Source organism: Argiope bruennichi, chromosome 3 (genome assembly GCF_947563725.1).
Source record: "Argiope bruennichi chromosome 3, qqArgBrue1.1, whole genome shotgun sequence".
NCBI lineage: Eukaryota > Metazoa > Arthropoda > Arachnida > Araneae > Araneidae > Argiope > Argiope bruennichi.
In genome coordinates, this window is record NC_079153.1 from 123,809,813 (window position 1) to 124,053,605 (window position 243,793).

General features: G+C 28.9%; 7 protein-coding genes and 1 non-coding gene across 12 annotated transcripts in view; 3 read left to right on the top strand and 5 right to left on the bottom strand.

The window, feature by feature from the left end:
* Window positions 1-12,298, bottom strand: part of LOC129964112 (clotting factor B-like) — a 16,974-nt gene extending 4,676 nt beyond the window's left edge. Inside the window, exons 1-6 of one of the 2 annotated variants that reach the window (XM_056078798.1) lie at window positions 12,158-12,298; window positions 9,153-9,401; window positions 7,203-7,322; window positions 5,477-5,550; window positions 1,510-1,604; window positions 1-225 (exon numbers count right to left, since the gene is read on the bottom strand). The exon at window positions 1-225 is cut by the window's left edge and continues 35 nt beyond it. In XM_056078798.1, coding sequence (XP_055934773.1) covers window positions 1-225; window positions 1,510-1,604; window positions 5,477-5,550; window positions 7,203-7,322; window positions 9,153-9,401; window positions 12,158-12,230 — 836 coding nt within the window. In that variant the 5' untranslated portion in view covers window positions 12,231-12,298. The remainder of the gene's footprint in view (window positions 226-1,509; window positions 1,605-5,476; window positions 5,551-7,202; window positions 7,323-9,152; window positions 9,402-12,157) is intronic. The other variant, XM_056078799.1, reaches the window with a different exon arrangement.
* Window positions 12,299-54,080: 41,782 nt separating this feature from the next.
* Window positions 54,081-54,241, top strand: LOC129964419 (U1 spliceosomal RNA). Its single transcript, XR_008784196.1, has one exon. It is a non-coding gene; the product is annotated as a U1 spliceosomal RNA (small nuclear RNA).
* A 3,279-nt stretch (window positions 54,242-57,520) lies between these two features.
* LOC129962951 (uncharacterized) lies at window positions 57,521-62,839 on the bottom strand. The gene has a single exon (XM_056076955.1). The coding sequence runs from the start codon at window positions 62,837-62,839 to the stop codon at window positions 57,521-57,523; it is 5,319 nt and encodes a 1,772-aa protein (XP_055932930.1).
* A 5,511-nt stretch (window positions 62,840-68,350) lies between these two features.
* LOC129963606 (clotting factor G beta subunit-like) lies at window positions 68,351-81,069 on the bottom strand. The gene is made up of 8 exons (XM_056078074.1): window positions 80,966-81,069; window positions 79,888-80,142; window positions 76,461-76,580; window positions 75,235-75,305; window positions 74,382-74,473; window positions 73,147-73,409; window positions 70,834-71,000; window positions 68,351-68,563 (listed from the first exon to the last, which is right to left on the bottom strand). Exons 1-8 carry the CDS (start codon window positions 81,042-81,044, stop codon window positions 68,390-68,392), a joined length of 1,221 nt encoding a protein of 406 aa, XP_055934049.1. The 5' UTR covers window positions 81,045-81,069; the 3' UTR covers window positions 68,351-68,389.
* Window positions 81,070-91,316: 10,247 nt separating this feature from the next.
* LOC129962511 (nose resistant to fluoxetine protein 6-like) lies at window positions 91,317-136,935 on the bottom strand. Its single transcript, XM_056076257.1, has 16 exons — window positions 136,748-136,935; window positions 135,520-135,909; window positions 128,055-128,302; window positions 121,212-121,326; window positions 119,630-119,714; window positions 119,245-119,339; window positions 118,159-118,335; window positions 114,955-115,048; window positions 111,001-111,090; window positions 100,696-100,861; window positions 99,421-99,500; window positions 99,214-99,339; window positions 97,980-98,091; window positions 95,989-96,175; window positions 93,997-94,139; window positions 91,317-91,802 (listed from the first exon to the last, which is right to left on the bottom strand). Exons 2-16 carry the CDS (start codon window positions 135,821-135,823, stop codon window positions 91,536-91,538), a joined length of 2,289 nt encoding a protein of 762 aa, XP_055932232.1. The 5' UTR covers window positions 135,824-135,909; window positions 136,748-136,935; the 3' UTR covers window positions 91,317-91,535.
* Window positions 136,936-150,256: 13,321 nt separating this feature from the next.
* On the top strand, window positions 150,257-199,512 carry LOC129964000 (sterol O-acyltransferase 1-like). Of its 3 annotated transcripts, none has more exons than XM_056078649.1 (13): window positions 150,257-150,379; window positions 175,178-175,283; window positions 176,598-176,660; window positions 178,276-178,383; window positions 180,686-180,833; window positions 186,388-186,513; window positions 187,884-187,959; window positions 189,729-189,822; window positions 190,801-191,074; window positions 192,125-192,223; window positions 192,305-192,434; window positions 195,746-195,888; window positions 199,321-199,512. In XM_056078649.1, exons 2-13 carry the CDS (start codon window positions 175,201-175,203, stop codon window positions 199,387-199,389), a joined length of 1,413 nt encoding a protein of 470 aa, XP_055934624.1. In that variant the 5' UTR covers window positions 150,257-150,379; window positions 175,178-175,200; the 3' UTR covers window positions 199,390-199,512. The 3 variants fall into 3 exon arrangements, with proteins under 3 accessions (XP_055934624.1, XP_055934625.1, XP_055934623.1); XM_056078648.1 differs by lacking the exon at window positions 150,257-150,379 and adding an exon at window positions 165,508-165,955 and having other exon boundaries at window positions 199,321-199,511; XM_056078650.1 differs by lacking the exons at window positions 150,257-150,379; window positions 192,305-192,434; window positions 199,321-199,512 and adding an exon at window positions 165,474-165,955 and having other exon boundaries at window positions 195,746-195,883.
* Window positions 199,513-202,449: 2,937 nt separating this feature from the next.
* Window positions 202,450-219,221, bottom strand: LOC129963695 (mitochondrial 2-oxoglutarate/malate carrier protein-like). 2 transcript variants are annotated; one of them, XM_056078201.1, is made up of 11 exons: window positions 218,873-219,221; window positions 216,206-216,290; window positions 215,320-215,381; window positions 213,997-214,087; window positions 213,221-213,301; window positions 209,449-209,574; window positions 209,257-209,347; window positions 204,975-205,065; window positions 204,425-204,524; window positions 204,100-204,151; window positions 202,450-203,040 (listed from the first exon to the last, which is right to left on the bottom strand). In XM_056078201.1, the coding sequence occupies exons 2-11, from the start codon at window positions 216,274-216,276 to the stop codon at window positions 202,861-202,863; spliced, it is 945 nt and encodes a 314-aa protein (XP_055934176.1). In that variant the 5' UTR covers window positions 216,277-216,290; window positions 218,873-219,221; the 3' UTR covers window positions 202,450-202,860. The 2 variants fall into 2 exon arrangements, with proteins under 2 accessions (XP_055934176.1, XP_055934177.1); XM_056078202.1 differs by lacking the exon at window positions 218,873-219,221 and adding an exon at window positions 218,665-218,765.
* Window positions 219,222-219,603: 382 nt separating this feature from the next.
* LOC129964124 (glyceraldehyde-3-phosphate dehydrogenase 1-like) lies at window positions 219,604-229,754 on the top strand. Its single transcript, XM_056078813.1, has 11 exons — window positions 219,604-219,719; window positions 223,456-223,493; window positions 223,571-223,667; window positions 224,446-224,552; window positions 225,271-225,361; window positions 226,370-226,567; window positions 226,858-226,914; window positions 226,994-227,088; window positions 227,714-227,879; window positions 229,272-229,369; window positions 229,452-229,754. Exons 2-11 carry the CDS (start codon window positions 223,471-223,473, stop codon window positions 229,522-229,524), a joined length of 1,005 nt encoding a protein of 334 aa, XP_055934788.1. The 5' UTR covers window positions 219,604-219,719; window positions 223,456-223,470; the 3' UTR covers window positions 229,525-229,754.
* Window positions 229,755-243,793: the final 14,039 nt, after the last annotated feature.

Sequence of the window (243,793 nt, forward strand, 5' to 3'; positions counted from 1 at the left end):
TTGGCACCTGTAAGATTTCTAACAGATAATTCTGGAGATGGTAAGCATATAGGACGAAGAAATTGTTCAACCTCTTTTTCTAGGATCAGAATTGCGATATCGTTATAGTACTGGCCAGGAATGAACCTTTCGTGGAGAATGATTTTCGTCACATTGACTGAGTAACCATTATTTAGGTTGATGTCTCCTGCACGAATTGCGAAATTGGTAGGATTCAAAGTATTCCTGGAAATATTTTTTATGATTTTATTTAATTTTAATTAATTTTATTATAATAATAATTTTATATAATTTTTTAATGAATTAATTTTATTTTCATGCAAAATGACGCTGAGAAATGGATACAAAAGAGTACATACTTTCTATAAATAAAATTTAAAAAATATTGAAATTTCATAGCTATTCATTATGTAAAAGAAAGAACTTAAAGAAAAACAGAAGGCAAAGAAAAACACGCATCATCAATATATGTGTAAATATTTCAATTTATACCAATAATTATTTTCTAATCAATTGAATTCTAGCTTCCATTTTATTTTGATTACTAAATTGCGCGGACTCTTATTTTCCCACAGTGATTCTAACACATGCCGATTTAAAATACTGCATCAGCAAATCCCTAATGCAGCAAATTCCATTCTTCTTTCCTACTAGGTTCAGGGCCCTATCTGGTTCTTTCTCTTACAAAGAAATCTTAAAAGTGGATAAAAATTGAATTTAGATGTTAAAGCAAAATCATCAAACTTAATATTCTGATAGAAAAATTCTATGTAAATTGAAATTCAATCACATGCATAATATATTTTAATTTTTAATGGATGAACTCGAATTTCTCTTTTATGATATTTAAACAGTCTTAATTTCTTTTAAAATATTGTTTGATTTCCGATTTAAAAATATATATATATTATTTCATTCTTATAATCGTTCTAACAAAATGGCATTTAAAATTTTATTATTATATTTTACTTTCTATTCTTTAATATATTTTATAACTCATAAATTATAAATATGGTGTAAACTGAAAATTAATACTTCCCATGCTGCCAATTTGGCACCATCTTCCTGAAAAATATTTAGCTAAATTAATATAATGATTAATAATTAAAAGTTCGAAATTACAAAAATATTGTATTGTCATGGGAATTATGAAAAGTTATGTAACATTTCAGATCTCCAAAGTAGGAGTAAAAAATTGATTAAGAAATTCCATTTGCAGAAGAATGAAATATTTAAAATTAAATAAAAGCATTAAAAAAACCTACTTAATCCATACATTCAAACAAAATCATTTATTTAATTTTCGGGAAAAAAAACCTATCGTATTATCATTTACTAATATTTTTGCAATGCTTTTAGTTCTTTTTTAAAGCATATTGAAACTTTTCTTCTTTTTTTGAAATTGGTGTTTTCATAAAATTTTGAGAGATTTTAATTTTGTAAGGCATTTACATTCTGTTAAAGTAAATATGTTCGATTTTAAGTTAACCGTTTGGTTTCAATTCTTACCTTCTAAAGCCAAAACAATGAGCTGCAGTCAAAACGTGAGTTCTATCGATTAAGCTTCCACCACACAAATGCTTTCCGTTTTCCTGAATCGTCACCTATTACGGTTGTTTAGTAATTACAATTTTAAAGAAAAGAAAAGAAATATTTCATAAATAAACCTCATTAAACAGAACTATGTGCTTGTTATAAGCTACCCTTAATAAAATTGCAATTTTCAAAAATGTTTCGTTTTTACCTTTCAATGGGCGCACATATGAGAGAAGCATATCAAAGAAAAATTTCATTTCACATTTTTTTTTTCTCACAGGGCACGACGAAAGCATGACGTTGGCTATTCTTTTGGCTCCTTTCGACAAACAGTTAATCAACGCTTGAAATTATAAGTGTAAATAGAACTCTTCGAGTCTGCCATTTGTATTTCAGAAGTAAGCTGCTATATTTTTTTATATATTTTAATTTCTTTTTTTTTAATAATTGTTTTAGAAATAATGTATATGCAACTAATACTATATTATTTATTCTGAGAGCTAAAAAGGCTAAATTTACTGAGAGCTAAATTATTTCTGAGAGCTAAAAAGGTGATCCAAAATCTTAGCATGTGTTATTAATTTGGTTCCATGAATTCATTCCCATTTTTAAAAATATTTTTTATCTCAGATTTCTCATTCATGGCTCCACGAGTTCATTCTCAATTTTTTTAAATACTTTTTATCTCAAACTTCTCATTCATGAAAGTAACATGAGTATGTATTTCTTGTTCTAGAAGACTTTGAACTCAAAATTTTGATAGTCACTGTAATCGCAGCTAGTATTGTAGACACTTTATATTCTTTACTTTTTATTAAAAATGGATAGAAAGAGGGATTAGTTCTGATAATGGAACATTATCAATGTGCTGCAAGATATCTTATAAACTCCTTTAGTTTGAATAAATCTAGACTCTCCATTTATGTATTTTAGGTTTTAAGTAGCATTAGTGCGTACCAGACCATTAAAATACAAAACCTAAATTTTTTTTCTTTTCTATTGAACAATATTTTTTGATTCCAAGAACCTGTTTTCCTTCCTGTTTTTTTTCTCTCAGTTGCAAAATAATCTCTTCTAAAAACAGGATGATCAAGTTTTTCTTTGTTTCTTTATTGCAAAGTAATCAGAATAAAACAAAATATTTTTTAATCGCTCAAACACTTCTTAATTTTATTTAAAGAAATGTGCTAATATAGATAAATGAAATAAGCTAGAAAGACAGATGAAGAACTACACGAAAACATGCGAAATAATCTATAGAAAATTTTACATGGTAACTGAATGCCTTATAGTTTATATTATGCCGGGTTTACACTCTCGGCCAGTTATAATACCACAAGTAGGCAGCCCATGCGTAGAAAGGCTGAAAAATCCTGTTCAGTCATGCTGTTCAAAGCTGGACAACTACAAGCCGCTGCACCATATTTTTTCTTACTGCGCATGCGTTTGTAGAATTTGGCGGGTTTTTTGGTGTGAAAAAATTGATCACTTATCATAGACTAGCCGCCTTTGGCGACCAGCCGGTTCGCCAATCTTAATGTTCGTTTAAATTTTAATAATTAAATAGGTTGAACCGGAGTTTAACCCCCTTCTTCGCCAAGTTGCGATAACGCTCCAAAGCTGGCAATCTTTATTATGCACTATAAGTGAACATCTGCTCCTTTGCTTTTGAACATTTCGCAAGGTCGTTGTTGGCGATTTTTAAAAATTGCTCCAAGCAGGAGGTTAAACTCCGGTCGTACCATTAAATATTTTACGCAATTCCAACTTTAATAGATTCTTCGGCAAAATATTTTAAAACTTCAAATTTTTATAGTCATATAATTCACTCATAATATTATAAGGGCCTTCAGTCATAGCCTGATATGTATCTATCTAATTTTCTGTTACCCCTCGTAGAAATTATGCTTTAAATTAAAGTGTAAATGATTAATCTGCAATTAATATAATAATATTTTTTACTGAAACAAAGCATTTTTTTAATACTATGATTACTGATAATAGAGTCACTGAGCGTTTAGACTTTATGGGCACTAAAGAATATCTTTCTTAATTTATGTAATATCTCAAGAATTTGTCAACAAAAATTTCTCAGATTCATCATGAACAGATCGATTCATTAACAATGTTTAATTTTAAATGCATCAAACACTAAAAAAATAAAATGAATCGTTTAAAATAATCGGTCGAAAACAGGTTTAAAAAAATACTTAAAAAACGATGTACTTAAAACTATAAGCATATACAAAAAAGTATATAACTAACATAAATACAATTTAATTACAAAAGCATCCAATTAACCTAAAAATAATTTAAATCATTGAAAATAGGTTAAAAAAAACTACTTAAAACTATAAGCATATACAAAAAATATATAACATAAATACAATTTACTTAAAAAAGCATGCAACTAACCTAAAAATAATTTAAATCATCCGTTGGTTGCCAAGTCAACAGCCAGAAAACAATGCGCATGCGTGAATTTTCTTCGTCAGTTACGTTAACGCAAGTGCGTGAATTTTTCTACGCCAGTTGGGGTAACGCTATGCAGATTATACATTTTTAATTTCCTTTATTCTGTGTTATTTTAATTCAAAAGTACTTTAGAATGAATGTGAAACATGGATTAATTAACAATGTTTAATTTTAAATGCATAAAACATTAAGAAAATAAACAGAATCGTTTGAAATAATCCGCCGAAAAATGTTAACCCTAGCCTCAATTCTGTTGGGAGAAAAAAATAACTGAAAGTTGGCAGTGGGGAAAATGGGAGATTTTTTTGGCGGAAAAGTTGGCGGTGGAGAAAATGGAAGAGTTTTTTGGCGGGAAAGTTAGTTTTTAACTAATAATTAAAATTCTAATTAAAATTTCAAAAAAAGGGACCCCAGGTGCACATTCCCGACCTCTAAGGTATACATGTACCAAATTTGATAGCTGTATGTCAAATGACCTGACCTGTAGAGCGCCAACACACACACACACACACATTGAGCTTTATTATAAGTATAGATTAATTCCGACATTTTTTGCTCTTTGTTCATTCTGATGCGAGGTTGATTGTGTGTTATCATTTTATTTGCTATTTTTTTTTTACTATAGTTTTTCAAATATAGGTGTGTTGACTTTTTTTTTTATTTTAACATATTTCTTTGTGTAAATATCCATAATTTTAATACGATATGCAGCAAAAAATTCAGAGACGCCAAAATGGCAATTTATAGCCAAGCATGGAATGCCTGAATCTATCTTATGAAATTGTAGCAAACATAAAGAAGTTCCTTTTTACGCATGCGCTGCCTACTGGCCGTCTTATAACTGACCGAGTGTAAACCCGGCATTAATTTCATTTGCTGGTGTTATGGTTCTTTTTTTATTGTTTGACTGACTTCTGAAATCACCACTACAAGTTTAAAAACTGGTACATTGGTGTTGACATATTAGTAAAAGTTTCAGAATTCGTTGGAATTATTCTTTAAATTTTAGCAGTGTGCCAAGAACTATCTGTGACTAAACCAAATGTTACAGTATTTTGTGAAAGAAGTATCTTTGCAAACTATCGGGTATCATTGTTCCGGAATAACATGGAGCAGACTCTCTCATTTTGATGCCTAATATTCTGTCGCCATTACAATTTCAACAGCTCACTTGCTCTTGCACTATAAATAAATTCCTATGTCCGGTTCAATGCCAATTAATGCGCGTCTGCCTGTGTATTATCACATCGGGTTCATTATCATCCTGTTTATCAAATTTTGATGCTTGATTTAAGTTGATGCTGATGAGCAGCTTCGATTTTGTTTTCTTATGGTTAGGTAAACAAAATTTATTATTTTATAGAAATACATTAATTTTCCTGATTTTAAATATTATCACGGGAGTAATTTTTAGAGGAATTGATTTCAGGAGTTGCTTTCATGCTTCAAAACGAATATTGCTTACCATCCACGGAAATTGTCCCTGTATCGAAAGTGATCCACCAATACCACCTCCATAACCCCATCCAGTTGTTTCAGCTGAAATATAAATAAAAACAAAACAAAACAAAAACTCATTAAAATCGGGAATAATTATTATTTATTTTATAGGAAAGCAAAATCTAACACATATTTAAGGATATTAGGAAGAATTGATGTCATTAAAAAATTTCTTCTGAGAAAATGCTCCTAAAAATTCTTCTATGATATTTTTGAGGATTTTTTTTTAAAGAAAAGTCATCGCTAATGGCTGATCTTCTATATTTTCTCATACAATAGCAATTATATGAAACTTTTATTTAATTCCTGCTTAATATAGATAATTCTTACCAAAGCATCACTCTTTTTCCGTTTAAAAACTTAAATTTTCCATGAACTATGAAAATTTTTTCTTGGTATTTCAGATTTTTTTTTTCATGCCATTAATTCTGAAGTGAAAATAACTTCCTTTGAAAAAAAAAACCTGAATTCTGTCTCAAAATTACATATAAAATTCGTAACAAATAGCATCTTGATTTCGAAATAATTCTGAATTGTAATTTTATTCGAAAATTTACATTCTGGTTTCTGAAACGAAAGAAATTAATCTGTTTCATACAAGTATATGTTGCAAGTTACTATGAATATTATTGAAACGTTGGAACTGCAGTGAAAGAAATGCTTAACCAGTGCTACTCTATTTTTCAAAAACTTGTTTACGAATATGAAAATAATAATCCGTAATTGTAATTTTATTCGAATCATTTACATTATGGTATCTGAAATGAAGGAAATTAATCTATTTTATATAAGGGTTTGTTGCAAATTATTATGAATGTTATTAAAACGCTGGAAATGAAGTGAAGAAACTGTTAACTAGATTAACTGTTGATAATCTATTTTTCAAAAACTTGTTCACGAATATAAGAATGAAAATTCCCCGTATAACTAAAATTAATTATTGGATTCATTGGTGGTAGATTGGAAGCTGGTGAAATCTTACAGTCCCATACTAGGTTGGGATGTTTTTTAGTTTAATTAACTTCCCGTTTTAAAGCAACACTAGAGTCATTTTGCGACAGACCTCGTAATTCTGAGCCGCGATCAGATGACGAGGATGACACCTGAATTGGCACCACACCCTCCAAGCTTCCACACTACACCAGTGAGAGGAGGTTTGGCCCCAACGGATTATCGTGCATTAGACCAGCTTACATGACGGTTCTTCGGTGGAATTGAGTCTCAAACTCGTAACCATCCGGTTCAGAAGCCGAGACCATACCATCAAACCATCGTTGTCCCTAAACTAGCTTCGGATATTTAGCAAGTAGAAAAAGTTAACTCATCTCATTGGATGCCATAATGGGCATATTTCGTATTGCACAGAGTTTTCTGATAAACTTTGTATAGCTATCAGTATTCAAATTTATATGAATACTTCTTGGCGTAAAATATTTGTTATTATCAATCGTTAAATATTAAAATTGGGTCTTTATTAATTAAAACAATAATTGACACTTTTGTATGATTTTATTACACTCAAAATTTATTAGGTTTACTCAATTGCGAGAGTGTGCCTTATTTCTTTAAAAAATGTAATTGTAATAAAAAAAAATTACTTTCCTTCATTCTTACATCAAAGATGTGTATGAGCCAAAGAAGACTATAAAAAAAATGTATGGTTAAGAAAATAAAATGCTACGCTTACGTACCTAGTGGTGGATCAAATATACTTAGATCGCTTAGATTGACGCTCGGTAACCTGTCCAAAATTTTGAAGAAGTTGATTTCAGTCGTTGACATTTTTGGAACCCAAATAGCATATCCACAATCTTTGGTGGTCACATATAAGTAAAATGTAAAGGTAAATTTTACTAACAATGAATAAGTAATTATTTTAGAAATTCAACAAATATATTAAAAACAATTAATTTATATTTCATAAAACTGATCCGAAGTTAGCAGAATGAAAGAAAAAAGGCAGCCACAATATCTTTGCTTTTCTATCGTAAAATCCGTTGCAAACTTAATGACTTGACGTCGAGAGTAACAATATTTTGTGTTCTGTAAAATGGGCAAAAGAGTCCCATTACAAGCAGTTCACATGCCTGTTTCTCTTGAGGAAAGTCCAACTGCTGATTGGCGTATTTCATTCAAGACAGTCGATGGAGAGGACTAACCACGCGTTTTTATAGAATAAAGATATTCGTATTTTCGTAATTCACTCAGTCCTTTATATATTGAACTTTGTATGCTTTAAATAAAACTGAATTATTGAATAAATAATATAGATATTTTAAAAAGTCTTTATTGACTTTTTAAAATATCTATATTATTTATTAATATAGATATTTTAAAAAGTCACTAAAGACTTTTTCTTGTATTTTTTTTTTTTTAGAAAATATTATATTTCATACAAACACATAATGAACATTACATTTCCTTAAGTTTAGCTTGTAGCAACAGTTAGCTTAATCTTCCAGTTTCAGTTTTCATCAACGTGATAGCAACTAGCTGATAAAAACTAATTTTTACCACGTACTCATAACGTGTTCGTGCAGGTTAAATTTTATTTTGAGCGAAATAAATTATATATATATATATATATATATATATATATATATTAAATACAGAAAATAAGTTTTTAGGTTAAAACATTGTATCATTAAAAAGTTAATTTTTTTTAACTTTAAGATTATGTAAAACCATTCTTGTGCTGTAATATTTTTGGGAGTTATTGTGGAAGGATGCCAAAATTTCACATAATTTTTTATTACATGGTGTGGCAAAAAGAAATCCTGGCAAACAATTTTTAATACAACTTTATTAAATATAAATAAATTAAAAAAATATAACAAATAATAATAAGAGTAGACTTTTATTAATAAATAAATTTAATGTTTAAAAGTGGACGACTTTTGCAGCGATGCAGAGGCGCAAATGCTTATTGAAATTTTCAACAATGAGCCGCAAGTCATCTTTCCTTTAATCTACCCCATTCCCGCCGAAGCGATTGCTTTAGAGAGTCCAAACTTTTGTAAGGCTTAATGCAAGCCCTAGATTTCAATATGGACCATACACTGTAATCCAAAGGATTGAGATTCGGAGAGTATTGTGCAGTTGGTATCACATCCTGAAAATGTGCCTTGCACCACTCTTGCTGGTGCGGAGTCTTGTTGAAACGTCCAATTTATATTGTTGAATTTCTTTTTGACCCATGGAAGTACAACAGCTACTAGAATGTTCCCCTGGTACATGTTTTTATTTATTTTAACACCCTCATCCACAAAAACAAAAGGTTTAAAAAAGCCAAAAAATATAAACTAAGTTATATATCATAAGATATTTTATAATTGAAATGGTAGACAAAAAGAAATGAACACAAATTAAAAAGAAATTAGTTAAAATCTATTCTAGGATGCAATAACTTTGTCCGAGTTTTTTTGCCACACCCTGTAATGAAAATTATAATTAAAACTTCAAAAAAAAAAAATCGCCCCCAGGTGCACATTTCTATCCTCCTAAGTATATATATCACCTCCTAAATATATAACTCTAGATCAAATGGTCTGTTCTTTAGAGTGCCACCATACACATACATTCGGTTTTATTATAAATAAAGACATAGATAATAGCCAAAGTGAAGAAAAAAAAAACCACACGTGATTCGCTCTTCCTTTCTTCTTCCACCTTCCTCATTAGAGCTCCCCCAAGAACCAGGGGAAATGCGCAACAGACTTTCGGTACAACAACATTGTCCACCCAGCCGCACACTGGGGGCCATCCACCCATCGATATGGAAGCTGCAGCAGATTTGCAAATTCGAATATCCACGCAATAAGTATCCAGATATCTATACCCAGATATTGAACAGTTTGCATTGAAATGAGAGTAAGTCCATTTCACTGGCCCTGCAGTAAAACATAAAGTAAAATTTAAAAAAATTCGTCTATTGCTAATGTAATATGAGAAATATGAAACAATATAAGTTTGATATAAAAGTACAATAATAAAATAAATCCCGGTTTAGAAAAAAGAAAGATACATTCAGTGAATAACTTTTATTAAAGCTATTATTTGAGTTCATTATATCTAAGGAACACGAAAAATAGTATCTTCATATAGTGGAAACTCATTGATCAGAAAATTTTAATTTCCACTTTTTTCTCTGATTATTGTTAATAAAAAGTTAAAATACAATTTTTGATTTGAATTTACTTCGGTTAATTAAAAGACGAAATTTAAAATTGCTTTCATTTTTGGATTGTTTTTGTTATTTAAATATATCTGTATATTCTATCCTCAGAGATGGATAATGAATAACTTTTTAATGTAAATTCATCCTCGGATTTTACTACTGTACAATGTTAACAATTAAGAAACTCTTTTAAATTAAATTCAGACATCTTTAAAATTAATAAAAAATTAATTAAATCTGTTTTTAATTTAATTTAAACATTTTTTTTAAATTTTGGTTTCTTCTTTAAGAGTTTGGATTGCAATATTTATTTGGAATTTTTATTTAATAATTATGATATTCAGAGTGCTTTATACTTCGCTTACTGAAATTATCATTTCTTTCACAACATCTCTAAAAAATTATTGATATTTTTAATTATAATTATATTACTTTATTTTTAAAAACTTTATTTATAAATCTAAGCCACCACTTCTCAGTTTGATGCTATCTATCTCACTTGCCAGTTTGAGCCCTATTATTCAAAATTTTCCATAAATCATATTTTTATTAAGTATCTGTTAAATTCAAATAAAGACGATCCACTATAGTATTAAACACATGAAAATTAATCTTGTATTAGATTTTTTTTTAAAATTCATTTTCAGTTTTTTTACCAAGCATTTAATTATATGTATATGATCAAAAATTGATGCAACGTTGAAAATCGAGGGCCGAAAATGAGACATAATAAGATAAATTTCATGATATTTATTAGAATAGGAGTTATATTTTAAATATTTGCAATAAAAGTAATAAATAACTTTTAGCATATAACTTCGAGCATTTTATAGATTATAGTAAATTGTCATTTCTATTTAAGAGATGTGACAAAAACATATTTTTGTATATGATTTTGTTACAATAATATAATTAGATACAATGACTAAAATATATGGAAAATGAAAAATTGAGATTATTTTTTCTGCAACTTCTAAAAATGAATTATTATTATTATATTCAGAGAGGGAAGATAGTGCTAATTATTTGAAAAATTAAGATTTTAATTAACCCTTCATAGCAGTTTTTTTACTGTTAAAAATAGAAATAATTATAAATTAATTTATTTTTAAAGATAGAAAATTATTATAGCGTGTGACAACAAAAAGAAAGTCAAATATGTTTTCCTCAGTTCTGTAACATCATGAGTGAAATGAAAATTTCATTATAATATGATGCCAGAATTATTGAATTATTTTGATATTACTTTCTGTAACATAAAATCACACTCATACATTATGTAAGTATATATTATTCCCCTTTTTTTGTTGCTGTTAAAAAACTCTTTCATTGGAATGAAATTTTATTTTTCACCTATTTCTTATGCTCCCTTTTGTTCATAATTTGCTCCTCGTTCTTTTGAGCATTTTGCTTTAATATTCATTACAGAATCCCCCTCCATCTACTTACAACATCTCTACTAAAATTTTATTAAATCTATAAATATCTTCTTATATTTGGAATCATTCTGAATTTCACATAATCAATTACAACCAAAAGTAAAACTCAACGAGAAGAAACAGATACTTCAAATTGATTGGTCGATAATCGATTAAAGGGTCTCAGGACTCTTAAATTTCAAATTTTTCGATATTTTGAAAAAAATATATGTTAGAGTTCCAGCTTTTCTGAACATTTTGGTACTAAAATATTCAGAATTAACTTTCAGAGTTACTGAGAAAAAGCTAAAACAACACCGATTAAATGTAAACAGGAACTTCCTCTTCCAGAACGTCAAAAGACATATAATTGCAGCATTCTTTGATGTACATAAGGGGAAAAAATTTCACATTTCAAAAGAGAAATGGAACAAATTAAGCTAATTATGGCAGTGCTTACGTTTTTGGGATTTTTTTAATTTACATTACATTGTTGAAATTCTTTTTAACTGTTTTTACTTTAAAACTATTTTTTCACAAAAAAAAAAAAAAAACTTGAAGTTCGTGCGCAGGATTTCTCAAAAACTACATATCCTATTACTCTAAAATTCCATGCTTATGATCAAAATAAGTTCCTCTATGACTTGCACATGAATTTTTATATAAATTGTTTATAGGAAAAAACTTACATAAATTTTAATTAGATTTTTCTTGAAATTTCAATTTTTCTAAATAAATGTATTTAAATAAACATGAGATAAATAAACTTTTTTTCAAAAAGATTTATTAAACAAAAGTAAAAATTAAAGCTAACTAATTTATGCTTCTGGATTTTTTTTTAATTTACATGAATTTATTCAAACTCTTTTTTTTTTTTTTCTTCTTCTTTTTTTTAAACTATTTTTCGACTTCAATATTAATTTTCTCAAAACAAATAAATAAAGCTTAGTTTCAGAATATCTCAAAAACTACTTATCTTATTCATATGAAATATCATGCACACACTCAAAATAATTTACTATTGAACAGTTACTAAATTTCTCCACCTTACCATTGTTTTCATTTTGCGCAGATATAAATTGGACGTAAACGAGGAATCCCCAAAGCACAGAAGCAAGAGTCATTTCTTTGTTCTCTTCTAAGGGAAGTTATTGGAAATATTGCGCGACAGCTTTTGAGGGAGAGACGAGTTATAAAGGAACCGGAATTCTGATACTTTTATTTTTATTTCCTTTTCTTTCAACATATCCCGGAGAAGGAAATGAGTAATATGCCTTTTTCTTGGATTAAAAAAATAAAACAGTGTAATTTTGACAGTTTTGAAATAGCATGTAATGAACTGTAGAAGGCGTGATATTTAATTTTCTGCTGTTAAATCTTAGGTATGTAACATCTTTATGCTGCTTTTATAAGAGTATATAAGCTATAAAGTAAATGTAATCTCGATTTGCATGGTAATAAATTTATAGTTATTGAAAGTTACTATAAATGCGAAGACTTCTTCACATAATAAGTTATTTAGAGACACAGAATAAGTTTAAAATAAATTCTCAATCGATAGCATACAGGTATTGAATTGATACTAAAGTTAGAGTCAATATGTATTTTATAATAAATGGACATTTGAGACTTTCTTGCACAGTTGCAGTTTTTCCATGAAAGCGTGCCTTAAATTGTCATATTTCCAAGGAAACAATGTTGTCTTTAATAAAAATTAATCTATACTTATAATAAAGCTCAAAGTGTGTGTGTGTGTGTGTGTGTGTGTGTGTGTGTGTGTGTGTGTGTGTGTGTGTGTTGGTGCTCTACAGGCCAGGTCATTTGACATACAGCTACCAAATTTGGTACATGTATACCTTAGAGGTCGGGAATGTGCACCTGGGGTCCCTTTTTTTAAAATTTTAATTATTAATTAAAAACTAACTTTCCCGCCAAAAAAAAATCTTCCATTTTCCCCATCGCCAACTTTTCCGCCAAAATAATCTTCCATTTTCCCCACCGCCAAATGAATAAGGCTTCTCTTTTTTTTTTTTTTCTCCCAACATTAATGAGGCTAGGGTTTACATTTTTCGGCGGATTATTTCAAACGATTCTGTTTATTTTCTTAATGTTTTATGCATTTAAAATTAAGCATTGTTAATTAATCCATGTTTCAGATTCATTCTGAAGTACTTTTGAATTAAAATAACACAGAATAAAGGAAATTAAAAATGTATAATCTGCATAGCGTTACCCCAACTGGCGTAGAAAAATTCACGCATTTGCGTTACCTAACTGGCGAAGAAAATTCACGCATGCGCATTGTTCTGATTGTTGTCATGACAACCACTATCAACGGATGATTTACATTATTTTTAGGTTAGTTGCATGCTTTTGTAAGTAAATTGTATTTATGTTATATATTTTTTGTATATGCTTATAGTTTTAAGTAGTTTTTTTTAACCTATTTTCAATGATTTAAATTATTTTTAGGTTAATTGGATGCTTTTGTAATTAAATTGTATTTATGTTAGTTATATACTTTTTTGTATATGCTTATAGTTTTAAGTACATCGTTTTTTAAGTAGTTTTTTGAAACCTGTTTTAGACCGATTATTTTAAACGATTCATTTTATTTTCTTAGTGTTTGATGCATTTAAAATCAAACATTGTTAATGAATCGATTTGTTCATGATGAATCTGAGAAAATTTTGTTGACAAATTCTTGAGATATTACATAAATTAAGAAAGATATTCTTTAGTGCCCATAAAGTTTAAACGCTCAGTGACTCTATTATCAGTAATCATATTATTAAAAAAATGCTTTGTTTCAGTAAAAAATATTATTATATTAATCGCAGATGAATCATTTACACTTTAATTTAAAGCATAAATTCTACGAGGGGTAACAGAAAATTAGAGAGATACATATCACGTTACGACGGAAGGCCTTTATAATATTATGAGTGAATTATATGACTATAAAAATTTGAAGTTTTAAAATATTTTGCTGAAGAATCTATTAAAGTTGGAATGGCATAAAATATTTAATTATTAAAATTTTAACGAACATTAAGATTGGCTAACCGGCTGGTCGCCAAAGGCGGCTAGTGTTTAATAAAGTTTTTAATATAGTCAGTCATAGCTATATTGCACCAAACACTAAGTGATTTAAGGGTAGCTTTAAAGGTAACTTTTCTTTAAACTGGATTTTAACTATGAAACGAGAAGTTTTAATGACTTCTGCAAGAGATATAAGCGGAAAAAATCTGAATTTCGGTTTCTGTAAATCTGTCGGTCTGAAAATATATTGACTGAAACTTGATTAATATAAGCATATTCATGTCTCAGTTTCATAATAGCAAACTATCCCTACCTTTTCTAAAGTAGCATAACTACCTGCGGGATGATTTTTTTTTTTTTTTTTTTTGAAAAATGTTATAAAATATTTACATTTTTGAATCTTTTTTATACAATTGATTTTAAAAAAACCCCCTACTAAACAAGGATATATTTATTGAAAAGTGGTTAGAAAATTTGGAGAAATTAGCTTTATTCATGCTAAAAAGAGATATAAAGCAAGAACTTAGTTATACAAATAATTTATTCAAAATCTGGTTGATAAGAAACATATAAGCTAGTTCGTGAATTTAGAGATATATTTGTATCCAGTCTTTAAATGCTAGTTTTCAGCTGATAAGTAATATGAAATTTTCAATTTTTTTCACTATATAGATGAGCTGTAAAATTCTATTCCTTGCTTTTTAAGATAAAAAGAATGATCTAATAATATGAGTTTTGTTAACATATGATTATAAGTTCTAAGCCATAAGCTAATAACCATATTTTTCTAATTAGCCCTTACTTCCTTTTACGGAAGCCTATTGCCTTCGAAAACTTTCATTTTTCTCTAATTTTGCTGAAATTTGTAAAATTTTTAGAATAAGAACTTGTTAGAAAATTTTCTTTTAAATACAATGACTTGATTCCATAACTCTACACCCTCTGACAAATGCATCTAGTTAATGTGCCCGCCTGCCTTACTTTTGTTACACCACTGCATGTTACGTAAAATTTTCTGTCTTTTGGTTAATCAGTTTTTACAATGCTCTGAGAGTGATTATTTTTTGACTTTGAGACAAAGGATTTCGATACCGATCTTGTGGGTTTTACGCATGTTAGTCTGATATGGAGTGTTAAATAAACTTCCGCTGATATAGTGAGGAAGTTTCGAGAGTGAGGGAGCAGGTGCAGATATTATCCTCGTCATCTGACCACAATTCAAAATCACAAAGTGTTTCCCCAAATGTATGTTTTCCCCTTCATGCTACTTCAAAATGGGATAATAATGTAATTAAACTAAGCTGAATGATAGGTATTAACTGTATGATTGACTTAAAGTTATACGGACCTGAAATCATTCCGAGATTCATGTTGTGTGAGTGGCGAAGGTAATGAATGAAAACGAGAATAAATGAAGAACGAAATTAAAACAAAAAAAAACATAAAAAGATATGCGTGTTAGTTTAGTTTAGTTATATTAATATCCCGTTTTAAAACAACACTAGGGCTATTTTGGGACTGACCTCATAATTTTGAACCGCGTTCAAAATGTGCGTGTGGGGAACACGACAAAGGAATAGAATCACTGCATACGGATATCAATGACCGTGGCATGCCATGATCAAGGAGTTGGTACTTTATATTTTGTATACTTATTACGTTGAGCATAACTTTTTTGTATACCTGTACGAGACAGAGACTTTGCAATTAAAATGTTTTTTAAATGAATTTCCTCTAATCCGGCACTTTCGCTAATCCGCCAGTCTTTTGGTCTCTATTTCTGAGAGATTATTGTGTAATAAAAATTGCGGAAGAGAATTCTTCAAAAGCTTTCTGATTAGTGAATTAATAATAAATCTAGTTAATTTTCTTTTTAAACTTGTAAGTACTTAAAAAACAACGAAATTATTCGGGACATACAGTCCAAATTCGGGAGACAGAAAAAATTTGTGACTGTGTTATTCGGTCCAGGATGTTTGATCTTTTAAACACTGCAATATTTCTGGAACTATACGTGCGATTCGGACGCTCTCTGGTCAAAATCAATTCCTTTATATCCCATCTACTCTCCTACATACATCTAAGACCTTCAAACGAAGTTTACTCAAATCTTGATCTTAATGATATGTTTAACGGAGCGCCTAGCCCCTAAGGTTGGGGTTTAATCTCCGGTAGATGAAATGACTTGTCAGAAACCAAGCGTTCAGCATTTGCCGTGATCTTCGCAAAAAGAAGACTTGTACTTCTTGAGGAGAGCCCGCTTCAGCCAGAAGCTGTCTCCTGTAGCGGCGGTAGTCAGATGTAAAATGAACTTGGCATGATTGTATGACCGGGTTGTATGTGGGTCTTGATAGTTGGCAGATGTTCTGGCCCTGATTTGCGTAGCAGAACAGTTCCCTGTTAGAGAGGAAGAGGAAAGTGGAACGCCGTCCAATAGAAACTCAGCTGAAGTGGGGAGGGTGCGTTGGATTGCAGTGCGGATCGGAGAGTGTAGCTGGCTAGTAATTAGTAGTACTGTTTAGTATGAACTATTGTTCGTTCAGAGCATTTCTTCGAAAAAAGTCCAAGGACTGACTGAATTTAGATTCTTTGTTGAGTGCCAGTGCAAAGCACTTGTGGCGAATTGGAATGCGCGAGGATGGAACCTAGGACCTTGTGGTTCGCAGCCCAGTAACATGACCACAATACAAAAGCAATTGCTCGTGTAGCGTAGCTGTTAACTGGCTTATAAGCTTTCACCACACACTTCTACTCGGTATGAAAGAGACTGTGGAACTTAAATTGGGAACCGTGAGAAAAGTTAGCGGACTAGCGCTTTAGGTGTGGTTATGAGACCGGGTGACAAAAGAGAAACATGGAGGTGAATAAAAAGTGAGCAGTGATAAAATGAATGATGGGCCAGTATATATGTGTATTTGGAAGGAGAGCCTGGGCGTTCAGCCTATAATCTCCATTCCTTAGTAAATCTATTGGAAGATAACATAGTTTTACATAATAATGTAGTGCAGAGAGTGATAATGATTTCATTAGCTGTTAGTCAGAGAAAAAAAAGGAAGAAAGAAAAAACAAAAACTAAAATGAATGATGGAGTGCAAAGTCGAAGGAAGTCGCTTAAGTAGTATTAGTAGGAGATGAAGTGAGAGGTGCTTGATGAAGCTCAAGTTTCTATGGGCTGTCAGGATGCGATAGGAGGGGCAACAAGGATTGGGAAAATGCTGCCAGGGCATTTGGTTAAAGATATGAAAAAATTAAAGTTGAATAAATAAAACCGAAAAACAAAAAAGGAGGGTTAAAGCAGAATATTACGGGGTCTTTTACTACGTAAATTAGGAATATATTTAGGAATAGCAAGAACTGCTTCATTATCGTGAAAATCAAGATTCTTAAAAAAATGTGTGACAAGTTTTTTTAATAAATTTCTTAAGTGGTGGATAATCAAGAACTTTATACATGTTAGTGTTAGGCATGAGCCAGTGACAATTGCAAAATCTTCTAATAAGATTATTTTGTTGAATTTCAATAATTCTTAAGCTTGACTTGGCAGCTATCCCCAAACCGGACATACATACGTAAGAATTGGACGCAAATAAGCAGTGTAAATAAGTATTTTGTTGTCCCTATTCATTTTAGAATTTCGAGAAATTAGGGGATAAAATTTACGAGTTAGGTCTCGAAACTTGTTTTTAATATAAATAAATTGAGGTTTCCATGTAAGTTTATTGTCTAAAATAACGCCTAAATATTTACATTCCTTAGACCCTGGGATAATTTGATTTTTAATTTTAACGGGGCGAAAATCCTTATAAACCTGAGTAGTTTTGGTGAATATAATTGCTTCAATCTTACTCGGTTTAATTTCAATTTTCCATTTAATGAACCAGTCTTCAAGAGTAAGAGCTATTGAGATGAAATTTGGATTTTTATGTCTGGCTAGTATTGCAGTGTCGTCGGCATACATGCAAAGCATAGTATTAAATTGTTTTGGAATATCGTTAATGTAGATTGAAAAAAGAATAGGACCAATTTTGGAGCCTTAGGCAACGCCTGCTTTAATATATTTGATGTCTGAAAGATTATTGTTAACGCGAACACAAAAGAATCTGTTGTTTAAATAGGAGATAATAATTTTGATAATGTAATGAGAGACATTACGAATAATAAGCTTGCCAAACTGTGTCAAAGTCTTTCTGATTATCTAGGAAAACAGCGGCATACTTTTGGTTACTAGCAAAACCCTCTTCGATATATTTGACTACCCTGACAAGTTGATGAGTCGTCGAGAGGTTATTCCTAAACCCAAATTGTTCCGGACAAAGGATGTTGTTGTCATCCAGAAATTTGTTGAGCCTGTTTAAACTGCAATTTTACTAATGGAAGGAAGTAGCGAAATGGGCCTATAACTGGCCGGTTCTGTGGGATCTTAGCCCGGTTTGAGAATGGGAGCGACAACAGCTGTTTTCCATTTTGTAGGGAAGTGACCAATGGCCATGATTTTAAAAATTATAAGTTGAAGCATAGAAATTAAATTGGGCGGATATTATGAATAACTTTGTTATTAATTCCATCTAAGCTAGGGGCTTTGTTGATTTTAAGATTCTCAATGCAGTCATTAATTTCAGTGATAGATAGTGGAATAACATCATGAAAGTAATTAGGAAGAGTATTCTGAAAGTCTTTGACTGTGTTATTAACAAGCGTCTCTGTTTCGTCATGTTTAAGATTATTTAATTGAAACTGGATCTCAAGACTGTTATTCAAGCAGTTTGCTTTATCAATGTCAGTATTAACAACACTAACCGGGCCTTTAAGGACGGAAATTTTTTGCGTTTTCTTTTTAAATGGTGAGATAAAATTCCAGAAAGTGCCGTCATAGGTGTTAGCGTTAACAAGTTTATTAATAAATTCATTTTGCTCAATTTTTACGTTAAGTATTTGGATAGTTTTGTCGACTTTATTCATGATTCTCTTGAAGACTGGGTTTCTAGTGTTTTGAAAGACCTTTCTGGTATAATTTCTTTCTTTTCGGAGAAACCGAAATTTTGGCTCAATATAATTTTGATTAAATTTCAGTGGTTTCGAGGCAGCTACTTTGGCATCAATAATTATTTTTTCAAAATATTCAATAATTTCGTCAAGTTGCTCAGGAGTTTGTGGATCCAAATTATGATCGAAATCATCAGTAGACAGCATTTGTTTAAAATTGGTCCAATTAGTGGCAACTTTTCTATTGCTGTCTGGCAGTGAGTATTTAAGAAAAAAGCTAAGAAGAACTGGGTTCTGATTTTAGCTGATTCGGGGATAGAAACAATTGTTCGGGATCTATTGTACTGGCAGAATAGACACCATATCCAGTGGGGGAGCAAGGAGCTAAAATATCTAAACCTGCATGCTGTGCAAAAGAATATAATGAGTTACCACGTGCATTATTATTTTGAGAACCCCAACTGATATGATGGGTGTTAAAATCGACGCAAATAACTTTGTTAAAACTGATTTGTAACAAGTTTTCAATGTCAAAAGTAAAGAGAGCACTATCAGAATTAGGAGGATGTAAATAGGAGTAAGAGTAATTGAACCACTTTTAATATCCAGGGCAACCACCGTGGCTTCAACATAGTACAACGTAGAAGGAATGATCTCATGATGGGGAATACCATTTTTAATCAGAACTGCAGTACCACCACCAGTATTGTCAATCCTGTAACTATAATATGGGTGGTAATTTGCCAGAAAAATTTTTCTTTGCGGTCTAAGGTGAGTTTCTTGAATAAGAATCGCATCGGGGTTATATTCATTTACAAAGGAGCGAAAATCATTAATTTTGTTTGAAATGCTATTTGCATTCCAGAAAACAATACGCAGGCTATTACATTTGAATGTTATTTATCAAGGGATTGACCAGACTAGCAAAAATTTCAGAAACAATTAAGACTTTGTTGACTGATGTTTTGGCATTTTTAAGTTTTCTAATTTGAATTAAAAGGTTAGAAAACTCATTCAGAAGCTTTTTAATTTCCTTCATGCCCTCGATGAGTTCCTTAAAATCATTAGAATTCATAAAATTGAGGGTAGAAGTATCGTCCTTATCAATATTTGGTTTGTCGAGTGGCGCCATCTGCCGTGCTTCAGCTGGTTTATAAAGATCAGTGAAAGATATCTTTTCACGAATATTAGCCTGGTTATTACTGAAAGTAGCTCTGCGCTGGTTAGTTACATTGTTACGATTTTGTTAAGGGGTATTCGTCTTGGGGAACGCCTTGCCTCCTCTGTATGAGGCAACATGCCCACTCTTGCCACAATCAAAGCATTTAGGGATTTCAATGCGCTCCTTCATATTGCGAGCATTGGTCTCGTGAGAAGCTCCACATTTGTAGAGATGCATAATCCACGACTTTTTGAATAACAAATAATATTGCTATTGTTATTTTTAAATATGCGTTTCAAATATCTGTTATTTCAATCATATTATTAATCAAAAATTATTACCTAATATTAAATATAAAATTTATTAATTGTAATTGATACTTAATTTACTAATTTAAGTAACGTATGATTGAATTAATTTATCTGTTTCAGCTTACTTCTTAAATTTTATTTTTTTCCTCAAAACTATTTATTTCATTTATTTATTAGAGTGAACCATTTTCTGGAAAAGGTGAGTTAAAAATATATGTCATTTCTTTAAAATGTTTACTTTAGTCCTATATTCTACCAATAGATGGCGCCAGCAGTAAACAGAATACATGTAATCAAAGTCAATCACGTCACGAGCAATTAAAAATGATCTGTATGGAATAGTGCATCATCAAATACGAATATCGGTTACTCCCGTAAAGTGGAGCGGTGACTTCGCACTTTCCGTGAAGCTCGCACTTTCCGGTGAAATCACCGCTCTGATAAATTTCAGTGATATGCAATTCAATGATATGATACGATAATTCCAATAACCGGTCCGTTCACTTTTCAATCCAATCACAGATTTCTTTCGAGAGCTTCCATTGGACAGATCGTATCGATTGTTACTTTCCAGTAAAGTCACCGCTCCGGCAAATTTCAGTGATATCGTATCGATTGTTACTTTCTATCGTGATCCAAAACCTGTAATCGAAATATCACCAGTAAGATCGTATCAAGGATTTGAATCACACCCCTCTTTGAAAAGTATTGATCACTTGTATTTGTGACTTTTTGATATTGGTTACGTAATAACCGCTCTGAAAATATTCGTCATCCCTAATCGGGGCTTGATGTTGCAGCACTCTGCGCTGTGGTATAAATAATTGCATTTAAAACATTGCCTTGTAATATTGCGAGCACGATATGGCTCAATGGTAATGCGAAGATAATTAATGCTATTGATGTTATATATACTATTGATTTCATCGTTATGTTCCTTTTCGTCTAAAAAGGAAGGCAGCGCCCTCTTTGTTCTTGTTTGAGTTAGCTGAACTACTTTGGTGACTGGATACCCGAGTTCATTTCTAATATATGCAAAAATTTCTTCGGATTCGTGATCAATCGGGAGACCTTTGATGACAACCTTAACTGGGCGTTTGCTCTTTGGTTTAATAATATAGTAGTCATAGCCCTGAGTGGTTGCATATAATTGAATTTTTTGATGTTGTTCGATATTGTTAGTGGAAATTTTGATAAATCCGTTATTAAATATATTTTCTGTAGGGCCACAGACTCTTTCAATATCAGCTAACATAGCTTGATATTTGTTAGATATCTACGCATAATGGGTAAGACATTAGTAAAATCAAATCTTGATCTTCGATCTTGAAAACAATTTGTATTCTACGCCTATACCGTCGCGCCATCTGTTTGAGAAAAAAAGCTTGCAGTAAAACAGTGTATAGAGCGACGATTTGTCCTTCAAAAAAATGCATGAAATAAAATTCTTGATAAGTTCAGTATTTTGATTAAAACTAATTATTTGGGGCAGACTTTCATAATAGAAATTATCTAGAGTTTATATTTATTCTCATCTTACGTACAATAAATGCTTTATTTGAATAATGATTCATCCAAGTATAATTTTAGGATTTTAATCTATAAATCCATTATCTTCATCAGATCATCTTAATTCATTTTATAAGAGTGTATCAGTTCCAAAATTCTGAAGGGATTAACTGAAATCATCACTACTATTACATTTCATAAATACTATCTTATGATTTCTTGTTGCTAAAGGCTGCAGAGAACAGTTCGAAGATTATTTTGATGATGGCATGGGACTAGCAGAAGCAGTCAAAATTTTATATTTCATATCTGTGTTTAATTTTGAATGAAGACATTTGTGATTTATGTACATCCATTAACATTTGTGTTATAGTTTGAAATGCAAGGATAAACTAGACCAATAAAGTGCATAGTGCTTCAGAAATTGGCCATGATTTAAAAATTGAGAATGAATAAACATAAGGGTTGTGTTTAATTATTTTATGAGATATGTTGTGAAATTTTATTTAAATGGCTAAAAAAGTATAGAAAATTTGATATTTTTAGACAAAAGATGCTTAAATAATGTGGTTCAAAGAATATTTATATTGAATAAATGTTATTGTCAATAAATATAATATTATTATATATACTCTAACTTGCAAGTTACAAATGTCTTTGGAAGATCACTAACATTTTAAATTTTTTTTTATTTATTATTATTCTTGTTTATTATAAAAACTTTTCTCTAACTAAAATAAAAAACAAACAAAAAAAAACACATTAAATAACTTATTTGGTACTTGGAGAAGGGATCAATTGATTTTTACCAACCATTTCAATTAGATGGATGTGAAATTCTAACAATTAATAGGAACAGCGGATCTCTTGAAGGAATTCCTTTAACTTCTGAGTTAATTCATGCTAAAATAAGCCATTCTTCAGATTATAAGATTTATTCATACAATGATAAAAATTCACAGAAGGAAGAATTGTACAAAAAATTAATGAAATGGTTTACAAATATGATTCTTCTGAATAAGGTTAGAAACTCTTGTTACATGTTTTATTTCTAAACAGTTATTTGTTAAGTTACAATAACTTTGAAAGTTTTTCTGTAACCTAAAGTGTTAACAAATTAGAAGAATATTTAATTTTGTACTTTGCCTTTACAAGGTAATAAAACTTGACTAATTTGAGAATCTTACCAAATACATTAAAGAATGCATAATACAGAAATTAAAAAGTAAAATGTTTGAAATGTTTCTAAAAGCATGTTATTCGAGATAAAGGAATTTTCACATTTAGGAATTAATAATCTGATATATTTTTCAAAACAAAATCTTACTTTTTTTTCTTCTTAAATTATTATAGGATATTTATAAATAAAGGTTGTCCATGATTTGTAGATATCTATCTAGAATTTCTGTTAAAGAGAATTTTAAAACTGTGGTATTAAAATGAATAATATTAATAGAACAATAGTACTTTGAAGTAGCTACTGATTTTCTGCTACATTTCCCCCCCCCCCCAGTTTTGGAAAAGGCTGAAATGTATTTAGAAAAAATATCATCAGACGAATAGTGGGAAACAATGCTGGTAACTTTTAATATTAATGCTCCTCTAAACAAAAAGGTTGCAGTAGCCATAATACTGCAACCTACCTCCTATGCCTGAAGAGCTGGTAGAATTACAAGAGGCAACAAACGATTAGCATATGGTCATCCATCTAAAGGGCTCCAAGTTTCCCTCAAAAGAAAGCATAACCTCACACAAAATATAAACCTAATGCTAAAAAACTTGTTATATATGCATATTGCACAATTATAAAGCTTAAATTTATCACGGTATTTATTTGTGTATTTCCTCTACTTGGAAAGTAAAATTTCTTATAAGAAAATTTTTTTACTCCTTACTGTATACAGATAATATCAGTGATGAAGGGTGGCAAGTATATTGAGGCATTTTTGTTGCTGGAAATATTTCTAGAATTTATTAAAGGATAAGATAGCTCTTTCTATTTCTATTTTCACATTATATATTTTTCTGATAGACTTAATACTGTACATATGTTTGAAAGGGTTGCATCTTATCATTTGTTAAGAAATTGTATGTTTATATTCTCAATAAATAATTTCCTCATAGAAATTTTTTTTAATGTGATACTTTTGTTTATATTGATGCTTAAAAGTATAATAATTACTTTAGCTTTCAAAAATATTAAATTAACTGAAAGTTATATTATAAAATTGCTAGAAATAAATTGTCTTTTTAAATAGTTACACTATAGCTTCTTCTAAATTTTTTATAAAAAATAAACATTTTCTTTGGTATAATGTTATTATTCTAGTAAATCTACATGCTAGGTATGAATATTATGATTTTCTTCTTCATTACTGCTTTCTCTAATTGCAATAGTAAATATAAATGCTATATTTTTGCTTCATTCAACTTAAATTTAATTAAGTTAGCTATTGCAGTACATCATTTGCTTAGTTTTGTAACATATTATTGTAATATTGATTTTTATGTATGAAAATGTCAGTAAGATTTTTCTTGTACTAAACATGTATTTGTTTATTATGAATAAACTAAGTGTTTTTCAAAGAAAAAAGGTAAAAATGAAGTATTATTTCTATACAAATACAAACTAAGAGATTTTTTTAAATAGAAAATTAATGATTTTTACAGGCCTGATGCATTTTTGGATCAAATCTTCCTGAATATAATTTTTTCATTCTTGACATTAATGAATTTTCTTCTGTGTAATAATTCTATAGTAATTTTAGTATCTCAAGAGCTTCTTATAAAAATTTAATCATTTAATTTTTCAATTCATCATATTTATTTTACCCCTTGGTGAATTTATGAAGATCAACTTTTTTTGTTCCAAACCTAATGAATTTAATTGCCATTTAAAATGCATCATAATTATAGCAAAATAAACTCTGGGATCTTGATACCCATTATAGATAATAAAAATTCATCACATATTTTAAAATTCTGTTCATAGAATTTTGCAAATCTCCTTGATCTATTTTTGTTTTAACTTTTGGATATTGATTTATTGAGATTATTAAAATTGATACTTAATAGAAATATCAAATAAGAGCAAAGTGTCTGATAGTTTAATTAATTGAAATGCTTTTTGTCAGTTATTTAAAGAATATTTAAATATTGTCTATCAAAAGTAGCAGATTGGGAGAAGGATAAGTTTATTTTTAACATTACACTGTGCAGCAACTCATATTTGTATCATTAACATTTTTTGAATTTTTAAAAATTTAAACTGGTTAATAAAGTTACAGATTTTTTTTACTGGAAAAATGAAAGCTTTGTGATAAAGAAATTCTATTAGTGTTTCTAAATAAATATATAAAATGTAAATTCATATATTTATCAAAAAAATTAATGTGTGTTTAAAAATATGTCATTAAAATAAATGCATGAAATAAAATTCTTGGAAAGTTCAGTATTTAGACTAAAACTAATAATTTAGGCCAGACTTTCATTCTTACATACAATACAGATATTCTGACAGATAGACATTACAGACATTCTGATCTTATATACAATAAATGCTTTATTTGAATAATCATTTTTACAAGTATATAATTTCAGGATTTTAATCTATAAATCCATTATCTGCATCAGATCATCTTAATTCATTTGATAGGAGTGTATCAGTTCCAAAATTCTGAAGGGATTAACTGAAATAATCACTACTATTACATTTCATAAATACTGTCTTATGATTTCTTGTTGCTAAAGGCTGCAGATAACAGTTCGAAGATTATTTTGGTGATGGCATGGGACCTGCAGAAGCAGTCAAAATTTTATATTTCATATCTGTGTTTAATTTTGAATGAAGACATTTGTGATTTATGTATATCCATTAACATTTGTGTTATAGTTTGAAATGCAAGGATAAACTAGACCAATAAAGTGCATAGTGCTTCAGAAATTGGCCATGATTTAAAAATTGGGAATGAATAAACATAAGGGTTATGTTTAATTATTTTATGAGATATGCTGTGCAATTTTATTTAGATGGCTAAAAAAGTACAGAAAATTTGATATTTTTAGAAAAAAAGATTCTTAAATAATATGGTTCAAAGAATATTTATATTGAATAAATGTTATTGTCAATAAATATAATATTATTATATATACTCTAACTTGCAAGTTACAAATGTCGTTGGAAGATCACTAACATTTTAAATTTTTTTTCATTTATTATTATTCTTGTTTATTATAAAAACTTTTCTCTAACTAAAATGAAAAAAAAAAAAGAAACATTAAATAACTTATTTGGTACTTGGAGAAGGGATCAATTGATTTTTACCAACCATTTCAATTAGATTGATGTAAAATTCTAACAATTAATAGGAACAGCGGATCTCTTGAAGGAATTCCTTTAACTTCTGAGTTAATTCATGCAAAAATAAGCCATTCTTCAGATTATAAGATTTATTCATACAATCATAAAAATTCACAGAAGGAAGAATTGTACGAAAAATTAATGAAATGGTTTATAAATATGATTCTTCTGAATAAGGTTAGAAACTCTTGTTACATGGTTTATTTCTAAACAGTTATTTGTTAAGTTATAAGTTAAGTTATCTGATATATTTTTCAAAACAAAATCTTACTTTTTTTTCTTCTTAAATTATTATAGAATATTTATAAATAAAGGTTGTCCATGATTTGTAGATATCTATCTAGAATTTCTGTTAAAGAGAATTTCAAAACTGTGGTATTAAAATGAATAATATTAATAGAACAATAGTGCTTTGAAGTTGCTACTGATTTTCTGCTACATTCCCCCCCCCCCCCCCCTCAGTTTTGGAAAAGGCTGAAATGTATTTAGAAAAAATATCATCAGAAGAATAGTGGGAAACAATGCTGGTAACTTTTAATATTAATGTTCCTCTAAAGAAAAAGGCAGGAGTAGCCATAAAACTGCAACGTACATCCATAGCCTGAAGAGCTGGTAAAATTACAAGAAGCAACAAACGAGTAGCATATGGTCATCCATCTAAAATGCTTCAACTTCTGCCCTAAAAGAAAGTATAACCTCACACAAAATATAAAATATCAACCTAATGCTAAAAATCTTGCTTAGAATATTTTCTTGAAAAAGTTTGTATGATTTGTTTTATTTTTTATATGCATATTGCACAATTATAAAGCTTAAATTTATCACAATATTTATTTGTGTATTTCATCTACTTGGAATGTACAATTTCTTATAAGAAAAATGTTTTACTTGTTACTGTATATAGATAATATCAGCAATGGGTGGGTGGGTGGGGGAGTATATTGAGGTATCTAAGTTACTGGAATTATTTCTAGAAATTAGTAAGGGATAGAAAAGCTTTTTTTATTTCTTTTTTTACATTGTATATTCTTCTGATAAACTTAATACTGTACATATGTTTGAAAGTGTTGCTTCTTATCATTTGTTAAGAAATTGTATGTTTATATTCTCAATAAATAATTTCCTCATAGAAATTTTTTTTAATGTGATACTTTTGTTTATATTGATGCTTAAAAGTATAATAATTACTTTAGTTTTCAAAAATATTAAATTAACTGAAAGTTATATTATAAAATTGCTAGAAATAAATTGACTTTTTAAATAGTTACATTATAGCTTCTTCTAATTTTAAAATAGTAATAAAATAAACATTTTCTTTGGTATAATGTTATTATTCTAGTAAATCTACATGCTAGGTATGAATATTATCATTTTCTTCTTTATTACAGCTTTCTCTAATTGCAATAGTAAATATAAATGCTATATTTTGCTTTATTCAACTTAAATTTAATTAAGATAGTTATTGCAGTACATCATTTGCTTAGTTGTAACATATTTTGTAATATTGATTTTTATGTATGAAAATGTCAGTAAAATTTTACTAGTGCTAAATATGTATTTGTTTATTTTGAATAAACTAAGTGTTTTTCAAAGAAAAAAGGTCTGTCATAAATATCTCAGTAAAAATGAAATATTATTTCTATACAAATACAAACCAAAAGATTTTTTTAATTAGGAAATTCATGATTTTTACAGACCTGGTACATTTCTGGATCAAATCTTCCAGAATATAATTTTTTCATTCTTGACATTAATGAATTTTCTTTTGTGTAATAATTCTATAGTAATTTTACTATCTCAAGAGCTTCTTATAAAAATTTAATCATTTAATTTTTCAATTAATCATATTTATTTTACCCCTTGGTGAATGTATGATCAACTTTTTTTGTTCCAACGCTAATGAATTTAATTGCCATTTAAAATGCATCATAATTATAGCAAAATAAACTCTGGGATCTTGATACCTATTACTCTCCAAACTTTAGGGAACAGCAGGGGAAATTTAAGAGAAAATTAGGAAAAATACTAGGGAAAATGGGGTGAGATTTTCAGAAACATAGTGGAAATTTTAGAGAGAAATAGTGAAAATTTTAGTGTAAAACTGGAAAAAATTCTCCATACTTTAGGGAACATTAGGGGAAATTTTAGTGAAAAATAGTAGAAATGCTGGGGAAAATGGGGTGAGAATTTCAAAAACATAGAGGAAATTTTAGAGAGAAATAGTGAAAATTTTAGTGTAAAACTGGAAAAAATTCTCAAAACTTTAGGGAACAGTAGGGGAAATTTTAGTGAAAAATAGAAGAAATGCTGGGGAAAATGAGGAGAGATGTTCAGAAACACAGAGGAAATTTTAGAGAGAAATCGGGAACATTTTAGTGTAAAACTAGAAAAAATTCTCAAAGCTTTAGGGAACAGTAGGTGAAATTTTAGAGAAAATTAGGAAAAATGCTGGGGAAAATGGGGTGTGATGTTCAGAAACATAGAGGAAATTTCAAAGAAAAATTCTGAAAATTTTAGTGCAATACTGGAAAAAATTGTGAAAATTTTTCGGAAAAATAGGGGAAATTTCAGGTAAAAAATGAGAAATGCTGGAGAAAATGCTGAGAAATGTTAAGAAACATAGACAAAATTGTAGAGAAAAAAAAAGGGAACATTTTAGTTTAAAACGGGAAAATATTGGGGAAAAATAGAGGACATTTTTGGGAAAAATAAGAGAAATGCTGGGGAAACGGGACGAAATGTTAAGAATCCTGGAGGAAATTTGGGAGTAAAATAGGGAAAATTTTAGGGTTTGACGGTTTTCAAAACCGGTTTTAAAAAACCGGTTTTTTAAAGTAAATTTGTCATATTCGAAAACCGGTTTTTAAATTAAGAAAACCAGTTTTAAGAATTCATATTATTATGTAAAAATTAATTTTGAACTTATTTGATTTCCTATACATTCTATGCAACGGACAGCAAACACATTTTTTCAACGTTGCAAGTTGCGTTGGCCAGTGCTTTTGCGCTGCACAGTTGCCCCTGGAATTCGTCAATTTATGTTTTTCATGAACATCCCTTTTCACTTTTTTTTCTAGCTGAAACAAAAGTTTGATAAAATTCATCTCTTGCTTTTCGTCGAATGTTTTGTCTATCGGTATGAAGTCGGTGCTAATAGAAACGTCAGCAATTTGACTGGCTCGTTTCGAAGAACGTGTGAAAGGAATAAATAATTTCGCGTTTTCTGCTTTTTGATCACACTATTTAATGACATCATATAAAATTTTCATCTTACCACTCCTGAAAGCTTTTTTACACCACTTGAACTAGCCATATCAATACGAAATATTCAGTTAAAATAAAATGCGGTCAGAAATGACATAACACTCACATACACGTGAAAAAAATAGAACTAAAAAAGTATCTAATGCGGGAAATCCAAGATCAAATGTGCTTATCGTTCCGCTTCTCACCCCTTAATGAAATGGAATTGTCGAAATGTGGTCTCAGAATCCGATCCGTCTCGAGCCACGAGAGGTTTGCTTAATATTATGAAGGTGAAAACTGGAAACAAAAATATAATGTTGTTATATTTGGTAAAAATAACGTAAGTATTAAGCATGTTTAATTTTTGTGTTTATATTTTCTATTTTACATTTTAAAATTTAAGTTTTATTATATAAATTTCTTCTATCAAAAATTAGTGTAAAATAAGAAGTTCTGGCTTCTATTTAATGGAATTTTAAATAAAACACAGGGTGTTAAAATATTTTATATTTTCTTTTGCAACGTTTTAACATAAATTATGTCTTTAGCAAGCATCGGAATTCGATTAAGAAGTGTGTTTTTTTTTTTTTCAAAATTCCTAGAAAATGTGTAGATTAGATTATTTTAAATTGCATTAATATTAATAGTTAAAATAAATGTCAAAAATATTTATTCAATAACTTTAATTTCATTCTTAGATAAAAATGAGTAGGTCGGAAGTTTGGGATAGTTTCAAAAAGTTCGGGATAGACAAGACAATCTGAAATTATTGTAATAAAATGTTGAACTGCAAAGGATCATCTACGAACAATCTACATAATCATTTGAAAGCAGTTCATAAAATAATTGTCGGAAATAATAGAATTGTTTAGTTTTTTGAAGACCTTGAAGAAAAACTTACAAATCCAAAGACACAGAAAGCTGAATTTTCATTATTTGAATAAACGAATAAAAAAACAAAAAACTTAGATTTGTAATTTGATGCCAAACTCAGTAACTAGTGAACGACTGTTTTCAATTTCAGGCAATATTGTGTCCAAACTAAGAACAAGACTTAGCCACCGTTCAGTGGATATTTTATGTTTTTTAAAATCCTATTTTCTTAGGAGAAATTAAAATTAGTGAAAATAATATAAATATTATTTGAAATTTTTGTTTTGAGTTTTCGTTATTTTGTGTAAGTAATATGTATATGTAATCGCTAATTTTGTTTTTTATATTTTGACTTTGATACTGATTTCGTTTTTTGTTATCTTAATATATATAAATTACGTGTCACGTTGTTTGTCCGCGATGGACTCCTAAACTACTAACTACTTAACCGATTTTAATCAAATTTGCACACCGTGTGCAGTTTGATATAACTTAAAAGATAGGATAGCTTACATCTCACTTTATAGCCGCAATATTATTTTATTGCAAATTATTTGTTCATTATTTGACAGTCACAATTATCTGTTAGCTCCACGCGATTCTAACAGATGGCGGTATCTGTTGACTGGATTGAGTAAGTATTCTAACAGATGGCGCTTTGTTAAAAGTACCAGCGTTTCACATAAGCTACAATTTAATGGCATAACCATCTCGTGTTGCTGAGGCTAAAGTATAAGTTAAATTTATTTCGTAGTAAACGCAATACAATGAAATTCAATTGTTCTTACTTTTTCAATTTATTTTATTAGCATAGCCGACCGCGTGTTATTTAGACTGAAGTATAAATTGAATTCATATTATAGTAAAAGTAATACAGTGGAATTCTTTTTGCTTTTTAATTATTAGTGCTACATTGTTCAACAATTTTTAATTAAAACATATACATGTAAGTATTATCACATAGTTATATTATTATATATTTGCTATACATCAAATCACACTGTATGATATATGTATTTTGATGGTTATGAGTAGGGATTGCTATACCGGGATACCGAATACCGGTATTTTGAGCCATTTGCACAATTTTGTAATACCGGTATTCATAAGTTTAAATACCGGTTCTTTGGTATTTGCTAGAATTTTTTTAAATTGTCTCCATTATATATTCGGAATATTCGTATGATTTGGTTATAAAACGTTACAAAGTTTTTGGGACTTTTTTCTGATTTAGGTTTTTCTAGTGTGTTTATTTTAGTGATTAACTTAAATATTTTAAAATCTATCTTTTATCTGTACAATAACAGTATCATTTACAGAGTTAAAAAAATAACATCTAAATTCTACAACCGGGTTTTCTATAATTTCCTTTTCTTCTGTTTCGAAATATAATTTTTTATTTTTTCAAATTCGTTTCTCAGAATAAATGTCCCGAAAGATTCAAATTACATGCTATCGTTTTTGCCTATTCTAAAAATGAGTTAAATTTTGTTCTTAAATCTTGGATTTTAGTTTTAATTTTATTGGCTAAATTAAAAACCCATTCAGAACAATTGTATTTACTTGAAATAATTTATTGGTAGTGCTATTTTGGAAAATATTGCAAACCATACTATAAAACATAAAATAAATGTCACTTCTTTTATTGAATCCATTAGAATTTTAGCTTCGGATATTGCTGTATTATTGTCATTTGTATTAATAAATCCATTACAGATTTGTTCAAACTGTATGTACACTACTTTAACCGAATCTATTTTGACTTTCCAACTAGTGTCACATAATTGTTTAAGAGTAACATTTAAATCCTTTATAGAATTTCCCATCTTTTTATAGAAGCAGAAAATAAGCAATATAAACGTTGCAATATCCAAAATAATTACAATATTTACTGCTGGAAGCGGCATCACAAATTAATAAATTAAAGGATTGCCATAGGCAAGGCACCTAAGTTACATGAGGGTTTAGAGCAATTATTCTAGATTGTACACCTTTATATTTCCTTTTCATGTTGCTACCGTTGTCGTTAGCCTGTCCACTACAATCCATAATATCTAAATAAAGCTCACTTAATATTTCTAATAGAGCTTTTGCTAGTCCTTCTCCAGTCACATCAGTAACTTCAATAAACCCTATAAATGTCTCATTTATACTTAATCTTTTCGCTTTTAAATTTACATACCTAATAAAACCGGAAGTTTGTTTTTTAGGGGAAAAATCGACTGTAGAATCCATCTGGATACTGTAATACATGGCTACTTTTGTATTGTCTTTAATTTTGTTAAGATCTTTATTTCCTAACTTAGGAATAATTTGTTCTTGTAATGTATGTGCTAAATCATGCACAATTCTTTTTTTGGAATTTGTTGTTGTTTTTGTATATTATCCATAAGCACAGAGTCGTATTTACTTAATAATCTGAAAAAAAATTTCCATTATTAGACTATTATTTTATGGTTTCTTCCAAGAGGAAGATTATTACATGCTAAAAATAAAATCACATCTACAATTCTTTGAGATAACAATTTAAGTCGTTCCGCTTCCTTATTTATATTAACTTGATTTATTTTATTAATAGCCGAGCGTTAATTTAATCGTTTCATTAATTATTTTCAAGCAATAAATGAAATAAGTGACAAATAAAACCCTCATAATTTTGAATTACAGTTCATAACTTTCCCCAATTATTATAGACACTTATAAATAGTGGAATCTATAAATAGAGGAATTTCATTTCCTCTAGAAAATGATGTACAGAAAAAACAAAATACCGAGTTTTGCGTTTTTGAATAAATCAACCAGCTGCGAAGCTCATTTCTCTTTTTGACACTTAAAAAAAAAGTTAATTAAAAAAAGTTAAAAGTTACTCTATTATTCCAGTTAAATTTGTTCCTCTCTTCTTTCCATCCTGCTATTACCGCTCAGAACATTATTTTAGTTCTTGATCATGTTAGAAGCTCCTCAATCACGGGGCCCTGGTGCATAGCATCCGCCGCACCTCCCAGATGGCCGGCCTTGCAATTCAAGCCCAATTGATTTTTTTGCGGCGTTTCCTTACTGTGGATGAGACATGGATCCATCACTATAAACGGCCAAACGGCGATTAAACAGTGGACAGCGAAGGACGAATCAGCATGAAAATAATCAAAAAGTACGCCATCTGCTGGAACTGGAAAGGTTGTGGCAACAGTTTTTTGGGACGTTAAGAGAATTTTATTATTAGATTATTTAGAAAAAAGAAAGACCATCAAGGCTGAATATTATGCTAATCTTTTGTATAAATTGCATTCCAAAATAAAAGGGAAAAAAACCAGGTTTGGCCAAGAAGAAAGTCCTGTTTCACTAGGACAATGCTCCCGTCCACGAGGCTGTCATTGTGATGGCAAAACTTTATGAACTGAAGGTTGAAATTCTTCCTCATGCACCCTATTCTCCTGCTTCCTTGAGTGTCCTCTCGGGCTACAATCTCTTCTCAAACTTGAAAAAATTTCTGGCTGGATGGAAATTTTATTCGGATACCGAAGTCGTCTCAGCGACGAATGCTTACTTTAAGGCCTTAGATGAAAGCTCTTACAGCGAAGAGATCCAAACATTGCTTCACCACTGGAACAAGTGTATACCTTTGGAAGAAGACTATATTGAAAAATAAAGCAACCATGAAACATGTTTTTTTTTTATTTTCCTTGTTAGGTCAGAAGCTTTTCAACCCACTCTCGAATGAGATTGCTTGGACAACATTCGCAAAGGGGACATGCTTTTCAATATACAATTCACAAATAATTTGTTGATAATATTTTTTACTTTTTTTTCTAATTTTAAGAATGATTATACTTTTTCAGACAGATTTATTTTAAAATGGAATGAAACACATTTTCGTAGTTATAATAAATATTTCCAAGAATAGCTTAAAATCATCGATCCAATACATGTATTTTTCTTATATACAACGACTTCCCACTTCAGTTGACAAATTACTCAGTACAACAGCCTTTCATTAATTATAGTTGAATAGGCATTATTCATAATTGAATAGGTTGAAGAAAGGATGTTTTGCCTTACTAATTCACTGCTTTATGCATCAAAATAATTTAAACATATTTTAATCAATCGTCAATTTGATTTTTCTGTGTGTGTGTCTTTAAAGTAATCGTCATTCGTTTACTTTAAAGGCACAATGATTCATTTTAAAGCCATATTTTGATATTTATTCATTTCCATCTGTTTGGTTTCACTTTCTAAGTAAAGAGTTTATACAGCATATGAAAGTTTGAAGACATGATTCACAAAAAAATATAGAACATGAAATATGCATATCATGTAATGGATATTTCAAACAACAAACGGAAGTTTATGATATTTTGAAAATATTCCGGTCAATTTAGATACATCTTTGGGAAATTAAAAGTGCTAAGTCTTAAGCTAAAACTAATTAAACTAAAAACTATTAAAAAAGAACAGAACCTAGTCTTTTAATTAAGAAAATTCAATTTAAATTAATTATTAAGGTAAAAATAAAATAAATATTACGATATAAAAATAAAAATGAACAAATAAAATATTTTAAGATAAATAAGCATAACAAAGATAGAATGTGAAGAAACAGCCAAAAACTGTAAAATCTCAGAGCTAAGAACTTTTTATGAGCTGCCTGAAAATTTTTTGGAAACTTCAGAGAAACAGCGCTGATTTCAACGGACCCCCATTTAATTTGAAGTTCTTGCTAAAGAATACCTTCTGCCAGGTTAGGAAAATATCATTTACTATTAGCATTTGGTAGAAGTAAAAGCCGCCCTATATTCTCTTTAAGTCAAATTTATGGAAAAATTTTGTTAAGAACCTCGCTTTTCATAGAATTAGACAGTATATCTTGTTATAAATTCATAACATTTTAAATTATTCTTAATTTGAGCTTTGAATCAAAATATTTGACACAACACACCACCAATTTTTTATATTGCAAGCCTATCGACTCTATAAACCCCTCTTTATTCCGTGTTGTCTTTAACCAAATACGATTTAATCATGAATTTGTTTTTATTTTCAGTTAAATCTTTCTTTCTACATTCAGTAGTTCTGGCATCATGAAGGTTGATCTTGACCCTTGATATGATTAAAATGCCATCCAACTATTATTCAATCATATTAACAGCGTCTTAAGATTTTTAGCTAAAATGATTGAACATTTATATGAAATTTTATAGATTATATTTTCAAGTTGATTTCCATTATATTCAATCCAAATTAATAAAATTCCAAATAATTCAATTTCTATTATGTTCACATTTCAAAATGTTCAATCTACTTTTATAACTATCATTAATGCACCGAAATTGTTTTCTTATTTCTTTTCCAGATATCCCCAATTCAATATTTAATCTTTCTCTTCATTTACTTTTTTAAATTTCAAATTTATGATTTCATTTTTCATCGTAATCGATTTCACCCTGCGAATTTTATTTTTGTAAAACGAAGTAACAAACTATAGGGACATTCCATGCTTCTTTTACATTTTTAAAAATAGTTTTAAATTTGTCCCAATTCTATTTGATTTTCTTCCCTTCTAAATGACAGTCAAATCACCAATTACAGTAAAATTGTTAAGCTAAGGTATTGTTTATAAAAAGAAGATGTCTTTTTCTTACCACTTCAGAAACTATTCAGTTTAAATTATTACGTTAAATGTAATCTTATAATTGCAATAAAAATAACTAAAATAATTTTAAAGAAATGCACTAATAACGTTTGATTTCCCTCCATCCAATATGACAATTAGGCAATTGCGATTATTATAATACAACATTAATTTCTGTTGATTCCATTTTTCGTGTTGCGAAAAAACCCAGCTGTTTTTGTCTCCCCAAAACTTACTCTCACACTCTCTAATAAACCTGTTATGACAAAGAACGTCTTGCATGATATTGGCATACAATGGTTAAAATATTAATCTTTAGCGTAGGTTTAGCATTTTTTATGAATCTTTCGTGAAACCTTGAATATTTTTTGTCGCTTAAATCCCTGGCGTGTGTTAAAAATTATATTTCCTGCTTTATACGCGTTTTTCTCAATCGATTGAAACAGAAATTTCACACAGAAATACTGTTCGTTTCAGTATTCTGCGACGACCACTTTTGGGTGTTCTATCTCACTAAGGGGTGACACACGGAAAGATGTGCGCCATTTCCGGAATTTACTTTATTGTTAAATGTAAACATCTCTTCCTTTCCTCTTTCCTATCACCCCTATTTTACCAAATTAAACCCATCCTAACGCATTCACAAAAGCGCTGTGGGTTTTAGAATCCATTGGCAAACAATACACTTGTAGTCATAAAATCCCATACCAAATTTAATATATTTAAGTCATTGCTTTTTTTTAAAATTATCTCGTTTACATATTTCTCACGTTAAAGACCTACAGACAGTCAACCTGTAGTTGTATTGGGCTCAAAATTTGACAGGTGCCTAGATTCTAAATCTGTGTACCGAATTTTAACTATTTAGCTCTCTTCGTTTTGTAATTAACGAGTTAACATATTCAAAAAGCCAGACAGGCGGCTTCCTCTGAGCGGATTTTTCTTAGAATTGGATAAAAATATGCAAATTTGATCTAAAGACTGTATACCAAATTTCATTCGCCTAGCTCAAAGCATTTTTGAGTTATCTTTGTCAGATACAAATAGGCAGACATTTTCTTAAAATGCGTTTTCTGGGAAGTCTAAAACGTGAAAATTCACAAAATCTCGAGTTCAATTTTTTTTTTTTTTTTTTTTTGACGATTACTGTATTTTCTCTATACTCCGCATACGAGAAAGTAAAAACTAAGAAGAGATGCTCCATTCCAAAAATTGATTTAGAGTGATTGGGGAAAAAATTGGTTTAGGGCTTAGAAAACTATATTTAGGAGAGCCCAGTTACAGTTATTAGCTTTCGTAGTATAAGGGAGGGGATGAGGTAATTCCAATTAAATGCTAATTTTTTAGAAATATTTTTAAGCACACTTATTGAATTTTCATAGAAATTTTATGTTTTTCTGTACTAAAATTTGCTTTAAACGAGCTAAAAAAACTTAAAACATAAAATGCATCTCTTCACAAATTAAGACACCTGGAAATTTCAGAGATATTTAAATCTAATTACTTTTACCGTTAAAGTTTTATGTAATTACTTTCCTAATCTTTCATTTTGAGAAAAGTCATTAAATGTACTTTTCTTCCTCTTAACCTTTCAAATATTTATGTTATAGAACAATATATTTTATAACACTATTTTAGTTGAATATAAGCATATATTTTGGTGATGAAACTACAAAAATAAAGTTGCATGTTTTTGTCCATTTTGGTTTATTTAAAAGTCCACTGCCCCCTTAAGGAGTTGCAGTTATAATATATTCCCAGAAATTATATAATACTCTGCAGTAAAAATAAAGGATAAATAGCAAAGTATAGAAGAGTTACTAAGAAAAGAACAGTTTCAGAACTTGCATTTTTTATTCTCTTTTCCAGACCAAAAATGCCTTCTTCACAGCAAACACGAAGCGCGTTTTTATGGAAAAATTCGGATTCGAAAGCAATTCAAAAGATTTTGGAAATTCTCGCAGTCTAAAATCTTTTCAGCTCTCGAATAGTAAAGTGGACGCCCGGTCTTTTGAAGAATCACATAGCAGGAATCAGAATAATATATGAATCCTATTTTAGATAAAAACACTTCCACAATTTGATATTAAAGGAATTCAATCTGAAGGAAGAAAATGAAGGAAACCCTCGAAATTCGGTATAGCAACAAATGAAAAGTCAGAATTTTGAAAAACTTATTTCTTTAATATTGGAATGTAAACTTTTGCCATCGATGCGAGCTTCAAAAATAGTATGTTTCATTTAACCATTCCAATTCACAATAAACTCTCTTTACAGGAAAATTTACATTTTATTTTTTCTCAATATTCAGCTCAAACCAGAGACTGGTTAGGAATTGTATTTATTATAAATTCTGGTCAAAAGATTTTTTTTTTACTAGAATATCTATATTAATGAAAATTTATTGAGAGAGTTGCAATATTAAGGAATTATTGCAAACGATAAATAAAATAGTCAACTTATATTTAAAATAACTTAAATGTTAAAATTGTGCAAAACATGAACAAACCATTTGATATAGAACACCGAAGTTGGCTGAGATATACTAAAAGGAGGAAAAAATTTCTTATTGTTTGAGCGATACAAATTAAGCATACAAAATTAAAGCCATTCAGTATGAAAAATAATTTTTTTTTATTGTTTAACATTGGAGTCCCGTGTACAAATTCCCAATGTGCTACGCTGGTATGGTATGGAAGTTTGAAGCGGAGGGTACCAGCTCAGGTGTCTTCCTCGTCATCTGACAGCGGCTCAAAATTACTAGGTTCGTCCCAAAAAAAGCCCCAATGTTGCCTTAAAAACGGGACGTTTATATAACTGAATTGAATCCAACGTGCTAACTTTTCTTTTATGCAAGATTTGCTGCCTTTGGTGTTTACTTTGTGCGCCAATTTTATTGACTTTTTATACTGTTAAATTATTAATACGGAATGCAATATTAAAAAAAAATTAAACTTGCTTCTCGATAAAACTTAAATTATGAATTCAGTTAAATCAGTCTACTACAGATGTGTCTATACAACAAAGGGAAAGACGAAATGAAAATTTTGTTTGTGTAAATGTCTGAATGTAATTAATATCCAAAAAAAACAACAATTTTTTTAAATCTTAAATTTAACACAGGCAAAATAATCGATTGAATGTTTTGATGGACGATGTGAATTTCACAATAAAATGAAAATATGATTACAGAACTTGGTTTCAAATTACATTTTAAAAATTTAATGAAAATAAAAAACGAAATTACACGGAATTTCAATTGATATCATTAAAAAGATACATTTTTTGAGTTTCAAGATAAAGCAAAAAAAAAAAAAAAAAAAATACTTGTGAAATTATTGTTTTGGAAGAAGCGAACATCAGTTTCTATAGATAAGTCATAGTGATTATAAATATGCCGATAGTAAAAAATCCTGAAGTGGCAAAAGACCGTGGTCATGGCGTGGATCATGGCATGAACATCACATGTTCATTCTGGGAGGCCAGCATTTCTGCTGTTTGAATTTCACTGACTTTTCCGTAACATTTCCAGGTTAAAAAAAAATTTTCCCTGATATTTTACGGATGTTTCTAGTATCTTCAGAAAAATGTTGTTGCATAAAACGCTTGAAAAAATTTTATACTCTTTTAACTAAAATCAATGTAAAATAAAATTTAATTCTGAAAAAAAACTATTATTTTCACTTATTGAATTTCCGATGTGCTTTAATTATGTAATTCCTCTTGTTTGCAAATACATTAACCAACATTAGAAGAAACGTGCCCATCCAGACCGATTTTTAGTCAACCAGTCATATCTCAGAATAATTTATCAAATTTACTAACAAAAATTGCAATGCAAAAACATGTGCAAATTGACAGAGTGCTTAAGAATGAAATGATTTCTTTCCTTTCAGTGGGGTCTCCTCTATCCATACTGTCAACCAGACCTGAACAATAATTTTACTAACAGAAAAAAAAATTCATTTACAAATACGAAATGAAACCCCTGCATCAAAATAAGAAACAATTCTTCACTGAAATCAAAATTGCATTGACTTTTATCGTAAAGTAGAAATGAAGTGGTAAACTGTTCCTTATGAATTTTTTTCTTTATTGTATAAAAAGAAACATGTTTTAGAGGTATAAATTTCAAAAATGGTAGTGTGAAGGAAATTTGTAAATTTTTAATAGCAAATAGCTTCTAATATCCCAACTGATATTGCTGAAAAAGATTGAAATAATTATGACGAAGTGAAATCAATTGAATTAAGAGAATTCGAACCAACAGCGGTAGCGGTTTTAGAAAATTTTAGAAATGCGTCTAGATAACAAAAGTCGTGTGCAATTCGCGTCACGCTCAATAACAAGTTTTGAATATTATTTAAAATTATGAGGGGTAACAGATTTCCAAACTCTAAAGCAATTGATGGTTTCGGATACACTGTTCCAAACACTAAACTAGAAACAGCAACTGATATCATTATTATACAAAACCAAAAGTAGTTTACCTCTCCAATTAGGAAAAGAATGTTATCTATATTTTGTAAAATCATAAATGAGACGATGAAAGGACAGAACATTTACAGCAACAAATTTAAAACAGCATCAAAAGTATCTTCCCACTAATTCCGAATGTAGAAACCGCTGAAGTCATCAATAATTCTCAATCGCAGGGGAGAGGGGATTCTGTCAAGGTTCTGTTTCCCCTAATGAGTAAAACTTGCCTTTCGTTGCAACTAATCTGATCGAAAATAAAATGTAGTTTTGTCTACTGTCATGTTTGATAAAAGACAGATGTTCGCAGAGGATGAAGTGAGGCGCCTCTTGGATCGCAGTGTTCTCTCATGAGTCATAACTGTATGCAGAGGTTACTACTGAAAAGTGAAAAAATAAATCAATCTATTCCCTGCATTAATATTGCCACGCTGTTATTTAATTGTAGAGTTACAGCAACTGTGGCTAATAAAAATAAGAGTTTCGAAAGAAAGATTTCGATGTTAGTGGTAGCAAAAATAACTGATTTCATACCAAATAAGATGATCGCTACGCGTGTACAGATTCCACAATCAATTGACTTTGCGGATCTTAATTTTAATATCCAGGGGAAAAAATATATTTTATTGATGTTGAATCTGGGACGGCCATCTGATGGGGGGGGGGGTAGCGGATGCTATGCACAAGGGCCCCCAATAGGATCAAGAACTAAAATAATGTTCTGAACGGTAATAGGAGGATGGAGAGGAAAAAATGTGACTATTCAATTGATAGGTTTCGAAATATACGAAGTTTACAGATAAATTACAATTTAGTGCAAGTGTGTAATGAACAATCATTTACCACACCTACTAGGTTAAATTGAATTTTTACTTTGACAATTCAAACTATAAAATGTTTAATATTGTTAAATCTCATCATGCCCATTCCAAGGAAGTATCTCTCTGGTTGTCAAGACTCGGTTTCAGAAACGAAAATTAGCAGAAAAGAAAAAAGGAAAAAAGCTAATTTTCAAAAAGTCGTGAATATATGTTTTTTTTTTTTTTTTTTTTTTTTTTTGTTGTTGTTGTTGTTTCTACGAAGTAATTGTGATAGTGAAATTGCTTCGACTTCAGAAGTTACAATTCAAGCTTCAACTGGCGAGGAAAGTTCCATACTAACTACACAATCTTGTAATGAAAGTGTAGAAACTGTGAAGATCTTTGAAGAACCATATGCTTATACAAATATGATTAAATCAGAAAATAACGACAACAAATGTGATCAAGTGCATATAAGTGATTCAGGTTTACGACCAAGCATTATAACTGATAAATTTAAAATGTTTTGTGTTAAAAACAAATCTGTACAACACAGGAGTTTTTGCTCAGAACGCTGAAGGTAGATCATTTTCCAGTACTTAGTATTTTTTTAAAAGAAGTGCCAAATGGTAAAATGTAGCTTCGCAGCTGGTTGATTTATTCAAAAACGCAAGACTTGGTATTTTGTTATTGCTTCACATTATTTTCCAGAGGAAATGAAAAATTTACACAATTTATAAGTGTTTATAATAACTGGGGAAAGTTATCAATTGTAATTCAAGATTATGAGCGCTCTATTTGTCACTTAATTCCTTTATTGTTTGGAAAGAATTACTTAAACAACTAAATTTATATTTGACTATTATAAAACAAATCAAAGTAATATAAATAAAGAAACGGACCGATTTAAATTATTATTTCAAAGAAATGTAGATGTGATTCTATTTTTTTTTTTTACCATGCGATAATCTTCCTCTTCGAGTTAAGCATGAAATAATAGGTACTCTTAATGAAATTTTTTATTTATTTAATCGAAATATTAAGTAAATACGACTCTGTGCTTATGGATCATATAAACAGAATAAAAAAAAAAAAATTGTGCGTGATGTAGCACATACATCACAACAAATTATTCATGCGTTAAGAAATGAAGTTCTTAACAAAATTAAAGATGATATAAAAGTAGTCATGTATTACAGTAGCCAAATGGATTCTACTTCTGATAATTCCCATGAAAAACAAACTTCAGACTTAATTAGGTACGTAAATTTTGAAGAGAAAAGATTAAGTATAAACTAGTCATTTAGAGGGTTTTGAAGTAGCTGATGTGACTGGAGAAGGACTAGCAAAAGATCTATTGGAAATATTAAGTGAACTTGATCTAGATATTATGGATTGTAGTGAACAGGCAATACGACCATAGAGCTGAAATACTAATATCTGAGCTGAGATATTTAATATCAGCTCTATGCAACGATAGCAATATGAAAGGGAAATATAAAAATGTACAATCTAGAATAATTGATCTAAACCCTCATGCAATTTATATGCCTTGCCTATACACTCTTTTAATTTATTAATTTATGATGTCGCTTCCAGCAGTACATATAATATTTTTTTTTAATATTATAGCGTTTATATTACCCATTTTCTGCATATAAAAAAAAAGAAGGGAAATTCTATAAAAACATTTAAAAGTTATTCTTAAACCTTTATGCGCCACTCGTTGGGAAGCCAAAATAGATACGGTATATACAGTTTGAACAAAGTTGTAATGCCCTAGAAGAGTTTATTGATTCAGATAACAATAGTAAGCGATATCTAAAAGTCTATTGGATTCAATACAAAAAATGATATTTATTTTATGTTTTAATTATAGTCCTCAATGTTGTCCAAAATTAACACTATCAATAAACTATTTTAAGCAAAAACTATTGTTCTCGATTGGGCTTTTAATTCAGTCAATAAAATTAAAACTGTAATTTAAAACTTAAAACAAAATTTAACTCATTTTTAGACGATTCAAAAGTGACAGCACATAATTTAAATCTTTCAGAATATTTTCCTGAAAGAAAAAAAAATCGAAAAAGGGAAATATAACATTTTGAAACAACAGAAGATGAAATGATAGAAAACCCAGTTGAGAAATTTAGATGTTATATTTTAACTAACAGGCAGAAGATAAATTTAAACGTATTTCAAATTAATCACACTATAGAAAAACATGAGTTAGAAAATGTCCCCAAAACTTTGTTAAGTTTTATAATAAAGATGTAGATGTAACCCTAATCCAAATAGTAGTTTTACTACGGAATTTGATTTTGAATGAAAGGGATGTAGATAATGCTCAACACATATTGCAATATATACTTATTAATAATTATAATGATTTATTTCTAAATTTATTAACGGTGTTAAAACATTTTTTTACATTGCCAGTTGCTATAATTAATAAAAAATTATCTTCGCTCACAGATGTGAAAAACGCTACAATGCACTTGCTATATTAAACATCAAAAAGGAAATTGCAAAAAACTGTATTTTTCTGGAATAATTAATTGCAAAAACAAAATCACGCATTAAATAAACATGCAATAGTAATATTTGCTCGATTTTTTTTTTTTTTTTTGCTTTCTAAAAAAATTAGGGTTTTAAATGCTTTCTTGCACTCGCGCCTCTTTATACAGAAGGTAATTAATTCAATGAAGACTTGCGCTGCATTTGGGTGCAACAAAATTTTTGAGCATGTTTTGTTATTACCTCCTGTTCCTTTGAATAAATTATCAAATCGACGAAATTCTGGAAGTGCAGCTGCAGTAATTCTTTTGTTTTCATAAAACAACTTCAGAAGCAAAGCGGGAAGCCATCATTGATAAGGATAACAATTTCCCAACTTTATCCCTTTTATGCCTAGAACAATAGCAGCAAAACAAAGGTTTATACAAATGTTTGTGCTTACAGCGCGAAATTGCAGTTTCATTTTTTCATATTAGCAATAGGAATTAGAAAGGAAAAATTCCATTCCTCATGAGTTCTTTTTGTGTGATTACCTGTTTTTTAACAGATTTTCTGTTGTACACCGCCATCTATCGGTGTTTCTGAAACTACTTTTTTTCCACAAATTACGATGGAGACAAATTACGATTTGTCTCCATATCTGGAAAATAGGGTAGGGAATTCGAATATGCTGCCAGGAAGAGTTGTGTGTATCTTCGGCTCTTTATTGCGTGTTTAAAAGTAAATTACAGTCCGTTAAATGAGCCTTTATTTAATAAGTTTGAGTTCTTTTTATGAGCGTCGTCGACACAATTGAGAATTCAACCTAAAAAATAATCATTTCCGAGGGCAGATGGTTTTCGTAGATGAGCATGATGAGATGGTTTTCGAAGAAGATTTATATTTTTTCTCACTCGCTTTTTAATTCTAATCATTGCTGGCATACTTAGAAGAATTGTAGCAAGTTGGATACCATCTGTTAAATGCACAAAGCAAATATGATACAAAACGTGTAGGAAAGACCACCAGGGTTACTATAATATAGGTCTTAGGTGGTCAGAATTTTGGAAAGCTTGGTTTTTTTAAAGGGTGTGGAATTAAGATAATTTTATTTGGCTTTAAATTTTTTTGATCTTTTGTCTTCTTTTGCCTTTTATTTTCAATTCATGACATTTCAAACTACTTTTTCGTAATTAATTCAACTGTTTTTTGAATAAAATTTAAAGCATTTCAAATGGTCAAAAATCTTTAACGAAAACTTTAACTTTAAAGAAAATAAGGTATTTATCCTATTTCCTGACTGTTACCAGAATGTATAATTTGAGATATGTATATATTTCTGCCTATTAGATTGTTTGAAAAAAATCGCATATAAAATAATTTTTATCTGTTATTATTTTTTTATTCTCCCTTCCGAATACTTCAAAAAATAATCACACGAAATATTTTAAAGAGGGGGAGAAAAATGGGATGAAATTTTTAACAGCTCATAAAAAAAAGGAGTTGCACTGTATTGTAACATTGAATGAACTGTATTCCTCTGCAAATTATAATGTTGCAATATAAATCGAAGAGATAGAGATAAATCTTTCAAAGGTATTATTTAGAATGGGTTAGTATATTGAATTTAGATATCAGCAGGAATCAACAACAAGAAAAGGCTAAGAAAGCACATTTTTGAAATTTTTGCTGCTTTTTAGAAACTCATTGGAGACTTCTATTACAAGCATGAAATTAACTTCATTTATATTAATGGAATTAAATTTTTTTTAAAGTTAGTTATTTATTAAGATTTTTTGAATTTATCTTAATTAAAGGGTGACATAATGCAACACATTTTTGTAAACAAATGAATTGTTGTACTTTGCTCACTCCTTTCATTTAAAAGTGGTGTGAAAAGAATTTCTTCTTTGCAAAGTGGTTTATAGAAAAGTTTTAAATATTTTTTCACTTCATTTTTGTTTTATTAAAAAAGTTTTTGTGATATATGAAATTACATTTCCTGAAAGAAAGGCTTTTTCTAATGATTTTATAGTAGGAAGTAAATGATTCAGTGAATAATTGACATTTGACTTTATTTTTATTAATGTTTGGCCTTAATTTCTTACTTTGATCTGGTAACACTGGAGCAGGATTCCGAATCCTAGAGCTGCTAAATTTCACAGATAGGTAGCAAAATGTTCAAAAGGTAAAAAGTTCATTAATTTTTAATTATTTTTAAAACATTCGAAATTTAAACAATTTTTTTCAATAACATCATTATATAATATTATACAAAAACCATTTTCTATTTTCAAATAACTTTAAAATTAAAAAAATTAACTTTTCTGTGATACTAATTTTATTACTGAATAAAATATAATTTTGAAACAATTTTTTTTTATATAACTAGTTAAAAAAATGAATAAGGTTGTGCATAATCTATGTAAATTGTTTAGTAATTATTATATGCCTGTAGAAACAAATTTTAACTTTTCAGTTTGTTATTTAACTAATGCTTCAACATATTTCAGGGAATAATTTTTTAGTAAAATAATAAGTTATACTAGAATGTTTCAATAAATTCTGCCATGTAAAATTCACTAAGCATATAATGAAACGGCAGATGAAATCAAATCAAAAGTTTCCACTTTTACTTGTTAAACACATTAAAAATGTTTACACATTTGTTATTTGGTAAACACATATGTAAGTGAGGAACATCTTACTATATTGGAAATATAGTTATAAGCAGGTAACTTTGTCCATATATATATATATATATATATATATAACAAAAAAAATTTAATTTTTATTATATTTCAATAATTACTATTACTCTTAATATTGAAGATACTTGATAAAAGAAAAAAGTTATTTAATATAATTTTTAAATTTCTTTTATGTATAAAAATGAAATATTTTTTATACCTTCAATAAATAAAAGTGGTTAAAAATGCATTAAAAGTGTCTTGCATTTTGAGTACTGTCATAAAGACAAAAAGAAAGTTCCATTAATTTTGTTTAAAACTGAAAATGAAAGAACTGTTACAAATTGAAATAAGGAACATTGAGTCCATTTGGAACCCAACACAGCGTGTGTATATTTGAAATGAGCACAACAGGGCTAGATTATTTTTCGTTCATCTTTTTTGTCATTTCAGGCTTGGATGTGACTAGACTCTAGAGCCAGCACCAAAATTTTGGACACAGGGAAAAATATAGGGACTTTTAATGTTTAGGGAAAACAGAATTTGTTCCGTTCACATGGTTTCTCCGTCAAATTCTTGAACGATATTGCTAATGCTGCATATTCAAAAATGATTTGAAATGTGTCTTTGGAATTCTAAAATGTATATACTTTTGATTTTTAAGATGGTGTTATTGAACTAAACATAACAACAGATTATGACGTTCTTTTATATAAAAGTTATGATATGATTTATATGAAAAATATGATGCTGGAAAAATTATGGCTCAAGAAAAGAATACATTATAGATTTCTCAACCGTGTCAACCAAATCAATGGTTCATTTTTTTATTATTTAATTAAATATTCAAAATAATTTGAAAGTAGCACAGTTTACTTACAAATTTATCCCAGAATACTAAATGAAGACCATGTTATTTGTTTAAGTGGAGTTTCTATAACAACAGACAAATATTTTTGTTTTATATTATCAATAAGCAGCTATTGAAAGTTTTCCTATTTATTTAGAGAAAAATAAGATTTGATTAATGTACTGTTTTATATATTTTAGCACCAGTAAGCATTTTTAAGGAATATTTTAAAACACACATAGTTGTGTATTTGGTGCTATTAAATACATCAATCTAACAATGTAATTATAAAGAAATATGGATACATATGAATCTGATCTTTTGATCTCATAAATAAAAAATAAATTGATATTTCACTCTCACAGATGAAAAATTTTGTATATTAAAATATATATCAATTACATAATTCAAATGAATTTTGTTAAACTCCATTGAGATGACATTTAATTTTTTAAAAAATTATTCATATTATCATCTTACAGGAAAACGATAAAATAATATTAAACAGTTTTGAGTACATACATATTTTGCCTTGATATCTGTATCATTGAAATATTTCATTTGACTGCCATATAATTAAATTATTGTTAAATCAGTTATTATCACATTGATGCTTTGGAAACTGTTAATTTCTTATCCTGCAATAAGAATGTATTTTAGTTCATAATTTGATGGTCTTTTTTGCCCTTTTTAAAATTTTTAATTCAGTTTTTTTTTAAAAAATATTTAAAATAAGAGTCTAATTCATATCTCAATGAGAATAAAAGTTAACAATTGCTACACAATTTAATTTTGCTTATAATTTAATTATTGGAAATATTATATATAATTGTTTATTGAAAAATGTTTTTGCAAATGTTAAATGTACCTATATTAAAAGAATTGAGAAAAACTAACGATTTGAAATGATAACATTTATTATTCACGATAAAAAAAATGGTCATTTTTTCTTTAATATTATTTTACTAAATTTTTGTTATAGTCAGCTCCATGCCTTTTGAGTTTTCTTTGACCTATTAATGTTTATGATTGAAATATAAACATTTAAACAAATATATAAAACAGAGATTTTATGATTTGAAATGTAAAAGTTAATTTTTATTAATAAATATAATTTTTAATATTTTTACTTGCTGACAAAATGTATAAATCATAGGATCTTTAGATGATATTTTAGAATTAAAAAAATATTAAGATCTGCTTCTAAATAACCAGTATTAGTAAAAGAAAATATAAATGCCAAAAGCCGTAATTTTGTTAATCAAAGTTTGGTATATAAATACAGCCAATAAAAAAAATTATATGTTACAATTTAAAATTATGAACTTTATTATTCATTAGCTGTCTTTGCTGACATGGCTGGTTTGTCATGCTAGGTATTAGGTATATTCAATTTAAATTATATCCCAAATTTGATACTATAGGCCAAACGATCTGGCCTCTAGAGAGTCAACACATATATATTCATCTTTATTACTTTCATAGTAGAGATTATCCTTTAAAAAATGGATCAAAAGTGATACATTTTGTGCTTCCTTCTTTTCTGACAGTCAAATAATTTATTACATAAGTTAAAATAGTATGTCAATATAGATATACATTAAAAGAAAAAAAAATTATTACATAAGTTAAAATAGTGTATAAATATATATATACATTAAAAGAAAAAAAAATTACTTTAAATCAAACAGTAATTAGTGGCATATTATAAAAGAACCAATAAAAAAATGAAATGAATTGTTATGACATTAGGTGTTTTTTTCTATTTAAAATCTAAACAATACCTTATTTAAAGATTTATATCAGCATATGTTTTGCTGCCTGAAATATACAAGTCAGATTTCAAAGAAGACTGGCAAAAAATCATTACTCCTCTTCAAATTATGTTAACCACTTCAGTTAGGTTAAAAAATTTTAACAAAACCTGAAAAATTAATATTAAAAATTGAATAGTGTTTTTTAATATTTATTTAATTATTCAATGCCTATTTTTTATAAGTTTAAATCTATAATAGTAATAATCTTTAGGATCAAAATTTGGAGTTTAATTAGTGTAAGAAATAAAAGAAGTTATAAATAAAAATGAAAGCTATAAACCAAAGAAAGACGAGTACAAAAAATGTTTTCATAAGTCTACTTAATCAAAAAATTTTGTTCTATTTGTCACTTAGTATATTCTATTAATTAATTTAGCAACTGAAAAATAAAGAATTATAAATTTTAAGTGCTATGAAAACACTGCATTCTCCAGAAATATATTTACTGTGAACAAATTATTTCCTCCTTTTAAATACATTATACAAAAATAAGCAAATATTAAAAGTGGGATACTTTATTTAAGATTCATTACTTATAATATTTGCTTATTTCTGTATAATATAATTTGTCCCTAGCTAAAAAAAAAGGTAGTGGACTGTAGCTTTTTTAAACAGTTTATTTCGCAACTCAACAAAGATATGCTAATTACATTATTAAAGCATTAAAATATTGCAACATTAGATCACACCTTCACTTAATAGGAGGTAAATATAAACAATAATAAATCAGGGAATTTCTGTTTAGTAGAGAAGCATGTATGTCTTGGTTCAGCTCGCATGAGAACTCAGTCTGAACTGAGAGGTTTCCTAGGTGGAGCTGGTGCTGCAAGTGAGTTCGAACATAATTAAATCTATATGTACTGCACTAATCTAATTAGTATGACATGAAATAAGAAAAGTGAAATATTAAGAGAAAATTTCTACATTCATTCTAACAAATAACAGAAATATGACTCAATTTTAGAAAATATATTGTCATAAACATCTCTTGTAAAAATATTTAATTCAGAATGAGAAATCCTCCTAAAAATACAGAACATTAAAAATAATAATAATAATTTTTGTGAATAGCAAAAGCAGTGGTAGTAATAATGATGAGAATAATATTAATTGCATTGTGTATATACAACACTTTTGATGAGAATTTTCAGAAATATGCAAGTAAACATTTATCATACAAGCTTGCGAATTCCATTACTGAGTGATTTTAGAAATTTCGGGGAAAAAACATGAACAAATAATTCATTTTTAAATCATCATATATCTTGTCTCTCAGAGTAACAATAAATATGTTAATGGCCCAGTAGCCATAACAGTAACAGTAGCCATAATAAAATTGTAAATAAAATTTTTTACTGTGATTTTTAAAATTCTTAATTTAAAATCCTTGGAGGTATAGTTTTATTACAGTTCTCCAAATTTTCTCAATAGATATCGAATGCATATTTCTCAGACAGGTTTGAAAATTGAAATGTAAAGTTATTTCCCTGTTTTGAAGTACTTATAGATATGAACAATTATTTTCACTTGACATGAAATAAGTTCTCTATGAGATCCAGAATTACAGATATTCACTTTGTATCATTTCAAAATTAATCACTATTGACAACTATTTCCAAAAATAGGAATGAAGATAGTTGAAGATGCCTTGTGCAAGGAAGGAAGCATTGATATCAGTCTTTGTTCTTTTTTTATATGACATTTTGAAATAGACCAACCTTAAAAAAAAAAAAAAAAAAAAAAAAAAAAACCACTTTTTTTTTGTCCCCCATATAAATCTTGTTTTGTTTTGGCCAGGCCTAACATACGAGTTTAACATCTTTGCTATAAAGAATGAAAAGAATTTTTGAAAAAGGTAAGCACTTTAAAATGCAATTGGAGCAAGATTTTGTGTAAATATTTAAAATAAATTATTGAATCTGTGTATCAAAGACCCTTTTAATTAAATAAATGTCAGTTTGACGATACCTATAATTTAATGTAATTGATGCTGATAATTTGATGCCAGCTGATTACATATTTTATTGTTTTCATTACATAGAAATTAAGATTTTTGAATGCTGACACCAAAGAGATATTTAAAGTAGATTGCAAGTGAAATTGGCAATGCAAAATATATGTGTATACATATATTGTATATAAAGTATAAGCATGCAATTTAAACACAGCAAATATTTTAATACATTTAATCTTGAAGTTATGATTAGGATAGTTGTAAAAAGATTAAGCAACAGAATTGTATTAAAACACTTTTTTATGTAAAATAAAATTTCCCATGCATGAAGTTTGCAATGGATTAAATACTCAGAAAAATAACTTCAATTTAAAAATTAATTTTATATAAGATTTTTAAAGCAGGGAACATATAGTAATATAAACATAAATTATATTAATGTATAAAAATAATCATGATTAAGCATACCAAATATTACCATAACTTACAATTTGTAAATTAATATATCGAGTAAATTTATTTAGTAGATAGATTACAACAAAAGATTATAGCAATTCCATTTCTCAACTCTAAAATTAAATCTGCTCTAAATATCTAAAATAATTTTGAATTATTCAGAATATTTATGCAATAAAAAGTTTATTTAAAAAAATTACTGGATTTTGACTAATTTACTTATACACGAAGTTTGATTATTCACTGAAGATACTATCTAAAAGTTTTACATTTTTTTCAATATCTTAAAAAATTCTTAATTGAAGAAAGTAAAAAAAAAAAAAAAAAAAAAAATCCAGAATATAATCATAAAAAAGAAAATCTAAAGCTATTCTAATATTCAGTTAAGAAGAATGACAAACAGAAGTATTTGCCATTGTTCATTTCAGCCAGACTCCATATTAAAGATATATAATTGGCCTTTTTAATAAATTCTTTGTATAAGAGAAGTTAGTATTTGAATTAAATCAATCCCACACAAATAATATGTAAAGTCAAATTTTAATAGTGGAATATAATAGTTTTAATAGCTTCATTATAAGTGCACACAAATAAGTTTTCATTACAAGATATGATGGAAATTGTTTAACAGTCATTAAATATAAATCTTTAAAAAATGAAGTGTGATTTATCAGATATTTTCTATAAACATTTTCTTTCTGAATATATTAAAACAACATTTGAAGTGCTTTTCTTTTCAGCATATTATGAAATCATAGCTGTTGTAGAATAAAAATATCCATAATTTTACCCATGCATTACCATTCAATATAAAGGATTTTTTTATAAATATTTTTACTTTCAAATAAAAAAATATCTCCTTAGAAAATTTTACAAGGAAAATAACCTGTAATAAAAGGCTATTCTATTAGGCTTCAATAATAAAACCCTTAAATAACTTTAATAATAATATTTCATAAGCAAATACAATTTAAAAATTTATAGAAATCAAAAGGAGGAAGCATTTTACCTAGCTGAATGCAAGACATACATTCAATTCCCAGTTTGATGTGTAATTTATTTACAAAACTGAGGATAATTTTTTGTTCACCTTTTGCATCAATTTATAATGAAATGTTTTTTTTTTAAATTATAGGAATACTGCATATAAGATTTATTATCAACATATGTAAACTTCATAAAAATCCATGGGCAAAATATTTCGTGTAAATAAAATATAACATTTTAAATGTAACTTATATACTTAATGATCTGAAGAAAAAAAAGACATGCAATATTTCATAAGAAATTATTTTATTAATAATGATAAATATTAGTTAGAACTATTATTTAATCCTATATCTGCTTAATTCATAAGAACACTTACACAAACAGAAATATGTTATGAGCTGTACAAGATTCAAAATATTTGAATTGTGTACAGCTTGCAATTCTAGAATCCATATTAAACATTAATAAACAAAATAATTACATTTGTAAATGATTGAAAGATAATAGTTCTTCCCATTTTAGTTATTTATAAATTGTATTTTTAAGTAACTGGAAATATTTCAAATAGCTAATATTAAATCATTAAGGCTTTTGAGGCTGAATTTTATGCATTAACAAAATATAAATATGAGCACATTTTTAATTAATCATACACATTCACATTTCTTTCATGCTTACAAATAATTGAAAGTACATTCAAAATAATTCCAGTAAAAATTGCAAATGTATTTAGCTAAGATAAATTGAAAATAACGGATACTAGCAGATCGTTTTTGATTTTAAATCAATCATATACATTTATATTTCCGTCATGCTTCTAAATAATTGAAATTACGTTCAAAATATTTCCAATACAAGCAACAATCATATTTAAATTTAAACGAAAATAAGTTCAATACAATCTTTCAGCAATCCAAAAAAAAAAAAAAAAAAAAAAAAAAAAAAAAAAAAACCCGGCATAACACCTCGCAACTTTTTCCCTCGGAGCAGAATTTTTGAAGCCCATGACGCTTCTTTGAATGCGAGGTCCTGAAAAATGTTCAATATTTTCACACCAGCGCCATCTATATTTCATTACCCACAATACGCAATATTAAATGAAATATAGAAAAAAAATAAAATACGGTTCATTGTCTAAATTTTTGTGCTGGCCTGATTATTGTCCAGATTTATTAATTAAAAAAACATTACTATGAATATAAAACGCTTTAAATATTCAAAACTAAAAAGATGGATACTAACCGATATTTTTAAGATTTCCAAAAACCTACCACTTTTTCTATAAAAACTGTAATGTATATAAAATTTCGAGTTTCAGTTGGAGTTCATACTTACCTGGCACTGGGGATGCCTTGATCAACAAGGAGGCTCCCCCGAGCAGAGACCTTCCATTGCACTTCGGAGGGTTGACGTTCGCCACATCCGCAAATCGCGGTTGCTTGGGGTGCACAATTTTTGGTAGCTGGGACTGCGTTCGCGCTGTCCCTCTCGATTCAAAGAATAGTACACATTTCCACACCTACATAGCTTTATTACAGTAACGTTTACACAGTTGCATCTATATGAGTTCGTATCTAAAATTTTTTCTTCTCTTGTATATTCGAGGAGCCAAACCGGCTTAGATAAATCGAATTTAATGGCAACTAGTTGCTTTACAATCTCAGTGAGCTGAATCCTCTATGTGGCTCTGCAGAAAAATCATAAAATGAGTCGTTTATTTTGAAAGTGGGGCAAGTCAATTTTTGAAAAAAATGGAGATAATGGCAGTTATAGATAAAACTTGTTATGATCTTTTTATGAGTAAAAAAATATTTAGATTCTAGTATTTTGGAGATGGAAGTTTTAGCTCTTAACAGTATTGAAAATCTGTTTATTTTGAAAGTGGTGCAAGTCCATCTTAGATTGAAATTATATTTGACCGAATATATTACTGCAAAATTTAGCTCCGGTTGCTCTATGGTGAAGGAAATGTGGCCATTTGACATCATGTCTGAAATCTAGGGTGTTTCTATTCATCTATTTTTAATATTGAAAATCAGTGGTTGTACAGTATTTTATAAATAATAAAAAGTATATCTTAATTTTGCGTTTCGATAATAATGTTTACTTCCATCACTGATTATTCAGTCCAGTGACAACGAAGTAAATATCATTGATCACAAATTTTTATTGTCAGGACACTCATTTCTACCGAACGATCGTGATTTTGGAGGGGAACTATCCAATAACTATTCAATCCAGAAACCAGTTCCTTGCTTATTCCCCAGGATTACTATAAAGTAATACAAAATTATCGAAAACATAATACATTTTTAGTACATGAAATTAAACATGGAGATTTATTTTCAACCCAACCTCTGGAAAAAGCGGTTTTAAAAAGAAAGAAAAATACCGATGGAGAAACTGTGAATTGATTAACTATATGCTGGATCAGATTTACAAGGGATGCACCATACAAAATGTTCAACAAAACTTCGATAGAACGAGATTTTGAATTTAAAGTTATCGATTTGTCAACACAACGAGGAAGGTAAATTATTCCAAGTAATTTCAGAAATATAAAATTATCTTTCATGTAAGAAAAAAAGGAGATTTATTACATTTAAAAAATACAAGGATATGATGGATTTATTACCATATATACCTGCCGTTCATCATGAATTTTTTAAAATGTTAAATCTTGAATAAAATTCAAATTGATTATACCTACGTATAAACTGAAATATATAATTTCATTGAAATTCTTAATAAAACTGAATTGTTTGTTGTTGTGTTATATTTTCTACTAGAATATTCTTGGTTTTGTTTCCCTTTTTATCAAATGAATAAATATTTATAAAAATTTGAATAGTATTGCTTTTTATTCTTAAAAAAAGCCTGGTGCAACTGAAATATTATTTCCCAATTAAAGGAATGATTGCAATAATTCTTTAATTCTGAAAGTGTGGCAAGTTCATTTAGTTATAATGGAACTCTTATTTTTTTAGTCAGCACTGTAAACACTATTGGATTATAAACCTACATTATCTGGTACCACAAAATACAAAAAATATATTTATAAATACTTACCAATATTTTTAAATTTATTGAAACGCAAACCTTTAAATATCTCGCAATAACAAAAAAATGGATTTGTCCCATTTTCAAAATAAACGGCTCAAATATAACTTTCTTCTCCTCCTTTCCCACTTGGGACAATTAGAATATTGCTAAGCGATGAAAAGCTGTCTTTATTTGGAGCTACTTTTTAATAAGTTTAAGATTGACTAACTGAATTTCTGTTCTTTTAAGCCCAGTTTGAATGTAATTTTCGCATACCATTTCTCGCCTTGATTTCATTCTCATTATTTCATAGAATATGTCAATCGATTTACATGGTATGATTCCAGATAGTCAAATATTCGGCTTTAAAAGTATGAAAAGGATAAATTTCCTTACGAACTGCAGTGGTTTTTATGGATATTTCGTTTATAATATTTTGAAGATTACATGTGAAGAATACCTTGTGCATTTGAATTTGAGATTTAAATACCAAGTTATTGAATACATAACTTTTTAACCATCAACAAAGATTTTAATTAAAATTAAATAGATCAAATAATTATTCGACATCTTTATTTTTAATAAAATATATAATTACAATAGTTTTAAGTATGCACACTAATTGAAAGTAACGGTTTCCAGAAAATGTAATCTGCCCTTGCTAGAACTGGAACTATCAGACTCGCAAAATATTAAGAAATTACTATGTTCTGATCATTAAAAACTAAACAGTTAAGTTCATGTTCAACCATCAAAAGCATACTAAATAGCAATTGCAATTTCCGCTTAATGCCTGTTTGTTGTAACGTTCACAAGTTGATCATTTTTGGTAATATAAACTAAAAATATAACCAAAATCAATCAGCAAAATCTTCAAGAATAAGCAGTGTGACAGAGCTTGTCAATGAATTATAACTAAAGCAAAAAGTTGTGGTCAAGTTCACCCATCAAACGAAAGCAATCATTCTATTGGTAAAACGGGTTCAGTTTGAAAGTCTGATAGGCATCGGACCACCTAATTTATAGCAACAGCAATCTCTTATTTATATTATGAATAAAGAAATAAATTTTTCTAGTGGTAATTCAAAGTTCAATGAGAAATCGTTATGTAGTAGTTTTTCCGATATGTAAAGTCAGATTTTAAGAAAGTCCAGTTGAAAAATAAAAGAAAGAAATATATATGTAACGATAATATTGGTGGTAAGGAAAAATTATTAATGTAGCTACTTCACCGATTTTAGAAAATGAAATGTAAACAATGTCAGTAAAAATATCGTTGCGGACGCCTTTTCTATTACAATTCACTCAAATGATCAAAAGATCTCCAGATGAGTGATATACTCACGAAAAAGTGTATTAATCAGTGTTCTTAAATGCAATTAACGACCTGATTGCATATCACAGCTCTTTATTAACGGACAAACACATTCAAAACAAACTACACTATCTACAAGATGTTGCCATACAGTACAAGCTAAATCAAAACAAAACAAATAATTCTTAGGTTATAGGTGGACGGTTTGTATTCAGACATTGAAAATAATATTGCACAATCTTAAATTGAACACATACATAAGACAAAAAATAAACAGAGTGAAATGTTTTACAACATGTTACATACTCCCACCTTGCAAAGTGATGGGTTACAAACTGAACTTTGCAATATAAACAAATTGAAATTTATAATACTTAATTCCTCGTGAAATCTGTAAAATTCAAAGGAGTTCACAAGTCCAATTTACGAGGAACTTTTATGGTCCTTCCTAATCTGGTTTTAGTATGGTGTATCTCCTCAGAAATATCAGTCCTTTCAACAGGAGAATTGGGAACCTGCTCAGCAGGTAAATCAGGAACATGATCAGCAGGGGAATCAGGAACATGGTCAGTAGGTGAATCAGGAACATGGTCAGTAGGTAAATCAGGAGTCTTCTCAATAGATAAGCCACTTTTTCCTGAGGTCTTCAAAACATCAATTTCAGTTTTTGCTGACACTTCCAATGGATAAAGCCTTTGGAAGGGACGGATCCTCTCACCATGGGAGGTTCTAATTCTCGCTACTCTAGGGACACCATCTTTGCCAGGATAAACCTCCAAGATAACACCAAGAGGCCAGTCAATGCGTCGAATATTGTCATGACCAATCAGTACAACATCGCCCACTTCTAAAACATCACTTTTCCTTGTCCCTCTGTGGACCAGAAGAGCAAGATATTCATTTCTAAATCTTTGTCTAAGATCCTCACGCAACTTCTGCAAATATTTGGTGCGCTTTACCAACGAAGATCGATCTACTTTATCTAAATCTGGCGTTTCATAGTTGCTGTTTCCGTGAATAAACATGGCTGGAGTCAAAGGTAGCAATTCATTTGGATCATCTTGTATGTATGTCAACGGTCTAGCATTGATTATGGACTCACAGTCACATAAGATGGTTAGGAGTTCTTCATAATTTATAATAGATTTTCCTAATACTCGACGTAAAAGCTCTTTGAGCATTCTCACAATACGCTCCCACCATCCACCCCACCAGGCTGCTGTGGGTGGGATAAATTTCCAAGTGATTTTCTGAGCAGTTGAGTACACAGAAATTTTATCCCAATCTAATGCTCGCAACGCATTATTTGTCCCTACGAAATTAGTACCGTTGTCACTGTAAAGTACTGAAATCCTGCCTCTTCTTGCAATGAACCTTCTTAAGGCTTGAATAAAAGTATCAGTAGTGAGTGATCGGACTAATTCAAAATGCACTGCTCTGTAGACAGCACAAGTAAATAAAACAATCCAGGTCTTTCCTTTCGACTTAAGATAAAGAGGACCTGCATAGTCTACACCTGTTACTTCAAATACCTTTGTCTGAGTAACTCTATCTTTAGGCAGTGGAGCGAAGGGTACTTCAAGATGTTTAGCTTTATAACGCTTGCAAATCACACACTCAGAAAGAACCTGCTTAACTAATCTTTTGGCTCTAATTATCCAAAATTTCTCTCTAAGCCGGGCAAGTAATATTGAAGAGCCTGCATGCATTGCTTTTATATGCTCCTCTCGAATTAATTTTACTACAATATCATTGGCAGGTAAGAGAATTGGGAACTTGAAATCTTCCTTCTCACAACTATCTGCTAGTTTGGTTCTTATTCTCAGAAGCCCATCTTCATCTTTAAATGCTTGCATTTTAGCAAGAAATTTCTCATCTTGAAAGGCATTTGACTGCATGGACTTGAAACACAAAATCTCTGCTTGTCTGAATTCTTCATAGACTAAGCTTCCTTTTAGCTTGGTTGCATTTGAAACGTTATGAATAAAACGTAGAATCCATGCCACTACTCTGATGTTTCTACTATAGGTGGAAAAATATTCACTCTTTATATCTGTTGTTTGAATATTCACCATAGAGGTCACGATAGCTCTTCTCTCTTTATTCACTTCTTCCTCATTGACATCTACTACAACATCACTAACAGGCCATTCATGAGACGAAAGATACAACCAACTGGGACCTTCCCACCATTTCGAACTGCAAAGCTGCTTCGCTGAACACCCTCTACTCGGACAGTCCGCTGGATTCAGTGATCCAGGAACGTGTCTCCAAGCTTTGACTGGTGTCAGCTTCCGAATTTCTTGAACACGGTTGTAAACAAATACACCCCACGGTTCTTCTCTCTTCAACCAAGCCAGCACAGTAGTAGAGTCTGTCCAGAAATAAACATTGTCTGTTGGAAACTCTTTCAAGACAGTGGAAGAAAGACGAGCAGATATAGCAGCACCAAGAAGTTCAAGCCTTGCAATAGTTGTTTCCTTTTTCCCACAAGGTGCAATTCTAGTTTTACTCTGCACCAGTTGTATGTGTACAGAGTTTCCACTATCAACTCGTAGGAAAACAACCGCAGAATAGGCTAGTTTGCTTGCGTCGCAAAAAAAATGCAATGAAATATGCTCAAATCCGCTATCACAGTGTAACCACCTTGGTACTTTAACATGCTTCAAATATTCCAGCTCCATTAGCCACTTCAGAAAATCTTGACGTGTTTTTAGATCTACTTCTTCATCCCAACCGATTTTAGATTTCCACAAATTTTGTAGCCAGAGTTTTGGTAGTAGCAACACTGGACTGGTAATCCCCAAGGGATCAAACACTTTGTGGGAAGCAGCAAGAATATTTCTTTTCGTGATTACCTCTTCCATTAGTTCTCTCAAATCAGGAATATTTATTGAAAGAGTATCACAATGTCTGTCCCAAATCGTTCCCAGGATGATTGTAGGACTTGTTATTGGATCAGATGGGCTAGAGTGCTCCCACCCTCGTAAGTCAAATTTTCTTTCAGCCATGATCTCTGTGGCTACATCAATAAATCGTTCTAGCTCCGACTGGGTTTTGACGCTTGCTAAACAATTGTCCACGTAAAAGCTGTTCATCAACTTTTGAATAATGCACTCAGGGTATCTTCCACGGCCTTGCTGCGCTTCTTCCAACTTTCTCTCCAAGTGGTATTGGATTGTTGACCCAAGCAAGAAAGGGCTGCTGGAAACACCAAACACCACTCGGCAATGTCGGTAATGTATGAGTTCTCCTTTTTCACTGTGCCACAAAAATCGCAGGAAATTTCGATCCTCCTTATATAGACTTATTTGTAAGAAGGCCTTCCGTATATCAGCCGAAATGCCAAACCTATACAGTCGAAACCTTGTTAACATGGAAGGGATCAATTCAATCAAGTTTAATCCCTTTTCCAAACAGTCATTGAGGCTGACCGCTCCCTTTTGTTTTGATGAAGCGTTAAAGACGGGCCTAATTTTCGTAGTGCTGTTCGGCTTCACCACATGTCGATGGGGCAGATAGTGACAAGCAGACTTTATTTCCTCTTGGGGAACTTCTTCAATTATGCCTTCTCGTTCCCATTCTTTAAAGACATCACCGTATTCTTGAAATAAGTTTTCCTTCTTCAGCTTATGGGTTGTCACTTGCAACCCTTTGAGTGCCAAATTGAAGTTGTCTGGAAGAGGCAAATGACCGTCAAGCCAAGGTAGGGAGACAAGGAATCGCTCTTCTTCATCGACCTTGACAGTTCTTAAGAAGTGCTCCATCGACGCTTTATGAAGCTCCTCTTTGGTTTTTTGTTCTGAAGGATCTTGGATCCCCAAGGAATCTAATCTCCATAATTGGGAGATATCCATCTCTTTCACAAATAGGGAGGCCACCAGCATAGCATTGCATAATGACGACATCTCATTCTCAGGAACTTTACCTGACAGAGTCCAGCCAAGTAGTGTCTCCATGGCAACAAGCCCACAGGATAGAACTCTACGCTGGCCAGTCATGAGCTTCCCTATCACATCTGAACCAAGAAGCACTTGAACAGATTGTGGCTCCTCCCCTACATCTGATAGCCTGATCTTCATCTCACGGAGCTCTGTAATCCATGAACCTGGAGTGACTGATGAAATTTTGTCACATATAGATGGCTGGTCTAATGCTTCCAGGTTGCATGTAACACTGTTGTCTTGATTTCTCAGTTTTATCCTATAGCAATTATGTTCGCACTTGTCAGATTTAATGCCCCCAAACAATGAGTGCATCAGAATTTCCTTTCTGAGTGGGATATATCCCATTTTCTCAACAACATTCTTTAATACATAAGTCTTTTGTGACCCAGAATCTAGAATTGCCCTAACTGGGATTTCTTTGTTACCACACACCATTTTTAATTTCAACGTTTGGAGGAACACCCTGGGACTAGAAGTGTTGTTGGCCATATTAACTTCAACATTTGGACTCTTATTCTCACTCTTGAATGAATCTTGATTCTTAGCCTCTAGAGACTCACACATAAGTGGGACATGCTTTTTCCCACATATTACACATCTTAAAAATGCCTTACAGGAACGAGATGTATGCTTTGGTGTTAAGCAAGCAAAACAACATTGCTTCTCTCTTAAAATATTATACCTTTCAGCCAAACTCATCTTCTGAGCTTGAAAACAGTCTGGGCTCGAGTGTTTCCCAGTACAGAAAACACATTCTTTCTTCACTTCTTTTGAAGTTGTAGTCAATAAATTGGCAGCTGTAGGTACCTTTTTCATTGGAAAATCTCTTACTTTTTTCTTATTAAATGATTGGCGATTTTCATCTGCACCCAAGCCAAAACCAGCCATAGCCAAGTTAATTCTTTCTTCGCCCTCCGTTTCTGCTTTAAGAAAAGTCATCAAGTTGGTTAAACGGTCTTTAGCATCGGTTGAGACTGCCGAAGAAGCACTTCTATTCCATGCTTTCAAAAAGTCCTCTTGAAAACAAGACTCCACCATGGGATAAAGAATTGAAGCACATTTATCAGTAGTCACTCCTAAAGTCTCTAAGGCTCTCAGATAAGATTCGAGTTTATCATAGAGAGATGTCATCGATATTTTCTCATGTTTCTGAACTGAGATTATCAGCTTTAATAATTCCCGAACATAAACTTCTACTAATAGTTCATCTCTCCCAAATCGTGCTTTTAAACTTTCAACTGCTTTGGCATAATTGGCTGCTGTTGCCGGGAAGCTTTCTACTACTTCTCGGGCTCGTGATCCATTTACAGTAGCTTGCACAAGATATTGAAATTTGTTCTCAGGCGCGATTTCATCATCGTTATGAATGTGTTGAAATTGGCTCCAAAATTGTAGCCAATCTTTAATATCGCCATTAAACTGTCTAAATTCTAATTTTGGCAGATTAAATTTCTTTTTAGCACCAGATATAACAGTATTTTGAGACTCACCTGTAATTGGCAACGTTGCTCTGATTCTCGCCAATTCCAGTTCGTGTTCTCTTATTTTTCCACTTTCTTCGTATTCTGTTTGCTTTTGTTTTTGTTCTTCTTTTAGTTTTCGCTGGCTCACGGCCGTTACTAAAATATTTGTCACAAAGTCTGGATCATCCAAATACTCTTTGCTATTCAAAATAATATCTTTCAGTTCAGAAATTTTTACCTTATCAGGCAGTGTCTCTCCAATTTCTTCAGCTACAAACAACAAGTCCTCTTTCAAGAAGCCCTTAGCTGTTTTAAACATGTTTGTATTCAAAAACAATGTCCTGTCGCGGACGCCAGAAATGTAAACAATGTCAGTAAAAATATCGTTGCGGACGCCTTTTCTATTACAATTCACTCAAATGATCAAAAGATCTCCAGATGAGTGATATACTCACGAAAAAGTGTATTAATCAGTGTTCTTAAATGCAATTAACGACCTGATTGCATATCACAGCTCTTTATTAACGGACAAACACATTCAAAACAAACTACACTATCTACAAGATGTTGCCATACAGTACAAGCTAAATCAAAACAAAACAAATAATTCTTAGGTTATAGGTGGACGGTTTGTATTCAGACATTGAAAATAATATTGCACAATCTTAAATTGAACACATACATAAGACAAAAAATAAACAGAGTGAAATGTTTTACAACATGTTACATATTATTTAGGCCAATTACTGTGGTTAATCGTATTACTGTATGTTCCTGCGAATATTATCAGAACTTGCTTGTAGCGCCCTCAGTAGGTACAGCGCATCTGAGAAATGTCATTTAAATCACAAGGCAGGTTAATGTGCAATTCAGCTTAAATGTGTAAAAACGAATTGCAGTGATTTTAGAGAATGACGATCTCATTTTTAATGTTTCAAGGATTATGTGTGAATACATGTGCGTGTTTGAATTTGAGATTTAAATATAAAATTATTCAATACATAATGCCTCAACTATCAACAAAGATTGATTAAATTTAATGATAAAAATTAAATATGATCAAATAATGATTAAATATATTTATTTTTAATAAAAATATAGTTACAATAGTTCGAAGTGTGCACATCAGCTGACAAGTAACGGTTCCCAAAAAGCGTGATCAGGCCCTGTACGTATGCTAATAACTGGAACTATAGGTCTCCTGTAATATTAAAAAATGATTTTGTTTTGATCGTGCCAGTTTCATTAAAAACTGAACAATTATGTTCATGTTCAACCATTAAAAGCAAGCTAAATAACAGTTTTAATTTTTACTTACGGCCTGTTTGTTTAAAAGTTAGTTTTTGTGGTCATGACTAACATTTACAAGTTGTTCACTTTTAGTAATGGCGGGTTTACATTCGGCCAGTAGATAGCGCTTGTGTAAGAAAGGCACAAAATGCTGTTTGATCCATGGCAAGTAATTGTTCCTACGGGACAACAACATGCCGATGTATTATATTTTTTTCTTACTGCGCATGCGTTTGTAGTATTTTGCGGGTTTTTTCGCCTGAAAAAAATTGATCACTTATCACAGAATAATTCTGACCTTTTTTGCTCTTTGTTCTTTCTGATGTGAGATTTTTTTTTCTTCTTTTTCTTCCTTTTTTTTATTTTATCTGCTATTTTTTTCTATAGTTTTCCAAATTTAGGTATTTTGGCCTTTTTTTTTTTATTTTACCATGATTTGTTGTGTAAATATCCATGAAACTAATATAGATAATTTCTGTGGAATTTGAAAAATTCTCTGTGAAAAAAAAAAAAAAAAAAAAATTCAGAGTCGGCAAAACGGCAATTTATAGCCAAGCATGCAATACCTGAATCTATCTTATGAAATTGTGGCAAACGTAAATCAATCCTTTTCTACACATGCGCTGCCTACTGGCCATCATATAATTGACAAGAGTGTGAACCTGGCATTATATAGATAAAATTAAATGCATGGGTTTGTAATTTAAAATATAAATGCTTATCAATTTTAAACCAAGTCCCTCAAATGGTTGACCATCCGTTGACCTGCGCTTTCGCATGCATGCAAACGTAATTGCTTAAATCCATTTTGTGTATTTATGTATTTGGACTACAATTGTAGCTTTGTGTAAAATTTTGATGTTAACGAATCTATAAAAAAGGGTCCAAAATACATATTTTTGCTGTAGAATTAATAAAAGTACTAGTTTCAAGCCAAACATCTATATTTCGTAACTATCGTTCACCAACGCCATGCAAGTTTCACAGAGTCCACAGTTTTATGCGAAGGAAAAAGGATAGACCTTCATTGGAGAGTATTCGAAAAAGTTTCGAGGAGACCAATACTCTGATTGCTTTATAGTGTAGTGAAGAAAGCCGAGCATGCATTTTGCCATTCATCTAAATCATGGCGTGTTTGAATTGCATACATGCGTATGCACAAACTAAAGGCGATCAACTAACTCTTTGACGGGTGCGGTTAAAAATTTGATACTGATTTATATTTTAAATTTGTTACGAAATTTTATCTGTCTATTTCTATACATTTTGTAGTTATCATGTTCATTTGCTCTTAGATAGATAAACATAATTTTTGAGAATGAATTTTTTTTCTGCAAAAATTGAGAGATATCTACAAATTTGTTGTAAAGACCTCATGGCAAATTTTATTTACTTGGCTGAAATCGTTTTTGAGTTATTGTATTCAGAGACAGACAGACATAATCTGAAAAATTTGTTTCTAAGGAACCGGGGAATCTGAAATGTGGTGATTGAATTCAAAATTCGGTTTCTCTTTTTTGATGATTACAATACTGTTACAAGTCTGTAATGTTGCTTCCCAGCACGGTTATTGCAATCACTGGAAAGACCACTTTACGATCAGCTCTGTTGGATGCTGATCGGATGCCAAATCAGTGATCCCAGGGTTTGGATACAAACTTGGCGAGCATTTGGCGCCAAAATAGATTATAGTGAAATCTTCCAGAATTTTGGCGATTGAGCCCATAGGAACCTAGATATGTTTGACAGTTCGAGAAACTTCTCTGCCGTGTCTCGGGAACTATAAAAGGCCTTGCGACCGAGCTGAAGGTAGAGTTTTGAGTCCAATTCTGGTTAACAGTTGAACGAACTCTCTTCCTGAGTGCTTCGAACAGCTTATCGTTGTTGTCCTGTTTGCAAATCGTGCTGCTGTGTATTGCTTGTGTGGACACGGCCGTGAATTTGTTATCTGCGTATTCTTCGTGTTACTAAAGTCGTCGTTTGCTACCCAGGCCTGTTGGCTGTGCGTTCCCTACATCTACAAGTGAACCCGTTAACTTTACGAACTAAGTGGAACTGAAGTTCCGTAACAATACCCAATCTACTTACTATGTATACTTCGTATATGAGACAATTGAAAATGATGTATACAAGCTATATGTTTTCGGACACCTGTAAGTTTAAACAAAACTTCACCAATAATCTTTCTTTTGCCCATTCAAATGTGCCTCGTAATGAAAAGTATAAAAGTATTATTATAAGTAAAAAGTAGATATGTTTCTTGAAGAATTCTCAAACCAATAGCTTTCATATTATTTCTAATTAGATGCTATGACTTAAAATGTCTTGTTGATGAAATTTAAAATGGGATTCTTGAAAGGAATTAAATAGATTAATGTTCCGTTTAGAAACAATTACAAACAACAAAATGAAGGCTATATCCGAACATACTGCGTTATTTTGTAATTGACAAGGTATTGAGAATTTAATATGATGCAGCATATTCGTTTCTCGAATTACCAATTGGAGACTTTTGATCAGATTGAATGTGTATTTGACTCTAATACATAGCAAATCGTTCGAATAGAATTCTGATCTCGAATCCAACTTCAGAACCGGAGGGCTTCTGGTTGGAGACTCGATTCCACCGAAAAACGGTTGTTGAGAGTACGTTTATCCAACTAGCAATAAATATAATGAAATGGCATTCAATTCTAAGTACAATGTGATAACTGCGATTTGCAATTTTATTGCAACATTTATGATATATCTCGAGTTTTGTTCCCAGGCAATTTGGAAGTTTGTGTTAAGAATTTAGTTCTGTCGTATGTTCTTTGATATTAATTTTTTAGTAAATGACTTTTTATACGTTTCACATTATACTTACAACGCCATGACTAATATTAATTGGATTCGAGGGCTTAATATCGCGAATAATTGGAATATTAAAAAGATTTAAAATCGGTATCATATTGTATTTGGTTTAGATTGCTCACTTTCAAGACGAACATTATGCAGCCCTTGCGCGCTTATATAAGCAGCGCATTATTTCAACTTCCATGTTTTCTTTGTAAACTTTTGGCTATCAAACTGACTATGTCGGTATTGGAATGAGAATAATGGCATTCAATTTATTGTATAGAATTGCAACTTTTACTACAAAGCTTGGCTTAAGTGTTTCTAAAAATTGAAATTACAAAGACAAAATTATGAACAAAAGATCACGCGCACAAAACTGTAGAGAAAAACTCGAAGAGTTTCCAACATAATTTTTTCCTTTTCATTTAAAATTAACAGGATCTGAAGCGAGGCAGTAGGAGAATCGGGTTCAAATCTAGAATTTCTTTTAAGAGCAGTATCATAGATCACAGAATCTTGGGCAGTGAAAGAAGAAGTGTGATGTTGTTTTTTTACACTTTGAGTTAAAATTCGCAATTAGGAGATGAAACGATATTGAATTTATGTAGACGTCTGTTAGTTGGAAGAATACCTTTCGAAATTTATTTAAAAGAACATCGCTTCGCCTTATTTTATTTGAATTTCGAAATATCCAGATGTTTGAAGTCTTGAAAATGTTTGCCATTCTTCCAGCAATTTTTGTTTTGTGTATTTCTGACAGCAACAATGACGTCTTCTGCTGTAACATCTCGCCAGTTTGCTCTGTTCTCATTTACCGATTTTGTTAATCGATCTGCTCTAGTGTTCGGTTCAATTGCTCCATGGCAGAAAGATCATTTATCTGCCGCTCTTACTAGGACGATATAGAACAAGGAAAGATTTTATGGAGAAGGCTGATATGATTGTTAACCTCGATTTGTGTATTAATGCCAAAACGTTCTATATGAATATGTAATTTATATGCGGAATTATTCAATTTCATCCGTTTATCCTATTAGAATTATAAATAGAAATATTAGTACATTAATCTGATTTAGATGCATCAGGTTATAGAGATGATATTGTTGTTTTTATTCTGAATCGGATACTTTTTTGAGTAGCAATTACATGAAAAGTTTTAGTACTTTGTTTATTTTATTGAATATTCTAGCAATCTGCTTACTTCACAATGCGTTTCATACATTTTATCATCAGTAGTAATAAACCGAGATATTTTAATTAGTCGATAGCAACAAAGCTCCTTCATTTTTTTCGACCGTGTTTCAGAGTTGTCAAGTGAAATTTTATTTTATTTTTGAATGTGATCTGTTAATTTCTAATCCATGCAAGGGCCTTGAGATACTAAATGTATGGACTTTACAATTTTGAACCGTAGCCGATTTAAAAGACCTAATGGCACACCTTCTCCGAAACTCTACTCTACTTTAAACTTTTATAACATATAAGTATATACAAGTTAATATTTTTACGTATAATTTTTTTGAACTACTACTTTGATTATATGCTTTACCTTTTCAAAGAATAATATTTTTTGAGGACTGAAAAATTCTTGCTTCTTCGATAAAATCTGTTACTCATATTATAGCTGTAGAAATGACTCTACAACTTGTTCACACTTAAATAATGCGATTACAAAATTATATATATATGAAATCACAACATCTAAAACAGGTAATAAATATTTTATTATAATTTAAAATCCTTAGGCTTCCATATTTCCTAATATCCAGTTCATGTAACTCGACACACGTGTATATACTCCCGGAAATCCTGGCTCAGCACACCGGAACCCAAAAGAAACGATGCCTACGAGCACCCATGGAGAACTATAACCGTCTTGATCCTCTTTGTACATTAAGGGTCCACCGGAATCGCTCTAAAAAGAAAAGAGAGATCGTATGCTTTAAACATTGAAGATAAATTGACTCAACTCGGTTAAAAATAATTTTTCTTGTTCGCAATCTTTAAGGTACTTTCGAGCGAAAGTACTACCTTGGTTTTAACAATGTTGCCCTTCTTGGTAAAACTTCCAGGTTCCTCTTGCCATTTTGAGATTTTGTGTAAAGTTTTTCTGATGACACGAATCATGCGTACGTCATGATCAGTCAATAATGATGCCAGGTTCACTGCACTGTAGAATTGGTGGTGGATTTAGAATTTTTTGCAGCTACAAGCATTGAACCTTATGAAGCCCACTTTTACGAACAGGCCAGTTCAATTTTATTTTTCAAGGAATTTTTTATCTTAATCAAAATATTAAGGATTTATTTTAGTTTAATTTTGTATTTTAATTTTGTAATAATATATAAATTTTTTAGTATTATTTTTTCCCCTACATTTGGGACGAAAAAAATTGATAAAGAATTGATTATTTCTACACTTAAGAATAAATGCATCTAATTAAAATGATAGATTATATGGAAATGATAAACTTCAAGCAAATGTAACATCAAATATTATTTCGCTGGAACTATCAAATGGAATATGATTAGTTAAATGAATAATGAATTATATTTTAATAAGTCAATATTAATGTTTTAAAGTTCATAAATTGTGTTCCTTGCAAATTTCTTTGTTAATTTCCATTTATCCACTAAACTACTGAAATAACTATTTTGTAAACTCTGGAACTCGAACTGAACTTTTCATTTCTGTATTGCATGGGCTTGTGGTATCCACGCATTTCTACTTGTAACACGTAAAATAAATGCTGGCTCGTATAAAATTCATATCCCTTAAAAGTTATATAAGCTCAAAAGAAGTTCTCTTTCCACTTTCTACTCAACTCTTCAGACTGGGTCTTCTGCTGGCCATGCCTTTGGCAAAAAAAAAAAAAAAAAAAAAAATCTAATTGGATAAAATTGAACTCTTTTTGCAATATTATAAATATATTGTTAAAGAACACCATACCTGCTCCTCTTTAAAAAATTTGGAAAATAATATTCTTTTTACCACCTACCTTTGACACGTCTGCTTTAGGCAGTTGCCTATGGAAATTTGCCCCTATATAAGCAAATTGTACTTCGAAATGAATTAATTTTATACTCATCTGACAATCATCTTCGGTTGCAGTAATATTTTCTGCCAATAAAAATTGGATTATTGTATATAGATCTTGTTTGTAGGAACTGACAGCAAAAAGCTACTTGATTTGCTGCTAATGTTTTTGTACCTACTACCATTTTATACTAGATTTCTCTTGACATTCATGTACAACTTCACTTTTAATTTTACAAAACTCATAATTTCATTTCAGGGCATTTTATAATTACTTACACCTTTAATTCTGCCTTTTACTATCAATTTGTGCTTATTTTTATTAGTTCTGTGTATAGCTTTCTTTTCTATTTTGTTCTAATCCTTTTGACTCCAGGAATTCTGTATTTTTTTCTCATTATGTGTTGATGAATCTATTGTAGCATAAGTAATAATAATTATTCAGTTAATTAATGATAATTGATATCACTTCGGTCAATTATTTGAGGTTTTCAGTAAAAGAAGTGACATTAAAAAATTTTTCTTAATATATATAAATGACCAAATGCAATTATTTAAAAGTATCATCTCCGAGTACACAAAGAGAATACATTATAATCTATTATTTTGGGAAAATTTCAAGATTTACTAGTATTAACAACATCTGTAAGTGGCTGATTTTTTTTTCCTTTTAGATATTTGGTATTTTTATGATTTGTTCTTTTTTTTTGTGTGTGCTAGGTTAGTTTTATTTCGTAAAAGGGAGGAAAAATAATTTTCCATGTATATTTGAATTATAATTTTGATTAATTCTATACCAATGAGTTTTCCTATAAATTTTATCCGTTTCAAAAATTTGAAGTAAATTCATTGAGTATGACAACAAATGATCCGTAAATGAAAGATAGAATTTTTTGAGGGGCGAGGGAGGGGGTTATATTCTTCCATAATATAGAATAAGTGAATCCTTATTCGATATTTTTCTTAACTGGAGACATTCCTTTGACTCTTCTACTTAGTTATTTTAAATGGCCCTAAGATTGTCAAATCTTTAATCATAATCACATCATAAAATTTATCTCGTTTAATGCGGGAATTTTAATTTTTCGTTTTTATATTGAGGATAAAAAAAATTAATCGAATAATTTGAATCGAATTAACTACTCTTACCTGACAAGCATCTCTACCGCCTTCTTCAAAACCAGCGCATAAAAAGTCGTTGGTTACACCTCCAGGCAAAGAATTTCTAGCCACTTGGCGATAAGCGTGACGACACTGTTCTGTTGACACTACAGGGATATTGTCAACAATGTGCATCACAGAAGCTCCTCTGCCACCTTCGGAGAAAATAATAATAATCACGCAAATAGCGAAAGCATACCAACAGGCAAAGGGAACAGAAAATTACAAAAATGTAAGAATAGGGATAAAAACTGAATTTCAAGATAAAAAAACATGCTTGCAGTTATCTAAATAATCATTACGAAAATATTTCTGAGTATTCTATAAAACAATTAATTTACATTTAAGAAATTAATACTTTAGAGATCGCAATGTACTGAACTATGAAAATATGTACTGAAATTTTGGATTTTTTTTTTTTTTATCGAATGTTAATTTTTTAAAAATTTTACACGAAGTCTGCATATGTCGAACGCACCAAATGAAGATTGGGATTGACATATAAACATGTCTAACGCAGTTAACTAGTCAATTGAAAGAGATGATGTCAGTTGGTTTGCAACAGTGTTTTCTTACTGGCAGTTTTAAACAAAGTTCTTCAACACCATATTTGTTAAAAAAATCATACCAATCATTATTCCATTTTTCAAGCGGTGATCACAGATGAAATTTGTGTTTCCCATACAGTAGTTAAGATGAAAAAGAAATTTCTACAAAACTGCCTTTTATTCCATTTTGTAATATTTAAAGCTTGAAAAGTATTTTTGTGATTAAGTTATATGCAAGTGAATACCCATTATATAACGATGCATTCACATTCGGTTTTGCAGGGCGTAGAAAGAAAGTATCCACAAAGGAGCACAAAGGACAGCCATGACTACTCTTAACAAAACATAACTTTTTTTTTTTTTTATCTTCGAATGACGAAAACTTGCTTCAAAGAAAAACAAGCAAATCACAACATATGAAAACAGATAGGAGGATGCAATTTTAAATTAATATTCTAGTCGGTAGAATAATTATGACATTTATCACTAATAAGCACTTATTTTCCGTATTGCTTTACTGTATACATATAATCAGTTTTGTTACCTTTTGTTATTTTCTAGGCATTCAGAGGGACTGCAGGAGGCGCAGTGTAAGCTGTAGGGGTAAGTCATTATAGAAATATTGAGTAGGAATGGAAACACGTGAACGTGAAAATTTAATTTCATGAACTTGATTGGATAATTTTCATATATGAGAATAAAGAAATGGACTTTTTCTAAATTTATACATTTGTGAAAATGTGAAAAGATATTTTTGAAAAAAAAATGAAGTTTACAATTGACGCTAATTTTAAATTCACGATGCCATTGACAGATTAACTATATTTTCCGCCTATTTAAACGTGTTTGATGTGTAAGTGATGCTTCGCCTCTAGAACCGGTCTTGAATGCGCAACTTTAAATGTTTTTCTAATTTTCTAGTTCTGGATAATTTGCTACCCTGTTTAATGTTTAACTTTTAATAAGCTATTAATAGATTTTTCTTTCAAAATCGTCGGAAAATTCAGCGTTGTAAACGATTTGTGAATCTATTTCTAATTTTTGTATTCGGACATTTACCGAGAACCCGAACAAGTATTTGACTTTTTCATCCCACGTAATGTTAATTAGTTCTCTTTCCCATCTGTATCGCTTTGGTTGTCATTCCAATTGCGGTAATGGACTGTTATTATACAACTTGCCTTAATATGTTTAAAATTAATCTTTTAAATTTCCTTGAATAGAAATAACTCCAATGCAATGGATAATTTTCATTGTAATCCTATTAATTCATTATTATATGTAAGATGCATGGCTTTACAGTTTTATTTTAAATAGCATAACATCCTGTTGTCGAAGTAATAATACGGCAATTTGGGACAGACTTTGTAACGTTGAACAGTAATCAGATGACAAAACGATGCCTGAGCTGCCTCTTCCCCACCGTTTCTAAACATCCGCTTCACATTAGCAGGTGGAAGTTTGGCTTGGATCGATTTAACATGGATCAGACGGATTACACAGTGGTTATTCAATAGAATCGAGTTTCGAACCTGAAATCCCGAAGGCGGGTTCTTACCACCAGGCAACCACGACCCATCTTCAGTTGATGAATATACGGGTTAGATGAAATCGAAGGTAAGATTTTCCTGAAATTTATTTATAATATTTATGTGACAATTTTTCTCCTAGTATTTCTTTTTTTCATCTCAAAGTATACGAATGATCTTACATTACTTACAATAACGTGTAATAAATTTATATCTTGACTTACCGAATGATGTGTGTCCCCATCCTAACAGAAATGTCTTGGCGCCTGTGAGGTTTCTTGCTGCAATTTTTGGCGACGGTAAGCAGATGTGAGCTGCAAATGGATTGAGGATTTCCTTGCCTAGTGTGAGCATGGCGATATCGTGGTAGTACTGGCCAGGAATGTAATCTTCGTGCACAATAATTTTCTTCACTTTAACTGGATAGCCTTCATCCACATGTATATTTCCAATGTGAATTGAATGTATGGAAGGATCCAAAGGATCTCTGAAATCATTAGCATCAAAGTCGTCATATTGTAATATAATATTTAAAAAAATATATTTTGGAAGCAGGTAAGTTTTACGTCCAATTATTATTGTTGGTTTGATTTTCACAATCACTTTTGCACTTTAAAAAAAGAAACCCCTAAAGACAAGAAAGTTGTCTATGTCTATGTTCTATCAACAAACTTTTGTTATTGCATTAATGGTGATAGATTTTATAATAAGTAACCTTGAAATGATAAGTATATACTACTAGTTTCATCCATTAGATTAGATTAATCCTGTTATAAGATTTAACCATGTTCATCTCGGTTAACAAAGCTTCACAAGCATATGTAAAATAAATATAGAAAAAAATGCTGCTACAATCTTCCTTAAACAGCCTTAATATCCTGGAAAACTTTACTATCTTTTTTACTTCTATCGTTGTTGTTTGTTTATATTTTCCAAGTTAACTCTAAGGTCAACAAAATTCTATTTCCTAACTGAGCTTGTTTGAATTTGTTTGCATTTCAAAATCATACCTGTTTATACATTTACTTATCCAGTTTGATATTATCTGGAGAACTAACGAATTTTGTCATCCCTTCTGGTTTTTTGGATTCGGGTTATGAACTGCCCAACAGATGACATAATAATTGCTACCTACCTGCCTTCCTATAGAGTAGTGATTTCAGAATTTTATTTCAAACTTGTTAATACATTCATATCTGCGTACTTTTAAAATCTCTGCACTACTTTACCTCAAAAAGAAAACGGTTGTTCAAAGCATGTGCATATTTATAAAAAATAGACTATTCACTTTACATTTACTTAATGCACTCTCCTGTTATATCAGCCTTGAGAGACATTTTCCGCATGATTCTAGCATTCCTTTAAAATATAAAAATAAAATTTCATAGGATTTTCCTATTGTTTTATGTTAAAAAGAATGTGGTTTATTTTTATTTAATAATTTGATTTAGAATCTTACCTTGAGTCAAAGCAATGGGCTGCAGTAAGGACATGGCTCCTGTCAATTAAGCTGCCGCCACACAAATGCTTTCCATTTTTACGAATAGATACCTAATTGGTAATAAAAAATATTTATGAGCTATCATTTTTAATGTAATCAAATAAACGGAAATAAGATATATTATTAGACAATCTCAAAAAAAGTTAACGTTATAAAGATTATCCTTACTTCAGAGTGATACTCATTAAAAATACTTTCAGTTGTTGATTAATCGACGCATTTTCCAAATGACGTATTCGGGCATTAAACATAAACTATTGCAATATTATTTCATTCATATCTTCGCGGTTTTGTAAATATTTTTTTATCTGCTTTCTTTATTCAAATGAACTTTTGTTTATTTTATTTGAAAATTTATATTTAGCGAAATTCTGAATGTGAGACTAACCATTCATGAAAATTTTTCTTGATATAATCTTATTCCAAAAAATTCTTCTGATTCTCTATTGGTAAATATTAACATAATATTTATTACCTGAAAAGAACATCGCTTGCATCTTTTTGTTCTTATTTTCTGTATAATTTTATTAATGCCCCTTTTGAAAGACTTAAGAAGGTTATGTGAGAAAGATCTCGCAATTCTGAATCGTGGTTAGATGATGGTGTCAATACTAGTGCTGCAATCATTTTTTCCCTGAAAAGTTGACGATATTTGACCTTTACGAGAGATTTAAGATAATTCAAGCCAAGGTCAAGGATGGCATGATAGACCATCAGAGGAGGAGCGGGTTTAGAACAGCGATCCTCCTACCATCAGTATCTGCACCCAATCGTTCTCTTTAATTCAACTAGATAAATGGATATTACGCACCATCCATGGAAAATCTCCTTGTCTTGAAGGACTCCCTCCGACTGGCGACACCATCGTTTGTATGGACAAATCTGCAAATATAATGAAGCATGTAAACATGCTATAGCAAGTACCATTTCGAACTACATATTTATTTTCATAACTCTATCTCGTAAACCAGCTGTATTGGTCTCCGCAAAACTTTCTCGCATACTCTCTAATAAACTTGTCATTCGTATAATAGTTATGAAATATTAACTTTTGGTGTGAATTTAATATTTTTACTGAATATATCGCGCCATTCTTGGCGAAATTTTTGGCAATTAATCCCTGGCATGCGGTTAATAGTATCCGAAAATCAAATTTGTGTTTTAGACATGATATTCTCAACCGACTAAAATAAAGATTTATAAAATTGCAATTGCAGTCACAAAGTTTCATATCAAATTTCATATATTTGTTACTGCGTTTTTCAATTATCGCAATCTGAAAGTACAGGTTGACAGACAATCAACTTGTTGAATTTGACTCAGCATGTGGCAGGTCTCTATATCACAGATTAATTGCATGTTTTTTTCTTCAAGCATTTGGTTTCAAGTGCGCACCCCAGCTTAATTTTTTTTTTAGATTTTTAAATATTTTTTATCATTGTTCATTTATTTTGTGAAATCTCATTGCATCCATTTACAAATTACCAAATCAATCCACATTTTATTCACAACTATAGAGTGGTTCGAATAGGCCAAATTTAATTATGATCAGATTTACTTTACATGTTATAATGTTGAATTAAATTTTATTACATAAATTATTTAATTTGTATAATATATTGCTATGATTTTATAAATATAAATTTTTTGTTTTTCTATTTAAAACGAAAAAGTGACGTTCTAACTGTTTTAGAAATTCAATAAATTTTACACTTTCCAGATAGTTAGAAAAGCTCTAAAACTAAATAGCTGAACTCACTCTTCTGGTTTCGGAAAAAAATGATTACAAAAAAATCAACAATGTAACGATTCTTCTTATCCACTACAAGCTCTGAAACCCAATAGTTGAGCAATTTTCTCTGGGTAAGGGGTGCAAATTTTTTGAATTCGATCATAATTAATTATCACTTTTTTCCTTAGTTGATGAAATTGATATTGTCTTTTGATCTTTAGTTAATTAGATATGGTTAGAGATACAAAAAAAAATCTAAATAAATGAATGGCTGGGAAAATAAAATTCATCTAACGCATACATACCTAAAGGTGGATCATATCTGCTTAGATCGCTTATATTGACATCTGGTAAGTCTTTTACAAGTTTAAAGAAGTAGTTTTCTGTCTCTGATAGTCCTGGACTCCAAGTGGTTCGGCCGCATTCTATTTTTGTTCACATGAAAGAGAAATCTAAAGCTCAATTTTTCTAAATAATAGACAAAAAAAAATTTCTTAGTCAACTAAAAGAGAAAGAAAATAAAAAAATAAAAATAAAAAACGCTGCATCTGTATCTGTGTTACAAAAAGTAATGATTCATAGTCATAGTAGCCTCTTAAAACCACATGGAGTAAGCTTCTCGAAACGTTTTCGCATACTCCATAATTAAAGTTATTTTCAACTCCTTCCGAAAAAAAATCTGTACTTTGGATAAGGTAATGAATGTCATGAGTTTTCAGAATCTTATTTTCAGAATTCAACACATGGGTACTTTTCGCTTATGAAGAAACTCGAGTATGCATTTTTAACGGCTAATTGGAAACAGCATTTGGCACAGAATTAGAGATGTCACAAGAAGTCCAATTAGTTATGCGAACTGACTTGGTTCAAAATTTCATAAAATATCTACACTTTAAATGCTAAAACTATATTATACCAAATTTCATTTATCGAAGTTGAATACTTTATTGAGTCATTAAGTTTACATGCTTTCGAAAGTATTGATGAGCGAATGGTTAATATTTTTCAGATTTGGTTTAATATTTGATATACATCTATGTTTTAGATATTGAAACTGTGCATTAAATTTTATTTTTAAATCTTAAAATTATTGTATTATTTTGCTTTCGGACAGACAGACATATTTCATGCTAATGGATTTCATTCAAAATTTGATAGAAAATTATAAAAATTATATCAAAATAATATAAATAAGATGTCATCTGTTTAGTTGAAAACATTTCTAATTTATTGTGTTTATAGACAAAGAAATTTTAAAACTGTGTTTTTCGGACTCAAAGAAGTCTGAAATTTGGAGATTCATCAAAATATCAAGTTCAAATTTTTCGACAATTACAATATTTTCTCTTAGTATATACGAGAAAGTAATGATTTTTCGAAAAATATAAGAAAATTACCAAAAAGCAAGAAAATTACCAAAAAGTAGTATTAATTAAAAAGTCATGTCATAATTTAAATTAATTGATTCATTCATATCTTATATTTATTTTAGTTAAAATTATCCAGTGCTGAGATCTCTTTAATTCCTTTTTTATTTTTTGAACTTTTGAACTTCTAATGTAATTTCTTATATCTAAAAAATTCTTCTCGGCAAGCTGGAAACCAAAGCTACAGTTACATCTAAGTTACTATCTGGAAACATAAATTGTTGATATTAGAGCTCGAAAATCACTTTTCAGTCCCTAACTTCTAAGATATTGCAGTTACAGAAAAACTGTAAACTCAAAAGTTGTTCGTCTTCATGAGGCGCTGATTTGGCTATTTTTCTATCTGCAATATTAAGAAAATTTTAGCGAAATGAAAATTTCTGCCCCCCCCCTCACCATTTCCACCCTGTTTGAGCTAGATGAGACATTTACGAACTCGTCCCAGATTTTTACAACATATTCCTAGCCAGTTAAAATCCAACAAAATTACTCTAGTTATTCTTTCACAAGATAACATGAAAAAAACGTAATTTGAAGTCTCCCGAAATGTTGGTTGATTTTTCCCGAAGTCTTATCATGAGAACATTGTAATAGGTAGTCTTCCTATAGGAATCTACCTAAAAACATTTTAAGATGTATATTTGAACAAGAGCCATGAGTCTTTTTTTATATGTATATATATGATGTACATTTGAGCCATAAGTATTTTTTCGTACTTAACACCATTTAATATATTCTCCACTTTGCTTTCAATTTGTTTTTATTAATTATTGGCAACTCTTTTTAATTTTAGATATTTGTTGTGGCTAATGAAAGAAAACTTTTGCATTTTGTTAATACTTCACTAAGAATTTACATTATGAAAATAATACTATTTTAAAGAATAGATTAATCGTTAAAAATTTTAATTTAAAGTTCAATTGAGTGAGTGCAAAAACGACATCTTTTTTGTTACTGTGTCATTCTGTATAAGAAATGATTAAATCTAAAGTGGTGCGTTTCCATTAGTCAAAATTGTATTCATTGCCTACAGAACGAAAGGATGAAAAAAAAAGAGAGAAATCTATGTGGGGTTTTTATTATTTCGCAAGCAATTTTTATAATGTATTTTATCCTGCTGTAGAAAAATTATACTATCGGAAAAATTAAATCTTAGTTTCTCTTCATTTTTACTAACTATCATTGAAAAGGTGCCATTTTATGGAAATAACCTAGTTTATTAGCAGTTTGTATTTAATTTTTTTTCGATATACATGATTCCTTGCCTTTAAACCTTATAAATGAAATTTTTAAAGTTGCTTCAAAGAAAAATGAATATCTTTTGCCTTTAGGCACAAAGCCCGATATTAACAAAATTTGAGTCTCTGGGTACTGGCCAATCTTAGAGTGTTTGTTGAATAAAAATTTATTCAAAAGCTTCAATGTAAAAGAGAGTCCCTGTCCCTGCGAAAATATATGAAATATTATTTCACTGTTTTATTTTTAATTTGAAGCTCATAATTTAGTATTCCCACATTCTTTATTTGCTGTAACGGATTTCCAACTGGCAGTGCTTCAGACTGCTGAAACAAAAGAAGGTCATTGCAACTAAGTCGATTAAAATTTGTTATTAGTTTATTTTTTAAATGAGTTTATAAGAAATACAAATTTTATGAATTATAAAATATTTGAAATACAATATGTATACACATTGAGTTATTAAAATCATTAATTAAAGTATAAGTAATTATTTTTAATAGAAATCATTTATTTAATTATTTCAATTAATAGAAATCATTTATTACTAAGGATATTTGATACCATTTGTTACGCCATTCTTTAATTGGCTGATTCTATTAAATGATTTTGATGTTATATTTACTTAAAATGAAATTTTTAATAATCTTTTGTATTATATGTTACGTAATTTAATATTGATCTGTGCAGATAAGGAAATTGTTAATTAATAATGATATTTAATTTTTTTCAAGAATTTTATTATTTTAATAATATTTTCTGATATATATATTAAAATAAAGAAATGCAAATATATATTTTTCAAATATTGGTAAAATAAAAAATAAATAAATCACAAATAACTGATTTAAGTTCAAATATGTTAAAATGGGTAACTAATGGGTCATTATTTAAAATCGCAAATCTATCATTATTTATTTAAAGATTTTTCATTACAAATAAAAGTAATGTTAATATTCAATGCTTATTGGCTATCTCTTTCCAGGTACTTCCATTTAGCTTAATTTGTTCTTATTTAGAAAAGATATAAATATCACAAAAAGTAGCAGATAATATGTGAATATTTTACCTCTTTTTCTTGCCTTTTCTTCGTCCACTTTTCTCAGAAGAGCTCCTCCTAAAGCCAGTGGAAAACCGCAACACACTTTTGGTATAACATCGGACACCCAGCCACACATGGCTGGCCAGCCTCCCATCGCTATGGAAGCAGTGGCAAATTTGCAAATCCGAATATCTGTGCATTGGGTTCGCCCTGAAGCTGTGGTACAATTTTCATTGAAATGAGTATAATTCCATTTTAGATATTTTTGAATTACACGTCCCTCTGTGATAAAAAAAGATTTTTGTTAAAAATAACAATGAAATTGAGAACGATTAAAATATGAATCAAATCTAAATGAATAAGCAATTTTCGTGCAAAAGCTATCATATTAGAGATCATTTTAATAAATGTTCACTAAAAATATCTGTAAATGATCCCTTCATTTGCAATTTTCGTATAAAAACGTTAATGCTTCAGTTCAATTTAATAATGGTCACTAAAATATTGGTAAAATATCTATTTATATACTGTCACATTATATTCTTAATAAACATTAATATCCTATATTTTTCTGATAAAAAAATTATATTTTATTCTCATTTTTTGTAATTAAGGCCTACAAGAAAGCAATTATTTGAAATATATCTTCTAACCAAATGTGATATTTTCTTCATTAATGTGCGAAGTTTGACGAATAAATAATAAAAAAATAACAAACAAATTAGATTTTATAGCTATTTTTAGTAGCATAAAATTTATAGCAAATCAAAACAATTATATTTTAAGTAGAATAAAATTCACAAGGTGAAATCAAAACAAATCTAAAAATGCTACAAGTGTCTAAAATAATAGAAATAATTTGATAAATAGAAAAAGTACATAAATATGCATTAAAGCATCTTAAATTAGCAAATAAAGAATTTCCATTAAGAGAAAACATAAGAGCCTCTGTGTACTAATCATGTAATAGAATTAAGTGTACATGTAGTATTCAAAAAAGGCTAGATTAAAAGCTTGCCTGCTGAATTTAGAAAATTAAAATCTTTTCAATAATAAAAATTAATATAAAATTATAACAACTATTTGGAAACAATTTACAACTCACCATTTGCCATTGTCGAACACTGGACGATTATAAATAATCCCAGAAACACTAAAACGCAACTTGCTACCTTGCTTTCCATTTTCTTGATAAACGGAATCGTAGGAAAAAATTATGCACAGCGGAATGACCTTAGAAAAATGAAAGTTGAACCGGAATTCTGGCATCATCGCTTCCCCTTCCATCTAAAAATTGCTCACGAAGAATAATAAGTACTTTTTTGCTTTGCCCTTCAAAACTCTGTATGCAGGGAAAATAATGAATTTTTAAATACAATGGAATATCGCTTAACGAATATAATTCGTTCAAGAATAGTACTTAGTAATGTAAAATACTCATTAATCGAAACAGATTCTTCTATAGGAGTCCATGATAAATAGGACGATGCGTTCTTTCCTGAAAAAAAATTATAATAATGTAATTTATTATTTATAATGTATACTTTTACTAGAAAGTCACCCAAAAACATTTACTTTGGCAGTGTTTCTAAATTTGACGGAAATAAAAACATCATTATCGTTGAATGAATTTATAAAATACTTAGCTATTATCTAATTAGGGTGATACTTTTCAACAGGGAATGATTTCCCAATCTTTCAGTATCTCATTTATTTCACTAAGATTGTCTTTTTGTTGTTATCTCGTCCTCTCTTGATTAAAGCTGATCCGTAACTGTTTAATGTGACACAAAATGCAGTTTCATAAGCTCTTCGGTAGTTTTGGCTATGCTATTCCATCAGCACATAGATGTAGTTTCTATTTGCCTCTAATACTATAATCTTGGCCAAAGACACAATCTCGTCGATTAAACTTCAGAAGCACTCTAACCTTTTCAGAGTCATGTTCGACAATGTTGTCTGACCAAACATTCTTCAATGCAGGCAATTTTTGTAATGGATTTCCAGAAGCGTGAATCATTCGTTCAGAGAATTAAGTGTAATATTCAGAACATAGTTGACTTAAACTTATTTTTCTCTATTAAGGGTTCTTCTGCACCTCTATAGCCAAACTGGCGCATTTCCAGGCTGGTTTTAATTTCATTTTGCCAAGGAATTCTGCTCTACATTCAAAATTCTCTACAATCTCATTAACAGCAATTATTATCTTATCAAATCCAAATTGTCAATAACTGCTCGCATTTTGTATGGTTTCTGATAACATCCTCAATTAATCTGAGAATCATTTTTTCTACTAGCCCTCTTGCTTAAATTTGAGTTTTTGCATCTTTATTGACACCTTCTATTATTTAGAATAATGCGTCATGGATTTTACAAAATTGAAATTATAAAAGTTTTAACGCGTTTATTTTGCTTGACCATCTAATAACAAATTTGATCTCGATGTTTTAGAGTTAATTGCGAAACATTAGCATTTCTCAAATACTTTGTTAAACCAGGAAAAAAATAAAGTAAAATTTCTTGCGAATGGAAAGAGATACTTTTGTTTCTATAGAAAATGCTGCGTCACTCGCAACTAGGTTTAAAGAATAGCAATCAAGGAATACTTAACATGGAACGTCCTATCTTATTCCGTCTAAATTACTCCATTGTCATAGCTTTGTCTTTTAAATCACTTTATTTCGAAAATTAATTTTTTTTCTCGAAATCTGTCAGCATAAGCACCGTTACTCACTCCGGTTGAATCATAACATTAAAAAAAATCAATTAAGAATTTTTCAATTTTATATTTATATTGAATAGGGTTAAATGTAACAATTCTTATTAATGAGAGCTGTTCAGTATAAGTGCATCAGCGATTTTTGAAATGTCGATAATTATGCCTGAAATTATGTTTTCCTTCAAATTTATCAATCCGTCTTGTATATTATTGCTTTGATAAATCACATGCTATTCATAAACTCACATTGACCTTTATTGACATGTTCTCCCATGAGTTGATTATACTCAGACAGTGATTCTATCAAATTTAGGAAGTTTTCGTTACTAATATGTTGCAATAAAAATTCATTTGTTCCACGAAAAGCAAAGCTTTATGAGGCTAAAAATTTAATTATTCACAGAATTCTTTTTAGAACTCCTTTTCATTACAATAAATGCAGCGTTTTTAATTTTTAATTATTAATTCGTTTCAGCGAATTTTTCAGCGTCGAAGCTAAATTATGAATTTAGCGTTGACTTACTAATTCTATATTCATAATTCATTAATATTCAGTAAATGTTTTTTTTTTGTTCTTTAATGGAATGTCCAATTATTCCCATATTCTAAAAAATTTCTTTGATTTACAAACTTTTCGTGCAATTTGAGGGCTTTTGCATCATTGAAACAAACCAATTTCTCTCACCGACTTCACCATTGGTTTAATATTTTCAAAATGTGGAGGCAAAATGTACGCTTTCCTTTATTAATAAGAAGCTCTAATTCTTTAACTTGATGTGAAACTCTCTCAATCGGTATTTGATGGATTTCAGATGAAATCCAGAAAACATATCATAATGTAAAACCAGAAGAAATTTCGTTTTAACGTTTGTGGCTACCAGTGCTACTACTATACGGCTCTTGATGAACTTCTGATGATGATATATTTTGATTTTCTTCAACTTCTTCTGGAAATGACTAGGGAGCCATGCTATTGAGATTTTATTTGCCAAATTTAAATCAGTCTCTGTTGATAGGGATGTGGACTGCTTATCTAAATGGGGCTTTTCTTCTAAATATTCTTTCATAAAACAGCTTAGCATTTTTTAAGCGATTATTTTGTACTGATTTCCATTTTTGTTGTTTTTATTTCATACGGTGAAAAAAATTAAATAAGTAATTATAGTACTTCATAAATATGCAACAAAGGAAAGGGGAAACATTGAAAATTTTACATAAGGTGATGCTATTGAAATAGGGTTGATAATGTTATTAAAATAGACTAGATAAAATAAGGATTGAATTGAGTTACAAAGCTAGTAATATTTGTAGGAAACAGACCAAAATAAATAGATAACTAATGTGAGCCAAAATAACAGCCAGCAGCCGTTTTGACATATGCCTTCCCTCGTATCTGTGAAAATTATAAAATGTGTTAATATCAATGAGTATAAATGAAATTTGAAATGTATTTTGTGAACAAACACGAGAAAAAAAATATTAAAAACTACACGATAAGGGCACATAAATATATCGCATGAAAATAATTAGGAAGAAATATATTAATTAATGTTATTTGTCATTAAAGTCACTTCTGAATTTTATCATTTATAAATTAACTGATGGATTTATAGTTTGTAATACATACATAACATTTTTTTGTTAAATACAATAGTTCATAAAAATGATTGACACTTACGAAATCTAAATTTTCAAAATTATTAGAAACTTCCTACTGTTTCAAGCTTGCTAAAGGCTCTCATTACTGATGTTTTTGGGAAATCCCCTCTGAAATAAACGCATATCGATTTCCCAGCCATTAAATTTTAAAATATAATTTTAAATATTTTTGTCTGTCTTATTGCTTTATTACTAATAACCGCCTTCATAATTGCAATTCTACTTAATTTTAATAAATAGTTTAAATAATTTAGATGTATTGACCAGCAGCTAGGTCATATTTGTTCAAAAATGTTTTACATATAATTATTCAAGCTTACTCAACTCCCCACCCGGAGTTAAATTTTTTAGAGGGTATAAAAAGAAAAAATTTGAGAGATAATATATATATAAAAAAAATTGAAATAGTGTGCTGTTTGGTATTTGCCCTGGGAGTTATTTTGTTGAGGAACGCCTACGTTCACATCTTTCGTACTCATTTACAGATATTTCACATTTTTATTTTTAAGAAATTAAGTGCATGTGTTTGGAATCAGTCATTACTTTATGCTAAAAATAAATTGCATTACTTCTACATAAACGGAATTTAACGAACGACCTGTTAAAGGAATGCTAAATTAAGCAATAAAAGATAAAATTTCAAAGGGAAATAAAAAAAATGTTAAGATCCCTGTGTGCTTTTAAAGCAGTCTGAATCAAACATACATTGTTAACTAGCGGTAAAATCCTAGATGGGCCCACCTCTTGGCGACTTATTTGAAATCTCGCCAAGTTGACTACTAATTGAATATTTGTTATTATTATTTTTCTATTAAAAAACGATACTTGATGGCCAGAAATAATAATAAATAAAATAAGTATAATAAATAAATAAAAAATAATAATAAAATAATAAATTAATAATAATAAAAATAAATAAATAAAATCCGCTACATTGACGACGTTATCGCTACTTGTTTGGCTAGAATTCAAAAAGACGCAAAGAGGTGGGCTGTGCTAGGATCCACCCCAAACTAGCATTTCATGAGCTACTACTGCCATCTATACGACTAATTTTATACTAAAAATATAACAGCTACTGTCAAAATGCAAAAAATCGGAGAAAGCAGGGTCACAAATTCGCCATACGGGCAGGGCACAAAAAAATGCATTCTAATGCTGTGCGTGTAATATAGGCAAAGGGATGGGTTTCGGTGTAATTATTTCAGAAATTATTAAGGAACTATAATAATTTAGCCAATTTAAAATCCATGATATAGTGTGGAAATTTTTAATTGCATGGAAAAATGTTTAAAGCTGAGAAATGTATTGTTTGTATTTAAATGATTGAAAAATTAAAGAGAAATGTGGACTATATGATAGTTAAATAATTTCTTCTGTATTTTGATACTAGAGCTTTTCTGCCCTATTTAGATTGTCAAATCGATAACTATTACAAACCTGTTTCATGACGTTAAGAATTATTTTTAAAAATGCAAAATCATATTCGAGCATTTTTTCTCAATTCTTATAAATAAAGAGACTTTTAAGTTAATGGAAATTAAGAAAGCTAGACTGATAATGGGATTTCACATCTCATGAAAGTTTTTGCAAGACTCTATACTGATGTGAATTAAAGAGCACTTTATATTTTACCTAAGTCATGCTTGTACGTCATGTACGTAAGTCATGCATCAAAGTTGTACTTAACTTCGCTGTAACTCGTAAACGTCTTTTAATATACAAATATTTATTTCAGTCGTGGATTGAAATATTTTGCGATTCTAGCCAGTGCACATAACGAAGCTATTCTTTTAATAGTATAAAGAGTATGGTTTAGAAAGTAACACTTCAAAACACATTTTTAGCGTTAATTTTATCTAGGGTTTTCAGGAGCTTGTTTTTATTTGATTAACTTGATGAAAAACATTTATTTTAATTTATTTATACATTATGACTCCAGACTGTTCGGCATCCAGTTTGTACACGGTATTATTGAAGCAGAGTTTCGTTGTTTATAAATATTTTTTAATAATTAGATGAAAGTAACAAAACACATAGATTAATTTAACTTGATAACAGCTTAATATTATATTAATGTTTAAAAATGTATAAACTTTGCAATTTTTACAATTAATTTTAAAAAAATCTATCTGCTTGAGACCCCCTCTAAGACAGTAACCTAATCAGTCTAATTTAAAATTCGGCGCTGTTTATATGAATGTACATATAAAAACCTTAAATTATTTAAATAAAATTTTCAATAAACGCAATATTTCCGTTTTACGAATTTATTTTGCTTGTCATTTCCTTTTTCTTCTTTGATTTGCTGAATCTTTTGGAAATCTTTTATCCTTATAATAATCCGATTATTTTAAACATGCCATCGGTTTGTTTTGAAAGCTATATTTATTAAAAGAAAGCAATAATTGATGTAAAAAAACTTTTCAAGCATTTTAGTAGTAAATCATTGCTATATAAGATACATATTTATATCTTTACATAACGAAATTAATGAATAAATGAAAAAAATTTGAGATGTGGATGAAAAAATTTGCTGTGGCTGAATGTACCGAAGCTATCATAGGAGATTAACTGCAGCGCCCCCATTGGCTAATTCCATTGAGTAATATAGTATAAAAAAGTTGAAGAAAATTATTTCATCATCTTCTTTATAACATCCTAAATTATACAAACTTCTAATCAAATTCTGATTTTATGTTTTAATCAAAAATCGCTTTAAGATATCACACTTCAGCACTGAAACCAGCAATTCTTTCATAGGTTATGTCGTCACTAATTCTATGACTTAGTTATGACAGTAATTGGATATCATGGTATATGTATTATGATTTGTTATGAAGTTTCTGATGTCTCTAGAGGGCCATTGTAAGTGGAACCGCTGGTGTTCTGCATTTAGAAAGTTATTTCGTTCGCTACCTGTCACATTATGAGATAAAATCTGTCTTTGAAATTCTCCACTTGAGGCGCTGCAAACGATCTTTGCTAGTTGTGCATGGCCAAATTTCTCTATATGCTGCGTCAGCATTCAGTAACATAAAAAAAAACTCCGTATTATTAAATACCGAATTATCAAATTCATGCCATTCGCAAAATAAGATAATATACTTTTAAGCAAAATCTACGTATGAAAATAATTACTGAAATTATAAATTAAATGTAATTAAACTGTGTATAAGAATTTTATTATGCATGAAAATTTATCGTTTATAACCGAAATTAACATTGTAGTGCACATCCGATTTCCAATGCTTAGTTGCCCATCGTTCACGCAACAATATGTGAACAATATTTACACAGCTTTAATTTGCATTGTCACGAATCGAACGTTTGTAGTTTATCGTTAATTTTACCTAATATTTATAATTTGTGTTATTGATACACATATAAATTCATAATGTTCTAACATTCCAGAAATGAGATAAAATTTCAAATTCTAGACAATTTTTTTTATCTAATAGAATGTCTTTATCAAGTTAATTAAATTTAAAAACACACATTTGATTAAATTTCTTAAAATTAATTTATTACAAACCAAAAGATGTTTAAAAAATAAATAGTTACTGCTTTAATTTAACAATTTTTGATCAGAAATTTCGATTATGAAGAAAGTTTGACAAAGGGTACCTAGTCACACTGACCAGCGCCATTTTAGAAGGGAATACAGAGCTCTAGCGGAATGTATTGAAATATTATTCTGTTCATTCATTCTTCCCTTATTTCATTTATTTTCAATCGGTATTAATATATTTCTAATCTGGTGTATAGCTAGAAAGGCACTAACAATATTCATATGTATTAATTAATCAAATTTTTTGTTGGTTTATTTTAATGTAGCTTAATGAGTGAACAAAAAAAAAAAAAGTCATTCATTCTAACTTAAAACCATAAGAAGGAAATATATTCATTTCACACAAATTAAAATTTTCTTTCGGTACTTTCATTCCGATTATAACATTTTTACCGCTGGATTGATTAATTAGTTGATTCAACGTTTATGAATCAACTATTAACTTTAGAAATAATTTTTATATGCAGACTTGATACTCCTGTTAGTCAGTTCGATCTTTTTAAGTTATTTTGACGCATAATAGATAGAAAATTGATTTGAATGTTAACATATCAAACTTATCTGAGACACCGGCGTCGCGAGGGCAATTAGACTTCGAAAGCAAGTATTTATTTTGCATCTATTTCGTCTCATTGTTGGATTTGTGTTCATAAAAGCATAATATGCGCAAATAAAATACTCACCGTGGCGCCATCTTTTGGTCATAGGAGCATCTATATTCCTTGCCTATCTCGGAAAAATATGAAAAAATGAATAGGAATAAATGAATAAACTGCGAGGTAATCTCGCATTAAACAAACTCGGCTTTCTCACATACTTAAATAATACGAAACGTTTTTATATTTACTTTCGAAATATAATGGAAATAATCGAGTATATATATTTTGGACTATTTCTTAAAAATAACTTAATCTACACATAGATAAAAAATATATAATTTTAGTAATAAGGCAAGATGTTTAATTTTATTTAAGTTGCTGGAACCGTTTTTAAGGTATCGTGTTCATATACACACAGATATGCAAGATATATAATATTTTGAATCAGCTAAGCGAGGTTTAAAACATCATCACTATCGCAAGGTGCAATTTTTTCGTCGATTATATTACTTTCGCTCTAAAGACTTCCTAAAAACTTCCAATTTGACTAAGCAAATTACTCGCTTCATTGGTAGGTATGTTGAAATTTCAGCCGTAAAAAACAAGTATAACTTCAACAGTTTAACTTAAGTATTTCTGTCTCGCTATTCAAAAATTTGCCATGCCTTAAAACACTATCCAAAACATGCAATAATCATCTCTGCCCTTCAGGAAATTTATTTACCATATTAGGGCATATTTTATATTTCGCTGTATATTAAAAAAAGCCGAATTCGGGCTCCTTTTTTTTTTTTTCGATTGATTGAGCCCACATTCGGCACATATTTCTCATTATGCTGTAATGATTATAAGCTGATTTATTTCTTATCTCGATAAATTACCCATTTGCATACACGAAATTATACAGATTAAAGAGAAGGCCAACTCAGTGACAGATTCAGTCCATAATTTGATACGCTTCATTTATTCAGATAACAAAACCGTATACTGAATGCCAGCCTGCCAGGTCTTTACGACTTGGAGTTATTGCTTTTACATGCACAAGATGCATAAATGAACTTTCCTTCTACGTGACGAATATCATTCAAAATTTTACAAATAGTAACATTTTTGGTGCAGAAGACATATAAATTAATCCATCTATTTTTCTGTGTTATTATTTTATAAATTAATCCATCTATTTTTCTGTGTTATTATTTTGACAGACCGATAGACTGGAAAAGAAATAAAATTTCAATAATTCCATTTTCAGATTTTGGATTCTAAAACATAGAGATCCATCCTAATTTCAAGGTGAGGTTGCTTAATGATTTCCATTCTTTCTGTTTGTATACTTCATATATAAGAAGTAAATGAGTATTTTATTATGTATTTTATAAATGAATCATTCTCTGCAGTTGGCCTGCATATCATGTAACTTTTATTAAAAGAAAACTCCAGAGATCTCAAACACACATGGTATATTTACAAAAGGTATTTACAAATGTGAGCATTGTGCAAGAAAGAAATATTATTATATACAAATGAAAGTGAAGACATACTGCGCCACCTATTCCTTAGATACTGTAATTCGTAACATACTCATTATGCACTCATTCACAATATAATTATAATGAGTCCTATAATTATGTACTCAATCAATGTAAATGCCGAATCATTCGAAAATCGGAAATGAAACCTCCAGGAATTAAATATTGGTCTGGTAAAAAAAAAAAAAAAAAAAAAAAAAAAAAAGTCATTGTGTCCCTGAATCCTGCAATAATTTTTAATTCATCATAAATAAATTCATTAGCAGGAAATCCAGCTTTTTCGTCATTTGTTATTTAAAAAATAACAAAAAACATCTCTTCCAATCTTTCAAGCAAAATACGACATTTAGACAAAGAAAAAAGAAGCAACTATCCCCCAAAGTGCTGATAATAACGATACTAGAGCACATCGGCATATATCACAATATCGCTTAACACATTAAACCTTTGAAGATTCTTTTAAAGACAGTTGATTAAAACACCAGCAAAATTTTCACCATTTTATAATACAAAATCAAATTATCTAATAATACATGATCGTTCAAACATATAAATGGTGTCTTATAAGTATACTCTTTCAACAGACAATTTGAAAAGGATTCCAGATATTAAGTATATCCTGCCTCCGGCAACACAGCAGTTCCTGAACGTTACTAATATCGGCCGTCTGAAATTCAGTTGAAGACCTTCTTGATCAACATATCCTTGTACCACGTAATCATAAATAAATTACGTTCTCCAATTCTAATGTTGTTTCTGTATATACAGAAAAGCTGAATAACGAAACCAAAGTAAATAAAATAATAAAGTAGTTATGAATTCTACTAAACAGACCCCACTACTACCATCTCAAGCGCAGACACACACTTGGATAAACCAATTAACGGCAATGAGACCGTTATTTAACCATTAATACTAAAATTTATTAAAATGCCTCCAGGAAAACCGAGAACCTGCATCCAAGAACTTCTCATAATCGCAATAAGATCTGTATTATTTATCACCCTTACCAAAGTTATAGTATGTAATATGACAAAATCATTTTTATTCGTACGATAATGTTGTAACATTAATCATATATTGTATCAAAAATACATAAATATGTTGTATCAAAAAATATTAATGATTTTTTATTTACGTTCAACTCATGCCAATCCTTCTTACGAAAAGAGTGTAAATCTTAGGGAAAAACTGATGGAGTGAAAAACTTCATCCAACCATAGCCGTCTCGACGATCATGATTATTTTTGTTCTTCGGAATTCACATGGAAAGTAATATCAATTACATGGACATTCTGCTTCATGAAAAAAGAATGGAGAGTATATATTATGCATTGCTTCATAAAACAATAAAAAACAAAATTTAATAATAAACGAAATTTTAGTTTAACAATATTTTATTTATTATAACAAAGAATAATACATGAATGATGGATAGATGCAGTAATGAGTTTTTTAATCAGTATTTTGTTACAAAATTTTCTTTCAAATCAATATTTTTTTTATTAAAATATCCAGTGTTTCGGTCTTTACTGGAATTTGGCACCACAGAGAAAAAATATGATGTGACACAACGGATTGCAATTGCAATTATGGTATTATAGCTTAGAATGATCTTCAGGTGTTCCAAGGTAAGAAGTATTTTTCATATTCCAACTAGCTATTGTATTTGGCGGGATTATATCACTTATTTGAGGAATGCCTTCTATTTTTCCATTCTGTTTGATATTATTTTGAAGATCTTCGTTGGATGGTCTTGATGGGAGAAACAGGGATTCCAGGTACGTTAATGGCAGTTCGAAGGTGATGTACAGTATATAAGCAGAGAGAAATGTTAGCATTGTATATCCACAGATTCTCATCCACTTAAAGAGAGAGTAAATTAATTAATTCATAACATTATTTATTAAAGAGAGTAGAGCATTTTGAAGAAAAAAAAAAACTTATAAAAATCTAACATAACTATAACTTTATCAAAGTTTTTAAAACTTTTTATAAATAATATAATAGAAAAATTGTTCTGTGAGTTTATATACAAAACTAAGAAATTATTAGCTTCACATTTATTAAGTATTAATAAAATGTGAAACTGAAACGTTACATAAAATACAAATGAATCTTAGGAAAATAAATTATTTGCATCTATGTAATGAAGCAGTCTAGACATAGTAATAAAGTAAAGTACCACTATTTATGTTTGTACGTCATTTCGTTCCAGTTCTAAATCATTTGTAATACAGTTACTCATTTATATTTATTCATTATTATATTCATCCAAAACTTCTACGTCATTTTTCCTTCTTGTTTAGTGATCACTTTTCAAAAGTATATGACTCTAATAATGACATTATAGTATAGAAATTATTCATAATTTTAAATTAATAGAAGATAAATTGTCTGATAATATTAAAGAAGAATATAAAAATGTTATTCCAATTTCTTTTAGAGACGCAGTAAACTGCATTGAACAAGTTCGAGCTTACTTTCTTCATATAAAACTAATTTTAACAGATCATTCAAGGAATTTAATTATATTTATAATCCTGTATTGAATGTTCACAGATAATCAGACGTCAATTCAATTTTTCTTTAAAAATTAAACATGCATTATGTGTGATACGATTTTTTTATTTTATAAAAATCTTGCCGCATATAAATTTGGACATAACGGTTGGAAGATTTTTCTTTTTTCTATGATGATTTTCAAATTTATTAATTTTCTGTATTGTGATGCACTAGAAATTAGTGGTGGACGTCAAACAAGGCAATTGATTTAAGGAGACATATGGCTGCATTTGATTAGAATTTGATTTTTGATAACATTATAGTGCAATATAATATAATGGAAAAATAGCATTTGCTTCGTAATCATGTTAGAAATTTAAAATGAAATCAATGTGAAATCAGAAAAAAAGATTATTCACGTATAATGACGAGTCAATTATTAATTCATATAATGACGTGTCAATTATAAAATTTTATTCCCCATTTCCATTTTAAAAATGCTGTAAAAAGTGAATCTAATGAATGAAACAATTTGTTGAATCCCTTGATTAATTATGTTGAAATGGTGCTGCGATCGCTAAAGTATACTTGTATTGCGTAGCTTCCTACCATTCGAATCTTTATAAGCGTTTGTGAAAGTTGCGGAGCGCCAGTTTCTTATGCAAAATAAAGCTATGAAATTAAAATTACATATTCGATTATCTTCATGGGGTAATTTTAGAAGATTCAAACTGTCGCATTTACCATAGCACTTATTTCATTCGTAACAGTATTAGTTCAAAATATTGTTTGATATTTTGAATGCCAAATGATACTGTGAATATATCATATCACCACTGTTGGACAATTTTGTGCTTACGGAGAAGCCTTATAGCATTACGTCTTAAAAAGTGCTATCATAGCGCCCTCTAGTAATGAATCACGTGCTATCATAGCGCTCTCTAGTAATGAAGGCGTTTCAATGCAAAACATAGTGGAATTCAACATTTTCCGGAAGGGATACTCAGAAATCTTAATTGTTCAGTAATCTTTTAATTTGAATTATCCTTTGCATTTCACTTTTTTATACTAACGCTACTTTTTCTATTTGAAAATTTAGACTAGTGTAAGGATTTGGCTTAAAATTGTAGAAAATAATTAACTTTGTTTTATTTTGTGATACTGTCAGTTGTATATAGGATGAAATTTGTCATTTGTAAATTTTGATGTTCTGTAAATTCGTAGGGGAAGTTTCTGTCCTCAGCATAATCCCCGAAAAGAAATAAATCTTTATCTATGCAATTGATATTTTTCTTTCAGGAAAAATAAATTTGATCACTTAAGTGCCATGCAGACATTCAGTTTATTTATTAATCTATAATAACCTTAAAGTCTCAAATGAACGGAGGAAGGAAAATTACAAGTTGTAATAACTACAATAATTAAGGCTATTAAAAGCTACGAAATTAAAACATTCTAATTTTTAGCGAACAAATTGATTTCCATTTACAAATATATGATAAAAAATAATATTTTAAGACAGAAAATTATCAAAGAAAGCTATTTTTCACTTACATTTTCATAATGAGAAAATACGATAGGTGACCTCGCCACACTGACATGGAAAGTAATGACGATGTAATGCATGAGGTAACCAAAGTAGCCAAGTTTGCTCAGTGGACCGAAACCTCTCCACATGAAAATTTTGCCCAGTATACCTGTTCAAAGAAAACAAATTTTTCTTAACATCTTAAATTCCATTAATATTGGTTTTATTTTTCTTTGAAGCACAAAATAATTTTTAAGGAATTTGAATCAAATGTCCTTTTTTTCTGTCTGAATGTATTTGAAAAGAATCGCGCCTTCAAAATTTCTTCAAATGTTCAAAATGGCTCAGTATAAAACGCGCGAGCTGTTAGAGATGATAAGAATTACAAAAATTTCTCAGAATCACAAAGGAATACATAGCATGAAATTCCACTCGATTGAAATAAAGTTTATACAAAGATTCAGAAGTAACAGGGCAATAATTGGTGAAAACTTTTATTTGATAATGCTTCACACTTGGTAAACATGTGGCGACATCTAGTTTCATTACAACTGCCTGAAGTTCTCACTATTCACAGTTATGCACGCTTCACAACAACGGCGCTTGGTTAAAAGCATCTGACATTTCGCGGATATTTGGAGATTCTTATGAGGAAATTTGTTGTACAGTCAACGAGCGAACCATAGACCAGGGCTTTGAGGATATCTTACAAGACGAAATTCAAAATGGATTAATCGGGTGATCATAGGAACCATGGGTACAGATGTACCACGTTCGGTTCATTAAACTTTGAATAGAATGATGATAATAGTTCTGGAACATTGTCCTCTTGAATATTACATATGTATAACATACCAATATAATCAATATTTCGACAAAACCTATCCATATTTTCATGGGAAACTGCTGTTAGGTTGTACATAGTTGAATAACTTGTGGATTATCATTGGATTATATATAATTTAATGTAGATTAAAAATCCTTTAAACAGAAAAAAAGATACTTTATCCATAACGATTCAAATTCTGAAAAAGCTGCGTTATTGTAACATTTGTGCATGTAGTGTATGTAAATTCCATGCACTGCAGAGTGTTCTCATCCATCAATAATTGTTTGTTGGTGACTATACCGATATTCCTTATGTAATGTATTTTACTTAACTGGGTTTCGATATCAAGGAAAATAATTCTCGGTCATTGCTCTTGATTTTTTCCTCACGCATTGCTCTATCTTTTTCTCTAAAGAAGATGTATCGCTTATAACAATCTCGCGTCATACTTACAGTCCCCCATATACACCTGAGGGGGGGGGGATACAAATTCACAGAAATTCTGATTTGAATTTTCAAACATTGTGTGATATAATACGCGTTTGTTGTACAATAAACTTTCTTCTGCTTTTCTGTTGCCACTAATACTACATTTCGGCCATCTGGGCTTTCGTAAACTGTTGCGTGTTTTCCATAAATAATAATGGTAACAGTAGTAACACAGTAAATACAATAGCAGTAATAGTAACTTGCTATTGTAGTTACTGTATTACTAATAGCAGTAATAGTACAATAGCAATGATTTATGAAAATATAGTATAATATACAAAATGTAACGGATGGAAATTACTTGAGATTACTACAAACATTATCTCATAATTTGTCAGCTATTATTATTAAAAGTCATTCCTCTTATTTAGTCAATGTTTTACTTTATGACCATTTATTTTAGTCAACTTTATGACCTCGTGGTCATTTATTAGCTGATAATAAAACAAAAAGCTAGAAAATGTGAACAAATATGGCCTTTATCTTAAAATATTTTTTTTCCGAGCATCAAGTTATAAGATTAGACATTTATGGAGTTTTCAAACGACCGTGAAATATTACGTTTTCATATAAAGGAGATTAAGGTATTCTTTCATTAAATTCATTCACCTCTAGTACGTTTCATGAAAATGAATCACTTTACAGAATATGAATTAATATTTTCGTTTGTCAGTCTGCACTTTTTGAAAAATAAGTTTACCTCCATATCCATACGAGCAAGCTAAGATAGTCCAGCACAGTCCCAAGGAGAAGCCTGTCCTGTGTGTTGCAGCATACACTGCGGCTAAAACTGGATTTGGATCTCTACCATCCCTTCCCGCAAATGCAATCAATTGCACTCCCACCATAAGAAACAATGCAGCAATCCAACCAAATGCTACTTGTACCTAAAAAAAGGTGACAATCAGACTACAAGAAAAACGAAAATATTGATCAATAAGAAATATGAAATTGCCGCGTGACGTATATAATATCTCCACGATGTTTCTGACATTCTGAATGCTGGACAATATCTTAAAGGTATTGTAACAATATTGTTAGGAATTATATGCTAATAGAATCCTTCTAGCAAAAAGTTTTTTATATAGGGCGTCCACTTTTAATCATTACCCAATAATTGCTTTCTAGATTTAACGATAAATATATACAGAAGACTAGAATGTAGTGATCGCGGATGTAATAACGATCTGTAGTAACGGCCGTACTGGACAAAATCGCGAATAACAGATCTCCCAAATCAAAATATGTAGAAAATTTGACGGTTCTAAGGATCAACAAGTCGCTTGTAGCGATCAATTTCTATGTCCAGGCAATTCGGAATGAAGATTTTATTAGGGAGGATCAGGTTCAAGAGAATAATTCGTTTGAAAAGTCAGCAAATCTTTTGAAAGAAGATTATGAGGCCCGGTTCAGTGTTGACGTAAATTGGGAGACAATTACAGAAAGAAGACTTTGTCATGTATGGATGAATTGAGGAGATAACGGCATATAGCAGCAAGACAATGGAAAGCAGCTGAAAAAAAACACACACTTTTCGAGTCTTCAGGTGATCAGTCTGATAATGTGCTGAATATTTTTAAGAATATTATTTGTACTAAAGGTTTTCTAACGAATGCTTGATAACTTAGTTAATTTCAATAAATTTTAAGAAAATTTTAAAAAATTAGATATGTATGCAGATTTTTAAATCATTTAAATTGCATTAAACTTTTCTATTTTTAATTAAAACGAATGAATAATGCGAATGATGTTCTATGGTCCCTGTTTTCTAGCGTCCTTGTATTCTTACACAATTGCATTGTTTGTAAGACATCTTGATTGTTCTAATCCCTATATTGTTTAGATATTCTAAAGAAAATTTGAACTATTTCTCCTGAGTATCCAAACTGATCATTACAAGTGGTGTTCATTGTATTTTCAATAGGAAAAAGACTTGAACTGAAGAATTATTTTTTGTTGCTTGATTAAATAAATTGAAAGTCAAACATTTCGATTTCTAAATTATTCTTCTGCGAATCAACTCACGACGCTTTCTGGGAGAAGTCATTAATTGGCCTAAAATCATAAAATTTGAAGTTTCATATCTCTGTTAGGTTCTGTCGCAGAAGAGTGAAGCTTTTTTTTCTTTGAAATGTTTGTCATGAATATTTTACCTAATGTCACTAAAAAAGATTGACGGGACTGTTTAAAAATTTAGACTTAATAATTTGATATTTATTGACCTTTAATATCTTTTCTAATAATTATGATCAATCATAGAAATTTTTTAAATCATCATAAATTTAATGCTAACATATACTTACTCTTTTATAACAACAAATAAAATTTAAAGTAGAATATATTTCATATATATATATAAGATCAAATGGTGAACAATACTATTCTGAAAAAAATGTAAATATTTAAACAGTTTAATCTCATAACAATAATCATGCTTTGATAATATAGATAAGAATTATCAAAAGCGCTTTGAGACTTATTTGAGACATTATTAAGAAATAATTAACAAAAGCCTTAAAGCTACAAAAATATTTTTTTTTTGTATGTCCAAATCTATATTTCATATTACATATAATTCTTTTCAAACCAACTAATTATATTCAAAAACAAACTTTATTTAAGAAAAATAGTGCATAGAAATGTTTTGAAAAAAAAAATATTGAAATTATTTTATCGCAAGACATTACTTACTCTTGAAAATTTTAGACTTGGATTTCTGGCCATGAAATATCCCAGAAGCATACCGATACCATAAGAGAAGACGTGGCTTAATGGTGATGTATAAATTGTTTCTTCAAAGTACCTGAAAAAGAAAGAAATATATATATATATATGACTCTTTTGAAATGAAAATTGGTTTTTCAAGGTAAAATTTTTTAAGAATGAGTCCATTTAAACTACTTTTATTCGTTTCCCAAACTATTTATTTCCTCCGAGAAGTTTCTTTCTAATGTTACAATTTTTCTGTACTTATAAAATAAAAATAAAAAAAAAACATTCTCAAATTTGAATAATTTTTTTATTGCTCCAAAAATCTCTCTAAAGAATACGTCTCTTTAATAAAGAAAAATGGAGAAACTAATAAAATCCTAAAGACAATGATGACACTATAAACGAAATATACCAAATAAAAAATGAGAAGATCAATTATATTTAATTTAAACGAACGCGAAATGAAAAAATTCTTATTTAATTTAAAAAAAAATAAAAGCATAGATTTATTTCTAAAATATGTATAAAAAAGAACAAGTAAAAAGAAATAAAACTTAGCATTCCTCCTGACTACTGATAGTTCATTTCTGTTACAATTTATCCTATTTCGTAGGAAAGCTTGCCCGCAGCAGCAGGTTATAAAACTGATCTATAATGAAGCTCAATAATTATGAATTTTATGAGATTAATTACTTTTCATGATTGTAAGTGCAGACTCGCAATATTGGGAATATATTAATATTAGAAATAATTACTCCCACCAATAAATATCTCAAAACATTGAATTTAAAGGGAATTTAAAATTTTTTCCAAATCTAGTCAATAAATGTTCGTAAAATTTATGCTCCCAAAAAATTATCGAATATTGCATTCAAATTGGAAAAATCTCTTATTTTGTGTATGATAATCGATTTTATATTCGTCTAAAAATTCAACGGAATAAAAATAAAAGACCAGGATTACAAGAATAAATCTCGCGAAAATTCGTAATAATTTTTATTTTAAATTTTGAATTATAGCCTCAAATTTTTCATATGACTGATAGAATATCATAGAAAATATTTACACATGAAACTTATCATTAATAAGTAATTAGTCCTGAAGTTCTTAGCTATTTCTATCTCTTTGTAATATTACTTAACTCTATGTGTTTTCTTCTTTTACCAGTTACCAAATTTAGCTGAGAAGACCAACAGAAATTTTTTTCACTTACTCTCGGTTATGATAGTAATATATGGCGTAAGTTGGTGGATAATTTCTTATTGCTGTCAAAACGCCCAATGCTATGTTGCAAGCAACGCCTGTGGCAATAATGATACACATTCCAAACCTTGGAGACCTGTTGAATTATGATGATATTATAAAAATTCATTCCATGATTGTTATGCTTTTCAAAATAATAAATAATAAATTTTCATACTTAGCCAATAACCAAACTAGAATGGCACCAATGATGGAGATTTGCATCAAGCAAGGAATAAACCACAAGTATAGAAAGTTCTGCAAAAGATTATGATTTTAATATTCTAATTCAGCTTACATAAAAATCTTTTAATATTCTCCTAAGATTATTACATCTTATATTAATGAAGCTTGAAGATTAAGCCAAATAAAAAAGGTGAAATTTTGTAAAATTAGATAGCCACATATTACCTGCGTTAAATACTCAGGTCCCCAATTCTCTTTTACAATATTATACAATATTGTACGATATTATATTGTATCATTTAATATTCAACAATATTTTACAATATTACGAATATTGTTTAATATCATACAATATTGTACAATATATGTGTGCTACTAGGGTATTGAATTTAAGGACTTTTTGTAGAAATATTTCCAAGCTGCATGGAAATATTGAAGCATATGTGCATCATAAAAAATATTCTGAATTTCTATTTCACGAAATGATTTTCTATTGATATCTCTTCGTTCTTGAAGTCCCTGACGAATTTTAGAATCCGTCCATAATTACAATATATAAAACGATACTATCAAGATATTAATATTAGTATGATATTCTGAAGTAACCAAAACTTTCTTGAAAACCTTGATGCAATAAATTAAAAAGTTATCAATATGTTCGGTCAAATTTATTTATACAGCAAAAGATTAGTATTATAAAATTTCAATGAACATTTTTAAGTATTGCCTCAAGACTTAGAGAAAGAATTGTTAAAGTTACAAAAGGCGTAAAAAAAATCAACTATCTTTGAAATCCCTCACTCAAAAATGCATTGCCTACTGATGACATCAGGAGATTTGACGGATTTTTCAAAAATCTTCTAACAATTTTTGATTATATCTGTACATAATACTCGCCGGCGTCCTGGCCTAGGAGTAGCGTGTCTTCCCCGTAATCTGGGCGTCCTGGGTTCGAGTCCTGGTTAGGGCATGGTTGTTCTTTACCCTGTGTCCTATCTGTGAGGTGTGTGAAAGAGTCTCCCTATAAAAAGGGGTTGTGCAAGCGAGTATGTGAGTGTCATCTTCATATGAGCTAGAAATCAGACCTCTGCCCTCGGGTGCTCAGAGGCTTTACCCTCAGAAGCTATTGCACAAATCGGTTTAAATCGCTCTCTTCGTCAGCGGGCTTATCTATGACAAGTGTTATAAATAACAACAACATAATACTCAGCTAGATCTTTATACATAGTTTTATTCAACATAGCTTATATTATATTGATTTCAATACCTGATCTTTCACAGCCAAGAAATTATTAAACATTAGCAGGTAAGTCCACCACCACTTTCTTGTGTTATCTGCTGCTTTTTCGAAAATGTCTGTCCATACTGGCCCTGATCCCACAAGTGGTAGAGTTACTATAATGCCTAAAATGAATAAAAGGGACGGGCAAAGCCTGAAAAAGAAAAGGAGTAATTTATATATTATGTATATATACGTTAAAGAGAGTTCCATACACGTTATATTTTTTCGTAATTTAAATTAATTAATGCATTAGTTTTAAAATTCAATAAGGCAATGAACAATTTATGTTATGAATTAATTAAAGCCATATTTTTATGCAATACTTGAGAAAACATGTTTGTACTGAAAATCGAATTTCCGCCTCATAGATTTTTCATTATGGGTGTTCCAAAAAACATAACATTTATTATTCAAAACAAATTACAATCAATAGGTTGGTAATTTAAGATTCCATCGATCGGTATTATCAGTAATGCTCATAAAAAGACGACTTATATTTTCACAATTCTCAATAATTTACAAGTTTTCAAATTTGTATTAACTCAATTATGAAACTTTAATGTATATTACACTGGTGTTAAAAATTTAAGCAACAATGTAAATTTTAAGTAGTCTAGTCATGAAATTGCAGAAAACGGGTTATTGAGATCAGTGCAATGAACACACAATTCAGTAGAAAGATGATGTGTATGCGATTGTCAGGAACAAATCATCATAGGCGACGTGAGTGTACGCAAAACGCGTACAGTTGGGGCACGCAGCTCAAGATTTCAAGGAAAGGAAGGATGAAGGCGCAATTAAAGACATTCGCTGCAAATGCAAGCGAGTTTTTTTTCATGAAATACTGCTAGAAGAAATTACCTGGATGACTTCACACGTGGAAGAATGATCGGAAAGCTGGAGGAGGGGGGGGGAGTTTTACCAGTGTATCTAAAGAGTTCGGAATCAACGAACGTTCGTTTCGCGCTTGGAAAGCCTTCCAAACCGTAAGTATAGTTGTTAGAAAGGTTAGTGGTGGCCGCCCTAGGAAAACAACCGCAGTGGATGATCGATATATCGTCTTTCAGGCGAAAAGAGATCAATACCATTCAGCAAACGCTACTGCTCAGCGACTGTATACAACAGGACGACAAGTGTCGCGGTTTACTGTGGCTAGACGCCTTCACAAATGTGGCCTATTCGCCCACCGTCTTGAACGCTGCATCCATTTGAAAGTTAGCCATCAGTGGCACCGTTTAGAATGGTGTAAGGAGCACAAACACTGTACATCTTGTCAATGGAGTCGTGTCCTTTTTACGGATGAGAGTCGTTTCAGTGCCACAAGCGATTCTCAACGCCAGTTGATTTAGAAAAAGGTCGGGACACGGTTTCATCCCAGTTGCATCATGGAAAGAGATCGCTAAGGTGGTCCTGAGGTCGTGGTCCTTGTCGTCGGAGATGTATTATGCCGAATGGGCGGATTGAGCTCCTTGTTATTGACAGAGGCTCTGTAACCGGAGATCGCTGTTGTAAGGAGATGATCCTTTTCCATGTGCGTCTGTTCGGGGGTGCTATTGGACCAGACTCGTTTTTATTGCTGACAATGCACGTCCACACCTGACTGCTGATGTTCAGCAGCTACTGGAAAGTAAAGATATCACTCGAATGAATTGTTCAGCAGTCTCTCCTAGTTTAAATTCCATAGAGCATGTATGGAGAGACGCCTTTCTTCACGATTACATCCTCCGGGGAACACCCAACAATTGAAACAGATGCTGATTGAGGAATGGACACTCTTACTTCAAAAATTGTTGAACAATCTGGTGCTGAGTATGCAGAAACGGTGCGAAACACCCATTGCAGTAAGGGGAGGGCATATTCCATACTAAGGAACATCTGCTTGTTGTTCTTCCTGTTGGACAGACGATCATGTGTAGTGGTACTATGAGTTCAATAAAGCCTTTATTGCTTAATTCCATATTATATGCATTCTATTCATTTTGCACAAATATGCTTTCGCCATCGTTTAAGTACAAAATGTCTCTGATTTCTGAATTTCATTTTTTTTTCGTGGGGTTTCATTTTTTTTTCGTGGAATTTTTCTTAGAATTGTTAAAAAAAAAAAAAAAACTGTTGCTTAAATTTTGCACATCAGTGTATTAATTATTCACATACTAGCTATTAAGACTGCATATATACGTTAAGAATATATTCTGTTCTCAGACAAAAACATGAAATCTTTCTTTTGTTTTGCTAATGCATTTAGTTTCATAGGCAGTATATAGAACACATATACTCATTTAGGGATCAAATATACTAAAGGATTGAAAGTACTGAATGTATCATTGAAAAGCTTAAATAATCTTTATTGTAATCATGAAAAAATACATAATTGTTAGAAATATTTGTTGAGAATATAAATTTTAATGCCAGTATCCGATGATCTGAGTAATAAGTCTTTTATATTTCAGACGAAAATTTTATGTGACATTATACATGACTTGTCAACTTGAACTACCATCGGTCATGATTCTAACTTCCATGCAGCTGTCCAGCAAAAGAATAAAGTGAAGATGAGTGAAGAGAGAGGAATAGTTATGTGGGAGACATTCGACTGATATCGGTAAGAAGTCGTGACTGATATCGATAGAAATTTTGGTGGGAACTCCAAGTAATGAGTTTGAATAACTGTGCATATGTAAATAACTATCAATCCTGTAATCCATAAAATACAGCAAATTACTGTTGCCAAATAAAGTGTCGTCATTCGTGTCAAAACAGGTGACAACAATAATGTATAAAACTTCGGCTAAGCGTGAAAAATATTTTTGCTGAACAGATAAGCAATGCAAATTAGTTTTAAAAGAAATTTCTAAACAAAGAAGAAAGAGCAATGCCGAATCGCACAATGTCACAATGAAAGTTGGAATGACGGTTTTAATGCATTTATCTCTTTAAGGGAAATTCTAACTAACAGAAGCATCAAATATCAAAATTTAATATTTAGTCTTGCAAATTTAAAATCTTTATCTTGGTCGCTTCCCTTATCATGAGCAAAAGCGACTGAACGAAGATAAGTCAGAATGGGATAAGTATTCAAGTATCATCTTCGCTATATGCAAGGTTCAGAATGAGTTTTAAGTATCGATAGCAATAAAGTTCGTTCTCAAATAGATCTTCTAAAGCTTCAGAATGTGACATCAGTTTAAATGAATGCGCTTTTTATGTCTTATTGTGTGAAGGGAGTAGTTCACAAGTAGACACTTCAAATTTTCGGAGGTTGTTCCTCTGTCGATATAGTTAGTAAAAAAGAAAGGCAGGCGGCTAAGTTAATTAGAGAAATAAAGAATGTAGATTATTCAGACAATAGGCGTAACTTTGACTTTGAAGTATCTACCCCACCATGGAAAGTCAAAAGAATTACAAGGAGCTATTATGTGGGTGTTATGACTAATGGTAATAGTATATATACGGATGGATCAAAAACGGAGGAGAAAATATGTGTTGCATTTGTAGGTTACGAAAAGGAACAAGAAAAAGAATCTAGAAAAGTTAGATTGAATGACAACGCAACTATTTTTATGACAAGTGTGGTGGCAATCAGAAATGCTCTGGAGTTTTCCGCTCAAGCAATATAAAAGGGACAAAGTTAATATTTGATTCAAGATCGGATTCCGTCCGGTGAAGCAAAATAATAATAATAATATTGGATATAAAAGAAAAGGCTACTGAACTTGGTATTGAAATTATCTATATCAGAGCTCATCAGGGGTATATTGGAAATGAAAAAGCAGATACACTAGCCAAGGAAGCTTTAAACTTAGAAACCCAAGAAATATATTTCCATGAGTAAAGAATCCTACTCAGAAATGAGACTAAAAATTAATAATCAAGGATTTGCAGGAGAGAGGGAATAATTCTATCAAGGGATGAAAAAGCTATGAACATTTTAAAAACGTTTCGGTTAACCGAATTGAGGACGATTTTTAACATAACCTAGTATACACTGGCCATGGTGTATTTTCTGTGAAGCAAAGTGTTTCTTTGACCAAAGTTCGACTTGTCAGTGTTGCACCGAAGACGGATTAGGAAGGATCTCGTGATCAAAGCCTGTGCACTATGGCGAGAACGGACTCAGAGGGCCAAGAAATTGGATGTCTCTTAACGTCGAAGAACTCATAAAAATTCCAATCATTTAATCTTCTATTAGGAACATTTTGTCAAAGCTTTTGTTTTTAGCTCTATCCTAATGTAAAAAGTTAATACACACTTAATATATTTTATGCATTTTTAATGTTCCACAATTTAATTTGTAATGTAAAATGTAATGTTTTTTAAAATTCTTTTTCTGTGCGATATGCGTTTTCTCTAGAGGGTTCTTTATTGTTTGCAAGGGTCCAATGCCATAGAGTGTAATTTGTGTGATAGGTGGGGTTGTTCTTCGGCTCAAATTTCCCTCGTAACCTCTGGCTAGGTCGTGGTATTGCACAGTAAAAAAAAATCATACTGTGTTATTTCATTTTCTGAGATTCAATAAAATAGTAAAATTAAAACCACTGTTTTACAATCTTTTTCAAAAATATACATATTCTGTAGAATGTCCACACTTTATATTTTGCTGTTAACATAATAATTTTTATCAGTATTTAATTTTTTTATTTATATTCGTATAAATATGTATGTAATATCGTATAGAAATTTGTTATACTCCAGTGGCTGTCTAAGGTTTCATAAAAGTACGTAATCCAAATATACACTACACTGGTGAATGATGAAACTATAACAATTAGAAGAAGTTTAAGCGTAGCATTTGTTTGGGTAACATATTTCATTATTCAAAGTCAAAAGATTAATGTACGCTTAAACTTATAATTTAATCATTTTAAATATGAAACGACGTATTTAATAAAACGCTGTAGTCGCCACGATTATGAATGTATTATGTCAGTTTTGATGTCAGGTGCAGTTGATCTGCAACGGCCAGTGCTGCTTGTGAATGATTCTGGATTTGTCGTCCATTAATGTCTCATACATGATAGATAGAGAAACGATTTAGTGTTCTCGCTGGCCAAAGCAATGTGCCTTCACCTTGCAAAGCACATTTAGCGTTAGCAGAGGTATAGGAGCAATGTGCCTTCACCTTGCAAAGCACATTGAGCGTTAGCAGAGGTATAGGAGCAATGTGCCTTCACCTTGCAAAGCACATTGAGCGTTAGCAGAGGTATAGGAGCAATGTGCCTTTACCTTGCAAAGCACATTGAGCGTTAGCAGAGGTATAGGAGCAATGTGCCTTCACCTTGCAAAGCACATTGAGCATTAGCAGAGGTATAGGAGAGTTTTTCTGTTTAAAAATATTCTATAATTAAATTTTGTTTATTTATATAAATTTATTGCGGAGGGTAAAACGTTATTTCACAATGTTATTGGTATAAAATTTATGTCAAACTATTTGAGTAAGACGGATATGTAGGTTCTAAACGACCAAACAAGAGTCTAATAATCATTAATTAGACCAATTAAAAATTCTAATCGAAAACCCATTTTTATTCACGACTTTGTTTATTCACATATTATTATTTATATAATAAGATTATTTTGTTTAATGCTATTCTAATAAACGTCATGTTTTTAGAGTATTTTTTATGTTAGTTAATTTTATTCTATTAAGATCTCAGATTTAAAACGAGCTATTTTTAAAGAGCTATGTGAATTTCGATAGTGGTTTCGACGAGAACGGCACTTTAGCCAGCATACAGCCAGCAGCTTCGAAATTCCATACCATACCAGCGGAAAAGACTTTTGATTCCCTAATCAGACCCAAACAGTCCTAAATACACCGCGGATCTGAGTAGAATTGGTTTTCGAACTTTTAGCTCTCCAGTTCTGAAATCGAAACTTTTTCCCCTGTCTACCACGGCTCATACTAGAGTTGTAGTTGGGGTACATACTATTCTCGAATCATATTTTTTCAAGAATGGTTAATCAGAACCTTCTTGAATCTGATATAATCTTTCCAAAAAAATAGACATTAGTTAATATTAGTAAAAATCTCCATGCTTTCAAAATATGAGTCACCAGATAACTATTTATTTATTATCAATGCTAATTCAAAAACTGAATGTATAATTCATGTTATTTCCAAACTAATTTTGTCTGATAACATTCATTTTTCAGTTAAGAATCGAAGGAATTTATTTTTATCCTCCTAAACCCATTCAAGGTTGCTACTTAAATACTTTTCATGAAAAGGTATTTTCTTTTTATCAATATTGAATATCAGTATTGAATTTTCTACTTATCAATATTGAATATGTGACTAACCATTAAAATTTTCCGTGTTACAGTTTTATCAGTCCATCGAAAGCAGCTTAAGTTATAATATATTGGGTTGGCAGCTAAGTAATTGCGGATTTCACTCATAGATGGCTTCAGTTGAATTTTTAGGTTTGCAGACGTAGTACAAATGTAAAACACATTTTGTTATTTGATAGTTGGCAATTCAGCTGCCAATCAGTAAAAAAAGTTTTTTGATCGGTTGCGTAGTTTTCGTTTGGCGTTCGTTGAAAAATGGAAAATCAAAAGGAACATTTTCGTCATATTTTGCTTTTATTATTTCCGCAAAGGGAAAAACGCATCGCAAGCTCATAAAAAGTTATGTGCTGTTTATGGTGACGAAGCCTTAAAAGAACGGCAGTGTCAAAATTGGTTTGCCAAATTTCGTTCTGGTGATTTTTCACTCGAAGATGAAAAACGCTCTGGTCGTCCAGTTGAAGTTGATGACGACCTAATCAAAGCAATAATCGATTCGGATCGTCACAGTACAACACGTGAGATTGCAGAGGAGCTTCATGTATCACATACATGCATTGAAAATCACTTAAAACAACTTGGCTATGTTCAAAAACTCGATACATGGGTTCCTCACGAACTGAAAGAAACGCATTTAACGCAACGCATTAACAGCTGCGATTTGCTAAATAAACGTAATGAAAATGATCCATTTTTTAAACGACTGATAACTGGCGATGAAAAATGGGTTGTTTACAACAATATCAAGCGGAAAAGATCGTGGAGCAGGCCAGGTAAACCAACTCAAACAACATCAAAAGTTGATATTCATCAAAAGAAGGTTTTGTTATCAGTTTGGTGGGATTACAAAGGAATTGTCTACTTTGAACTCTTACCACCCAACCGAACGATCAATTTTGATGTCTACATTGAACAACTAACGAAATTAAACAATGCAGTTGAAAGAAAGCGGCCCGAATTGACAAATCGAAAAGGTGTTCTATTCCATCATGACAATGCAAGGCCACACACATCGTTGGTCACTCGGCAAAAATTATTGGAGCTTGGTTGGGATGTTTTGCCACATCCACCATATAGTCCTAACCTTGCACCATCTGATTACTTTTTGTTTCAATCTTTACAAAACTCCTTGAATGGTAAAAATTTCAATAATGATGATGAAGTCAAATCGTACCTGATTCAGTTTTTTACTAATAAAAACCAGAAGTTTTATGAACGTGGGATTATGATGCTGCCTGAAAGATGGCAAAAGCTCATTGATCAAAATGGGCAATACATTACAGAATAAAGTTATTTAGTTCCATGAAAAAGTTGTCTTTGATTTTCTAAAAAAAATCCGCAATTACTTAGTTGCCAACCCAATAGAATTTTAAAATTAGAGTTTTTAGCTTATTTTTGAATAATAATTGCTAATTTTAAAAGATTGTTATGCATTGTTCACATTTCCATAAAACTGAGCAGTCATATGTAGTTTTAGTTTATCACCAGTATTCCATAATGATCTAATACCGGTTTTCTGAATAGTTACAACCAACTGTATGAAATTTGACTGTTTATTTTCGTTTTGTATAAAATCTTTTAAATTTAAAAGCACAAGTTTGTGAATATGCTTTCTTTTGTGCTGATATTTCTTGAAGTATTTATTATGAATACAGGCATACCGTACACTTACAGGATAACCTTTAAAAAATTAGTGAAGTTTTTAAGAGGACTAGCAAAAATTATATGATCATGACATTCAAACGAATATGTATTAAAAATGACAGTTTTTAAAATTTTATGAATTCTAACGCAGAACGAATTATTGGGAATAAAATTTTCAAATCAAGAAATGCAGTATGACTCGTACAATTGAAAATGAATAGGGGGCACGTTTAAAAGAAAACGCTAAATGCAAACAGAGCTAACCGAGGTCCGATTTTTTTTAAAATAAAGGAAATACAAGTAATAGGGCAGTGAAATATAATATATGCAATATTTCTTTATTTTAATTTAAACTCATTTTATAATTATTGTATTAAATTATTGATGGCTAATTTTTTTGTTGAAATCGATTTGCATTCAAAAAACATTCATTACTTAAGGTGACAAATTTTTAATCAATTCTCCATATTCCTGAAAAGTTGATACATTTATTGCGATAGTAATATTTACATGCTGGTCATCTATGTCTAGCCAACCAAAAGCCTATAACTTCAATTTCAAGAAAGTGCTTATTTCATGTTTCTTTTTTATAGTAACCCATTTTAAAGCTTTTAGTTGATAACTGGGACAAATTAAAATATTATTTTGTATCAATGTTAATAATAAATCATAAATGAAAAAAATAATAATAAATATTGCTCTATTAGGCAATACGGAAGTGCCGGAATTAATTTCTGGAAATTATTTTTTGATATTTCAATTTCAATAGAATTTTTACTTTGCTGAAATGTAATCCAACCCATGGAAAATATAGAATTCGGAAAAAAGATCTACACGTATCCGAAAACCTCTAATGAAATAGCCGAGCTGCTTTGCAATTTAAAATTAAAATGTAACTCATCTTATTAAGTTACAATAGAGGGCAACTTTTTGACTCTAATTATTTCCACGTGTCGTCTTTTTAGATTGATGCATCGTTGAAAGTCTGTCGCATTCATAGCAACAGTCGGGAATTGTTCCAAAAGTACTTTTTTCCTCCTCCAAGGCTTCATTCTAGTTCTTCTAAGTTTTGCTTTATAGTAGCTCTATTTTTATACCGGTGCTTAAAGGTATGAAAGAAAAATGTTCATTATAAAGAGTTCATTAACTTGAGTTCTGTCGAGAGATATTTTAAGCTTAGATATGTTACTCGCCGTGCTTTTGGACGCCTACGACTACTTCTACTCCCCTAATGTGTTTTATTTGCTTTCAAGGTCTTTAGGTCTAGAGGCAAGGAGTAACTATTTCATACGGATAGTGTGGAGTTTAACTAGGCTTGGATAATTTTTATTTTGCAATCCATTCAGTTTTAGTAATAATTTTAAGTGCGTAATCTTTTCTCACCATTGAAAACACTTTAATGGTAATTAAAAAAAAGTTTCGAAACTAAAATTATAAAAAACTTATTAACGATAAACTCGAAACTCGATTATTCTCTATAAAACTTAAATATATTTTTACTCTTAGAAATGACTATGCCAAAAATATTGAAAACGATAAAAAAAATTCTGAAATAATTAAAAACTAATAAATAAGTTCTATGAGAGAAATATTATTTATGATAAATATTTGTTATATATAGTATTTATGTTTATATTTATAATAATATTTATTTTTATATTTTATAATAATATTTATGTTTATTATATTCATTTAACTTTAATATTAATTGATTCAAGTCTACTTAATTTTTTTGAATTTTTAATAGAATTTGAATCTGTATTAAAACGGGCCAATTAGTCTCAAATTAATATTTAAATCTGTGTAAATATTCATGCACCTAAAACGTTATTAAAAGCATATGTGGCTACTTATCAACAGAACTGCACAGTCATTATTTTTAATTTTATATATTTGAATCTACAAGCGCAAAATTTTTGAATATGAATTTACATTAGGAAAGTTTAGGTTTAAAGTAAAAAGAATAATATTTTTCATTGGCTCAAACAAATTTAATAAAAAATGCTTTTTATTAACAAACTTTTATTTCTATATAAAACAGTAGAATTTTTTAAAATTATTTTCTATTTTTTATTTTTTATTTTATGAACATTATGCTACAGTAAAAGCCATTTTTTAGATATAATGTCTCGCCCTTGATGTAGAATTAAATTTTAATTAAATAAGTGTATTTAATTTCAGCAAATATCTGTAAATTTTAAAGCAGTGAAATATTATCGAACGTATGTAAATTAACAAAATTTCAAAATTCTATTTCCTTAGGAAATGAATGAAAAAATCGGGTATAAAATTTCATTTGTACAAACGCTAAATAAGTGTTTTTAAATAGAAAGGAATAACCATAAGCATAAAGTTTACCTTATATATCTTCTTATAAGTAATTTCAGTAAATTTATCTGTACGCCTTTGTGACCTCTTCGAAATCGAGGATAAACCAACAGCAAGCCACTGAAAAAGAAATTTCTTATAACTTCATCAAACCAAAAAGAAGGATGCACAAGAAATTGAAAGTACATATCTAATGAACCTCGATAATGAATACTTTGTCACTCCTAACTAGGAATAACTAGATTTGCCAGGAATATTAATTATATTTGATTTCAGATAAATCGCTTGGGTATAACTTTGTGTCCATGATTTCACAAAATTGTCTGACATTAAAGCCATGTTATTTTATTTGTCTTAACTTAGGTTCTGTCAATTGTATGCAAGAAGAAATTTCTCGGAGTTATTGGAGGCAGTCACATAACATCATAGCGCTATTAAAACAGAAATATCCAGGTCATTTATATCTTAAATTTCGTGATATTGTAACTTTATTTTTTTATTCGTCTTGTAAACTTATACAGATATTGAACAGAATCCTTTTTCTTTAGCTTTGAACATTGGAAGAAAGCCAAGAGATTACATGTTTGATGAAACAGAGAAAATGGTTTGAATTCCAGGGTAACAATTGTTAAAAATTTATATATATATAAAAAACTTAAAAAAAAATTCCAAGTTGCACATTTCCACCCTCCAGGGTATATAAGTGCCAAATATGAAGGCTGTAAATCATGTAGTGAGCCCTGCAGAGCGATCCCCCCCCCTCGCAAATATCTTTATTACTAGCCGCCTTTGAAGACTGGATTGTTTTTTTTTTTTAAATTGAAGACTTCCCAGATATTTTTGCGATAATTTAAGATAGTTTTTAACATCATTTGTTTATATATAAATAGGTACACAATTTTTAGTATATAAATCAAGAAATCTCTAAACATAAACTAAAATTTATTTAAGTTTCATAGTATAATTACTGTTTGAATAATGGATAAAAATTTTAACTTTATTTAATAGAATTTTTTCCCACTTGTAATAAACTTAAAAATTATAATTTTTGATTGAATAATTTTTAGGTGTTTTTAGCTTGCAGTATTTTTTTCACTTCAGTCCATTACATCCCATTTTAGTCTTCCATACTTCATATCTTTCTAAACCAAAATATTTGTGATATTATTAATTTTTAAGTTCTCCCTTCGAATCGCTTAAGATTATACCTCTTGTTTTTGATTGGCATGTTGCTGTACTTTGAAAAGAAACGAAAGGTGAAAATTATAGACTTTCATTTCCTTTTTCAAGCCAGAAATAACGAGATTCTAATTTTGGCTTGAGTAGATTCGATAGTAACATAAATATTATCTACAACAATTTTTGAATAGTGTTTCCAAATCACAATATTTTTTTTAAAGTTCTGGAGATAAATTTACATTTTGCACAAAAGACATATCGATTCACATAAAGTCAGGATTACGCCATAGCATGCATAAGAGACCTTGATTTTATGTTATTTTACGTTGCATTGGAATTTCTCATCCTTATTATTTTTACAAAAAACGTGCTGGATTTTTTGAATTGAAGTAAGGTTTTGCCTTTTATTCTGTGATGATTCTGACTTCGTTTGATATCAGGTGATATTGAAATTTATCAGATTGGAGCTTCCAAGGTAAACAAATGTACTATTTCGCGCTTGCGCTAAGAGAAAAAATATTTACATGCTAAGAATTGGATGATGTTTCATTTAATATTTTCCGGTATAAAAACATTTAAACAAGGAAAAAATAAATATTTATAGCATTAAGCGATAATTCTTTATTAACAAATAGTAATAAAAAAGTAAAAAAATGTGCTATTTCGCGCTTGCGCTAAGAGAAAAAATATTTACATAATAAGAATTGGATGATGTTTCATTTAATATTTTTCGGTATAAAAACATTTAAACAAGGAAAAAATAAATATTTACAGCATTAAGCAATAAATCTTTATTTTATTTCAAGTAGTTTCAAAATAACTGACGTTTTAAGATCTGATTTTATGAGCAAATAATTCGGAAAATTGGATTATTAATCATTCTATATTTATTTCATTTTGCTAATCATGTAAATTAATTCTGTTTTATATTTAAAGAGTCGGTACGATTTTAATATCCAGGTAAAGTCAAGCATCATTAAATATTTGTAATACTTTTTTCATAAGACTTTTCATCGTCAATAAGCAATTTTATTGATATAATTCAAGGTTTATTTCTTCATTCCTTTTCACTTTTGTAATAAATATTTAGTAAATAACCAGTAACAAGAGGCGGTCTGAAGAATCAATCGCTGTTTTAAACAACAAGTTAATCCTTGAATTATTTTGAAACAGAACATACTTAAATTACCGAACACTCTACAAATTATTGCTTTTAGTGTATGTCATAAAACAATGAAGTACAGAGTTCTATAGGAAAACACCAGGAAGAGGAAAAAGAAGGAAATTTTCACTTTAAGAAGAGGAAACTTCAGATAAACAAATTATTTTTAAAGCGCGTATTATTGTATTCTCTCCTCAATATATCCAGCAAATATTTTATTATTATAATGTTTTAGATTAAAACATTGAACTGAATTTAGACGTAAATCAATGAAAAAAAATGAAATTCATTATTTAAAACATTCCAATAAAGAAGTATTCTTGAGTCAACCTTTTTATAATTAAAAACGGATTAAAAAAAACTTGTTTCTATTGAAAGATGCAATTTCGTAATTAAGACAAATTTTATTGAATCGATGAATTTTATCAATTCATTAACCTTAGATTAACCAGTAAATACAATTTCTCTTTGTCAATAAAATGCGCAAGCATACTTAGCGTTTTCTGCCACACACAAGTGTGTTCAACTGTATAGGCAAATTGAAGAAATTTTTTATTCTTCCATAAATAGGGTAATCTCAAAAGAATTTCACACCAATTACACCATTTAATACATAAAATGGCTTAATATCTAATTTTATACTTTTTAATTAGATATCAATTTCTGCTCTGGAAATCTACCGTCATATTGATTTAGCTAAGACTCCATGAGGTATTTAACCTTTTCGCGGTGGAGAGTTCAGAAATGAATTGCGCTCAAGGCAGCCGGCGTGATGGTCCTGCTCATCAAAATCAAACACTTCTGGAGCGCTCCAAAGAAATTGCCACGGATCGATGTCTTGTAATTCCTCAATGTTTTCAGTATCAGATTCCGAGCAACTTGGCAGTAGGAGTCTCTTATTGTATGTATTTTGAATTTTACTTTGTATCCAAATATTTCAGAAAGGTCAGAATCCGATTATAAAAAAAAATCTCTGGGTAAGAAGCGTGTGCAGCTGGGGCGTCGAAAACAAATGACTTAATGGACATTATTAGGCAGTTACTGACAACAAATTGTGGTATCCCTACACATTTATGGTAGTAATTTATCATTGTTTTGGTTTATTTGTTTTTTCATTTAATTATTTGTTATTTTGTTAATTTTAATTTATAAAAAACTATAAATTAAACAAATGATAATTACCCCATGAAAAGAAATCTAGAACTGGTGAATCGACACCGCAATACACTAGAATGAAATAAAACCTATAAAAGCATTTTAGAAACCTACTTCAGGGTTGGATATGTCACAAATGAACGGTGCCAAAAGGCGCTGTTCGTTCAGAGTGAACGTCTATAACTGAGTGCCTAAAGGCTCTGTCCGTCTCGAAAGGGTTAAGATATTTCTGGATTCCATGCAATTTTTGTATCGAATTATGGCATTCACTACTGATTTATTTTAGTTGAAACGTTTAAACTCCAATAATTCTATAAACAGGACACGCTTGAGATAAGTTTTTGTGGCATCAGCTATGTTCTGTTTTAAATTTGGAATGACTTTTGTAATAGATGCAACATCATATTAAATTTTATAATTTTTTTCTATTCTTTTGCAACAACTTTGATATCTAAAAATAAAGTTGGAGGATAGATAAGCATACTTACGAGAATAAGAAAAAAGCTTCAATACTGATTCCCATCGTCACGATTAATGTAAATTCAATATCTTGAAAGTAGGTACCGAGATTAGCTCCATTGCCTGAAAAGAATATGGATATTATATAGAATATATATTTATTAATTATATATATTTATAGAATTAATATAGAATATATATTTATTAATTATATTTAATAGAAATAAGATCCAAAAATGCAGTAATATAATTGAATCAATAACTTAAAGAAGAAAACGAATTAAAAAAAAAATTTTAAGGAAAAAAGCATTATTTTTATTTATTATATTCCTAAATTAAAATTTTATTCGAGATTCTTCAGATTAACCCCCTTGAAATTGAAATGACGAGTTCGGCTCGTCAGGAGAATTCTGCAACAAGCTGATAATAACGAGCTACATTCGCCAGAAATGATTGAGAATGGATGCTTTTTATAAGTTTATTTTTATAGAAAAAAAACTCTCGTAAGTGTCTATATCAATCCCTCTTCTTAAAACTAAGAAAAATAAAACTGTGTGCCTGAGAAATGCTTACTGAAAATAAATGACAGTGCAAAGAGTCAATAATTTATTTCATGATTTTCACTTTCTTTCTGCTTAACTCAAAAATGTTTTAAGATGGACAGATGAAATTTGGTACATGGTCTTTAAATCATATTTGTAAATTTTTATCAAATTCTGAATGAAATTCATTCTGTGGAAATTTGTCTGTCCAACTGTATGAGTTTAATTAATATAACTAAAAAATTAAGGGAGTTAAATGGGTAAAGTTTGGAATATAACTTTAACATTTAAACTAGGGATCTGCATCAATTTGAAATAAAATACATTCAATCCAAATTCATACTTTCGGTATAATCAAGGAGTAAATATAATCAAATATAATCTTTCTATACTTTCCCAAGTAAAAAGGCAATGACTTAAATATATGAAATCTGGTATGTTAATTTGTGACTACAAATGTAATTTTATGTCAAATGTTGGTCATTAACACCACTTGAACGAAAAAAAATTGCATCCAAAAAAGCGATTCAGCGATGGAAAAATAAATTGCCTTCGAAGTAAACAAACTGAAATATGAATGTAACACACCTTTATTTTTAATTTTAAATTCATAACTTTAAGTTTTAACTAACAAACAAGATTATGTTATCCAGAAAATATCCGTTATAAACATATTGAATTTCCTGGCGTTTGATGATTTTTTTAATTAAATGCATTTAATAAATATATTCTTAATCATTAAAAACAAAGCAATGTTTTATTTTATTCAGCAATAAAAATATGAATCAGTATGTTTTTAGCATTGTTATATTATTTAATATAGATGCAATAAATGAATGAAGTCTGTAAATAATCCTGCATAACTTAAATGATATCATTTGTTCGATCAGGCAAATTACTATAGGAGAGATTGGTGCATCTTGAGATCGATCGATCTTTATATATTTCAGTAAGTGAAGAAAAAAGATGAGAGGCGTTACAAATGTTTTATTATAAAAAACTACGAGTTTTTCCTGATAAAAAAAATTATAACGCCGATTTGAAGGATTTCTCTATTTGGATTTTTCTACTATTCCTTGTTTTAAAAGTTAATTTCTATAAATTAGGATTTCGAAACTGCCTTACTCATGATTTTATGGAGATATAAATTTTAGAGATGAGAAGATTTAAAAAAGCTTTCAAATGCCGTACGTTCCCACATAATTATTAACTTTCGATGAATTATAATATGCCATAAATTTTTATATATGCTGATAGTATTTCCATTTGCTCAGCTTACTTTATAGTCTGGCACGTGCAAGTGCGATCGAGGAATTTTCTATGCCTTTAAATAAAAGAATAATCTATACTTATATATAAAGCTCAATGTGTGTGTGTGTGTGTTGGCGCTCTACAGAAAATACTATTTGACCTACAGCTACCAAATTTGCTACGTGTATACGTTGGAGGTGAGGAATGTACAAATGGGGTCCCTTTTTTTGAAATTTTAATTATTAATTAAAAACTAACTTTCCCGCCAAAAAATCCTTCCATTTTCCCCACCGCCAAATGAGTAAGGCTTCAGTTTTTTTTCCCCAACAGCAATGAGGCTAGAGCTAATATTTTTAGGCCGATTATTTCAAACGATTCTGCTTATTTTCTTAATGTTTTATGCATTTAAAATTAAACATTGTTAATTAATCACTCTTTCAGATTCATTCTGAAGTACTTTTGAATTAAAATAAAACAGATTAAAGGAAATTAAAAATTTCTAATCTACATAGCGTTACCCCAACTGGCGTAGAAAAATTCACGCATTTGCATTACCGTAACTGGCGTTGAAAATTCACGCATGCGCATTGTATTCTGATTGTTTACATTTCAACGGAAGCGGACTCGATTTAAATTATTTTTAGGTTAGTTGTATGCTTTTGTAATTAAATTGTATTTATGTTAGTTTAAGTTCATCGTTTTTTAAGTAATTTTTTAACCTGTTTTTGACCGATTATTTTAAACGATTCTGTTTATTTTCTTAGTGTTTGATGCATTTAAAATTAAACATTGTTAATTAATACACCTGCTCAAGATGAATCTGAAAAAATTTTGTTAACAAATTCTTGAGATATTACATAAATTAAGAAAGATATTCTTTAGTGCCCATAAGGTTTAAATACTCAGTGACTCTATTTTCAGTAATCATATTACAAAAAAATGCTTTGTTTCAGTAACAAATATTATTATATTAATTGCAGATTAATCCTTTCCACTTTAATTTAAAGCATAAATTCTACGGGAGCTAAGAGAAAATTGGAGAGATACAGATTACGTTATGACTGAAAACCTTTATAATATTCTGAGTGAATTGGAATTTGAAGTTTTAAAATATTTTAATGAAGAAGCTATTAAAGTAGGAATTACATAAAATAGTTAATTATTAAAATTTTAACGAGCATTAAGATTGGCGAACCGGCTGGTCGCCAAAGGCGGCTAGTAAATTTCATAAATCTGATTTTTAAAAATTAAATTTGATGAAGTAAAATAAAAAAATAAAAAATAAAGACTCGAATTTTTAGCTTCATCCATCGACCATAGCGAAAAAGTTGATTTACTACCGAATAAATTTCGCTTCTGTGACGCTTACAATTCTTTTACTTTTGTCTCTTAACTATAACTCTTCTCCCGTTGGTGTAACATTGAATGTTTTTCACTTACTCGAGAACAGTGAAAAGAATGGCAAGAAGTACGTGTGATATATGACAACTAAAATCGTTCCCAGAACGAACATTCCGTTGATGACGGTAATTTCAGAACTGCTGTTTTTCTCCGTTTTCAAAAACTTCCTCGTGTTATTGTACAAGGAGAATGCAATGAGAAATTCGACGAATTTATCTGAAACAGAGAAGGAAAGTAGAATGATTTAAATCATTATAATGTTTTGCCATTATTGTTTTACTAACAGAAAATTTGCGTTGTAACTATTAGGCTAGAAAAAACGACATTTTCCGCATGACCAAACAAAGTAATGATTCGATATTTGAAATTATTTAGTGCATTCGAAAATGTTTGTATTACAATTAAATTTTCATTTAATTTTAATACAAACAATTTAAATTAAATTAAACAATTAATACAAATTAATTGTTTAATTTCAAAGCAGCGATGCATGAAGTAATTTCCTTCAAATAATAGGCTTCATTTTAGAAGTTCTCGATTATTTTATGTTCACTAACACTAATAGTTTTGTAATAGATTGGAATAAAATATAAATATTCTATGTTTTATTCTCATTTCACTTCATGTAATCATTTCAATGAACTTATTTAAAACAGAGAAGGAAAATAGAATTATTTTTTAAAACATAAATTTTTGCCTTTATTGTATTTTTCATTGTAATTATTCTACAATTAGGCTAGATAAAATAACATTTTTTGTATGACTGAACAATGATTCAATATTTAAAATTATTTAGTGCTTTAAAAATTAATTTATATTTTCTTATTTAAAAGAAATTGGAATTGTTTCGAAAGTGTTTCCATTACAATTAAAAGTTGTGCACTTTTTAACTGATAAGCCTATTAAAGCAGCGATGCGTTAAGTAATTTCCTTTACATAATATTTTAGTAGTTCTCGATTATTTTATGTTGACTAACACTAATAGTTTTGTAACAGATTTAAATATAAATATTAATCGTTTTAGCCTAATTTCGCTTCACCTATTTCAGAAATTGTTGTCTCAAGATAAAAATTTACTTATTCGATGAATCAGATTAAGAAAGTAAAAAAAAAAAAGAAGCTTACCTTTTCCTTTTTCATATTCTGTGCCTCTTAAATGCTGCCACCCATCTGCAATGGTGCCACACAATACAAGGGCAGCAAGTAAAGCTAAAACACCCCTGCGAATATAAATACTTGATTTTTTTCCATGCAATTTATGTGAAAAGTATTTATTCTAATATATCTGGCTTATTTACAAATCTTGATTAAAATTTAATCCAACTTTATAATTACAAAGATACTAACATACATTTTCGAATTCAGTATAGTCCAAAATATGTAGTTATATACGAAAAACTATGCGTTAAATAAACTGTTAAGCAACTTCTTTGCATAACATTTAAACTTGCTAATTAAACAAAGAAACAATACAATATTACTTAAGTTGTAAAAGAAAAAAAATACTCACAGAAAGACCATCTGATGGATATTAACAGTTTTTTCACTGCCATCTTCGCAGCGGAGGACACTTAGGGGAACAAAATCAATCGGAACTAAAAAAAAATATCAAATGCATTGTTAAAGCAATATATACTGTTAAAATATTTCAAAAATTACTTTCTTCAGAAAGCCATAAAAAGTAAGAATTAAAATATCCCTAACCCATGCTTTGTAGGACAAAAACATTCTGAAGCAAATGAGAAGAAAATATTCTATACTCGACTTACACATTACGGTATTTCATAATATAAAGAAGATAATTGAACTTATATTTAGGAAAAGGGCCTTTTCCTGTTAACAAATCAGATCTAAATTTGATATAGATCTGCAATTTTAGCCACCAAGGTAGCACACCATTTTTTTTTAATTTGTTGTATTTGTAATAAGGCGGCGCTATATGATATTTCGAAACTTGACTCAAATGTTTCCTCCAACGATTGAGTCAAATGATTCGGCAATTGTAGATACAAGCTACTTTTAATGTTGAAAATTTGATCGAATTAAACTTGATTCACCATTTAACAGTTTGGGTTAATGGCGGAAGATGTTATTGCAGTTGCTGATGCAGCGGTATTGGTATTACTATGTTTCAATTTTTAATTCAAAAAAATATTTAAAGAAAATCTTAACAACGTAACCACCTGATCAACTCGGTAAAACTGAAGATAGCCCATACTAGTGAACGATTTACTATGAATGTTCGAGACTTCCTTTAACTCGGATATGAAAGTTTAGCAACCACTAAAACATTTCCATTGCGACAATTTGATACTTATTTTGCCAATTTGAGGTAGCGCTTAACGGAGTATTGGAACTCGAAAGTCCTTTATCTCCATACCTAATAATGCTAGGAAAGAATAGCATAACAAATGCAGTTACATTAATGAATAAGTTTTATAACGATAAAGTTACAAATGTAATTTCAAAGAACAGGAATGATAAAAATTAAGAACAGTGGGGGTGAGGAGAAAGGTGAGCGAAAAAGAAAACAATAGGGAGTAAATTTATAGAAAAATATTATCGGCAAAATCAACCAGGATGAAGATGTTATGCCAAGCACGCTTATCATGAAGCTCGTTATTCAATCTACTTGATGCTACAAGCTATCAAGCATCCAACGCTGGAAGACATTCCTAACATCGTGTAGCACCAGTTTTTATTGTACCACCAGTTTTTAATGTGCAAAAGCAGCAATCTACGCTTTTTGAAAATTTATGTCGATCGGCAATATTAGTGTAGAAATTATATATTGAAATGCATCCATATGTTTCATTTTTGAGTTATCGCACGTACAAACATATAGGAAAATAAATGAACACAGTATGCATCGATACTGATAGACAATCTACCTCATGATGAATTCGATCTAAAATGTGACGCATATCTAATTCTGACAATAAAACAGCATGCTAAATTTCCTCTCTCTAACTTTTGCATTTTTTAATTGTTGTGTTTGTTCAAAGGCATTCGGAAGGACAGACAGATTCCCACAGGAAAATTTTGTCCAAAATTTTTTAGACAGTAATAATTAATCAAATATGATTACTTACCAAGTCCTAAAATAGCATTTAAGTCTTGGGGTGTACATGTCGAAGGAAGGCACACTCCAATGTGAAACTTAAAGTAATTGCCTGCGAAGTTTACTGCTGGAACCTCCTTGATGATCTACACAAAATTATTCAGTTTTGAGGTTACAAAAATTAAAACTGTCAGCTTATTACATAACTATGCATAAGTCAAACAACAAATTATTCCAATTTCAACCCTTTCAATCCATTTTTGCATCATTAAAATTTTAAATCCCATGTGAAAATGGTTCTTTTTACAATAATTCATTTAAAAGTAGGGTTTATTTACCGTATAAGGAATGAAGTCATATCTCCGAGATGTATATGCCCATTGGGGTGGAAAGGATTAAACATAATGTAGATATTAACTTAATAGCTCTTTTCTTACTGCCCGTTGTTAATCATGTTACTTAATAGCTCTTTTCTTACTGCACGCTGAAGTCGAGTTATGAGTTTTATAATACAAGAAACCTTATATTGATTATATTTCTTGCAAGATATTTCTTAGCGTTCTTATCGGAATATGACAGGAATGACTTATATGAATGTGACTTTTATGAACTTATATGACAGGAATGACTTATATGAATATTTATGTAACTTAAATGAATATTCAAAGAATATTCCAGTTATAAAGATCGTAACACAGCTGCAGATACATAAAATCTTAATACTATTTACAAGAAAGAATGATTCAGAGAAATAGAAAATACTATGAATTGGGATTTACATCAAGTAAACAAAATAATTACACTGGGATTGTTTGTAAAAATGGTAAATATTGAACATTAAAGCTTGTATATTTTAACAAGTTATGTTAAACTAACATGAAGTTGCTACAACATGAACACGTTGATGCTGATTCTCCTAATAAGAGGTGAAGAGATTAATAAATTCATATGCTTTGTATACAAAATAGCTAGAAGCGTATTAGCTTTCTTTTCGTTTCCAGAGGCATAGACTTTCCTCAGAGATATACATTGTAATTATATATCTTCACAATAGCTTTAGTTACTTGGTCACTTGTCAGTTAAAATATAATATGCAGTATACTCCCGAGCATCTGGCCTAATATGGCGGAAAGACAGGCTGGACTACAAAAAAGCCGGATATTCCGGAGTTCTATGAATCCATTTCTTTGCCCACCATCACCAGAAGATAAAGTTTTAATACCAAAACTCACGGTTATTATACATAATTGAGTATTAAACTTTCTCACTCTTTATTAAATACTAAGCCTCCATTTATCTCAATGTGAGGATATCCGTGGGCCAGTGAAACATAGAAGCAGTTGCCGGTAACGTATCGAGTTAAAATAATAGGCGCTGTGCGAGTAGTTTAGATAGGTTTATATATCGCACAGCACATTTCAAGAATTTATTAGAGAAAAAGTAAGTTAAAAGATATAAACTGTTCACATTTTAACATAAATTCTGTAATGCCCAACTTAAATGCAGGAAACATAAACAACACATTAACGCAAATCGTAGGCCTAATTCTTAAAACAATTGGCTCAAACTGATTTTATTTTTCATTGATAAACGATTAGACAAATATGAAAAGGTAATCATGAGATAAGAGCCAAATTGCAGTTTTAAGTTTTGAAAAGTCCTTAATAGATGATTTAATAAACGCCTTGCCTTCTTCATTTAATTACGATAAAAGAAAACTAGGCAGGATAGTCGCGAACCGGATACTCGAGAGTGTACTGTATTTACAATTATTAATATATGTACATGCAACTGCTACATTAAAATTATTTGTTCTTTAAAAATGTTATTAATGTTTTTACCATGAAATTGTAAACAATTTTTTAGTGAAGAAGAAAAAATTCCGATTGCATTCATTACAAGAAAATTTATCTCTCATGTATTCCCTCAAATTTGGTAATTTTTCCACAAGCTTCTTTTTTTAAAGTCAAACTTACTAACTGCGCAGACTGAAAAAGATTAATGGTAATATGTGTTAATGTAAACAAAATTAATGCATACTTTTACACAGTTTTTCTCTCAACACCAATAAATTTTTTAGAAATTATTGTATCTAAGTAGACTTTAAATGCTTTTTAAACTTAAATTGATAACCCCTTGAGTGTACTAAACTTTCACAAAGATTAGAATTCGATGAAAATTGACGCAATGCCGGATGAATGGTGCTTACCTGAATATAAAGAAAAACACATTCGATATCAATTTTCCAAAAAGACAAAACGTTACTAAATTATAGAAAAGATAAGAAAAAAACTAACACTAAATCATTCTTTCAACATTGCGCTTCAATGATTTTATACAATAACTTATTGTATTGAAAATGATAAACGGTGACATCTGATATAAGTAAAGATTCTATAGAAATGATAGATTTAATCTTATAGAAGTGATTAGATTTAATTAAGATTAGAATGAACGAAAAGACTATTTCGATATTGAATTCAAGCTTGAAATTGTATTTTTTTTTTTTTTTTTTTTTTTGCGCGCCCGATTTGTCAGGCATAATATTGACCACAGAAAGAAGTAAGATTTAATCTTTTATATTTATCCCAAAAGGCAATCTTTGGGTGGAGAATTGCCTTATTTGATTTAGTAATATAATTATTCTCTCTTACTTACTGATGTTTATCAAGGATTTCCATTTGAACATTATATCAAATTTATGTGTTATTGATGTCGATCTGACAAATTTCGAAATTTTAGCTCTGTTTGTGCGGCGTTATTTTTTTCTATGGATTGATTAGAGTGGCAAAATTCTTAAATGGATCAAATGTTCAAAATTTTTATGGTATCTTCAAATTTATTTATAGTATTTTAAAATTTAAGCTTCCTTTGTGTAGTTTATGATATAAATTAATATGCGTGGATTTTTTGGATTCAATAAATCCAAATTTGAATTTCGGTGCTCAATATTAAATACGGGATGTCAATAATTTTAATTTTTGATATAATTACTAAGTCAAAAAGTTTATTAATAAATTTTTAATGAGAAAATATTTTGCGAGTAATTAAATAATACCTCAAGTTTATAGTAATGGTTTATTATTTTTATTCTTGGTATTAATAAACAAATAAATGGCAGAATATCGATAAAGTTTCAATATCAAGATTTCAAGAATTTGATTATTTTCTTGATTTTTAATTCAAATTTAACTTCAAAAATTGAAAAGTTTTTAATGATTCGTATGAATTTTTTTTAAATAATTAAATCCTTCCTAAATGTATATTATTTAGTTTTAAATGATTATAGATTAACGATTTTCTACAATAAAAATATTTCAATTGTCTCGATTATTTTGATATGCATTCAAACTGACGACAGTGACCCTCCAGAAACTTTCTCGCATAATCTCCAGTAAAGTTTTTATTTCCCTTTTCTATTCTTCCATAAAATTGGACAAAACCGTGAATGCTGTGACTGCTCAGATATTTATTTCCAGAGTTGCGTGCTTCATAATTTAATAAAAGAAACCAATTCTTATGTATTATCATGCCAAGATCGCTCACCAAATTTCATTTACCTAAATTGCCGTGTTTTTGAATTTCCATTTTTATATACTTGCAAAAGTGCTGACTGGCCAATCCCTTGATAGATTTGATTCCGAATTCTATAAGATTCTAGATATGCAATTTAGATTCTTAATTTGTGAATTAAATTTTATCTATCTTTTTTGTTTTGTAATTGTCGTGTTAAGTTGTATTCGGACAGCCAGACTTCTTCTGGTTGGATTTCGTTCAAAATTTGATATGAGTCTTCAGATTTGGTAGAAAGCTCGTACAGTAAATTTCATACATCTAGTCCAAAGCATTTTTAGTTATTGTGTTTACAGACAGTCAGAGTGACAGGTAAACAAAATTCAAAATGAGTTTTATGGATTTAATTGAAAATTTACCGAAATCTCGATTTCCAATTTCTTGACAATTACAATACTTGCATTTGATACATTTCATATACAAAAAAAAGTTAGTTAAAGGTGGGACATGTATTTATAATCAACAAACTATAATAGTAACACATGGAGAAATTTTAACTTATGGAAGTAGAATTAAAATGAGTTAAAAAGCGGAGAAAACATTGAGGTTTGTATAGAAAGGAGCTATAAGGAAAATACATTCCATGAAGAAGTATCTCAGCTATTTGTTAAGATAATGATACTTTATTCCTTATTGTATGATGAAATAAAGGAAACTGATTTCTTACGAAGCAAAATGAAATTTAACTAAAAGTGTGAAGATTTACGGTTACATTCAAATACCAAAGGCAATTTTATAAGCTTCTAATTAAGCACTGAAATTCAAAGAAAAACATTTGCAAATACATGATTCAAACTCTACGATAATATCGTTTTTCTAAATGCCATTGTTAGCAAGAATTACCTCAAATTCTTAAAATTCTGTATTTCTTGCCGGAAAGAGTGATTTTGAAATGAGATCCTTTTTGTTGACAAATGCACCCTATGAATAGCATTAATCGAAAACTATTTTTATTTAGGCCAGGCCTTGTTTGAAACAGACATTTTGGCAAGAAAACAAGGAAAACGGAGAGAAATAGTTCTCTTAAATTTTTTTATTGTAATTCATTGTTGTTGTTTTCGTATTTATTTATTTTTTGAATCATTCGTTTTATAAAATAAGATTAACTAGCATATATGTTCCTTATTAACTATTATTATTAATCAATTTAAGAAGAATTCATGTCCAGACAGTCTTTTATTTCATATTTTAACCATTTCGTCGAAAATGGATCTTTAAATAGCTGATGCCTTTCTCTTAAATGATATCCAAAAATTCCCATGTAGTAGGGACAAAAAGGGGCAAATGCCCAATAAATGAGAAGGCAAACGCGATGAAAAGTGATAATTTTTTATTTTCCATTTGTATTAACCCTTTAAAGGGCCATTTCTTTCTAGTCATATTATGTTTAAATATTTTTAGGCTTGAAATTAGAATAAGAAAAGGGATTCATTTAGCTTATTAGATAAATTTAATTTGATTCATTAATTAATTTGGTTAATTAATAATTAAGTAACAAATCAAGACACGTCATTTTGTGTAAGATAAAGAACTGAAACATCTAAGTTTCTGTCTTTCTAAAAAAATGTGTCAGAACTGATGCCAACCTACATAATTTCATACAAAGATTGATAAATTTGGTGGGAAGCATACTTCCCACGGCCCTAGAAAGGTTTCAATAAAAATGTCATTAATATGATAGATGCTGTTTTATCTATACAACATAGAACCAACGAAAATTTAGTCTCTTTAAAATTTTCTTGTGTAGTTCCTAATAGAGATGCCGTAATCCTTTCTCTGATAAATAAATTACGGACTTTGGAAAAAGCTGTGAATGCCACAGAAAGATTTTCATTTTCTAGAGGTCTGTAAATGAGCGCTTTGTGTTACGTAGTATAGTCAAGAAAAAAGAGTATGAATTTTGTACTCATTGTTGCTAATTGATTCAAACCGAACATTTGCGCAGGAGTACAGTTTTAATAACAAGAATATACGATTTTTTTTTATTTATCTTTGTCGTTGGGGTTTTAATTTATGCGTTTATACAAATGAGAATGCGAAGATCGATAGACGGTCAATCCTTCTGACGCATTTAGTTCAAAATTTGACAAAAATCTACATTTTAGAGGCTAAATCTGTGTACTGAATTTTACCCATACAACTCTTCTTCTTCTATATTTCAGTTTTGTAGTTATCATGTTAACTTATATTCGAACAGTTCAATAGACTGATTTCCTAGATTTCGTTCAAAATTTGATGGAAACTTGAAAATTCGGTGTAAAGACAGTATACTAAATTTCAGCCGTCTGATTCAAAGCCTTTTTGAGTCACTTTATTCACAGACAAATAGACTGATTTCCTAGATTTTGTTCAAAATTTGATAGAAACTTGAAAAATCGGTGTAAAGACAGTATACTAAATTTCAGCCGTCTGATTCAAAGCCTTTTTGAGTCACTATATTCACAGACAAATAGACTGATTTCCTAGATTTTGTTCAAAATTTGATAGAAACTTGAAAATTCGGTGTAAAGACAGTATACTAAATTTCAGCCGTCTGATTCAAAGCCTTTTTGAGTCACTATATTCACAGACAAATAGACTGATTTCCTAGATTTTGTTCAAAATTTGATAGAAACTTGAAAATTCGGTGTAAAGACAGTATACTAAATTTCAGCCGTCTGATTCAAAGCCTTTTTGAGTCACTATATTCACAGACAAATAGACTGATTTCCTAGATTTTGTTCAAAATTTGATAGAAACTTGAAAATTCGGTGTAAAGACAGTATACTAAATTTCAGCCGTCTGATTCAAAGCCTTTTTGAGTCACTATATTCCCAGACAAATAAACAAAATTCCAAGAATGAGTTTTTCTAACTCAAGTGAGTTTGAAACATGGCGATTCTTCAAAATCTCGAATTTAAATATTTTTGTAGATTATACTTCCGTATTGTATACTTAGTATACTAGAAAGTAATGGTTTTAAAAATGTAAAGCAAGTCTCCTGAAATTGCATGCCATTTATAATAATTTAGCAGAAATCATGTTTTAGGGACATTATTTAGAAAATTTCTATACTGATGAATTCTATTCTTCAGTTATTTAGGTAAAGTATATAAAAATAAATACTTTAACCAAGTATATTGTAAAAGCAAAGTGATATTTTATCAGATAATTTTTAATGTTTTAAATTAAAATTAACTTTTAAGATGCACATTAAGTAATCACATTTTCTTCATTCTTCACAAACATAGTAAACATAATTCAATGAAAAGAATCCATAAATCCCATAAAGTTAGAAGAAAAAAAAGAAAAAAAAACTTACATTCCCAATTTTTCCGAATTCTGTGTAGTTAACGTAACCATTGCCGTAATCCTGCATGGCTTTTAGGATTTTCGGTGGAAATTCAGCAACTACAGTGCAGTATTGCCCATGGTAAAATTCCTCTTCCTTCGTTTTGGGGATATCTCCTTTTTTATTGGATGAAATCGCCAGACACTCGTCGTAATCGCCCATCACACCGAAAGATCCCCGAAGCAAGCCAAACGGGGGTTTGGCCATTGAATCCAACACTAGTGAAAGCAAATAAGTTATTAAAACTTGACTTTCGTAGTGAAAACTTTTAAATGGATAATACCTACAATGCGTATATATTTAAAATCTAGCATAAAATAAGAAACACCATTTTATTTTAATAATTTGCTTGTTCTTTCTAGACGTCTGTCTGAGGCACTTAAATCTAAATACTTTATCTTCTTACTTTACGGAAGTTTAAGTGTTATTTAAAATTTTAATCTTACTTTTACAGAAAGTAATACAACAAGTTTTATTTTTTTTTTATAACAGTAGGAAATTTTATTCAAAAATTCAAATTTTTTGCCTCGTATAAAAAAAGCAATAACAAATGGTTTTGATCAAACTGTTTTCATTTTCCTAATCGTTCATTGAATCATTTTTTTCCTTCAATCATTTATCTACATTACAAAATGTATATTATGTTGCCCAAATAATTTGATAAACTCTGGATTTTTTTTTTATGTGCACTATTCTGAACAGAGATGTTTTAATTTGCTACTCATATGCAAGTCTACAAGGATTATTATTCCTTTAGAAATTCGACAGTAAGAATCATAAAAACAGAAAAAAGTACTCATATAGCCACTCATTATGATACTCGTATTAAATCTCACACAGTGCTTTCTAGAATCAGGAATTAAATATGATCGTTCAAAAAACAAGCCAGATACAAGAAAATTTTAAGTAAATAGAATACTAAAGAAAATACAACTAGAATATATATAAAATTATCTTGAGATAAACAATAGAACGAAGGTTTAGTTCAGTAAATTGCAAATTGTATGAACATTTAAATCTCTAGTTTATAAACAAACTTTTAATTCATTTATATGCTTTAAACATTTCTTTGTATGAATAATAAAATTACACAACAAATAAAAAATTAAAACTTGCATCGTTTATTGAATCTGGGAAAACATCTAGATTAGTAGAAAAAATTAATTCTCTACTAGCAAAAGTTTGGAAATATGTTCTAAAAATTACATTATGCCTAAAATGAAACGAAAATGTTAGAACTTTTTCGCGGGTAACATTATAAGTGCAACAGAACGTTTTAAAATGATTTTTTAAATGAAAGAATGCATAAAAAGAAAAAGATATGCAACTTTTTAAAGAATACCGGAGTTGATGCGTTGAATAGAGCAAATGAACTAAAATTTGTTTCCATTGTTTCTAATTTTGTATGGAGAGCGCAATGCAACACATACGCATAAAATAAGAGTATCTTTAAATACGCACTCATGTGTATTAAAAAGCCGGGTCTTTATAATTAAAGAATTGCTCAATCTAGATCAAGCCCATTAAAGATCAAAACTACTCAAGTGGAAAATTTTTGAAACCTTTGAATGAAAAAAAATCCTCGATTATTTTTCATCTACTATATTTTTTGCAAGTATGTTTCTTTTCTTTTTTTCACTTGATGTAATTGCTTGTATTGTCTTTTGTGTAATTCATTTCGAGAAAGTTTTATTGGAATTTTTTTTCTAAGCAACCATTGTTTTACATTATTATCAAAGGAATATTTTTTGTAATGTTTTTCTTCAAAAAAGATTTCCAATTTAGTATATAATATAATTTTCGCCAATATCTACTTATGAACTATATCATGTCCTTTATTTTTTTTTATTATTTCAATGTATAGTAAGAGATTTAAGTATCAGAAAATAATTTAGTAGCTTCACATGTTTAAATAAATAATGCGAAAAATACAAGTTTTTTTTTTTTCATCGTTAGGGATTTGGAATGAAAAAAGCAAATAAATTCAAATAGGGTTTTTGAAAATGAATAAATATGAAAACATTTTAGAATAAATTAGACACTTTCTTCTCATGAGACCATAATTAAAATTCTTAAAGTTATAAAATTTATACGTTGCAATAGTTCTACAGACTGAACCAATAGCAGCAAAAGATATATCCACGAGAAAGTTGAAATTAGATGTATTAATTGTGATGACAGAAACTTATCATTGTGAAGAAGATATTACAACATTGTGTTACTTTGATAAAGGTATTTCTGTAATGAAAATAAACATGTGTAAGCTATTCTTTTAACAATTGGTTATCAGCAGTTTGATTTTCAGCAGAGTAATTTTGGAATTTGTTCTCAGAAGTATTTATGAATAACATATCGATATTACCATTACAAATATATTCTGAAAAATCATGGTAGTTTTAATTTTGGTAAACATATCGATGGTAAGAAATTATTTTAAGTAAAAACCAAACAAATAAAGAAAGGTGTTTTTTTTTTCAAATAAAAAAAAATTTAAAATCTCGGAACAATTTATAATGCCACAGGATTTGATTACATTACAATGTGCAAATCTAAACAGCAGTACCAAGCATACACGTATATCATCGTTTTGAGAAAGATATTCGGATTTAACAGCTAAAAATAATGAATAGATGGTTTTTATAAAGATCCACTAAAAGCAAAATTTGCTTTTTGCTCTTTTGTAATAAACATGTGGTTTTTTTTTATTATATTAAAATTCTTTCTATTGAAGTAGTCAATCGAACAATAATTTTAATTTAATGTGTTATATTTAAGATAATCTGGATTTATCAAATGACGTTTAAAGCTTAATATTTTAGAAGTGATCTTTAGGAGCATTTGACTACGAAGCAATATTGTTTATTCATTGTTGATATTTTAAATATATATTTGATTAGATTGTAGTTGCGTTTATATTTAAAAGAAAATGAACTTTATTGCTTTTTTCATCTTATAGTTGTGAAAAGAAAAGTGATATATCAAGAAAATTTGGTATATCACTAAATAATAAAGTAAATTAAATATATTAAACTTTAAAGTTGATTCTGGCAGTCATGAAAATAATTTAGCCAATATTTTTGGATTTGTCAATCTTAAATCCTCATTATACTATAAAATCATTATTGAATGAAATAGTTGAGAATGTGTTCTATGTTATCTTTTTTCTTAAATTTTGCGTTCTGATTTTGTCTTTAAACTTTTAGTACCTAAACACGGCACATTTCATTTCATTAAATTTTAAGACAAAAAGGCAACATCAACAACTTACAAAAAAAAATGACATGACAATATGAATGTGTTCCAGTTATCTTTTTTTCTTAAATTTTGCGTTCTGATTTTGTCTTTAAACTTTTAGTACTTAAACACGGCACATTTCTTTTCATTAAATTTTAAGACAAAAAGGCAACATCAACAACTTACAAAAAAAATGACATGACAATATGAATGTGTTCCACATGTAACTTTCTTTCTTGAGGAATAGTCACGATAAAAAATTAAATTGATCAAAGACACCTAAGATATCTTTACAATTTTTGAGCGAATCCTTTGACTGTAATTTTTACTTTATTCAATTTTAATTTTTGCGTCAGATTAAAAATAGACAAATAATTATGAGTATTATTTGCAATAATTTTTATTTATTGTTGGCTTTTATTTTGTTAATTAATTCGTGATCAATTATCTAAACGACTCCTATTACTTCTGATTATTTATGTCTGAAACTTTGAATTAATTTCTTTTCCTGTTTGTTCTACATTTACAAACTCTTGTAAAGACAGCTAACATCATAATTATTGCTTTAAAATTCAATTATATTTTCCATAATCGATCATTGTTTGCAGCATGCTGACACGAAAGACAGCGGCAGAGGGGAAAGTTAAGAAGCTGGACAAAAGATCAATGCATTAGAATGCAAATAACAATGCAGAATATTCTCGGCTTCATTTCGACTGATTTGTTTTCTCTTGTACTTTCTTATGAAGAAATATCACGCCAAATGCATGAAATGTTTGCTTTGAGTATATGGAAGGTAAAGGAAGCAAATCATGCACTTTTTATTCTTATATTAGAATAATGTGCCGTTTACTTCTCGTTTTTTCCCCCTTTCAAAAAATGACATGACAAGAAAGTATGTGTGGAAGTAGAAGTACTTTGCAAGTAAATATATAGTGAAACTTTTAGGATATATATAATCAGAAAAAATTCAGATTGATAACAATATGAAAGTTATGTGATGTATCGTTGTGCTGAATAAAATAGTTCTAAATTTTATTGTAATACATACTACATGCATTTAAGCAATTCAGAGATTTGAAACCAAATGAATCTTAATCATCAGAAATCTTACATCATTAATTCTACATTAATCTGATGATAATGTCGTGTCCGCTTTACAACGGGGTGCAGTAGCTTCTGAGGGTAAAGACCCCTGATCACCAGAAGGCAGAAGTCTGACTTCTAGCTCATATGATGTCATTTACATACTCACTTTCAAGACCTCTTTTTATAAAGAGGCTCTTTCACACACCTCACACAGGGCAATGAAAAGCCAGGACTCGAACATGGGTCTATGTCTTCAAACCTGCACTTTGCTTCAACCAAAAATGTGTTACATATTATTTAGTCGACAGGATTCGAAATCCATTACATATTATTTAGTCGACACGATACGAACCTGTCTGGGGAAACCCCAATTAGAATTAAAATCACATTACATATATATATATTAAGGTGGATTATTCTGTTGAATCGTTTTATATTCATAATATGATCCATAATAGTCCTATATTAAAATAATTAATGTTATATCCCTCATTCAAACCGATATTTAGATAAAATGCCTTCCAATTTTAAAGTCAAAAGTAATTTATAAATTTTTTCATTTACTTTCAGATTATTTTTTATTTTCTAATTTCAGTAACCTTTAACATATTGTTTGGGTTGGATGGTTAGTGACATTTTCAAAAAATACACCGACAACAAATAAAAGAAATTGCAATGTTTTCAAAATAGCGGCACGTTAGAATTTCTGTCTAGTTGAAAATTATGGAAAGGAAAAATTGGGGGGGGGGGGGAGGTAAAGATCCGTTTTTATTTATAATTTCTGTAATGTGGCATTTTTTATGTGAAATATATTAAGAAAGAGAATTGGTAACGCTATTAATAATATTAGACCATAAAAGGATATATGAAAGTTGTTAATTTTGGGACTTTTCTTGATTAGACATTTTCAGGTATATAAGGAAAAATGCCTTTATGCCTAGGGACATATCCAGATAAACTTCTCAAAAGAGAAATACAAAGCAGGAGTAACTATTTTAATATTATATTTATATTGGTTGATAGATGATAATTTGAAAAGATAAATTTCACCCCGATGGTCATTAAATAAATATGCATTTCTCTTAAGGATAACTTTCGATTTTCTGCCTAACGCTGTCTGGAACTATTTTAACTCACTTTACTATAAAATCACCAGATTAATGGCCAGGTGGTAGTAAATTTCTCATATAAATTAAATCCACACAAAAATTTATATTGAATACTACTGGTATCTGAACTATTGGTACCTGATAAGCGCAAATAGATTCTACAGAACTGTTTTCATCCTACTGAAACTCGATACGGAACACAAAATTCTCAGAAATGAATGTAACTGTTTCTGCGAAGCCTTCGGCGAAACGTAATGGTCCTATAACATGTTTCTCACATCACTTATACTCTGTGATTAGTGCTTCGAATGCTACTTTTTACTTATATATTCTGCTCATCATGATTCTTTCCGATGTAAATTGAAGTGGAATTCCTCCGAAGCTTAATGCGACGAAATAATTGACTTCATGAAGTATGGTAAGTTGTTTTGAAAATGACCAATATTCGTTACAAAGATAAACTTATATTTCATTGAATATAATACCAACAGTTTGATGATTTTTAAAACAAGATTATGTTCATATATATCACTTAGATTAGTTCATATTGGAGTTACATACAATCCAAAACTATTTCAATCGGCGTAACATTCTTTATAAGTGTAAAATACTATCATCCCAATTTGATTGTTTCTGTAAATAGTGGTCTCCTGCAAACTTTCTATCATACTCCTCAATAAAGGTATTATATCCTACCCTCTCTCATACAAGAAGCGTGGGAAATGGGCAAAATCATGGACCAGTGCTGTGATTCTTATTTTTAAAATCCAGCATATGAACGTTTTGTACTATAGTATAGTGCGAAAAATTAAATTTGCATCTTAGCTACCTTTCTATCTATCGATTGAAGGTGAAATTTTATATGGAAATGCAAATTTAGCAATAAGCTTACATAATAAATAGCATTTATCTAAGTGATATTCTAGAATTATCATGTTTATATGTATGCTAATGTACAGACCTATCGACGGTTAATCCCTTGACAGATTTAATCAAAATTTGAATTAGATTTACACTTTAGATGTTGATATCAAGTTTTATGCATCTAATTTGTTTTATAATTATTGTGATTAATACACGGGTAGACAGATAGACAGACTTTACTTGAATGTGTTTCGTTCGAAATTTGATAAAAATCTACAAATTTGATGTAAATATCGTAGAGCAAATTTCATAAGCCTAGATCAAAGCATTCTTGATTTATCATGTTCAGATAGATATAATTTCAAAAATATGTTCTTCGAATTCAGAAAGTTTAAAAGCGAGGAGATTCGTCAAAATCACCATTTCAAATTTTTGATGATTTTGATGCACTTTCTTAATAGGAGGTGTTAAGAAGTTCTCCCCCCCCTGTCCGGATAGGGGGGGGAGAACTTTCCATGAATTGTAAACTTTATAACAGACGAATAGTATTCTTCAATTAAATTAATTTTCATAAAATCTTTAGACCAATCTCATGAGATCCACACAGACAATATGATGCGATTTACAGCTAAAAATAAATATCTCTTGAATTCTAATATATGTAAAACTTAATTAATGTTTTATTTCTATTGAATAATATTGACTTTTCAATTTTATTATTGTAAATAAATATACATACATAACGTTAGGATATATTTTATTTGTGCTTGAAATCAAAGGGTAAATTATGTTTGTATAGATTGTTTTTCTCTTTCACTGATATATATTTATTCATTCCATAAATATGTTTCGAACATTTTAGCAATCATTAACACTTCGTTGTAAAGCATGGAAAATAAATATGCATTTTACTTCTAATATTAATGTTCATAATTTATTATTATATACCCTGAAACAATCTAAATGCTAATCAATTATACAGCAGCCAACATCCGTATTCATTTTAGTAAATTCTCTGTATCACATGAAATTTAATGACAGATTTCTGCTTGCTTGATAAATAGAAAAATAGAAATAATTAAATAAAACTATTTTTAAAAAATTATATTTCCAAATAAAAATATTGAATCATGACTTACATTTGATTGCGGGAAGTTTCAGCCTCCTCAAATCAACAGAAAGTTTGATGATAGTGGACATACACGACCCGGATATGTTTACGTCGGAATTTCTCACCACATATGGCAACAGCATTTTTGTAATTGAAGAGATTAGTTTTTCTGCTTCTTTTTCAATTTCTTTCACTGATTTCGGCTCAATAATTGTTGTATTCAACACAGAAGCCTGAGGCATCACGGCCGGAGCGACGGGACGATAGAACCCCACAAGGAGCCACAGTAATACGATTATCAACATTATTGTAAATTCTTGGACAAGTCCCATTAAATTGTTCAATGCTTCTTTAGACTAATCGTCAAGTTTTAATTAGAATTCTCCAGAAAATGATTATGGTAGAAGCTCGTACAAATCTAAACAAATGAAAAATGAAACCACATTCTTAATAATTTTAATCTAGTGTGTCACCATAAAAATAAATTCTGTGTAATTGCTTTAAATTTGAATAAAATATGCCGATAAAAAAGTGTTAATATAAAGGTTGGTTTGTTTTTAATATTTTGCATTTGATTAATGTAAATATTAGAGAAGCATTAAGTAAGTATTTGCACAAATATATTGAGCAATTTAAAAAAAAAGAAAAAGATGATTGAATTTATTATTTACATCGGTAAATTTAAATAAGTTAATTGATTTTATTATTTGCATTTTCTTTTTGACTTACACGTGATTAAATATTATCTTATATAAAATACATTTATTTTAAAATAATTTAATTTGAAAAGAATGTATACGAAAGATATGTGTCATAAATTAGTATTAATTTTATAAAATAAATAATATACAATCTAGTACAATAATTAATATTTTACAGGAGATAATATCGTGCATTTACAAATACCATGGTTTGCGTTTTGTGAGTAGACATAAACGAAAAGATAAAACTAAAGCTCTTACAATTTATTATATTTAAAAATGTTTAAATTAATGAAATTATAAATAACGTTTTTGTAAATTAAACTTATTATTATTGTCAAACTTTATTTATAAAATATTTTATTTCTTTTATATTCTTAAAATACGAAATCTTTTTTTAAAATTTTATTAAAAAAATATTTGCTCATAAAATCAAGTAAATTCTTCTAGCTGTTTTTTTTTTCCTATAAATATTTTTAATTTTTTTAAAAATCTTTTATAAAAGTAAAAGAATTTATATTTATAACAATTATTGAATATAAATATAATTAGTACCTCACTATTATTAATATTCACACGTCCAGAAATTATTCCAGCTCGTTCCCACGATATTTTTCAAAAAAGAACTAAGAAAGAAAAGCAGGTATCATTTAACTATCTGCATGCCAAGATTCACCGCTGAATCTGGCCACTACCAAACCACTCTATTCCATCAAGCGAGAATAACAAAACTGTAGTTAAAACATCGCATATTTTTGGTTTTGTTGTGTGCTCGGTTTCGACAGCTCGTGACGTAGCATGCCTCGACCGCTTTGTAAGCCCGACCATAGGGGAAAGTGTTACATTCTCAGAAGGGAAAGTGACAATTGTGGTAAAAGGGGGAGAGGGAAAACGAATCAAATTACCTATTTTCGAATCTTGGCCACCACTTTGAATGTTCACACGCAATCGTTTTACGTAGCCTTGGCCTCTACGGTCCAATGGCTTAAAGGAAAGAAGAGTTAGGTTTGGGGAAGTTCCGCACGTGGTGCATTGTCTATACTCGATAAAAAAAACATTCCGATTTGAACTTCCCTTTTAGGGTGACTTTTGGAATTTCTTTTCTTACGTAACTCAACAGGACCCGATGCAAGCCCGAAATTGTATATTTTGAGTTCCGAAGGTCATTTCAACTCTTATAAAAGCACCCAAAGTAGTGCCCATCAAAATTAAATGGAATATTTCTCTCCTGTTATTATGCCCTCTATTCGCTTTTTGAAGACCAAATGTACCCATTTAAATATTTTGAATTTGTGTTCATTTTGTCTGGATCTTTTCATTGAGATATAGTTTTGTCGCCATCTCCTAAACAAGGCCGCTCTCCTTGTTAAGGAATTTTCATGGTGCTATAGGCAAGGTATGCAATGGCATTTCAGTATGGAGTTTCTATGAATTTAACACCAAGTTATGAGTATGGAATTTCTATGAATTTAACACCAAGTTATGAGTATGGAATTTCTATGAATTTAACACCAAGTTATGAGTATGGAATTTCTATGAATTTAACCCAACACATAAAAATAACCCAAAAAGGAAAGGGAGATACACTTTGCAGAATAAACTAATAAAATAGATCATTATTTCAGAATTTCTACTTCCGATCTCTTTTTAAGAAACTATAAAACAATATCTGTTTGATAATAGGAATTCATATGGTTAGGACTCCAAAACTTGAAACAGAGTCAAATATCTGATTCCAATATTTGGTCTTGGGGTATTTGCCGCTAATGAATATTTGGGTTATTTTGTCACGAAATATGATCCGTTTATATCCTATTAAAATCATTTTCATATCTCGTCAACTTCAGTATGTTTTTTCCTGTGTCATTAATGTCATCGGACATTATGTTTCTGACCGTAGAATTATAGCTAATTTTATATTTTTCCTCCTCTATTTAATTTAAATGTCGGAGCATTGACTAAAATTAAATAGCAGATAAAATGAGTCAGAATCCATTTTAATAAACCCAACCTCTTTAAAATTAAACTCAACCTCTTTTAAAACCCAACCTCTTTTAAATTAAACCCAACCTCTTTTAAATTAAATGCTAACGGATATAAAAAATCCATTAATTTTGAGCAATATTTTCTGCATTAAAAAAGAATGCGTTTCTTTCCAAGATATCATGAAAATGCAAAACAGGAACAGTAGCAGATTTAGGTATTTTGCTACACTAATCAATGCATAATATAAGACTCCTCTTTCAATAAGCTGATTTAAATAGATTTCATATTTTAACACATCTTTAGCATGTTAATGATTAATTTTATAATTTTTTTTATCAGTTTTGTGAATATGTAATTTTTAATATATCTATTATGACTCCAGACTGCCCGAGATCCACTTTTGTGCTTAAATTTATTGAAGTATGATGTTTGGTGCTTGTCTTATAAATTATCTAATAACTAATAAAGAAACACAGAGGAACTTGACCAATTTAATGATGATGTCATGTCCGCGTTACCACGGAAAGGAAGTGCAGTAGCTTCTAAGGGTAAAGGCAAGACTCATGAGCACCCGAGGGCAGAAGTCTGACTTCTAGTTCATATGAAGATGAAACTCACACATTTGCTTGCACAGCCCCTTTTTACAGAGGGGCACATTCACACTATTGAGCAAGAGTGATGAATTTGAGGCATAATAGTGAAATGCTTATTATTATCTGTGACTGTCCAAGTTGAATGTTATAAGGTTCAACTTTAGACTTTGCTAAGAAAATCCTAAATATGATTCCATATTTTTAAAAATAACCCGTTCATTTGATTATATTTAAATTTTGAACAACAGGAAACCCTGCATGTGTTGTAATCGAAATTATATATAAGAAAAATCTTATATTTCAATCAAATGTGTTTTTTATATATTTCTGAAGTTGAAGTAGAAACAAATATTACTTAAATCATCAGTAATGCCCTCACGGCATTCATCTTTGTTTATTTACTGTTGATTGTAAAGGTTTCACGATGAAAACAAGAGAGAGAAACACAATTTGTTATGAAACTAAAGATATATCCAAAGAAAGAATTATTCCTCCGGGCAACTGTAAAGACGAAAAAAACTCTCTTCTATTAAAGATAGATCTAAATTGGGGGAGGAACGAGATTAACGTCACGGTTTGGAAAAGTAAATTCAAATTGTTGCATAATCACGGATGGAAAAGCTAAAATTATTACATAACCGCTTGTTAAATTTATTTATAAAATTAGTCATATTTCTTTCTTCCTTATCTTGTAAGCTTTATTTAATCTCTTTTATTTTTCTAATTAGACGCCTAATGAGCTTTCAATGCAATATACGGTATATAATCAAATTCAAAATTAAATTATCCTTATAATACATTATAGCGGTGAGTTCAATTAATATAATTTTTATACTGCCTTTTATGGCTGTGAATTGATTTGTGGCTTTTATAATGTATGCTTAAGATCGTGATACTAAATCACGAAATTCTTGAAAACTTCATAATTTATTTTTAGAAATTTTTCGTTGCCATGTTTAATCATTATTATGTGTAGAGATTTTCTTTTTGTATTTTTTGTTTAATGATTATTACAGTGCCATGAGCTCTTTTGATGTTCTTAAATGAAAGATAAAGAATTAATGCTTAGTTAAAAGTATTGCTAGACACATAACAAGAAAATCCAATTTTCTAAAAAAAAGCAGTTAACAAATTGAAGGTTAGCATATTAATAAAGGACTTTTTATCTTTATGGGAATTTACATGTCTTACCTGGGATATAATATGAGCGGTCAAACAAGTTTCTAAGTATTCTAAAATAATCACCTAACCATTAAAAGTTATTTTTCAAAAAAATTATCTGCTCTTTTTCCTTATATATTTTTTTTTTTTTACTTTCCGGCAAAACAAAACGTTTACGATGGTCAGATCTGTATTATTTTGCTTATATATATATGTTGTGTTTTTCAATACTATCTATTTAAAAAGTCTAGGGGTAATTTAGTGAGTTATTTTCGAAGATTGTATAATACTTATTTCATTCTTTTATGCCAGAGAAAAAAAATTCCCCACTTTCTTTTTTTTTCTTTCATATGCAAAGCAGGAATTTTGTTTCTTTTTTTTTTTAATCTTTGTATGCATTACATTTTTATATCTTTGTATTACATTTAAAATAAAAGCTGAAAAAATACATGTTAATTAAAATTTATTCAAATCGGAAGATCAAACTTTTCTCCTATTTAAGTTTATATTCATTTCAATAATTAAATACTTTGTTAGTTATTTTCAAATGTTAAAATCGTTTTGATAATAGTAGCAAGCCTTTCATGTGTAAAAGAGTGTTTTGCTTCTTTTATTCACTTTATATGTAGATATGGCACTGCTAATAATAATAAGGAAGTGGACAGTTCTTTTACTAACTTTTCAAATTGAAACTTATCTTTTAAATCGTTACACTGACAACAAGAGATTTTATTTAAATAAATGTAGTGTCAGTTTTGTAGTCTTTTTTTCCCAGTTATATGTATCACCGCACTATGTTATTATTGAGTTTCTAATTCATAAAATCAATAGTAATTTTTCATTTTTATTTTCTTTAAGCTGCTAAAGATTTTGTCCTTCTTGCTTTGTTTTATTTAGTTAGAAATTGGTTACAAAATTTTTTTAACACTGTATTAAAAACGGATAGAAATTCACCTCATTGCTCTCTGTCGGTTTTTCTCATATAATTTAAAAACAAGAAACAAAAAAATTTATATATTTCCGATATCGCAAGATTCATCTAATTTCTCTTTGCATAATCTTTTACATATCTCCGATACTGCAAAATTCACTTCATTTCTCCTTGCATTTCACAGAAATGCAAAACTTTTGTGACTGGTAAAGTGAGTATCAGAATACAACGCTTTTCGTAATTAAAAGTTAATTGTGGGTTTAATACGTTCTTTGTATTTCAGGGCTCATTAAGCTGTATAATGTTAAAATCAATATCAACATTCTATGACTGATATGAAACAAATGAAACATTGGTATGACTTCATTAGTCATGTACTATTTACCTTCCGGTAGATGTTTGCTCTTATTAATTCGTAGTTTATAGTTAATTAATTAAAATTACAAAACTCTGTTCTGATTCTGGACTTTATAACAATCCTTGTAAGAAATGAAATGTTGTTATTTATTTTGTCCGAAGTATTTCTTCTGAGAATGATTTATACATCTTGTTTGAATCCCAATGCTTTTCAAACATTAATGTGACTCACAAAATCGCATTGGAGCATTTTTTTCTGTTTTTAGTTCTGAGAATGATTGACTACAAACGGCAAATATCAAAATATGAGATTCTGTGATATTTTCCCTTATTAGGCGAAAAGTTTAAATGCAAATCTTTTATTTAAAATTCATGGCATTGCATCGAACAGAAATGTAAATTTTGGAAGGGATCTGAGAAGGGACGAACGATCTAGTGTCGATGTAAAATATTTATTATTAACAGTCCATTAGTTGCTCCTTATCTGACAGATATACGATTACTTCTTGTTTCAATAACTAGATGATGCTATGTCTGAAAGAAAATTCTTTTTACTATATTTCTAATTTGTTTTGGAAAAAAATAATTGTATTTTTGTTTGTGTGTACTTTAAATTGTGTTTGTATATCTATATTATTCGATTACTAAGATATATTAGTTACTAATCTTGACAATATATACTAGAGTATCTAATGGATGCAGCGCTACCACATTTGTTTTTAAAAAAACACACGACTAACAAAGTGCTAATATAACAATCTAAATCTTCTACAAGATAGATTTTTCAAAACTTTTATGCAAAGATATTTCTTTCCTTTAAATTTCATTTTTCTGTTTGTAATTGTTACATTTTGATTTTAGTATTGATTGATTTTAATCACTTAATTTTTGATTCCATAATTCGAAAATAAACTGCTGTATAGAAACTTTATTTTGAATTCTATAATCATGGATATTTTCGTATTTATTCTTTTTTTTATGCTTATGGGCTTATATGATTTGGCAAATCGAACCAGAAATATTAATATAATTAGTTATAAATTATATAGCATTGACTCAATGAAATTGCTACAGTAAGCTTTTATCGTGTTATAAAATGTTGAAAATGTGCCTATTGTATTGTTAATCTGATTAATTGAATGGCGCTTGAATAACTAAAATTATTTTCATTTCGCTTGATTTTGTACAAAAGCGAAAAAAAAAAATACATGTGTAAAATCTGAAAAATAAAAGACAGATATCCCATTTTTAATAAAAAGATTGAATCATCGTTTTTATGTATTGAAGTAACATGGTAGAGGAACCAAGAAGTTTAAGTCAAGGTCTTTCAGTATTTTACTTAATGAACATATCTTAAGGAGATGTCAGTTATTATAGAAAAGATTAAACCTCTTTATTAATTTTCAAACCGCGTCCGAAATGCTAAATTGATTTGCACATAAATCAAAATCCAAATAAAAGGAAATATAATCAGCTTAAAAGGCTTTAGCTCAAAGATTTATCTTAAGTCAATTAAAGCTACCTGTTATATATAAAGGATCACGAAGAAAAAGCACGGTTCAATTGTTTCTAAAGTGCAATAAGTCCAACGTTTTACTGAAGGTCACAATGTGTGATTTTACACGTGGAACCACTTTGGGAATCTGATAATCTGTTGAAGATTTACTCTATAGATTTTTTTTTCTTTTTAGTTTTGCTTTCATTTTCAAGATAAAAATGAAATTAAAAACTATGGACTGCAAAGAGAGGTGATATTTTTTTGATTTTTGACCTGAGTATCTTGAATTTCTAAGCATCATCAATCAAAATAAGATTCACTTTCATAAAGTTTTGGTAGATTTACGGAACGCATGCAGCAGTTGAGAATCATGCTACAGACGCTTACAATCATTTGATCAGATATACTTTAATTTCGATGCTTTTGATTCATCAGGCAATTCATTCCTTGGTTACTATGCAGTCTCATTTGTAACACCAGCTTGATAACGTTTCTTACGAAAGAATCAGTGATTTTATTGCACCAAAAATATTTCTTAGGTATTGCAAAAATAAATCTAAATGAACATGTGACACGCAACTGCAAGAATTATTTGAATATCTAAGCTTATTTATTTATTATTTTAAAATTATTTGAAATGTTTTTTGAAACCTATATAAATTATATATATTACTCTATTATGCACAAACAGTCAGTTTTTGGTAGGGCGTAGCAATTTTCGGAAATGTAATATGAGTTTAAAATCTTCATCAAGACATGCATATAATTTTTTTTTTTGAAATTATGTTTAATAATAAATATTTGTCTTCAAAACATTCTTTTTTTGGGCTTATAAAACCGCTTTTTGGAAGATTTATGTTGTTCGTCTCCTCAAAAGTTCTGTATGACGAAATAGAAGTGAATTATTATAGATTAGGTTTCTAATCGTAACTAATGCCAACTAATCGTAACTGTCACTATGACCTTGGTGTTCTATTTCCCTTTCTAAGTTCCAACCGTAAAAAATGTTCAAGTAACGCTGAATACGTGGAGGAAAAAGGCAATCCTACATTTGGGACGTTTCACATTACATTCTAAATTACCTGTAGATTAGATTTCTAAAAAGTGGGTCGTAATGTTTAAAAGTTTTTTAATCCCTGGTCTTTGAGGTAAAAAAAAATCTCCAAAATTGAAACGAAACACATTTATCATAAATGTTTTGTTCTATTTGTTTTGTTTTCTAATCCTCCATCTAAATATACTTTTTCAATTGACTTGAATGTAAACAGAATGGAATATGTAGCAACAAAATCTGCTATCTTTCTATATATACATTTATATTATGACTTATTCCTGTGCAGGTGTGAACAATTATTCTGTAACATCACAATCACTTTGATGTCACTCTGTGGGGTTCTGCAGCCACTCAGTTCTTTTATTGTTTTTTACATCACATTTAGACATTTATATGAAATTCAAGCAAAACAATCGAAATTTTAGATTATGTAATTCTACAAGAATTAAAGTGATGTTAATATAAATTACGAAATCGAAACCATCAGCTTTGCATTTCCAGTTTACGTTTTGTGCTGAAAAAATTTTCTAAATCTATTTCGACATGAAGTTGAAGAAAGTAGTTGGAACAAAATGCTACTTTAGAAAATTCCGTGATGGTGAAATGAGCAATTGTATGCCAACTAATCGTAACTGTCACTATGACCTCGGTGTTCTATTTCCCTTTCTAAGTTCCAACCGTTACTAAATGTTCAAGTAACGCTGAATACGTGGAGAAAAAAGGCAATCCTACATTTGGGACGTTTCGCATTACATTCTAAATTACCGGTAAAATAAAATTAATCGTTTAAGTCATGCTACACGCAATAAACTAGCTTCTCGACATTTAGATGTGTCAGCTACTTAGTGACTAAAGTATAACTTAAAATTAAGATATCTTGTCGACATGGTTTTTTCTTTCTTTCGTTGTTGCTATTTTTAATACCTTGGTATACGGATTCAATTATCTGCAGAATCAGATGAAAAATTCAGTTTGAGATATTTTTTATATCATCTTAAATGAAAATTAAAAATAATCGAATAAGTAATAATTTAAAAGACTGAGATTTTTTAGTATGCTAAAATGATGGGGTTTTTTTTGATGATGTGTTAATCTTTTAAATTAATGGCTATTTAATTATAGATTTCAATATCAATAATTCTATTATTTGATACATGAATCAGACACACGGATGTAATCGAACAAGTTAGTTTTCAGTAAGACTAAAAATAATGACAAATAGAAAAACGACGCTATCATTTTGCTTTGCATTTCTTTTAAATAATTAATTTGAGGAATACTCAAAAGGTTAATATGACATTTAAAACTCAAAATTTATATGTAATAGTAGAAATATTAGTTTTAAAAATTATTAGAGGTATCTCTTTCATTTTCATCACAGGATTCTATTTAACCATCAATTCTTCTCAATACTTGAAATAGTAACACAGGATCCATATTTGCAAATTGGATTGACCCAAGCACAAAATCCTCACCTCTTATTTTAGTCTTATAATAATCTGAAATATTTTCAATTTTACTTAGTTGATCGGTCTACGAATGCTCAAAAATGTTTTTTTTTCTGTAAATCAGCAACGAATTAATAATTAGTGTAATAAATATAAATAATTATACTAATAATTAATTATTCGTATAATAATTTAGCTCAGTGAATTAATTCGACCACTCCTTTATTTGGTTTGGCATGTAATATTTAAATCCATTAGTGACCTAATCTCTCTACAGTTTCATTAAAAAAAAAGAAGAAAAAAAACTACGATTACTTTGGAAGATTTTTCGTTGTCTTCAGAGACAGATTGTCCTATCTCAGAAATTTCCTTTTGTTGAACATGTGCATAAACAATCTGCTTCCTTTTACTTTCTGACAATCTGCTCCTTTTTATTTTCTCTTATACAAAGTATAGAAAGAGAAAGTATTGTAATCGTTAAAAAAATTTTAACTCGAGATTTTTGATTATTGGAAGAACTAAACATGGAATAATAGTTTAAAAATCAATTTTGAGGGAAAGTTCCTTCAATAATTATTGATTAGAAAATGGAGAAAAATGCTGAAATTTGACTTAATTATTAAATATTTAATAAAAATTTTAAGAAAAGGGCTCCTAAAATTTTTAAGAAAAGGGCTCCTAAAAATTTTAAGAAAAGGGAGTGCACATTCTACCTCCCTTTCAAAGTATATTTGTGCCAAATTTAGCAGCTCTAGATCAACTGTCTCTTCTGTAGATCGTTAACACACAAATTTTCATACTTCTTAATATTAGATACCAAGCTTGGATTTTAAAAAATGGAAATTAAAAAAAATATTTTTAAAAAAATGGGAAAATGAAAAAATGGAACTAAGTGTATAAAGATGTGACTCATTAAAAAAAATGTTATTAATAAATAGTCTTGTAATATTTCTTAAGGTTTATAATTCGACGCGAAATGGATTATTTATATGAAACCTGATTTTGCCTCTCATTACTAACGGGGAAACGCTTCTCTTGCTGAAATACCAGATATGAAGATTAATTCACACACTTTATCGTCGGTTGAGTAACAGTGCGGAAATAGTAATTGTGACCTTTAATAACCAGGATACAGCTGCCTCGAGAAGTAGTTAAATGAGAACGGGGAAGTCATCCTATTGTTTTTTATTTTTTAATAAAAGAAGAATTATTTGAGGAAGTTGTATTCGAGCACTCTGACTCTTGCTTTAGTGTCATTTTTGACCCCATCAGATAAACCAGACCTTGGAGTAAATGTACATCGTTTTAGGATTTTAGAATACAATTCTCGTCAATTTCACTTCCTTTGTGCCTGTTGTGTGTGTTTTTTACTATTGAATGAAACAATAAAAGTCAATATCGTAATTACTCCAGACCTAAATTATGGAATTTCTACATATTTCCTTTTCTTTGGCAAATTTAATTAGGTTTTAGATATCTGTGGTTTATGTCTGCTTATTAATTGCATATTAGTTGTTATTTGAATTATTTTAGAATCATTGAAAATGAAGAAGCGTATTAATTTTTTTTGTATAAGTTTAATATTTTTAAAACAATTTTAAAATATTAACCAAAATAATAATAATATGCTAGAAAAGGAATATAGTTCACAAGGCTTAGACTTTAGAAGTAAGCATATTAACTAGGGATTGCAATACCGGTATACCGGGATACCGAATACCGGTATTTTGAGCCATTTGTACAATTTTGAAATACCGGTATTCACAAGTTTAAATACCGGTTTTTCGGTATTTACTAGAAATTTTTAAAATTGTCACCACTATATGTTCAGGGATCACGATTATAGCAAAATGGTATACGTTTTTATTTCTATGTCGTTTTTATGTATGTTATGCATTATGTCGGAGAGATTCTAATTTATTAACAGCTAATGCAACAATAAATTTCATGTTGCAGTCACTGAAAGAACAGCATACATCACTATCTGAAGAATTATATATTGCATTGAAAAATCGCACAGAAGAAAGGTATACCGAAATAGAAAATGTCTTATGGTATTTGAATAATTATAATGATTTTACAAATGAAAATGAAAAAGAAGAAAATAAAATAATCAACTCAAATCTGATTAAGTTGAGAGTAAATTTTCTTAAAATTTTTTACCCACAAACCCATCCACATTCAGAAGAATTCGGTTCAATTATCGAAGATTATGATGTCACTACTGTCGATAGTGAAAAGGAATTGTCTCTTGAACAAAAATTAGAATTAGCGATAAATAAAAAAATTTCAACGAACCAGAATACAATACAGAAATCAGCTATATCCTAAATCATCCGATGAGAAATCGATTTATTTGAAGATGAGGGATTTAGAGGTAAATATTTGGAAAAAATATATCGCCCATTGCTAACAGTACCACCAACTAGCGTAGATGCCGAAAATCGTTTTCGACAGCTGGTCATTTTTACACAAAATTAGTTTTCAGGCTTAATGACAGTACAATGGATGCATTATGTTTTTTAAGATCACATTTCAAAAATTTGTAATAGTACCACAGACTGAATAGTGATATTTACACTTTTTCTGTGATTTAAATAAATAAGATGTTTCTTTACTTTTTTGTGATTATATACTGTTATAATTTATAAGTTACAAATTATTTTTTGTGATATTTACACTCTCTAAAAAAACTGGCAATATAAAACAAGGAAACACCTGTGTTTTCTTCCTTTTTCTAAAATTTCTAATACCGGTATTAAAACCGGTATCCCGGTATTAAGATCTAAAAAATACCGAATACCGGTATTGAAATTTTGGTCCGGTATTGCAATCCTTAATATTAACTAAAGCTTAACCTTTTGACTATTTATTTTAACGACATGTAGGATTTATATTTCTTGTTAAAAGTTAAGAAGTTAATAATTGTATCATTCATAGATTAGGAATAATAAATACTTCGAAAATGATGTATTATTAAAATCGAATTTTATATCGCATTACGTAATTTTAAAGGTTAAATAGCTTCTTATAGTCAACTAATAGAAGCTACCCATAGTATCTTAAATAACTTAAAAAAAAAGTCTTAACGCAAAAGAAAAAGTCCTTTTTTAAAAAAAACTCAAACGAATAATAGCAAATTTCTTCATTATCTAATGTTTCAGTTGTTTTCTTCATACAAAAATAAAGATGGCAATAATTAAAAAGTTAAAAATAAGATATTAATTTTCAAATGAGAAAATTCAATAATAGATGTTGCTACGAAGCTTAATTCTTAATTATGAGAGCAAAATCATTTTTTGTCAGATTCACCAGCAATTATTCAACAGTTGCTCGTTCATTATACTATATTTACTTTTTGTGCCATATTAATTATAATATTTTTTTCATAAATGTTTTAAAGTTGGTTATTTATTAATTTCCTTTTTAAATTAAAAATTGTGTAAATTACTCTTCTTTATGCCTTTTTATATTGAATGAGTGATCTTTTTTTCATTTTAATAGTTATTAATGTTAGTAAATTAAGCCTTTTTCAAACCTGCGAATTTCAAAAATCTATAGTTTTTGCCATTTTATTGGATAGTTTAAAATAAATTCATTTCGAAATAGTAATCTGCTTTTGCATTCTTAAAATGAATGCAGGTGAGATTTACCATTTTTGTTTATTACAATTTTTTATTACATTTTTCTCGAGACAGTTACTAGTTCATTAAATTGCATCATGAAAGTGTTAGAATTTTCTCTTAATGTATGCCAGTGAAATTGCCATTAGTAATTCTTATTCACTTCAGAATTACTTTCTTTTGATAAGTGACCATCTTATATCTGATCAAAACGAAATAATTAACGAGTTTCTGTCTGTTATTCAATTTAATTTGTGACATATACAGAACTATTTTCCAGTAAATGATTGCTTCATGCTGGGGTTTCGGCTTTGGATTTGGTGAGTTCCAGGATTTCTTATCTAATTCTACCAAAAATTCATTGCTCATCTTACTCACTCTATAACTGACAACAAGGATAAAAAGTTATCTTTGTGGCGTGGAAATTTAGCAAACGAAAGTACGACCTGAAGCATGGTCCACGTTAAACAAGTAAGATTAAAAAAAAAAAAAACTTTGGTTATTGCAAAATTTTGTAACAACTACAGCTAAACTAGACTTTTATTGTATGTATTAAAATTCTTTCTCTCTCTGTAATTCATTACTCCGATTTAAAATTTAGATTTATTGTAAACTTGTGCTCAATTATGAATAGTAATATTAAAGAACAATATTTCTATTAGTTAAAATTAATGAAATTTTTGAAAAGTTATTAAAATGTGGCTTTTTTATCAATAGAGATATACATTTTTGGAAAGTTGAAATTTCAGAATGATAAATTTTAATACAAACTTGAAAACAACGAAATAAATCAAGGACAACTTGTTAAAGTTTCTGTTATAAATTATACTAGTCTGGTCCATTGTGTAAGATGCAACTCAAAAATGTTTGAAAAAATGATTTCAAATATTTTAATAACTCATTGTTTTAAATAGTAAGGATTCGGGATAAACTACATTTTCGATATACAGGTTAGAATCTAAATACACACCTTCCATACAGGATTTTAAGTGTCCTGACTAGTTTATAGTCAGGACAAGCTAATAATTTCTTTATTAGCTTATCCTGATAATAATTTTTTTTATTTTATTACTGTCATACGGATTTATGGTATAAAGTGATAAAAAATGATTTGTAATGGTGATTTATATGGTATAAAGTGAAAAAAAAATTAAACAGAAAAATGTGTTATTTTTTTTTTGTAGTTTTTGAAAGACTAAAAAAGACTAAAGAAATTTCTTTCATTTTCACTATTTGCATTTATATTATTATTTACTTGATCGAAATTTATAAATTCGACGTAGAAACCAATATCAAATTTTATCCGTTTAGCTGAAAGCGCTTTTCATTTATCGTGTTCACAGACAGATAAAGAGACAGAGCGACGGATAGACGGACACAATTCCAAAAGTGTACTTTTCAGGCTGTAGAACGTCTGATACGCAGATTTGTCAAAATCACGAGATCGAAGTATTTGATGATTAAAATACTTTCTACGTCGTACATCTTGAAGAATTCAATAGTTGGAAATACAAAGCAAAAAAACCGAACATATCAGTAAGTCTTAACCCAGTTTTTTGACTTTAATCTTATTTGGCAGCTGATCTTATTTAGCGTCGATTTATGTTGTGTTTATCTCCTACTTTGAAAGCAAACAGGAACTCCACAAATAATTTCGATAAAACATTTGAACAAAGAACAAACTATTCTTTGCTGTGTTCATAAAAGAAATATCATTTGAATATGTGGAAATAAACACTTTCAATGAAGTCGTAAATCTTGCACTAATTGGCGCAGTGTTTTTTAATTTAAATTTATTCGCTTTTGTTTCCATCGTTTCTCACATGAAAATTTATTTTTAATGCGTTTTATGTGATTTATTAAGACTTTTTTTGTTTCTTTAGAATAGAATATTCTTAATTCTTAGGTAATTATCTATGTTTTTGAAAGAAATCACTACCTGTAGTAACAACAACAGCAAAGAGAAAAAAAAAACTACCTACGAAGAGTGATTAAAAAAATAATGATCATGGCGAATTTTATAAGCCACGTTTTATAAATTTTCTGTTCAAGGATTTTCATATAACGCAAGAAATTTGATTTCTCTTGTTGATGTGCTAAATTTCTTTGTCTTTGAGAAAAAACTCGAGATAACCGTGTAAGTTCTCTTTAAGAATTATAAAAGAGTAGTAAGATTATATAAGAATTAGAGAAAGAATAAATACATGAAAATGCTTTCTTCATCATCATATTATCTTAAGGATTGTCTACTAAGCCATTATTTTAAGTATTTCTAATTTTAACAAAATTTTTAATTATTTTATTGAAAAGTTCATAATTCGGAAAAAATGAAAAAAAAAAAAAAAGAACTCAAAGAAAATGACATTAAATGAGTTCGCTGTCCTACAGTATGTGTTGCGATATTAATTTGGTATTACATATAAAACTACCAGCAACAGCATCTATAGTGAATTACGCAGCAATTTTTTATATACTATAAGGTCTCTGGGCAAACTCCAAAAGACTGTCATTTCAAATAAAAGTTAAATTATATAGAATGACGGTTGATAATATTCAAAATTAAACTATTCTAAGCATATCAATTACTTTTAAATGTATATTTAAAACTGACCTTAAAAAAATATCTCGTAGTTCTTTTTGTTCAATCTGCTTGAGTGGATATTGAGATTTGATGCTACATTAGCAACTTCTAGTGATTAGAAACACATGAAATTGATTTTACTATTATGATTTCGTGGGCACATGTTCGATGGCATGAGCCTTAATTGCATCAGATAACTATCCTATATGAGATCCTGAAAATATATCTGGTTTCAAAACAAATGCTATCATATAACAAAGAAATATGAAGGTGGCAAAAAAATTACAATTTTAATAACATCGAAAGATGCAATCGTAGCTCAAACGTACAATATCTATATCCGATAGTCCGTAGGATATGTTTAAAATAAAAAACATTAATCTTCAAAAAAAAAAAATATCGTATAATCAATAGAGATAGGCTTCAATAAAAGAAGTCCTCTGTGTAAATATATTTTAGAAAAAGAAAATTTTTTAATTTCTATTTGCTATACTTTTCCAATAAGTTTGCAGGAATTGTTTTTTATTAAAAACTGATTACTACTCTACGTTTTTTTTTTTTTCTTTTTCTTCTGAGAGATCTACAACTCCAAATACTTTACATAGGTGTTGTTAGTGTGATTTCGTACATAGAAATTTAGGTAACTTCTAATTAAAAAATTAAAATAAATTTAAAAACAATTTAAAAAAATCTAAGAATTAATTAAATTGTAATTAATTACATAAAGTTAATTTCTAAGAGCATTTAAATATACTATATATATCTTTTTAGTTAATATGTGCGTTTAAAAAATTTTTACTAAAACTATTTATTCTTTCGCAATTAAAGGGTTAAATGCATGAACTTCCCTGATTAACATTATTTTCAACCTCATATTATACAATGTATAAATTAAATTCTTTGGTTAAGTAAAAATTTTTGGAATTCCTAGTAAATTCTTAATGAGTGATGCGTCAAAATACTACTCTGCTACTGAAGATTTCCTAAACTACTACTAAAATTCTTTGCTTTTTATTACAGCTGTAATAAAGTGATTATAACAAAAGGAAAATGAAGATATATAACCGTCAATAATCTTTTTTTTCACAAACCGCACCTGTCAATGAAAAAACGAAAAAATACTCAGGAATTATGGGCAGTAATTGTAAGGATGTAATGGGGAAAGTCCCGATATGTCAAGGATTAACAAAGAACGGAATTAATTTTTTAAAAAATACAAAGAAGTGAAATCTTTTTTCCCCTTGCAATTTCCGAGTGTTTGAAGAGCCTTTGTCTCATTTATGTGTAAATAAAAAAAAAAGTTTTTTTAGTAAATATCAAAAGGTAACGGTATTCATTAACGTTCTTTGTTTTGAATTTTTAGTTTAGCTTCGGGAGAAATATAGAACAAGTTACGATAGCATAAAAAATGAGAGATGCGGTTATTTCCCATTACTGCGCTTGACCTTTAGGCGTTTGGCCTTGAAATGAAAAGATTGATTTATCTATTCAAATCAATAAATTGATGCAAGCTTTTTTTAAAAAAATTTAGTGTAATTCTAGGACTTAGCGTTACAACGATACCTTTTATACTGATGAAAACCGCCAGTTAATGGGACTGAAGGAGGAAAGAAAAGAAAAAAAAAATGGGAAAATTGTAGTTGTACTGTGTGTTAAACTCTCCAAAACTTTTCCCATTAGTAGAAATCAGCACCAATTCCACTAGTATTTTTTTCAAAAGAAATAAAATTTAAGTGGTCGGGGTCTCTAATCCGAAACATAATAACATGATAACTACTGAGACTTGATTCGTCTCTTTTTTTTTTATAATTATGCAACAGCGATAACGTGCTCTCACAAATGCGCATAAATCGTGACACTGCGCATGAGCATAAATTCAATGACTAAAATATCGGAAAGTAATACTTTAAAGTAATATAAAATATACATAAAATATTTTTTAAAGATGTCAAAATCAGAGAATACATTGTCCAGATATCAAATATGTCATCTGGACATACCATCTGGGTGATATAAATGATATCACCCAGATATCGTTTTTGCTTAAAGTGCTATAAAACTTTTTTTTTCAAATAATTTGCACCGAATTTACTGAGGAAAAATTTGAAAATTTTGAATAATTTTAACCAAAATTCTTTTTAGATTTTGGAAACCCTTTCTTAATGAGTACCTAGTACCTAAAAAGTAATTACTAAGAAGTAATTTTTTTGCTTAGACTTTTGAGGCTGCTTATATTTCCAATTCCATTTTAGGGACTTCTTTTGTGACTAATTTCGATATTATTATTGATTTGAAATCTGACTCACTTAAAAATTAATTAATCACTTTTATCACTCCTTTCAAAATCTTTACAAATAATACCCCTTTAATAATTGTTTAAAATCGTCAATGCATTTTAACGGTTGAGCTTCTGGATATAAAGATATTTTTGATGATTTTGAACGGATCTGTTGTTAAAGTTATAAGCCATAATGTTACTATTTAATTCAGACAACCGATCCTTTTATGGATGCTAAAACGTTAAGACTTTCGCTAAATTTAGTACACTTAGAAAGGAACTGGTAAATTTAATTTATATTAGAATTTGTAGTCTTTCTATCAGATCTTGGATAATTCCTTTTACCTTGTTGAAGATGTCTAATGGTTTCTGAAGACCATTAGATTACCCCAGAGCACTCATTCTCAGGCGGTACCTTGTGAATATCTTATAAGATAAATTCGTGCTTTCGCTTCATATTTGCATGCGAGACTATACTTCACTATTTTTGATCTCAAGCGCGCTTCCCATAGAGTTCTGATGAGTGAGGAAAATAAACAAAGGAAAAAATAACTTTCGATTATTCTTTTTGATTTATTCGACCTTCATTTCGGACTATTCGGTTAGCGCAATGCAGTATTTGATGAATAAAGCGCTTCAAGGTCTTGACATTACTTTTATGTATAGTTTAGTTTCATGATCTTCTAACTGCATCTTCATTATTAGTTGAGACTTAGATAATTTAACCTTTTGCATTCGGATGGTTGCTTTCACTCATCATTAAAAAGGTGCATCATTTTGACGTTTTATTTATTTAATTTTGATTGTTAAAATGACCTGCAGAGAGTGGTAAGAAGATCCAAATTAATTAAACGGGATAATTCAATTTAAAATAATTATATATATTTATTTTTCGGAGAAATGAACAAGTCTTTGTATTTGATGAATAATTATGTATCGAATTACTTTTCCGAGTGCAAAGGGTTAAAACAAGTTTTTAAACAACTGCGAAAATTTCGATTCATTTAAAATGGTGCAAAATGTGTTTTTATTACAGAGCATTTATCTTTTCTCGAGCAATAGATTGATGAAAAAAGAGAGATAAGAAGAATTTTAAGTTCCGAGATGTTTTTAAGGGATACTAGTTTTTTTCCAGTTATATGTATCGTAGGGGGTTCAAAAACAATTACTTTTGCAGCATATGTTAGGGGAAGGTAAAAAAATAAAGATAAAATTCCATTGAATTGAACTGAAGAAAGTGGCTATGATTTCCAAAATTACAAACGATCTTTAAAGTAAAAATACATATTTAATACTTTCAATTCTCTTGCAGCAGTCATTTTTAAAACTGATGCATCTCATAAAGCTCTTAGTGGATATATTCAGCAATTCCCTTTTCTCTCATTTGCTAATATTTTAAAACAATATGTATGATAGTTGGTGTTTTAAGATCAACACTTATAGTTTCATTATCAAGAAAATTACATGATATTGTATAAGGAAAAAACGTTTGATTACCTATTATATAAATTATTTCAAAATCATACATCAGTATTTTATATCCTTATTTTATAAATAGTTTTCTCAATGCTTGTCAATAGGAGTTTATAGTCGCTTAGCACAATTACTTTACCCCCATATACAGGAATGAAAAAACAATAATGACAATTCTTTCTCTATTTTAGCATGCCTATTTTTAATGTTAGTAAAGCTATTTAAGACAAATGGCCCAGTTTGATTTTTTTATATTGAACTTTTAATAACTTTTATTTCATTTAATAGAAAGCAAGCAATTGTAAAGAATAAATGATTAAAATAAAAAAAATCTGATATATTTTTTGAAAAAAATATAATTAATAAAAAAAATCTCGTTCACACTGGAATCATCAGTCATTGTTTATGTGATTTTATTATTTGTAATTTTTGTTTTTATTTAATTATTTTATTTGAATTTTTATTCTTTGTATACTTATTCATATAGTAAAATTTAATACTGAACATAAATGGCGCAATAGGCTCAAATGTATGTTTGGAATGTGAAGGAAGCGCACTTAAGCTTTTTTATTGTAAACACTTCAACCAGACAGTTGGTGTGGAACTGGTGCAAGAAGGCACCGCTAGCTCTTTTGTTAGTGGCAAAAAGAATTATTCGTTCGCTCTTTGTTAGCGGCAATTTCTACTTTAAATGTATATATTATGTGTTTCCTTATATATGTGTGATCATCGTTCATGTGTGTTGTTATATATGTGTGTGTGTGTGCGAAAATAAATAAGAAAAAGACAAGAAAGCATCTTTCCTTGGATTAAATAACACAACCAGCTACAATGATCACACTAGAATAGTTTTTTCAGCTGATTAATTTTAATTCTTGACATCAATAACTGTAGTTCCGCTAGACCAAATAATAATAATAATAAATTCAAAAAGATTTATTATAACGGAATTTTTCTAATTATTTCAAAGGAACAATTTTAGGAATTTTAGAAAATGAATTGGTTTTCTTTTCATTTATATATATTATTTTATTTAAGATATGTTATCTTTCTTTTCAAAATAAAGTTTTACTTTCTTTTTAGCAACAAAACAATTTCTTTATATAATCCAGCCAGTCATCTGTTCATTTCTTTCTACATGTTGAATAGTGTTCATCATTTTTGTGAATTTCTTTTGAAAACTCTTATAAGAAACAGACTTATTTTAAAACGTACGGTTTTTCTCGAATTCAACTTGATAATTCATAAATTTATAGATGTCTTTTGCATAGATGTTCAAAACTATAAAAGAATACAAAAGTTGATAATTTCCTTACAATAGCCTTCAGTTTTTACAAATATTTCCATTTTTATCGTTTTAACCATTTTTGAACTTTATTATTTGATACAGGATGCGGTTTAACTTTTTCAAGACTTAAGTTGGATGCCAAATTAATGACTTTTATTAAAATCTTCATAATGGAAATTCTTATTAGTATGTTGTGTAAAGTACGCGGGAAGGATTTAACACATTAAGGATCTCTCACGAGTTTTCTCGTTTCTTTCCGTCCCATCTATTACGGACCGCTCACGAGTTTTTTCGAGTTGAGCGTCCCGTCTATTATTGCTTCATAAATTATGATGATTTTAGAACGTACAAATATTCCCCAAAACGTGTGGTCTGAGGCGTATATTTCACAGATTTCTTTGCGGTTCTTAATGCATTGATTCAAAAACTCACTGCGCATGTTCACACAAGTTGAGATAATGTGCAGTTACATAGCAGATGAAAAGTGCATTTACTACTGTCACGTTAACTGTCATAATAGATAAAACAGAATTTAGTGTACTTATTATTTCACTTTGACAACACATCTCGCCATTAGACAATCGACAATTAAGCGTTTTTTTAAAACCCATATTGAAACACTTAGCCAGTGGTTTTAGAACATTAGGAATTTAAAAAGTTCATATTAGGCAACAGATAAAGGTTCACCTGATGTCACAATCACTTATTGAAAATAAATGTATCTGTTATTTGATATTTAACTGAATATTTTCTTACATTGTGTGAAATAAGCAAACAAAAGGAGCGGAAAGGGTTTCAAAATTAAATTACCAGCATGAATTTGATGTAAATCAGGGGAATTTGAAATGACTCCCTTATTTTTATCAGATAACTGTAACGTCATCAGAATTGATTCGATTAAATCGATAATGAGACAAGATGGTAATCAATTTTTACGATAACTATTTACGCTGTTCTATTTCATTGAATTTTCAAAAACTGTTAGATCATGCGATACTCATGAGCAATCAATGCCTCTACCCTTATTCACTTAATCTCGCACTGACTGAAGTTACCTTGAAACTGCTCTTATTTGTTTCATCAATTGTTTCATTTTTCGAAATGCCTGTCAATGTCATATTTTGAGATTAAAATAACCCTGAAATACTTCGTAAGAATAAGCATTTTTAAAAATTTTGTCACGAGATAAGATGAAAAAAAGCTGTTGTCAGGTAATCTATCCTTGATAAATGAAAGTAAAAGTGTTTCCTATTTCAATAATGCTTTTTAAAACTATATTTTATAAAATAATATATATATATATATATATATATATATATATATATATATATATATATATATATATATATATATATATATATATATATATATATATATATAATATAAAGGCTGTCCGAAAATTAACACAAGATTCAATTTTGCCACCGTTCGTGCAGTAAAGTATTAACAACTTTTTACAAAATCATTTGATAGCTGATAGTTTAGGGTTAATAAAAATTGAGTGTTACAGGATAAAGTCACGTGTTTTCATTGTTGAACAATATTTCAAACATAGTGATACTTTTATGGGGTTACTTGAAGTCAAAGGTCTGTGTCAACAAGCCCACAAGCGTGCGTGCGTGCATTGAAGGAAGACACTCAATGCTGCATCAACGAAATTCAGCATTATGCAAATTATCATTTATGCAAAATAATCATGGAAAATGTGGACAAAAGAGTGCGTATGTGCCAGCAAAACCGAGGAGGCCATTTGTCCTATGGGTTAACCCTATCCTGTTTACTTTACGATTCAATAAAAATATAACAATTCAAAGAAAAAAATTGTGTTTTTATTTCATTCAAATCTTGCGTTAACACGTTGCTCTATCGAGTAACGCTCCATTTTTACTAACCCTAAACTATCAGCTGTCAAATGGATTTTTTAATAGGATTACCAATATTTTGCTGCACGAATTGTGGCAGGTTCAATTCTTGCGTTAATTTGGGGGCACCCTTAATATATATATAATACTCTTTTGATAATTGTTGAAATTATAAGATTTTTTTTGCGATTATCTTCGTTTTTTAAAGCTCACATCTTCAAGATCTTATGACTTGAGGGTTCAAATCCGATATCATCAAATATCTATCCCATTTATGGGCCTTAGGCGTGTTCATTTTGATGCAATGCTCTTCCATCGGCTGCATATTCAAGCTTGGAGAAGAGGTGCATCTTAAAAAATTAATTACGATTCAAAAGCATGAGGTCCGTTCTAAAGCAGTCCTCATATAGTTTGAAGGTTGATCATAATTTCAAAAACCTTCTACAAGTCCGGTGCTATTCCATTTGCTAGGCTACGCTTGTAATGATTCTGAATACTCAGGTTTAATGTCTCACCCCGTAAGTAATAACCCACACATAAATATGCACTTAATTTAATTGACACATGTTAGACCTTGAAATTTCCACAACACTTGTTTGCTTACCTTATTAAACTATCTTCAAAACATCTCAGTTGTTTCAGTGACGTGATAAATTTTTAATATTCATTGTCGAGAGATACTGCTATTGTGCGAATGTCTCAACTTTAGCAGAAAACTAGAATTCGCAATAAAAAAAAAGTAGAAATATAAATAAAAATTGGTTTACAAAAAATAAAAATAAATAACTTTTAACTTAGTCTTGACTTAATTCTCATTTCAAATAAAATTTTTAATTCATTGTGAAAAATCCAGTCTTTTTTAAATAACTAGAAACAGTAAAATCTAAAAAGAAAATAATCGTAATTAAATGGACTTAGTGATTTAATATAATTATGACTTCAAGATAGAATACCACCCAAGGTACACCAATATGAAGGCTTGATGAATCTTAAATCTTCCACCTTGAATCAAAGTCTTAAAAGGAGCTTGTATCTTAGTTTAGAAAAGTCTTAGAGGTAATAATAAATGAAATACCCGCGCCATCTGACGATGACCTAAAATTTATGAAAGGCATTTAGTACACTACTCCTCATCTTGAAAGAGTATTCTGGAAAATTTTGGTCGTTAAAGAAATTTTTTAGCCGATATCCAATAGTGAGATCGTTTACATTGATGAAATCAATTTTTATATCATCACAGCCAAATTAATTGATGATGTCGTGTCACCGTTACCATGGAAAGCGGGTGCAGTAGCTTCTGAGGGTAAAGACTCCTGAGCACCCGAGGGCAGAAGTCTGACTTCTAGCTCATATGAAGATGATACTCATACACAAGCTTGCACAACATCTTTATACAGGGGGGCGCTTTCACGCCCCTCACAGATGCCCGAACCGGGATTCGAACCCGGGACGCCCAGATCACGGGGATGCTACGTTTATGCATGGACGCCGGCACAAACATAATTGCAAGTGTCATTCAAAATTTGCTGTGATTTGAGGTTTTCATCTAGTAAGATGCACAGCACATTCCACAACAATACAACGAGGCACATTTGAGTTGTATGATGTTAGTAAGTAAGTTGTAAGTAAGTTGTTGTAAGTAAGTAAGTTGTAAGTTGTAATTGAGTTGTAACTGTGAATTCCTTCTTGTCTACAATTGAGCACAAAAATGAACAACTATGAGTTTTTGGATGATCAAGGAGAATTAAAAGTTAATGATTTCTAAAAGAGTTGGTGCATGAAAGATGAGAATGGCCATTTTAATATACGAGTACTACCAGAACATTAGATTCCAGCTTAGTTCAAATGTGATTTGTTAATATTACCTTCATCTTGAAATCATTTTGATGAAATTGTTTTGTACAAACTGCCACACTTTTGGGGGAAAACGTTAATGTCCCTGCTTCTTATTCTTTCTTAAAATATGAAATTAATGAATTCATATTAAGCAGTTAGCAAAATTTTTGGTTGGATTCTGAAAATGGAAACTACATTAAATCTTTCATTGGATCTATTGATTTTAATTTAATAATTACTAACAGATACAGTATTACTTCCTAATAGGCCATGGGTCATTTGTTGTATACTTATATTATTTCAAATTAGTCAATCCACTAAACTGTACATGCGGTTCACAAAATAATGTAGATTGCTTTTTCATAGTATTTATACTTGAATTTCATGTAAACAGACTTACAGATGCAAACAAAACAGCACTGTTTAAAATTATATTTCAAAATAAAAGTTGTCTAGTGAAATTCTTAGGATTTCCGATTGCATCCGCAAAGAACTTCTTGAATAAAAGAGATTTATAGGGAAATTGTAACTTTGTTCTTTTGACATTGATAGGAGCTTTGATTATTTTTAAGAATTTAAAATATCATAGTCTGAATAATTATCCATACTATTTAAAATGTAAAATGTTTTAATGCATTTTATTTTTTAATTCATTTTTGGAATTTCCGTGTTTTAATCTTATACCGTTGTACCGAATTCACAATTTGTTTTTAAAAAGAAGCTTTGTCTCTTGAGTTTATTCAGGATTGTTTATGTACATTTTCTGTAATTTGATATTGATGTAAACATTTTTTTTGTTTACGATTTTGTTTTTGCACTCAGATTTCTCATCATCCATTTCAATGCTTTAAACTTTATGAATAGGCTGTATCGGTGAGGCAAATAAATAAATAATTTTTCATGAAGGAAAAAAACTTCTATTTTCTAACATTTTTCTCTTAAAGAAGATTCAACAGTTTTTACTTTCTCTGTTGTTAAACAGTTATTTGAAAAGTTATGAACTTAGTGATTAACTAAAGTACGTTGTAAATCTAAAAGATATCATCAATTTTTATTTTAAATGTTTTAACTCCAAATTAAACTCTACTATTTGAATTTTTTTTAATTCCCTGCATCTGCACTACCCTTGAACTACACTTATCTTCACTTGAAATTTGACTTTATCTTGACATATTAAGTTTCTATTTATCAAAGTTTTCTTAACAGAATTTCTGCATAAAATTCTGGAAACATTCGTTGAAATAGAAAGATTCTCCATAATACAAGAAAGGTATCTACTGTAGATTTTAGAATTGATCAGTATAGATTTTTTTTAAATTTATGCAAAGCTGCAAAAAGAAATCTATCCAGAATTCTATCGTTGTTATTTTTAACTTGATACACACTTATTTAAGAACCAAACAAAAGAAAGAAAAGCAACTGTAAATTGCAAGTTTGAAGCATAATATGCCGTAGAAAAATTTGTACAAACTTTGCATTGGAGCTATACATATATTGTAAATACTCACATATTTTAGATGTTTTTGAGATATCTGCTCTAATCTAAATATTTTGAGGAATTCCATTGCACCGTCATATCTATATTCAATCAACAAATTATTAAATCATCAGTCTATTTTTAGTTCAAAAGTTTCTTAAAATGCGATAGACATGAATTGCGAAAGACGCAGTGGCTTTTTTACTGAATTTTCAGTCCTAATTTTGATAACACAAAGATAACAAGATCCTTAGTTCAGCCATGTTTGTCCACAAATTTGAGTTTTTAATGATATTTTTTACACGATACTGTTTTCTAAATATTTCAGTTAAATATGTTGCAAAATTCTGCATGAGATATATTTTCTACATATTCTATAGAAGCATATACTTGAAACTGAAAACTGTGAATTTCCTGCGTTTCATATAATGATGCAATATGTGTATTTGTGATATTATGTGAATTTATCTGAAAACTGATAGTAAAATGTTGCATTTTACCTGTTCAAAAGACTAATACGTGCTTACTATTATTTTATCAAAAGTGTGTTCAAACTCCAACTTAAAGTAAATATTTTCGTCTCAAATGAAGCAGTTGAAAAGGAAAACGTTGTTGTCACGTCAACTATACTTTAAACTATTCATGAGATAAGTATAAAAATTTCGAACATCTTTTGCTTATCATAATTCGGTAAAAAAGAGAAAAAAAAATTGCTTCATAATTCTTATTATTTCTTAACTGGAATTGCATCGTATTAACATTTCTATTAGTACAAGCTTAGAAAAAGTCAACCCAGATGTCTTACATAATATTATGATTTATAATTTTTTTTCTGTTTTATTAATACAGTTTTTGTTGTTTTTGTTCTCAAACATATGAAAGGTAATTAATCTTCTTAAAACTTTTTCAATAGTTTTATTTCATGTTCAATCGAATTTCATGCCCAAATTCTAAAGTAAACTTTACAGCTTCTTGTGAAATTATAGAAAAAAAAAAACATTTGTAAACCTCATGAAATGAAACTTAATCATAAGATAACGATAATTAGAAAATTTAATTCATTTGGGATTGATAGACATCTAAATTTTAATTACGTGTGATGAAAGAACGTAAAAGATTTTCAAGTATTTTTTCAAACTATTGCTCTATTACCAATCTTTGCTATGATCTATAAAAATCTGAGTTTCGATTAAATGATTAGTTAAATGATCAGCGTCTACTCTGAAAATTTTCACACTACATTATTTTCAGAGTCTTTGGAAAAAAATAATTTAGCAACCGGTAATCTTGAAAATACTATCAAATACAAAATATCTTTTAGAAGTAGTTTCTCCATGATATTAGATACTGCATGAGGAGATCTAAGAAGGTTGAGAATTTCTTATAAACAACCGTTGCCAATCATTTTTTACAATTCATAATCTGACAATTATTTTTGATTACTTAATGATGTATTACTTTGGAGGTGACCATATACCATTTAGTTTTTTTTATTGAAAAAATGTATTGCTTTTTTATTGCAACCAAATTAGCATTTTTATTCGCTGACAAATTTAATTCTACCTTAAAAAAAGGAAAAATTCTTCTCATAATTATCGGAAAGTTTCCCAATTAAAGAAATTTTCGAGATATAATGCAATCCTTTGCTTTCCGACGTCGGGTTTGATTCGACTTCTGAAATATTCATCGCCTTTACATTCATTTTAGATAATGACTGTTATAAAAGGCATAAGTAGCGAAAATTCTCACATTATTTTTAGGAATTATATCAAACATATATTTTTGAGCTTCCTAAGGTCATATCTTCCTTCTTATACTATTCACATATGTATAATTACGCATCTTATTACTTTTCGCATGGCAAAGGGTTTTGTGATATTTTTAAATAGAGGCAGTTCTTTGATTTTAGCTCGTGCACTAAAACGTGAAAAGATCAATAAAGGTCCTCTAAGGAGATATTGAATAATTATCAACTTCACTGAGTGTCTGAACATCAAATATTGTATCGATCTCTTAAAGTGGATATAAAAGCATCATTTTAAAGCTATGAATCCTTAATACAGACAGTTGTCTAATTATTTTTGCAAAAATTAACTAGTGAGGTCACGAATTTTTATTAATACGTTTCTGTTTGATTAACACCATATATCACCGATAATGGCGCTCATGCTTCAAAAGTTTCAAATCGCCTGATAGTGTTTCTAAAATATCCAGTATCAATAATATTGATAACCATAATTTTGCCACTCCGACCCACCACTGAGGCACACGGATCAATCTGATTGTCCGGACCGCCGTGAGAGCATTGGTGAGAACTATGGTTGAATCTAAGGACTATCATTGGCCATGGTACAGCCCTTTTCGTGGGAAGTACGTTCCTGTCATCTGAAAGAAGTAGCAGATCCCCACCATTTCTGTAGCCAACCGGAAGCGAGAACCCACCACCATGCCGGAAGCTCTCATGAATGGAATTTGTCATAACGTTATGCAAATGGAGTAACTCCACATTCATGCTTCATGGTTTGCTCCAATTCAGCAAACATTATGGATTTTAGTAGATACATTTCACTGTTTAAATTACCATCAGAGTGAAATCACAGATTCAATTTTTGATGGTTAACTTTACACTTGCAAATCAGGTGCGGTATTTCACTACAATGACGTCAAAATATTCTTCCTTGAACGTGAAAACTGAACAATGCCGGGCCATCTTGCATAAGGCACTATGATTCTGCGTTGCAGTTCGTTTGCCTTACAGATACTTAGAGAATTCGGAGAAAGACTTATATATTCTAAATGAATTAATTTTCGACCTAGGACTGTGCTCCAGTAAACTGTGTTCAGGCAAACGATCTCAGGCGACTGGTCTCGATGATTGTTTTTACTTCTGTGACAATTGCCTGCTGACGTCTATGGTACAACTTTGGTGATTCTGTGACAAAAGCATCTCCATGTGCGTGAGACGTCTTTTCAACACAAATGGTTAACACAAGAAAGATTTTCATTACAAAAATACCGGATGCTCTTTTTTCATCCTCTGCAAGAATAAATAAAATATATGTCCCGATTTGATTACTATTTATTTTTAAAAACCGTCATGGTCGAAGCGGCCAAAAAAATTAAATGTTGAGTCTGATAGAAAATTTAAATATCTTAAGTTAAATTGCAGTTATTCCTAAGTTATAAAAGTTCTTGAAATTGATAATTTTAATAATTTATTTTATTAGAAATTCAGTTTTTGGTATAATATGTAATTAAAAGTTCCATATCTTTTTAAATTTAAGAAAAAATTGCACCTTTTTAAAATGACAAACTTTCAAATTGATTTCAAAGAAATGAAAATATTTATTGATAATAAATACATTCTTCCTTCATTATGGGAGATAAATAATTTTAAATATTTGAATATTTTCCCTCGGAATCAGTACTGATTTCTATTAAAACAATTTTAAGAAAATCATAAAATAAGCATAGGTGGCCGCATGAAAGCTGATTAAAAAAGATTCTTTTGGCTAATTGCCAAATAAATAAATTTGTTAAAAATGTAAAATTTATTAATCGTAAAATGATATGAGAACTTTATAATTATTTTGACAAATATAATTTGCCAAATTCCTATCTGTTTCATTACGTTCGCGAAATTATTATAATATTTATGAACAAAAAGCCTTTACTTAAAAAAATAGAACAAATGAGGATATCACATAATCATAATAACTAAATAAAAAATGCAAGGATTTTCATAAAATTACTAAAATTAAAAACTAAGCTTAAATTAAGATTTAACACATTGTTAAATTAAAAAATGTGTAGAAATTTGCAACTTGACGAACTATTAGTTTTTGATCAAAATTATTGATAAACTAAGTCTAATAAAATTCTCTGCCTGGAGCTGTAAAATGCCTAAATCTGCAACTGTTCAAAATCCTCTACTAATTTATATCATTGAATAAAATCAAGAATTCATGACAGCTGTAAAAATCAACGAAAAATTCTTAAAACCTACGTTATGTAATAAAATTCAGTACAAATGTACTCAATAATCTGATGGAGGAAATCATAAATGGTGCGAATACAAAATTTCAGGAATAAAATGGCGAAAATGTATGACGTTTGGGTTCTTCAGCTGCACTCATTCCAGTACAAACATCGTCTGTTATCAAACGTTGCTAAGAATCAGATTGTTCCTAATCAGATACTAAAGGAGTACTACCGCAACACGATTTGATAAACATTCTAGGCCTCAATAAGACAACTTCATTACGCTTGGTTTCTACGAGCGGCAACTTCAGATTGAAATCTTGTATGAAATATCAGGTATGTTTGCAATTCCTGTTTTTTTCCCTGTTGCACTGTCTGAAATTTCATGAATATTGAAACAATCATTATCGAATGCTTTTACTGTAATCATGGAATACAAAAATTAATACGCATAAATAATATACGTTTTATGTTAACCCCATAGTTCCTTTTTTTATTATTATTTTTATTATTCGAAGATACTTTTGGATAATGCTAATATTCTTGGCTTCAGCAAGTGGTAAACGTTTATTGGAATTAGTAATTTTATTTAAATTCTTAAACATTGATTTCTTTTTATATTCAATTTTGAAATGTTTTAATATATTTTAATAGAGTAATTATTTTTTTCAAATATATTTCATTGTAACTGAGAAATCTTATAATCAAAAACTCTCACCGGGCTAGAAACTAAACGTTTTTATTATTATTATTATTTCGTTATTTTTTTTAAAACTGAATAATGTCGTTAATCTTTAGCTTCTACATTTGGCATCTGTTTCTTAAACACAGATAAGCTTTTATTCTGATTTTTAATAGTTTTTATAAACGCTATTATTTTTAACATACCTTTATTGTAAAATTAGGGCATCATTTTAACATTTCGTTAAATCTGACAGAATGCTCAGTTTCGATGGCTAATCTTCAGACAGAAAAGATATATCTATGATAGAATTCGTTGCAAAGATGCGCTGCTTCAGATTTTGTTATTACACTTTATTATTGTCATTTTCTTAGCATATATCAAAGGCAAAATCATAATCGGAGCTGATTTCGCTCTATATTTTATATGCCTATTACAATTATATTTTTAAATTCTTTTCTTTATTGATTAAATAGTTTCATGACAAAATCGGTTGTGTGACAATTTCCGACAAAATTTTGTTTTTGCAACCCATTTTTGCAGTTTCAAATTCTTTTTGTTAAATAATAAATTTTTAATATTATATTTTTAGGATAGCGACGAAATTTTCTTTTCCTTGTAAATATTCCGAATTTTGAATAAAAGCAATAGTTCAGATTTTTAAAGGGACTCACTTGAAAATTTCATTGCAGAATATATAAATTTTTCATGAAATTTATATTTTTCTTAAGTTTGTGCAAATATCTGTTACGCATCTAATAATCAATTTTCGTTTTGAAATTCGCATTTCTTGAAGTAAATATTGCTCCTTCTTCTTGTAAATGTTCTACTTCTGTCTTTTATCAATTATTTGCGAAATCTCAATCTTATTCTTATCTGAGAAGTATTATTTTAACATATATCACATGCAGAAGTTTCAATTCATTTATGGAATTAAGTCAATGACAAAGATTTTTTCATTTGTCATAATTTTAGGAAATGAAAAATTTCCGAAGTATAACTAAAAGTTTCAACATGCATAACTTTATTAATATAAATTTTTGATCTATTTATTTTAATATATGTCAAATACTTTTTTTTACTTCAATATGAAATCTGATAAGCATTTTTATAACATTCAGTTTCGAAAGTAAATGTACGTAAAAAAGCAAGTTCGAAATTTCTACTTTAATATAAACAAACTTATCAATGGCGTATGGGAAAATTTTGAGAAACACAAAGTAACCCACATTGTTATAATGCAATAAGATTAGAATGAAAATGTAAGGAAATTTTCAGATTCATAGATAATCATCAAACTAAAAGCAGGAAAAAAATAATACAAATAAAATTGACGTTGCGTCCATCTCTTGCGATTTCTACATTTAAATAAATTCATGATGACAAAACATAGCGAATTCGAAAAATGAAAGGCATATTAATTCTGATATTCTAATTTAGAGTTAGAAAAAAAATATTTAATCAGTTGAAACGGATATTTTTGCTCTCAACTTTGTGGTTTTATAATAGAACTTTTTTAATTCAAAATTAAGAATTTTCTTCAAAAATGATGAGTCATAAATATACGTTGTTGAATCCAGCTTAATTTCCTTAAAAAATTAAGGAAGCTTTAAATTTTGCATCTTTTCCAGCTTTTAACTGATAATAAAGGGTTAATTTAATGTAATTAGCCTATAATGTTAAAACTACAATTACGATGCACGTATAAACAAGAAACAAATTAGAATATTTTGTTTTCAGGAAATGTTTTAGAAAATTGATATTTCATTCATTTGAAGACCGATTTGATTTTGTAATTGTAAACTTCAATAAATATTTATCTTCCGAAATTTATTTATTCATTTTATTGATTTTTATAAAGTAAGAATTAAAGTTCTTTGTAATTAGCACATTAAGTAGCGTAGAATTTATAACTTCAGATTTAAAAAAAATGTAAATTCTTGTTTACTTTTCACAAAAATTAGTCCTACATGGTTCTTTTCAAATAATAATCTGTACTTTCTGTAACTGATTTTATTTGATAAATCACCCCACTTCTTAAATCCTTAAAACTATTATGGATATATTAGAGGAAATCTATTATTTCAAATAAATAGATATAAGCTGTTACGTTTATCATTGTATTATGTCATCAACTTTTAACAACTGGAATCAAATTCATAAGTCACATTTCAAAAATTTATCCATTTTTATCTTAATATTATCACTTTAGAGGTAGATTTTTTGTCATTCCTTAAAAAAATGATGAAATTTACTTAATTTTTGAACTCTGCAACTAAGGTATATAATACTTAATTTAATTTTTAACGGATAAGGTCTCTTGCAGCTTTTAATGCTAAATAATTTTTCTATTCCAAGGTAATGAAATTGAATGACTACAATTTGTTTCAACTCAAAATTAATATGTTTTATGAAATAAAATATCCAATGCTTTAATCTAACAAAATTGAAATTAATTTTAAAATAAATTTTAAATTGTTTTGAAATCCTAGTGATAAAAACACGATTATTATTAATTTTTCAAATTTTTGTTTGCTGCTTTTAGTTTCTCGTGTATGAAGTAGTATATAAAGAAACTATTATAGTCATCAAAAAATTCGAACTTATATTGTTATGAACCTTTATGATTCAGATACGGAATCAGTGTATCGGAAAAACACAGTTTTTAAAACACTTTTGTACGAATTAATATTCCGTTTGTCAAATAAAAGGGGGGAAAAATGTAACAACTTTTTAACCTAAGCTTTAAAATATTTATATTTTACTTTTTATATGCATGCAAAAATACTTCTTTAAAAATATTACAGTTTCAAAAGTTTAATAGATAACTTTTGTGGTAAAATAATTGAGAATGCACTTATGAAAAATATGTTTAATTGCCGCTAAATATTTCCCATTTGGTTGCTATTTTAATTTGATCTCGCATAATCTTATCTTAAATCTTTCCGACATCATTTTTGTGTAATAAAATTTCTTAGATGAACTTACAGCCAAACTTTAAAAAGAAAATGGCACCTCGAAGAGAAACCAGTATTGATGTGAATAAATCAGCATTAAGATTATTTAAAAAAAAGAAAATTCTTTTTGTGAAATAGCTAAAATTGCTGCTAGAAACCACACGTGTCCAGAAAATGATTAGAAAATTTAAAATTAATGGATTGATTGAAATAAAAGTGGAAGAGGAAGGAAAGATATTATGAGTGAGGCCTCAAAAAAGAACATTTAGAAATAAATCACTATTGATCCTGAAGTAAAAGCAATCAAACTTGCTGCATAAACTTCTCAAAAAATTCATTTGTGTATATATTGAAATTGTGCAAAGTAAAATTAGCCAAGATGGATATAAAAGTCCATTTGCTAAAAAGAAACCTTTCGTCAGTTTGCAAAATCAGAAAAATCGTTTGAGTTAGCAAAGACTCTTCAATTAAAGATGATATTTTGAAGAAAGTTATACTTAATGATGAAAGTAAATTCGATAGTTTCGGCAGGGATGGCCGTCACACTATATGGAGAAAACTTTGGATAGCTACTACCACTTTGGATCCAAAAAATTTACGAATTATACAGTTAACCCTTCCTAAGGCAGTGGGAAGTATGCTTCCCACCAAATTTATCAATCTTTGTATGAAATTATGTAGGTTGGCATAAGTTCTGACAAATTTTTTTCGAAAGACAGAAACTTAGATGCTTCAGTTCTTTATCTCACACAAAATGATGTGTCTTGGTTTGTCACTTAATTATTAATTAACCAAATTAATTAATTAATCAAATTAAATTTTTATAATAAGCTGAATGAATCCCTTTTCTTATTTTAATTTCAAGCCTAAAAATATTTTAACATAATATGACTAGAAAAAAATGGTCCTTTAAAAGGTTCAACATGGTGGTGCCTGTATCATGGTTTAGGAGGCTTTGGATTTTATCATGTATGGTTTCAATCGGAGTAAAACCACAAAACTACGGGCAAATACTTATGTTCTGTGTACAAAATATATTTTATAAACTCAGCAGACCTTTGCCGGTAAATTCAAGAAGGCTGTTTTGATATCACAAGTGACGAACTGGATCGCGTGTATTCAAGTACTATCAGAAGAATTCATCTTTATATAAGTGTCTAAGGACTTATCAAACTTATTAAGAGTTTATATATAATCATCTTGAACAAATTTTTTTAAGCTTTTCAATTGATAATTTTTCAAGACGTAATGAAAACAAATAAATACATCAATATGCAAATGCATTATTGTTCCACCCTTTGTGATATGTATATTTTCTCTAAAAAGACAACGAGAGATTCGCTCAAACACCAGTCTAAAGTATAAAAAATGGCCAATGAAAATAAATTTTCCTTTTAATATCTTAGCAAATTTTCTGACAGAAATATAAAACTTTGTTTTTATTGATGAGTTTAAGAAAAAAATTTTTACTGGCTGACATATTTCCGCTATGCGAGTCATTTAAAAATTTAATTTTTGTAACTTTTTATTAACAATTCTACAAAAATCAAAGTGTTTTTATATATTTGGGTTTTTTATTTGATGAAGTTTCGCAATTGGAAACATATGTCTAATTGCGGTAATTAAGGAAATAAAAATTTGCCCCACTTTTTGGGAACACCTTGTATAAAAATATTTTTTGTTCTTAATCAGGAGAATTTCTCAAATAATTTGCAAAGGGTATCATTCGTAAAAAATCGTAAGAGAAGCAATTACAACTGATTTGAAAATTTTTAATAATAAATATTGAAATGTTGAAAATTTCTGCTTTAAAAATGCAGTATTTCTGAATGACTGTGGATTCTGTCAAAGATAATCTCTAAGCAAAATAATGAAATTCTGTTTCGCGTGCATGCCTTTTTCTTTAGATAATGATGAAATTAAAATGCTTTTACATCACTTAGTTCTGATTCACTTCATCCAATTTCTGATCTATCTTTTTTTAATCCAGTAATCCTGTAAAGTAAGTTTTTATGCAATACGTTTAAGAAATGATCACAATTTAAGGGTTGTCACTGCACTTCACAAGTAATGTTATCAACGCACTGTTTGCTGGATTTTACTTTTTGTTTGTGGTTACTCAAGCTTATCGAAGCATAAGAATTGATCTCACTTGACGAGTGCAATTGTACTATTTTTGCCACAACAGTTAAAAGAACAGCTAGCCGTTTTAAGCACAGTCTTTACTCTTATAAATGCTGTTAAGCAACGAACAATTTTTTTTTCTTGTTTGGATTAGTTAAGAAAATTAAGTTAAGCTGCGTAATACGAACTGTAGAATTTAAATAGATGCATTTTCTTCTTATTTTAAAAAATTAAAATTTTTAGAATACTTAATATGTTACCAAATTCATGTTACAATCAAAATATTTCCGCGGATAATGTAAAAGTTTAAAATATTAATGCGAAATTGAAAATGTGAAGTATTATATTTTAATATATGCAAATATCTTATGATATTTAATGCAGCGAGACAGTTGAAAAAGCGTGCTTCAAAAACAGGAAAAAATATGTATTTTGAAAGTTTACTTTTTTTAATTACTTCCTTATGAGGTTTATACAAATTGTAAAACAACCTTTTAAATGCATTGCTCAATACAGTTCCAAAACAATTTTTTCTAAAAACCAGACCGAATAAAATTAGATGCAGCAATTGTTTTCCTTTGATATAATATACCATAAGTTATATGTATAGAAAGAACTCAGAAAAATGCGTTTTTTGCATGAGATTTTATTTTTTGTCGTTAATAAGAACAATAACAATGCATTTTGAGTTGGCATGTAATTCAAAATATTGAATCTTCTATCGAATAAAAAGTATTTGATACAAAACGTGAAATTTCTAAATCTAAAGTTGCAGATGAAATCAAATATGTAGAATTAATAAAAATAAAGTTTCTGAAAAGTTTAACATATGCTGATAAACTTCTAATTTGATACTTTGATGAATTAAAATAAAGTAATATTTTTTTATTTTTTTTCAATTAAAATCAATTTAGTATGAATAAACTGATCTGCAGTTGTTGTTTTTATATAAAGTATGGAAAGAAGATTAGTTGAAAATTCTAAGCATAAAACACGATTCAATCGACTTTAGAGAGTAAGAAAGTGAACTTTGAGCAATTCTTTTGGAATTTTTTTCTAAAAATTTAAATAAAATTTTGGCTTTTTTCGTTTATAACTTCTAGAAGTTTATCGCACAAAACCATATATGCATCCTTTCAAAATGATAATTTTAATGATACAATTTAGTTGAATTTATTTCTTATTAAATACTAGATGGTACCCGGCGTGTTGCTGCTACAGTAAAAATATATCGTTTGAAATTTGAAATAACTGTCTTGTTTAATTAGGAATGATAGAAAGAATGATATTTATTTTCTTCTCAACAGTGAATGCATTCATTGAAATTGAATGATATATAAAGGAGAAGTACAAATAATATTTATTCAATTTTTTTACTTTAGATATAATAATTGTACTATGCCTATAACTTTCGCGCAAGTACAAGCAATAAGTTGGCAAAGTTTTATCGCAATCGGATGAACGGTACAGGTAGCGCATAAAATACGAACAAACAAAAATTCATTTTTATATACATTAGATAAACGTTTTCCCTTATCTTTTCACCCTTTTTCTTTGTAAATATAAAACTTTTAATGATCTTTGAACTTTCATATTTATTTGTTCAAAATGTTACGGGAATAGATTCAGTTTATAAAGACACACTTCATCTACAGAAAAAAAATACTTTAAAAATTAAGAATTAGTGTATTCTGGTGTAATATAAAAATATGTAGTTCATTAAAATTTTGATGCGTTATGGTTTTCGAATCAAAGAATCAAAAAATCAACAAGCTTTCCACACTAATTGTAACTACATTTAAATTCTTTCAAATTTTATATGCTTAAAAAATAATCTCCTCATACTGATAATAAGGAATTTCATAAGTATTTCAGAATATATTAAAATTTCTGAAAAGACGACTGAATTTCTATACATGCTCTTTGATTATATATTTTCTTTCTGCATCTGAAGTATAAACTTTTAAAGATACCTTCGTTAATCAATCAACACTTTAGATAAACTACTTTAAGGATGAGCTAGGCTAATTACCTAAGAGTATATTTAACATCGTAATTAAAACCTCACATCACTGCTTGTCAAAATAAAATAGCAGTCTACAGTAGTCTGTACCAAACTGTAACATTCTGCAGTGATCTGTATTATTACATAAGTTCGATTACACAAGAAGCTCGCAGTTCGATTACACAAGAAGCTCGCTTGAAGTAACTGTTTAAAAGTATCGGTAAATGAATCCGTGGAAGCTAGAGTTCAAGTCAATGGATTCGTAACTTGACTCTAGTAGCACAGTCGTTATAAACGCAATAAAAAAATACGAAGACACTGAAATCAACGTCATTAAAATTAGTGTTTCAACTGCAGTTTAATGAAAAATAAATAAAGCATTAACAATAATACTGTTACAAGCGTCGCCAAGTCGCCAAATGGTCACCAAGTTTATCGCCAAGCTCTGAGGTCATTGACGCGACACCCGCTCAGCACGCACAGGATAGATCGTACAACGGTTTTTCCCACGATGACACCATTCATGCCGGGAAGCAAAATTACAGGTTTGTAACAATACATTTAAAAAAAATATATAAAGGGGAATAAAATTTATGCAGAACATATAAATCATACTTTTACTCACAATTACTTATAATTAATATATATATATATATATATAACGAAAATAATTGTCAAAATTGTTGAAATTATAGGAATTATTTATCATCTTTCTACAAAATCTTCGATTAATCAGAAGCAAATTCACAGTAAATTCAAAATTTTATCATTTTTGTTTGTTTGTTTGTAGAGTCCATTTTTAACACAGAAGCGTTTGGATTTACTTTATTTAAGAACTTTATATGTGGAAAGTAAAGAACAACGTAGAGTAATAAACACTGAAAACAATTTAAACTAGGATAAGAAAAATGAAAAAAAATAAAATTGAGTGGAATGAATTCTTCCTGAAGTGATACATATAAATTTCGTTCGGTGGATTTAATTTTTGAATTTCTTAGTGTCATGCATGTAGATAGCATTGTGCATCTACTCCATATTACGTGATGTGTGCATTCATTTCTGTTCTGGGATCGTAAATTACACAAATTGGCTCTATAAAATTATATCCTTATAATATTAATATATTTCGTATTTCTTTCATTATAATTCTAGAAAAAAGACAATTCATTTCAATTAGAACATTAATTATTGTTGAATATAAATAAAGTGATATTTTGATTTATTTCAAAGAATATTTAAATGAATGTCATAAATGCATTATTTATTATGGAATATTTCTTGTTAATTCTTAAATAATTAATTGTTGATTTAAAATAATTTGTCTTATATACCACAGTAAATATTTTACAAAATAGAAAAATTTCCTTAAAGTACTTAACTTTAACAGCAACAATAAAATATTCTTCTTCATAATTTGCTACATTTGACAAGATTATAGGGTAATCATATCTGCGATTTCAGGTTTACTTTTTAATTTTAACGAATAAAATTCTTAACTCTTAACATAGCTCTTTAGAGTTGAAATAACATATCCTATAATAATTATTTTATATCAAAACATTTTATTAAAAACAGCAAAAACTCTTTTTTTATATATACCAAAAAGTGGTAATAAGAACATTTTTCGTTGTTTATTCCATTAAAGCAGAAAAAAAAAAAGAATTAAAATCAACTTGAAATTCTAAAATTTTCTGTGAATGCCGTTAAATACCATGGTCTTATTGGTTAAAAAAATTGATTTTCATTGAATTCGGATGTGTGCACGTAACTTTATATTATCGCTTTTTCAGGTACTGTGAATTAGGAAATAAAAATGGCTCCAAATGAATCAGTAAATGATATCAATAAACCGTCAAAAACAATGAATGGTAGCGCAGATGTCGCACAGGAAAAAGAGTAAGTTAAGGCTAATACACATATTTTTATCATTTCCTTAATCTAAAAATTTGAATTGGATAATTTCATATTTGTATTTAATTCACGACTTATTTCATTATCTGTTATTAGCAGTTTAATTTTCAAAGAAATATTTTTATAATAAGATATGTATTTAGAGAAAGTGTTGTAATATTAAAAAAAACTTATATTTCTACATTTTAGTAAATATCTATATGAAAGAATTCCATGAAAATAATATTTATGGAATTATGCATTCTCTCTCTCTCTGTCTGTCATAGAGTAAGTACAAAATAACTCAAAACCCCCAATGATTCAGCTGAGTTAATTATGATTCAACCATTTAAATTAGATAAAATCAGTCAATGGAAGAGGTGTTTTGTTAAACACAAGTACACGATTTCTTTTCTTTAAAAACAAATGAGTCAATGAATTGTTCAATAATCAATAAAATAGGAATAACGCATATTTTTAATCCACACATAATTTATACTTATTAACCATTAACGAAAGAATTCTACTCAGTTTCAAGAATTTTAAGATTTAATTGTTGTACTTGTGAATTTCATAAATCGTCACTGACAAACGTCGCTTTAATACTTTTAGAGACTTTTCAGTCATAGAAATAATAATCAGGCTGACTTTCATTCTACTTTTCAATAAAAAATAAATTTATTAAAAATATGAAATTTATTTTCATTTGCCCATCATAGAAATTGGAAATTCTGTATTCCTATGAATTACAGAATGAGCCACGTTTCTTAATAAAATTAAATAGAATAAATATGCATATAGAATAATATTATCATTACAGAAATTATAAGAAATGAAAACATCTCTGTAGCAAAAAGTGAGCTCGAGTTATTTTAGCTTGGTATTACCTTATGACAAATCAAAATTGTAACAAATTTATTTGCTTTAAATGCATGTTATTTTTTAAATGTAATGAAGTTCTGACATTTTTAATTGATTATTTGTGTGTAACGTTTACTTCAATTATAAGAAATTCCCTTTGAAAGGTTTATTATTTCAATCTATGTATGTGAACTAACAAGATAAATACACAGACTAAAATGAAAACATCGGAAAAACAGTGTTCTAAAGGAAAATAATTTAATCGCAAAGATAATTATAGGAATTTTATAAAACTTTTTTTAATATGATGATATACATTGAATTAATGTAATTATTTAAAATAAAAACAAATTATAATCGTTTTGGACATTATTCATTTTTAAATATATGATTGTTGTATGCCATACTTTTTTTTATTTCTATTTTCTTTATTTTTCTTATTTTGAATTACAATTTCAGAAATGTTTCAAAGAAGGCATCATTACCGAAGAAAGTGTTCAGGCATCGGAATTCCGTCCTAACGTAAAGCAATATTTTATTCATTATTATTATTTCTCATAAAAAGAAGATAAAGATCTGTATATTTTGTTATCATATAAATTCTGAGGAGAAAATTTTATTATTTTAATTTTAGATACATTAGCATATCTGTTAAAGTTTTGGTTTATTAAAAAAATACAAACAGTATTATGTCCAATTTACACTAAAGGAAAATCTTCATATAATATATCACTTGAAATTAATATTTTGAAAAATGTACTGCATTGCTTTGTAGTAATATATAAACATTATAAACAACCTGCGGTTGACACATTCAGAAGATTTAAATATAGCCGCTTGATATCACATTCAAATTTTATTTATACTGGAAACAATTCTATAACCATTTTACATCCATTTTTTTCAATGCAAAGAATTTTACATCCATTTTACATATTTATATCCAAAGCAAATGCATATAATTTTCTTTTGCTTGTGAAATAACCTCATTTTTTTACTACCTTCAAACTTGTTAATGTCGTTTTATAATTAATTAAAATGTAAAAACATATAATCAGAAAATGGATTGAAAAAAATCATTTACACGATGAATCAAATTTTATTTTCTTTTGTTGTAGAATAATAGGTCACATTGTAATCAAGTCCCCTAAACGTAAACTGATATGACAGAATATTGTAATGAAGTAAAGAATCCGAAATTTATTGTAAATAATTTATTTAAAGAAAACTACAAGTCAAATTCATCTGATTTTCTTTGGAGCTCAAATAATGCCATTTTTATATTTTTTGTTTAATTTGGTTACATAAATGTAAGCAAAACAAATCATCATATTACATTAACAGTTATATCAAGTGTCAAGTGACACTGAATGATTCAAATAAAGCCACTAAAAAGGAATTAGTTATTTCAGAAAATCAGCAGTTGAAAATTCAGATATAACTTTATTATTCATAGATATGGATTAAAATAGCATCAAACGGAGACATTTCTGAACATATTATGACAAGAACACCTAAAATTGTGAACAAATTAGCGTCATGGAAAATTAATTTCCTTAAAATTTCATTTTCTTAATGCATATAATAAGAATTGCTCTAATATTTACATAAAATTATGCCTTTATTAGATAACATCACCATCGCTATACCATAAATAAAAGCTCTTGAATCATATTATTACATCCATTTTTTATACAAATTTATTATATCCAAATTACATTATTATTCCATCCAATATCTCATCTTTTTAGATTTGAGTTGCTAATATCAACTGCAAATATATTTTTCCTATTAAGCTTACCTGACCACAAAAATGAACTTCACAATATTGAAGAATACTATAAAAGAAATATGAAGCAAATATATCTTAATAATTTACCTTAATGGCACACATATTATTTGTTTAATTAATTTATATAAAGATTATGTGATTTTATCATTATTTTAAATAGTTATTCTTAAGATAATTTGATAATAGTATCTGATTTATTGATTAATAACTTTCATCTGACCGGAGTTAATTTATTTTTATGAAATGTGACAAAACAGTATTACATTACAAATGCCTCGAATGCTAAATGCTAAAAAATTTTCATTTTGTTAGACACTTTTATTAATTTTTATATCTTATTTCTAGAGATCTAATGGAGGTGAATCATTTGCAGACAGTGTATAATATCAGTGTTGCCATTGTGGTGCTACTTTTCCTCAATTCTGTGATTTATTATTTGGCGACTCCAAATAAGTGAGTTATGTTTGGAAAGTTCGCTTCTTTTATTATGTTCATACACATATCGTTTTCATTTCATTTTCATTTAATTCAACTAAGATATTTCATTCTGATTGTCTATAGATGTTTAGAAACAGTTAAATTCTTATCTCTAAGTATATATAATAAGCTTTTTCATGTAATATGCAAAGCCACAATTAGGTCTGCAATACCGAAGCGTATCAATGTATTTAATTTTGTTAATCTTTTTTCTGTCATCTTCCCGCTAATGACTTGTTCAGTTGAAATCGAACGTATGCACAGAGTCTGTGAAGTTCATCCCTATATAACGTAAATGTGCTTCAAAACTGAATGCTAATATAACTAATCAATCAATTTAAAAAAACGCAAATATTTTTATTCTTAATTTAATGCCAAATTGTGTTTTAAAATTTTAAATATTTTAATTTACAATGAGTATGCTTAAAATTAATTTTCTTATTCAAAATAATTGGAACTAAAAAATAAAGAAATTAAAAAAAAACTCTTTGTTTTCGAAAATATTTCTTTGATAATAAATAGGCTAATAAAAGATACTTTAGTTTTTAAAAAAAGTGGGATAGGTTCTAAATTAATGTAAATTGATTTTAATTAATTTGTTCGAACATAAACCAACGAATTATTCTTTTTTTTTTCAATTTATACATTAAAGTCCATTCATTTATAAAATATATAAATATAAAAATTATACTATCTGCCAATAAGTATTTGGACACCCATGCAAATGAGGATAGCTGTGATCCTAATCTAAGTCACTCTTTACGTATTTAAATATCCTGTAGGAAACAACACTGGCGTTAGTCGCAAGCAAGATGCTACGAAATTCAAATCTGTCTGACTTCGAGAAAGGCATAAATGTTAGGTATTGTGGTCAAAGCTTATAAGCCCGTTAACAGCTACGCTACACGAGTAATTGCTTTTGTATTGTGGTCATGTTACTCGGCTGCGAACCACAAGGTCCCAGGTTCTATCCTCGCTCATACCAATTCGCCTCAGTATCATAGAAATGGCCGATCCTTAGGGGACTAGTGAGTTAAACATTCCAAAATCGACAGTAGCCCTTTTGATTAAGAAGTGAAAGATGAGTCGGAATGTGCTTCGACCCGGCGGACCCACGACACTAAGAGATAGAGACCGACGAATGTTGTCCAAAGAAATTCGGATAGTCCGCACTAAACCGATGGCCCACGTGCTCCAGGAATTTAAATAAGCCTCCGAGACTGTTCTTTCAATAAATACTATCCGCAAAGAAGCACATTTGCTTGGTTTCCACGATCAACCCATAAGTTTCGATTACAAAATCCATTCACGTTGCTCGATGAGATGGTGTAAGGCACGTCGAAATTGGACCATAGATGAGTGGAAACAAGTTCTCTGGATTGATGAATCGAGGTTCAATTTCTACCAGTCGGATAGTAGAGTCTGAATTTGGCGTATGCATGGAAAACGCCTTTTGTCAGAATACATTGTGCCTGCAGTAAAGTTTGGTGGTGGTGGAATTATGGTCTGGGGTTATTTCTCGTGGTATGGACTTGATTCCAATTAATGGTAAGCTCAAATAGCCGACTCCTACCCCATGATTCTAGACAACAATGTGCTTCCTACGCTCGGACAATTTTACGGATCATTGTTATTTACAGGATAACAACGCCACTTGTCATGCTGCGAGGTTCACCATAGATTGGTATGATGACATTGGGGTGAACCGATTGGACTACCCTGCCCAGAATCCAGATTTGAATTCGATAGAAAACCTCTGGGACGAGTTGGATCGCCGCATTAAGTTGTGCCACAACCGTCCAAAATTGGTAAAGGAACTTACATGTCTTCTCCAAGCCTAGTGATAGAAAATACTACTGTCCATTATCCAAACATTTGTGGAAAGCATCTCCCGGAGGGTTGAGGCTGTTATTAGGTGGTGGCTTTACCAACTACTGAATATGAATTAATTGTGTTTATCTCTTTTATCACAGACTGGTAGATAGTGTAGATGGGGTACGCAAATATCTCAACTATCTTTTGATACAATCATCAGTCAAAGTATCTTTATCATACAGTTACCCGAAATAGCATCGATCGTCTAATTATATAGCAGAAAATTAATAATAACTTAATATAACTGAATTACGGGCCATCAACTCTGTCACACATAGTCAGAATTTTTCGAAAGTTTTAAATTTCCATAAGTTTTTTTTGTATAATTATAATTTTAATGTGAAATTTTCTAACATTGATGAGTGATATTAAGAATAAATATGTGAAAGCTATCCATTTCTAGGTTCTGGGAAGATATCGAGATGATTCGTTGGGGAGCTTCAAATGTGACACTGCTAGCAAAAACTTGGATATCCTTCAATATCCTTGCATTCCTCGTCTTCTTTGGATTTAAAATTTGGGTCCGAGTACGAAATAAAATTCATACAAAGGCAAGGTGATGTCTGGAGTATATAAAAAGCTTAAACATAATTTTTATGTATTTAACCTAGTAATTTTAATACAAAGAAATAGAACTTTAAAGAAATATTATTTTATTATTAGAAAGTATATAATATATATGTAATATAAATAGTTGTATTCAAATATTAAATTGCTCAGTCGCTTATAAGCAAATTCTAATTATTAACATTACATATTATTTAAAATTACATTTCATTTATTTTCACTTTTGGATCTTTTTGTACTCGGATTAGCTCGGACTCCAGGTTAGCTTTTATTATTTGTAAGGACTATCAAAAGGGCACAATAGCTCCGAAACTTTTACCAAAAAATACTGTAGAAATTCAGAATGGATTCTTTCGAATTTTATATTCCAAATGGACAAAGTTTGACTAATAGTAGCTCATTATCACAAAAACTAGCAATGCTGCAGAAATATTTATTAAGAAATTACATTAAAAAATGTTATATTACCTCAAAAAAGCCAACATTTTAAAAATTCAAAACCAGATATGAAATTTGTTACTAGGCATTGCTATATCTATTACATTTCTTAAACGTTTATTTGTATTTTCGTGCTTTTTCTGGAAGTAAATCATTCATACAATCAACAGTCATGCATCATCTCCACCATAAAGTAAAAATAAGACACAAAATTATGTTTTTTTTTCCCCTCCTTATAGCCATATAATAAACAATGTTTAGAATAAATCTGGCTGTGAAATGTTTTGCTGGTACTAAGTTTTTCCACTTGGAGAAATTTGTGCAACTTTCAAATTTGATATACAGCAACCTGCATTATTTTTTCATTCAATTTTTCGCTGAGTAAAAACTATAAAAACAATTTTTTTTAAGATTTGGAATGTTTATCGTTTCTCATATGTAATATTTAATAACAATTGATCCCGCTTCATAAATGTTTTAATAAAAATTTAGAAACTTATCGATGCTTCTTTTTTTTTCGAAGAGCAACCTCTAACGAAGAAAAATATATATTCAGTAAACCAAATATCTGTCTGTCGAGAAAATGAAAAGCGAAAACCAAAATTCATAAAGCATTCCAACAAGAAAGAGCAATAAATAAATAAAGTAAAAATACTTAAGTAAAGGGAAATTTTGGATGGGCTGGGAAAAGAAAAAAATAAAAGATCTGCTGGCCGTGCTTCAAGGCGGATCTGATGGAATTGCAGCTTTAAAAAATCTAAATTGAAACGGAGAAATGGTTACTTATAATTAGGGATTGCAATACCGGACCAAAATTTCAATACCGGTATTCGGTATTTTTTAGATCTTAATACCGGGATACCGGTTTTAATACCGGTATTAGAAATTTTAGAAAAAGAAAGAAAACAAGGTGTTTCTTTGTTTTATTTGCCAGTTTTATAAGAGAGTGTAATATCACAAAAAATAGCATGGAACTTATAAATTATAACAGTATATAAAGAATCACAAAAAAGTAAAGGAACAACTTATTTATTTAAATCACAAAAAAAGTGTAAATATCAGTATTCAGTCTGTGATACTATTACAAATTTTTGAAATGTGATCTTAAAAAACATAATGCATCAGTTGTACTGTCATTAAAGCTGAAAAGTAATTTTGTGTAAAAATTACCGGCTGTCGAAACCACTCTTTCGGCATCTACGTCTACGTTCTTCAGATAGTGATTTGTGCTGTTTTTTCATGATTGCAACATGAAATTTATTGTTGCATTAGCTGTTAATAAATTAAAATCTCTCCCACATAATGCCTCTATAGTCAGTTTTATTGGAAGTAGAGCTGATATAGTTCTGGATATTAAGACGAATTCACTGTCTGAAAAAATTAATTTGCAAGTTTAAGTCGATTATTGCTTTTTGGATTGGATTTCTAAATTTCAAAAACCGTTCCATCATTAGGAGTGAACTGTTCCAACGTGTCTTAGAATATATTATTAACATATATTCTGTTTTATTTTCAGTCAGTATATATTTTTTAATATGGAGTTTTTTGTAGGGGAAAGCTTAAATATCTTAACAATTTTTCGAACTTTATAAATTATAGGAAGCAATTCTTTATGGGTTAATATTTCATCCTCATTAGCAATATCTTCTTCCACAATTACATTGTCATTATCTTCATTGTCAATATCACTCTCACTCTTACTCTCTTCAATGTCGGAATCCGAAGTTTCTATATCCACAATATTTGGAATCTTCTGTTCTTTATTTCTTTGGTATAATACATCTATTACCCCTAATTGAAATCCATGAGCATAGCACAATTGCTGATTTGCACCAATCAACTTACCAGATTTTTTCATAACTGTTGCTCAATTAGTCGTTATAGATACAATATCTTCTTTCAGGGATAATCCATGTTTCGCTAAATAAGATTTAAGCAATTAATTAAGCCATTAATTAGCTAATTAATTTCGCCAGTTTGGGAGACATAAAAGCAAAAACGTATACTATTTTGCTATGTTTGCGATCCCTGAACACATAGTAGAGACAATTTAAAAAATTTCTAGTAAATACCGAAAAACCGGTATTTAAACTTGTGAATACCGGTATTACGAAATTGTAAAATGGCTCAAAATACCGGTATTCGGTATCCCGGTATACCGGTATTGCAATCCCTACTTATAATCTTTAACTCTGCCAATCGTGTGCGCAGTGGACTTTCATGGACTGCAGAACAACTTTATTACTCGTGGATTTTTTTTTTCTTCACGTTTTTGTTGTTCGTTCCGTTTTTCATTGATCATCAGATTCTCAAAGCGATAAAGTAAGCATCGAATTCTCAGATTTGAGATATCAGTAAATTAGATAAGAAAAAAAAATGTAACTTTAAAAAATCATTTTAGTGGGTACTGCAGCTTTACAACCTAATGGACGAGCAACCATTGATTGTGGCATAGCCTTGTTTGCATAAAATATTTTCCGATATCACCACAATATCCTTCGATATACTGAATGTCGGACGATATTGTGAGGATATCATACCAATTTCTTGTACTTCCAGACACGAACGTCTTACGCGTCACGGGGACCTGATGTTTAATTTCGAAAGGTTTCAGGTTCGAAACATGATTTCACCAAAGATCTCTCATGTATTTTGATAAGATGAAAGTTAAATCTGACGCCGAAGGTTAAAATCTTTCTTCTGATATATAGTGGAACTTTAGAGGGAAAACTCCGGCTGAACTGTCGTCTTCATCATCAGACCATGGTCCTAAATTATGAAATATTTAATTATGAAATTCTTCCTTGTGACAGTAAGCTAAAGAAATATGGTTTGGTTCCATTTCAATATTGATTAAAACATTGAAATTATGAATAAAGCAAAAAAAAAAAAAAAAATTCTTGAATCGAAGCTTGAATAATAGTTATCAATAGGCAAAGTATATATTTTTTTCATGTTAAAAAATCTTTTTTAGTGAAGTTGATTTCATTTGTGCTAATTAATTGCACTGGTAATGGACAGAATGTCATATGTTGTTGTTTTATCTGATAGATAGCGAATCTGCTTCTTCAGCAAATCTCTACCGAGATTACACTTAAGTACCGCTCTCTAAATTGATAAGACGATAAAAAAAAAAGGATTAGAGTTCAATTCGAACATGCAAGCAATCTTGATCAATTGGACTTTTGTACTTCTTTTATAGTATTGATATCGTAAAAGATAAGTTTGTTGATTCTCTTAAATCTAATATCTCCATTGGCTAAACTCTGACATGATTTTAGAAAAAGAATTAGGCAACATCTGGATAATTTTAAAGAAATCGTTTGTTTATTTGAATTGTAAATGTGAACAGAATTTTATAACTGAAAAGGAAAAAAAAATGCCAAAATTTTGAGATATCGAGATGCTCATGACATTTTTTACGTTTTCTTATGCAATGTATTGAGAAAGTATTGACATCGTCAAAAAATTCTAACTCAAAATCTTGACAAATTTTCACGTTCTGATTAACCCTAAATCTGAAAAACACATTTCTGGCATTATGTCAGTCTGTCCGTGACAGAAATAAAAGTGTTTTGAACTAGATTGATGAAATTTAGTATTAGTATCATTACACCAAATTTGTAGGTTTCTATCATATGCTGAGTGAAATCTATTCAAAGAACATATCTTTGTTCGCTGTCCGAATATACGATAACACGATAACTACAAAACGAACAAAGCTATTTGGAGAAAATTTGATACGTCAAATGGGTTCTGTGGTGAAAGCTTATAAGTCATCTAACAACTATGCTACCCGAACAATTGCTTTTGTATCGTGGTCATATTACTGGACTGTGAACCACAAGGTCCCAGGTTCTATCCTCGCGCATTCCAATTCACTACATTGGTGACCAGTTACATGACCATGATACAAAAGCAATTGCTCGGGTAGCGTAGCTGTTAACTGGCTTATAAGCTATTTACTACAATCTAATGTGTGAATATCTTTCAAATTTGGAAACGGATGTTGACATTCTGTCCATCTGTACTTTCACTACCAATAAAACGCGATAACTCAAAAGCGCAATGCCTTAAATATATGAAATTTGTTATGTGATTACAATTGTAGTTCTTTGTCAAATTGTAGTTTCAATCGGTTGGACGCAAAGCGTTTCAAACAAAAATTCGATTTTTAGGTACCTATTGTTAAATCCTAGGGATTAATCACCAAAACAGTTGCCTGGAATCACATGATAGATTCAGTAAAAATGCTGAATTCACGCCGAAGATCAATGTTTTGTGTCTATTGTTCGCCAATACAATGCAAGACATTCGCGATCTTACCCAAGATCTACAGCAAGGGAAAGGGGCTAACATAACAGAGGGGATTCGGAGAAAGAAATCAAGATATAGTTTGAGCTGATTTTTACTCCCACTGATATTCCATTTAAATCCAGATAATTTTGAGACTTCGTTTGAATGTATTTCCTTCAAAATTTGGCAGCAATCTAAGAATTTGGTGTAAAGGCCTCATGCCGAATTTCATCCATCTAGCTCAAAGTCTAGCCATCTAGCTTCAATTATCGTGTTCACAGACAGACCTAATTCCAAGAATTTGTTATTCTGGTTCAGAGATGTCTGAATCTTAGATATTCATCAAATTTTCGAATTGAATTTTTTTTTTATGATTATAGTACTTTTCCTTTATATGCTTTGTATTCGAGAAAGTAAAAATATTTTTGAAGGGGGGGGGGCTTTTACATTGTTTACTGTTTGTAGTCTGCAATTCTTTATTAAAACTCCGGAGGCCAACTCATAAGCTGTAAAGTATAAGGAGGTGATAAAAAGACGTTAAATACGCAATTAATCATTTTGATCAAAATTTTGTACATCTTCGTTTTTAATTAAAACTGCGGAATGCCTTTTTTTATTTTCATAGTAACTTATCATCGCATTGTTTTTAACATCGTTCATTCGAAAATTTTTGTTTTGAATTTTAATGAAAATTATCTTCTACTTTTTAGCTTTAAAAAAACAAAGAATGCTTTTAAATAATTTATTACATTTTCACTTGATTCTGATTATTTTTGTCTTAATTTTTGCTTTCTTTCAAATTAGATTGCAGATTTCGTCTTCTTGTGGCTGTTTATTGCAACGAGTGTTCTTATGTTTGTAGGAACGGCATATGTAATGCTTCAAAACGTCTTCAAGCCAATTATTCATTTTTCAATAATGTGCGAACAGGTGAGGGAAATATCTATTTGATCTGTTATGTAGACTATTTTTATTTTTTAACATTTAAAACATGAATACTTGGTATACTGAGCGTTGAATTCCGGTATTATGCGGTCGTAGACAGTGCGTGTTATCAGGTTTCTCTGTCAGTAAACTGTAAAAATGTTGCAGAAATGAAATGCTACAGTTTAACATTTCAATACATTTTTAACAAGTTAACTATTTTTTTTCATTAATCTTTTTTTATTAAATTTAATTAATGTAAAAATGTATTATTTATTTATTATGACTTCGGTCTATCCAATATCGATACTTGCATACAATATTTCTGAAGAAAACAATAGATTTCGTTAATATTCTAATTACAAAGTGAACATAATGGAATGTATAAGTGTTTGACCAATTATACTTGGTAAAGTTTTCACATGCTAATATTTTATAATTCAGTGAATTTCTATTTTTTAAATACTTATTTATTTAGCAACCAGGAATATAAGTTTTTTATCGACCTTCCTTGCTCCCTCTTTGAGTCTAACGGCCTTAGGCAGCCATCTAGAGAAATAATTCGCTACTGCGTGTATTTTTTTCAAAGGAATCATTTCATGTTATGTGATGACATGTCAGATCTACTGAATTAATTTTAGAATCCAGTGCGTTGCAGGTGAAAGAATAAAAGATATAATGTCACATAACAACTTAAAACAACGTACAGTTAAATTTTACAAATGATGACATTTATGATGCAATTATAGCTCTACGTAAATTCGTACTATTACTTCATGTAAGTTCACCGTTTATTAATGAACAACCACAGGGAAAATTCTCCTCTCAATTTTCTTGTATACTTTAGAGACATGATTGATTTTGTGTTTATTTTCGTGTAGTTAATAGAATTGAATATGTGAATTTTGCAAAAGTACTTCTTCCCATTCGTTGTTAGAATTCGCACAAAATTTATACTTATCTGCAGTTTAAATGTAATGACTATATTCCAAATTTTACTCATCTAGTTTTATCTGGTTTTTGAATTTACTTGTTTTTATACACATGGATTAATAAGTACAAGAGACAATTTCTCTTTTGAAAAATTTGGTTCAAAATCTGATAATTCTGCAATTCCATTAGCAAGATCATTTATCTAATTTAATTCGTCCCATTTTTTTTTTTTTTTGATTATCACATGCTCATCACATATCTATCACATATAATCAGATAGATATCAGTTCAAAAAAATTGACTCACGGATTTACAAAAGTGGAAAACTTCAAGATTCATGAAATTCTCGAAGTTGAATTTTTCGCGATTATAAAATGTTTTTCATCTATAAGACAAAAATAACAAAATCATTAAAATGAGTTTTAAATTATTTTTTTTATTAGGTACGAATTTACATGAAGGTTTATTCATTTGTGAGGGAAAGTGCTCCTCGAGTTCTTCAGTACAAGCCATCAAAAGGTAAAGTAAATGCTCGAACATTAAGATTAAACCTCCCGTTTTCTTGCATGTTACTAAATGGTTGTTTTTTCTAGCATGATTATTCTTTTCGGTAGAATTTATGTAGCTCCTGTGAATCATACGTTAAAAGAAAAGAAAAATAACACAAAATCGTTGATATCTATATTTTTAATTATTTGCAAAAGAAATTTTAACGTTAAATCATTTTCCCTTTCTTCTTTTAAGTAAATAACAAAATTTTTAAAAGCATCTATAATCAAAATATAAATTGAAAAATATATATCACAAAATTATTTTCGAATGATTCTTTAATAAATGTAGCTTTCTTTAAATATAAAAATGTGCCTTACCATTACTTGTTTCTTTTTCAGTTGCTAACAGGTCAAATTTAATTTCAAAGTACGAAGTTTGAAAGAAAGCCAAATTCTAATAATTCAACAGAACTACGATATAAAAATAGTAAAACCTCCTACCAATTATGATATAAAAGTGATAAAACTTCTTATATTATCCCAAAGTTTAAGAAGTCATTTGCAGTATATGCAAATAATCTCATTAAAAAAATCATAGTAGTATAACCGATAGGTGAAGATGAAAGCTAAATAATATATATACATAGCTCCCTAAATAGTTCCAGATACTCTATAAAGTAATAAATCACAACATTGAACAATAAATTAACATGTTATTTAATGTCCTTCTGTTATAAATAACAATTCTAATTCGTATTTGATTATTACCTTGTTTGTACTTATACATCTCTTCCCTGTAAATTCAAGCTGAAACAAATACGGTAAATTCCTTGCAAATACGGAACAAATGCAGTGCTCAGTAGGATTTGGCAACACCATATCAACCTGGAACTTTTCTCATATACTTAAAAATATCAGGCGCAAAAATGAATAAGAGTATAAAGTGTTCGATATCAGTTTTTAGATTCGATTGGTAATTTTTTCGATGTCGTATCGTTTTAAATAGGGTGAAACTACATCCATTTGATACAGCATCACAGCTTGGGATACAGGTCAATATAGCCGAGTTTGTCATCTTGTCTCCGAGACGTTATTAGCTTGCGTGATGTCTTCCTCCCCCACCCCAGCTTTATATATTAGATCCCCAGACATTACTGTATTTTACCCCCTTGTAATGGTTTTCATATCTCTGAAGATTACGCGTTTCCTCCAGTAAAGCCCTTTCTTTCCTCTCTTCACTCATCCGTCAATCACCATCAAAGATTAACGGCATATCATCATCAATAGCCCTTCTAAAGAAGCAAAATCCCAATTTGAAATTATATTTGCATGGCTACCAGTCTCAGAGCGAAAACCGATACTCATCGAGAACATGGTTTCTTCTTGATGGCAAAAGATTCGGTTACTAGCTGTATTAAATGTAATTGAAAAACATGTTTTGCTGTATCAGGTATAGCCTGGTTTTGCTAAACCTGATATAGCAAAACCTGTTGTAAATCCAACCTTTGTACCTAGTGCTTCAGTTCAGCTTCGTTCTTATTGATACTCCCATCAACATTTTAGTCCTTTCGATGTTCTCTCCAAGAATATTTTATTAAAATAACAGTTCAGAATTTTATAGATTCTTTTATTTGTTATTGTTCAATGAAAGCAAAATTATTAAAAATTGTATTTTCTTTGTTCAAAGTTTTAAACCTTTCATCTTCTACAATATAAAGTAATAAAACAGAAATACACTAAAATACTTATGTTCCCCTGCATGTCACTAATTTTATTTATATATTTTTTTTTATTCAGATGGAAATCAAGAACATAATCTTTATCCCACCATCAAGCATTACACATTTTATCTCTTTGCTCCTGTTTTAATTTATAGAGACTCATACCCAAGGTAAGTTGTTGATTAAATCTTGACTGAAATTCATTTTTATCTTTCATTAAATAATCTTAGTCGCAATAAGTTTAGATGTTAATATTTATCAATATGGAAAAATTATTTTAAAAATCAAAAAATATATATTAAAACTTATTAAAACAATTGGTTTAAAATAATTATAAGGATCATATTCAAGCACTTTTATTATTAAATATATTTTGATTAAATTTATTGACATTTTGGAATTCTATTTTAGTGAATATCAAAAACTTTCCCAGATTAGTTGCTCCTTTAAATGAGTAAAAATTAAGGTAAAAATACTTTTAGATTTTCCATTATCCTTCCCTTTACTACCTGTTAATTTAAAGTTTTTTTTTTTCTGTGATCAGTAAACTGATAACTAAAAACTTTCCGAATTAAGATTCTTCATATATCCATAGTTATACAAATATGTACAAGTTATACAAATTTGAGGAATTTCATAATATATCATGTTGTAACACGACATAATAACTATTTACTTTATCGTGTACGAAGTATAAAGAAAATATTGTAATCGTCAAAAAATTCTAATTCGAGATTTTGACGAAGACGACGCACCTTTTAGACCTCACCGAGTTCGAAAAATCCTTTTTTGGAAAATGTCAGTCTGTCTGTCTGTGACAAAGATAACTCAAAAACGCTTTGAGCTAGACGGATGAGATTTAGTGTACGGTCTTTACACCATGTTTGCAGATTTCTGTCAGATTCTGAGCAAAATCCCTCTTATGGAAGTTGATCTGTCCGGCTATACGAATATACGTTATTAAATGTTTTAATTGTATATTTATTGAATTCAAAATTTTCAAAAGTATTTCTATTACATTACAATCACTAAGCGATTCAATTAATATTGCAGCATAAATAAAAAATATTATGTTTAAAAATTGTGTGATTTTTTTTTTTTGTGTGTGAAATTTGATAAAGTGAATTATTTTTCCTTTATATTTACAGGAGAAAAGAAATCAACTACAAGTTCGCTTTAGCTCAGTTGTTTAAATTTTTTGCCTGCATTTTCATCTGCTACTCTGGAATCCTAAGATTTATGGTGGATGTTTTTCAAAACACTGGAATCACTCCGTTCTCTCTAACAGAACTGTCTCTGATGTATGCAGGATCCATGGTCATAGGCGCTTTGACAATGTTTGTGATGTTTTATGCCGTTTTGCACAGCTGGCTGAATTTCTTTGCCGAAATGTTGCGTTTTGGTGACAGAGAATTTTATCAGGTAAGGCAGGAAACAATTGAAATATTTTAAATGTAAATATTTAAATTTTAAAATTTATAAATGCCTTAAAACAAAAAAAGATATTTTCAACTCACTTGTAAAATATTTGCGAATATATAAATTTGAATTTTTTTTTTCCTTAACTAAAAATGAATTTCAAAATTAATTCTACATTTATAAGTTTAAAAAGGTTTTAATTTGTAAAGTAGAATTTTCTAATGAATGCACCATATCACAGTCTTTAACGTAAAAATTTAATTAAAAATAATTTGTTTTAAAACACACACTTATTGATGTACTAAACAGAAGGATTTTTTAAATCTTCAGATTTATCGTTTCTCAAATTCGCTACCAGGTGGCACTATTGATACGAAATCAAATTTCGATTCAATGAATGGTTAATTAAAAACTGGGTAGTGAAAATAATAAAATACTGCAAAGCCACTAATACTCACTGATAAGTAAAATCTCACATCTCTAGATATAAATCAAAAATCGAATATAAAATTCATTTTTACGAACCTGAAACGAATGAAATTAAATAAAAGTGGAGAATGTTCTGTCCTGCAATTCTCTAATAGATACGTTTTAAAATTTCACATATTTATACACATTTTTTTTTGTTAGGTTTTGTTAAATTGGCTATAATATGGTCAAAAATAAATTATTTTAAATATAACTTGCTGCTCTTTCTTAACAAATTATAAGACTTTTGCATTTGAATAAAATTTAAATATCAGAATCTCGAATTATTGAAATTATCGACTGATTTTATAATCCTACTAATAGTTTTTGCACTCAAAATATTTTATTCCTTATTTTTGCCTTTTCTTTGTCTTCTCTCCCAGAGGAAAAATAAAACTTCGAAACTTATCAAATTTTTCTATTACTTAATCTAATTTTGATAACTTCCTATTAGAGCTAACTTCAGCATTATTGCATATGTTTTCTATAAGATAATTGTAACATTTCTTTCGAGATTAAATAATAAGTTTTACTGTTTGATTTCGATATAAAAAATACTGTATTGCTTATTTTTATTTATTGCAGGATTGGTGGAACAGTACTTCTTTCTCTCAGTATTACAGAAAATGGAATATAGTTGTCCATGACTGGCTATATACGTACATCTACGCGGAATCAATTGATGTAAGTTTTTGGTAATTTGAAAGTTGATTTTTTCAAAGACGTCAAAGCCAATATTTCATAGAAAATTTATTTTCATTTCAGGTAGGATTAAGTAGATCAATGGCTTTAATAGCAGTCTTTTTTGTTTCATCTTTAGTGCATGAATACATAATCGCTTTGTCATTAGGATTTTTCTATCCTATATTAGCAGTTACATATTTAACAATAGGAGGTAAGAATTTTGAAATGTACTTTGATTGACACTGCGTTGTAACTAAGTTATAAAAAATAATTTTTTAATAATATCTGAACGCAATAATAAGATATTACTGCATATTACGAAAATAAAAGAAGAGTTATTAATAATCTTGTCGGTTTTCTCAGATATATGTTGTTAAATACTGGGTGAACCATAAATGTATGCAAACGTCAAAAAATCATAGTAAAATAATGCTCAAAAAAAATTGCTGCTTACGGGAATATGTTGTTGTTTCTTATGGCACTTGCCATGGACAAGCCCGATGTTACGAAGACAGCGATTTTAAGCCGGTGAGAGAGCGTCTCTTGTTTTTATTGTAGCGCCATCTAGGGCCAAGAGAACATCACAACCCTTTTTACGGGGCGGACTTCAATCAAGCATTTCCTTCACTCATCCACAGATCGTAATTTAGACCTGCATCAGAGAACGATCACCCCTAATCCAGTACCCCCAGTGGTATTACTCTCGACATGGAGGACTTTGTGACCACAACAGATTTATACGCGCGTCAGCCACCAAGCAAGAACCACCAAGTTCGAACGCGTAACCTAAGGGACGCGAATCTAACGCTCTACCAACCAGGCTATCCCGGCCTTCAGATGTTTGGATGAAAAATATATTAAAAATTTTTTTGTGTCCTATTACAAAAAAAAAAAAAAAAATAAATAAATAAATAAATGGCACTTACACGTCAAATTGAGATTGTTTTCCTGATTTGCATAAACCAAAAATAGTAACATAACGTAGTGCATCTTATTTTAAAGCAAAAGATGTTCAACATGACAGCCACCACAAGGTATTAAGCAAGTAAGGCGCGTAACTTTGCCTATTACAGTTGAGGGTAGCATGTCAGCATCAATGCCACCTACGACCCGCTGAATGGCATCTTTCAATTCCAGCAAAGTGGCTGGAGAACCCTGGTACACACGAGACTTTAGATTCCTCACAAGCAAAAGTCCACAGGAGTAAGGTCTGGCGGCAATCGGTATGGTTATTTAATCTTACACACTCGGCTTATCCCTCGGTCCTCAATGAATGTATCTAGGAAAAATTTTGATGAAACGAGCAAAGTTTGACAAGGCATCATCCTAGATGGTGATGGCAGGTAATGCATGCCTTTGTTGCAAAGCAGACACAACGTGATCTCGCAAAAACCTAAGATACCTAACTTAAGAAACGGAACATGTTTTCCAATCAGATACAGGACAACGCTCTTCAAAAGAAAAGAAAGAAAGGGCCCAGATTGGAGGAGGCGGTGAGACTACATCAAACAGTCGCAAGCGGATAATGTAATGGTTTGGTTGTGTACTCACGAGGATCGACATCGAGGATGAGATGTCCCCCAGATACAACTGTTTTACTTATTGCACAATGCAAGGAAAAGTGGGTTCCATCTGTCCACATGATGTTCAGCAACTGTTGTGGGTTACGTTCCATTTGTGCAAGCACCCATGTTGCAAAGAGTTGTTTTTCATCGGAATCTTTCAGCCATAATTGGTGAAGCGCCTGTTTCTTGTATAGATGCAGTTTCAAGATTCCTCACAAAAAGCGTCGGATCGACATTTCTGGAATCCCCGTTACTCTCTCCACTCACATGCACTGCATTGATGTCTCGGTTCCCAAATTTTCCATGACACTTTGTACAACATGGACGATTCTTCAAACTGCCCGTTTCCTCAAAACAGTGCACTAAATTCAGTATTCACCGCGCAGAACTTTCATAATGTTTTAGTCATGGATTCACCGTTCTTATAAAAAAGTTTAACCACTAATGCTTGATCCAATAACTGCAGCTGATATCGAATGACGGATCCATTTCCAGCCTTATGTTTTATAGGTATCCTGATTTGCATAAACCGTTTTAATCTGAAGTATTACCACCACCTACCTATCATTTTTTAATCATTTTTAATGAGAAAAAAAATCCAAAGATTTTTTAACGCACTGCCGCAAACCGCAATTTTTTTCCAACATTATTTTTTTTATTACGATTTTTTTGAAGAATTTATGGCGCACCCGGTACTTGGCAAAATATGCAAAAAATAGCACGAACAAAATGAACACATACCTTCAAACATTTTAAAGTACTTAAACTTTCCGTTTTTTTTTTAATTGATATAATTGAGCTAAATTTTCTTGAGTTTTCAGCAAAAATAATGGAATTTATTGTTTTTTATTCCTAGCTTGTATCAGGCTGATTGCCGATTTTCGCGATGCTTCCATGGCGTCCTTGAATGCCAGATTCTTAACCTCCGGTCTTAACATACGATAAGCATTAGGCTGATAAGCAGTAGAGATAACAGGCGCCCGGGAATAATATAAATTTTTCACGCCCTCCCTATTTTTAAGTAAATATAGATAAGGCTCGGAGTATGATATTGTCTTTTTGCTACTTCATGTAATAATTACATTAATTTTGTTCCAATGGCACCCCATAAGAGCCCCTGGGACATCAATACCTCCCTTGTCATCCGATCTCCAGGATACTGGAAATATGTATGAATGTCCTTATAAGTTTATTCCAAAAATAGCTTATCATAACACATATAGTCATACATAAAAAATATGCTGAACGCAGAACCTGATACAACTATATTTAACATTTTTTAAAACATAAATGTTTAAATGTTAAATCTGAAATCTTTATCTCTTAGCATTTAATTAATGTATAACCAAATGATGAAATGATTTAATACTAAAGCTTTCAACTTATTTATGTAAGTGGAAAAATTTCTCTTCACTTGCTATTCTTTACTATCTATTCATTTTCGCTGAATTTGAATGCCAACTCACAAATGACTTACTATGCAACTGGCTGCTCAGCACACGACTCAATGCTTACCGCTCAACTCAACTGACCAAACTGACTCATTCTCCCGATATTTTATAACTTTCGAGGCTGAGCACAGAAAATTCTAGCAGAATCGTCTTATTCAGAATTCACGTCCTATTGGTCATATCGCTAAAATTCCTGCTGGTTCTGAAAATTTTCAATTTGTCACCAAATAGCGGCCAAGCCCGGAATTCAGCAGAGCTGTTCCTAAAACTGTCTTTCTTACTGTGGAACCAACTGGCGCTGGGAAACAACTTTATAAATTACTAACTATATATAATCAAATTAATTTATTAATTAACGAATATTTAGTTCCGAGTTTCTTGATGTTATCATGATCAACTTTTCAGAAATCATCAAGATTGACTTATTACTTTCTTTATATTACGATATCTTTTAAACAGTCCGTGTTTTAATTTAAGAATTTACTTATTATAGTTTTCTTTTTCAGTTCCTGTAATATTTATAACAAATAAGAAAACTGGCCAATTCTGGAATACGTTCATGTGGAGCATGCTGTTTGCCGGATGGGGTTTGGTTATAATTTTGTACACTCTGGAATGGCATGCAAGAAACAACTGCAAAGGGCTAGATGTAATTATCATTTATATCTCTATTGTACTTTCATCTGAAACTATTACTAGCACAACACAAAAATATTGTACACTATTATATTTTTATGACGCTTTATTGTAAATATCATAAAAATATGCAGAGTGCTTATTCTAGTTGTGATCTAATAACTATTTCTAAAACACTATAGATAGGCATTAGGTACCAATGGGAATAATGAGACAATTTTAGTCTATTTCAGTGATTACCTCAGGGAAAATGATTTAGTCATATGATTCCATTTCCGAGATAGTCATTGATTGGTCTAAAGTAATAAAATTGAAAACTTTCATAGGAACTCGATCAGATTTGATCGCAGAGGAACTGCAGTATTTTTATTTAAAATGTTTGCGCGCAGGAAAAATTTAATTTTTTAACAATATATAATGGTTTGGAAATTAGCTTTTCGACACGATTAGAATGCATTCCTAGTGTAGCAAAGGTACTGCAGAATATATTATGTTACTGAGTAGTACGAGTTTCAAAGAAATTTATACCACCTTATAATCTTTGCAGATATGTCCGCCAATTTGCAATATCTGATATTCCTTTCTTTTAACATTAATGTTCAGGTGCCTTATTGAGAAATTAAATTGGAAGAACCATCATTATAATGCATATTTTTACAGAATTATTGTAGATTAGCCGCCTTTGGCGACCAGCCGATTCGCCAATCTTAACGTTCGTTAAAATTTTAATAATTAAATATTTTTTGCAATTCTTACTTTAATAGCTTCTTTATCAAAATATTTTAAAACTTCAAATTTTGATAGTCATATAATTCACTCATAATATTATAAAGGCCTTCAGTCATAACGTAATATGTATCTCTCTAATTTTCTGTTAGCTCCCGTAGAATTTATGCTTTAAATTAAAGTGGAAAGAATTAATCTGCAATTAATATAATAATATTTTTTTACTGAAACAAAGCATATTTTATAATATAATTACTGATAACAGAGTCACTGAGCGTTTAAACTTTATGGGCACTAAAGAATATCTTTCTTAATTTATGTAATATCTCAAGACTTTTTCACCAAAATTTTCACAGATTCATCATGACGAGATCGATTAATTAACAATGTTTAATTTTAAGTGCATCAAACATTAAGAAAATAAAACGAATTGTTTAAAATAATCGGTTGAAAACAGGTTAAAAAAAAACTACTTAAAAAACGATGTACTTAAAACTATAAGCATATACAAAAAATATGTAACTATCATAAATACAATTTAATTATAAAAGCATGCAACTAACCTAAAAATAATTTAAATCATCCGTTGATAATGGTTGTCATGTCAACAATCAGAACACAATGCGCATGCGTGAATTTTCAACGCCAGTTACTGTAACGCAAATGCGTGAGTTTTTCTACGCCACTTGGGGTAACGCTATGCAGATCAGAAATTTTTAATTTCCTTTATTCTGTTTTATTTTAATTCAAAAGTACTTCAGAATGAATCTGAAAGGTCGATTAATTAACGATGTATAATTTTAAATGCATCAAACATTAAGAAAATAAATAGAATCCTTTGAAATAATCAGCCGAAAAATCTTAAGCCTAGCCTCATTACTGTTGGGGAAAAAAACTGAAGCCTTACTCATTTGGCGGTGGGGAAAATGAAAAGATTTTTTTGGCGGGAAAGTTAGTTTTTAATTAATAATTAAAATTCTAATTAAAAATTCAAAAAAAGGGACCCTAGGTGCACATTCCCGACCTCCAAGGTATACATGTGCCAAATTTGGTAGCTGTAGGTCAAACGGTCTGGTCTGTAGAACGCCAACACACACGCACATACATTGAGCTTTATATAAATATAGATAACTTTCTAATATTTAATACAAAGAAATGAAATAGAAATAAACATTAGATATTCACGAGTGCAAAACTTTAGTAATATTCTATGCTAATACTAATGCGAAACCTAAGATTCGAATAATATTCATTTTCCCAAAGATATTTAACTTTTATAAAAATTTCCAGCCAGAATATTAAAAAAGTTTTCTGCATTCTTTAATACTCTAGTAAAAGTTAGAAGCACAAGTTGTGCATGCTACATGTTCTTGAAAAAAGAGACACGAATTACATTGTACACAATGTAATTTATGTGTTCCGCGAGTTACTAAATAATCAATTGCACTTACCTTGTAAATAATTTGAGTTATCCTTATAGAAAAATCAAAAGAAATTGTAAGCTCTACATTTTTCTTTTTAAACTGAATGGCATCAAAAATTCTATAAAATTTAGTCATATTGTGGTAGGGCATTTAAAGATTTGATAGCTGAAGAAGTTGATGAATGGTTTAAAGATCTGTTAAGTGATACTTATGGAAATCAAGGAGAAGTATGTTTACAATTTTGATGATAATAGCCTCTTTTCTAATCTTATGATAACAGCAAGCATTTTAAAAATCACCCCTCTCTTACTTGATCCCAATGCTAATGGAAGTGATGAGAATGATTTCTATACTCGCAAGAAAGACATAGAAATCCAGGTATTTCAAAAATGTTAAAACACTGCCAATAAGTTATAAAGGAAAAAAAATTGAATGATAGTTCACATTTTTTATTGAGTTACCAAGGTACTTCAAAGCATCACAACAGGAAATAAACATTCGGAGGAAAAGAGCAAAACCATTATCTCTCTAGAAGGAAATCAAATCAAACTTGAAACCATAAAGAATTGTTTCATTAAGTTCTCAGATCTAAAACTGTATGAATGTAATATCAACAATGAAAATGTCACAAAAGAAATTATGTTCATGGACAAAGAAGGCTAGAATCTTCAGAGAACAGATATCATTTTTGGGAAGCATATGGGTTGTGATATTAATGTTATGATTTCAGAATTATTCACAGTTGAAAAAAAGATAAATTTATTAATGCTGATAAAGAAAATAAAGCTATTCACTTTCCCTCAAAGATGGAATGGACTTCATTGAAACGCTTCCTTATTTTGTTTGAATGTTTTTTAATTAGTGTTTTAACAATATAATAATCCAATTCTTAATAAAGTACTTAACATTCACAGGCAATCAGCACATCAGATGACAAAGTATTTATTATTATTATTATTTAAACACCCATTTGTATGCATATAAATTGTATAAAATAAGAAATGTATAAGTAATATTTAAGATATGCAATTAAGCTACGATTATTCTCACTTTTCTAATAAATGCTTAATTTTATTCAATTCAATGTGAAATATACTATCATCTTAACTTTACTAATGCAAATTCATTTAAAAAAATAAAAGCCGATAATGATCAAAGTTGTTTTTTAAAATTTTAATTACATGTCAATCTCTTGAAAAGCATGAAAATGGTGCTTCACGGAGTAAGCAAAAATATTTAATTTTGTTCTATGATTGAAAATTAGTTGCCTTCAATTTACATTATTTTCTTTTCAGGATCCATTGCTAGATTTCTGTATACCAAGGTCATGGAGTAAATCATGTAATATCATCGCTTTTCCTTAAGTATCTACTCTGTACAAAAGCATCGAGAATTTAGTCACCTTCATTTCATGAAACAAATTCATCAATTGTTTAAAGATGATAAATCATTGTATTTAAAAATAAAATTGTATTTTTATTAATAATAAGAATGTTTAATTTTCTGAAATAAATTACTGAGTTCATTACTTTTTAAATTTTATAATAAGTATGTTTCAAATAAAAGATTAAGCTCATTAATATTATTCAATGCCCCCACTCTTAAAAGTATGTTGATAGTTATAAATGGAAATTTCAGATTTTAACACATGGCATAAAATTTTAAAACATGCAACAAAAACATTTAAATATTACTGACTTAAAATCGCCTCTAATTTAACCATTATAGTCCATTTAAAGATATAATAAGACTTATAATATGTTACCAATGTCATAAGAATGTTACCAATTCATAATGAGTAAAGAATCCTTCAGTATTTGTAAAAAATAAAACAATCTTTGATCCCTATAAAAATTTTTAAAGAAATATTTAACAAACTATCCATTGTTTGCTTATCTCTTATTATTTCAATGTTCTGAAGTTAATTAGTGCAACAAGTTATTTGCTTTTATAGTTGTGTGACAATGTTCCATCCACCACCATATTCTGTGCTATTAATAGATGTATTCAAAATCAATATCATAGTTTCGGATTTTATCAAAAATTATTTCAATTCAAAAGGCCTCAATAAATGTTCAATTCATTTTATCATCATTTTGTTTTCACCTGCCCAAAATGAAGCAAATATTAATATTTAATTATGTTATCAAGTATGGATAAGAAATGTAAACTGTTATAATTTCCAAATCTTATTCTAAAATCTTAAATTAAAAATTCTGATAAGAATCTGAAAAATATCAAACATATGTCAATAGGATTTAACATAAGTTTCAAGCAATATGTTTCATAAAAATGGATGTATTTCATTCTGTCTTTAGATAAAGAGAGTAGTCAATTTTTGGACATGATAGTATTTAAGATATCCCTTTAAATTTGTTCATCAGAAAGTACTAGATATTTCCATATGTAACCCCCCCCCCCCCGAATTTTTCGAATCTACAAATTTAAATTATTATTTGAAACCTAAATAGTTAATAAAATTCCACACATAAAACCAAACTGTGTTAATAGTTTATTCAGTTTAAATACTTTGTTAAAGAACACAATTGAAAGTTACTTTACTTTCTTTTCATTTGGCAAGATGTCAGAATTTATCTTTTATATTCCTTTTCTCTCTTGGCTTCGTAACCATTTCTTGCCATGACCTGTATTTCTTCACAATAGTTTATAATTACATCTCTATTTATTAAATTTGATTGACTTTTCTTCTAGTCCTACTTTACCAAGTTCATATCTAGAATGCTCAAAAACAATAAAATTACTTATACTTGATCTGGAAAATACTAACTTCCAATTAAAATGTTTGCTTGAAGCCAAACCAGAGAAAAAAAATATGCATCCAATCCATTGATGAACTCAAATGAATTCAAGTGCTGGAGCTATTAAAATCACCACCCTTATAATATTCATCAGTGATTTATTTCATTGTGAAATTTTGAAATCTACTGCTGAAAGTCAGGAATAGTCTTTAGCAGGTAAGATTTAAGAACATAACTTGAACCACATATACTAGGATTTAAATACTAAAAAAAGCAAGTTCTATTTTTGAGACGGCCATAATCTAAGTATTCAACTTGCATTACAGAAAGACTTCAATATGGCTTTTTTTTCTTAATTAATACCCTACCTGATAAAAAAAATGCTGCAATACTAGAATAAAATTTAATTTAAAAAACTATGTAATCTAGTAAAATAAGATTCCATAAGAGAAATAAACCGTTTCTTTCATCAAACTTCTTTTATTCTTTATACTAATTAATAAAATTATTAATGCCCATTTTAATTTAAAGTATAAATTTACTGTAAATTTTAAATTATTAAACAAAACATTTTAATTATATTAAAAATACCAAGATAGAAAAAAAATCAAATTCTAAAAAAAAATAAGTAGAATGTCTTTTTAAAACATATGTATTAGAAAGATTCATTAAGATTACTTTTAAATTCTTTGAATAGCCTGGAAATCAAAACAAAGACAAATTTTAATGATTACAATTTGATCTCAAAATCTGGCTAAGAATGGTATTTGATAGTTGAAAACTGTAGGAGTTTAGGAAAACATAGCAATTTCTGATAAAAAGGCAGTCAGCCGTTGATTTAGGTATTCTATATTTATGTTTAGAATTTCATAATATTTACTCTACAAAATATACATCTGTCTAGTTATAGTCTCATATATAAAAAGGAGGGAATGCTATAAGGTAATGATAATATTTTAAATATTTGATTAAATTTGTTAATAATTCTCGTGATCTTATGTTTTATTTTCTGTGTTCTAAATGTAACTTCTAAATGACAAAATATCAGTTCTTCGATTTTAAAATAGTGGTTAACATTTTAATATTAATAAATTAAATATGCATTTTCAATTCCCACTAACTTAACAAGCACGCAAAATTATATCAGAATTACATGCTGCAATATGGCTCTAAATGTCTCATTGAATAATTTTTCCAGTTGCTGTTAGCCTAATTTAGAATCATAGAATTCATTTTTTATTTTTGTAATTACTTTTTATTGTAGCTTCAAACAATATTAGACTAGTGCATAAACATGTCATCCAAATTCTTAAAGACTTTGTATGAAAGCTCCAACTATATTGAAAAATATGATTTTTTTTTTAATGCAAAACATACACGAACATATTAAAAATTTTAAAATTCATTATACTGCTATTTTCAGGAAATATTTCAATTAAAAAAAATTAAAGCTAATTTATGAATGAGGTTTACATTCACATTAATCTCATCAATGAGAAATGAAATAACAAAAATTATAGATAAGTAATAAAAAGTAGAAATTCTTTCTTAGCTATTTTGAAAAAGTAACTGAAATTTTATTCAGCTTGGAATTAATAGCACAATTTAAAGGCTAATTTATGTAAACATGAACACAGTATAATTGTTCTCAATAAAAGAAAATAATAACTATCATAAACATTTATTATATTTTGTTAATATTCATAAAATATTTTTATACAAAAGGAACAAAATTTATTTTGCATTGCTAATAATTCATTAGAAAACTCTACTACATATTATTACTATGTTAAAATATATTTCATCACAACAGTAAAACAAAACACAAAATTTGACACTTCTACAATGATGCGAAAGATGAAAAAATTGCCATGAACATTTAAATGATTCCAAAATTAGCATTTTTGAATGAACCTAAACAACTACAAAATATAAAAACTATAAAATAGTTTGTTGATTTTTCCAAAATTTGCATTTCATTAATTATTGAATAATTTGTCTTTATATAATTGAATTTTGATTTAGAAAATATTCTAGCAGCTTTCTTAAAGAAAAAAACTAGAATTATAAATTTCCTTAAAGACCTCCTCCACCACGGGAAGTATCTTTCAAAACATAAATGCGATAAGATTGATTCATTTGCTCTAAAAATATAAATGTTAACACGGTGTGTGGTCCAAGCCTGGCATAGTATGGAGTGAATCCTTTCCATAGACTGAAGAAGCCCTCATTCTTTATTACTTTTATCAAAACATCCTAGAAAAAAATACAGAATATTAATTTGACAGAAATAAAATATTAAAAACATTATTATAGAAGCATTACAATTAAATTCAGTATCTGCATTATATGATTTGACTTATATCAATCGCCATAAATGTTAGCATAAGATTAGTGCAAACTAAAAAAAAATATATCCTTCCAAATGGAAAATTAAAAGTTTTTTTTTTTTTTTTGACTTACGAAATATTTCCTTTAATAAGATATTTTTATACAGTAAATTCATATTTTGCAACATCCATTCATTGCTATCTTTTAATCAGATGTATTTAAATAATTTCAATTTCATGATAAACTTTCAATATATATCATTTACATTTCTCTATTTATCAGGTGAAATGTAACTGTTCTTCACACACAGTAAGAAATTAGCATTATCTTGTACTTACCTACTTTTTGTATGATTTGATAAAATCGAATTCATTGCATTTATTATTCAAGATTGAAAATGAATAGATTTTGATGCTAACATTGTTCTAAATCTACATTGTACTAAATTGCCTGCATTAGAAAATATAACAATATTATTAAAGATTGTTCTGTATTTTATCAACTAATTTAATTGTGATTTAATATACCTTAGATAAGAGTAATTATTTTTATTAGAAAAATTATAAAACAATATATTATATATTTTTAGATATATAAACTGTAAATCAATATTAAAAAGTGGAAGCAGAGTGTGGAATTTACAAATAATGCATTAATTTGCTCATTAGGAAATAAAAACAATGCAAATCGCAAAAGGAATCTTAGCATTTCCTGTATAGCAGCAATAATTTTTCTCATCCAATAGATATGAAAACAGGGACCAATCTTTAAAACAAATAGTTTTTGATGGCTAATTATAAGTAAGATGGCAATTTCGAAATCATTTTAAAACAGTTAAGACTCACATAATAAATGTAATAATAAAGAAAACTATTAATTATTCCTTTAAGATTTGTACTAGGTATTGTATAGTTGGTTTTAAGCTGTTTAAATAGCTTAAAAACAATATAGGAAAAATAAAAAAGGTAACAAATTAAATCTTACCATTGCTCCTCTGTATTCTGGAACACCATTAATCATTTTCATATTCTGTATCCTAAAGAACATAAATATGCACTTTTCAGTAAATTAGTATTTGTTATGATGACCAATAATTCAAAAGCCTTTAAAAGCTCACATAAAAGAGACAGTATCAAAATTGTATAGCATTTAAAACAACAAATATAAGTTCGAACAAATAAAAGTGATAATTTGTTAGTACAAAATGCTAACCAAATAATAAATTTTAAAAATGTATAATATACATATATAACTATAATAATAATAATTAATTACAAAAAATATGAAAAATATTTATGAGTCATGTTACCTAGTTTTTGCAATATCAACAGGCATGGATGCTGCAGTAGTAATAAGGCCACTTATCATACTAGATGCAAAATGACACATTATGTTGTCTTTAAAGTAACCTAAAACAATAATGAAGTTAAGTAACAGCTTGAGAAAAGCTTTATAATTTACTCTTAGAGAAATAAAAAAAGATATGATGGAAGAACACAATTAAATATTTGAATTACAAGTTCACCAAAATTAAGTTTTATGAAATAGTTCCATTAAAATGATGTTTTGTTAATTTCATTTTACACATATAGCACATATTATTTCCATGATGTATTTATTTCAATCAAAATACAGCTAATTAAACTGAATATTCTAAAAGTTTCATTACATTAAATATTATACATTTATCAAGTAACTCATTTTTATAGAATTGCTAGAAACAGCATTTCTTTTTAACATTTTCAAAAATGATTAAGAATTCTGGACTTAATAAGAAGAAATAAAATCAAAACATATATAAAAGGAACGAAAACAATGAAAGTGCTTTTCTAAAAACAAATAATATTCAAAAACATTACCTGTAGACATTAACAATTGTTTGGCTTGGGAATAAGATGCTAATTGTGCAGCGTTGACAACCATAGCTCTACCAACAGTAGGTAAACATCCCTTTAAAAATATAATTGCATGAAAAAATCGAATTATGAATGCAAATAAACAAAGGCATACATTCAGACAGCTTTAATGTAAACAAAAGGATATGTTGTTGTAAAATGGTTTGAATTTTTGAAATTTCATTTCTTGCAAATTAAAAGAAGGAAATCAGTGGAATATACCAAATTTTTCTGGAGGAAATTCACAGGAGGTTAAGAAAAGAGTGTAATAAGAAGAGGATTGAAAGAGTGTTAAAAGATGAATGATAAGTGAAAAAGTGATAACTTACAATAAAGTTTTACATTTAGTAGGCAAATGTATGTTGAATATTGAGGGAAAAAACAGCTGTTGACAGCAACAGATAAAAATACATAAATTTTAAATAAGAAGAGAGGTTAGAAAGAAGTCTTGAGCTGTTATATTTCAAAACTGCATTAATCAACAGCTAATATAAAAGGAGGGGATTAAGTATTTGTAATATATATATATATATATATATATATATATATATATATATTCTTTGGCAAGCCAAAAGGAGAAAGCAGATTTTATTTGTCCCAAGATAAAAGGACAAGAAAATTTTTACCTTTTATCATCTCTTTTTCTAATCTCATAAGAGTTGGAATTATGAAGGTGAAAGAATATATAAATAAATGCAATTAATGATGATGATAAATTATGTGCTGTAAAAGAAGGATTAGTGCACATTTTTAGGTTTATTATTTTTCTAGATAGCAATGAAAAAATTCTTATAGAATACAATTATTTTAAAAGATCATATTAAAATGCAATTATGTTTTCTCTTCAAATTGGAGAATGACCAAACTGTTAGAGGGAATGACTACGGAACAGACAATATATTGACTATATGAGAAGCAACATACAACAATACTATACACAACAAGCACTTTTAAAATCTTTTCTTTAGCTTTGAAAATCTTTATTGCCAGTAATATAGCTTGGATTGAACTAGTAGCATATTAGAACAAAATGGATTTTCAGGATGAAGACACAATTTCTTTAACATAATTCATTTGATAAACTCTAAGTTTAACAATATATATCATAGTTTTCTGCCAAGAAAGTTACTAATATTTCTCACAGTAATAAAGTTAATCTAAGACATTTGAAATGCAATTTCTTGAAAGAGGGTAATGATTTCTGCTGTAAAAGAATGAATCTCCAAAAAGTCATTTTTTTAGTGAACACCTAATAAACTTCAAGTTTCTTGATCACTCAAGAATAGGTTCAGTAATGAATCACTTATTGAATTATATTTGATATTAATATATGCAACAACTAGTGGGGATGGTAACATTTATTTTGCCAATTAAATTGAAGAATCAAAATCAATCTCAAATTTGGTTTCCATCCACATTTAATTGATATAATAAAGGCTTTGTTTTAGTACCTTGAGAAAGGTTGCAAGGAATTTGGAAGATTTTGCATATGTATTTAACCTGCACAACTTTAAGGAGCCTTCTAATTGTACTTATCTGCAATTTCAGCTAAAATTTTAATTTCTTATAAAATAGAAAGTTACACAAGATTTAATATTTGTAATCTTAATAAGCTCATGAAAATAAACAGCGCTTAAACTATACATGTTTCATAAATGCATTAGTATTTCAGGGAAAAAATTTTTAAATACAATAAGAAATTGATTATAATAAGACAGTAAAACATTAAGCTGATAGAATGATGGAAAGTTATTATGCATCATATTAGATAATAAAAAATAAAAAATATATATTTAGACATGGGCAAACTACAAAAACATGTGTCATTTGAAATACACAATCCACCATCCTTAGTTTTCCAAGAAAATTGTTGCCCCATCATCAATACTAATTCAATCTCACCTCTTACTTCTAAAATTAAATCTTTACAACAATTACATCAAAGGCAAAAGCAATAAATTAAGATGTAATTATGCATTGATCAAAATGTAATGAACTTGTCAAGTTCATTACATTTTCATTAACAGTTAAAAGGATTGCTAATCATTGTCTTAGCCAGGATCTAACAACAAATTCTGTGAGAAAATATCCACAAAAGCAATATTTTTAATGCAACTTTAAAAAGTATATCTTCTCTTATGCTGTTTGTGAGTAAATGATTGACAGAAATAATAAAATTGATTTGAAATTCATTACAATAAAAACATTGCAATAAATTATACTTAGAAACATTTGAAAAATAATTTAAATTAAACAATCAACTATATAAATATGAAATTACTGACACTAAAAAGGTAATTTTTCTAATTTTAAGATGGCGTAAAAAGTATTTTAAAGTATAATTATAATGCTATCAAATTACTATAGAAAAGAACTAATATTTAGGTAAAAATTTAAATAATTCAAATTTTAAACATTTTTTTCTTAATGAGTATTTACTATCTAAGAAGAAACTACCAGCAAAATATCTAATCCTAGTGGTTTGAGAGATTTCATGATCAGTTTGTGAGTGATTGGTATTTTGATATATATTAATACACACACACACGCACACACATAGAGATCATATCAAAATTAATTAAAGTTAGAAGTTCAAACTGAAAAGTGATTTTTGACTTCTAAGCAATTAGAAAACTTTCTCTACAAAAATTATTTGTTTTAATTAGGGATTTATTTTTCATTGATGTTCTAAGGAAATTAAAATTTCAAAACATCCACTCTTCTGAACTGGATAACTCATTTATGAACTAAGATTTTCACCTTTCCCAAAACATATCCCAGACTAGCTGAAAATCCAACGACAATTACTTAGGTTAGCATGTCTGCAACATACCATAGTGCTATACAGATACAGCATACAGTCTGCAACAAAGTGCTATACAGATACAGCATACATATATAAAAACACTTTTAAACAAGGATGACTTTGGGTTCTGAAGGACTGACAGCAGTGGAGATATGCAAAAATTTTCCTAGAGACTTGTCATGAGAACAGATTCATTGATATAGAATAATTTTTCACCGAGATAAATTTGATTAGATCATATGTATATATATATATATATATATATATATATATATATATATATATATATATATGTTCAAGCGCACTTACAGCGCCAACCCCTTCTGGGGTGGTGAAAGAGGAAACCCCTCAGCTCAGACTGAGTTCTCGTATGAGCTGGACCCAGAGATAGATGCTTCTCTACTAAACAGGAGACAAAATTCTCTAATTTACTGTTGTTCACATTTACCTCAGTATTAAGTGAGGGTGTGATCCAAAGTTACAATATTTTCCTGCTTTAATAATATAATTAGCATATCATTGTTGAGTTTCACAATAAGCTATTTTAAAAAGCTACAGTCCACTACTTTCTTATTGAATTAGAGACAATAATATATTATATATATAAATTGCATTGATATTATTAGAATTGCTTTTTTTTAAATATATATTTCTTAAATTACTAAATATCTAATAGATAGATAGTAATAAAGATAATATATAGATAAATAATAAAAATAAGATAAATGTTGATGAGGTGTTATATTTAATATCCTTATCAAACATTTTAATAAAAAATAGTCATTCTTATGACAAATTTTTTAAAAATGATTCAATAAGTGATAATACAAAATGATTCACCTGAGTTCTGGTTAAATTTCATTTTACTATTTTAAAAAGATTAAAAATAATAACTTTAATCAATGTATATTCTAAATAAAAGAACTTTTAAATGATAATAAATTTCACAGGATATAATTTGCATTAATTGGAGATTTCACTGACATTTTGAATACTTCCTGAAAAGGAATATATATTTCAAAACCATAAAAGATATTCTATTCAAAAATCTATATGAAGGGTTTTTTTTTTTTTTTTTTAAATTGTCAATAGACCAGATCATTGTAGTCTAACATGCAGGCTAATTGCTACTTTACAAAACTGGAATTAGTCACTCTTATATCACTTTTTATCTCAATTACTTGAAAAGTTCCTCAGAAATAAAAATGCCTTTACTCAGTTATTTTAAGAATTTATAATTATGGAATTTAATATTTTCCTATAGATAAAATAAACTTGCAGCAAAAAGAAAGACCATTTGATTAAAGAAAGGTACTGATTTCAAAATAACAAAATTAAATTTTTGAAATTCCTCACACAAAAGCACAAACTGAAAAATATCTACAGCTTTCTTAGCCACCAATAAATGTACAGAATTTCATAATGTTAAGCATTTCCTACCCTCCATAAAGTAAGAATGCCTTCTTCTTTAGTTATTCTAATAAGAGCATCAAATACATTTTTATAACCTCTTCGTTCTGCTTCTGGTAGCCTGAAATTTTTAAAATCAAAGAATGAGTTTTTCTAATCTCCCACATATTAATGAAAACAACATAAAATATGTATTTAAAATGTTATCAAGAAAGGGAATACCTTCCATCAGCTGTCATTCTGATCAAAGATATTTCTGCAGGAGTTCCAACAAAAGCTCCAACAGCACCTGCAGCCATACCAATGCCTGCTTTCATGAAAAAGCCAGGCGGTTTCCCTCCATCACCTCTATAATTCAATGATAGAATAGTTTTTTAAAAAGCTTATTGAAATGATAATTATCCAAAATTGATGTCTGATTATTTTGTTTAGAAAAAATGACTTTTCACAAATTATATATGTGAAATAGAAACCATCGTTTTTCAGAAATATTTCCAAAGACCAGCAAAGAGAATACCAAAAATTAATAGCTTAATCAAATTAATCATTCCCTCATATGTAATATAATTCTTTATTAAAGTAAAAACCATTTAAAAAATAAAATTAAAGCAATAAAAAATTAAAAACGATTTTAAATTTTCCGTTATATTTCAGTATTGGAAGGAAAAAAAATAAGGCTGTTAAAAAGCTTTTTACATTAATTTCCAATGCTAGATGACTCTGGTAGCAGTGACCTCATTGCTATGATAGGAAATGAAGCTATGAATAGGTAACAATGTTTTAAAATGCTATGAGAGCAAATTGAAAATGCTTTGTTACCAACCTGCTCAGACTTGAATAAATTTAAAATATTAACTATGATGTTTTCTACTACAGTTTTATTTTAAAAGTTTGAATAATTAATATAAAGCACTCAAACTTTTTAAACATTACTCAGGGATACTATAGAGCCCAGACATTACATTATATACTAATTTGTCATTTATTAATGCAATAAAACTAGAATACATACTATTAACTATGAATTAGTTAGATTCATAAGTGATTTCTGATCACCTAATAAATGTAATTACAGTAATAAGCACTGGAATTTAATGACAAAAAATATACACCAGTAGCAATTTGTCATTCATGTATTGTAATTACTAAAACATTATTTTATAATCAATTAAATATTGTGCAATTATAGTTATTTAATTCAATTTATATTTGGCCAAAATTATAAATAAACTTAATTAGATTTCATACTTTTAGAATGCCTTTCTGCATAAGGTTTTTATGACAATTAAATATAAGGAAGTAAATCATTAACTTTGTTAGTTGCAAAATGTACAACACATCTTTATTTTGTTTATGCATCAAAATTTAATTTAGTTATTTATTTTTTAGATATAGTTTCCCTCCTTTTCTTCTTTTTTTTTTTCATTTATTTTCTTAATTATTTGCATAATTATTTGTATTTCCAGGATATTATTTTTAAATTTTTTCAAGAATAAATCAACTGTGGTTGGCATTACAAAATTGAAAGTAATATAATTTGTAAATGAATCAACCGGCTGGTTACCAAAGGTGGCTAGATTATATTACTTTAAAAGTATTTTATAAAAATTCTTAATCATGCCTGACTGCAATTTCTCTTTTAAATATCCTTTTCATAAAATTTTGGAGGAGAATATATGCAGATTGCAGGCATTTCCCTCTAATTATGAGACAAAAGGAGATGATTGGATATTTGGCTTAGGTACCATTTTAATATGCCTTTGCCTCTTATTTCAAATTAACTAATTAATAAACTGCTGATGTTTTCTAATTTTACAAGGTATATTCCATCATAATTAAACATTTTCAAATATTGCAATTGTTTATGTGGTTTAGCGGCCAAAGAACCTTATGTAACTATACCGTGATAACAATTTCTTTAGAAATATCTCAGAAATTAAGCCCTATAAGGGATTATATAAAACATAAAACACGATGATTATTATATTATGAAATAAGGAATACATTTTTTCTAAGCAAATAATTATAGAAGTTTTTTTTTAAGCAGTAAAATATTATCATATATCAAGAAATTGAAAGAAATCTAAATTCAATAATATGCTAATGATTAATTTCAATTTGTTAGTACTTTCTTAAGAGCATTTGAGAGATTTTTGGAAATTCAGCTGTTAGATTCATCTAAATAGTGAAATTCCGAGGTTCAGCAACTCGGTCAATTTTAGTCATAGAAGATTGATGCTTTTTTTTATATTTAAAATGCTAGTGTGTCAAGAATATTTTATCAAACATGACTAACAGGGTTGGGAAATTGTATAAAAAAAATCTAGATTTTTGTAATTTTCAGCATTACATTTATTAATACAAACAAAATGAAATATAATTCTTTATTTAAAGCTTTTATTTAAACCTATTTAAAGCATAACCTAATAGGCCAGAATTAGATTGGGACCCTGTATAGTAAAAGTAAATGAATTCTACAGAAATAAACCTTTTTAACAATGAAATGTAATTCAACAATTTTTTTAACTATGAATTGTTTATTTGCAAACTAAAAATGGGATATTTAGTTTAAATTCCATTAAATGTTACAGGCCCAGGATCACGAGTTGAAAATTAGAATTTTTACTTACTTTTATACTTAGGATAAACTAACTATTTAGAAAAGAAATAACATGATTTGAACTAGCAGTCAGAGATTGCTTAAATTTAAAAGTAATGTTTTTTAAAAAAGAAAGGGAGAAAAAAAGGTTAAATCCCATTTTGCTTAAATTTTTTTATAGTTTCAATTTATAAGCAATGAATGAAAGTCAAGATAACGATTTTAGTATAAAAAGAATAAAATCATCTTTTAAAATCAACTTGAAAAAAAAATAAGTACTATTCATTTAATGAATACTAATTTCTTTCCTTTTTTTTATACCAGGTCATCAATTTTCACAAATAAATTACTCAAATTTTATCAATTTAGACCTTTTAAGAATATCAACTGCATGCAGTAATGCAATATGATCAGCTTCAATACACATTTACACAACTTATCACTCAATACACATTTTGAGATATGCCTGCTTTAATACAAAAATTATAAAGAATCCAATGCAGCATTTTTTTACAAAATTAATTTTTTCTTATTGAATGAGATATATTTTGTATAAGTAGAATTTATTCTGATTTTTTTTTTATTATTGTTCTATTGTTGTTCATCATTATGAAATTAAAGGAGAAATTAATACTTCTGAGAAAAAAATAATAAAACTCTAAGGATGGGTAAAAAGAACTACAGATCTTATCTTCTAATTACTTAAAAAATGGGAAAGCACTTTCCAATGTCTCTAAAAAAATCTCCATTTTAAAAAGTATGACCAAAAAATATTATTTCTAAATGGATGTTTATAACAAAATAAAAAAAAAACATATCAGAATTTCTCAATTATACTTTTGATATTATCAGCCCTGTAATATATAGCTGTGAACAGCAAATAAACAGAAATACATAAAATTAACAAAAAATAATAAAAAAAAGAATCTGCAAATGAAAAAACATATAATATACAAAGGATAAAAATGCCTGGAATAATATGCTTCATATAAGTTATATATGACAAATTTAATTCTTAAATTGGGTTTTCAATTTTTTTGTAGTGTCAATTTTATCAAAATACTTCATTCTCATGGATATTTTAAATTATCATCCAGTAGAAATAAATATAATTATTTATTAGTTAAATTAAATTCACAAAACATTTGAAACAAGGTAAATTGTAATCAATTTATGTTAATCAGATGTTTTAAAAATAAAAAAAAAATAATAATCCAAAATATTACAAAAAGTAATTAATTTCATAGTTACAATTTTGCATTTAAAAATAAATTATACCATAAAAGATAAAAATTAAGAACTTTTTAAAACAAATATATATGGTTTTGAAAATATTAAATACTTTTCATGACTATTTTCTAGGCTTAAAACTTTTAAGTGTGGGAGGCTTCTTACGAGAATTTTTCAAACAAGGTAGAATAGACACCCATTCGAACAGTTGTATATGATGCTTGTCTTAAGAGCCCGGCAGACAGCCTAAAATTAAAAAGAAAATATACCATTTAATAAATATTTGCAGCCAAGAAAGTATCATTTCATGTTATGCAGATGTAAAAGTATTTGTAACTTATAATTAAAATATATGATTTTAAAAATCAAATATATGCATAATAGTTATTTCAGAAATATACTATAAAAATTATAATTTGTTTAATACATTAATCATATACTAAGGTAAATGTGTTTCCACAAAATATGATGCTGCCAAAGAAAGTTTCGAAAAAAGTTTACCTTTTTTTTTAAAAAAGTATCACATATCATTACTGTAATATTAGATGTAGTTTGTTAAAATGAAGGCTATCCAAATAGAGTCATAAAATTTGTCCTCAATAACTAATTTGGAAGAAGAACTTTTAAATATCTATGGAATGATATATTCAGTCAATACAAATTGTTTCCTCAGAGTACCCTTGTCTTGAAAATGAGGTGGTGTTTTCAAACAATGTTCCAAATATTATTTTAAAGTAAAATCCACAAATATTGAATAATGATAACCAATTATCTTACGAATATAAATTAAATATTGAACCTGACAGTAAAATTATTATAAGCATAATTTTAAAAAAATCTTTACCTTTCTTGTTATAATATTCAGAATAAAATTATTTATCAGTTAAGAATATGATATGAATGTTAATATATTTCAAGACAAACTAATGGTAATACTTTACCCAACATAAAGGCCAGAAATGCCTTCATTTTTAATGACACTTTTAATTGCATGAATACTTGTTTTATGTTCCTTAGCTTTACCACCTTCACCTTTAAAAAAAAAGAGACAATTTATATTAAAAATGTAATACAAAATAAATGCAAACTATTTCACAAATGTTGTGAATTAAAAACATGAAAACTGACTTTCAAAAGTCATGTCTAGTGAAAATTGCAAATACCTATTATTTAAGGCAAAATAGTGTTGAAATGCAAATAGTTTTTAAAGAATATGTAAACAACAACTGCAACTTCACATATAAAATTTTTTCAAAACATTTTATTCAACATTAAAAAATACCATCCATAAAATTCATTTAACAAATGATGTAAATATTTACATGGTCAATGTTTTTATAATAATTACAACAACTTTTCATACATTTCTCATATGCACATGCCTAAAAAGGAACTAATAAGGGGACACAGCCTTAAAGAACATGGAGTATTGCAAAAGTAATAGCAGGCAAAATTATTCATGAATACAGCAAGATCAGAATAATTCACAAATCTCTAAATCTCTTTCATTCACATTAAAAATCTTATATTTTATTAATTGCATTTTATCATTACATTTTGCCTACTACCTTCTCATTCTAATTTACAATGCAAACAATTCAGACTTTCAACTCCCATACAAAATGAAATTGAGATATAACATAATTAACAATCATATCTATTTTAAATTTTTGGAATCATAAAAAATTCATAATATAATGAAAAGTTTTAAACCAATCTTAAAAAGGAGGATAGTATTTTCAGTATTGTTATCCCAATCATTTTCTATTTCTTAATGTATAAAGAATCTTTTCATCATAAAAGAGAAAAGTGATTAATTTCTATTTCGTAGCATGCAATATTATCTGTGTACATATGTATGGACAAGCAGGTGGCACTTCCCACCCACCCCTTATTTGGAAAGATATCATAAACAAGAATATCCAAGCTCTATTGACAACTTCTCTTCAGATATAAGTAATTTATTATTAATTCATAAAGTGGTAGATAAATGCTGCAATGACTGAAAAAACATTCATATTTTAATACATTATTATATCAATGAGTTTAAAAGTAAATGCAATTTTATTTAGAAAAATGAAGTTTCTAATGTTTTTTTAATTTACTCTTTAAAAGTTATTCTCAATAATTTGTTTTTATAAAAACTTTTTTTAGTGAATTACTTTGAATACATATAAAAAAAATTATACAATAAAGAATTTCAGATGTATTATAAGAATGCAGCCCAATTACTTTATAATTATTTAGTTTTAAAGTATACTTACCACTTAATTGCATTCTATTCTTAATTAAATCTAGAGGCTGAACAAAACATGTTGCACCCATCCTAAAAGCATGAAATGAAAAAAAAAATCAGTCTTCTGGAAAGAAATACATTTTGCATAATAAAGTTTACAATTCAGTACTGTGAAATACTGATAATTATTAAAGTGTTTGCCTATTTAATAAAATTACAAATCTTCAAAATATCAACATTGACTTTTAAATTATTTTAATTTTGAAATAAACCATATCTAGAAAAAAAAAAATATTGGAAGCAAATAATACAGTTACAAGCAAATGATACAGTGACATGAAGACAAAAAAAAAAAAAGTATTTTTTATTTACAGATAAGAAAAGTCATAAAATAAATAACAAATTTTAAAAATATTTTTAAATTAAGTGTGTTGTGTAACAAAATGCCATTTTTATTACTTCAATATACAAACTGGATAAGAAAGTATAGCTATAATTTCATAATAGCAAGCAAACTAAATACTTTTTCACAATCAACAGCTTTCAAATGTTTTTTGAAAGTCCATGCAAAAACATTACACTGCATTTACATAAACAAATACATTTATCAGTCTGCGAAATAATTTAAACTTATTTATTAAAATAGCATAGTTTTATAGATACAGAGACTATTAGAAAATTTTTGTAAGTTTATTTAAATTTAAAAAACTATGCACCAATGATATTGTCAATTGCATATATTTGGTGATAATACCTGAATAAAACCTTAGCTATAAATATTCATAAATATTTTCACTTTTAAAATAAGCAATAATAATAATAAACTAAATTTAAAATACATATACATATTAAATGGCATGAAAATGATATTCTGTAACAAAAGCTTAAAATAATTCACAATTTTATTTTCTTACCCAGCAAGTCCACCAAAAAGAAAACGAATATAGTTTGGCATAGTTGCCGGTGGAGACTGAGATGCTGCCATTTTGAATTAGTATTCTGAAATGTTAAAAAATATTGTAAATCAATATTAGTTTAAAGAATGAATAAAATTCTAATTTCCATAACTGATTTTCTGGAATTCAAAAATTAGTTTTATTACTTTCCTCAATTAATCTTACAGATTTTTTTTTATCAAATTTCAAGCTTTGATTCTATTTTGAAAATATGATTTGTTATATGTCATATTTGATAAGAACCCGAGCATATTGATTAGCACAAAAATATTAAATCATATTGACTACTAGGCGATTTTAACGGCAACCAAAAAGCAACAAGAAAAAATTTTACCACATTATAAAAATATAATCAAGTGCATAAATATATATATAACACTTATGTGCATAAATATATATATATATAATACTTATGTGTATAAATGTAACTCAAATCATGTGTAAATCACATGCTATATAGTTTGAAGATAGAAATCCTCAAATTGACAAAATTTTTTCTTCCCGTTTTTTGGTTGTTGTTACAACTGATAGGTACCCCATATTGATGAAACAGACAAAATTACTTAAGTTATAAAAAATCCATTTTCTTTTATTAATTATTATAGTAATTCAAAGATATATTGTATAAAGCAAACTAGATAACATATTAAGTCACTGAGCTTTAATTCAAAATAATATCAATTTTTTGGCAATTAAAGATTAAAAATACATCAAATAAAGCAAAATAAAAAGATTGAGCTTCAAACAATCCATAATGTACCTGAAGAAATAAGAAAGATTCTTTGAATGGACTTTTTTCATTAGTGGTCAGAAAAAAAGGATAAAAGATAAGTTTTTTTACAATTTAAAAATTAGATATATTAACAATATTTAAATCTACTCAAGAGGTCAAAATAGATAATATTATTAATTTTTCGAAGCTTAGAATGCTTCACTTGATCTACACATTTCAATGTAAGTATATGCAAAGGTCTAATATTTTTAAGTTTAAAATACTAAATTTACAGAATACAAAAAGTAAATCTGTTAAAGAAACATTTATTTCGGTTTGTATTTCCTTTATAAACCCACAAAGAATATAGAAAGATTTTTAACATTTTTAAATGTGAAAGTATATGAAATTGATAACTTCTCTATTTCTTGATATTAAGTAAATATAAAAAATCATTTAATGGGATTTGCATGGAAATAATATGGAAGTTTTAATTTTTAGAAACCTTGGCATGTGCTATTTTAAAGAAAGACCAAAATATAAAGAAACCCAACCAATCTGCAGGGGATATATACTAAGTAAATTTGAAAATTATACAGGTATTAAATTATTGAAATGTTATCATGATTGTTTATTCCTATAAAATATAAATAACTTTTTATTGTTCCTAAGAAACTGAATTTGAAATAGTAGTTTTAAACGTCTCATGTAAAAGAAATATATATATCATTTACATATAACTACTAAATTTTAAAACACACACACACACACATTTTATTGGTGCAGTTTCAACAGAAAAATTTCTTTGGTGAAAGAATCTCTACAGAAATTTTATGAAAAATAACATATTTTTCTCTCACTAATATAAGGTTTTTACATTTAAATTTTCAATTTTTTTTCAATAAAGTTTTGTAGATTTTTTATACACATGGTATATTTATACTTTCAAATCTTTATTTTCAACTGCTTGAAGAAAGAGTACAATCAATCTTAATAAATGAATGAAATGAAGAGAATGCAGGCTTTGTTCTGAATAAAAATTTCCATGAGAAATTATTTATATCTCTAAGTTGTTGAAAAATAATTTTAGTTAATTTAATGTGTATTACTGTTAAATCTAACAACAAAGTTTACTTTCCTATTTCTTTTTTTAATTTTTCTATATTATTATTTGTAGCTATTTGAAAACATTTCTAGAATAGTTCATAGTGCTTAACATGAACTACTTCAGATAACAATTTAATTTTAATAAGCAATATTTATTGATATCTTAATTTTAATGTTTCACATTAAATAGATATAGCAATATGAAGATATAACTATATATGCAACATATAACAAAGAATATGCATTTTTTTTTCATACATAGATAGATTATTTTCATAGGATAAAATAAACATACGAGTATACTTCCCCTTGATTATATATATTCATATCATTTCATTAAATAAATTATTAGAATGTTACAGGTAATCCATAACTTAAAAGAAAACAGGAAGCAGCTGCTTATTTCTAATTTAATAACTTATATGAAAATCTAATTTTCATTCTAAAAATTGTGTATTTAAATCATGAGAACAAGTCAAACATCTTGGCATGTAATGAGCAATATTCATAAATACTTATTTTAAAAAAAATTGAAACATTTTTTTTGTTTGTTTTTGTCCTTTAGATGGAAAGATCATGTTGCTAAAAATGAGCTTACTTTCAGTTCAAAATATTTGACTTTCAGTAAGAATAAATATGCATGTTACAAACTGGAAAGCGATATCTAAACTTACGGAGAACAGTCAAGAGTTTTTATAGAAATATTACATGACGTGGTAACTTCAAAAAAAAAAAAAAAAAAAAAAAATCACTTCAAAAGTAATGTGAAAACCCCTATTATATCAGTAGAAGAAATATCTACTCACTCAATATTGATAACGTCGTAACACGAGAAGAATTAAAGGAAGAATAAACACTTCGGAAGGCTTTTACAAGGAAATGAAATAAATTTATAGATAGAGGATTAAGAAGATTTATATCTAGAAAAGTAGGATAAGTCAATGTTTAGCTAACGTTGAAACACATGATTTTTGGAAGCATTAAATTAACGGTGTAAGATGAATGCCACAATTTAAAAATATATATATATAATGAAAATTAATTTCTTTCAACTTGAAATTTAAGGGATTAATCACAAGTACAAAGTTTTAAGTTATTGTTTTTATTTTGTTAAACTTTTTCATGGTTCGACCTTAGTAGTTCTCAAGGTGTCATTTGGGGTTACCTTAAGGCGCAAATCGGGGCGTCAATCACTATATTTCAAACTCGCCAAGCAATTTTTGCAGGTGATTTTGTTAGAAATAAAATCTGATTTAAAATGCACAAATGACTTATATTTAAAGAACAAACTAAGATTCTGATCAAAATAAATTTGCAGAACATAAAGATACATTATAATATGAAAATTAAATGCAATATCGAAATAATTTCTTAATATTTTTAGACGAAAAATTCAAAAATTTAATAATTTGACGGCCATATTTTTCTAGAAACTATTAAAAAATATAGTAACCTAAAACGTAAAATTTTTTTCCAATGGATTAAAAAAAAAATTTTTTTAATATATAAATTCGAAAACTCGCCAAATTTTATGCCACTCCCATTACAGCCATTGAGTTCGAGGATACACGTGTGTATATATTGAGGTTCAGTGCAATTTTTGACCTTCACAAGGTTATACTGAAAGCGAGTGATATCGGAACCAGAACAGTCGTAAGTTTGAAAATATTTATGAAGCTTTCCTTTAACTGTCAGTTCTTAAGTTAAGATTAAACTTAAGCTTTAAGATAATCTTTCTGTTACTTCAATTTTTATGCGTGTATTACTACCGGCTAAAATTTTTCACTTTCAAATCTTTGATGAATTGAAATTTCTTGATGTTAACTGAATTGAAAGTGTTTACTGGTAACCACTAGTTGCGATTTTATGTTTTTTCAGTCAAATCATTTTGCCTCGAGTTGTTTGATACTGTGGAGATCCAAGTATAAAAATTGAGAATTGTTAATTTCTGTCCCACCTTTCCGATATAGGTGTTTCCTTGTCATCGTGGCATGTTTATGAAATAAATCAACTGCTGCTCCAATTCCTTAAATTCATCCCCCAATTGATGGATTTCCCTATCGTTACTCGATTTAATATAATTTATTTGAAGAGTAGGAAGTGCATTAAAACCGGAAGCTACTTAAATGCCGGTTTCGAAGTCGAAGGCTAACTCATTGAAGCTGACGTAACATTAAATAATAAATGAGAGATCGATATTAAATTCTAGATAATCTTAAATCAATACTATTAAGTTAAGTATTAATGATGCAGTACTCACAGTTGCTGCAAACTTGGTAAATATTTACTTTTAAAAGGGGAAAAGTATTATTTTAGTTTCGTTTTCTCTTTTGACAAGTTACGTGCACGCGCGTCCGTTTCACCTTGAACTGTGCACGAAGTCTCGCCCAATTTTGACTTGGAATATACTTAACTTTTAAATTAATTTATGAAATTCTCTCTTTATTATATCTAGGTTTCATCAAGCTGGAAAACTTCTATTTTTTCGCCCAAGTATATTAATTTTTACATAATAGTATTTTCATTAAGTAGTTAGGCAATTACTTAAAAGATCCATCCTTTAATTTATTTAATAATTAAAGTTGTTAACAAGTATACTTTTTTTTCGTTCAAAAATTAGACGGTTTAAAGCAAATGTAAAGTATAATTTCATTAGAATCTTGAATTAAATTATTTAAACAGCTGTATATTTCTGCTTTATAATCTTCATTCAGACTGAGATGTTTATCAAAAAAATGTTGATTAAAATGCAGTGAAATTCACAAGAGGAGTAGTTATGCTTCTGTTGGGTTTTTAAAAGGTTATGCTTGAAGGTCAAATTACCTTGTTTCTTTTACTTCATATGGCACACTTCTAATGATCATAAAATTATTCTAATGCTGGATAGTTATAAAAATATTTATTTTTTGATATTTTAAAAATGAAATATTATGTAAGTTGACCATCTTAAAGTATTTTGTAATAGGATAATGGATAGTGTACTTGTTAGTATTTGAAGGGCTTTGAAAATATCTAATCTTGCATCTTATTTATTTTGGGACAAATGTATCATTTAAATATAACTAAGGTTTAATTGTAAAGTTTTATGAGAACTCAACTTTTTATTGAAAAGTAAATTCTTGATCTACTAGTATCTATCAGTTGATGGCTAAATATATTGCTGGATAACTATTTTTATCTTGAATACTTGCTGATATATATATATTTCAGGATTAATTTATTTGTATAAAGGTATTTTGCACTCGGGACATAATTAAAATAATTTAGTAATGGTATTTAATTTTTGGCTATTAATAAAGAAAAAAGATGAGCACAACTATTCTCTGGCATTTAAATTCCTTACTTTTAAAAGTAAACTTTATATATAAAAAAAATCTATTTAAAAATCACTCTGTATAAAACTTACATTTATTTTTTCGAAATTGTGTATTTTTCTCTAATTTTTGAATTCTTTATAAATGATACTTGTTTATTCAGTATTATAAATGATTATTTAAAAAAATGCTCTTGATTACATGCTAATAATTAAATTTAGTTATAAAAAACATGTTTGCCAATAACATATGCTTAATATCCAAATATTAAAAATATATATGGATGAATGTACATAATGTGATATTGGTATTTAAATTTATTTATAATATCTATTCTAATATGTTCTTTAGTATTAATGTGATACAAGTGTCCTTTAAATTTTTAAAAATATGTATCAATTCTGAATTTTCTGTTTGAGAAATTATATAATTTTAATAAAGTAGTTAGAATAAAAAATATTTCTAATAATTGAAAAAAGATTTGACCACTTAACATTGTTTCTTAATTCTTAAAATAACATTTTGGATACATCTTACTTAATCTTACAAGATTTATGCTGCTATAATATAAAGATTTTGGATATTAAATCTGCAGTTTTTAAAAAGCAGGGTGAAGAAACTGTATTGGAAGTAAAATATGAATGTTTCAATTAAGTTAGATTATTTGATTTTATATGTTGCCATGTTAAGCATTTAGAATGAGGCTGTAGTTTTTCAGTTTAATTAAACATAAAATACTCTATAAATGTAAGGAATTTCTCCTTCCTTGCTAAAAGTTCATATGAAGTATGAAATATTAATTAGATTAAATATTTGTTTGTTAATATTTAAAATTCATGTGATTAAATTTAGATATGCTAAAACAAGTTTAAAGAGTTATTAAAAATCTTGCAAGCTTTTTTTAAAGTGGAAACCTTAAAATTTGTCATGCTCATAAGAAAAGAATATTTGTATAATGGAAACTTCATTGTATGAAAATATTTAAACCTTGATTGCATCAGCTATTGCATTCTATTCTTTCTCGTATTTCACTATAAAAAATGTTAATGGTTATTATTTATATTAATATAAATATAGAATATTAATAAGAATATGTCTTCTTTATTAAAAAATTATTGAAATTTTTAATTAAAAACTTAATTTTAATATCAAAATACATTCTTTCAAATTATAAAACTTTTTATGAAAATTAGATAAAAATGAAATCTGTCAATAAAAAAAGCTAGTTTAATTTTGAATAAATGAAGGAATTTTAAACAGAATATCAGCTTTAAAGTTTATCGTTTCATTTTTAAAAATTTTTTAAAAAATATTAATACTTAGAATATATGTTACAATACATTGAATAACATTTTTCTGGATTCAAAATATAATTCATTCCCGAGGTTAGATAATAGAAAAGGGTTTATCCTGTTGTTATTCTTATTGTATTAGTACTAGTAGTTGACTTAATATTTAGTTAGTACTTATATTAGTTGCTGTCCAGATAAAAATATATATATAATTATATCACTTTAATTTTTTATTGTATTACAAAATTATTGGAATTAGGTACAGAGTAAATAATTAGCTGCTTAAGAATTGATATTAAGAAATTTATTTTTAAAATTCTTAAAGATGGATCTTGTAATTTAATGGTCATCTAGTTTAGATTCAGAATCGGAATCTACTAAAGATCTTTCGAGCTTGTAGGCTAAATATGTACCAAGATTGTTATTGTGAAACGGATATCATCCATTTTGAGAATAAAACAGAAATTTAATGGAGGGGGAAGGTCCCAGTTTAGCTGTCATCTTCAGTATCATATTACATTTCAAAATTACAAGTTCCATTCCAAAATAGCCTTAACATTATTTCAAAACATGGTATTAATTAACAGACTATACTTAAAAAGTAGTGACATCATTTAGTTTATATTTAATCCCTTGTATATATTTTAGCTGAAATCTTTCTTTGAATTTCCTAAATAAGCTTTTTACTATTTTATTTTCGTTTTTAGTTGAATATTTGTTTTCTTTCTCATTATAAATTTAATTACATTCTTTATATAAAACAGGTTCTTAATTTCTTTTTAGACTTGAGATACTATAATGGCCAAGGTTGGAATTAACGGGTATGTATATTTTGCATATAAAAGTTTTTTATCAATCTTAAATGTGCAATATCTTTTAATTAGTATCTTGTCTTTAGATTTGGTCGTATTGGACGATTGGTTCTCCGTGCTGCTTTAGCCAAGGGAGTCAATGTTGTTGCCATTAACGATCCTTTTATTGAAGTTAAATACATGGTATGAAATAACTTCTACAGTATCTACTAGAGTGATTTGATATAAAATCGGTGATGTTTTGACTAGTTTACTCAGTTTTAAAACTTCAACTGTTCAAATATACAAGCCTCCTATAATTAAAAGTAATTTTAAAGTTTAAAAGTAATTATTGTTCTTTCTTCAATAATAGAACTTGTAAAGTTTTCACATTCAAATCTAATATTACTAGCTTATAGGATTTAAAGTGCTTTTATTTGCTTTGTAATTAACATTCTATACTAAAAGACAGTGATATTTTGTCTCTAATGTACAATATTTCTTTATAAGTGATTGAGTGGGAATAACTAATGTATATTTTATATTAACGGTAAGAAAAAGCCTTGTCTCATAATAAATCATTTCAAATTTGCTTTCTTATAAGTCTTGCAAGTCTATCTTAATGCCTTTCTAAATCTAAAGTCTTTATTGTTAAAAACTATTAATAAAATGTAAACATTTTTCTGGTATACACAGAATGCCAATTCCGAAAATTGGACTTTAATCTTTGATTACAAAACCACCAAAAGTATTATCTTTATTTTCTAATCAAACTTGATACAGAACACATAAGTTTAACAGCTTTATTTTTAATATATAAACTATTTTATATGGTATTTTTATATTGGTACTCATAAATAACCTAGGTGACTACTTTAGGATAGTATAGAAACTGTTGGATTAAATTTAGAACATGACCAATACTATAGATGTTACATTTTATATATTCTGTTTTTAAAAAAAGTTTTTCTTTTTACTATAGGTGTATATGTTTAAGTATGACTCCACACATGGCCGTTACAAAGGAGATGTCCATGAAGAAGGTGGCATGTTGGTTGTCGATGGTCATAAAATCCATGTCTTCCAAGAGTAGGTTTTGACTATTAGATTTGATATTTTTATATTCTTTTTCTACATTAATTTAAAAAAAAAACATTGGAAATAATTTGGATATTCTACATTTAAATTGCAATTAATGTACATTACAAGAAGAGATACAATTAAATATACATATAACAGATTAGCATGCCTTCAAATAGCTATAGAAATTAGGTGAAAACTACCAAATTACAATTATATAGGCAAGATTTTTAAAAATGCCAAAAATGTACTCTTCTCGAATCCTCTCTTCCAGCAGTGCTGATAATAAACAAATTTTTAGGTTGTTTAGAAAAAACAAATGAAATCTTGTTCTAGCATAAATACAAAAATGCTAGAATCGCTCTTCATTCCATTGTTGATTTTTAAACAAATTTATCTTTAAATATATTATAAAGGTTGAATTTTTAAACTTATTTTTAAAACTATTGACTTATATAAAAAAGGCAATTTTAAATTTTATGCATATGAAATCTCGGTTTCAATTAAGTAAAAAAAAAAATGTAAAGTACTATTTTCAACTCGTTATAACTTTTCTTGTAAGCATCAACAACCAACATAAATTGCAAATCAGATTAAAATATCATTTGATTTTTTTATATTCAATTTTTAATTTAAAATCTTAATTTATCCGAGGTTAATCTTTAAAAAAAATACATTATCATATGAAATTTTTTATTGTACTTATTCTATAAATGTTTAATTTCAGAATGAAACCAAGCAGTATTCCATGGGGTAAAGTTGGTGCTGAATATGTTGTTGAATCTACTGGCGTGTTCACTACCTTAGAAAAAGCCAATGTAATTATTTTTTAATGCAAACATCTATTTATCAAATTCTTAACCTTGCTTAAAATATCAAAGTTTAATCTTTATTTCATAATTAAAAGGCTAACTTGATTAACCTGTTGTGCAGCATTGTTCAAATAAGCTGGTATAACAGTATGCAGGATTTGCTTAATAAACTGAACTTAAAATACTCGAAACATAAAATTAAAAATATATAAATATAATTTAATATTTGTAATAAATATCCTCATTTAAAAAAAATTTTGAAGTTTTATTTTAAATATTGATTTTTAAAACCTATTTGTATGTTTTCACTAGCCAATAGCAATTGTAATATATTTTTCTAAATAAAGAACATGTTTAAGTTGTCACTTGCTAGATTTAATTTTAGTTTAAGCATTAATAACTTTTAAAAACTGCTATATCATAAAATCCATTATAAAAAAATTTATTCAAAATAGCACAGATTTTCTAAATATTTACATCATCTTAATTTAAAAGGATCTTTCTTTTGTAATCTATATATTTAAAATGAATTTGTATTAAGGCATTTCCAGATTTTAATTTTCAGCTTTAATATTAAATGTATTTTTACTTTCTAGTGTTTCAATTGCTGATTTAATTATATATATAATATGCTTTGTTATAAGATTGAGTAGCATTTCAAACACTTAATGAACTTGAAAGAAAGGTTTCAATGAAAGCTTCATATCCATTCACTAAATGATTAATTTTTCTAGTACCTGTGTATTAACCGCATGCCATTTAAGGGCATCGACTTCAAAAGAGCACATTGGCTTGTGACACAAATTTTAATCTGATTATTCTATTATAAAATTTATGAATAGGAGAAATGTCATTTGACACGAGAACATTTAAAAAAATTATATGAAACATAGAAATTTTAATCTGCTGAATTATAATGAATGCCTAATACTCTTTCATTATTTTTCTTTCATCCCTAAATAACTTCATTATTTGTACTAATTTTATTGATTTGTATAAATCTTTTTCTCGCAGACACACATTGAAGGTGGAGCCAAGAAAGTTGTAATTTCAGCTCCTTCAGCTGATGCTCCCATGTTTGTTATGGGCGTCAACCACGATTCTTATGACCCAGCAATGAATATTGTTAGCAATGCTTCATGCACAACCAACTGCCTTGCACCTCTTGCTAAAGTTATTAACGACAACTTTGGAATTGTTGAAGGTTTAATGGTACGTACATAAAGCTGTTTATTTTTCCATATAGGTGAAATGTATTGAAAGCTCTTGAGGTTTTTAAGATCTAAAATTATTAGATAAGATAAGCTTACTAATAGCTTGAGAATAAAATAATTTTTGCACAAGAAATTTTACAGTATTCAACATTTCCCATTTAAATTGGAAATTTTCAATTACTTTAAATATTAATATAAAAATTCACTTCCTACTTTTACGTTTCTTTTGGTATCTTCGGGGGGTTTTTTTTTTCCCCTCTTTTTTTTATTCTTAACTTTTATTTTCAGACCACAGTTCATGCTATCACAGCTACTCAGAAGACTGTTGATGGACCAAGTGCAAAGGTAATAAATATTTTAACTTTGAATTGTAAATTATTTTATATAAACAATATATGGAATCTTAAAATTTACTTCTTATTAGATGTGGAGAGATGGTAGAGGTGCTGCACAAAACATCATCCCTGCTTCTACTGGTGCTGCTAAAGCCGTTGGAAAAGTTATCCCTGCATTGAATGGGTATGATAGCTGTTTATATAAAAACTTCAAATATTTAAAAGATCTAATGTACTTGTGAGGTATCTTCATTTTACCCTAACTTGGATTTCTTTAAATTTTCTGGTGTTATCTTAATGAATTCTTGTTCCCAGCATAAAGTATTAAATACATTTAAGCTGGTAATATGTTATAACATTTATAATATATAGCACTACAGAATCTTGTATTACTATATGATCATTATATACAAGTATAATGTCGTATGTTTTTAAAAAATGAGAAAATTGAAGGTTTTTTCCCTGGCCACTCTTAAAGTGTCATTCTAACCATCCGTTTCATGTCGGAAGATTAGATTTTAATTATTTTGTAAATTTCCTGCACTTATGAGATTCTTGGTTTCAATACAGTTCTTCTCTTCCCATTGAACTAAAATACATGAAGCTCAATATCTAGTAATGATAATTCAATTCATTGATTTACATAGGTAAAGTTCATGTATTATGTATAACAACCTTTAAACTTGACTACCTTTTATTTAATAAGATAAAACTTTATGATTTTGAAAATCTTTGTATTTTAACAAATTTTTATTACTGTCAATTTATTCTCGATGTTCTGACAAAGTATGATATATAATTTTCAATAGCAAACTGACTGGTATGGCTTTCCGTGTCCCAACTCCTGATGTGTCTGTTGTGGACTTGACTTGCCGACTTTCTAAGGAAGCAACCTATGACCAGATCAAAGCTGCTATCAAGGCTGCTTCTGAATCTGATAACTGGAAGGGTATTCTAGGATACACTGAAGATGATGTAAGTATTTTTCCTCATTCCAATTCAGATCTATATGAATAAACTTCTAAACTTTAGAGGCAATATTCATAAAATTAGCAGATATTAAACTGTATATTTTGAAAAGTCCAGAAATTATAAATACAAACTTTTAATTATTCTTGGGACATTTCTGTTATTCTGAATAGTTTTTCTGTGTATTTGGAGCATTCTTTTCCTCGTGTTTCTACGTTGAAGAAGCAGAATTTTTATATATTGTTTCAGTTGCCAAACATAATATGAATTAATTGTGCTGACTGGTAGATTGTTCAAATTTGTTGGCTTTCATTTGATTGAAACTATTCTAAAACTTGCTTTCTCAAAGTTTTATATAAGCTATTCAATTAATGCCAGTATGAACATCTTGTTGAAGAGGGGGGAATAAAACTGCCTACTCTTTCTTAAGTAGATTATTAATATTTTAACAAGGAGGGAAAGAGTGACAAGATTACTAACTAATCCTAGGTTTAAAAAAATGTGCAGTAAAATCTTCTGTAGGAGATGGTATTTATATACTAGAATATTGCTCATAAAAACAATTAAATTGTAAAACTTTTCGATATGATTACTGTCAGAAATTTACATAACAATTAGACACTTAATTTCATCATTTTTATCTATTTTCGTGAAATCTGAATCGTTTAAAATTCATAATCTTTGGGTAATTTCTTAATTTAATCTTCCAAGTCTTGCATATATAAATTATAGAAAATAATAATCTAATTTAATACAAAGTAAGACATTTAAATTTTTGTAATTATATTTTGAATGCTTTTGTTTGAAGTCGATAGTGATGTCTGTTTATCTCGCTCATAAAAAGATGTGTGTATATTTTACCCTCTGAATATTTTTCTGCATGAAATGCATTTCTTCACTAATAGAAGTGCAAGATGTTGTCAAATAGGCAATGTCCCTATGAGGATACCTATTTTGAAATTGAATTTTGAATTGTACACAATTATAAATTAATATTTCAAGGATATTGCCAGAATATGATCGATTTATTTTTCCTGGTATTGCAATCTGAGAATTTTAAGTTCTGTATTTCAAGTTTTAAAAATTTTTGAAAGGAAATGAGATGCTGCTTTTTTCAATATTCCTTCTAATTTCAAAGTAAAATTATATTTTGGGAAATTTTAATCTGTGACCTTTTTTACTGGAAAGGATTTAATTTCTATACTGATAAATTTTTCAATTGGAAAAAATATCTAGAATGACTTTATAAATCTCGACTAAGAATTACTTTTCAATATTCATTAATCATCTAAACTTTTAAAAAGCAAAATTAAAATATCATACTCCTATACTGCCTCTAATTGCATAGTGAAAGAATCTTTATAAATTTCATTTTAAATTTTCTTGGAACACTTATAGGTTGTCTCAAGTGACTTCATTGGAGACTCTCACAGCAGCATTTTTGATGCCAAGGCTGGAATTTCATTGAACAATAACTTTGTGAAGCTTGTCTCCTGGTAAGTACAGTTACAATTTTTTAGTTGTTTTTATTTGGATTGAAATGTAACTTTGCTTATTTTCTTCCCTTGCATTTTGCAGGTATGACAATGAATTTGGTTACAGCTGCAGAGTCATCGACCTCATCAAATACATGAAATCCAGGGATGGTTAAATCTTCTTATTTTCATTCTGACAGTATTCCAGCAAGCTCCTTGTTTCATTAGGACTACAATAATTGGTGTTCCTGTGATTCTTCTGTTCCTGCTTAACTTCTCTCTCCACATACAGTTCAGTTAAACTGCTGCGTAGGTGGATCTGGGAATTCTGTTCATGAAAAGATATGTCTAAATTCCATATGTAAAGAATTTACTCCTAAATTAAAATTCATTTCCTTGTTCGTCACTCTGGTCTCTTTCTTGCTAATATAAAAACTGTATCATTTAAAGCAATGCCATGTTGGTATATAACTCTTACAGACTAAGTTTATCATTTAACACTCTGACTATGGAATTTAACTATACATGTACCACCTGAAATCAAAGGATTATATCCTTTGGTTGAATTCAAGATTTCTATTGAAACTTTAACAGATTAAAATTTTGTTGCTAGATCCTTGTGTTATGTTTCATGAAATTTTTACCGAAGAATAGAATGAGTTGTATATGTTAAGGTTTCTTAATTTTGGAAAATCTTGTATTTTAGAATGATTTATTCCATTAATGTATATAAAAGGATTGAGTTTGCCACTTTTTTACATGATTTTAAAAATTATTTGAAGGCTATGAACTAGTTCGTCTTACTCCTCAAATGCCATTTAAGACAATTTATTACTTGTAAATTATAATTATCTGGTTAGAATGGCATTTTCTCTAAATTTGATATTAAAATGGATTTATCTTAAAGCTTAAGGATATGGAGAGAATAGAAAGAAATTTTAAGGATGTACAACTGCTGTTAGAAGCTACTTGAATAAAATAATGTATCTACAATATACTATTGCCATGCTGTTGAGATATGAATAAACTAAAAACTTGCCTAAAAGTGCATGCAATTATACCATTATTTAAATTGGATCTATGTTTTCCCATTGATATAAATTTTAATCTTGCTTCAAATAATACAATCCTGTTCGATTTATTAAACTTTCTCAGCAAATGGGTATTGTTTTAAAATAATGAAAGCAGTAAATTTTAACCTTAGCTTTACATATCAGTCTTGGTCATGATTAATTATCAGATTTTCAGATGCGTTTCATGCATGCATGAAGAAATCGGATTTCAAAATTGAAGCTTGTAATTAGAATAATTCATAAGTGTATGTATTTAAAATGACTGTAAAAACAAAACAAAAACTATCTGTTTAGATTTTGGAGAATAATTTCTAAAAAGAAGGCTGTTTGTTTTCACAAGTTATTGTACAAGGATATAATGTTGGAAATTTTATCCTGCAATGTTCAACATTCTAAATATGGGACAATATCATAAATATGTAGTTGGGCATTTTGTACCAATAGGGATACATAATTTCATATTTACAGATTGAAATGCACAGTAAGAAACATCTTAATGATTTTTTCCCCTTAAATCGAAGACTTTTGGGGAAAATGAAAAGAGGAGATAAATTTCTATGAAATTAGCATGGAAGATAATTATTCTATGGACTATTGTGGATTTGTGAAACCACAATAAAAAATTATATTGTAGTAATTACTACTGGCGAAAACAACTGTTTGTAAAAATGGCATTAAGATTATTTTTTTAGTTTTCAAATTTTAAGAAGAAAAAAAAAATTGCAAGTACCTTTATTAAAATTTTCCAATTTTTTATTCGTTTCAAACATTTCAATTAAGTAAGCCCTTTATTGAAGAAACGGCATACAATACTTTGAGTGCAAGAATAATATTTTTAAAAAAATCTCAAAATAACTACAGTTTACATCTAAAGAGGATAGCCCCCCCCCCCCAAGTCAGAAATTAAAACACTTTACTCCATTCGAAAACAAAGCTACTTAAGATTGAACGCAATTCAAAAGTACTGTTTAAAAAAACTAGATACAAAAATTTATTGAGATTCTCTGATTTACAATAATTGCTTCGAAATATATAGTCATGAGGTAAATGGATTGTACAATTAGAAATAAACTTCAAATTTCACATATACACACACCCAAAAAAAATCGTATTAGTGGCAAAAAAGATCAATATTTTATTTTTTTGTATATTTCTATTAAAACGATGTACTTCATTTTTTTTAATGCAAAGAGTTTGTTTTTCTCGTATACTTCTCAATGGAGCTGAGAGACAGTTACCCTGGGTGCCAATGGGAAAATTGCCTCGGAAGATGATATTTTAAGGTTATGGCACATTTTGAAAACCTAAGACGATGAATGAACCTATCGAGGGAGATAAAATGCCTCGTTCGCTGTTTAGCATCGTTATACTACTAATAAATAAATTAGGATGTTACTGGTAATTAGTATGAGAAACCAGGAGGAAGATGAATCACAGAAACTGAACTGCTCTATCTTTGTCAGCTGTCATTTTGCACGCGATGTTTTACGTATCGTAGTATTAGGTGAAAAACTAATGCCGATTACATGATTTTATTGTACAGTACAGTTTTTTTTTTTTTTTTCATAATCCGCCACTTTCTGATTCTATTCGTTTCAAAAGGAAGAGTAGGAACTTTTAAGGGAAACTAGTATGAATCTTGTAGCGAAGTCGGTATCTTTCTTTCGCAATACTCAATTTAAGCTTGAATGGTGCAGCGTTATAGCTATAGTATAATACTACCCATTTATGAACACTAAGGAAAGCGATATAACGAGAGGTCGGATTAAGTTTTCTCTTATCCCTTAGACTATGCAAATCTTAGTTAGGACTTATTTCCCTTTTCAAATCTTTAAAACAAATATTTTTTATATCGATTTTAATTTAATCTTTGTACAGATAATTTTAAGTATAATTAAATTTCGATAAACTAAAATAGCAAAATGTCTAAAAGCAGATAACTTTTTAAAAAGTTAGTCTCGTGGAAATTTTTCAAAAAATGAAAAGCTTAAACTTGATGCGATTTTAATGAAAATAGTAAAAAAAAAGGACAAAACATTTTAATACGATATAAATAATGATTAATAATTGGATATATTTTTTTAAATTATAAGGCACATTTTTTTTTTACAGTTATAAAATAATATAAAAATTGTAAATGGTAGTTAATTGGGAATGTTACTAGAATAATGTTTCAAAATTAATTTGAACAATACTTGATTTTAATTTAAATAAATTCGACTATATGGCTTTTATAACTAAATGAAAACAAAATATTAAATATCTCAAAATACCACAAAAAATGAAGAAAATAAACCTCGAGAGTTCAGAGGCTTCCAGACAATTGTATGCCATGTCTATGTAATAATATGACCCCGATGCAATATAACAATTGTAAACAAAAATGAATTATAAAGCGAACGATTTCTCTGTTAAAATGTATGATTATTAATGTATGATTTTGAATAAACATGCCTGCCCAAAAGATGTAAATCTGATTAAGTAATAGTAGCATGCAGTGCACTGGTTATATTAACGATGCGAGTATTTCTTATCAAATTTTTAGTATATGTTTGTAAAAAAAAATTTAATCAGAATAATTCTTTTAGAAAACTCTAAATTTGCCTTTCCCTTAACATGACATTGTTCTGATAGTTCATGTAATAAATGCAAAAGGTTCTTATTCTAGTTGACTGCCGCATAAATGGACTATTTCAAAAAAATATTAAATTAGAAAAACTTATTGAGGCAACGATCTGAAATGCATATGGTAGAATCTAACAATAGCAGCTCTTATGAGGGGGAGTGACGAAGTTAGAGCCCTGGGGGTAGTATTTATTTTTCTCTTCCCAGTTCTTATTCAGCAGCGTCCCCAGACATCAGCTCCTGAGGCACCTCCAACTCTGTCGCTTGCTGCGTTAAACATTTGCGCATGCACTGATTTCTGTCGATCGATAACATATCAGATTCTATGAGCTTGCACACCAATAAAATGTCTGCCGGGTGTCGGCGACTTTCATTCTTTTTCGCCGATGTTATAAGCTGTAGGTGTTTCCAAAAACACATGTAATCCAATGACCTTTTGCCCATTCCCCAATTTCTGTTAGTCGTCGATCTCGTATCTAATTTATTTATTTTTCTAAAAATAAAAATATTTTATATATTTTTAAAAATACATAAAAACAACATCTTATATTATTATATATTAGTTTTTTGGAGGTTGGAGCTTTTAATCATTAATCAAGGGAACTTTTAATACTCTTTTCTGATATTGGTTTGATAAGGAGTATGTTAAATATAAACGGAGAAAATTTTTTGGCATATATAAAACGAAAAGAATATATGAAACTGAAGAAACGTAAAATGACGTAATGAAATTAATAAATGACGAATTGAAACGTAAAAGAATATATATATATATATATATATATATATATATATATATATATATATATATATATATATATATATATATATATATGTAGTGTACGGAGCGTCCCCCTAGCGGCGTTAGCGGTACGGAGCGTCATCCTAGCGGCGTTCGCGGTACGGAGTGTCACCCTAACGGCGCTCGCGTCGTCTCTCAACAGCCAATAAGAAGCTATCTGATTCCCGCTCTAAGAACTGTGTTCGGTACTGTACTAGCGTCCCTCGATGTAAAGCGGCCCAGCCGTTCGTCCAGCTCATTAAATTTGTTTATGTTAAATTAGTGTGTGATTCTCTTAATATGAGCCATCTCTATGCATTAATCTCAACCGGGCTTTCCCCTAGGGCCCGTGAGAGATATTTAATTTGATATATTATCCGATTAGTAGAGGCATGTTTTTCGAGCCAGAGTTAACATACCTCTACATGTGGGGGCTCGGTCCGGAGTGCAATGACCTCGGAAATAGAAAAATAATCTTCGATCCTGTAAGAAGCTGGGAATTTCACCATTAGTTTTCGTCGAATTATCTTCGGATCGGCAGTGGCCGACAAAATATTTCAAGAAAAGTCTTCGGATCGGCAGTGGCCGACAAAAATTTTCAAGAAAATCTTCGGTTCGGCAGTGGTCGACAAATTTTTCAAGCAAATCTTCGCTTCGGCAGTGGCCGACAAATTGTGAAGTTCCTGCATATTATCTCAACGGATATAATTGAAGAAGAACAGGTAGGAGAATTTTCTATATCATTTTGATTAAAGAATCTTGCAAGCATTTATTTTAAGATTTGTATATTTGTGAATGACTTTTTCAAGAAAAAGAAACTGCTTGAATGTGTTTATTTTAGAAATTTCTGTTTTGAAGAAATATTAGCATTATTATTATTATCGTTATTATATTAGCATTTGCTATTAGGAAAAATAAAGGCATATTCAAAATGTTTAAAAATACAAAAAAGAAAGATTTAATTATTGTCGCTGAAGCAATAGGTGAGGTAGTTCCGGAAAAAACAAATATTGTGAAGCTTAAACAAATTATAGAAAATAGCCAAGCGGCTAAAGATGATTTGGAATTTGTTAAAGACATTATCATTTCAACTGTAGAGGAACGCGAAAAAATAGAAGCAGAGGAACGCGGAAAAATAGAGGCCGAACGAGCGCGTGAAGAGGCAGAAAGAGCGCGTGAAGAGGCAGAAAAAGCGCGTGAAAAGGAAAGACATTTTGAATTAGAAAAATTAAAACTAACTTTAGCTCATGAAGAAAGTATGAGAAACGTTCAAGCGACCGGAATAAGTAGTCCTAACGGACCTCCTCAAGAAAATCATGCGGAGTCCATCGAACAAATAATTAAAAGCATCCGCACATTAACAATGCCAATACCAACTAAATCAGAAAATTTCAATTTGTTTTTCAGTATTCTGGAACGTGCTTTCGAAACAAAACAGGTTAAAACTGAATACAAAGCCGAAGTCCTTCTAAATTTGTTAGGCGAGAAATGCCGACATGTTTTGTTATACGCGAACGAAAGCGAAATAAAAGATTATGACGAAATCAAAAAAATAGTGTTAAGAGAATTCCAACCATCTGCTAAAGAATGTTGGGATAACTTTCAAGCCGCCAAAAGATTTAAAGGGGAAAATCACGTGCAATTCGTCTCAAGATTAAAAGCGAATTTAGAATATTATTTGGAACTAAGAAAAGTGAAAGATTTCGCGACCCTTTGTGAACTAATTGTAACCGATAAATTAACCAGCACTCTTGACAAGGACACATCCGAGCACATTTTGATCAAACAAGGCTCCGACTGGTTAAAACCGCTGATGTTAGCAAAAGAAATAGACATTTACTTTCGCGCAAGAAATAAAAGTTTGTTTTGGGAAGAGAGTAGATATACACATGACTACAGCTCAAGGCCGCGCGTCAATAATTCCCGCCAAAATAATGATCATGTACACGGTGGAAATATTGATAGGAAAACTTGTTTTAAATGTAATTCTACATCGCATTTAATAAAATTCTGTCCCCAAAATGTTGATGCTAGACAACATAACAATCAGGGAAGATCCCATAACTCAAATCCTGTAAACTCCATGTTAAAATCAAATGAAATTCCACAAGAATTAATAATCGCTGAGTTGGAATACGCAGATATTATTGTAAACGACGTTCCTATTAAAGCTTTGGTTGATAGCGGAAGCGTATTAATGATTATTAATCCTAAATATGTAAAGAAATTAAATTATGTAGGACGTAGCACAAAAATTAAATTAGCGAACAGTTCAATTGTCAGTCTTCCGTTAGTGGCGATAGATATTAGTCATGTTAATAAAAAGTCAGTAACGAAAAGAGTTTTAGCAGCTGTTGATACTAATATTTCTTTTGAATGCATTTTACCATCTAATAGTTATTTAGATCTTAAAAATACTTTTCCCAATAAAAATGATAATAATTCAACTTCTCCCATAAATGAAAATAAAAAAGATTTCGATTATGAGATAGTACATCGCTCAGGTAGTCAAATGCGTCACGTTGATTCACTTAGTAGATACCCAACAGTCATGACTGCACTTTGTGATGATTTAACAGCGCGAGTGCAAGTGGCACAGATGTCAGATGAATATATAAAAAAATTGAAAGAATTATGTAAAGATAACAGTCAAATTGATTTCGTGGTACAAAATAACATTCTGTATAAATGTCAGGACAACCGTCGTTTGCTCGTAATACCTGAACTAATGAAACACGAAATAATTAAGAACGCGCATTCAAAAGGGCACTTCGCCGTGGAGAAAACTAAAAACATTATCGAACGTGACTATTTTTTCCCGAATATGCAAAAAAGTATTGAATCGGTAATACAGAACTGTGTCGAATGCATCCTAGTCAACCGGAAGCGTGGTAAACCTGAAGGGTTCTTACATCCTATTCCGAAGGAAAACTTTCCTCTAAGTACTTACCATGTTGACTTTATTGGACCCTTAGTGTCAACCAATAAAAATTATAATCATATTCTTACTATAATAGATGCATTCTCAAAGTTTGTTTGGTTATATCCTGTTAAAGGTGTAACTGCAAATGATGCAATTACGAAACTGCAATTGCAGGAAGCAGTATTCGGAAATCCTATGCGCATCATCACGGATAAAGGTTCCGCATTTACCTCCAAGGAATTTACAAACTATTGCGCGAATCAAAATATTAATCACATTCAAATTACCACAGGAATACCTCGAGGAAATGGACAAGTGGAAAGGGTTCATGGAACTCTTATCCCCCTGCTTGCCAAACTTTCCATCAATGATCCCACGAAATGGTACACTCATGTTCAAGCAGCACAACGTGTATTTAACTCTACTGCTCCATGGAGTACAAAATTTACTCCTTTCGAACTCATGATCGGTGTGCAAATGAGGCATAAAAATGACCAGAAAATTCTCGATATCCTACAGGAAGAATATGAGCAAATGGTCATCGACAGCCGCGAGGACATCCGCGAAGAAGCGCGACAGAATATCTTGCGCCTTCAAGAAGAGAATAAAAGAGCTTACAACAAGCGCAGGAAGAAAGCTACTCAATATAATCCAGGTGACTTAGTGGCCATACAGAGGACCCAATTCGGCAGTGGTTTGAAGCTTCGCCCGAAGTTCCATGGTCCCTATCGCATCACAGCGAAGAAGCCACACGAGAGGTACCTAGTGGAGAAAGTGGGAATCCACGAAGGCCCCAACCATACTTCTACAGCAGCAGATTATATGAAGCCTTGGTCTACAACTGCATAAACCATCTACTTTACAAAATCTAAAATGTTTGCAAAAATCTAAAATTTTCTTTTTTGAGTTTTTTCCAGATTCTTTCTCAGATTGACGAGGACGTCAAGATCATCAGGACGGCCGATTGTAGTGTACGGAGCGTCCCCCTAGCGGCGTTAGCGGTACGGAGCGTCATCCTAGCGGCGTTCGCGGTACGGAGTGTCACCCTAACGGCGCTCGCGTCGTCTCTCAACAGCCAATAAGAAGCTATCTGATTCCCGCTCTAAGAACTGTGTTCGGTACTGTACTAGCGTCCCTCGATGTAAAGCGGCCCAGCCGTTCGTCCAGCTCATTAAATTTGTTTATGTTAAATTAGTGTGTGATTCTCTTAATATGAGCCATCTCTATGCATTAATCTCAACCGGGCTTTCCCCTAGGGCCCGTGAGAGATATTTAATTTGATATATTATCCGATTAGTAGAGGCATGTTTTTCGAGCCAGAGTTAACATACCTCTACATATATATATATATATTCTTTTACGTTTCAACTTATTATTATATTTAAAAATAATGTTAAGAATTTCACATACTTTCTAGCTTTGCATTTCCATTTTTAATGACAATTATTTGTTATAATTGTAAAAATTGTATTACGTGTTATAAGTTGAATTTAATATACGTTTATTAAGATTTTAACAGAATGCTAGAGTGAAATCAGAAATATTAATATAATTTAAATTCTAAACAGTATTGATAATTACTTTATGTTTCTTTGAAAATTCCATGTTCATTGCTAGAAATATATATATAATAAATCATAAACAATTCATCGAAAGAAAAAAAAGCTGTAATTTATAAACGAATACTATGTTAGTCGAAAATGCTTACCACTTCTAATCTTTATTGTATTTATATTTAAAAATTATTCAACAATTTTAATATCGTTATTAATGAAGTAGTCGCCTTAGGTGATGAGTTGGTTCGCTGGGAATATTGGTGATATTTGATTTCATATAAAACGTTTAAATATAACATCACGATCATGATATTTCCAAATTTTTTGTCATTAACTCTAACTTGTTTCGTCATTTTTTTAAAATTTATTGTATGTATGAGACTTTTTAATTGAGACAGTCAAATAACATCATAACTCTATTAAAAACGTAAATATCCTATTCATCTATCAGCTGAATTTCGGGAGATTACAACTTCATTTTTTTTTTATTTGTTTTGTAAACTGATTTATTTTTAAGAATAGAATATTCTTTGGTTTTTAAGAATAGAAGATATAGCTTCATATGGGAAATGGGAAAAAAAGAAAAAATAGGTTGAATTTCAGGGCAGCAATGTTGTTGGAAATTAGGGAAAAAAATATTTGTTTAAAAAATTGTCAAAATTCATACGACTATTAAATTGGAATCATTAAAAGAGACAATATCTTACGTTTTGAAAAGATGTAAAATTAATTTTTATGCAAAAATATTTTTGGATGTTATCGAAGAAAAATGCAAAAATTTCGCTTAATTATTAATTAAATTAAAATTTCAAAAATATATCTCCGAAGTGCACATTCCTACCTTCTAAAGTATATTTGTGCCAAATTTAGTAGCTCTAAGTCAAACGACCTGGCTTGTAGAGCGCCACCACACATACTGACTCTCTTTCATCTTTATTATTAAATAAAATAGAAATTGTTATTTACTAATAGCTGGTTCACCAGGAATATTGGTTATATTTGTATTTAGCTAAATTGTTTATACATCAATTTATATCCATGATTCCTCCAAACTGTTCGACAGTATAGCCACGTTATTTTAATTGTTTTAATTAAATTCTGCATATTGTTTATGAACTTTTTTAATGGAGACAATTCCGTAACATCAAACCTAATTGTGTGGTTCATTTATCGTCTAAATTTCGCGAAATTATGGTTTTTTTATTTGTCTTGTAAATTACACAAATAATAAATAATTCTTCTTTAGTTTTCAACAATACAAGGAAATCATGCAGCTAAATATTTGATGAAACAACGAAAACAGTTTGAATTTCAGGGTAACAAATTAATTCATAATTAAAAATTGGGCAAAAATTAAAGAAGAAAAAGAATTTGTCAAATTTGAGGGAAATTTGGCACTTATTTGAATTTATTTCTTATATTTTAAAATGTTGTAAAATTCATTTTTGTGTAGCTTTATTTGTGAAGTTATTGTGGAAAAACGCCAAAATTCAGCTTAATTTTTATTTCAGTAAGATTCTAACTTCAAAAAAGTCGCTCTTACATGCACATTTTTATTCTCCAACGTTTACATATATCAAAATTGGTCGTGTTATGTCACATGCTCAGGCCTGTAGAGCACAAACGTGCACACGCAGATTTAACTTTACATTCGTCTAACTATACTAATAAGAAATAATAAATGCGTGTGATTTATAACTACCAAATATGGCACATATATACTTTGCAGGACGGGAATGTGATCCTTCAAGTGATTTTTGAATATTTAATTATAATTTTAATTAATTAAAATGAGCTACATTTTGGAAATTACCCGTGATAGCTTCCGAAAATCGAATCGCTAAAAAAGAATTTTAAATTGTTTCAACAATTAAAACATTGGTTTTTTAGTGATACCAATTTAATAATTGTGCGAATATTTATTGATTGCGAATATTTTGCCCGATTTCCAACAATAGATTACATTGTTGCTCTGCAGTTTAAACAGTTTTCATTATTTTATCAACTAACTGATCTCGTGATTTTCTCCCACTGTTGAAAGCAAAAGAAGGAGGAGTTTATTTAATGTATGTGTAGTTTATGAGACGAATAAAAAGACTGATGGTACAGTAGTGACATTTAGATGATAAATGAACCAGACATTTACGTTTTTTCATCAGCAAGAACGATTTAAAAATCTATGAAAATTAAATGATGCATCCTGTATTCAAGCGATAAGTATTATTTACACTTTAAACTGGTATATGAAACCCTATTATTGCAATAATTATTTCAGAATCTGCAAGATAAAGTAAAGCTAAAGTCAAGCAAAAGTACTAAAATGTGACATTTATTTTGATTATTTAATTAAATGTTTTAAGAAATTATTAATTAAAAATAATAAATAACAGAAATATTACAGTTATCTAGAAGAAAAGAAAAAAAAAAAAAAAAAAAAAAAAAACAGAATGCATGTGCAAATTTTATGTCGTAAATTTTTAGTAATGTAAAAATATTTTTGAGGGAATAATTAAGACATAGTTTCATAAAATATTTAATTTTTAGCAACCATTATTCCCGCAAACCAGCTGGTCACCAAAGGCGTCTAGTGTAAATAATAAAGATAATGTGTGTGTGAATGTGTGGGTATTGGTGCTATACAGGCCAGAGTGTTTGACCTACAGCTACCAAATTTGGCACATGTATATTTTCGGAGTCCAGATTGTGCACCTCGGAACATTTTTTTTTTTTTTTGATAATTTAACTAATTAAAAATTAAACTGAAATTTTTGCGTTTTTCTTCGATAATAGTGGAACATAAATCAGGAAAATTATTCTGTAGAACACATGATTTCATTACCGAATGATTTGGTTTTCTGAACTCTTATTTTTTTTTAAATTAAAAAACATGCTTGTTTTTAACAAAAAAGTTCTTTTATTAAATGAATTTTAATCACTTCCACTTTAAATTAAAGCTCAAATTCCATGGGAGTTGACAGAAAATTAGAAATATTCATTGTATGATGAACAGAACGACTTAAGGTTGCTATAATAGTATGAGTTATATGATTATCAAAATTTGAAGTTTAAAAGTATTTTGCTGAAGAAACTATTAAAAGACTGAGTTACATAAGATGGCTGATTATCTCTACATCTTATTATATGTGGAGAATGACGTGGTACAGGAATTAGGTTATCAAGAAATTATAATTTTGTACTCTCAATTAAAAGCAAAAAGGCAATATTTTACTATTTTGATGTCTTTCAAAATTAGTTTCTGTGTTTGTAAAATTTTATTCCTATTTTTTGTTTTTATTTCTTTTATTGCCATTTCCAAATATAATTTCATTGCTGTTTAATATGTGTTTGTATAGCCTCTCTAAAATTTAATTTAACTTTTTGTAGTCTTTTTACATTGTAATTTCTATTATTATCATTCAAAGATGGTTATTTTATTTCCTTTATTAGAAAGTAAGTTAAAAAACGATTTGGCATACCAATATATTTTAAATATACTTCTCTTTAAAATATAACAGATCTCACTGTTTCATTTTCTGTATATTACATAATATAATTGCATTATATTTCATTTTATATTGTACTGCCCAGATAATTTTATCATTTTTCTTTTAAAAACAGGACTTTGTAAAAAAAGGAAAAAAAAAAAAAACTGTGGAAATATTTAAAATGACTTATTTTGTAAAGCATTAACTAGATAATATTTTCAAAAAATTATCTAAATTACCTCAAAATGTTATTTAAAAAAATCTTGGGAATATTACTTTTATCACTTTCCTTTTTTTATTAAAACATAATATGTATATTAATAAAAGAAAATTTCATTTTTTCTCTCTATTTAGAATTTGAATGCTTGAACCTCGCTACGTCCTTCCCATTTAGATCGAAGCAAAGACAGAAATAAATCATTTTTACTTTATTCTTTTATATTATTAAAAAAAAAAACTGTTCATTGTAAAACATAAAGAGCATTAAAAGAAACTATTTAGAATATATATATATATATATATATATATGTAATATACAGAATATATATTATATATATATATATATATATATATATATATATATATATATATATATATATATATATATATATATATATATATATATATATATATATATATATATATATATATATATATATATATATATATATATATATATATATATATATATATATATATATATAATCCTAAAAATAGATATTTAAAATGCGGAAACGTGATTTATTACTGCGTTAAAAAATACAACGTCAGTGCTATTAAGTTATTTAAAAAAATAACAAAGAATATATATTTGTCAATATCGAAGTATGTTCTTTTTGTAATTGAAGGGAAGAAAATATTATTATATATAAAATACATTATAGACAACAATCTAAGAATCTCTCTGCTATTTATTTAATGATAATAGGTTTATTATCTGTCAACAGCGCCTTAATATGATCATCACCAACCGCAGATGACCTGTCGAATCACTATTGATCGTAAATGGAAAATTCGCCTCATCTCTCTTTCACAAACCATTTCTTTACAGAAAGCTACCTCACCTAATTTTTTCCCCCCTCTTAAATAGCACATATCTTTTTCGCGGCCTTGACAGCATTCTTCCTTTGCAGTATTCAAAGCATCAAATAATGAAAATGAATTTTATCGTTTTCTATGTGTATATTGACATGGAGTAAACATGTTGTTGAATCGATAAAAATATTCAGAAAATATCAAATTATAAAAATTGACAACAATAATTCAGTATCTTTATAATGATCAGCAAAAACTATCAGAAAATGGCAGCGGAACAACCCATTATTAACACAAAACGTATCATATTGATTAGAAACTTTGCTTATAATGTATTCGCTTTTCATAATTGACTTCGTGACTTGCTATATTAAATACATAAAGTCAATTTTTCACTATTAATTTCCTTTTTCTCTTGTTTATTCTAATAAAGACTCGCAGTCTATAGCTGTTTACTTTGACAGGCCATTTGGGCGAGAGAAAAGATCGCCTTACACGTCTTTCGGATCATAAATATGATGCATATGCGCATTTCACATACATTTATATATTTAAGACATATAATTTAAGTCTGTAACATTTTACATAGTGAATTTTAGGCTTGAATTCGTTAACATTCGCAAAGCCACGTTTTTGTCAGTCTGTGAAGACAATATCTTCAAAGAAATGAACAACAAAAATTTAATTGCATTATTATTTCAAAGTTACTACATTGATATTTTCGACTTTAATTCAGTTAAAATGAATCCTTTATCTGAAAATAAATCTGTTCACATGAATCGGTTACAGTACGAGTAGATATATTTTAAATATTGTTAGAACGTTAAATCAATTTTTTATGCAAAATATGTTATTTTATTACTTTAAAAAATTATTATATTTCATGCAAAAGGTATTATTTACAAAAAATATTACTACCAAATTGCCTCCTACTGTACAGAATCTCAAAAATGAGGCTGAGAAGCTA

What these genes read in the sequence shown, in the direction of transcription:
- LOC129962951 (XM_056076955.1), bottom strand. Translation starts at nt 62,839, where the DNA reads ATGTTTAAAACAGCTAAGGGCTTCTTGAAAGAGGACTTGTTGTTTGTA.
- LOC129964000 (XM_056078649.1), top strand. Translation starts at nt 175,201, where the DNA reads ATGGCTCCAAATGAATCAGTAAATGATATCAATAAACCGTCAAAAACA. An exon ending in TTTCAATAATGTGCGAACAG is followed by an intron (nt 186,514 to 187,883) that starts GTGAGGGAAATA and finishes TTTTTTTATTAG; the next exon opens with GTACGAATTTACATGAAGGT. An exon ending in ACAACTGCAAAGGGCTAGAT is followed by an intron (nt 195,889 to 199,320) that starts GTAATTATCATT and finishes TTTTCTTTTCAG; the next exon opens with GATCCATTGCTAGATTTCTG.
- LOC129963695 (XM_056078201.1), bottom strand. Translation starts at nt 216,276, where the DNA reads ATGGCAGCATCTCAGTCTCCACCGGCAACTATGCCAAACTATATTCGT. An exon ending in CTTTTTGGTGGACTTGCTGG is followed by an intron (nt 215,382 to 216,205) that starts GTAAGAAAATAA and finishes TCATGCTTTTAG; the next exon opens with GATGGGTGCAACATGTTTTG. An exon ending in AGAATGACAGCTGATGGAAG is followed by an intron (nt 209,348 to 209,448) that starts GTATTCCCTTTC and finishes TAAAAATTTCAG; the next exon opens with GCTACCAGAAGCAGAACGAA.
- LOC129963606 (XM_056078074.1), bottom strand. Translation starts at nt 81,044, where the DNA reads ATGGAAAGCAAGGTAGCAAGTTGCGTTTTAGTGTTTCTGGGATTATTT. An exon ending in GTGTTCGACAATGGCAAATG is followed by an intron (nt 80,143 to 80,965) that starts GTGAGTTGTAAA and finishes TTTTTATCACAG; the next exon opens with AGGGACGTGTAATTCAAAAA. An exon ending in GCGGTAGAGATGCTTGTCAG is followed by an intron (nt 68,564 to 70,833) that starts GTAAGAGTAGTT and finishes TTTTCTTTTTAG; the next exon opens with AGCGATTCCGGTGGACCCTT.
- LOC129964124 (XM_056078813.1), top strand. Translation starts at nt 223,471, where the DNA reads ATGGCCAAGGTTGGAATTAACGG. An exon ending in TTATTGAAGTTAAATACATG is followed by an intron (nt 223,668 to 224,445) that starts GTATGAAATAAC and finishes TTTTTACTATAG; the next exon opens with GTGTATATGTTTAAGTATGA. An exon ending in TTGATGGACCAAGTGCAAAG is followed by an intron (nt 226,915 to 226,993) that starts GTAATAAATATT and finishes ACTTCTTATTAG; the next exon opens with ATGTGGAGAGATGGTAGAGG.
- LOC129962511 (XM_056076257.1), bottom strand. Translation starts at nt 135,823, where the DNA reads ATGGGACTTGTCCAAGAATTTACAATAATGTTGATAATCGTATTACTG. An exon ending in AATTCGGAAAAATTGGGAAT is followed by an intron (nt 121,327 to 128,054) that starts GTAAGTTTTTTT and finishes AATTTTGTGTAG; the next exon opens with ATCATCAAGGAGGTTCCAGC. An exon ending in CAAGTCTAAAATTTTCAAGA is followed by an intron (nt 96,176 to 97,979) that starts GTAAGTAATGTC and finishes ACCTTTTTTTAG; the next exon opens with GTACAAGTAGCATTTGGTTG.